The 269,136-nt window shown below is 37.5% G+C and overlaps 1 protein-coding gene, 2 long non-coding RNA genes and 1 pseudogene across 12 annotated transcripts; 1 reads left to right on the top strand and 3 right to left on the bottom strand.

Moving 5' to 3' along the window:
- Nucleotides 1-2,724: 2,724 nt before the first annotated feature.
- LOC132534253 (glia maturation factor beta-like) lies at nucleotides 2,725-6,114 on the bottom strand (annotated as a pseudogene).
- A 439-nt stretch (nucleotides 6,115-6,553) lies between these two features.
- On the bottom strand, nucleotides 6,554-20,489 carry LOC132534255 (uncharacterized). Its single transcript, XR_009545946.1, has 3 exons — nucleotides 20,400-20,489; nucleotides 8,450-8,765; nucleotides 6,554-6,749 (listed from the first exon to the last, which is right to left on the bottom strand). It is a non-coding gene; the product is annotated as an uncharacterized LOC132534255 (long non-coding RNA).
- Nucleotides 20,490-20,591: 102 nt separating this feature from the next.
- Nucleotides 20,592-190,558, top strand: COBLL1 (cordon-bleu WH2 repeat protein like 1). 10 transcript variants are annotated; one of them, XM_016195319.2, is made up of 16 exons: nucleotides 20,592-20,716; nucleotides 21,458-21,575; nucleotides 107,441-107,626; nucleotides 127,984-128,185; nucleotides 129,083-129,311; nucleotides 130,513-130,551; nucleotides 138,926-139,023; nucleotides 141,265-141,498; nucleotides 161,358-161,496; nucleotides 162,279-162,323; nucleotides 163,824-163,943; nucleotides 170,490-170,724; nucleotides 171,785-171,879; nucleotides 176,223-177,781; nucleotides 180,284-180,460; nucleotides 189,292-190,558. In XM_016195319.2, the coding sequence occupies exons 1-16, from the start codon at nucleotides 20,707-20,709 to the stop codon at nucleotides 189,376-189,378; spliced, it is 3,573 nt and encodes a 1,190-aa protein (XP_016050805.1). In that variant the 5' UTR covers nucleotides 20,592-20,706; the 3' UTR covers nucleotides 189,379-190,558. The 10 variants fall into 10 exon arrangements, with proteins under 10 accessions (XP_016050805.1, XP_016050806.1, XP_016050807.1 ...); XM_016195320.2 differs by having other exon boundaries at nucleotides 176,226-177,781; XM_016195321.2 differs by having other exon boundaries at nucleotides 176,253-177,781.
- LOC132534254 (uncharacterized) lies at nucleotides 150,711-212,992 on the bottom strand. The gene is made up of 4 exons (XR_009545945.1): nucleotides 212,674-212,992; nucleotides 201,436-201,486; nucleotides 182,288-182,420; nucleotides 150,711-150,807 (listed from the first exon to the last, which is right to left on the bottom strand). It is a non-coding gene; the product is annotated as an uncharacterized LOC132534254 (long non-coding RNA).
- Between the last annotated feature and the right edge of the window lie 56,144 nt (nucleotides 212,993-269,136).

Raw genomic sequence — 269,136 nt, forward strand, 5'->3', positions numbered from 1 at the left:
GTGTAGGTGTGACTTAGGCAAAAACATAGAAAAAAGTGGGCAATATGTATATATATATATACATACAGAGTTATAAAGTCAACCCTTATCTATGACTATGGGAGAATACTGTAGTTTCCAGTGGAGGGGATGGGAATACAGAACTCTGATGTTGAGGACAGTTCCCACCACCAAAGTGTTGTGTCCTATCCTCTCCATTGGAAAATACACTATTCTTTAGCCCTCTGGGAGTATGGACCAATGGTTTTTGGGGGGTGCAGAAGTTGGGAGTTCTGACTTCTGTAATTATTTATTTGCTGAGCCTGGGATTGGCAGGTCAATCCATACCCCTAGCCTGTCTCTATTTTTCCCTCATGGAGTAGGGCTCAGGAGAGGTGAGGTTCCAGGACACACTGGTGAGATCCTCTACTGAAGGAAGTCAGGAGGGAGTCATGATACCATCTGCAATTTTGTGTCTGAAAGGTGGTTAAGATACAAAGCAGGGAAGGGGGTAGCACAGCGGGTTAAGCCACATGGTGCAAAACTCAGGGACCAGCATAAGGATCCCTGTTCGAGCCCCAGCTCCCCACCTGCAGGGGAGGAGGCGGCATTCAATTCACAAGCGGTGAAGCAGGTCTGCAGGTGTCTATCATCCCTCCTCTTCTCTGTCTTCCCCTCCCTCTCGATTTCTCTCTGTCCTATCCAGCAACAGTGGCAGCAATGGCAGCAATAGCAACAACAACAAGGGCGACAAAATGGAAAATGGCCTCCAGGAGTAGTGGATTCATAGCACAGGCACTGACCCCCGGCTATAACCCTGGAGGCAAAAAAAAAAAAAGATATAAAGCAGGAAAAATTGCTTAAAAAAAACAGGAGCCAAAAGATAAAAATAAAACAGGTGAAATTATGGGTCTTTGGGTGGAAAGAAACTAGGAAGTCTATTTTAGGTATGTTCCATGGGTCCCATGACTTTAGTAAATTTTTTGCCTGAGCTTGATAGTTAACATGTAGATGGACTAAATATATTGTCTGGGAAGATAGTGTCAGAGTTCAGAGTAGGGTTAGAAGATGAATTAGGACAGGAATAGCTTCCAAACTTGAAGAAAGTATCCTATCGATTTGACCTTGGGCCCATATACATATTCACATTTAGCCTATGTAACATCTGAGTCCCTGTTTGTCTGAGCTCACAGTCCATGGTCACAGCTAGGAACAGTCTAAGCTGCACACATTTCAGGACCCGTCTTCCTTGAGTGGCATAGCAGGATGACCCAACCTCCCTTTGGAGAGTGGGGCAGTCCATACCATTCCTACTTTATAATAAGGCCATGGTTCTAAAGAGGCCCACGAAATGGATTATGATGACATTCCTGTTGGAAGTGACCAGTGATGGTGGAGAGAGGAATCTATGAGAGGTCTAGGCTCATCATACCTATGTGGAAATCCAAGGACTCCTGACTAGAGCCCCAGATGATAGAGTGGCCTGGTATTGACCAAAGAAGCCATCATTAAGTAAGCCAGAAGAGACAGGACTCTTTTTTTTTTTTTTTTTGTAACTTTAAAATATGTGGCATCTTTTTGGTGTACTGCACCAAAGTAAAGGACTTTGGGGCAGGGAGCGGAGCATGGAACACGATGGTGGAGGAGGACCTAGGTGGGAGGTTTATGTGGAAAATAGAAATGTTACACATGTACCTACTATATATTTACTATTGACTTTAAACCAGTAATCCCCCCATTAAGGAAAAAAAATGTGGTAACTCAAATAACAGGCACAATGAGGACTCTCCTGTTCTGAACAAACATTATGTTATTTAAAAGGTAAAAGTTTCACTTCTTTAAATAATGGTCTAAACTTTGAGCAGAGTTTTCTTTTTATCTTCTACATTCAAGGACCACAGGTCTTTCAAACCTAAACTATTACTGTAAGCCCTAAAGCAAAAATATTTTTTTAAAAAGGTGTGTGTGTGTGTGTGTGTGTATTGGAACAGACAGTTGTGTGATGTCATACAAAGACAATATGTAAAATTACATGTTAGCACTTAAAAATTTCATATATTGTACAAAGTACACATAACTCTTTAATAGTATCATAGGGATTAAATTCCAAGCCTCTCTGAAGGGAATAGGAATGGTACTGAGGGAGGGACATCAAGGAGAGGAAAGTATGGGAAGGAGTGATTTCTTAGGAGACCAACTTCTTTTATCTCTTTCGTGCCCTAGAATATAATTACTTATATACCATCAAGGGTCAGGTCTAAGATCATAGTTTTCAGGAGGTGTTAAATTTATCAGAGTGTGTCTAACCCTTATATTAGGTTATCATTAGGCTTGTTTTAGCTCTACTTTTATGTGTTTAAGAATAAACATTAAAAAATAGTAAAATAAAAAAAACTCAGCATGAAAGACATCTGATTTAAAAGACAATTTCCAAGTTAGTGCCACTGACTGTTTTTGTTTCATTGATGTGCTGATTGTATATGTAGAAACCAACTACATAGTCACTCAGTACCAAAAGAAAGAAATTATTTACACTGTAAGCCACTGTTGCTCTTGTTGGTATAAGATAGAGTTAAAAATTGACCTTACATGAAGGTGACACAGGATCTTAAAGTTGCAGGTATGCTTATATGCCACATGCATTCTATTGTATCATATAAACTATGTATTTATAACATATGTATACTAAACTTAACAATGATTTCTTTTTAGCTGGCTAGAACCTCCAGTTTTATTTCTGTAGAGAGTAAGTTAGTAACTAAACAATGTGGGCAATTGTTGTGGGGGAGAGTATCACCTCAAACTATAGCTAAAATTATAGGAGTTTAACCAATGACTCAATTAGAGTCATTTGTGGAATAAGCATTTTCATTGCCAGTAGATAAATAAAAGACTAGTTGTCTTGGTTACTCATGATACATATCAGAATTGACCTGTTTTACTTATGTAGCTATTCACATTCTGAATCACAATTATTCATAATTATGTTAAATACCAGTAATTATAAATTGGCAAGTGCAAATCAGTAGTGGTATGATGATGATTCATTTTCATATACACCTTGTATACAGTAAGGATCTTTTAATGAAAGGCAATGTTTAAGTTTGCAGAAATAGAGTAAGTTTAGAGACAGAATTATCTACCTAAATTCATCACTAACTTGGCCTATTTTTAATCTTGTAATGAATCTTGGGAGCTGGATAGTTTTGCTTATTTAAGTATTTGGCCAGCAAATATAAAGCAATATCTGTACAACATTATTCTCTACAGTAAATATTCAAGTGCCACAGTAAAACATGAAGGGAATTTATAATTTCTCTCAAAGAAGAAAAATTTGTCTCATTTGTATATAAAATGACTGTACAAATATAGCTATTTCAGATTATTTTATTGAATCATATTACTTTTAAAGTTATTAGAATGGTTAGTATTATACATTTCCTCAAAAAACTTAAAAAAAACTTTTAAAATGTAAACTTTAAACTTAAACTTTAAAAAAAGCAACTAAAAGAAAAATTATAATTAAAAAAGAAAGTATATGCATAGGTTGTTGTCTATGTTATAAAGGAAGCAACTGCTTGTTTTTGAAAAGAAAGTAGACATCTTTTCTTTGTGTTAGGAAGGAAAAAAATCTTTAAATAAATAAAATTAAAAAGTACCATTTTCTATAACCCTTCTGGCTTACTATGGGGACCAGCAAATGGTAGTATAAGTCCGACAGAAATCTTTCTTTTTTTTTTTTTAAATATGAAGTTAATTTCATTACAAATTTCAGATACACAAATTAGAAATTTGTTTTACTTGGACCCTTTATAAATGTATTAATTTCACCAAATCTGGGATATTGATGGTGTAAAAGTGAAACTAAATTTAAGGCTAATAAATCAAAGGCACAGTAATAATACATAAAGATAAATAATGTTCATAGGACACTAAGAGGTGTTTTATAAATAAGGTATTATTAACCTAGTTTCAAAATTATCTAGAAGTGAGACAACCAGGAATGAAACCCTTGATTAGTTACATCCTATCAATGTTAACACTAAAACACTATTTTCCAAAAGAAGAAAGCCAAACGTTATAAATTTCATTATGAAAACTAACCCCCCACACTTTAAGAATGAACAAAGTTTCTGGAATTGATTGAAAAGACACAAGAAATCAAAGAAGATGTGGAATTGATAAAAATGTATAAAGCATGTTACCCACAGTAAGTAATTAGTCATGACTCAAAACTAGGTCAAGTGTTTTACCCCAAATAAATTTCAAAGATTTTGACAAATAATAATATACTTTTTTCATATGTAAACTGCTAATATCCAGTACTTGTCAAAAGGAGGCAACTGTTACCTAGCACATCCTAATATATTCACTTTCCAGTGTTGTCTGCAAATAGTAACAAATTCTAAACTGTAAGTTATAGAAATTAGTCACAAGAGTGCAAAAAGTCCCTGGAGAGAAGTAGTCCACCTAACAATTACAAATATAGGGAAACACTTTACAAAGTTTCATTACTATGAAGATGATTTCCTCTTTGTTCAAATTCTGAACAAATGAAGTTTTTTTTTCTGTTTTTCTTTACTGCAGGAAACAAACTGTAAGTAACAGTATATTTTTTAGACATAAATAAGTATTTATGTCTGGTTCCAGTATGATTAAGTTAATACACAAATACTTTAGAAACACAGAAGTTCACTTTAGTGGAAAAATCCAAGTTACTCACGTAACCATTCTTCAGTTAGGTCTTCAGTATTTATTTCAAATACCTTGGTTAGTTCAACTGTTTGGACTAGTTTATTCTTACACCCAGCATACATCATCTGTTGTTCAGGCTTACACAAAACAGGACTGGAGAAAATAAAGCATAGAGGATATGAACCTCTTCTATCATCATGTTGATATTTATAACCATATACAATGAAGCGAGGCTGTCATTCAGGTAGTTCATTTTTAAGTTCATCTGGTGAAATACCTTCAAGCTCTTCATCCCGTACTACCAGGCGTTTATCTTTATCAGTCTTCATTATAATGACAGCATTGTTTATTTCTCTAAGAAAACCGAACTTTCTCAGCTTTTCCACCAAATCTTCAGCAACATCACAAACCACCAAAGATTCACTCATTTTCCTTCCAGCCATCAGCAACCTCTTGCCTCCCCTGAGGTCCCTTTAAGAATGGCACCTCCCTTCCTGCCCCCCAAAATCTTTCTTATAGGTTGTTGAAAGGAACTTGGTGTTTCTCCAGTAAAGAAAAATTATTTTAGTGATTAAATAAGCGTACATAGAGACCACTCTGAAATTCTTCACTGACTAACCTTTGTGGGTTTTTTTGTTGTTTGTTTTGGTTTGGTTTGGTTTGGTTTTTTGCCTCCAGGGTTATCACTGGGGCTCAGTGCCAGAATTATGAATCCACTGCTCCTGGAGGCTATTTTTCCCATTTTATTGTCCTTGTGGTTGTTATTGTTATTGTTATTGTTGTTATAGCTGTTGTTATTGTTGGATAGGACAGAGAGAAATTAAGAGAAGAGGGGAAGACAGAGAGGAGGAGAGAAAGATAGACACTTGCAGACCTGCTTCACTGCTTGTGAAGCGACCCCCCCTGTAAGTGTGGGAGTCAGGATCCTTGAGTCAGGATCTTTGAGCCAGTCTTTGTGCTTTGCACCATGTGTGCTTAGCCCACTACGCTACTGCCCAGCTCCCCTTGACTAACCTTTGAAATTACTACACAGTAAGCATGTGAGTTATGTTCAGTTAAAAAAAAGACATTATTGCTTTTTAATTTTGATATAAATTATTAAAATGTTGACTAGTGTAAACAATAATACTTAATTAGTACATAAATTAAATAGCTTAAATATACAAAAAAATGTATAACAATAGAGCCTACATGAGGACATTAAGCCTAGAATCACACAATAAAAATTTAATAATATATCTAATAAAAAATTGGAAACGAATGCATGTCATCTCTCTCTCTCTATCTCTCTCCCTGTTTTTACCTTCAGGGTTATCGCTGGGGCTGGGTGCCAGCACTATGAATCCTCTGCTCCTGGTAGCCAATTTTTCCTTTTTTAAATTTTTTATTGGGTGGGACAGACAGAAATTGAAAGAGGGGAGCGGTATAGGGAGAAAAAGAAAGACACACACAGACCTGCTTTGCTGCTTGTGAAGCATCCCTTCTGCACATGGGGAGCTGGAAACTCGAACCCCCATCCATGTGTGGGTGCTTGCACTTAGTACTATGGGCACTTAACAGGAAGCACCACCGCCAGACCCCCACATCATTTATTTCCATCTTGTCTGATCACAGCTTCCTTTATTTAAACATCCTCTGTAAAGGCAATTGAGAACATTTGATAAAAATACATCTAGACAAGTAACCAGTGAAGGAACTCTTCTTAGTCACAAGCCATGAGCTTTGCTTCTTGGTTGTAACATCCTCAGAATGAATATTATTGTTTATTTAGAAAATCAGTAGTACCATCTAATAACTATCTACTACTGTGTAATATTCTGAAGTGCTTTTTGCAATAGTGATTATAAGTATTTTCATCAGTAAAATGAAGACAATAATATTAATTATACTCTGCTTTATTTTCATTACATATGTCTACAAAGTGCTTTATACAATGCCTGGGATCAATTCAGTCTTAAATATATTGCTATAATTATTCCTCTGACTTCTTTGCCAAAGATGTGGGATTGCTTAAAGAAATCTGGGGGACTTCTGAAGGCATGACTATGGAGCAGGATAAGTTTTGGACTGCCCTCCTATGAAATTAAAACAAAAAAAATAAACAAACAAAATATCACCTGAAAACTCAACTAAATACAACCAGGATTTCTTCTAAAACTCACTAAACCACAGCCACCAAGTTGCAAATGCTACTATGATTCCATTTTGATTTCCCTCACCAATGTGCCCCAGGACCTCACCTCTCTAGAGCCCTATATAACTAGGCAAAGATAGAAATAGACCAACCAGCCAATGCCCATGGCCAGTAGAGAAACAATTTCAGAAGCCAGAGCTCCCATTTTTGGACCATATAAAGATTTTTGGTCCATACTCCCAGAGGGAGAGAAATGTTAGGGCACTCTGAACTCTAATTCATCAGGACCAGGAGAGAAAAGAGAAAAAAATGAAAGACATTTAGAGGTAGTAACAGGGGGCTGGGTGGTGGCAAACATGGTTGAATGCACATGTTACAGGGATCCAGGTTTGAGCCTCTGGCCCCAACCTGCAGGAGGAAAGCTTTGCAAGTGGTGAAGCAATGCCACAGGCTTCTCTCTCTTTCTCTCCCTATCCCCCCCCCCTTAATTTCTAATGGTCTCTTTCCAACAAATACAGAAAGATAATTTTAAAAAATTTTAAGTAGTAGTAACAGGTTTAGGCATGATTTAGAAAGGAAGATTAGGGCAGAACCACAGAAAAAAATGGGCAAATACATAAACTTCTAGATAGTAAGAGAAATAACCATCAACCCATATCTGTGACCTTGGGAGAACTACTGCAGTTTCCAACGGTGGGCATGAGGACACAGAACTCTGGTGGTGGGAATGGTATGGGATTATACCCCTGTTACCTCATAATTTTGTAAATCAGTATTAAATCACTAATACATTTTTTAAAAGTAATTTAGAAAATCTGAAAGATGGCTTAAAATGACTGCAATGAAGCCAACGTTGATGATGTAAATAGCCTTTAGAGTTTTGCTCTCCCCTGTGCAAACTATCTTTTACAACCCATTACACATTAGTATTGCTCATTACACATTAGTATTGCTCATCACTGCATCAGAGCTTTCTGTTTCCACATGTAGCTCTTTCTAGTGCTGAGCCAGAGTTTCACCTGGAACAGAGTTCTCTGGGGTCAACATCATCTTCAAGAACAAAGCTAATCTAGGAGAATAAGTTTGAATTCTTTAAAAGAAGCACAGCAGCGCAAGGACTGGTGGTTCGAGCCTTCGGCTCCTCATCTGCAGGGGAGTCGCTTCACAGGCAGTGTAGCAGGTCTGCAGGTGTCTATCTTTCTCTCCCCCTCTGTCTTCCCCTCCTCTCTCCATTTTTCTCTGTCCTATCCAACAACAATGACATCAACAACAACAGTAACTACAACAACAAAACAACAAGGGCAACAAAAGGGAAAATAAATAATAATTAAAAAATAAAGAAGCACAGCTTGCAAAATTAGTTGAACTTAACTAAAAATTTCTTTAAAATTCTCCATTTTTTTCTAGGCTTTCAAATATGACAAGGAAGTGAGATCAAAGAAATATGATGTTTGTGGAAGTAGTTTTGCTTTTTCTCCCAAAAAATCTCTTCCTAGAAGTTGTAAATATGGAACTTGAGTTAGAATCTAATATATGCATGCTACTGTCTGCCTTAACATCAAGTTCATTTTAAATTCAAGAAGAGAAAATCTACATGGGTAGTTTCCAAAATCTTAGAGTAAAGCAAATGAGAGTTTGTACCTTATGAAGGTCATCTTTTGAAGAAAGTTCCTTGGAAGCAGTCAATGACAATCCAAAAATGATAGATAAACAACATTTGTTAAATCTGGAAAAGACAAGAAAGTAATCCATACTACTAATCAATATTGTTTTTCTGGGATCCCTGCTTTTCTCTACTTTTCTCTCAGTGTTGCTCTCATCTCCTGCTGATTTGGACCTTGGGGAGGAGTGTTCAGTGAGATCAGCATGTGGATGGTGCTATCAAGTGAAAAGTCTGTGCTGGTGGATTTAAACCATATTATCATGTTGTTGCTGTGACAAACGTTCATCTTCTGGCCTGAAAAGGAAAAGAAGGAGGAGGAATTGGCAGTTATTCAGTACAAGTCACATTTCAAAGAATTGCATTAGAATCTGATCACAGAGAAGACTCAAGATAGCATCCATCTAACAGCTCTGGGACAACTCTCTGGGAGATAGAGACAACAGTGACAACAATTACAAAAGCTAGGGGGAGCCCACAAGTATAGAAACAATTTCCTGAAACACCAGAAGCACAAAAGCAGAGAAGGAAAAAACACAAGCAGCACAGAAGAGAATAAAAAGACACCAAAATCCCCCACACCTATGGACATCTACTGCATCTGTTGACCTCAGCCAAATCACCTCGCCATGTTTCACTTTGTACTGTATCCAGAGATGCCAAGGCCAACATGTCAACCCTTCAGCTCCAATACTCTTCCATCAAATTACAGAAGCTACTATGATGACATCCTAACTTCCCTGGGCATATGACCTCCCAAATATGTCCTGGAAACTCACATCCCCAGAGCCCTAGCCCACTAGGGAAAGATAGAAACAGGCTGGGGGTATGAATCAACCTGCCAATGTCCAGGTTTTAGCTATTACAAATTGTGCTACTATGCCAAAACCTGAAAGTAACCCAGGTGTCCAACAACAGATGAGTGGCTGAGTAAGTTGCAGTATATATACATAATGGAATACTACTCAGCTTTTAAAATGGTGGTTTTATCTTCTTCATACCATATTGGATGGAACTTGAAAGAATCATGTTAAATGAGGTAAGTCAGAAAGAGAAGGATGGATATGGGATGATCTCACTCATAGGCAGAAGGTGAAAAACAAGATCAGAAGGGAAAACACTAAGCAGAACTTGGACTGGAGTTGGTGTGTTGCACCAAAGTAAAAGACTCTGGGGTGGGGGGGTGAGGGGAGGGTTTCAGGTCCTGGAACATGATGGCAAAGGAGGACCTAGTGGGGATTGTATTGTTATGTGGAGAACTGGGAAATGTTATGCATGTATAAACTATTCTATTTTACTGTCAAATGTAAACCATTAATCCCTCAATAAAGAATTAAAAAGAAAGAGAAAAAAAGAAATATAATCAAAGTCCTAGAGGTTCCAGGACTAGAAGAAATAAGTATTTTAAAATGAATGAGGAAATTTCATTGTTGTTTTAGAGTTTAAGAAAGCAATACATAGTTATTATCATAACCAAGTTATTCTGGAGCTTGGTTTATTTGAAAATCCCATGGTTAGGCTTTACTGTACCATATATCACCCCACCATGATTTATGTCATTTAATGTTATTTATAAATAACTATATCTTAGATACTGAAAGGTTCCGTTGCTCTGGTCTGCCTTGTCTAAGATTACAGGTGATTTGATATGTCAAAAAAAGTCATTATTAGAAATGCTTTAACAATTTAAGCCTATTGTTAGAATTCAACAAGTTTACATATCTTTGTAAAGTAAAATCACTAATAGCAATGGGATGCATTGGATCGACCTTCTCGTGGTGCATCCCGTGAGTACCCATTCACTGGGGAAACTGAAGATCCTTCCTAGCCGACTGAATCCACATGGATCCTAGTCACTTTCAAAGCCAGCAACAAGCAGCTCCTGACAGCTTTCAACCTGACGCTGTTGACTGGCTACGGAAGAAGGGCAAACGCTAGAAGAAGAAGTTTACAAATTTAAAAACATTAAGTGCTTGGTCTATTTCCCTGTCATATTAAATACATGTTAATTTATAAGACTATAATAGGAGCATGTATTAATATCATTCCTGCCACCAAAGGTCTGTGTTCTTACTCCCACCCCTCTACAGTGGAGCTGAAAATCTACCCCCTGCCCCAGAGTCTATTACTTTATTGCAGTACTCCAGACCCAGTCCAAATTCTGTTTTGTGTTTCCTTTTCTGTTCTTCTTTCTCAACTTTTGTTTATAAGTGTTATCATCCCATACTCATCTTTCTCTTTCTGGCTTACCTCACTTAATATAATTCCATCAAATTCCATCCAATATAGGTTAAAGAAGGTGGATTCATTATTACTAATAGCTGAGTAGTATTTCATTGTATATATATATACCATAAATTTCTCAGCCACTCATCTGTTGTTGGATACCTGGGTTGTTTCCAGGTTTTGGCTATTACATATTGTGCTGCTATGAACATAGGGGTATATACAAATCTTTTTGGATGGGTGTCTTTGACTCCTTAGGATACATGCCTCCCTATGAGAGGATGGGTCATAAGGGTCATAAGGAAGGTTCATTTCTAGCCTTGTGAGAGTTCTTCAGACTGCTTTTCACAGGGGTTGGACCAATTTACATTCCCACCAAGAGTGCAGGAGGGTTCCTTTGTCCCCACAGCCTCTCCAGCATTTGTTGTTTCTGATGTAAGACATTCTTACAGGGGTGACATGGTTCTCCTCATCTTTATTTGCATTTCTCTGACAATCAATGACTTGAAGCATTTTTTCCATATGTCTGTTGGCCTTTTTTTTTTTTTATCTCTTCTGTGGTGAATATTCTGTTCATATCCTCTCCCTACTTTTGAATTGGTTCATTTTTTTGTTGCTATTGCTAAATTTATGATTTTTTTTTTTTTGTCAGAGCACTGCTCAGCTCTAGCTTAAAGCAGTGCTTGTAATTGAACCTGGAACCTTTAATGCCTCAGGCATGAAAGACTTTTTGTATAACCATTATGTTATCTCCTTGGCCCGAGTATTTACTTCTTATTTCAACAGAAAAAAAAAAATGCACAGCAATTAAAAGTCATTAGAAATGACATAATACTGAACTAGTTACTCTAAAAACATTTAGAGTACACAGGATAAAAGGACATTTATGTCACTTACTCCACAAAGTCTGCTTTGGGAAACTTCTGTTTGCTTTGTCTAAAATATATTGGGTTGTCAGAAAAGCCATGACATATTTTTTCTGTTTTTTTTTTTTTTTGCAAAAATGCATAATGATTTTTTTGACAACCTAATACATGGTGCTGTCAAAGTATTCTCCTAAATATTCAGACAGCTACATATTCGAAAAATTACATTGTAAAATAGAGCTGATTTTCTAAGTGAAGCACATATCCCACCTTCAAATTACAAGTCTTGAGTTTTAACAGTATTTCATTTTTTTCTCTTTCTTTTTTTTTTAATTTGAACTTTTTATTTTTTAATTATCTTTATTTGTTGGGTAGAGACCATCAGAGATCAATAGGGAAGGAGGAAGTAGAGATGAAGAGAAACACCTGTAGCACTGCTTCTCCATTCACAAAATTTCCTCCCTGCAGGTGGGGACTGAGGGCTTGAACCTGGATCCTTATGCATTGTAACATGTGCACTCAACCAAGTATGCCACCCCTCAGCCCTTTCCCTCCTTTTTTTGTTGCCACAAAAGTTATTGCTGGGGCTCAGAGCTAGCCAGTTTTCCTCTCTCCCCCCCCCCCTTTCTATTTTATTTTGACAGGACAGAGACATTGAGAAGGGAGGGAGAGATAGGGAGGGAGAGAGAAAGAGAGATACCTGCAGACCTGCTTCACTACTCCTGAAGCATGCCCCCTGCATGCTGGGAGCTTAGGCTCAAACCCATCCTTGACTTAATAAGCAATCCCTATGTCCCTAGGGAATTCAGATCAGAATTCAATATCAAAACTGACTTTGGTGTATATTTCTTCTTTTGACTCCCTCAGGGGGAATCAATCTCTCTCTTTCTCTTCTCTCTTTTATTATTATTTTTAACTGTTACCATGATCATTTAATCATGGATCACTGCTGGGGCTTGGCTCCTTTCCTTCTTTTCTTCTTTCTTTCTTTCTTTCTTTCTTTCTTTCTTTCTTTCTTTCTTTCTTTTTCTTTCCTTGTTTCTTTCTTTTCCTATTTTTTCCTTTCCTTTCTTTTCTTTTCCTTTCTTTTCTCTCTTTTAGAGACAGAAATAGAGAAAGAAGAGGGAGACAGAGAGGGAGAAAGAAAGACACCTGCAGTCTTGTTTCACTACTCCTGATGCTTCCTACCTTGCAAGTGGGGACTGGGGACTTACAACCAGGTTTTTTATCATGGGAATATGTGTTCTTTACTAAGTGCACCACTACTTGATTTCTTCAGAGAACATTTTAGTCCCACCTTCATGCTGTTATTAAAAGAAAACTAGGAAGGCCAAAAAGATAGTATAATGGTTATGCAAAAAGAAAAAAAAAAACAACTTTCATGCTTGAGGCTCCAAAGTTCATATTTACTCCCCCACATCACCATAAACCAGAGGTGGGCAGTTCTCTGGTACAAAATAAAATAAAAGACAACAACTATATATTTACTTAGTGCATTCAAAACTCTGTATAAGAATATTTGCACCTTGCTAATTAAAGTCATCCACTTTATTGATTATATCAGGAAACTATAAAAATCTAGGAAATATATGTCATACCTCTGACATTTGCAAAGTAGCTCCCTTAAATATGTAACCATATAAAAACATGCCATACAGGAAAATGACCTTACTCAAGTAATCTTATCTATGCATCCAATTGTCTTGTGATGTCTGATAAGCCTTCTAAACTCAGAAAAAAAAAATCAATCTGATCATCATAATTCGTTCTCACACCTTTTAAATTACACATATAAAGTCTTTTATGCTGAGTTCTGCCTCTGAGTGCTTTATGTTATACACTCTACTTAAGACTGCTAATGAAATAAGTTTTATATTCCCATTTACTAGACATTTTTTGAAAGAAGGGGACTGGAAATTGACAGAATCACATATATTTGATTATTATTGTTATTTTTTTGCTTTTCTGCTTCTTACATCTTTATACTTCTACCATAGTCAGCAAGGAAAATAGTTTAAATATTCAATAATAATTGTTGACAAGGTTAAAAATATATCTTATAGGTGTTAGACTCTAGATGGTCTTTGGGTAGTTAGTGTACCCTTTTCACTTTATTTTCAGTATTCAAAAGAGACCTTTTATGAATTATTTTCCTTGTTGAGTTACATTTGATGTTTCATATAATTGTTTCTTGTAAGTAGGGGGAAATTAGGAGTATAACTAATAAGGCTGCAAATTTTTCATATGATGGATCTGAATAGAATTACAGGAGCATCAAATTCAACTAAGCATTGTTCTGTACAGATTTCATATAGCATCTTAAGTCTTCTGTGATCCCACAATTGAATATAGATTACTAATAACAAGATTTCACAGACTATGAAGTACATCATTTTAAATTTGATAAAGGGTAGCTCACTTAAAGATACATTTGAATTTCTGGCTACACTTGAATTTTGTTGCCTCTTGATCTATATATTCCTTATATGAGACTGGAAATATCTATAATCTTAAAGTCTCTTCAGACTAAATTGGCTCCTTTGGTACAAGGCAGATTTAGATAGCTAGTGTCTTTGAAGGAGACCTAGAATTTGGAGATAAGATGTTAAGCATGCTGTTTACACAATAACATTGCTTTGCTGGGAAATAACTTTTTAAAAAAGTGTTATCCTTGCAGTAAGGTAGCTTTAATGTTACTGGAATGACAGTTTAAAAAATAAGCTTAAAATGAGTTAAGAAAATTGAAAACAAATTAGTTAGAAATAAGTTTTGAATAACAACTAAAAATAAGTGATTTTTCTTTGCTGTTTTGCTATGTGTGCCACCCAGACTCCAGGCCAACCTCCAGCACACTGAAGGAAGCTTAGGTGCTGTGATCTCTTTCACTCTCTCTTTACCTTGCTGTTTCTCTGTCTCTACGAAAAGTATATAAAAGCAAATAAATAAAAGGAGTTTTAGTCCTAGTCTTGACACTTTACTAGTATCAGGACTTTGAGGAAGTCATTTGCTTCCATTCCCAGATCTCTAAAATAAGAGATTTGAGTGCCTTTGCAGGCTCAAGCCAGATTCAAAATGAAAGCACTTTGCATCTTGCCAAGTGAGCTACCTTGTTATTAATAATCCACACATGTGTATCTGCATATGTACACGTTTTCTATGTAAAATGCATTGTGAGTTTTTCAACATATAAATAATAAGTTTGAGTATTCAACATAGAAGAAAAAATCAAGAGATTACAGCATTTTTACAAACAATTTCTAGAAATAAAGACATTGAAGATTACACAGTTGGGCAACAAAGCAATAAGTTCGAGTTCTAACTCTGGAACAGTCACATGTATACTGTATAATGTGACTCTCATTTGTAACATTCTTAAGAAAAAGAAAAAAAAGGTAAAAAGGTTCCAGATAGTGTAAGATTATGCAAAAAAAAAAAAAAAAGACTCTCCTGCCTGAGGTTCTAAAGCCCTACGTTCAATCCCCTGCACCACTAGAAGCCAGAGCTGAGCAGTGCTCAGATAAAAAGCAAAACTAAGGGGGTTGGGCAGTAGCACAGCGGGCTAAGCACACATGGCGTGAAGCATAAGGACCCATGTAAGGATCCTGGTTCCAATTCCCAGCTCCCCACCTGCAGGAGGGTCGCTTCACAATCGGTGAAGCAGGTCTGCAGGTGTCTATCTTTCTCCCCCGCTTTGTCTTCCTTTCCTCTCTCGATTTCTTTCTGTCCTATCCAACAGCAATGACAACAATAATAATAACAACAATGATAAACAAGGACAACAAAAAGGGAAAAAGTGACTTCCAGGAGCAGTGGACTTGTAGTGCAGGCAGGCACCAAGCCCCAGCCATGGCCCTGGAGACACAACAAAAAAAAAAAGCAAAAAAAAAAAAAAAAAGCAAAACGAACCAGAAACAGAGTCTCCATTACCATCACTTAGCCTAACTATGTTGGACCTTTGTTTTTTGCCGGGAATAAAAACTTTTCTAATGTCACTCAGCTAGTAAGTGGTCAGACCAGAGATGTGAACTCAAATCTGTCTGGCTCCAGTGCCTGAGCTGTTAACTACTGTGGTACTTAGCAAACCACACACACACACATGCTCAACCTCCCAAGAGAAAAGACAGAGGAGGGGGTTGGAATCCTTGGCATAGTGAGACATGCTGAGATTTGTTAGGTTTTATGCCTGGAAAGCCAGAGTCAGCAGTCATCCTGGCTCAAAACTTTGTTTTGAGATACATGGAAACTGACAAGCAGTAAGAGTTTACTAAGTTCTTTAAGACTCAAAGAGACATGTAGCTCCTCACTACAATTCCAATTTAATAGGCACTGAAAGTGGATCTATTATATAATTTAAACATACAATTAACGTTTTTGTCTTCAGTCTGAGTTCATAGGAAAAGAGTATAGAGATCCATATTTGAATAGTGTTAAAAGTAATGTTACAGGGTGGGGGTAGATAGCATAATGGTTATGCAAACAGACTGTCATACCTGAGAGTCCCAGGTTCAATACACTGCTCCACTATAAACCAGAGCTGATCAGTGCACTGGTTAAAAAAAAAAAATTAAAACAGGGAGTCGGGCTGTAGCGCAGCGGGTTAAGCGCAGGTGGCGCAAAGCACAAGGACCGGCATAAGGATCCCGGTTCAAAACCCGGCTCCCCACCTGCAGGGGAGTCGCTTCACAGCTGGTGAAGCAGGTCTGCAGGTGTCTATCTTTCTCTCCCCCTCTCTGTCTTCCCCTCCTCTCTCCGTTTCTCTCTGTCCTATCCAACAACGACGACAACAACAATAATAACTACAACAATAAAACAACAAGGGCAACAAAAGGGAATAAATAAATAAAAAAAATATTAAAAAAATTAAAACAAAACAAAAGCAATATTACAGTAAACACTAACATGGGGTATCTCTCTCTCTCTCTTTTTTTTCTCTTTTGTTGTCCTTGTTGGTTTATTATTGTTGATGTCGTCCTTGTTGGATAGAACAGAGAGAAATGGAGAGAGAACGGGGAAGACAGAAAGGAGTAGAGAAAGATAGACACCTTCAGACCTGCTTTCCCACCTGTGAAGGGACTCCCCTGAAGCGCGATCATTACACAGGTCCTTGTGCTTTGCTCCACTGCGCTTAACCCCGCTGCTAGACCGCCTGACTCCCCGGGGTATCTCATGTTGCTGAGTAACCCTTCAACCCTACTTCTTTCCCTTACTACTTAGGAGGACATAAAGTAAAAATTTATTTAGGTTGTAATATTTGAAAATGAAAAGCACAGGAAGACATTCACTAGCTCTGAAGTATGATTTTTTTTTCCATTTAAAAATAACTGTTTTCAGGGGGCTGGGCGGTAGTGCACCTGGTTAAAGATAAAGTATAAAGCTCAAGGACACACGCAAGGATCCTGGTTCGAGCCCCCTCCCCCCATTCCCCACCTGTAGGGGAGTCACTTCGCAAGCGGCAGGGCAGGTCTGCAGGTGTCTTTCTCTCTCTCTCTGTCTTCCCTGCCTCTCTCCATTCCTCTCTGTCCTACCCAATAAAATGGAAAAACAAAAAGCCTCCAGGAGCAGTGTACTCGTAGTGCCAGCATCAAACCCCAGCGATAACCCTGGAGAAAATACTTTAAAATAATTTGTATAAAAACATACAAATTATGAAGATAGTTCTCTAGCTTTGGTTCATGGTAGTACTGGGGGTTGGACATGGGGCCTTGGCATAAAAGTCTTGCATAAGGAGCCGGGCGGTAGTGCAGCGGGTTAAGCGCAGGTGGGAGAAATGCAAGGACCGGCATAAGGATCCAGGTTCGAACCGGAGTCGCTTTACAGGTGGTGAAGTAGGTCTGCAGGTGTCTTTCTCTCCCTGTCTTCCCCTCCTCTCTCCATTTCTCTCTGTCCTATCTAACGACGACATTAATAACAACAATAATGACTACAACAACAATAAAAAACGACGACAAAAAGGGAATATAAGTAAATAAATATTTTAAAAGTTTTTTAAAAATGTCTTGTAGAATCATTATCTCCCTATGGACCCCAGAAAATATTTAAATAAAGCCCAATTTTATTTTCTAGCAATTTTGAATTGCCCATATAGCAGAGTATATCTGAAACAGGGAGTCGGGCGGTAGCGCAGCGGGTTAAGCACACGTGGCGGCGAAGCTAATGTGGTGCGAAGCGCAAGGACCGGCATAAGAATCCTGGTTCGAGTCCCCAGCTCCCGGCTTCACAGACAGTGAAACAGGTCTGCAGGTGTCTATCTTTCTCTCCCCCTCTCTGTCTTCCCCTCCTCTCTCCATTTCTCTCTGTCCTATCCAACAATAACGACATCAAACCAACAACAATAATAACTACAACAACAATAAAAAACAAACAAGGGCAAAAAGGGAAAAAGAAATAAATATAAAAAAAATCTGAAACATAGATCATCATTCAAAGAGAGATAGTTAACTGAACCTCTTTTCTACTTTATTTTGAAATCAATCTTATGGGATATTCAGGTAGAGAATAATTCCTACCCTTAGAGAAAACACCTTCTACCAGCTCCATATTAAATGGTCTACCATGTGACTGAAAAAAAAAAAACACCAAAAAACCTTCCCTAACTTAAATTCCTATTGACTTAGAATTTTCCAGGGAGTAGATTCCTTAAGGATTCCCTCATTCCTTCTTCCATTCCATTCCATGAGTATTTGTTTAGAGTTTTCTATTTTGGGTCTATCTCTTCAGAAAACAAAAACACTATCGATCCTTTGTTATTGTGTAAATGCATATCTGAAACAAAATGTCATGGGACCTGGTCCCCACCTAAGATAATCTAGTATGAGTTTAGGAAAAGAGATGTACTAATTCTACTCATTTCTTTAGAAAAATCTTTTAAAAGAGATAATTCCCAAGCTTAAGTTAAAGAAAAAAAAAAAAGATAAGCAGGAAGATTTCCAAACAGAGAGAAATTGAGCAAAATCTTGAAATTTTGTGTAAGTTTGCAATAACTTGCCATTACTAGGATAAAGTAATGAGGGAGAGGGAAGTTTTCTATCATTACATAAAAAATATTTATACCAAATGTGATTGCTATATTGCTAATGAACTATGTAATCAGTAGGCTACAGAGGGGACAGGGAGAAAACTAACCAAGTCCCCTTTAGTGAGTCTGAAAGTCATCAAACATGATTCACCAAATATAGACCATTCAAGAAAGCATTATAATATTAAACCAAACCAAGCTTATCTTTTGCTCATATTTATCCTATTGTAGGTCCTGGGATTTTAAAATGTGACTGTCCTCAGAGTAGTAGTTCGTTATTCCATGATCCTTTAATCCTTTGCTAACTCTCTCTCTTTACACAATTTCAAGATTGTTACAGCAAGTGAAGAGAGGAGAGAGTCAAACATTGGTTATGATGTGATTCCACCAGCAAATGAATCATTTCAGGTCTGCTCACATTCACTGACTAGATAAATCAGCATACCTAATTTTAGTGGGGTAGAGAGTGTAATACATCCTTACAGTTAAAACTAGGAAAGGGACTGGGCATATTGGTAAGCACTAAAAATAACTTCAGTAGTTGTGCATTGTTATGGAATTTTTTCAGATTAAAATATTATCAGCATTTCATGTATTAAGACTGAAGTTAGTGAAAATGTAATCTTGTTTTTGTCATTGAATGTTATGAATTTTAAGTAACACTGTAACTTAGTGTTTGCATTATTGTGCAAGCAACTGTAAACATTAGTCATATAGAAGCATAACTGGCTCATAAAAATGTTTGACTCGGAGTATCTTTATGAGGCTGAAATTAAGAGGCATATAAGTAAATTGGTTTGCTTAATATTAAATACCAAGAAGCAACATTTTCCAATATGGCTCCAGTACTGTAATTGTTTTGCAACTCGAATAAGCCACTCTTTTTTCATCTCTTATGTAAAGATACAATAAAAAGATATACTATTCATAGCAATGCTAATGATATAATAAAAACCAATGACTGATGACTGTCTACAATAGACAATGACATACTGCTTGGTGTTTGTTATGTTAGTGTCACCATTTTTTTAAGTTATTACAATGGGAAGCAAAGGAGCTTTTATTTCAGCACTGGTTCTAAATACCAATCAGAGTTTTACCACTATTAAATGTTATTGTATTAGTAGGGTGCAATGGTTACCATAGTTTTTTGATAGTAATATCACTGTAAAGGCTTTATGACATTTTCACTTAATTTCTTCTGAAATCTTTATTTTTAAAAAATATAGTTTAAAGTTAAGTTCTTAATTTCACTTTATTTTTCAGAAAGTAAGTTTCGGACAATTCAAAAATGGCTTACATCATACAACTGCTCCTCACAATAGTGAGATATAGGAGCTATGCTAATATACCTGTTCTTCAGGTGTAAAGAATTATATAAGAGCACGCATGTGAGAACTACAGTTTAAAAATAGCCACGCAGGTGTGTTTATATTATTCCCCTATTCGTGTCAGGTGATGAATACAATTTATCATTCGATTCTGAGTTTAAATACCGTCGTCAGACATAATGTTGTCCAATCTTCATGCGACAGTGGTTATAGACTTGAAAATATGGCTGTAAAGACAGGCAAGCTTAAACCTGTCACCGATTAGAAAGATCAGTGTCACAGGTGCACTTTGAATAGAATAACTACCTTAGATCAGGTTAAAAAGAACACACACACACACACACACACACACACACACACACACACACACACAGAGTCATCGAAGGTCAGGCCGCAGGGAGGGCAAGCTGCATGCCTCGCTCTGCAAGTTTTTCTCTGCAGTTCCAGGGCGGCCTGAGTCTTTCCCTCCGGCCCTGGCAGGGCAGGTACCCACCCGCCCTCCCCACCTGTCCGGCTAGGGCGTGAAGGCTTTCTTCTCGAAGCGACGCCCTAGCGGTGGGAATGGGAGGGAACAGTCAGCAACAAGGTTTCCTTTCCGTTTGACTTCCCTAGCAGGACCCAAAAGACCTAAAATCAGGGGGAAAAGAAATTCCAGCCTGGTCCTCGCCCACCTCCCCGCCCAGTTTCTCTCTCCGGCTCGCTGCCTTTCTCGCTCGCTCGGGTGCGGCTGGACCTCATCGCCACTTGTGGCTGTTGATGTGGCAGAGGTGGCGGCGAGTTCCCGGGCTCTGGGAAGAGACATGGGGCAGGGTGAGTGAGCCGGTTTGCTGAGAGCACAGCTCGAGCTGTGTACCCCGCCCACGGAACTGGGGAGGCGCTGCCCGGGTCCGACCCGGCCCAGATGGGTGCTAGGCGCTGGTGCTGGGTTGAACCCCTTTTCTCTTTTTTCAAACCCTGGCTTGAAAACCGAACTGGAGCGCGCGGGCCTGGGGAGGGAAAGAGCTTGACAGGAAGCGGCGGGAGAGAACAGGCGGGCTTACTGTCTCCTTTGGAAAAGACAGTAGGAGTCCTGGGTGGGAAAAGTAATCAGTTCTCCCAACTTTTCTTCGCGCGAAGTTTTTTTCCCTGGGAGCTTTGTTTGATCACACTCCGCCGGAGAAGCTTGTGCGTGTGCTGCCGGCGTGGTGGCGGTGCCTGTGAGCCCAGCGCCTTGCCCCGCTCCTCCTCCTCCTCCTTCTCCTCCTCCTCCCAGCCCGAGCAGCTCCTATCCTTCCCCGACCGGCGCCAAATGGCTACCCAGTACTAACCCCACGGGGCGGGGGCTGCAGCACCGCCTCCTGCCGCCGTAGCCGCTGGCGGGCGCTGGAACCTGGAGCGGCCGCGGCGGCAGAAGCCGGGCTGGAAGCCGAGCCCGCAGGTGGGCGCGCATCCGGGGGGCGGGCGGCGTCGGGGCTTCTGTGGCCCGGGAGGGCTCTGGACTGCAGCCAGTCCCGCTCAGGCCACGGGAACACAAGCGTCCCGCCCTGACCCCGCCGGCCTCTCTTCCTCCAGCAGTGACGCGCCGCCTGGGAGCTGGAGCCCGCGCCGCGCCCCGCAGGACGATGGACCGCAGAGCCCCGTGCGCTCAGGACGTCGCGGCGGCGTCCACGCCGCTCGGCCCCGCCGCAAGGTAAGCAGCCAGCGCCGCGCCGCCGCGCACATGGGAGTGGGGGAGAGAGGGAGGGCCGGCGAGGCCTCGGCACCTTTACCTGACCGGGGCTCGCTGCCCTACAGCGGCCTGACTCACTGGCCGCCCCGCATGTGGCGGCGAAGGCGTCTCCTTACCTACCCCCCCACCCCCTCCAATTCCGAGGTCGCCTGGGTTGGGGGCTTTGGCAGTGTTTGCTTTTTACTGGGGCTGACCCATGCTGGTGAAGGGCAGCTGAATGCCAGATACTGAGTGAGAAGTCCGGGATAGGAATCTTAACAATGGGGTCCTTGTTGAGGCTCTGGACGAGCTTCGGACAATACCTGTAAGTCAACTCCTGGGACCGGGAAAAGTTCCCTTGTCCGAGGTCTGAGGCCCCAGCAGGTGGGCCAAGTCAGGGTGATTGTGCGGAAGGACTTTCTGCTGCGAGCGAGCTGGGAGGCGGCGAAGGGAGGGTGTGCCAGCAGCTGTCAGCCGGCTTGACAGTTCCGGAACCCGCGGTGTGCTTCTGATTGGGGGTGGTGTGTGTCAGTGGCCAATTGCTGGTGCCAAAGGCAAGCGCCAAAGTCTGCCTGCAAACAGGGCTACTTTTCTTTGTAGCCACACGTGTTTGCTGGGCAGATGGGGGGGAGGGCCTGTCACAAGGTGAGTTAATGTTAAACATGCATGCCTTCCTGCCCCATATGCTAATAATCACCTTGCTAAGCGTTTGGGTAAACAGCAGTGAGAACAGGTAGTTCTACAAAAGATGAAGGAGAACCTGAAAATAACCTTCATCTTAGTAAACAGAGACTTCAAAAGGGTGCTAGTTGAGCTTCTCAAGTGGGAAAGCCTTTTTATGGAGTAGTTTGTCTATATATATCTCTCCTAAGTGTCTCCCCAATTCATTTTCTGTCCTGTTACTTTGAACACGGAAATAGCTTCAAGAAAATGAACATTCCATAAATAGAAACATTAATAATAATAATAAAAGGATTTTGTAGCAAATGAATGAGTGTTGTAATAGTTTTTTTCTGACTTAGGAGTGTAGTTCATTTTTCCCCTGGAACATGACAAGCGTTTCTTTTGAAGCAAGTTACAGCATGTTTATTCATCAGAGATTGGACGCACATTGGCAGTTGTCTAGAGGAAACATGGAAAAATCTCAAAGCAACATGACTAATCTAAAAGATATTTATTATAATGCCGAAGTAGAGAAAACATGTAGCATATCAATTATTCTTTTATTTTGTCTCAATTAGCTATATTCTTTCCTTCGCAAAGAAATTTATAACTGTTGACTTCTGTTTCTATTTTCCCCCACATTTTTATAATTGAGGTCATGTATTTTCATGTATTTTCCCATACAGTCTCATGTTAGTATGTATAAGTAATGTACAGAAAGGTTAAATACGTTTTCATAACGGAGCTTTAGCACTCTAACTTGAAGTTGCCATGCCTTTCAGGAATACTAAATTGTATTCAGTACATTAAGAGAATTAAATTGGCGAATTTGAAAATGGATTAGGACAAGATGCTATTTAAAAAAAAGCCCAGTATAGTGTCCAAACACAAAATACATTTAAACAGGTACAGAAATCCAATACTTTCAAGCAGAATACTTAGGTGTGTTCAAATGGCAACATGATGAAGGAATGGGAAACACTCTCTCGTGATCAGCATAACTGTGAATTTTACTTTAGATAATTTAAAGATTAAACTTTCCCCCTCAAAAAAATGTACAAAACTGCTTTATCTAATTTCTCAGATATGTAAAATATATTCTAAAGAGATTTTGTTCTCTTCTGTGTTGAAGTCAGGACTTCTTAAAAGACTACTTTTATCTAAAATAATAGCTCATCCTGCCATTTCATCTTCCATGATTCTGTTAAGAGAAGTTGTCAGGGGCCAGGTTAAGTGCTCTGTGAAAAGCTCAGTGACCTCCACAAGCATCCCTCCCTCCCCCATCTCCCCACCAGGGGTTTGCTTTGCAAGTGTCTCTTCCTCTCTCCTTTTGGCTTCTCTCTGTTCTATCCAACAGCAACAACAATAATGAGAGAAAAAAGACGGTCGCCAGGAGTGGTGGATTCTTCATAGTGCAGTTACTGAGCTCCATAGATAACCCTGGAGGCAAAAAAAAAAAAAAAAGACTTTAATGCTTGAGGCTCTGTCTCAGGTCCTAGGTTAAACCCCCAGCACTACTTTAAACCAAAACTGAGAAGTACTCTGGTATCTCTCTTTCTCTCTCCCCTCCTTCTTTAAAAATAAAGAATAAATATTAAAAAAATAAAACGAGAAGTTTGTCAGTAATTGAACATATCAAAGTATCTCTTTTTTTTGTCTTTTCCCATTTGTCTACCTTGTACCTTGGCATATCCCAAGGACCTAATATATAATATTTGTTGCATATTCATTTTACCTTTTTATTCTTTTTCACAAAGCCCTGAAACACTAAATAAGTTTTAGTTGTGAGAAAAATAAAAAACATAGATGGATATCGTAAGCAATCGCAGTATATTGTTAGGCTTGGGAAATAAATTCCTCACTATAAAATTAAGTCATGACTTATTATTCTAATCACCTATAAGGCCTGGTTTAATCCTTATTACAACTCTAAAAATTCTATAACTTTCTGAAGTTTATATTGTTATTGAAAATCATTTTTTATATTTAATTATTTATTTTCCCCTTTGTTGCCCCTTTTTTATTGTTGTAGTTATTATTGTGGTGGTTGTTGATGTCATTATTAGATATGACAGGGAGAAATGGAGAGAGGAGGGGAAGACAGAGGGGGGAGAGAAAGATAAGACACCTGCAGACCTGCTTCACTGCATGTGAAGCAACTCCCCTGCAGGTGGGGAGCCAGGGGCTTGAACCCGGATCCTTAAGCTGGTCCTTGCCTTTCTCGCCACGTGTGCTTAACCCGCTGCGCCCGACTCCCAGAAGATCATTTTAAAGACATTAAATCGGCACCATATTTCTACAAATGAGAATCTGAAGCCCAGAGACTGAAGTTCCTGAGTAAACAAATACAAAAAAGCTGAAGGGAAACCCAGGATTCTAGCTGTCTAGTTTATTGCATTAACTGTTCCTGCTAATTTTTTCCTGATGTAAAAATTTACATTTTTAACAAATCACATTTTACTTAGGTGTAGTTGTTAACTCAGTATAATGCTTTTAAAAAATTATTATTATTACATATTTCAGGTACAGTGTAGTTCTATTGGGCCTCCTTTAAAGTGAGTGCGTTTTAGGGAATGACTATTATTTTAGGAAAAGTAATGCTTTCGTTACCCATTGGCCACTTCTCCTTTTTCTTTCAAGCATCCTAAGTAATATAACACTGTAAGGGCAGCTTGATTTAAACTTGTTTTCAGGGGCCACGTGGTAGTTGAGCACACATTACCTTGCTCAAGGGCCCTAGTTCCTATCAGGTCCAACCCCCCCCCCATCCCCACCTGCAGAGCAGAAAGGGTGCAAGTGGTGAAACAAAGCTTCTGGTGTTTCTTCCCCCTCCCCCACCTCTCAACTTCTCTGCCTTTATCCAATAAATAAATAAAATATTTTAAAACGTTAAAGAAGATGTGTACAGATAAAATTATTTTCAGAGCACTTGCACATTTAATTTTCTTTTAGTGTTTATAATATTGTGAATTAGGCAGTGTTCTTAGTTTTGTTAATATTCCCAGGGAGGCAACAGAGCATTGCTGAGGTCAGTCAGCCTCAAGGGGCTTGATTCATAATTACCTCAATTGTCTCTCACTAGGGTCTCAGGTACACTGCCTTCATCTCTTATCAACCCCCCTTCCCTTTTCTTTTGAGGAGTAAGGGCACTGTGCAAATGCAGTTCTATTTCTCCAAGAATGCTTCTTTTCAGATGTAAAGAGAAGTTCTACCTGGGCCCTTTATGGAACCTAGATCCCTATTTATTTGTTCCCTTTTGTTGCCCTAGTTTTATTGTTGTAGTTATTATTTTCCTCTTTGTTGGATAGGACAGAGAGAAATGGAGAGAGGAGGGGAAGACAGAGGGGGAGAGAAAGACATCTGCAGACCTCCTTCACCACCTGTGAAGCGACTCCCCTGCAGGTGGGGAGTCAGGGGCTCCAACCGGGATCCTTATGCAGGTCCTTGTGCTTTGGGTCACATGCGCTTTACCTGCTGCGCTACTGTCCGACTCCCCACGTGAAACTTTTAAAGGCATGTTATGCATCCATATGGAATATGTACCATCTTATAGGACATATATTCATGTGTCAAATATATTCACATATCCCGCTTATTCCTAAATAGCTTGTGTATTTTCACAGAATATAAACGGACATTGACCAGTTTAATTTGCATAGTGACCTAGGCAATAGTTATAATCTGTTTATATCCATACTTGCTTTCTACAGAGTAGAAATGCCAGGTGGTTTGTATTTGCTTGTAATGGACAGCTCTGTTGGAGACACTAGCTGAAAGGCTGGTGTGCAGTCCTGACTTCTCTCTCTGCCACAGGATCCCATTAGTGAAGTTAGCCAAATTTGTTATTTTCCTATTTACCAAAGTGGCATTAATCATTTGGAAGAAACAGTATGATTGCTGACATTGCTTAAGGTGTTTTATCTTTTCAACTGCTTGTACTAGAGTTTTCACTTGCCCACAAATATACTTAAAAAAAAACCCACAGAATTACTTGAAATTTAAAAGGCAAACATGTAGTTGAGAGAGTTTAATGTATTAATTCTGAAACAAAGTTTCAGGAATGGACAAGTGAGAAAACTAGTTTTGTAGTTTTGAATTAGGGTGTTCATTGAAATTGTAGTAGAAATTAAGAAATAATTTAATAGCTATTCATTTTTTTTTTGCCTTCAGGGTTATTTCCAGAGGCTTGTTGCTGGCATTATGAATCTACTACTCCCAGAGGTCATATTCTCTCTCTCTGTGTGTCTCTCTCTCTGTCTCTCTCTCTCTCATTTCATTTTATTCGATAGCACAGAGAGATATTGAGAGGGGAGGTGGAGAGAGAAAGGTAGTTACCTGCAGACCTGCTTCACCACTGCAGGTGGGGAGTGGGAGCTTGAACCTGGGTCCTTGTGCATAGCACTGTGTGCACTAACCGGGTGCTCCACCACCCTTCCCCCATAGCTACTCTCTTAAAGCTTTTATTTGGAGGCATATTGACTGTGTAGTTTTACTGTTTTTGTAAACTGAATTCTTTCTAGTTGATAGTTAAGGAACACTTAGAAGTTGAATTACTTAGTTGAGATTTCAAAATGAGAAAGACCAGGGATCTTCAAAACTCTATTATGATGTTCATTTGCCTTGGCAGGGACAAAGGCATAATGAATTTTAAAATGCCATGCATCTATCCTCCCCCCAAGGTTATTGCTTGCACTATGAACTCTGTGCTCCTGGTGGGCTTCCCCCCCCGCATTGGATAGGATAGAGAGAAATTGAGAGGGAAGGGGGAGGGAGGATAGAGAAGAGTAAGGGAAGAGATAGGGAAGAGTAAGACATCTGCAGACTTGCTTTACCACTTGTAAATCAACCCCCTTACGGGTGGGGAGCCAGGGCCTCTAAATAAGATACTTGCACAGCTCGTTGTACTTAGTATTATGTGCAATTAACCTGGTGCACCATCGCCCAGGCCCCCATGTATCAATTTATAATAGCCCAAATTTGGAAGCAACCTAGCTTCTCAATGACAGATGATTAGGTAAGAAATGTATGGCATATATACACAATAGAATCCTACTCAGCTATTAAAAATGACAAAGTCATCTCCTTCACTTCATCTTGTATTGAACTTGAAGTAACCATATTATGTGAGATAAGCTAAAGCTTTCCTCCTACAGGTGGGGAATGGGGGCTGGAACCCAGGTCCTTGAGCATTGTAACGTGTGCTCAACCAGGCGCGCCACCACCTGGCCTAAAGAAAAAATTATTTTTGCTCTCTCCCACCCCTTAGTAATCACCATTCTGCTATTCTTTCTTTCTTTTTAGTTTTTTTTAATACTTTATTCATGAGAAAGATAGGAGGAGGGAGGGAGGAAGGGAGAGAGAGAGTGAGAGAGAATCAGATATCTCTCTGGTACATGTACTGCTGGGGATTGATCTTAAGACCTCATGCTTGCAAGTCTAATGCTTTATCCACTGCACTACCTCCTGGACCACCCATTCTACTATTATTTATGTTTTTTAATCACAATTTCATTACCTCAAATAGGTGGAGTCAGATTGTCTTCTTGTGACTGGTTTATTTCACTTTCCAGGAAATCTTCAGAGTTCATCCACATTTTTTAACTTAATTTAATTTTTTCCCCTTTTGTTGCCCTTGTTGATAATGATAATTGTTGTTGTTATTACTGTCATTGTTGGATAGGACAGAGAGAAATGGAGAGAGGCAGGGAAGACAGGGAGAGAGAAAGATAGACACCTGCAGACCTGCTCCATCACTTGTGAAGTGATCCCCCGGAGGTGGGGTCCCGGGGCTCGAACTAGGATCCTTAAGCCAGTCCTTGAGCTTAGCTCCATGTGTGCTTAACCCGCTGCACTACTGCTCGGCCCCCAGTTCATCCATATTGTATTATTTATCAGAATTTCATTTTTATTTTAAGGCTGAATGATACTTGATTATTTACAAATGACACATTTGGCTTATCCATTTTAACTCCTAATGAATATTCGGGTTGCTTCCATATTAACCTGTTGTGAATATAGCTACAAAGAGCATGGCTATTACATACATCTCTCTGAGATCCCATTTTCAGCTCTGAGTTGTATTTATTGTTTTTTGTTGTCACTGCGTTGGACTTTTACAGATAAAGAGACACAGAACAGGAAAGATACCACAACTCTATGCCATAACACTGAAGCTTCCTCCAGTGTGGGGCCAGGTTTGAAACTGGGTTGGACACATAGCAAAGTAGGCATACTATCTAGGGAAGCTAGTTGCTGCCCTTGTTTTTTCAGTACTTTTGGCTATACATACCCTCCCCAAAAGTGATATTGCTAGATATGATAATCCTAGTTTTAATCTTTTTAGATACCACCATATTGTTTTCCATAACTACTGTACCATTTTACATTCCTCAAAGTACTAGTACATAAGGCTGTGATTTCTCTACATCCTCACCCAACACCTGCTATTTTCTCTTGTTTTGGTAGTAGTGGACATCCTGGTAATCTGGGGTAGTATCATTACAGTTATGATATGCAACTCTTTTATTATTAGTGGGATTGAGCATCATTTTATGTGCTTATTGGGTCTTTATACCTCCCTTTGAGAAATATCTGTTCAAATCCTTGCTTGTTTTTCAGTCAGGTTTTTTTTCTTTTTGGTGCTAAGTACTAGTCTAGTAATCTCAGTATTAAACACTTATCTTTCCTCTGTTTTCATAAAGGATTCTACTGATATGCAGCCAAACCACTCATCTGCACAGAGAGTAGAGCGTGTTGGCTGTTTTCATATTATAACTGAGTAGTCCAGACAGAGACCATATGGCCTGCAAAGCTAAATATAGAATATAGAAAATATAGAAATATTTTTTCTGCCAAATATAGAAAAAGTAGATTGACTATCTGACTTAACTTCTGGAATCAGTACATGATGTGTAGTGATTATTTAGTGCAGAATTTATTTACTGCAGAAAATCTAAGTTAATTTAAATAAAAAAGAGAAAAATAGCATTTATTTGCATAAGATAAGATATAATAGTAAGAGAAGCTGTAGAGTGAGGATTTAGCAATTTTTTTTTTCCACATAGGAAGACATATATTTGAACCCTTGGGAAACAGTTTAGATTTTTTTTGACATTTATATAAACATTGTAGTATATTTTAAAGGGAAATTCTAGACGTCTTTACCAGAGACATATTCATGAAAAATAATTTCTATATGTTAAAAATAAATGTAAGAAAGCTAGACCAAAGTGGAAGGAATTTTATTTAGGCTTTGAGTCTATACCTGTTTTATGAGTTACATAAAATTATTATTATTTTTTTTTATGATTTCCAACAAGTTTTTGTGGTTAACTTGAAAGATTTTCATATCCTTAAGCATTTAGTGTTCTAATATTAGTATGATAGTTATATTTTTTTATGACTTTGCTGTGCAAAAAAAAAAAAAATAAACCCCATCTGTTTCAGTAAAAACAAACTACAAGTATGGGAGAAAGAAGTTTCCCATGACTATTTATAAAGGGCCAAATGTCCTGTTTTACATACAGACTTCACATTTGAGGAATGAATCCTTGGAAAAGACTCTCAGACTAGTCTTTGGGGAAAAAAAAAAAAAAGCTTGAATGAGCATTTTTTTAAACATTATTTTTTTAGTATTTATATTTTTTCATATAATTTGTGTTCATAATACTACTTGTAAATTGAAATAAGTGAATATGATTGACTTTTGGCAAAGGATTTGAGTTGAATTGTGACATAACTTGACAAAGTACTTTAACTGGGGTGGTGATCATTTGTGCTCTAAGAAGATAAAAAGCTGATGGGAAGGGGTTCAGTGGTAGGCTTAGGATTTGCATGCCTACAGGACTGTAAATGTTTGAATAATTTTTTGTGTTTTTTTTCTTGGTGTGTCATTAATACATAAGGCTTTTTTTCTTTTTAATTGTGGTTCTTTAAAAAGACAGCAAAAATACAAAGGAAGAGATAGTTGACTCTCAACTCAGAAAATTGAAAACATTATTATTTGTAATTAATACATCTGAAATAATTATAAATATTTGCAAAGATCAGATTGTTTTATGTTTCATAGACATTAAATGAAGATATTTGTGTTCTCAGTAATTGTAGTGTCCTGTATTGGTTGATAGTCTGACTATATCTGTACCGTTTGATGTTATTTTGCTTAGGGATATAACTCACAACTTGAGGAATTTGATGGGAAGAGAGTATAGGACAATAAAGATATGGGTCAGTTTCTTAACAACTTAGTCTCTAAAAATGACAGCTTTCTATTAAGGCTTTCATGCTTGTGCTTGTGAGGTATTAAGAATACAGGTGTGTGGTGAACCCTGGAGAAAATTGCCTTTAAATTTCTCACTTTAACTTCCTCTGATTATTCTTTTTTTGTCCCTTTACTTCTTGAATCTCCAACTGAAATTTGAACTTTAGAGATAAAATAAACAATGTATCACCAGAGCTGAGGAGTACTGTGGTTAAAAAAAAGAAAGAAAGAAAGAAAGAAAAAAGCAAGAAAGAAAGAAAGAAAAGATAAAGGTGAATATAGGACAGCACCTTTGATGACTACCTCAGAATTGTAGACAATTACTTTTTGACAGAATTAAGAATGTCGTGTTTTTTTGAGACCCTTTTTTTTTTTTTTTTAATGACCAAAGTGCCTCACAGGCAAATCTCGGAAAGGAGTTAAATAAGGATCTAAATTATAATAGTGTCTGTTCCAGACCTGGCTCAACCTATAAAAAATCATTCTGGTATATCTGTATGATGAGAAGGTTGACTTAAAAACAAGCCATCACAAAGTTTTTTAGATGATAATATAGCTGGAACCTAGAGGATAGCTCACTCAGTAGGGTGCATGCCTTGTCATATGTATAGCACAGATTCAAATTCCAGTGTCACTAGGTGATGCCTGTTTGAAGTTCTCTGCTGCTGTGTTGTGGTGTCTTTCTAAGTGAAATCTTAAAAAGAATGAAAAAGTCAACCTGAGAGATGAAACCAGGCACATATAAAAAAACCAACAACTCAGTGCTGTAAATATGGATGAATGCATAATAATATAATGGGGAAAAAAGTGAATTGCTTCTCTCTGTGATTAATTTGAGGAATTAATCCCAAGTAAAAGGTCTGTCTTCTGGTAGATTTGCTAAAATTATATATACCATTTCACTTTAGAGCCCTATATCACAACTTCTATACTTAAATCAAGAAATATTAGTAAGGACTTTATAACGTCGGTGGGGCACTTATCAACCAGTCTGTGTTTTTTGTCTCTCTAACCTGCATTGATGTTGTTATCACATGGAAATAATTATTTCTGGAGAAATGGAAGTGAGGAAGTATTCAATGAGCCCAAAGGGAATAGTGGTGACGGGAGTCATAATTTTAACAGCTGCTGTAGTGTTGTATCAATTCAGATGTTCTAGAAAAACAGGAAGTTAAGTTCCTAACACTGAACATGACTACCCTGCCATTTCCAATCTAATGGAATGTGCCATAGTTTCTGGATCAATTTTTTTTTTAAATTTATTTTATTTATTCCCTTTAGTTGCCCTTGTTGTTTCATTGTTGTAGTTATTATTGTTGTTGTCGTTGTTGGATAGGACAGAGAGAAATGGAGAGAGGGAGGGGAAGACAGAGAGGAGGAGAGAAAGACACCTGCAGACCTGCTTCACCGCCTGTGAAGCGACTCCCCTGCAGGTGGGGAGCCGGGGTTGGAACCGGGATTCTTATGCCGGTCCTTGTGCTTTGCGCCACCTGCGCTTAACCCGCTGCGCTACAGCCCAACTCCCTGGATCAATTGAGTCAATGGTTTTTACAATAAATATGACTCCTTGAATTTAATTTGTCCTGTGTTCCAGTGGATACATACAAGTTATACACAAAATAGAAGTGTTAGAAAAAAAATATTCACTCTGCTTGAGGAGAGCAAAGATGACAATGGAAGCAAGACAATTATCAAGTGAAAAAATTATTTTTGAAATGCCTCTCACAGGAAAGATGAGACTGTAGACTGTGTGATCTCAACACCACGAATTTTCAAAAGCAGTTGACAGTGCAGTGATGTCTATTCTGTCTTCAATGTATTTGTCAGTTATGATTCATTTTTATAATCAAGTTTGATTCTTTAAAAATGATTTACAATTATTTTTATTGGATAGAGACAGAGTTTGAGAGAGAAGGTGAGGTGTAAGACACCTGCAGCACTGTTGCACCACTCATTAAGCTTTCTCCCAGCAAATCGGGAACCGGGACCTGAACCTGGGTTTTTGTACTTTACTATGTGTGCTCAACCATGTGGGCCACTGGCCTGCCCCCCCCCCCCAATTATGAGTCTTCACAGCGTATTTTGTAAATTTTCCAATCAAGAAGCAAGTTTAAAAAAAAACAAACACAAAACTGGCACTTAGCCAGTTTGTTTCAATGGTTAAGGACTATCTGAATGGCTATCCTAAAATAATAATAAACAAACAAATAAATGGCTATTCTTATAAAATGCCTTACTCTCTGAATGAAATCGCCTCAAAGCTACTGTTATGATAGATCCGTCCTTCTGGTGAGTGATTTGCATGACTGGTGAGAAGCTTGTCTCACTCAGATTTGCCCATATGATTTTGCACATTAACTCTAGGACTTTAGGAGTCCTCCCTCAGAATGATACCAACATCACCCTATGTCAGACATTCCTGTGCAAGCAGAAGGAGAATGAGAAAAAGGTGTGTTTAGTCAATGAGAATAGGATCTTTTTTTTTTCTTCTATCTTAAGCCTAGAGAACCAGCCTGCTTAAATCTAATACTGCTAATGAGTATTTCACCAACAGATGAATTTATAGGTCTAAAATTAGTTAAGTCAAGGGTGGGGTGTGCCCAGGCAGTAGCGCAACTGGTTAAGCACACAGAGCACAAGGCTCAAGGATCTTGGTTAGAGCCACCAGCTCCTCCTCACCTGTAGGGGTTGGGGCTCACCTTACAAGCAGTGAAGCAGGTCTGTAGGTGTCTATCCTGCTCTGCCCCTCTCTGTCTCTCTCAATTTCTCTGTGCCCTAGCCAATAAAAAAAAATAATAATGGAAAAAATAGCCTCTAGGAGCAGTGGATTCCTGGTGCAGACAGCAAGCCCCAGCGATAACCCTGGAGGTAATAAACAAACAAACAAATAAATAAAATTAGTTATCTCAAAATAGGAATATTTAAGCATTTCAATAGATGCAAAAATTGAGGTAGATAGCCTTTTCCTGCACATATACAATTTGATTTTTCCCTTTATTATTTAAACACATTGAATGTTTCTTGACTGTGTGTATAGTACTCATCTATTCCCTTGAGCATTTTGTGATTGCTTGTGTCTTTACCCAGTTATTTTCCTGGATTTTTTCCTTCTTTGGTTGCCAAATAGATACATACTGTAAAAAGTAGAAATGATCCTGGTTCAAGCCCCCAGTTCCCCATCTGCAGGGGGGTCACTTTGCAGGCGGTGAAGCAGGTCTGCAGGTGTTTTATCTTTCTCTCCTCCTCTCTGCCTTCCCTCCTCTCTTGATTCCTCTCTGTCCAATCCAACAACAACAACAGTAACAACAGCTATAACAACAATAACAATAACAGCCACAACTAGGGCAACAACAGGGGCAACAAATTGGGAAAAATGGACTCCAGAAGCAGTGGATTTATAATGCTGGCACTGAGCCCCAGTGGATAACCCTGGAGGCAAAATAAATAAAATTTAAAAAAAATGTAGATCATTAAATTTTTATTTGAGTGGGTAGATGAAGAAAAGAAAATGAAAAGGAAAAATGAAAACCAGAAGAGCCTTTGGTGATGGAACAGAAGTTGACTGTGCTACATGCTCAGTGCTCTGTCAATAACTGTGGCATTTTTATTTTCAGTTTATAGCTCTGGTATGTTAGTTTGTGCAACACTGTTGTGATCTTAGATTATTGGAAAGCACTTTCTGCAATGACCATAGCTCTTCAAAAGTGCCACATAAGCCTTAGGGAGAGAGATGCCATCCAAGGTAAATTTGATAATTATGCCAATGATGATAATTCTTTGTAGTAGTGTTTATAGGTCACATCATATACTTATTTCAGAAAGCCTTTTCTTGAGGTAACATTGCCTTAACGTGTTAGGTAGGTTTCAGCTTGCAGCACTATAATTTAACATCTGTGTATGTAGCAATATGATTGAAACCACAAGTCTAGTTTTCATTCACCATACAATTGGTCCCCTTTAGCCAATTTTACTTCCTACGTTTCTCTCCTCTCTGGTAACCAACACTTTGTCCTTCTTTACACAATAGCTAATGTATTCAATTGGCATAAAATTCAAAAGAGAAAAATAACAATGTGAAATCTCGCCAAACCACCTGGTCCTTATCACCCAGGCTTTCCCCCCACAGACAAGTAATGTAAATCCCGACAGATATTCTAAACCACTGAAGTCTAATAGCAACACATGTGAACCACAACTATAATTGAGATTTTTTTTTTATATTAGGAGGTACATTTAAAATTTTAATTAAATGGTATAGTGTGTGATATGGTACTTAACATGATTCTAGTTTTACAAAACACTGAAGCTGTCTTGACCAAAAAATATTTTACATTAATTCACATTTGAACTTTGGAATACATAAAATTTTAGTTTACTCTTGGGCTACATATCTTGATAGATTGTCTTATATTGACTATCTACTTTATTGGACAGGACATCTCTGTACATTAAGAGGCAAATGGGTATATATATGTACTATTTCTCTTCTCTTCTCTCTCTACATATATATATATATATATGTATATATGTATTTATATACACAAACATAATCAGTGCTGCTTTGCATATTACTATTTTAGTTAACTATGTAATTTGATATTTATTTCATTTAATTACGTAAAGTACACTATCCTGGGGCCAGGTGGTGGCACACCTGTTGAGCTCACATGTTACAGTGTGCAAGGACTCAGGTTTGAGCCCCAGGTCCCCACCTGCAGGGTGAAAGCTTCATGGATGGTGAAGCAGGGCTGCAAGTGTCTCTCTGTCTCTCTCCCTCTCTGTCATTCCCACCCTCTCAATTTCTAGATGTATCTATCCATAAAATAAATAAAGATAAAAAAACTTATTAAAAAAAGAGTACACTATCCCTCTCTCCATAGCTGTGTATTATTTCTCTGTAGGTATGAACTGTATTTTTTTTTTTAGATTTTCTTTCTTTCTTTTTTTTTTCTTTTTTTTTCCCCCCTTTTTGTTGCCCTAGTTGTTGCAGCCTTGTTGCGGTTATTATTGCCATTGTTGACATTGCTTTGTTGTTGGATAGGACAGAGAGAAATGGAGAGAGGAGGGGAAGACAGAGAGAGAGGGGAGAGAAAGATAGACACCTGCAGACCTGCTTCACCGCCCGTGAAGCGACTCCCCTGCAGGTGGGGAGCCGTGGCTCTAACCGGGATCCTTACGCTGGTCCCTGCGCTTTGCGCCACGTGCGCTTAACCCACTGCGCCACCGCCCGACTCCCATGAACTATATTTTTATAATTAATTTTCTGTTGATGAATACTTAGATATTTTTGGCCTTTTTCTCCCCCTGTGTGTGAAGAAATGACCTACTTAGTGATCATCTTAGCAGCCTTTGTGCAACTTATAATCTATTATAGTTTTTCCTGGTGCATTTGATTAAGTTTATTTGACCATGAAACCCTAAAAAAAAAGAGCCTATATTCTTGTCTACTGTAGTAGATACTGTTGTTGGGTTTGTTCTCATTTTCCAATGCCATGTACCAAGACACGTGGCATTCAGTTATTGGATGGCTATTTTCTAAATCTGTATTATGAACTTGAGTGAAGTAAGTCTTGGGATAGAGACAAGTGAATTTTAGCAGGGACTGGTAGAAGCTCAGTTACACAAAGTATCAGTCTGAGCATTTAATATTCATTGTTAAGCCATCACAGTTGCCTTGTTGTTGAGTTGCTAGCAAATATTTCACCCATTAAAAGGATAGTTGTCAGGGTGGGTGGTAGCCAGCGGGTTAAGCGCATATGGCACAAAGAGTAAGGACCCATATAAGCATCCCATTTCCAGCCCCCTGCTTCCGACCTGCAGGGGGGTCATTTCTCAAGCAGTGAAGCATATCTGCAGATGTCTTTCTCTCCCCCGTCCCTCCCCCTTCTTTCTCAATTTCTTTCTGTCCTATCAACAACTACAGCAACAACAACCAACAAAATGTAAAACAAGGCCTCCAGGAACAGTGGATAAGTAATGCTGGCACCGAGCCAAGCCCCAGCCATGACCCTGGAGGCAAAAAAAAAAAAAGATAGTTGTCAGTCTCTGAGCAGTCTATTGTAAAATTCCTTTCTTGGTTTGGAATTTTCTTTTAGTGTTACTCCCTATAGAAATATTTGTGAAAATTATAATAGTATTTCATTAGCAGTGGAAGTAAAAATTCAGAATAACATCAGTTTTACACCAAACAGAGGAAATGTAAAACTGTGCCTACTCTGAACAGACTTGATTAACAGGATATAAGGATTGTATTGTTAATTGCAATCTAAATATTTCTAATTGGATAAAGATACAAGACTTACATTTGATTGACAGAGTAAGTTAAAGGATTCAGAATGCAATAGCCATTAATTATATTTTCCTTAGGTAGAGACTGAGCTGACTCTTTACAACTTGGGAGAGAAACTTGAGTTTTCTTTGTAGAGGTCTGCCCAGCTGGCTGAGGTAGATGAGCAGAGATCTGCTCTGGAACTTGAGGGGAAGTATCCACTGAGTCAGTTTTTTATAGAGCTTGGAGTTTGGACAGCATAAGCTAAAACATAGCCCTAGAAGAAGCAGCCTAAGGAGATGCCACACATTCATGTATCTGTTGTGTCTTGACCTGAACCCACTATTGCCAAGAACTTAGCAATCCAACTAGAAGCTTTACAGGTCTTTTAATATATCCTTCCTGCCATAGCTACCGTCTTCCTTCACAGAGGGTAAGAAAAATAGGATCGGCCTCCCCTTTAAAGGGTTCTGTTAGTAAACTTACTGTCCACGCCCCATTTCTTTCTCAGTCTGAGAAGTGGTCTATGTGCTTTGAGGCCCTGAAGGAGGATCTGTCAGCTCATCTGACCTTATTCAAAGATAGCTCTGGGTAACAACTGTGTCGGGCTTCTTCATCCTGCCTGTTCTCCCACACCTACTAGGATGTGAGCATCTACTACAGAAATTGCATTTAGAAGTTGGTTGTTCAACTGGAGTCTAGAGAAATTACTTCAATGATTTATTCCTTTTTAAATTTTTTTTGACATTTTAGGTGAATTTTAGCAACCTTTGTTAGGAAAAAGCAGTCTCCGAGAGAGTCAGTCTAAACTGTGTTCTTGGTCTCTTTGTGGTATTTCTACATGTTTTGCTAAAGCTGCTTTTAAGCAGCCCTCTTCACCTGAGCTCCAGAAGGGGTTCCTATGCTTTGGGGTTTAACTGGTGCATTCCATCCGACTGTAGCTGAATTTCAGCTATCAGGTCCTTCAAAGTGAAACTTCGGTTGATTTTTAGAGAAAAGATTGAGTAATTGTTCGTAAAAATGAATTTCTCCATGGGTGGATTTTGAACAAGAAGAATCATTGCTCAAAAATTTTTGGAGTTTTATATTTATTGTGTGATAGGAAGAAATTCTAATTCATAATTTTTCAGAAAAAAATACTTTAAATAATCACTTAATATATGGCAGGTGACATAGCATTCCATGATTTCTTTTCCTCCAGGGTTATCAATGGGGCTTGATGCCTTACACTATGAATCTACTGCTCCTGGTGGCCATTTATCATTTTATTGGATAGGACAGAGAAATTAAGAGAGAAGGCAGAGATAGAGAGGGAGAGAGAAAGAGAGACACCTGAAGACCTGCTTCACAACTTGTGAAGCTTCCCTCCTGCAGGTGCGGGCCAGGGACTTCATACAATGAGCGCTTAACCCTGTGGGCCACCACCTGGAACCCTCCCATGAAAAATTTTAAGCAAACCTAACACTCACCACTGAATTCTGCAGTCTGCCTTGTAGTTGAGCCAGTAGACTTGATACTCTGGCAATTAACAGCATAGGTTTTGGTTTCAGATATAACTGACCCAGCCCATAAGTCAGAATAGCTGCACTCAGTACTGAGCTTTTGCAGAGGGAACTTGGAGACAGAAAACTGGAACTGTATCTGCTCAGGAATTCACTAACTTGGGCATTTTCTCTCCCTCATTGAGCTTCAGTTTTCTTTTGTGTTGGAAGGAAAGTGACAGTGTAAAGTGGAAATGTGGCAGAAACTCCAGTATATACCTATGCTCAGCTTATGTTTGTTAAATTTTATATATTGCCTACTTGGATGAAAACCAGCATCTCATAATGCTGACATGATATTATAATAATTAGAAACTGAGGAGTGAGGAGAAGACAGTGCCCTTTTCTCTTATTCCTCTTCCAGGAAGTGGAAGATGACACTGACTTTTTTCAAAAGCCTGCTGTGAAAGCTTGGTGCAGGGTTCTGTGTCTTGACATCAGAAAGAACCAATGAGAAGACAGGCTTTCAGATATAAAAGCAGCTAGTTATTAAAGTGATCTGGGAGGGAGTCGGGCAGTAGCGCAGAGGGTTAAGCACACGTGGCACAAAGCACAAGGGCGGGCATAAGGATCCAGGCTCGAGCCTCTGACTCCCCAGCTGCAGGGGAGTCACTTCACAAGCGGTGAAGCAGGTCTGCAGGTGTCTTTTTCTCCCCCTCTCTGTCTCCCCCTCCTTTCTCCATTTCTCTCTGTCCTATCCAACGACAACAAGTAATAACTACAACAATAAAATAACCGGTCAACAAAAAGGGAATAAATTAATATATGTTAAAATGGGCTGGGAACCTCAGTGTCTGTGTGTAAGATTTACCTTGTGTTGTGATTACCATTGTGATCTCTGAAGTATGCATATCTTTAAGAGCAGCTTGTGTGGTCCCTGGGCCTGATTTGGTTTTCTCCAAGCAACTCTGGGGAAACCTGGACACCTGGGCCCAGAGTGCTGGTTATAAATTATTTTTACTGTCAGGAGTCGGCCGGTAGAGCAGTGGGTTAAGCGCAAGTGGCACAAAGTGCAAGGACTGGCTTAAGGATCTGGGTTCGAGCCCCTGGCTCCCCATCTGCATGAGAGTCACTTCACAGGCGGTGAAGCAGGTCTGTAGGTGTCTTTCTCTCCCCCTCTCTGTCTTCCCCATCTCTCTCCATTTCTCTCTGTCCTATCCAACAATGACGACATCAATAACAACAATAATAACCACAACAATAAAACAGGGGCAACAAAAGGGAATAAATAAATATTAAAACACTAAATTATTTTTACTGTCTTCAGACTCTTCGGAGGGGTGAAGAAATTGAACCTATGGACAGGTATGAATTTTGAGAGTTTCAACCTTGAAGTACTTGGGTAGGATTGGGTTTTAAACTTCTTGATAAATAATGCATTGTGACAAGACAGGACCAAGAAATTTTTGTAAAGGATGTAGTAGTCTGTCAATTTATCATCAATTTTTATTCCCCATAAAACTAGTACTGAATAGCAGGTACTGGGATGAGTACTGGTAGCTAATTCTATTACAAATATTGCAATATGGTACATGGAAATTATATTCATGGAATAAAATGACTTGGCTAGAGTGAAAACACTATTCCGTCTTATTAAAAATACACCTCTTTGAACAACCTTCAAAGCAGTGTAAATGACGATACTCTTTCTATTCCTTCCTTCCTTTTTTTTTTTTTTTTCTCCAGGGTTATTGCTAGGGCTTGGTGCCTGCCTGTACTATGAGTCCACTGCTCCTGTGGCACACACACACACACACACACACACACACACACACACATATCCAGGGGCTCGAACCGGGATCATTGTGCGGATCCTTTCGCTTTGTACTATGTACTGCTGTGCCCCCTAAACAATACTCTTTTTATTTCAAAATAAGAAAAAAAACAAAGCTCTGAAATGCCAGTTAATCTTCAGTTTCAAATGCTTATTTTGTTTTTACTTAGTTAATTTTACATCTGGTTCCTCACGTCTTAATGAACCTTTTCAAAATATTTGTGTGAAACTGAACTTGTAAATGTGTGTCCATTCTCTTCTGTACCCTTAGATTGGTTCTTTCTGGGACATTGTTAACGTTAACTTTAGAGGGGCAGAACAGAGGACCACAACTGTCACTTTTACCCTTGGATTATTAATGGGAGGGCTAGGGAATGTTGCTTTCATTGGGGCAATGGATTGTAAGGACTAGTGTGGTGCCAAAGGGAAAATTCCTAAAGGGAATAGCCAACAACCCAAGAGACTTAAGGATCATTGCTATGGTAGCAGCCTGTGGGTGGTTGGCACTGGGCTATTCCTTCCATGTCTGGGACTCCATAGGGTCCACAGCTCAGCAGGTACAGGAGCAGAGCTGCCAATTTTCCCTCAGACAACAGGGGAAGCTATTCTTCATTTTACCAGATTCCTATAGTCCTCTTTGTTGAAATGAAAGTTAAGAAGCACTAGTAATAGCCTAAGAGACTTGGATTTTACATTTCAAAGCCACCTAGTATTGAATTCTGACTCAAACCCTTAAACAGGGAGTTCTGGATAATTATCTCATTTTTTTTGCTCCTGATTACTCACCCTTTTTAATGTAAAGATGAAGATCCCTACTGATAGACATATGCCTGGGTTTAACTGGAAATAACTTTGTAAAAAGGCCAAGTATTGACATGGTAATGAGCTCATTGCCATGTCATGATTACATAATTAAATGTACCTAAATTGTTGAAGTTTTTGTACATCAACCATATGAAAAATTCACAATATTAATTGCTTAAACACAGTCTATTCTGTTTCTACACTAGTTTCTATCCAGTAAATAATTGAAGTTTGATTTAGGGTCATTGTTTTCCAAACAAAAATGATGTTTTGAAACTCATTAATTTATATAATAAGGTTCTCTGTAAGGAGTTTTTTTTGGCACTTTACAATCATTAGAAAAGGCTCTACCCAGTAAGATGTGGAGATAGTGAACACACAATGTACATATTGTAAACTTTTCTTCCTTTTCCCTCTGGGAAAGAAACTAATCAACTCTCTTTATTGAATTTTGTAGGAAGTGCTTCCAATGAAAAGTCCTATCTTTTGAAAACCCTGTTCCCTTATACATAAAAAAAAAGCAACAGATTTTTACTTAATATTTTTTCCATCCTCAGCTTGGATAGTAACCTTTTTTTAAAGGTGGAAAAGTCTCACTGTGTGGTCGCAAACATTACATACTTGAAAAACATAAGTAACTCTATTACATTAAAAATTGTGTAAGATGAGAATTAAAAATTATCAAAAAACATGATGTGTTTGAATACTTGGAACATTGCTACTTTATTTTTGAGAAATAGATTTTAAAGATTTATTATATTTTTGATAGTTCATATATATATATATATATATGACAATACTTGTTTAAAGTCATTCAATTTGAATAGATTATGTGTTTCCTTTTTAAATTCTTAATGAAGCATTTTGGTTATTTGTTTTTGTTTTTTACAGAACAAATTCTCTTGGGTATTGAGTGTTTTGTGAAATATGCATGAATGTATTCTTTCTTGTCTAGCTTGTTATACCATCTTCATGTTGTGCCATATTCATTTTAACATGAGTACTTATCAATGAGTACTTATTAAAACTTGTCAATGCCATTTCTGAAAGAACATAGAATATTTGGTTCAGAAAAAAAGCAACTGCACTATCTTTGCATTCAGGCAACCTGGAGCAGGTTACTACTGACAGTTAGGTAGTAGAAATTGGTAAAAACACTCAGAATTATGGAAAAAGATTATAGAAGAACATAGCCCAGTAAAGTGTGTTCCCACTTTGAACTGTCTGAACTGTCTGTTATCTAATAAACACAAACATCCTTATTCAAACTTACTCTTACTGGGATGATGTGTTTGAATAATTGAGGTGTTACTACTTTATTTCTGAGAAATAGATTTTAAAGATTTACTATATTTTGATAGTTCATATGTATGTGTATATATATATATTAAAAAAAGAACATTTTGATTTTTTGCACTAAACAATTTTGGATATAATACAATTTTGGACTTCAGAAAGTTGAAAATCAAGGATAAAAACTGTTATTCTGGCCAATCTGATTTCCCCTGGCAGAGAACCTCACCAGTATCCTGGAACCCCACCTCCCCAGAGTCCTACCCCACTAGGGGGAGGTAGAAACAGGCTGGGGGTATAGATCGACCTGCCCAGCGGAAAATCAATTACAGAAGTCAGGCCTCCCACCTTCTGCACCTCATAGAGATCATTGGTCCATACTCCCAGAGGGATAAAGAATAGGGAAGCTTCCAATGGAGGGGATGGGATGTGGCATTATGGTGGTGGGAATTGTATGAAATTCTACCCCTCTAATCCATCAATCTTATCAATCATTATTAAATTATTAATACAAAAAATTGGAAAAGTAAGAAAATAAAAAGCAGAACTTGGACAGGTTTTTTGTACTGCACCAAAGTGAAAGACTCTGGGAGTTGGAAAGAGGGTCCAGGTTCAGAACATGATGGCAGAGGAGGACCTAGAGGGGATTGAATTGTTATGTGGAAAACTGAGAAATGTTACACCTGTACAAACTATTGTATTTTACTCTTGACTATAAAACATTAATCCCAATAAAAAAAAAGCTGTCACTCCCTTGAAATAAAAACTTAAAAAAATCTTCCATCTCTTAAAGTCACGAAGGTACTTTCAATGACAGCCAGTGAAAACCTACTCTCAAGATTATAAACAGTAGAAACATGTTGGGAGTCAAGCAGTAGCTCAGTGAGTTAAGTGCTCAAGGACTGGATTCCAGTTCGAGCCCCCTGCTCCCCACCTGCAGGGGAGTCACTTCACAGGAGGTGAAGCAGGTCTGCAGGTGTCTGCCTTTCTCTCCTCCTCTCTTGTCTTCCCCTCCTCTCTTCACTTCTCTCTGTTCTATTGAACAACGACATCATCATCATCAACAACAACAACAAAAGAAGAAGCAAGGGAAAATAGATAAATAAATAAATATAAAAATAGAAACATGTTAAGTTTCTGCACAATTGTTTTCTTCTCTGTTGAACATTTACTTTGTGTTTAACACTTTGGCAGGTTTTCTGATACCGCTGAGCTTCCAGTCACAAAAGTAAATTAAACCATATTGGTTATTGTGAAACTGGAAAATAATCAGTTTATTCAACAAGCTGATAAATCACTGTATGCCAGAAACTGGGTTAATATACACAAAATACAAAAATAGATGTAGATGATTTTTGATTGGTTCACAACTGGGTAGTAGAACTAACCAAATGATAATACTATCAATATAACTAAATGACATATCCTATACCAATGGTAGAATGAAGACAGACAAGTTAACCATCAGTCTCAAAACTTCTTGGAGGGAGGAATTCCAAAGTTGGTCTTGCCTTCAGAATCAGGCTGATCCTCCCCTAGGAGAGGTATGTAAAAAATGCTATTAAAACTTAGTGATTAGTTCTACTTGAAGGCATCAGAGATCTTTCCGTAGAGGTGACTTGAAGGATGAATGAGTGGACAAGAAAAGGGAAATAGGGTCCAGGTGGTAGTGCACTTGGTTAAACGCACACATTACCGTGCACAAAGATCCAGGTTCAATCCCTGGTCCCCAGCTGCAGGGGGGAAATTTTCACAAGTAGTGAAGCAGGGCTGCCAGTGTCTGTCAGTCTCTCTCCCTCTCTATCTCCTCCTTCCTCTCAATTTATCTCTATACATATCTAATAAATAAATCAAAATATAAATAAAAAAGAAAAGGGAGATCTTCAAAGTAGAGGCATAAACAATGGCTTGAACATTGGATAATATAGAACAGTCCACTGTGAGTGGGGCATATGTGCTGAATAGGGGCAGGTGATGTTTCAGGCTCTGATTCTGTAAATTATCCAGATTGTGGTAAACTTTTAAAAATAATGTTTTATTAAATATTTGTCTTGTTTTTAACAATAACATTTTATCTCAATGCCAGTTTCCTATTTTTAAAAGCACTACACCATTATACTCAGATGAGGAGTTTAGTAATTCAGAAAAATACTTGTGTTCCAAATGTTATGTTCATGTTAGAATTCTAACTTAGGTCCAGCTAATAATTTAGTCCTAGATAACATTTTCATTAGGAAAGCCTTCAGTCTGTAGGTTTTAATATTATCTTAAACAAGCCTCTTTCACCACTGTTTTTGACATAGAATTCTTCTTGCCACTTGTCTTTTGAGATTCCATATACTCAGGTATTAAGCACAGAGCTCATAGATGTTTCCTTTGCATTGTCCGTATTCTAACCTGAATATCAGGCTGTTTGGGAAGGCCTGACCTTATGGCTTGATAATCATTTTTTTCCTGGTTACTAGAGTCTCAGTATTAATTGTGTGCTTGATATGAATCAGAGCCCCACTAGGAATCTTGATCATATTCCCAACCTAACTTCCCCATAACACACAAAAATGTCTTAGGGCATTGGCTATGGTGATTCTATCAAATGATTTCATTTTATTATAGTACAGAACTTCTTTATAAGCAGTATTGAATTTATATATAGCAATTTTTAGGGACTTGTTATTTTGACGTTTGGTCACACACACTTGCCAGATCTACTTAGCTTGCTATTTACTGAGAAAGTTTAGATGAAGAAATATATTTGTAAAAACAAGAATAAAAAGTTGCTAAATCATATGGTTTCTTAAAATATGTTATCCTTTTAAATTTCTTGATGTTTTGGGTTAGGTCCAAGCTACTTTTATGTACCTCCTTCCCCCGCCCCCTTTACCCTTACTTTGTAGTTTCTAAGCTATATTACAGAAGACATTTTTAGATTATGAGTCAATTCATGCCAGATTCCCCTACTCTTTGCCAAAAAGTTTTTGCTGTCTGCAATAAATGCCAAACTTTGTAGTAGGTATTGGATATGGGTGGATGCCCGGTTCAAAATTTTCATTTTGGCCTCATTTCCCACTATCTCTTTCACTCATGTTCTTTTCAAATCAGGGAATCAGATTATGACATCTCCTAAATACTGGGGAGTTTCAACTTCCTTGTTTTTGTCTAGTGTTTCTTCAGTGTGGAATTCTACTGGTCCAATTTACTGCCCAGAGGAATCCTCACCTTTTTTCAAGGCCCAGTTCCAAATTCCACCTTCTTCTTGAGGCTTTTCTAGACCCTTGAGCCAGATTATTTCTTTATCCCTTTTTGCTTCTGTGGAATTGGGCTCTTGGAAAAGTCATGATGCATTTTTGCATAGAAAAATACATCATGACTTTTCCAGGAACCCAATACTTTGTCTCTCTATCAGAGCACATTAGTCGTTTTTTTTTCCTGTTTTGTTTATAGATTTGCTTTCTCAGTAAGTTTTTAAAAAAGCAAGATTTATTTACATTTTCACTCAGAGTAGCACTTGCTCCTATTATTTTGACTTTAATGGTTTTTAATATGCTTTGTCCATATTAGGATTTTGGTGGTATGAATTGTCTGTTTGTTTATTTGGTTGTCACTGAGGCTTCACTGCTCTAGACTGACTTTACCCCTAAGAGAGACAGAAAGAAGGACACCACAACACTGTAGTTTCCTTCAATACTCTGGGTCCCTCAGGAGCCTGAGTCATGAACATGACAAAGTAAGCACATTGGCTAAATTAGCTGCCTAGCCTGCATGAATTATTTTTTCTTTTTCTTTCTTTCTTTCTTTCTTTCTTTCTTTCTTTCTTTCTTTCTTTCTTTCTTTTTAGATAGGGGTACAGTGGAAAAAAATTGATTTGTGTTTTTTAAGTTGCCTATTCTGTTTTTTTCTCTTCTCTTCCTTTAGTGTATATATATAAAATTTTTTATTTCTAAAAAGGAAACATTGACCAAATCATAGCATAAGAGGGGTACAACTCCACACAATTCCCATCACCAGAACTCTGCATCCCATCCCCTCCTCAGATAGTATATTTTTGAGAGAGAATCGTTATGAGTAGTTGAGGCTGCTTAAGAATGGGAACAAACGGGAGTCGGGCAGTAGTGCAGCAGGTTAAGTGCAGGTGGTGAGAGGACTGGTATAAGGATCCCGACCTGCAGGGGAGTCGCTTCACAGGCGGTGAAACAGGTCTGCAGGTGTCTTTCTCTCCCCCTCTCTGTCTTCCACTCCTCTCTCAATTTCTTTCTGTCCTATCTAACAATGACGACATCAATAACAACAATAAGAACTGCAACAACAATCAATAAAAAAGGAAAACCAGGGCAACGAAAGGGAAAATAAATAAATATAAAAAAATAAATTTTTTTTTTTTAAAGGATGGGAACAAACACTCCCACAGACCTTTTATAAATTAGGGTAATTCTAATACTTTGAAAATGGACCATAATTTTCTGACCATACACTTCCTCACTTCATGCTATTGGTGGTACTGATATTGAATCTGCTATTGATACTGACCTATCATAATCCTTATCATTTATTATTTTTAAAATATTTTATTGTTGATTGGATAGAGACAGAAAAGTAGAGAGGGAAAGGGAAGATAGGGAGAGAGACACTGGTAGCACTGCTTCACAGCTTGTAAAGCTTCTTGTCTGTAGGTTAGGTCCAGGGGCGGGGCTTGAACCTGAGTTCTTGCACATTCTAACGTGCGTTCAATCAGTTGCATAACTTCCTGGCTCTCACTTATTATTGTTTTTTAGTACCACATTCTATGATAACAACTTGATGTACATAGGCTCACCTAATTCTTTCAGTACCCTGTTGGAGTCCATATTTTATCCCCTTTTTATTTTGGAGAAAAGCCTGAGGCTCAAAGTAAGTTTTCTTATATTTCACTTTTTTTTTAATCAGTGCACTGAAGCACTGATCAGACAGAGATGGCTTATGGTGGTGTCAGGGATTGAACCTGGGGCTTTGGAGCTTCAGGTATGAGAGTCTCTTTGCATAACTATTATGCTATCTGCCCCTGCCCTTATGCTATCTACTCCAACACATTATTTTTTTAAAGATCTCTCTCTCTCTTTCTCTCTCTCTCTCTCTCTCTCTCTCTCTCTCTCTCTTTCTCACCAGAGTTATCACTGGGTCTTGGTGCCAGCATTACAAGTATACTGCTCTGGTGGCCATTTTTTCCTTTTCTTTTCCTATTTTATTTGATAGGACAGAGAGAAATTAAGGGGGGGGGGTAGAGAGGGAAAAAGAAAGATACCTGCAGACCTGCTTCACTGATTCCCCGCATGTGGGGAATGGGGGCTCAAACTTGGGTCCTTGCACATAATACACAGTACTACTGGGTATGCCACTGCCTGGTTCCCAAGATTTATTTACCTTCTGAGAGAGAGAACACGTCACTTTAATCTTATCCCTAAGCCTAAAGCTAAACCTTACCCTATCATTAACCATAATCTAAATTCTTATCTCTGTTCATCATATGGGTGCTAGAGGGCGTTGAACCCAGGGCTTCAAACATGCAAGGAATGTATTATACTTGCTGAGCTACCTCCTTTAACCTAGATTCAGAAAGCGGTAAACCAGGTTTTTATGACAAATCTGTCAGATTCCAAAGTAAAGAAAAGCTATCACTATACTCTCCTAATTAACCTTTTGCTTGAGTATTAGAAAATACACATTTCAGTCTCCTTTTTAAAAAATTATCTTTATTTATTTGATAGAGACAGCAAGAAATCGAGGGGGAAGAGGGTGGTAGAGAGGGAGAGAGAGAGAGAAAGAAAGAGAGAGATACCTGCAGCCCTGCTTCACCACTCGCAAAGCTTTACCCCTGCAGGTAGGGATGGAGGACTTGAACACGGGTCCTTACTATGCACTGTAATGTGTGCTCAGCCAGGTACTCTACCACCCCCACCCCCGTCTCCTTTATTACAATTTATTTCTTCTGTTTTCAAAGGAACCTCTTGCATGCATTGCTCCAGGCTGATTTTTTTCCTTTGAGATAGAAAGAGACATAAATAACACAATATCCACATTTCCTCTAATGTCATACTATTTCTGTGTAGTGTGCCTAAGACTCAAATTTATACCATATATACAAAAAGCCATGCCTCTTACCAGGTGAACTATTTAGCCAGCCCTCTCCCCCAACAGTTTAAATCAATATCAGTCCACAGTAGGAACATATAATTTATCATGTCCCCGCTTTCAAATTGTTTATCACCTTGCAGATACTCAAGATATCAACAAAGTTGATTAGCCCATCAAAGTGATACTGGAATAAGAGGGAAAAAAAGTTAATAATGCAAACCTCATTTGAACATATGTCATATATAGTTAGCCATATACACAAAGAATGGATTTTTAGCTCTTCTTTCTCTGTTGTAGGATTAGTTGAGTAATAATTGGCCTGTTAAAGGGTGGTAGATTTTGGAGGAAAATGAGAACGAGTATACTTGATTTGGGATCGATTTACTTTCAGTTGAGTTGAGGTATTTTTTTGTATTTTGGGATTTTCTCCACCTTAGAGAACTCTGAATCAAGGCAGTATTGTGGGAAGAAAGGAAGATTAGCAAAAAGGGATACTTATTATTTTTATTTTACTGTCTGTTAACATATGTACTTTGAGATAAATGTGAAGGGAAAAGTATTAGATTATTTACACATGGTTATTAAGTGCTTATATTCTAGATTCTTTATTAGAATAGGAAAGAAGACAGACCCAGTGACTTCCTCAGACTCAATTGATGACCCAGCATAGAATATTTTAATTTGGTATAGGACAACAATAATAATTACACAAACTTGAACAGTTTGTTAAGACTTTATATATTTAAGATCTTAGCAGTGTTTACAATATTTAGAACATTTATCTTTCTAACCTGTGTGTGAGGTACTTCTTGCCTTCATTCTTCTGTTGTAAAGAGAACCTGAAATCGTGAGAGATGTTGAAACATCTCTAACTCAATCTTGATACCTAATTACTATGATCCATCCACTCATTCAAAATATGTTCTTAGTATGTGCCATGTGGAAGACTTTCTTTTCTAGAACTTCCAAAAAGCATTCTCCCTGCCTGTTCTGACTGTATTACACAGACTTGAAGGTGCATCAAAGATAGGATATGAGCAAAGTACTTGACTTCTCCTTTTTTAAATTTTCTTTTTATTGGAGGTTGATGGTTTACAGTATAGACTTTTACTCTTCCCCTCTCTATCCTCCCTCCCCCTTCCCTCTCAATTTCTCTCTATCCTATCCAATGGGGGGGGGGGGAGCCCACCAGGAACACTGAGTTCATAGTGCGAGCAATAACCCTGAGGGGGGGGATAGATGCATGGCATTTTAAACTTTTCCCCTGAATAGGTGTCTGGAAGATGCTTACCCCCAACTTCAAGCCCCCTCCTTCATCGTTCCTTCACCTTATTTCTTTTCCACCTTCCCAAATTATTTTCAATATACCAAGCCCTGTCCAAGTTTCACCTTACATTTTTCCTTACTGTCCTTTATTCTTGAGTACCACCTATGAGTGCATTCAGTACTGGTCTTTCTCTTTTGACCTGTTTCACTCAACTTGATATCTTCAGGTTCTGACAAGATAGTGCAAAGGGGATAACCTCATCACTTTTTAAAAGCTGCATTGTATCTCATTAGGTATATGTACACTTTCTTGGCCTTTCATTTGCTGTTGGGAATCTGTTTTGTTTCCAAGTTTGGGCTATTACAAATAGTGCTACTATGAACATAGGGGTATATAGTTTGTTTGTTTTTTTCCCCCTTTCAGATATGCGTCTTTGCTCTCCCTGGGTATATTCCCGAGAGAAGGGATTGCTGGCTGACAAGATAGGTCCATTTCTAGTGCTCTGATGAGTCTCTAGACTGATTTCCATGGTGTTGGGCCAGTTTACATTCCCACCAGCAATGAAGGAAAATATCCTTCTCTCCACAGTCTCTTCAACAGTTGGTGTTTTTGCTTTTCCTAATTTATGACATTCTCATATGTGTAATGTGGTATCTCATTGCTTCATTTGCATTTCTCTGATCGTCAGTGACCTTGAGAATTTTTTTTTGCATTTATTTATTTATTTATTTTTTATTTAAGAAAATATTAATTAACAAAACCATAGGGTAGGAGGGGTACAATTCCACACAATTCCCACCACCCATTCTCCATATCCCACCCCCTCCCCTGATAGCTTTCCCACTCTCTAGCCCTCTGGGAGCATGTCGTTGTGGGTTGCAGAAGGTGGAAGTTCTGGCTTCTGTAATTGCTTCCCCGCTGAACATGGGCATTGACTGGTCGGTCCATACTCCCAGTCTGCCTCTCTCTTTCCCTAGTAAGGTGTGTCTCTGGGGAAGCGGAGCTCCAGGACACATTGGTGGGGTCTTCAGTCCAGGGAAGCCTGGCCGGCATCCTGATGACATCTGGAACCTGGTGACTGAAAAGAGAGTTAACATACGAAGCCAAACATGTTGTTGAGCAGTCATGGACCCAAAGCTTGGAATAGTGGAGAGGAAGTGTTAGGGAGGTACTCACTGCAAACTCTAGTGTACTTCTGCTTTCAGGTATATATTTTGCAGTAGTTTACGGATTCGTGTGAACATATGCTCTCTCTCACAGAAACTGGTGTATATCTAGGTTTTGGGACTTTGTTAGAAAGTGAACCACCTGGGATGGAATTAGAGTGTACTATGAAAGGAAAGGTCTCACCCGAGTAATGAAGCTGAAGGGTTGTCATTCCACACGTGAAGTCTCTGGACACAATCTGAAGTGAAGCATGTTGAAGTGGCAGTTGTTGTGTTGGTTAGGTTGTGATCAGCAGATGCAATATTATTTGATATGGATTGGGAGAGGCATTTGGGAAAGTGGGCCCTATCCAAGGGTTCCAGGACTGGGGGAAGTAGAGGCTCTATAGTGGAGATGTGAGGTTCCTGCTGTCTTAGGGTTCAAAAAGACAATCAATAGTTAATGTTATCATTACATTATTTGGTAATTGGGTTAACTTTGAAAAGTCCTTTTGTTAGGGTTTGCTGTACAGTACCCAGTATCTTGTATATAGCTGTGCTATTGGATGCTTCTGATCTACTTGGTCTAGGCTTTTGAGAGAGTCTGCATATCAATTACACTGCATATATTGAGAAAAGATTCAGTTTGTGTTTTGAAAAACTTCGAGACATACAATTAATTTTCCCCCTCTCGTATTAATTAACTAGTGATGTATATGACTACATTTTACTAGGAGTGTACATAAACACCATTCCCACCACCAAAAGACTGTGATCCATCCATCCCTCCCACCCACTCCCACCCCCCACTGTCCCAGGAAGCTTTATGTCTACCCCTTACCTCAGGGTTTTTACTTTGGTGCCCTACTTACAATTTGGTCAGGTCCTGCTTTTAGTTTCCCTTTCAGAGGAGACCCAAAAGGCTAACAAACATATGAAAAACTGCTCTAGGTCACTGTCAGAGAAATGCAAATTAAGACAACACTAAGATACCACCTCACTCCTGTAAGAATGGCATACATCAAAAAGGACAGCAGCAACAAATGCTGGAGAGGTTGTGGGGACAGAGGAACCCTTTTACATTGCTGGTGGGAATGTAAATTGGTACAGCCTCTGTGGAGAGCAGTCTGGAAAACTCTCAGAAGGCTAGACATGGACCTTCCATATGATCCAGTAATTCCTCTCCTGGGGTTATACCCCAAGGACTCCATAACACCCAACCAAAAAGAGGTGTGTACTCCTATGTTCATAGCAGCACAATTCATAATAGCTAAAACCTGGAAGCAACCCAGGTGCCCAACAACAGATGAGTGGCTGAGAAAGCTGTGGTATATATACACAATGGAATACTATGCAGCTATCAAGAACAGTGAACCCACCTTCTCTGACCCATCTTGGACAGAGCTAGAAGGTATTATGTTAAGTGAGCTAAGTCAGAAAGATAAAGATGAGTATGGGATGATCCCACTCATCAACAGAAGTTGAGGGAGAATTTTTTTCCTATATCTGTTGACCCTTCTTGGGAGAAGACTCTGCCCTTTATTTTCCAGTGGGGTTGTTTATTGTTTAGTGAGTTCATTGTGTTTTTTGATTATTAGTCCTTTGTCTGATGTATATAAAGCTTTTCCCTCATTCAATGAGATACTTTTTTTGGATAGAGACAGAAATTGAGAAGGAAAGGGATGAGGTTAGCATTGTAACATGTGCACTCAACTGGGTGTGCCACCATGCCCAGCCCCTGGATTCCGTTATAGCGGTGATTTCTTTTGCTTTGCAGAAGCTTTTCAGATTGATGTAGTCCCACTGGGTTTGTTTCTGCTTTTGTTTTCTTCAATTTGAGTTGAGTTGGCAAAGATGTTTCTAAGGTTTACATGGAAGAGAGTTCTGCATAGGTTTTTCTCTAAATACTTCATGTTTACTGGATAGGACAGAGAGGAATTGAGAGGGGAGTGATAGATAGGGAGAGAGAAAGACACCTGCAGACCTGCTTTACCACATGTGAAGCTACCCCCCTGAAGGTGGGGGAGGGGGCTGGAACCAGGATCCTTGTGCTTTGTGCTATGTGTGTTTAACCCAGTGCACCACAGACTGACCCTCACATCTAAATCTCTGACTCATCTGGAGTTTACTTTTTTATATGTTGAAGTGTGACCTAATTTTATTCTTTTGCATTTTTCAACCTCTCTTCCTTCCTGTAAAATAAGCTTAAAACACATCTTTCACAAGTGTTTAAAACATGATTTCAATGCTTTAAATTCACAGTTTCTATTCTTTTTTTAATAAAAATAAGAATAACTCAAAATAATCATGTGATCTTATGAAAATAGTAACCGACTTAATAGTAATCTTACAAGCAACCTGAGTTCCAGCAACCCAGTAAGGTGGTACTGGAGAATAAACAAAGAAACTTAAAATGAAAACCCTGTGTTTAGCTCACCACTTTGTTGTTCTATGCTTGCTTTAAGAGGGGTGCTTTCATTTAATAATTAGCTCTTAAAGTTTTACTACTGTTGATACTTGAAAGGGTTACCAACTCTGAAATTAAAGTGAAAAAAACAACACCCCCAATATTAAATTTAAATGATAGAGGCCAGTTATATAATAGGATAAAGTGATTTTTATCTATTCAGGTCAAGTAAAAAAAAAACTGATTTCAGATAAAAATCGTACCTCACGAAGGTTCTTTTCTTTTTTCTTCTCCCCAATTCTGTCTTTTTCTCTCTCTGCTAAGAATTGAACTGAGGGCGTCATAGAACATGAAATATGGGGAGTCGGGTGGTAGTGCAGCGGGTTAAAGGCAGGTGGCACAAAGTGCAAGGAGAGGCTTAAGGATCCTGGTTGGAGCCCTGGGCTCCTCACCTGCAGGGGAGCCACTTCACAGGTGATGAAGCAGGTCTGCAGGTGTCTATCTTAATCTCCCCCTTTCTGTCTTCCCCATCTCTCTCCATTTCGCTGTGTCCTATCCAACAACAGTGACATCAATAACAATAATAACCACAACAATAAACAACAAGGCAACAAAATGGAATAACAAAAACAACAACAACAACAACAACAAAAACGGGAGTTGGGTGGTAGCGCAGCGGGTTAAGCGCAAGTGGCACAAAGTGTGAGGATCCTGGATTAGTCCCAGGCTCCCCACCTGCAAGGGAGTTGCTTCACAGGTGGTGAAACAGGTCTGCAGGTGTCTATCTTCTTCTCCCCCTATTTCTTCCCCATCTCTCTCCATTTCTCTCTGTCCTATCCAACAAACATAATTATTTACCCAGAGGTTAAATAAATATGAAATCTTTGTTGTTGATTAAACAAAGCTACCACATGATAGAGCGGGTTTTCTTTAAGCTATTATGTCAGCTGTGCTGGAAAAAAAAGAAGAAAAAACAGATTTGAACAAATAACTGACCACTGTGAAGATGTGTGAATTCAGTGTATCCACGTATACCAATTCATCTGTTCACTTGGGTGCAGTGTCTAGTAAACTTGTCTATACGTTTTTTTTATTATTTATGTTCTCTTTTGTTGCCCTTGTTGTTTTTATTGTTGTTGTAGTTATTATTGTTTTTGTCGTCATTGTTAGATAGGACAGAGAGAAATGGAGAGAGAAGGGGAAGACAGAGAGGGGGAGAGAAAGATAGACACCTGCAGACCTGCTTCACCACCTGTGAAGTGACTCTCCCAGCAGGTGGGAAGCAGGGGGCTGAACCCAGATCTGTTCCCTGGTCCTTGTGCTTCTCGCCACATGATCCTAACCTGCTGCGCTATCGCTCAACCCCCAGTTATTATTATTATTATTATTATTATTATTATTATTATTATTATTAATTTAGAAGTTTTGCTTGTACTGAAAGACGCTTTTTGAAAAATAAATCAGACAGGGAGAAGTTGACAGTCAGTAGGAGGAGCAGAGAAGGAGGGGGAGGGAGCAGGAGGTGCACCTCCAGCACTGCTTGACTACTTGGGAAGTTTACCTCCTGTTGTGTGGGATCTGGGGCTTGAACCTGCATCCTCCACATGTGGCAGCTTCATACTTTACCAGTTGTGCCATCATTTGCCTATTTCCCACCCAGTCACCCCCCTTTTTTTTTAACCTTTAGGAAGCTTTTTTTTTTTCACTCAGGATTAGTGAATTTGGTGTCATATCTAAGACATCTTTGCTTACCTAAAAAATGACAAAGATTTTTCATGAGTTTCTACTAGAACTTTCACATTAATTTCAGATTTTCCATTTAAGTCTCTGATATATTTTTAATAAACTCTGAGATATATTGTGAAATACAGAGCAAGGCTGTATTTTTCCATATGGACATCCTGTTGTTCTAGCACATGCAGTTGAAAATACTGTTATTGGGGGGGTCTGGTGGTGGTGCAGCAGGGTAAGTGCACAAGGTGTGAAGTACAAGGACCAGCTCAAGAATCCAGGTTCGATCCTCTGGCTCCCCACCTGCAGGGGGGTTGCTTCACAGGCAGTGAAATAGGTCTGCAGGGTCTTTCTCCCTCCTCTGATTCCCCCTCCTTTCTCCATTTCTCTTTGTCCCATCCAACAATAATGACAGCAATAATAACAATAACAACAACAACAAGGGCAACAAAATGGGAAAAGTACCCTCCAGGAGCAGTGGATTTGAAGTGCAGGCACTGAGCCCCAGTGATAACCCTGGAGGCAACAACAACAAAACAGTACTATTATTTTAAAAAATGACATTATATAAATCAGTGTACAAAATAATGTTGTCTATGTATACTTGGGTCTATTTCTTAATTCAATATTATTTTTCATTGATCTTATTTTCTCTTGATACCAAATCATACTTTTTTATTACAGTAGCTTCATAATAAATATTGAAACCAGAAATAAGCATATCAGTGGTGAAATTATTGTAGCAAATTAATTTATTAGAATTTCCTTTAAAAATATTTTTAAATTTTTGAGACCAATACAGATAAATACTAATTTCTATGTTGTTATACAGTGGGTCTTGCAATTGCATAATCATGGCTAAATACATTCTTTTTACAGAATCCAGTCTATATTAAAATGAGTCATGGCCTTACTTTTCAATAGGTGGTGATTATCAAGTGCTTCCTGTATGTCATTGAATCTGGGATGCCATCAGATTTTAGATTCACTACTGTTTTTCACACCAGCAAAATAAATTAATTTGATATAATGTTCTTTTTTTTTATTAATGCACAGTACACACATGGTGACATTTACTTAGTGTAATAAGCAGTTTTGCAAGTTTTATTGAGTATGAGGATAAAGTGCATGTGCGAGGCAAATGGAGAGACCAGAACCTTGCTGAGCTTCTTCTCCAACCACTATTTCTACAAGATTTATTTTAAATAAATATTCTTTTAATTAATCAGTCTATTAATTAATTAATTTTTGCCTCCAGGGTTATTACTGGGGCTTGGTACCTGCGCCATGAATCCACTGCTCCTGGGAGCTATTTTTTTTCCTTTTGTTGCACTTGTTTTATTGTTTCTGTGGTTAATATTGTTGTTATTGATGTTGCCGTTGTTGGACAGGACAGAGAGAAATGGAGAGAGGAGGGGAAGACAGAGAGGAGGAGAGAAAGACAAGACACCTGCTGACCTGCTTCAGTGCCCTTGAAGTGACCACCCCCCCTGCAGGTTGTGAGCCAGGGGCTGGGACCTGAGACCCTTCTGATGGTCTTTGTGCTTTGTGCCATGTGTGCTTAACCCACTGTGCTACTGCCCAACTCCTTATTTATTTATTTATTTATTTATTTATTTATTTATTTATTTATTTGCCAGAGCACTGTTCAGCTCTGGCTTATGGTGGTGTAGGGTATTGGGTATTGAATATGGGACTTTCGTACCTCAGGAATGAAAGTCTTTTTTGCATAACCATTATGCTGTCTCCGAAGGCCCAAGATTTAGTTATTTCTTACTATTTTTATCAAACTATTTTTAAAAGTATATTTTATTGATACTTGTTTATTTTGTATTGAGAGGGGAGGGGAAGATATAGAGGGAGGGCGAGACACCTTTAGTTCTGCTTCTCGACTGAGGGCTTGAACCCAAGTTCTTGTGCACTGTAATGTGTGCACTCAACAAGGTGTGCCACTGCCTGGTCCCTCAAGCTATTATTTTTTTTAATTATGATGAATAGTGGGTTACAAGATTGTAAGATTGCAGGGTATAGTTCCACACTGTACTTACCACCAAAGTTCTGCATTCATATCCTCTTGGCAATAATCACCATAGTTCTCACAAAAACATCACTGTTGATAGATACATAGAATGATTACATACACAGTGTATTACTGCCTACTTTTTATACTACACTTAGTGAGACTAAAAGGGCGATTCAATTAGATTAATTTCATCATTCTTGAGAAGTCATAAAAGGATTATGCAAACAAGTAATGTTAAAGTTTTTTTTTTTTTTAAGTTTTAAACTCAGGATTCAAAAGAATGAGTGACTGTTTTTACAGATACCTGTGACAGAGAGATGAGAAATTGTACCCATCTGTCAGCAGCTGTACTGTAAGCCATGAAATCCCCCAATAAAATGATTTAAAAAGTCTGAAAGATGATACATGACATGGTGCATCTGGAAATATGTTCTAATGCTTCTACAACTTAAATTGATTGTGCACATTACATATGTATTGGTCAACATTTTCTCCTCAGATTAACTACACATTGTTTTTCCTCAAGTAGTAAGTCACTAGAGCTCAGCAACTTCCGTTCATAGTCGGTAAGTAACTTAGCATAAATTGATTCTTGAATCCTTGAGGTTAGTCTTGTTGGATTGATGAACTCATTAATAATACTAGTTGTTTATTTCATTAAAATATTTCCAACTTTTCTTTTTTTCTGTTATTTATTTATTTATTTTTTAATTTTTTATTTAAGAAAGGATTGAACAAAAACATAAGGTAGGAGGGGTACAACTCAACACAATTCCCACCACCCAATCCCCATAACCCACCCCCTCCCATGATAGCTTTCCCATTCTCTATCCCTCTGGGAGCATGGACCCAGGGTCGTTGAGGGTTGCTGAAGGTAGAAGGTCTGGCTTCTGTAATTGCTTCCCCGCTGAACATGGGCGTTGACTGGTTGGTCCATACTCCCAGTCTGCCTCTCTCTTTCCCTAGTAAGGTGTGTCTCTGGGGAAGCTGAGCTCCAGGACACATTGGTGGGATATTTCCAACTTTTCTAAAGCATTTTGCAGTTTGTCTCCCATTGTTTTTGCTTGACTGACAGTGCCAATGTGTAACTACATGAGACTTGATGATAACATGGATTCCTGGGACCACAGATGGACATGCTTGTATCATTACTGTCACCTGGACAGTAGCATGAAAAACACCCAGTTGATCAGTTGGAAAATGACTCAAATTGGTAGAAAATAGGACTTGCATGCCTGAGGCTCCCAATTCAGTTCTGAGTGCCACACGTACTGAAGTGATGCTCTGGTTTCTCCTCCATCTTTCTCATGTGAAATTCTATGTCATATAAAGTCATTAACAAAATATACAGATACATATTTTAAATAATTTTTATTATCTTGATTTATTTGATATAGACAGCCAGAAATCAAGAGGAAGGGGGAGATAGAAAGAGAGATATACAGAGAGACACCTGTAGACCTACTTCACCACTTGCGAAGCTTTCCCCCTAGATGGGGGCTGGGGGTTTGAACCCAGATCCTTGAGCAATGTAATATGCATTCAACCAGGTGCACCACTGCCACCTGACTCTCAACATAAATTATTTATTCTTATTTATTTTACAGAAAGAGATAGAGAGTGACACCAGAATACTGCTCAACTCTGGTTTATGGTGGTGTGGGGATTGAACCTAGGACCATGGAATCTCAGCTATGAATGTCTTTTGCATAACCATTATGCTATCTCCTCTGCCCTAACATTTTTAATAAAATCATTTAATGTAGTACAACTAGATTTCACACTTACTAAGGTTTGGCTTACCACTAATATGATGGTTAGGTCCATTTCTCTCTCTCTCTCTCTCATGTGGGCTTACTTTTTCTAGCTTATTGAAGTACATATTTAAAGGCTCCTAAAATGTCATTACCAACTCATTGGCAGTCAGTCTTATTGGATGTTACCCAGATAATTGTGTAGACTTGACAGTATATTTAGTTGTCTATTAAAATACGCATATTTCTTTTTTATTAATTAAATAGTGATTTATGAGATCATAAGTTAAGAGGAATGTATATTAACACCATTCCAATTACCAAAGGTCTGCCCCCCCTCCAGTGAAGCTGAACATCTACCCTCACCCTCCACCCAGAGATGTTTACTGTGGTGCCCTACTCCAAACTCAGTCAGATTCTGCTTTGAGTTTCTCTTTCTCTCTCTCTCTCTCTCTTTCTTCCTTCCTTCCTTCCTTCCTTCCTTCCTTCCTTCCTTCCTTCCTTCTCCTTCCTTCCTTCCTTCCTTTTTCTTCTTCTTTTTTTAATTTACCCTAGAGGTTGAGTTTCCCTTTCTGTTCTTCTCTTAGAATTGTGCTTTCATTTCTTGCAAATTCTTTTTGCCTATACCTCTCATTATAGTTATGCTCTGACTTGCTCCATTACATTGTAAGATGGATCTTGCAAAATCAGTCAGCACTGTGTAATGAATAATGCAGTGAAATCTTGGCATACTACCTTCTCTTAATTTCCCATTCCTTGCTTTTTCCTGTTCTACTGAGTTAGGTTAACTCAGTTTTTCCACATTTAAATCATTCTCAGTGCCCAGATTTATTGCTGGCCAGTGAACATACATATTTACATCCATAAATTCTTAAAACTTAACCTGTGATATAGAGGTACATGTTTGATCAATGGGCCTTATGGTGGATTTTTCTATTTAATGCCACTAGATGACATTTTATTATTAAAAAATAAATATTTATCTACTTGATAGAGACAGCCAGAAATCAAGCGGGAGGGGAGAAAGAGAAAGGAGAGAGAGAGAGAGAGAGAGAGAGAGAGAGAGAGAGAGAGAGAGAGGCACTGGCAACACTGCTTCACCATTTGCAAATCTTTCCCCCTGTAGGTGGGGACTAGGGTTTTGAACCCAGGTCTTTGCACATGTATGCTTAGCCAGGTGTGCCATCACCCAGCCCCCTCTAGATGACACTTTATAGAATTACGAGTACTTCCCATGTTCCAGAGAGTACCAAATAGTATGAGGTTCATAAAAGTAGCCAGGGGCTCGGACCTGAGACGCTTCTGATGGTCTTTGCACTTTGTGCCATGTGTGCTTAACTCACTGCGCCACCACCCAACCCCCAGATTCATTCATTTTTAATGTAATGATAACTTCTTTTTATTGATTATTTTAGTGTTCCATAGTATGAATGTAACTACAGTTTGTTTAACCATTCACTGATTAAGTGTTATTTGGATTGCTTCCAGTTTGTAGTGATGAATAGAGCACTCATTTTATTGCTTTTTTTTTTTTTTTTAGTATGTGTGTGTGTGTGTAAATGCTAAGTTTCTATTTCTCTTATGGTACAACTATTTCTCCAACTTTGAATACTGAAGTCCTGTTTATCATCTTAAAGTAGATATTAGGGAAAATGTAATACTTTTTAACTTTTTAAAATATTATTTTAATATTTATTTCTCCCCTTTTGTTGTCCTTGTTGTTGTAGTTATTGTTGTTGTTATTGATGTTGTTTTTTGGATAGGACAAAAAGAAATGGAGAGAGGAGGGGAAAGACAGAGAGGGGGAGAGAAAGATAGACATCAGCAGACCTGCTTCACCGCTTGTGAAGTGACTCCCCTGCAGGTGGGGTACCCAGGGCTCAAACCGGGATCCTTATGCTGGTCCTTGCACTTTGCGTGAAGATATAATAATTTTTCTTAATTATAGTTAAATATGTGATATCAGAATAACATTGATTAAAATTATCCTTAAAGAGAAGTCATGGTTATATATTGGTTATATTTGAAAAAATGGGTTATTCTTATTTATTATGCCTGGGCATACTTTAGAAAAAAATGGGAGGATGCTGTCTGAAAAATAAATTTGTTTGTATAAGGGCTGGAAAGATAGCCTAATGATTATACAAAAAGATTTAATAGTGTATATAACTGTGGTCCAGCCTAAACATTTGCAGAAGAGACTGTGTAGTCACAGGGATGGTTTGAGCTCTTTAATTGGTGTAGGCTCTACCCAGTGTTCTCACTCCCACATCCTGATCCTCAGATTAGGCTGGAAATTTAGGAAGCTTCTACAGAGTCTACTTAATGTTCCTCTAGTGTCTGAGTATAAAAACGTAGAAGGAGAGAGATTTGAAATAATTTGACTGCTATTATAAGACTTACATTGAAGAATGCATTTGGAATTGAGAGACATTAAACGGATAACTCCTATATCTTTTCCTTTGAAAAAGCAAAGGCATATCAAATATAGAAGACATTCTCAATGTGAATTTGATATTTCCTGTCTTCTGAAGGAATGATTTATAAACCTCTGAGAACTTAAACCAACAGTACGGTAGTACATGATCCTTGCTAAACTTCATTCATAAGATCCCTTAAACCTGCAGAAGATGTTTTGGTTTGCATCAGCTAGTCTTAAATTATTGAAGTCTTATTCCTTTTTTTTTTTTCTTTTTGTCCTCGGTAAGTCTGTTGTTAGCACTGCACTGAGTAAGCTTTAATTGTCTCCTTAGCCAGTCAAATAAATGTTAAAGACTACGGGGGGGGGGGGGGTGTCTTTTTTTTTCTTCATTAACATATCATTGTGCATCTATTAAATCTTGATCAGGGTTTTAAGAGTGACTGATGTGGGTTTTGGAAACAGACTTACCATTATTGATTTGGGGTTTCCCAGTTAATAACAGTTCACAGTTAATAGTTGAGCTCTAATACAACTGACCATTTACAATTGAATGCCAGTTTAATGTTTTTATAACAATGTCAGTTGTCAAGCCTTGTCATTTCAATTAAAACAGAAGTCATGTTTATAACTCAGTGCAAATTCAACAGTTGTATTTGGAGTTAAATTATTTTAACAAGTAAATGTATTTAATGAAAAAAAATTATTGAAGTCTTGATGGCAGAAGGTGTTTGAAGTTGTAGCTTAAGAGTGATTGATGGGTGAGCTGCAGATGCTAGTTTCCCTCTCTGTTGCCCCTTACCCTCTCCCATCTTGCCTGGCATTTTCAGACAGCTGGGACAAAACATTGCCTAGCATGTGATATTTTTATTATTTATAATGAGTCTATATTAATATTGCCTTATTATAAACATTCAGTGTAGATGTGTCCTGGAACCCCACCTCCCCAGAGGCCTACCCCACTAGGGAAAGACAAAAACATGCTAGGAATATGGATTGACCTGCCAACGTCCATGTTCAATGGGGAAGCAATTACAGAAGAAATTACCTTCCACCTTCTGCAACCCATAAAGATCCTGGGTCCATACTCCCAAGGGATAAAGAATAGGAAAGCTTCCAGTGGAGGGGGTGGGATGTGGAACTCTGGTGGTGGGAATTGTGTGGAATTGTACCCTTCTTATTCAATGGACTTGTTTATCATAATTAAGCCAATAAAAAATTAATATAATGTTTTTTAAAAACAAAGTTAAAAGACAAGAGGCAAAGCTTCTTTATTTATCTTTGTTCCTGGTACCTTTTCTGATGTATGACAGTCTCACAGGGGTGAAGTGGTTATCTCACTGTTGTCTTTAGTTGTATTTCTTTGACATTCACTGACAGAGCAGTTTTTCATATGTTTGTTGGCCTTTTGGATATCTACATTCTCTCCATATTTGGATGGGGTCTTTTTTTTTTTTTGTTTTGCTAAGTTTGGTGAGCTGTTTTCGTTATTAGCCTCTTGTCTGATGAATGGCATGGCGTGTAAAGAACTCCTCCCATTCTCTAAGGGGTCTCTGGGCAGTGGTTTCTTCTGCTATGCAGAAGCTTTTTAATTTGGTGTAGTCCCATTGGTTTGTTTTTGTTTTAGTCTTCTTTGTAATTGGATTTGTGTCATTGAAGGTGCTTTTAAAATTTATATGGAAAAGAGTTCTGCCAATACTTTCCTCTAAGTATTTGATAGTTTGTGGTCTAACATCCAAGTCCTTGATCCACTTGGAATTTACTTTTATTTTGGTGATATATAGAGGTTTGGTGATATATAGAGGTTCAGTTTCATTCTTATGCATGTTTCAACCCATTTTCCCAACACCATTTGTTGAAGAGACTCCCCTTTCCCCATTTAATAGTCTGGGCACCTTTGTCAAGGATTATATGTCCATAGGTATGGGGCTTAGTTCTGGACTCTCAGTTCTATTCCACTGGTCAGTGTGTCTATTCATGTTCCAGTACCAAGCAGTTTTGATGACAATGGCCATATAATACAATTTGAGATCTGGGAGTGTGATCCCTCCAGTTATGTTCTTTCTTCTCAAGATAGTTTTGGCAATTCTCAGTCTTTTCTGGTTCCAGATAAATATTTGTAGCTTTTGTTCTTTTCTAAAAAATTGGGTGGGATCTTGATGGGGATTGCATTAAATTTATATATGGCTCTGGGTAGTATATATGATTTGATTATGTTAATTCTTCTAACCCATGAACATGGAATATATTTCCACTTCTTTGTGTCTTTTTCAATTTCCTTGAGTAGTGACTCATAATTTTCAGTATACAATTCTTTCACTTCTTTGGTTAGGTTCATTCCTAGATATTTTATAAAGTCAATTTTTAACTAAGATATATGACTAGTATGTCAGATTAGGAGGCATAATGTTCAGAGGGATCACCATTCACATGGTAGACTTTAGACTACAATGTTAGTTCTGCCAAAATCTTCCTTGCCTCTTATTTTTTGTATTTGACTATTATTTGAAAATGTGTGTGTGTTTAAAATTATAATTTTTCAGTTTGATTAAAACTTTCTATATATATGTGTTTTTTATTATCTCTTCATTAAAAATTTGAAATATTTGTTTATTTTCTTAAACTTTGAAGTAGTTTTTAAAGAATTGTATACTACTTATTAGAGTTTTCTCTAAGATTGAGCATGTATTTTAGATGTCTTCATGGTGAGATCCTGGGTTTTAAGCAATGAAGTGTCTTAGATGTAAGCTCTGGATAGCTTTTTTAAAAAGTTAGTGTATGACAGTATAAAGTCACAGGATTTGATGATGTTGCATACAATTCTGTAAAGAGTTAATTTGTCAGTCTACTCCAATGGCAGTGGAGGTTTAGAAGATATTTTCAAGGGCCTGGGCAGTGATGCACCTGGTTAAGTGACTATTACCGTGTACAAAGATCTGAGTTTGAGCCCCAGGTCCCTATCTGTAGGGGGAAAGCTTCAGGAGCAGAGAAGCATGTGTATCTCTGTCTCTCTCTCTGTCTTTCTCTTCCCCTTTTCTCTCTCAGTTTCTCTCTGTTCTGTGAAGCAAAATAAAGTTTAAAGGATGTCAAAGTAAAACACAAATAAAGAAAATACTTGCAGTGATACTTTTAATAAAATATAGTAAATAAATGGAGATCACTATAGCAATGCAATGAAAAAAATTAAGTGACATTTTAATTTTCCAAGCATTGTGAAAATTGCATGTTTTTATCAAAGCTATTTTTTCATTGGAATTCTCCATGTTTGTCTCCTTTTATCTGTGGACACATAAATGCACATGCATAGTGTTCTGTTGAGTCATTTATATACATTTAGCCTGTGTGTACTTCAAAATGTATTGCTTTAAAAAATTTAATGTTGTTATAAAAAAGTAACTTTAAAAGAAACATCTTGGGTAGTTTCCCTTTCAAAATAAACATATTTGATTACTTGATACGTGGAAGCAAGTTTTCCCTGGGGATGAAGATGAGAAGAGTCCTAGAAGGAAGTAGGTTTAGTGAAGACTGGTAACTGTGATAAGTGTTTCTCACAATTCACTTTTGTTTGTATTGGCTTTTGCTGTTGGCACTGATTTATAAGGTTTAAAAATTCATTTTCTTTGCTTTTCTTAACAATACTAGGTCTTAAGCACCAGCACTTAATGGGTAGGGAAAGGATTTGTAAATTCACAGTGTCATTTACTCATATATAAATGGTATTGACTTAAGAAAATAATAGAGCCCCACCAAAGGCAGACAGACACTGAGGTACTGGGAGTTACCATTTTTTGTTTAAGGGGGTAAAAAAAAAGGCCATGAGGTTTCTGGGCAGTCAAAGCACTTGTGTCATGTACATTCTGACTCCTGTTAGCCCTGTTCTTTCTCTTCCTTTCTGTGCATTTTCAGGACCATGCACCTGATTGAACAGTGGAATTTGTCACATAGTATAAAATTTGTTTAGTCATCACTGTGCCTATTAAAGGGACACTAAAAATGTCAGAATTCTAAATACAGCATTGTATAATGCTTCTGGGTGTGTCTGCATAGTCCCTCACCTGACTTTTGCCTTTCCTATCTGCTTCACCCCATCATTTCTCCCAGATCACCTGAAGTGAACTTTTTATTTGTGTACTTTATGAAAATGCTTCCTAATAACTCCCCTCCTAATTATAAGATAGCTCTCAAAGTCAAGGATCTTCTTCTTCCCATTCACAATCAGCGTTTTGACAAGGGCAGTTTTATACTGTGTTTGTGGAATGATTTACGGTATGCATAATTCCAGCCTTACAATAGCCCTGTAAAAATAGGTACTCACTCCTATCATCAGGATAGATGAGAAGGCTGTGGCTCAGCTTCCACCCTTTACTTCTGTGATTTGAATTTGTCCTTTCAAAGAGATTGGCACAGGTAGACAGACAATCTGCTTGCTCTAACAAAGTAAGCTCTGTTGTCACATCCTTCAAATGTAATTCTCTTATAAGTATGTGTGGTGTATTTTTGTAAATTATTAATAAAGGAATGGTTTGGAAGGGCCCTCAGTATTACTAAAATTAAGTAGCCTATAAAAAAGCTATGTTAACAATCTGGCAAAACTTTCTAGAACATAAATTTTAAGAGTTTCTCAAATACCTGATCTGTAATTGAAAACGGCCATTTTAATAAATGACCCTACTGAGTTTCATTCTTCATGCTAGTTTAAATGGGAACTGTACATGTTCTTACCAGTTTTTCTGGTAAGTAAAATTTTGATATGTCTAATCCTATAAAATAGTTGTAAATACTTGGCTTTGATTTCTTGAATGATTTTCTAGACAGGTAATTTTCTCATTCTTTTACATGGTAAGGTGATTTCAATATATATTTTTTTCTAACCATTTTTTCTATTTATTTACTTATCTGTCTATTTACTAGCTAGAGACAGAGAGAAATTGAGAGGGGAGGGGGAAGATAGAGAGGGAGAGAGACAGAAAGCCACCTGCAGCATTGCTTCACCACTCATGAAGCTTTCTTCCTGCAGGCGGGGGCGGGGGGCTTGAACCTTAGTTCTTGTGCACTGTAACATGAGCGCTTAACCAGGTGCGCCACTGCCTGGCCCCCTTACTGTATTTTTTTTTTCCTCACAAGCAAATCTGGGATGGCTAGAAAGGAGTACTAGGAGAACCTAACTGGACATTATAAACATGTCCCTCAAAAATGTTTGTTTCTGGGTCACTGTTTAGTCTTAAGAATCTGATTTAAGAACATGGCTAAATTAGGGCAAGACATTATCACAAAAGTTCCAGTTTATTTTCTTCTTATATTTTCCAGACAAGTAAAATGCCTATCAAAAAAATACAAATTTGAAGTTTTAAGTTTTGTTAACAACTCATCTATATATGGTGTTGTTTGTAGATGTTGTGCTTTGAGAATGCTCTGGAGATGTAAGATGATACAAAGTTCTTTTTTACTTTTCTATGCTTTTGATGTTGAATCCTTTCCTTAAAGGAAATGATACACAATGATAAGCCAAAAAGATAAGATTTTTTTTTCTTTTGTGTGCGCTAATGTGATTGCTCCACTCCCAGACCAAAATTTTTATTCTTTTTATTCCAGCTAGAGTGATGGAAAGAGAGAGAGAGAGATCACAGTCTGAGTCTTATGTCCAGTGTGGCATCTCATGTCATGTTGGCACTGGAAGCCAAGCCATGCATGTGCATAAGGCACATGCCGTACTAAGTAAACTGTCCTCTGGCTTCCTATCATGTAGCAGAATTTTCTATACCATTCAGAAACAGTACATTCAGAAATTTAACCAATGTAGAAGTCAACCCAGAATGAATAAATCTGAGTGTTTTAGAACTCTTAAAATCTTTTCCTTTGTTGGGGTGGGCAGTGGAAGTTGACCCAGATAGGTGAATTTGAGTCTCTGTCCTTTGGCAGGATGCTTTAGGGACTTGGTATCTTAAGACTGCTTTTGGAAAGTGAGAAACAGAAGGTTTCTGAGTTGATGCTTACTTAGTCCCACTGAGTAGTGATTCATGATTTGGAAATTTAGTAGTTTTGTTGTGAGATTCTTTATGCATGGGAGCTTTAGGGTATGTGTTCCAGTGGAAAGTCCACTCCTAAGAGAGATTCTAAGATCTAGTAGGCCATGAAAAAGGATTAAACCCCTGGGGTGCATCAGTGGGAAACCCTTTAATCATCTCAAATATTGACTGTGGAATAGATATTGAGGAGCATAATCTCCAAGGAGAAGCAGTGTGTGCTCAAGTGTTGCCTCTACATGTAAAATGTTAATAAGCAAGTGATTTTTTAAAAATTTATTTAGAGGTCATTAAAAAAAAAGACTTGTGATGTGGGTTTTCTTTCTTTTTTTTTTTCTTTTTGCTTTTGTTAAGGCACTTTACATAATGTAATTTTAATATAAACACTATGGATTGGTACTTCTTAACTTGAAAGTTGAGGAAGTTGGAAGTCTCCAAGATCAAATAATTTTCCCAGGGTCACATAATGAGTATGGAAACTAAATTTGACAGTCGGTCTTTGGAATTTGGGTTACATATTTCTTAATCATGACTCCACTGTGAAAAGCCAACCATTTTCAGTTATGTGATAAATTAAATACCCTAACTCTTTTCAGGAGCCAATGGGAACTTATCAGAAAGTGCTATTGATCATTTAGAATAACATCTCATCCGTATCTTAGTGGAGTTAAAGTAATCAGTTGCTTAATATTTTCTTTTTGAAAGACATATTTGTTTCAGTAGTGAGATAAGCAGGCCAGAAGACTGCTCCTACATATGTGGTACTGAGAACTCAACCAACAACCTTAGGTATGCTGTCTAGTCAACCTTTTCCTAACCAACATATCTAATCTCCCATGATATCCTTATATAAAATGTTTTATCAATTTAGATTTTTTAGTTTCAGAAAATAAAAGGAAAAATAGCTGTTTTAGATAGAAAATAAGTTAACATAGGCATTCATGCTTATAAACATGTTGGCAGTTTGAGGCAATAGACTAGACTCGTTCTTTAGGTGTGGTAATGCCATTTTTTATTTTTATTTTTTTAATATTTATTTATTTCCCTTTGGTTGACCTTGCTGTTTAACATTGTTGTGGTTATTGATGTCATTGTTGTTGGATAGGACAGAGAGAAATGGAGAGAGGAGGGGAAGACAGAGAGAGGGAGAAATAGACACCTGCAGACCTGCTTCACCGCCTGTGAAGCGACTCCCCTGCAGGTGGGCAGCCGGGGGCTCGAACCGGGATCCTTAAGGTGGTCCTTGCCCTTTGTGCCAAGTGCGCTTAACCCGCTGTGCCACCGCCCGATTCCCAGTAATGCCATTTTTTTGACCTGTGCCTGCTGTGGAAGGGAGGTAGTGAAGCTACCTTTCCATTTTTGAAAAAATATCTTTATTTATTGGATAAAAAACAGACAGAAATTGAGAGGTTGGGGGGAGAGGAAGGGGAGGGGGAGATACAGAGAGACACCTACAGCCCTGCTTTACCACATGTGAAACTTTTTCCCTACAGTTGGGAACCAGGGGCTTGAACCCTAGTCCTTGCGCACTGTAATGTACGCATTTAACCAGGTGTGCCACCACCTGGCCCTGCTGCCTTTTCACTTCTGACTCAGGAATCATGAAGATAATTACCACCAACTATGACTCAGAAATCAACTTTCTGTATATTGGATTCATCCCAGAAAATAAAGAGTCTTTCATGTTTTGGTTTATAACACCCATACTGAATAAAGAAAGTGCTATTAAAATAAGACCTCATGTCTTCTTTACCCTGCTTAGCTTATTTGTTCATCTGAGTCTCACACTGGTTTATATACATACACATATACCTAACAGACCCCGAATTGCAAAGTATCATGAGAGAGAGAGAGATAGATATTGAGATTGAGGGTTTTGGACTTTGCCATACAGAAAGGCCAACAGGAAGGAAAATGGTATGGAAGTCGAACACAAATATACTATATTTACCCTACCATCAACAAAAATGGTCACAATGAATTAGACCTTGTTTGTTTTTCATGGCCTCATTTCCTGACCTTTCTCACTTCAACCCCTCATTGAAATAGTCATCTTTGACCTCTATGTCATGTGTTTTATAGAAGACTTTTCAACTTTTCCTTGCCAGTATTTGGTATATTGGAGATGGAGGCAACAAGATAATTTTCCGCATGCTCTTAGAGACTTTCTCAACAAGCACTTTAAAATACATACTCGATTAACATATGTAGTTCTTCTTAAACTTTTTTTCTTGAGCAACTGAATATTATAGCTAGTACAGAAAGGGATGCTATACTACACTTTAGCTTTTAAACACAAAATGCTGGGGTAAAAAGGCAGTCAGTAGCTAAAACCTTAGGTTAATATTCTAAATTTATTTTTTATCTCTGGGCGAGTATTTTATAATTTTCCAGTTGATTTGGAGGGAATCAGGTATATATATATTTTTTTACAATATAAGTATATATGATTATATCTATAAGCTTTCCTTCTGAATGGAACATAATTTAAATGTGCTTTACCCTGAAAGTTTCTTATGGGATTTACCGTTTGGAGCAAAAAGCACACTATGAAATGATAGTTCAAGTTATGCAGAAATGAGGAGAGGAAGGGAGTTATTTCAAAATGAGACTTGTGTCTCTTGGCATTGGTTTTAGGTCAGGTGCCTAAAACTGTCAAAAGCAAAATTAATTTCTAGAAGTAGAGTATCCTCCAAATCTTGTCTCAATGCAAACACATTTTTTTTCTGGAGTCCCTTGTCTAGGCTTTCCATTTTCTTTATCTTCTTAAAAGTTTTTATATTTAGTGACCAAATATGATACACCAGTTTGTATAAGAAAAAAAAATACTGAACGAGGAGTCTGTGTTCATGCACAAAGAATGTCTGTACTTATTTATATTGATAGTTATATTTTTATCTTCATTTATTTACTCTCAATTCACTGGCATATAATGTAACAACAACTGGTAAACTAAAGAGAGACAGCAAATCACCTGGCTGTTTTACATGTATTCACAATTATGTCATTAACCCGGTAGTATGTATGTATAAAGCATCCTTCATCTTGAGGCGCAGTAAACTATGCAGTAGTCTTAGTGGAGAACTATCCAGTTACACTCAATCATAACAGAGTATTAAAAATAGCCTATGGAAGGGGTAGCTGCAGAGAGACTCTCTGCAATGATAAAGCTACATTTTGATAGGAGAACTAGGCATTTTGATTATAGGTTTTCTTATAATGACTGAGTAATTAAATTAATATTGTGCTCTAGCCTATTTTGAAATCTGAACAGATATAATGCAATGCTAAAAATGTAGTCTCTGGAGAATGAATGAACTAGCAAGAATTCAAATGTATCCTCTGAAATGAACTTCAACTTTGTACATCCCTTCAATGGCCTACATTCTTTTTGCTCTTTGTGAACATTGCATTTCCTCTGGAAAATATTCTCTCCTGAGCTCTGAGGCAATAGTAATATTGTCTTTTCACCATGCACTTTTTTTTTAACCTCATGTTTATAGTACTGTAATATAAGCTATACACAATGAAGAATTTTCACTATCTTGGAGAGTGATACACAAGTGCCCTACCAGACTATCTGTTCATTCTTGATGGTTTTTATCTTCTTTATCTGTCAATCTGTTGTTGTTTTTTTTATTCTCTGTTTCTTGTTATTATGATTTTTATTAAGATGTGTTAGTTGACACATCTGATACCTTATCTGATTATTTAAATAATAATATTATTAATAATATATTATTTAAATAATAATAAAAGAAGGCTCTTAAAAGTAATTTTCTTTGTTACTAACTGGAATTAGCACACTTCTGAAATGAAAACTTCAGGGAATTATACTCTACCAACTCTTTATCTTCTTTCTTTTTTTGTGTGTGTGTGTTTTTTAATTTTTTTTATTTAAGAAAGGATTAATTAACAAAACAATAAGGTAGGAGGGGTACAACTCCACACAATTCCCACCACCCAATCTCCATAACCCACCCCCTCCCCTGATAGTTTTCCCATTCTCTGTCCCTCTGGGAGCATGGACCCAGGGTCATTGTGGGTTGCAGAAGGTAGAAGGTCTGGCTTCTGTAATTGCTTCCCCGCTGAACATGGGCGTTGACTGGTTGGTCCATACTCCCAGTCTGCCTCTCTCTTTCCCTAGTAGCGTGTGTCTCTGGGAAAGCTGAGCTCCAGGACTCATTGGTGGGGTCTTCAATCCAGGGAAGCCTGGCCAGCATCCTGGTGGCATCTGGAACCTGGTGATTGAAAAGAGAGTTAACATACGAAGCCAAACAAATTGTTGAGCAATCATGGGCCCAAAGCTTGGAATAGTGGAGAGGAAGTGTTAGGGAGGTACTCACTGCAAACTCTAGTGTACTTCTGCTTTCAGGTATATATTTTGCAGTAGTTTATGGATACGTGTGAACATAAGCTCTCTCTCACAGAAACTGGTGTATATCTAGGTTATGGGACTTTGTTAGAAAGTGAACCACCTGAGATGAAATTAGAGTGTACTATGAAAGGAAAGGTCTCACCCCAGTAATGAAGCTGAAGGGTTGTCATTCCACACGTGAAGTCTCTGGACACAGTCTGAGGTGAAGCATGTTGAGGTGGCAATCGTTGCGTTGGTTAGGTTGTGATCGGCGGATGCAATATTATTTGGTATGGATTGGGAGACGCATATGGGAAAGTGGGCCCTATCCAAGGGTTCCAGGACTGGGGGAAGTAGGGGCTCTATAGTGGAGATGTGAGGTTCCTGCTGTCTTAGGGTTCAAAAAGACAATCGATAGTTAATGTTATCATCACATTATTTGGTAATTGGGTTAACTTTGAAAAGTCCTTTTGTTAGGGTTTGCTGTACAGTATCCAGTATCTTGTATATAGCTGTGCTATTGGATGCTTCTAATCTGCTTGGTCTAGCCTTTTGAGAGAGTCCGCACATCAAATACACAGCCTATATATTAAAAAGATTCAGTTTGTGTTTTGAAAAACTTTGAGACATACAATTGATTTTCCCCCTCTCATATTAATTAACTACTGATTTTCATGTCTACATTTTGCTAGGAGTGTACATAAACACCATTCCCACCACCAAAAGACAGTGACCCATCCCTCCCACCCACTCCCACCCCCCACTGTCCCAGGAAGCTGCATGTCTACCCCTCACCACAGGGTTTTTACTTTGGTGCCCTACTTACAATTTGATCAGGTCTTGCTTTTAGTTTCCCTTTCAGATCTTCTTAGTCAACTTCTGTTGATGAGTGGGATCATCCCATACTCATCTTTATCTTTCTGACTTAGTTCACATAACATAATTCCTTCTAGCTCTGTCCAAGATGGGTCAGAGAAGGTGGGTCCATTGTTCTTGATAGCTGCATAGTATTCCATTGTGTATATATACCACAGCTTTCTCAGCCACTCATCTATTGTTGGGCACCTGGGTTGCTTCCAGGTTTTCGCTATTATGAATTGTGCTGCTATGAACATAGGAGTACGCACCTCTTTTTGGTTGGGTGTTATGGAGTCCTTGGGGTATAACCCCAGGAGAGGAATTACTGGTTCATATGGGAGGTCCATGTCTAGCCTTCTGAGAGTTTTCCAGACTGCTCTCCACAGAGGCTGTACCAATTTACATTCCCACCAGCAATGTCAAAGGGTTCCTCTGTCCCCACATCCTCTCCAGCATTTGTTGCTGCTGTCCTTTTTGATGTATGCCATTCTTACAGGAGTGAGGTGGTATCTTAGTGTTGTCTTAATTTGCATTTCTCTGACAATCAGTGACCTTTAGCAGTTTTTCATATGTTTGTTAGCCTTTTGGATCTCCTCTGAGGTGAATGTTTTGTTTATATCCTCTGCCCATTTTTGGATGGGGTCATTTGCTTTTTTGGTGCTAAGTTTGCTGAGCTCTTTATATATTTTGGTGATTAGTTTCTTGTCTGATGTAAGGCATGTGAAGATCTTCTCCCATTCTGTGAGGGGTCTCTTTGTTTGTTTAATGGTTTCTTTGGATGTACAGAAGCTTTTCAATTTGATGTAGTCCCATTGGTTTGTTTCTGCTTTAGTCTTCCTTGCAATTGGGTTTGATTCATCAAAGATGTCCTTGAGGTGTAGGTGGGAAAGTGTTTTACCAATGTTTTCCTCTAAGTATTTGATTGTTTCTGGTCTGATATCTAGGTCTTGATCCATTTGGAGTTGATTTTTGTTTCTGGTGAGATAAAGTGGTTCAATTTCATTCTTCTGCATGTTTCAACACAGTTTTCCCAGCACCATTTATTGAAGAGAGCCTCCTTTTTCCATTTAATCCTTTGGGCCCCCTTATCAAAGATTAGATGCCCATAGGTGTTGGGATTTATTTCTGGGCTTTCAATTCTGTTCTAGTGGTCTGTGTGCCTATTTTTGTTCCAGTACCATGCTGTTTTGATGATGATGGCTTTATAATATAGTTTAAGGTCTGGGAGTGTGATGCCTCTATTTCTGTTTCTTTTCCTCAAGATGGTTTTGGCAATTCTAGGTGTTTTCAGGTTCCAGATAAATGATTGTAGTGTTTGTTCTATTCTCTTAAAGAAGCTTGGTGGAACTTTGATGGCTATTGCATTAAGTTTGTATATGGCTCTGGGGAGAATATTCATTTTGATGATATTTATTCTTCCAATCCATGAGCATGGGATATCTTTCCATTTCTTGGTATCAGTTTTTATTTCCTTGAGTAGCGACTCATAGTTTTCAGCATACAAGTCTTTCACTTCTTTGGTCAACTTTATTCCTAGGTATTTGATTGATTTTGCTGAAACAGCAAATGGGAGAGATTTCTGGATGTCTTCTTCTTCAGATTTATTGTTTGCATAAAGAAATGCCACTGATTTTTGTACATTGATTTTGTAGCCTGATACCTTGCTATATTGCCTAATAACTTCCAGTAATTTTCTGCTGGATTCTTTAGGTCTTTCTATGGTACTATCATATCATCTGCAAATAGTGAGAGCTTGACTTCTTCCCTTCCAATCTGTATTCCTTTGATTTCTTTCTCTTGCCTGATTGCTATGGCAAGAACTTCCAATACTATTGAAGAGTAACGGTGACAGTGGACAGCCCTGTCTAGTCCCTGATCTGAGGGGGAATGCTTTCAGCTTCTGTCCATTGAGTATGATGTTGGCTGTAGGTTTGCTATATATAGACTCCACTATCTTGAGGAATTTACCATCTATTCCCATTTTTTGTAGAGTTTTGCACATGAATGGGTGTTGGATTTTGTCAAAGGCTTTCTCTGCATCTATTGAGATAATCATGTGGGTTTTGGTTTTGCTTTTATTGATGTGGTGAATCTTATCTTCTTTCTTTCCCTAATAAACCAATCCTCCTGCCTTTTGGATCTCTTGCGCACATTTTAAAACATTTCTCATTATCTAGTATCTTAGGCATTTATTTCTCTGGTCTATCTAAACTCCAGCCTCAGTCATTTTAACTCCTTTTAATAGCTGACTGAATATCAAGCTTTCTTCTCTTCATAGACAGATTTTTGTGGAACATGCTACTGACCATGAGACTAAATTAACCTTAATTGTGGTATCTCCCATTTCAGCTCTCCAGCTGACTGATGCTACCAGAAGGTGAAAGTGGGTAGCAGATTATTTGCATGTGTCTCATGTAATTTTCAAAACCTTCATGAAAGGTATCAATTTTTTAGATAATAAAAGAAAAAGCAAGAAAAAGAAGCTATAGATTTGTGTTTGAAGTCATACTTTTTTTTGTCTGATGTTTGACAGTACAGTGGATGAGTAGTCCTCCAATGTCACATCTGTCTTTGTTGGAGGGGGAAAAAAATCATTCTTTTGTTATCAAAGAGGTTACTACTGGAGTATGCTGAAAAGCCAGTGTTCATAGTTATTACTATGGCCAGAGTATTGCCAGTCTCTAATTGGTTCGGACTTCAGTCATGACCAATCATAACAGTAAGGTTGCAGTATGCCATTGAGGACCCACTTACATAACTATGAGATCTGAATCAATTCACCTGGTAACCTGGACTGCCAAAATGTGAGAATTAGGAAACAGGATGCTGGGCAAAGTAACTGGCAAGTACCTGTGAGAGTGGCAGCTGTTTTTAGTCAATATAAAGGGAGGGTTTCTCCTGTTTTCAAATTCTAATACTTTATTCTCTGGTTAATTACAGAAATTTAGGGAACTGGATCATGAGAGGACAAGTTGAAATCAGTAATGTCTTCACTTAATGCAGAGTACTGTTATGCTAACTGTAAGTTGGGATTTTATGAGCTATAGACAATGAAAAGTAATTGAGATTACAGGTGAAAGTAACTCAAATAATGTGCCAAGTAGTCTTTCAGTAAAGACTAATATATTAGGGTAAGGGAAATTTATTTATTTATTTACTTAGGCATTGTCAGGGGACTTAGACATACATGATTTCATCATCCTGTTACTATTTTTTTTTTTTTAATAGACAGAGGGAGAGACACAACATTACTAAAGTTTTCCCCAGGGCTATGGAACTCCATGTGGTGTGTCAGGATTTAAAACTGGGCTATGGGCATGAGAAGGCAAGTGCCCTACTTGGGTGAGCTCTTTCTCTGACCCCAGAGTAAGAGGGTCTCTTTCGTGTGTGTGTGTGTGTGTGTATGTGTGTGTGTACACTAATGGTAGAAAATGGCACAGAGAGACCAGAGTACTACTCATCTCTGGTTTATGGTGATACTGAGGATTGAGCCTGGGACCTCTTGGCCTCAGCCATGAAAGTTATTTGCATAACTAGTTTGCTGACTCTGCAGCCTGAGGTTAGGGTTTTAATTTGAAGAGTCAGGTTTATAGTTGGGCGGGGGGTTGGGGGAAGGTGAAAACTGGTTGTTTAAAGAACTGGAGCCAGTTGTTTGTATAGAAGGTATAAAAAGCATTCAAGAATAGACTGATTCTGCTTACTTTCCTTGGTCAGCAGAGGGAGGGGTTGGTGAACAGAGTCCATCTGAGAAATTTATGATAGATGTATGAAGAAAAGGTAGTGTACTTTAAAGCAAGGAAGTAGAGGTTAAAAGTCATAGAAAATGTAAACAATGGTGCACTAAGCTCTCTGAGAGTTGAATAGTTACAGAAGTACAATAGAAAGGATTATGGGTAGAGGTTGATGAGAAAAAAAAATTGCTGGTAGGCAGAAAGCTTATTTGGGTACTGTTCTTTTTTGCCACTTGCACAACCCACGCTCGAGCCTGGCCCCTACAACTCTGAAGGAAGCTTTGGTGCATCTATCTCTCTCTCATATAGTATAGTATAAATACATAAAAAATTAAAAATAAACAAGTTGAATGTAAGTTATTCCAGGCAGTGACCATGGATTGTGGGTCTGAGAGAAAAACGAATTGCAAGTTAGACTTCAATCAGGTTTTCTATAATGTTATTTGAGACTTAAAAAAAAAAAGTCTTATCAATGGTTTCTCCTAGATCACCTCATAAACTGAACTGCCACATTTTTTGCCTACCTCTTCTTATGCATCCAGTTTTATAGAAATCTCTTAGTCCAGCTCATAATCTAATACCTACATTCTCTACTACAACCATGTCAAGTCTTACCAGAATGTTCTACCCTTTTACTTAGATATATACTCTTTAAGCTACTTAGAACAACTTTTAGTTTGTTTCATTTCCATATTATTTTCTGTGTATTTATGGAAAATATCTGTACTATTTAGCAAGTAGTAGTTACTTGCCCTTGAGTGTTTAAGTACTTGTTGAATATGTCAGAGGATAAGACCCAATACAAAATAGAAAAATCCTTTCATGTGTTTATAGTTTTGATCTACCTGTTGAAATGTTCTTAATGCATATCTCTATCCAGACCAACTTGGTAATAATAATAACAGTAGTAATAACAAACTATTTCCTGAGAAAAAGAGAAACTAGAGCATTACTCTGTCATTTTATATGGTAATTGAACCTAGGACTAACCCACCATGTTGGCCCTAGAATTATTCTTAAACGTAGAACAATTACAAATCGAACTCAATGTGATATTTACACATTGAGTGATTATGAAAAATTAGATTTATTATCTCTTTTGAAAGTTACTGCTTCATTTAAATCCTTTTAGCTTTAGCTGTCATACCTGATGTTGTAAAAATCACTGCCTTTTTAAATTGAGGATCTCAGCTCTAGCTTTTAGATAAGCTTCATATTTTCTTCTTGAAGAATAAACCTCCATTTTTTTTTCTTTTCTGGATATCTAACACTACTCCTCCCCTTTCATCTACCCAGCAAGGAAAAAGTACCATAAATGATACTGGACTATTTTTACAAGGTTTATTTTTGCTACCATAGCAACCACCAACCGCTATTTTGCTCATTCACTTTCAGTGCTCCCAGCTCACATGAATTTGGTTTAGAAGATTTTATGTTAATCTGTCTGGGAATTGTGACTCTGGTTCATCACAAAGACTTTTGCCCGTTGGATTTTTTTTTTTCTTTAAAAAGAGTAAGACAAAACAGGAAGGAAAAAAAAAAACCTCAAAATCTTCAAATACCTATCATTTATTCACAAGGTTTTTTTCTCTTTAGTCTGTTTTTTTGCATTTAATATTCCCTTTTGTTGCCTTTATTTTATTGTTGTAGTTATTATTGTTATTGATGTTGTCATTGATGGATAGGACAGAGAGAAATGGAGAGAAGAGAGGAAGACACAGGGGGGAGAGAAAGATAGATACCTATAGACCTGCTTCACCCCTTGTTAAGCGACTCCCCTGCAGGTGGGGAGCCGGGGCTCGAACCGCTTTGCGCCACGTGCGCTTAACCTGCAGCACTACTGCCCGACTCCCTTATCTAGTCTTATGAATGTCCAACTACTCTTCTATTCCCATTTGCCATTTCATCATTTTAAAGGTGACTTATTCCATTTCCTTGTGCCAATGAAATAAAAACATAAAAATATCAAGATTTCCACTCTATTGAAATCTATGTCTCAGGAAGATAAATAAGCTTTAGAGTCTAACAGAAACATCCATAAACTGTTGCTTAGAGAAAGGAATTGAAAATTTTGTTTGATATATAAAATGCAGTCATAAAAATATTGGGTGGTCAGAGAGGTCACAACACATTTTCACATAGAAAAACCAGTAAGAATACATTATGACTTTTATTTACTTATTTTTATTTTTTATTATCTTTATTTATTTATAGGGTAGAGACAGCCAGACATCAAGAGGAAAGGGGAGATAGAAAGAGGGAGTGAGACAGAGAGACACCTGCAGCACTGCTTCACCATTTGTGAAGCTTTGCCCCTGCAGGTGGAGACTGAGGGCTTGAACCTGGGTCCTTGTACACTGTAACATGTGCGCTCAACCAGGTGTGCCACTACTCGGCCCCCTACATTATGGCTTTTTTGACAGCCTCCCAGTAGAACATGACAAATTATCGGAATGCAACAGTAGCAGGTATTTATTGGGTAGTTTCTGTGTGCTGTGTCCATGGTCTTACACTCCTTCTTTCAGGCACCTAAAGTCTATTTGAGAATATAAGACATGAAGAAATGAAAACTTAGCATTTTACTGAGTATATAAAGTCAATATGAAGTTAGAGATAAATGCCGTGAACACTGAGGAATATCAGAGGTTATCATGAGTTGAAGAGAAAATGGAAACTGGAAAGAACAACAGTGATCCACAGGATCTGTTTAATTTTTTTACCTGGACCCTAGTCTTACTGCCTCTTCCTCAGAGTCTGCTGCAGCTGCTGTAGAGAGAGTGATGTTTGCTCCCACCAGTAATATCTGGGTAGAAAAATACATAAATTTGCCACCAGAGCTCAGTGCCTGCATGGCTCCATTGCACCTGGTGGCCATTCTTTATAGGGGGTGGGGGAGAAACAGGAGTGATACTTGTGGCATTGCTCCACTGCTCATGAAGCTTCCTTCCTGCATGGGGTGGGGGTGGGGGACTTAGGAAATTGAACATGGTACAGTGTGTGTCAGTGGTATTTGATTGCTTTGATTTTATTATTGTATTTTGCTTACAATCTCAAGATTTCTAATACCTCTGAATCCTGGATGTGTTTGCAACCTCTAGGATGGAAGAGGAGATTTTCGTGTTTGCTTCTGCCCGCATAGCCAGGACATGTGTTCCTGACACCTCTCGTTGACAAGATGAACTTTGTTTGGCAGGGACACAAACTCCAACCTGAGATACATGCATCCTGCCTTTTTGAAAGGCCTGTGGGATTTGTTATTTGATTATTGCTGTGGAAACCCCCAAATACAAAGTCATTCTAACCTAGTAGAGGATTAATCTTTCCCTCATGAATGAAAAAGTTTTGAATTTAAAACCATATATTTCCTGATGAAGTTCTGGCATTTTAGGGCATTAAATTGGAGATGCAGTGAATTTCTTTATTATTTCAAACATGATAACACTTCAAACTTCAGTTAAACTTTATTTAATAAGATAAATTGATGGGCCTGTGATTCTTAAATCCTAGTTACTATTAAGATGTGTACTTCCTGTGTCTTGCAAACACCTATAATGAGGCGATAAGAAGTTATATTCATGTGTCAACATCTGTAAATCATTAGTCCCCCAATAAAGTGGGAGAAAAATGTATAACACTTGTGGCCTGGGAAGTGGCGCAGTAGATAAAGAGTTGTACACTTAAGTATGAGCTTCTAAGTTTGATCCATGACATCATATGTGCCATAAGACTATCTGTCTCTTCTCCTCTTTCTCATAAATAAACAAATCTTAAAAAAAAAAAAAAGAGTGTAGGGGGTTGGGTGGTGATGCACCCGGTTAAGTACACATGATGTGAAGCTCAAGGACTGGTGCAAAGATCCTGGTTCAAGTCTCCGGCTCCCCACCTGCAGTGGGGTTGCTTCATAGTGAAGCAGGTCTGCTGCATGTGTCTATCTTACTCTCCTGCTCTTTGTCTTCTCTTTCCCTCTCGATTTCCCTGTCCTATCCAACAACAACAGCAATAACAACAATATAATAACGACAACAACAATAACAACAACTACAACAAAATGAAAAAATGGCTGCCAGGAGCAGTGGATTTGTAAAGTAAGCACTGAGCCCCAGCGATATCCCTGGGAGCAGAAAAGAAAAAAGAAAGTGTAACTCTTTCATTAGAAATCTATTTGTTATGTTCACAGCAGTCTTAAAAATTTTAGGCTAATTTATTTATTTGCAGTGAAATGTACATAAAAATTTCCACTTTAGTTATTTTAATATATATAACACACTAGCACTTCATACCTATGCAGTGTTATACAACCATAACCTTCACTTTAACCACCCGGAGAGGAAATCCACACCCATTAAACAGTCACCCCTCACCTTCCCTCCCACAACATCTGGCAACCACTAACGTGATTTCTGTTTAGTTTTTTGATGTGAATACTTTGATAGCATAGCTTGCGAAATAATGAAAATGCACTGATTTGACCTTCAGTACTCAGTTTCTACAGTGGGACAACAAAAATTTCCTATTCAGTTTACTGAACTTATTTTCTTGTCAGATGATTGTCATATGTACATGTACATTAAAAAACATAGAAAGATTTTATTATAGATAAGCGATTTTACTTTAGAGTCTTTGCTATTGAAATAATAATTTTATTAATGGAGTAAATTAAGCCCAAAAATAAGTTATAAAGATCAGACTCTTAAGTTTTCATAATATGGGGAATTGCTGTAATTATTTATATAATTATTCTAGTTAGCAAGATTATTCACATTCACGATCTTTGGAAATCTGAAAAATATAAAATAGAAAAGAGAGGAATAAAAGTATTGTCTAAATGAAAAAATGTGCTCAGCTGGGGAGATAGTATAGGGGTACTTCACTAGGCTATCATATCAGAGGCTCTAAAGGTTACAGGTTCAATCCCTGGCACCACTGTTTCCCAGAGATGAGCAGTGCGCTCTCTCTCTCTCTCTCTCTAAAATGAGTAAATTTAAAAAAAATAGTGAAAAATATCCTAAACTTGAAGGAAAAAAGCCCCCAGCCCAACACACACACAGTTTCTTCCCCCTGCTGGATCATCTGTTCTGTGGTTAAAAGAAAGGGCATTATTGGGGCCAGGCCAATGGTGCACATAGTACTAAGTTCAAAGATACTTACAAAGACTTGGGTAGGAGACCCCACTCCCCACCTGCAGAGGAATGCTTCACAAGTGGTGAAATAGGTCTGCAGGTGTCTATCCTTCTCTCAGTCTCTCTGTCTCCCCCTCCCTTCTCATTCTCTGTCATATTGAATAAAAAGAAAATAATAATAAAGGGGGGAAGCGGTGGTGCACTTCGTTAAAGCACACGTTGTAGTGTATAAAGAGCCGGATTTAAGCCCCCGGTCCCCAGCTGCAGGGGTAAAACCTAGCAAGTGGTTAAGCAGTGTGGCAGGTGCCTGTCTCTCTTCCTATCATCTCTTCCCTCTCAATTTCTGGCTGTCTCTACCCAATAAGTAAAATTAATATAATAAAAAAATAATAAATAAAGGCCGTCAGAAGTGATGGATTTCTAGTGCTGGCACCGAGCCCCAGTGACTGGAGGCAAAAAAAAGAAAGAAAGAAAGAAAGAAGGAAAGAAAGAAAGAAAGAAAGAAAGAAAGAAAGAAAGAAAGAAAGAAGAAAAAGAAATTGAAATTAAATTAATTTTTGAAGGAAATAATGTATAATTACTCAGCTTTTAAAATTGCATATATTAGGGAGTCCTGCTTAGTGCAGCGGGTTAAGCGCACGTGCCACGCAAAGCGCAAGGCTTAAGGATCCTGGTTTGAGCCCCTGGCTCCCCACCTGCATGAGAGTCACTTCACAGTTGGTGAAGCAGGTCTGCAGGTGTCTATCTTTTGCTCCCCTTCTCTGTCTTCCCCTCCTCTCTCCATTTCTCGCTGTCCTGCCCAACAACGACGACATCAATAATAACTACAACAATAAAACAACAAGGACAACAAAAGGGAATAAATTAATAAATACAAGAAATGTAAACATTGATAATACTATAAAGTACATTGTCTCTAAAGAGCAGTAGTGAGACTTGACTAACTTAGGCTTTTGATATCTGTTGAGAAAAATACATTTTATCTATTTCTCTTCACCTCTGTTTTCTACTTATCTTTAAAAAATTTTTTTTTGAAGTGTAATACTTGTAGAAAAGCTGTTTCACAAAATGAGTGGAGGATTTGATTTGGAACACATTTCAAATTAAATCTGACTTTAAGCTTAAAAGAGTAGGAGCGCAGGTTCTGGAGTCAGATCTCCTGAGTTCAGATCGTTGCTTCATTAAATAAATTTCTAAATAGTTCCTGTCCTCAAGATCCTGTGAATAAGTAGATCCTCTTGGTAGGTGACTGTGAGAAAAGAGTACCCAAGAAGCATTTCACAAAAAGCCTCATTGCACCACTTCACCATTCACTTCTATTTAGTGCTCTGACATTAATCTAGTCATATTATTAAAGAAGGAAAATGTTAGCTCAACCCTTCGCCTTAACACGTCACCTTCAACTTTCACACACCAAAAATAATAATTTCCACCTCTCTTCATAAATACTCAAAATGCTTTTCAAAGTCATAGGCTATTATTTTGACTTCCTCATAGGGATATGAGGCATGTAAAAAAAACTTTTTTAAATTTATATTTTATTTATTTTCCCTTTTGTTGCCCTTGTTTTTTTAATTGTTGTTGTAGTTATTGTTGTTGATGATGTCATTGTTGTTGGATAGGACAGAGAGAAGTGGAGAGAGGTGGGGAAGACATAGAGGGGGAGAGAAAGACACTTATATACCTGCTTCACCCCTGTGAAGTGACTCCCCCTCCAGGTGGGGAGAGGGGTGCTTGAACCGGGATCTTTACGCCAGTCCTTGCGCTTAACCCGCTGGGCTACCCCCTGACTCCCAAAAAATAGATGTTTAAAAATGAAAAGTCCAGTAACTTAAATCAAGGCAAAGAAAATTAAATGCCCATTTCTGTGCACGTGTCCTTCATTATGATTTATGTGTCAAGTATTGACTTGGTTTTGTGATTTTGGTTTTTTATTCCTTTTAACTAGAATTTAATTGATTTGTAAACTATACAAGTTTCAGGAGTACCTCATCACAGATACACATCTTTTTTTTTTTTATAATAAAGTGATGGAAATTACCATTTTTTTTTCCTACCAGGGTTACCACTTAGTCTGACTCTAATGTTAGCAATGGCTGTTCCTCCCCCCATTTTTTTTTTTCTTTTTGATAGATGGGAGACAGAAGAGAGACAGAGGGAGTAGGCCTGATACATTCTGCACTGTTCTACTACTCAAGAAATTTCCCCCATACTCGTGGGAACTGGGGGGTTTGAACCCAACTCCTTGAACTTGATAATATCTGCACACTATTAAATGAACTACTGCCTATCCCCATGAAAATTACTTTAAATTTAAAAAAAAATAAAACTTTGTGATATTTGGAATCAGAGAGAAACACATTACTCATTGCTGGTGAAATTCTGGAAGGTCTATGTGTCTTGTGTATTTAAAATTCTCCCAAGATTAAAGAAACGCCCAGGGAAAAACATGCACATTACAGGCGATATATTCATCACAAGGAACATATTCTTAAAGGATGCCTATTCTAGAGTTTACCTAAGTGGAAGAGCAAATTATTGACTAAGGATTATAATCACCCCTTGTCCAGAGACCTCACAGAGTGACAGCATGTCTGCAAGAAAACACAGCATCTCCACTGTGTTCATTGGTCACCCTGACTTTTGGATTTCCACTGAGTGCGGCAGGGACATTCGTAGCACCACACAGGACAAACATTTGATTTCTAAATAAGGTACAAAGCTGAACATACAGAGCTAAATAAAAAGGACTATTCCAACTCTGTCCATGCTTTGTGGTGACAATATTTTGTCTTTGTGGAACTCATAACCTGATACCAAAGTGCTACAGAGAATAATATTTAGTTCCTCTGTGATTGTTTAATTAACATTTTCCAAAAAGAAGTCACATAAAAAGTTGCTCCAGAAAAAGCCTTTATGAAAACAGTCTCAGAACGTTTCCATGTGACTCACTCAAAAGCCTTAAAAAAGAGAAAGCGTTTGAATGGGTTAATAATTTGTAAACTTAAAAAATTAACTTATTTGCCTTTTTTATTTAATAGGGGGTTTACATAGAATTAATTTGCTTTCATAAATATGTATTGCTTGTTTGCCTGATCCAAGTTTAAGGCCTGCCTCAACCACAAAGAGACTCAGTGCTGTGGTCTCTTTCACTCTCTCCCCAACCCTTGTTACTCTCTTCTTTCTTTCTCTCTCTCTCTCTGTCTCTCTCTCTCTCTCTCTGTCTCTCTCTCTCAAAATGTATTTACTACAAAGGTCTGCCTATGTTTTCTTGGAGGCAGGGGCATTAGAACACTCAATAAATACTAGATATTTCTGTGTTGAAGACACTTGCCTGAGGACTTTGATTTATTAAAATTTCATATTAAGTCCCTGAGTAGGTTTAATTACTTTCCCATATTACAGATGAGGATCTCAGACAGAGTGAGGATAAATAACTTGTCCTGGATGACACAGTCGGTAAATGGCAAAGCTGGAAATCAGCCCACATAATGTGCTCTGTATTGGCACACCACTTTACACTTAGCTAACGTAGTCCTTTGCTTGAATTACAGACTAAGGGAGTGTTGCTGTAAGTATATATCTAAACTACAAAGAGAATAAATGTAGTCAGATATGTTTTACCTTTTAAAATATAAAAAGTGAATGAGGTGAGTTTTGGTCTCAGCTGGCCTCACTTCTTGTGTAAGCACAAAAGAGAATACTTCCACGGATGAATAACCTCTCTTTTAAAGGACATCATTCTCTCCCACCACAACTATTGTGGCTCTACGACCTTACTTCTTTCTCTTTCCTCTTAGACTGAATACTGCAGCTGAGGCTAGTGAAGGAACCCTATTCTGAGTGGTCTCTGTGTCCAGAGTTATTAGACTAGATATTAATGACGCTCACGGCGGGGGGCCGGGGGGGGGGGGGAGTCGAGTCTCTAATGAGGCAACCAATCATTTTACTTGAATGTCTGTTTGAACCTGTGGTAGATCCTAAAGAGAAAGGAAGGGCAGTGTATTACTCCTCAGAATTTAGATTTTGATAGGGGCAGTGTTTGGGAGGGGGAACCAGACTAACAAATAAAGGAAAAAAATAGCAGTGGTAAATACTTTAAAGAGAATTAAAGAGAACGATATAATAAGTAATTGTTTTTGTTGTTATAGATGAGATCCCTGACCCCCCCCCCTGCCCTTTTTTCAAATCATTTAATGAGGGGATAACATCTTATAGTATATTGTTGACACATGGGTAAAATTTCTCATCTCCTTTTGATAAAATACTCCATTTCCAACTTGGATCCTTTTCTAGCTCAATGAGAAGGTAACATTAACAGAAATTTGAGGAACCAGAGATAGCTCACCAGGTAGGGCATATGCTTTGCTGTGCTTGTGACCTCAAGCACTTCTATATGTAAATACCATGGGGTCAAAGTTTCCTTTGTTCTTGTTTAATCTTTATCGGATTGTGAACACCCTAGGAAAAAAACTGAATTACTGTAAAGTTAAGCTTGGATTTATAAAGGGAGTAACAGTAAAATCTAGCCTTTCAGATTCTACTCCATTCACATCAGGATTCAGATCCTGCTGGACTAGTAGGAGTGAATTCACATAACTTTACATACCAGCTTTTATGAGATGCTTTGGGGTTTACATGTTCAAAAATAGTATTTGCTTTGAATCTATCGCTTCTTGGCCTTTTGGCTAAGATCAAGTGTGAATCTACTGGAAGAAGTCTTTGGTAGAGAATTTACCCTTTTTACAGATTAAAATGTCAAATAGTTTCTTCAAATTATCACCCTACAAATAATATTGAAAAATTGTCCCTAATATTGTACAGGATATTTGTTCACATCAGTACATTATAAATTTCTAGTTAGATGCAAAAATTCATATTTTTATGAATTGAGGATCCACAAGCATTTATAACTTTATAAAGGAGACAGAAACATTGAATTCTCTAGTTTTAAAATTGCTTTGTAATTTTAGACTTAAGACGTCGATGTAAGACACATTCTTTACAGAAAAAAAAAAAAGCTGACGATGGTCATGATCATTCCAGGAATGGTTTTGGAAGACAGGAGAATTCTTTCTTCTACATATTTGCCAGAAGTTAGACGTGCCTGGCACTTAAACATGTGATAAACAGAAAGAAGAGTTAGTAACGGAACTGGATAGTTGAGTTTAGCATTCTCTGAGAAAGTAGACTGAAGGGTGGCACTAGATCATAGAGACTGAAGGAAGTGCACGTATGTATGACTTATACAACTTATTAAGTAGCTTTGCATTTCCTAATTATCTACTTGCAGTACTTACTAATGCTTTCCTTTCAACTGTCATGACCGCTAGATACTTTGGTGTGTATGTGGACTCAGAATTGTATAGAAAGGACTCAACAATTTATAGCTTTGTGAATTGATGGTTTAGAGAGTAAATTACATACCTGATTTTCATTGGCTCATTAAATCTATGTTCAATGGGATCATTGTGATTGTTGGGTGAGAAAAAAAATTAAATGTAATACATAAATCATTAAATTCAAATGTTAATTACAATTACTTTCAGAGGTTCACTATGTTCTTATTTGATAGACTTTCACATTTTTAAGATGTGGGGAATTTTCTTTAAATTAGCATGCATATTCCCTTTTATACTTACCAAGGCATTTCATGTTTGCAAAGTGTTAATCATTATCATTTCAAACACTCACAAGAACACTACAAAGTAGACTTTATTTTGTTCTTTAAACATCAGTAAATAATTAAACAGACCCAACAGAAGAGAGGAAATAAGGCATTTAAGATGCTTCTACTCTTTTCGCTATTCCATACTGGCCTGAGGTTTCACTATATTAGTATTCCTTTAGGTAGTAAGTAAAATGAATGTTTAGTAGGGTTTAGCATAACCCATTACTCTCATAGCAGATACTTCTGTCAAATCTTGAATAAAAAAAGTTACAAGTGGACATTTTAATTAGATTGGTACTTGATTATATATGATTTTGATTAGTTAAATGAATCAGAAAAACCCACAACTTAATCCATCACTTTTTATTGTATTTATTTATTGCCTCCAGGGTTATCACTGGGGCTCAGTGACTTCTCTAGGAATCCACCGATCCAGGCATCCACAGATCCAGGCGGCAATTTTTCCCATTTTTCTTTACTTTCTATTTTTTTATTTGGTAGGACCCAGAGAAATTGAAAGGGGATGAAGATAGAGAGGGGGAAAGACACCTCCAGACCTGTGTCACCATTCATGAAGGATTCTCTGCAGGTGGGGAGCAACTAGGGTCCTTGCATGGTGATATATGCCACTGCCCTGCCCCTATTCATCACTTTTATTATTGTAAAATATGTTATTTTAGCAACTTTCAAGGGCTTGACACTGTATTGTTAACCATAGTTATTATGCTGTATGTTAGATCCCCAGAACTTAAGTCATTTAATATCTGGGAAAAAATAGTGCTTTTAGACCAAGATTTTCCATTTCTTTCATTAAGTAACTGTTTAATGCTAATATATGTTAGTGACTGAGAGATGGTTCAGTGACTGGTTGTAAGGTTTTGTATGCATAAGACCCCAGATTCAATCCCCAGCACTGCATATACCATAGTAAAACAGTGTTATAAGATTATCTTTTATTTTTTTAATTTACTTATTATTGGATAGAGACATAGAGAAATTAAGGAGGTGGTAGAGAGGGAGAGAGATAGAGAGACACCTGCAGCACTTCTCACCCCTCCTGAAGCTCTACCCCTGCGTGTGGAAACCTGGGGCCTGAACTTGGGTAATATGTGTGCTTAACCAGGTATGGAAGAAGGGCAAACGCTAGAAGAAGAAGAACCAGGTATGCACTGCCTGTCTCCAACCAGGTCCCCACCACTCCCCCCATTATTTTTTAAAACATAATGCAAAATGCTTAGAGATTGAGGAAATAACATTTGTTTGTAACTGGGAAAATCTAAATGTTCAAATTAAAATCCAATTTCTATTATAAAAAGTATCTAAAATCTGGAAAATAGTTTAGAATCACTGGCTACTTTTTTTTTAATTTTTAAAATTTATTTCTTTATTTTCCCTTTTGTTGCTCTTTTTTTTTAATTGTTGTTGTAGTTATTGTTGTTGTTATTGATGTTGTCATTGTTGGATAGGACAGAGAGAAATGGAGAGAGGAGGGGAAGACAGAGGAGGAAAGAATGACACCTGCAGACCTGCTTCACAGCCTATGAAGCAACACCTTTGCAGGTGGGGAACCGAGAGCTGGAACTGGGATCCTTAAGTCGGTCCTTGCGCTTTGCTCTACATTCCCTTAACATGCCGCTCTACCTCCGACTCCCTACACTTTATTTTTAAACAAAGTCTATGTTTTTAAATTTTTGTAGAAATATATCTTAATTCAAACTTATTTTTCTTTTAGAAATGGCTGAGCCTTATAATTTTTTTCAAATTTCACTCACAAAGAAGTCTTATTCATTATTGTTCACATAAAGAAAAAATAGCAGAGAATAAAATCTCACCATATTTTATCAAAGATAAAAAATGGTATGCCAAGTTATTATCTGCCTCTGGTTAATTGTTCTAAGAATACATAGAGGATTAAAAACGAAACAAATCCATTTATCCATAGAGGCCATAAGGTCAAATAATTGAGGCTATAAATAAGCAGATTTAATGGTGCCATTAATAAGGAGGAATAGAACGCACCTGTGGGATGTCTTGTTTATTCCCACAAAGCACATGTTCTTTAGAAAACACCGAACCTAATGGAATAAGAAGAAAAACAAACAAAAACTAAGGTGAGTAGTAGAATTATTTAACACAAACTTATAGATTCAACATTAAGTATGTAAATACATAGTTTATCTTCATGGCTAAGTGGTTATGCATTAGTCTTTAGAATTAAATTTGGATGCATGTTTTGCTTAGAATCTTGGAATGGTGAAATGATATATTTATGGCTTTTACTTTCTCCCCTAGCCTTCTAATGTGACTTCAAGTGGAGGGTTTGGACATTCTGCTATCACTCCAGTCTTGTCAAAAGATTCATACAAAGACAAAAGGTGGTGACTGTTCAAAAAATATTTCTGTGTATGTGTATAACTGGAAATGTATTCGTTCTAAATCCTACTATTTTAACATTTCCACAGTGCTGAGGTTGGGTTGTTCCCTTCTGCCCTGCCTCCACCTCCACATTTTTTTTTTAAATTTCCACTGATTGTAGATTGTCATATATTAATCAATTCATATGAATAGGGAACTAATGACTATTTGTTGGGGGGTGACTTGTTTGTTAAATGATTTCTTTCTCTAAAAATATGCCCAAGCTCCTTTCTTAAAAGAAAAACTAGAAGACAACAGAAAATTGAATGGAGTATTAAATTGGTAACCAGGAATATTTTGTTGAATTTTTTTTTTTAGAATTTCTCTTGTAGAATCAGTTCTAAAGATGATTTTCCAATTTTCAATGTGAGTTGGAATAAAAGGCTGATTGTTAGAGTTAACTGTTATTTCTTGATGTGTACATCTAAGATTTCTTGATATGCACATCAATTTCATGACTTCTCAATGTACACATCAAGTTCATGAGAATAAGGGATTATATAAGCAAGAATAAATAAAGGATTAATTTTACTGTTTGGGATAAAAGAGAACCTTGTTTTTCTTTTAAGATCATTTTAAGAAAAATGTTTAAAGGGTGATAGGAAAATAACTCAGCTGATAAAGTGTAGAACTTTTATGTCTGAGGTATTTGGTTCTATCATTGAAGTTACATTTTTTTCTTTTTCTCATTTGAAAATCATTCTCTATCTCATATGAAATAAAAATAAATGTTAAAAAAGATAAGAGGTAGAAGGGCATTAAAAAATAAAGTTACAATAATGTTAATGCCACATAAGGAATTTTGAATAATAAATTGTAGTAGAAGATATACTTGTCTTCATGTGAAATTAAGTGCAAAGTTCATGTATGATTACATTTTATGTGTGCAGTTATTTTATCTGGGTATATATAACAGTAAAATCATATCTACTATGCCAAAATTCTTGTTCTTAAAAAATTTTTTTGGAAAAAAAAATTTTTTTAAATGTTTTTGGGGGCTGGGCAGTAGCACACCAGGTTAAGCACATATGGTTCAAAGTGCAAGGACCAGCCCAAGGACCCAAATTCGAACCTACAGCTCCCCCCCTGTAAGGAGTTGCTTCACAAGCAGTGAAGCAAATCTGCAGTTGTCTTCCTCTCCCCCTATCTTCTCCTCCTTTCTAGGTTTCTCTGTCATATCCAACAACAATACAATAACAACAACATTAATAACAACAAAATGGAAAAAAATGACCTCCAGGAGCAGTGGGTTTGTAGTGCTGGCACTGAGCCCCAGCAATAACCCTGGAGGCAAAAAAGTCATCCTCTAACATTCAATGGTGGTTGTTTAGTTTATTAACTTAAAGATTTCATGGAACACAGTGTGCCAGCTTTTTTAGGACATGCACACAGCGGGGAGGACACCACAATATCAAAGCTTCTTCCAGTGCAGTAGGGGCCAAACTTAAACCTGCATCATGTGCTTGGCAAAGTAGGAACACTATCCAAATAAACTATTTTTCTTTTCTTCTTCTTTTTTTTTTTTAACCAGAGCACTGTTCAGCTCTGGCTTATAGTGGTGTAGGGGATTGAACCTAGGACTTTGGAGCCTCAGGCATGAGAGACTGTTTTCATAATCATTATGCTATCTACCCTCACCCATAAGCTATTTTTCTAGCCCTTCATTTTTTTTAATCACTGAATAATATCCCATGTGTAAATTCACCACAATTTGTCTATTCATTCTTCCATTGGAACATATTTAGGTTGTTCCTAGTTTGCGATCCTTATGAAGATTGTTGCCATAAACATTCATGTACAGTTTTTAAAAATTTTTTAATTTATTTACAAAAAAGGAGACATTAACAAAACCATAGTATAAGAGGGATATAACTCCACACAATTCCACCACCAGAACTCCATATCCCATCCCCTCCCCTGATAGCTTTCCTATTCTTTATCCCTCTGGGAGTATGGACCCAAGGTCATTGTGGGATGCAGAAGGTTGGAGGTCTGGTTTCTGTATCTGAACATGGGCATTGACTGGTTGATCCATACTCCTAACCTGCCTCTCTCTTTCCTTAGTAAGGTGGGGCTCTGGGGAAGCAGAGCTCCAGGACACATTGGTGGGGTCTTCTGTCCAGAGAAGTCTGGTCGGCATCATGCTGGTATCTGAAACCTGGTGACTGAAAAGAGACTTAACATACAAAGCCAAACAAATTGTTGAACAATCATGGACCTAAAGGCTGGAATAGTGCAGATGAAGTGTTGGGGGGGGTGTCCTCCATTTTGTAGATAGCTAGTAGGCATATTTTAGTTATATTTCAAAGGACCTGTAGCTATACTAGTTTTTTTTTCTTTTTCTTTTTCTCTTTCTTTTTCCCCCTCAGCCTGAAATCTGATATGTAGGTGGATCCAAGTTATTGTCTGGGGAGGTGATGTCATGGCTGGAAAAGGGACAGAGAGCTGGATCAGGGAAGAGAGTAGCTCCCTAATATGGGAAAGGTGTATAAATATAGTTGAGTGTAAACCCCATTGATTTGATTTGGTTGGGGGCCCATATTCAGCTTAGGGAGCCTATGTGACCTCTGCATCCCTGTAGATCTGAGCTCACATTCTGTGGTCATGAGTAGGAACATTCCAAGCTGCCCCAATGTCAACCCATCTTCCTCAGGTGTAGCATAGAGTATATTGTCCATCCTCCCTTTGGAAGATGGAACATTCTTTACCATTGTTGATCCAAGTTGAGGGCAAGGTCCTATGGGGGGGCCCAGAAAGGGTCTTTTTTTTGTTGTTGTTCCTGATAGAGATGACCTATAACAATAGAGAGAGGGATTTATTTGAGAATTTTATTTTATCTAGGCCCATCATGTCTGTTTGGGAATCTCAGAACTCCCTGAATAGGGCCCCAGCTGATGGGGTGACCTGATAGTGACTAAAGAGTCATCATTAAAGTATGCCAGTCTCTTGCCCTTATTCAGCTTTTGCAGTCCTTGCTTTGACAAAGTGAGCTTGGGAATGAGTGAGGGAAGTATAATAGGAAATAGGTGAGGAGGGTATCTAAGTCTAAGTAGACTCTATTTCATTATGAACTTCATACTGACTCACTGCAGGCTATTGTGTCCTTTTGCTTTCAGGTATATATTTTGCCCTAATTTATGGATACATGTGAACATATGCCCTATCTCATGGGACCTGGTCTATATCTAGCTTTTGGGACTTTGTTAGGAAGTGAACCACCTGGAATGGAATTAGAGAATCCTATGAAAGGAAAGATCTCACTGGGGTAATGAGGCTGAAGGGTTGACATTCCATGCCTGACGTCTCTGGACACAATCTGAAGTGAAGCAGGCCAAGGTGGTACTCATTGCGTTGATTAGGTTGTAATAGGCAGATGCAATATCATTTGGTATGAATTGAGAGAAGCATGTAGGAAAGTGTTCCCCATCTTACAGGAACCAGGATTCCTAAGCCACTCCTTGAGCTTCCTGTCATGTGCACTTTACCTGCTGAGCCACTGCCCGACCCCTCACAGCTTTTTCTTTTATTTTATGATTACTTAATCTGTGAGTGTACTTTTTTGGCTGATGTGTGATTTACATATATGCATATATTATTAATTGTAATGTATGTGTATTGAGTTCTTTAAGCTGCTTTCCTAGCATAGTTTTGAAAATTGGAAAAAGAAGTTGAGTGCTTAAGAATTTACTTTGTTTTTTTAGTAGTTTTAGCCTCATAGAAAGATTGAAAGGTAGTTACGGAGATGTACTTTATATTGTCTGTCCCCACACATGCATAGTCTTCCTCCTCATCAAGCCCCTCCCTGTGGTATATTTATCACAATTGATGAAGCTACCATGATGCATCAGTATGATCCAAAGTTCGTAATTTGTATATGATTTACTCTTGGTGTTGTGTGTAATGTGGATTTGTAGAAGGACAGATATCCATCATACAGAGTATTTTCAGTGTAAAAAAAATAATCATATGAAGGGGAGATAGATAGCATAATGGTTATGCAAAGAGACTCTTATGCCTCAAGTCTTATGTTCAGTCCCATTCACCACTATAATCCACAGCTGATCAGTGCTCTGGTAAAATAAATTAATTTAAAAAAAAAAAGAAAAAGAAAATCATCTTTGCTTCACCTCATCTTTTCTGCCCCTGTTTTTGGCAGTTACTAAGACTTTTATCCTCTTAATAGGTCTTGCCTTTTTAATTATATTTAGCTATTAGGATCATACAATGTACAGTCTTTGCAGACTGGCTTCTTGAATTTAGTAACATGTACTTTAGATTCCTCTCTGTTTATCTGTGGCTTTCGAGTTCATGCATTTTTATTTTAATTTTTCAAATCATTTTACTGGGAGGAAAGTGATTTATAGTGTAGTTGTTGACATTTGGCTACAATTTCGTAGCACACTTTATAGGAGTCTGTACAATATTCCCAACACCAACTTAGGTCCTTCTCTGTCATGATGCACCCACTCCCCAACATCCACACCATCTCTCTTTCCTCCTCTCCCAGAATCCTTTGCTTTGATACAATATATGACACTCAATCAAGTTTCTAGTTCTTTCCTTGTTTTTTAAGTCCCATCATATCTTGTAGTAATGAATAATATTTGATTTTCTGATTTATCATACTGTATTTGTCTATTCACATTCTGAGGAAAATTTTGATTGTAACTAAAATCTTTAAAAAAATTCTGTTAGAGGTCAGGAGGTAACTTACCAAATAGAGCACACTCGTTACCATGTTTGAGGTGCTGGTGTGAACCCCATATCACACCAGAGCACAAGAGGAAGTTTCATGCATGGTGGACGAATGTTGTGATGTCTCTCTTCTACCTCCTGTCTATCTCTCCATCTGAGATTAAAAGAATGAAAACTTTGACCTGGGAGCAGTGCTGTCATACATGTGAAAGGCCCCAGAGCTTCAAATAGAAGAGATTATATTACTTTTGGAGTTTAGAGAATGTATAATAAAGCACTCTATGGGAGATTTTTATCTAAAATTTAACCTTTTCTTTGAATTTTTAAGTAATTATATCTAATCTTATGGATAAATATGACTATATCTCTATAATGTTTGTATATCTCCTTTCCATGTGGTAAACGAAAGGAAACGCAGGACATTTACCAAAATTCCTGTGTTTAGGTTAATCATTTTTTTTTTGGTTAATCATTTTTTAATTTTTACTTTTAATTTATTTTTATTTTAATCTAATATAATTTTAGTGATTTAATAGGAGCATGTAAGATTATTGGACTATAGTTTCTTACTGCAATTATCACCTATGTGCAACAAATGTAAAATGAAAAGGAAACTTTCAAATAGGTTGAGTTCATTTGCTACTGACATGTTATTATGGTACAGAAGAATATGCAGAATGGAACTCAGCTTCTATAACGTGAGCATAGAGTGTCTATTAATAAAACTGGTTATAGCCTCTGGCTCAGTTTATACAGCTGCAAATCTTGTTTTGTGTGTTTGTTTGTTTACTCGTTTTGATTACTGTTTTCTCCTTCTTTGACATGCCATTTTCTACTACATTTCTTCCTATTTCCTTTTGTGGATATTCGACTGTCTTAACAGTGCTTAAATATCCCCTACACCGGGGCCAGGAGGTGGCGCACCTGGTTAAGCGAACATGTTGCAGTGTGCAGTCACCCAGGTTCAAGACCCGGTCCCCATCTGCAGGTGGAAAGCTTCATGAGTGGTGAAGCAATGCTGCAGATGTCTCTCTGTCTCTCTCTGTCTCTCTTTCTCTCTCATCCCCTCCCCTCTCAATTTCTGGCTGTGCCTATCAAATAAATAAAGATTAAAAATTTGAAAAAATCCCCTATAATATATAAGAAAGACTTATCTGTGAAATTTATGAGACAGAGATGGGAAATTATAATTTTAACTTATAATACATTTTTCTACTGTGTCTCTTAGTCCATGGGATAGTTCTTTGACTGTGCAGATACATATGTAAACTTATATTTACTTACATTTATTCGTTTTTGAAAGTAAGATATATTCCCATGAAATATATCAAGGGGATTTTTATATTCTCCTTCATTTTATAATAAGGTTTTTCCTTTTCTGGTAAAAAGAAGAAAAAGTATAATGTAAATTTGATCTGGAAGTGGTATAAATCTTTTTATGCCTCTTTTATTTGTAATTTCATAGTTTTACAATGTGTAACATTTCAGTGGAATACTTCACATCATATGGTGTGCTTTGGATGACTTTTAAGATTTATTATATTAGTGATTATGAGGTCTTATATTTACATGAATTTGACTAACTCAGGTAATTGCCTTTAGCAATATTTCAGAGTTTGTAGTTCTTACAAAGGTTTAACATTAACTCTAACTGGATACCTATAAGAGGTCAGACATTATGCTAGACCATGTTTCAAATTTGGCTGCACATTAGAATCACTTGTGAAAATTTTCACAAGCCAATTAAAATGAGTTTCGGCCGGCCTTTTCAACATTTTCTAAAACTATTCAGGTAAGCTCATTCATTGTGTATTCAAGTTTGAGTACTTATAGATTAGGCAATATCTATGAATTGTATATTCTTCTCAGTAAGCCTGTGATACAGGATATAGTATGCAGCTTTACAAGTGAAGAAATCATCCCAGAGGGATGAAGTGACCTAATAACTGAAAATCAACATCTCTGACCTTTTGTTTTTCTTCAGGCATTGAACTCAGTAACTCTTCTGGTTCATATATAGATTATTTGCTTTAAAATTGAAATTGTCTATCTTTTCCCTATCACTCTACCTTTTGGAATGTCTTAATGCTGTTCCTAGAAGATGACACAGTTTATGCTTAGTGGGGTAGATCTTTTTGTTTACTCCTTGTCTCATTCATCCTCCCCATCCTTTATACAAACATATACACAAAATTAAAGCCAAATTATGCATTCATTACCTAAAACATTTTGTGTGTATATTTGTAAAAGGAAAATAAAATCACATATATTAAATGACATAAAATTGTAATAAAACATGCATCAGAACTATTTGTAAGATGTATTTGAGATACACTCTGTGTTTATTTTTATATACCTGAAGGTGTAGTGTTTCAAGAAAATGGTATCTTTAGAAACAATGAACTATCTAATTTGATCTAAGCAATGTCATCTTTTGAGTGATACCTAAATTGTTAGAGTTCTTTATTACATACATGATCCATCTACAGCATGAGTCAGCATACAGAGCAGACTATGTCTTTCTGGGTACAGGACAACTAAATAATGACAAAAATTCCATCTACTCATCTCAATTATCCTCAAAATTATTCAGCATTACAAAGAGATTCTATTGTGTCTCTATGCTATAATTTACATAATTGCTATATTCATAAAAGTAGTAAAGAAAGGAAAAAATTGAGAGGAACATGAACAAAATATTAGTCTAGTGAACATTAAACATAAAGTTTCATTATTAAGGAAGTAGTTGAACATACTATAGAAAAGATGATATTTAATGAAAATAAAACAAATATTTATGGTTTCTAACTCTACTGTTCTGATAGATGATATATACTGAAAATTACAAAAACAAATTAAGACACAAAATAGCTTATGTCACTTTATTACTACATTATATTTGTTACTTGGGCCATTGCTTTTTTCTTCTTCTTCCTCTTCTTCCTCTTCTTCTTCTTCTTCTTCTTCTTCTTCTTCTTCTCCTTCTTCTTCTTCTTCTTCTTCTTCTTCTTCTTCTTCTTCTTCTTCTTCTTCTTCTTCTTCTTCTTCTTCTTCTTCTTCTTCTTCTTCTTCTTCTTTCTACCATGTTGCACGTGATAAAGGGGAAAGAAGACCTATGACTTTGAATATGCCCTATTTCATCTATACAGATGATAGATTATCACAAAATAATCTGTTTTAGTGTTCTACTATAAGTATAAACAAGATGTCAAAAGTATTTTTAAAACAGTAGGGTTTATGTCTGTAGAGCAAGGAATGTTTGTTCAAGATAGGTATACAAAGAGAAGAAAAGGGTTTTTTTTGTTTTGTTTTTGCCTCCAGGGTTATGTCTGGGGCTCAGTGCCTGCACCAGGAATCCATGAATCCACTGCTCTTGGAGGCCACCCCTTTTCATTTTGTTGCCCTTGTTGTTGTCATTGATGTGGTTCTTGGTGGACAGGAAGAAATGGAGAGAGGAGGGGAGACAGAGAAAGGGAGAGAAGGATAGACACCTGTAGACCTGCTTTACTGCTTGTGAAGCCACCCCCCTGCAGGTGGGGAGCCAGGGGTTGGAACCAGGATCCTTATGCTGGTCCTTGCACTTTGTACCATGTGTGCTTAACCCACTGTGCTACCATCCAGCCTCAGAAGAAGATCTTTAATCAGATATTTTATACATATTAGTATTGACATGAGCATTAGTTTTGTTTGTTTGTTTGTTTTTTTAACATAGAGCAGGTTGTCTAGTCATCTAAACCTGAAACTGTAGTAAAGATATTTGTAAAACTATGATTGTCTAACTTTTTCTACTTATGGAGGGTGAGGCTCACATCTAGATAGAAGGGAATGGAACTGGCTTTTAAACTCAGTCTTAAAACTGTTGATGCATTTCACATTCTCTTTGCCTGTTGGCCCCAGATGTAACTCACCACATAACATCTGGCTTCTCTTAGAGAAAATGAGAATGGCATCAATATATTGTTAATCTAATGTGTGAAGTAGCATCTCATCAAATTTACTGCCTTTTATTCACAGGATTTAAGTCACTAAATCCAGCCTACATGCAAATGGGAAGGATTATATAAGGAAAGAGGATTACAAAAGGCTATTTTTATTTACTTTTTTTTTTTTTGATAGGACAGAGAAGTTGAGAGGGGGAGAGGATAGAGGAAAGAAGAGCTTATTGACCCCTTTTGAAGCTTACCTTTGCAAGCAGAGACCTGGGGCTTAAAACTGGTTCCTTATACATGGTAATGTGTATGCTTAACCAGGTATGCCACTGCCTGGTCCCTGTTATTACAGGCTATTATAGAGACCATTGACAACAATAATTCATTTAACTTATCCCAGTATTTTAAATAATATTACTCAGTATGTAATCAGTTTATAAAAATACTTGTAGAGATGTAATATTTTTATACAAAGTCTATAAAATACAATAGTTTATACTTACAGTGCATCTCAGTTCATATGCTACTTTTTTCATTAAAATTAATGGACTTGGGGAGTCGGGTGGTAGTGCAGTGGGTTAAATGCAGGTGGTGCAAAGTGCAAGGACCAGCATAAGGATCCCAGTTCGAGCCCTGGCTCCCCACCTGCAGGGGAGTCGCTTCACAGGTGATGAAGCAGGTCTGTAGGTGTGCATCTTTCTCTTCCCCTCTCTGTCTTACCTGCCTCTCTCCATTTCTCTCTGTCCTATCCAAGAACGATGACAATAATAGTAACTACAACAATAAAACAAAAAGGGCAACGAAAGGGAATAAATAAATATTAACAAAAAATTTTAAATACTGGACTTGTGTAGATGCCATTATACTTATAGCTGATAAATAAGTTTACTTATGCAAGTTTTTTTCCAAGTATACTGACCACATTTTCCAATAACTGACTTAAATATTTTAAAACTAAAATTTTAGTTCCTCAGTCCCAAAAGTCATGCTTCAAGTACTCAGTGGCCACATTGCTACCAAATTGGACAGTCTGATTCAGTCAGACAGAAATTGGACCCCAAAAAGGAGTGAACTAAGACAGTACTTGACAGTTAGAGGGAAGATAGGGAGAACTGAAATAAGTTTCTGCATTTTGTGTGCTTTTGCATATCTGGGAAAAAGAAGAAGCCTAAAATGATGAAGTATGGGCTGGGTAGTTAATACAGCTTTGGATTTTTGTCTAGATTTGAGTGGAAGCACACTAAAAAGAAAAAAAGTTCAAATGATGGTTTGTGATACAACCTTGTGTTTGAGGTGCTGACATATAAAAATTGAATGTAGGAGGCTAAAGCCAGAAACTTTTGAAAATTTCTTTTGGAGTTTGTCACTGTTCCCTTTTTGCCTACTGTATATGCCAAGAGAAAGACTCTTATGAGCCTCAAAAAGGACCCTTTCCTGACCAGGACCACAATTGTTCTTGCAATAGGAAGAGCTCCCTAAGAATGAGAGTTTTATACTTGTCACTCTTTGAACTGAATGTGCTTATATAAATTAGCTCAACTATAGTACCCTGTTCTCAACTTCCCATCCTAAAACATGTTATATATCTTTAGTCTCTAAACAAAGTTATTATGCACCAATAATCTTTGTATGTAAAACGAAGGGAATCTGTAGTTATCTGATTCAGTACCTGATCCAATTAATCTGTAAGAGGCCCAGAAAAATTAAGTTAAATTAGTACAAGTGGCCATTTATGACACTCCGTTAGTTAGCTTTTAACACTTTAACATATTATTTGTACTACTCCCCCCGGGAAGTTGGCAGTCTCTCTTGTGGGGGCAACATTTGCAGTCTGACATTTGCATCCTTATTTAAATAATATGGAATATGTAAATGACCCATGTTAAGATTGTTAAGCTGGTTGGCACTGTGCTTTGCCTGCTTTACAATGTTTCCTAACCTCTGTAAATCCTTAGAAAAGTACTGAAAAGTGCCTAACAGTAGATGTTTCATAGCTGCTCAGTATTTTTCCTTACTTGGCTACTTCCTTCTCACTGTCAACTTATTTTGTATGAACAACTTATCTATCAAAGGGAAAACACATTTTAGCAGTAAAAGAGTACTTGATTTTAGAATTGGGCAATTTAGTACTTAATTTTACTACATTGGCCACAGAAGCAGACAATTTGGGTTTAGATTTCCACTGCAGCTAACTTCCTTAACCTCACATCACATCAGTTCCCTCATGGAGGTGTCAGCACTTACCTCACACAGTGCTGTGAGGATAGTTAGTACATGCAAAACACTGGGGACTGTTCCCAACATGTAGTCACCACCTGGATTAACTATTTTCATTGATGATTAGGTCATAAAATGAGATGAAAGCTAAATCTATTTTCTTTTTCTTTTGGGAGATGGAGTCACTAGCGGATAATAAGTATTTACGTTGATGTGAAGAATTACTTATGCTCCGTTATTTGAGGCATCCTGTTAAAAGTAACTGAAAGATGAGCATTCAAACCAAGTCAGGAAAATTGGTTGCTGTATGCACATGACAGGAAAGTTGCCAAGGGTTTATGATTCACTCTAGATCTTTTATTTTTATTTCTTCTTTTTTCCTCCTTTTTGGTGGAACTGGACTTTATACATGTGTGATTAATTTCACTGCTCTGGGCTACTTTTTCCATTTAGACTGTAGGAGAGCAGGGGACAACATAGTCCTTAAGCTCCCTCTGTTGCCATAGCACCTCTTATGTGGTGCTGGGGTTTGAATCTGAACCACATGCATAGCTTTTCAGGCACCAAACTTGGTCAAGCCATCTTTCTGCTCTCCTACACGAATCTTGAAGGCAAGAGATAATATGTATACATACAAAAAGGGTGGATGGAGTGGAGATGGGAACTCCATCAACTGGAGATGGGAAGGTGTCTGAAATGGAGAAAAAGCAGGGTTGTGAAGATCACTAGGTCCTAGTACATCCAAAGGTATCTATCTGGTATTCCTTCATGCTACTTTTCTTGAAAACCAAACCCACAAGTTTGTTCCTGTCCTTGTTTTCCAATGGCAATTGGTCATGAAATGTGGCTTTTCTATTAAAACTCTTTTTATTTATTTATTCCCTTTTGCTGCCCTTGTTCTAGTTATTGTTGTTGTTATTGATATCATCATTGTTGGATAGGACAGAGAGAAATGGAGAGCGGAGGGGAAGACAGAGAGAGGGAAAGAAAGATAGACACCTGCAGACCTGCTTCACCACTTGTGAAGTGACTCCCCTGCAGGTGGGGAGCTGGGGGCTCAAACTGGGATCCTTATGGCAGTCCCTGTGCTTTGCCACCACCTGCACTTAATACGACTCCCCCAGTAAATCTCAGTTAAAGAACTAAAGTTCAGTTACCTCTAGATAGTAGAATTCAGCGTATATTTTAAATTCTTCTAGTTATTTTTACTTTACTGAGTACACAGAATTATTTATTATTACAAAGCATACTTAAAATAAACTGTGTCATTTTAGCCACATTTTAAAGTTTTGGTTATTTTCTTTTTTAAATATTATATGTATTTATTAATGAGAAGGATAGGAGAAGAGAGAAGGAACCAAACATCACTCTGGTACATGTGCTCCCAGGGATTGAACTCAGGACCTCATGCTTGAGAGTCCAGCACTTTAACCATTGCACTACCTTCCAGACCACGTTTTGTTTATTTATTGAGAGGAACACAGCATCAGTCTAAAATATACAGTACCAGATATAAAACTCAGGGCTTCATTTTTCAAGTTTTGATTTTTTTTTTTTTTTTGGTCTTACTTCCTGGCCACATTTAAAACTTTTTTCCTCACCAGGAATTCACTGCCCTGGTCTAATTATTCCAAATAGAAAGAGGCAGGAGAGAGAGGGAAAGACACTATAACACTGAAGTTTCCCCAGTGCAGTGGGAGTGTGCTAGCTTGATTCTGGACTGGGTACACAGCAAAGCATGTACACAGGTAAGCTGTTTTGCTGACTCTACATTTTAAACTTTTTTGAAAGATTTGTTTATTTACTTAATAAAAAAGAGAAAGAGTTAGAGCAGGACTTCTGGTTTGCAAAGCATATGCTTTACCTTCTCAGTCTCCATTTTTAACCATTTTCAGGTATACAAATTAGGGCCATTAAATATATTCATATTGTTGTCCTAGCACTGTCATGAATGTTTTCTAGAATGTTTAAATTATTCCTAACAGCAATAGTGTACTCACCACATAGTCACTCAAAGTCCAGTCTTCCTTTCCCTAACCCTCAAATATTATTTGTTTCTATTAATTTTGTTTGTTCTGGGTACATCATAAACATGAACTCATACAGTGTGCTTGTGTTTGATTTACCTGACATTAGCATAATGTCTTCAGGTTCATAAATGGAGCATTTATAAAAATTTGTTTCTTTTTAAAACCTTATTACTACTTACTGCATTGTGAGGTCTTACTACATTTTATTTCATCTGTTGAAAGACATTTGGAAGGGCCTGGGGTCTCCCTTTTGGAAAAAGCTAGGAAATCTATTTTAAGTATATCCCAAGAGGCCCACGATTTTACTAATCATGCCTGAGCCCAATAGCTAACATACAGGTGGGCGAAAGGCAGAGATGGTGTCAAGAGTTGGAAATAGTACTAGAAAGTTGGATCGGGGCAGAGAGTAACTTCCAAATATGGGAAAAGTACCATTAACTGTAGACCCCATTGGTCTGATCTGGGACTCATGTCTGTTCATATTCAGCACAGGATCCTGTGTAACCTCTGCATCCCTGTAGGTCTGAGCTCATATTCTGTGGTCATAGCTAGGAACATTCTAGGCTGAACTAATTTCAGGAGTCTTCTTTGAGTGGCAGTATGTTGACCCAGGCCTCCCTCAGAGAGTGGGGCAGTCCCTATCATTGTTCCACATTGAGGGCAAAACTTTTTTTTTTCATGGATTCATTTGTTTTCTTCTACCTGAAATATCACTTGTTTCTTTTGTTTTTCTGTGTTTCTATTTTCTCCAGATTTTAGGACTAGGAACTAGGCCATATCATCTCTACATCACAGTGCAAAACCGAGTCTACTACATGTTATTATTATTATTATTATTATTATTGGATAACACTGGTTGAATAAAAAAGATCAGATTCTACAGATTTAAAAATATTTTAGGAGCTGAAGAGATAGGTCAATATGCTAAAGCATAGAACTTGCATGCCTGTGGCTAGAGGTCCTAGGTTCGATCCCAAGCACCCTCATAAGTCAGAACGAAGAGGTACTCTGCACCCCATCCTCTAAGAAAATAATAAATATTTAAAGATACTTAAAAATTTTCGATGGATCTGGTGGTGGGAATTGTGTGGAGTTGTACACCTATCCTCCGGTTTGGTTAATGTCTCCTTTTTAAAAAAATACAAAAATATTTTATTCATATTTTATAAAAGTGATATATATATATATAAAACACTTTAAAATTGTTGTCACTATTATATCTTTTCTAAACTGCAATATACTCCTTCAGCTATGCTCCTGAAATTGAAGCACTGATCATTTTAGAAAATGAGTGTACACTGTAGGAACTTCACTTCTCTCCCTCCCCACTGCCAAGATGTAGTATGCACAGAGGTGTTTAATTTATAACACCTTAACTTTTGAAAATACTCAACATCTCATTGTTATATATTCACTTACTAAGGACACTTTTTTTGTCTTGTGTGATTTTTATATTTTTACTTAGAAAAAATGGGGAGAGAAATGAAAAGTTCTTTCTCTGTATGTAAAGTAATCAATCATGTTGTTCTCAGAGCAATCAGCCTTTCATCAAGGTAATATTTAATTTTTTTAAATTTATTTCCTTTTGTTGCCCTTGTTTTATTGTTATAGTTATTGTTGCATAGGACAGAGAGAAATGGAGAAAAGAGAGGAAGACAGAGAGGGGGAGAGAAAGACACCTGCAGACCTGCTTCACTGCCTGTCAAGTGACTCCCCTGCAGCTGGGGAGCCTGGGGCTTGTAGTGGGATCCTTCCTCTGGTCCTCTTGAGCTTTGTGCCACGTGCGCTTAACCCGCAGTGCTACCGCCCGGATTCCCCCAGGGTAACATTTTTAAGAGTTCTAATTTGCAGTACATTTATAAAAAACGCAGATGCTAAGCAATATCTCAGGAGGTAGAACACAGGCCTTACCATGTCTGAGACCCTGGGTTCAAGCCCTTGCAACATGTGGGAGCATTGTCGGTAGTAGCAGGGGATGCTCCATGGATGATGGAGTAACGCAATAGTTTGTTTCCCTGAAGTAAAGGACCTACAGGAGCTCACCTGAGTAACATACTATCTGCTCACAACCCAAGTTTGAGTCTGACCGCCATCACAGTGGAGGAAGCTTTGGTGCTGTGGTACCTTTCCCTCTTTGCCTCTGTCTCTTCCTTTCTATCTGAAAAAGTTAACTTGGAACAATGAAACACAGGCATGATTACACAAAAATAAAAGAAAACCTTGCCTGGGGAGGTGACTGAGTGGTGGAATCTTGCATGCACAAGTTCTCTGGTATTGTTAAAAGAAAAGATAGAAAAGGGGAGTCGGGTGCTAGTGCAGCAGGTTAAGCGCACATGGCGCAAAGTACAAGGACTGGCATAAGGCTCCTGGTTCGAGCCCCCACACCCCACCTGCAGGGGAGTCAATTCACAGGTGGTGAAGTAGGTCTGCAGGTCTTTTTCTCTCCCTCTCTCTGTCTTCCCCTCCTCTCTCCATTTCTTTCTGTCCTATCTAACAACGACATCAACAGGAATAACTACAACAATAATAAAAACAACAAGGACAACAAAAAGGAAACAAAAAAAGATAGAAAATTTTGTTATTATTATTATTTATTATCTTTCATACTATATTTTTCATACTATATTTTCATACTATATTTCCTGTATATACTATATATACTGTATATATATACTATGTATTATATATACTATATAAATACTATATTTTCATACTATATTTTTTTCAACATAGCAAATTGAGAGGAAAAATCCATAGGCTGCTGCTGGACCCCCACCTCTGCATTGCAGTATCCCTCTCTGTTCTTATTTTTTTAAATTATTTATTTAAGAAAGGAGACATTAACAAAACCGTAGAATAAGAGGGGTACAGCTCCACACAATTCCCACAACCCGATCTCCATATCCCATCCCCTCCCCTAATAGCTTTCCCATTCTCTATTTCTCTGGGAGTATGGATCCAGGGTCATTGTGGGTTGCAGAAGGTGGGAGGTCTGGCTTCTCTGCTGAACATGGGCGTTGACTGGTCGATCCATACTCCCAGTCTGCCTCTCTCTTTCCCTAGTAGGGTGGGTCTCTGGGGAAGCGGAGCTCCAGGGCACATTGGTGGGGTCCTCAGTTCAGGGAAGTCTAGTCGGCATCATGCTGGCATCTGGAACCTGGTGACTGAAAAGAGAGTTAACATACACAGCCAAACAAATTGTTGACCATTTATGGACCTAAAGGCTGGAATAATGCAGATGAAGTGTTGGGGGGGGGGTACTCCCTGCAGACTCTTGTGTACTTCTGCTTTCAGGTATATATTTTTCCCTGGTTTATGGGCATGTGTGAACCTATGCTCTATCTCAGGGGACCTGGACTGTATCTAGGTTTTGGGGACTTTATTGGGGAGTGGACCACCTGGAATGGAATTAGAGAATACTATGAAAGGAAAGGTCTCACCCGAGTAATGAAGCTGAAGGGCTGTCATTCCACACCTGAAGTCTCTGGACACAGTCTGAAGTGAAGCATGTAGAAGTGGCACTCGTTATGTTGATTAGGTTGCGATCTGCGGATGCAATATTATTTGGTATGAATTGAGAGAAGCATGCAGGAAAGTGGGCCCCACCCTAAGGTTCTAGGACTGGGGGAAATATAGGCTCTATAGTGGAAAGGTGAGGTTCCTGCTGTCTTAGGATTTGAGAAGACAATGGATAGTTATTGTTATCACATTATTTGGTAATTGGGTTAACTTTGAAAAGTCCCTTTGTTAGGGTTTGCTGTATAATACCCAGCATCTTGTATATAGCTGTGCTACTGGTTGCTTCTGTTCTCCCTGGTCTAGGCTTTTGAGAGAGTCAACATATCAAAGACTCAGCCTATGTATTCAAAAGACTCAGTCTGTGTTTTAAAAAGTTTGAGACATATGATAAATTTTTCCCCTCTCATATTAATTAAATAGTGGTTTATATGACTACACTTTAATAGGACTGTACATAAGCCAACATCACCCTGATACCAAAAGCAGATAGGGACACAACAAAAAAGGAAAACTACAGACCAATATCTCTGATGAACATAGATGCCAAAATATTAAATAAGATCTTGGCCAACCAGATACAGCAGCACATCAAAAAAATTGTTCATCAAGACCAAGTGGAATTTATCCCAGGAATGCAAGGCTGGTTCAACATCCAGAAGTCAATCAATGTCATTCATCACATCAATAAAAGCAAAGCCAAAAACCACATGATTATCTCAATAGATGCAGAGAAAGCCTTTGACAAAATCCAATACTCATTCATGCTCAGAACTACACAAAATGGGAATAGACAGGAAATTCCTCAAGATAGTTGAATCCATATATAGCAAACCTACAGACAACATCATACTCAATGGATAGAAGCTGAAACCGTTTCCCCTCAAATGGGGGACTAGACAGGGCTGTCCACTATCACCATTACTCTTCAACATAGTATTGGAAGTTCTTGCCATAGCAGTCAGGCAAGAGAAAGAAATCAAAGGAATACAGATTGGAAGGGAAGAAGTCAAGCTCTTACTATTTGCAGATGATATGATCGTATACATTGAAAAACCTAAAGAATCCAGCAGAAAACTACTGGAAGTTATTAGGCAATATAGCAAGGTATCAGGCTATAAAATCAGTGTACAAAAATCAGTGGCATTTCTCTATGCAAACACTAAAACTGAAGAAGAAGACATCCAGAAATCACTCCCATTCACTGTTACAGTAAAATCTATAAAATACCTTGGAGTAAAGCTGACCAAAGAAGTGAAAGACTTGTATACTGAAAACTATGAGTCACAATTCAAGGAAATAGAAACTGATACCAAGAAATGGAAAGACATCTTATTATTTTTTTTATTTTTTACTACAAAATTACTGATTTGTCCCATATAATTTTTTTTCAGTATATCTATTATCAATTTCTGTTATAAATCAGTGAAAGGGTTGTCTTGACAGTTATTAGAACAATTTTCACTGAGGTAGAAATGTAAATTACCATTGTAAATAATCATAGTTCATTGCTAAGATCTGTGGAAATACAACATGCTTCATTCTTGCAGAGAATTATTCTAGGCAGAGAGGTGAAACATATATTTATGGAATCTTGTATATACTTTATAGGAAGAGACTTTGTGTTGGCTTTATAGCTAGATTTTGAATGATACTGCCTTCATTTCAGGTAAAGTAAGATTTAGTATTTTGTTACATACTTTTTATAGATGTGAAGACATATATATACAAATGTAGTATTTTATGAAATTAGGCTAATATAAAATTACTATAAGCATATATATGTATATTTATTTATTTATTTACTTTCATCGCTTTGTTTTTATTTTAGGAGAAAGCCAAAAGCCAAGGCGCCACTTCCTCCAGCCGAGACCAAAAATATTGATGTCTCATTGGTTGATTCTGTAGAATCCTCAGCTTTCATCATGGAAAAGAAAGAAAACATGATAGATAAAGACATTGAAATCTCCGTAGTTCTACCTGGGGATGTTATTAAATCGACAACTGTTCATGGCAGGTATGGTGGAGTGGATGAGATACGGGACTTCCCTTTCTTCGGTCACTGCAATCCTCTGTCCTATAGTTCTTGATTTTCTCTCTGACAAAATACTTAATCCATCACTGAGTTTAGTTATCCATTTAAAACAATGCTGAAAGGTATTGAACTTTCTCTAACAGTGTTTTGATGTTGGATCAATTCTGCCATCCCAATCCAGTCACTCTTGTAATTTAGACATTTTCCAGTCTGTTAATCATTTACTAATGCTTTCAGTTGATCTTCTCAGAGAATGGCATAAATTAAATAGCTTTTGCAAGTCAAAATGCAGAATTCAGTGGCCTGGGGGAGATTGCATAATGACTATGTAAAAAGACTTTCTTGCCTGAGGCTCTCAAGGCCCCAGCTCAATCACTGGCATTACCATTAAGTCAGAGTTGAGCAGTGCTGTGCTGAATATTATGAAAGGAAAAAAAAAAAAAGTAAGGGGCCAGTGGTGGTGGACCTGGTTCAGCGCACATATTCCTATATGTAAGGACCCAGGTTCCAACTCCCTGACCCCACCTACAAGGGGAAAGCTTTGTGAGTGATGAAGCAGTGTTGCAGGTCTCTCTCTCTCTCTCTCTCTCTCTCTCTTTAAATTTCTTTATTGGGGAATTCATGTTTTACATTCAACAGTAAATACAATAGTTTGTAAATGCATAACATTTCCCAGTTTTCCATATAACAATACAACCCACACTAGATCCTCTATCATCCTTTTTGGACCTGTATTCTCACTCCACCCACCCCAGAGTCTTTTATTTTGGTAAAATATGCCTATTCCAGTTCAGGTTCTACTTGTCTTTTCTCTTCTGGTCCTGTTTTTTTCTTTTTTTTTTAAATTTATTTATTTATTCACTTTCATTGCCCTTGTTGTTTTATTGTAGTTGTTGTTGGATAGGACAGAGAGTAATGGAAAGAGGAGAGGAAGACAGAGAGGAGGAGAGTAAGATAAGACACCTGAGACCTGCTTCACTACTTGTGAAGCAATTCCCTTGCAGGTGGGGAGCCCAGGGCTTGAATGGGAATCCTTAAGAAGGTCCTTGCCTTTGCACCACCTGCACTTAACCTGCTGCTCTACCACCCAACTCCCCTGGTCTTGTTTTTCAACTACTGCCTGAGAGTGAGATCATCCCATCTTCATCCTTCTGTCTCTGACTTATTTCACTAAACATGAATTTTTCAAGGTCCATCCAAGATCTGCTGGAAATAGTGAAGTCGCCATTTTTTATAGCTGAGTAGTATATATATATACCAAAACTTGCTCATCCACTCATCTGTTGTTGGACACCTGGGTTGCTTCCAGGTTTTGGCTATTACAGATTGTGCTGCTAAGAACATATCTTTTTGGATGGGTGTGTTGGGTTCCTTAGGATATATCCCCAGGAGAGGAATTGCAGGATCATAGGGTAGGTCCATTTCTAGCCTTCTGAGAGTTCTCCAGACTGTTCCCCACGGAGGTTGGACTAGCAGTGCAGGAGGGTTCCTTTGACCCCACAACCTCTCCAGCATTTGTTGCTGCTACCTTTTCTGATGTATGACATTCTCACAGGAGTGAAGTGGTATCTCATTCTTGTCTTTATTTACATTTCTCTGACAAACACTGAGAGCATTTTTTCATGTGTTTCTTGGCCTTTTGGATCTCTTCTGTGGTGAATATTCTATCCATGTCCTCTCCCCATTTTTGGATGGGCTTATTTGTTTTCTTGTTGTTGAATTTGGCAAGCTCTTTATATATTTTGGTTATTAAACTCTTGTCTGATGTATGGCATGTAAAGATCTTCTCTTATTCTGTGAGGGGTCTCTTGGTTTGGGTAGTGGTTTCTTTTGCTGTGCAGAAGCTTTTTAATTTGACATAGTCCAATAGGTTTATACTTGCCTTAGTATTCTTTGTAATTGGATTCGTTTCGTTGAAGATGTATTTAAAATTTATGTGGAAAAGAGTTCTGCCAATATTTTCCTCTAAGTACCTAATAGTTTATGGTCTAACATCCAAGTTCTTGATCCACTTTGAATTTACTTTTGTGTTTGGTGAATTACAGTGGTTCAGTTTCATTTTTCTGCATGTTTCCCATTTTTTCTAACACCATTTGTTGAAGAGACTCCCCTTTCACCATTTAATAGTCTGGGTAATTTTGTCAAAGATTAGATGTCCATAGATGTGGGGGCTTACTTCTGGGCTCTCAGTTCTATTCCACTGGTCATTGTGTCTATTCATGTTCCAGTACCATGATGCCTCCATTTCTGTTTTTTCTTCTCAAGATTGTTTTGGCAATTCTAGGTCTTTTCTGGTTCCAGATAAACATTTGTAGCATGGGTTCTATTCTTCTAAATATGTGTTTGGGATCTTGATGGGGATAGCATTAAATTTGTATATGGCTCTGGGTAGTATATTCATTTTGATGATGTTAATTCTTCCAAACCAAAAACATGGAATATCTTTCCACTAATTTGTTTCTTTTTCAATTTCCTTGAGTATTGACTCATAATTGCCAGTATAAAAGTCTTTCACTTCTTTGGTTAGGTGTACTCCTAGATATTTTAGTGTTTTTGTTGGTGTAGTAAAAGGAATTGATTTCTGGATTTCATCTTCTTCTAACTTAGTGTTTGCATAGAGGAATGCCACTGACTTTTGAATGTTAATTTTGTAGCCTGACACCTTACTGTGTTGCCTGATGATTTCCAAAAGCTTCTTACTGGATTCCTTAGGTTTTTCTATGTATACTATCATGTCATCTGCAAATAGGGAGAGTTTGACTTCTTGCTTTCCAATATGTATGCCTTTAATTCCTTGCTCCTGCCTGATTTCTATGGCAAGAATTTCCAACACTATGTTGAATTGTAATGGGGATAGTGGACATCTGTGTCAAGTACCTGATCTGAGGGAAAATGCTTCCAGTTTTTCACCATTGAGTATGATGTTGGCTGTATGACTGCTATATATAGACTCCACTGTCTTGAGGAATTTTCCATCTATTCCCATTTTTTGTAGTGTTTTGATCATAAAGGGATGTTGTATTTTGTCAAAGGCTTTCTCTGCATCTATTGATATGACCATGTGGTTTTTGGTCTTAATTTTGTTGATGTGGTGGATCATGTTGATTGATTTACATATATATATATATATATATATATATATATATACACATACATATATATTTTTTAAAACTTTTTTGCCTCCAGGGTTATTGCTGGAGCTCAGTGCCTACACCATGAATCCACTGCTTCTGGAGGCCATTTTTTCCCCTTTTGTTGCCCTTGTTACTGTAGCCTTGTTGTAGTTGTTGTTGATGTTGATGTCATCATTGTTGGATAGGACAGAGAGAAATGGAGAGAGGAGGGGAAGACTCAGAGGGGGATAGAAAGATAGACACCTGCAGACCTGCTTCACCACTTCTGAAGCGACTCCCCTGCAGGTGGGGAGCTGGGGCTCGAACCAGGATCCTTATGCTGTCCCTTGCGCTTTGCACCACATGTGCTTAACCTGCTGTGTTACAGCCCTACTCCCCTGATTTACATATATTAAACCAACCTTGCATGCCTGGGATAAACCCCACTTGGTCATGATGAACAATCTTTTTAATAGACTGCTATATCCGGTTGGCTAAAATTTTGTTCAATATTTTAGCATCTATGTTCATCAGAAATATTGGTCTGTAGTTTTCTTTTTTGGTTTTGTCCCTGTCTAGAACAGAAATGAGTATTCTAGTGTCCCTGTCTAGACCAGAAATGAGTATTCTAGTGTCCCTGTCTAGACCAGAAATGAGTATTCCAGTGTCTTCAGTCTTCTGGAAGACTTTTAAAAGTAGAGGTATTAGTTCTTCTTTGAAGGTTTTGTAGAATTCACTTGTAAAACCATCTGATCTAGGACTTTTATTCTTGTTTTTGATTTCATTAGCTGTGATGGGCCTTTTCATGTTATCTAGTTCCTCTTTACTGAATTTTGGAAGTTTGCAGGTATCTAGGAAATTGTCCATTTCTTCCAGTTTCTCTAGATTGGTGGGATATAGTTGTTCATAGAAGTCTCCCATGATATGTTGAATTTCTGCAGTGTCTGTTGTGATATCTCCTCTTTCCTTTATGATCCAATTTATTTTGGTCTTCTCCCTTTTTTTGTTTTGTGAGTCTGGCTAAAGGCTTGTCAATTTTGTTCACTCTTTCGAAGAACCAACATTTACTTTCATTGCTCTTTTGTATGGTTTTCTTATTTTTAGTGTTATTTATTTTTTCCCTAACTTTAGTGATTTCTGCCTTCTGGTTGATTAATGGTTCCTTTGTCCTTCTTATTCTAGGTCTTTAAGATGTGCAATCAGGCTTTTTATTTGTGGTTTTTCTCATTTCCTAATGTGTGCTTGTATGGCTATGAACTTCCCTCTCAGTACTGCCTTAGCTGTGTCCCAAATATTTTGATAGTTTGTGTCTTCATTTTCATTGAACTCTCAAAACATTTTGATTTCTTCTTTTACTTCCTTTTTGACCCAGTAGTTGTTAAGTAGTGTACTGTTGAGCTTCTACATTTTGGGACTCTTACTAATCTTTTGTTGATGGTTAAGTGTTAGTTTAATTCTACTCTGGTCTGAGAATATGTGTGGGATGATTTCAATGCTCTTGAATTTGCTGATGCTGTCTTTGTGGCCTAACATATGGTCCATCCTTGAGAATGACCCATGTGGACTTGAGTAAAATGTGTATTCCAGTTTCTTGGGATGAATGACTCTGAAAATATCCAGTAGTTCTAGTTTATCTATCTCCTCATTTAGCTCCCTTATGTCTTTATTGATTCTCTGCCTGGATGATCTGTCAAGTTGAGGGAGTGGGGTGTTGAAGTCCCCTACTATGACTGTGTTGCTGTTAATGCTGTAGCTCTTTCAGTAGAAGTTTGTTGTATTTAGGTGGCTTCTCATTGGGTGCATAATGTTAATGATTGTTAAGTACTCTTGATTGACTGATCCACTGAGCATTAAGTACTGTCCATCCCTATCTTTTAAAATTTTATTCTTTTTAAAGTCTTTCATGTCAGATATGAGAATAACTGTTCCTGCCCTTTTTTGTGGGCCATTGTTTTGTATGATAGTTTTCCATCCTTTCACTTTGAGTCTGTGTTTGTCTTATTGAATTAGGTGAGTTTCCTGTACACAGCATATTTTTGGGTTGTGTTTTCTGATCTATCTTCCTACTCTGTGTCTTTTAATAGGTGAATTCAGGCCATTGACATTTATTGATATCAAAGACTGAAGATATTTTAATGCCATTCTTGTAGAGCTTTAGAGTGTTCATATATGGCATATTTATGGTGGTCTGACTGTTTATAGGAGACCTTTCAGTACAGGCTTGGTGATATTTGATCCTTGCAACTGTTGCTTGTCTGAGGAGGTTTTTATGCCTCCATCTAGTCTGAATGACAGTCTAGCAGAATACAGTAGTCTTGGTTGAAAGCCTTTCTCATTGAATACTCGATAGATATCTTGCCATTCTCTTCTGGCCTGTAGTGTTTGTGTGGAGAAGTCTGCTGCTGATCTTAAAGGTTTTCCTCTGTAAGTGACTCTTTGTTTTTCTCTTGCAGCTTTTAGGATCCTTTCTTTATCCTTTTTCTTTTCCATTCAAAATATTATGTGTCTCAGTGTCTTTAAGTCTGGGTTAATTCTATTTGGGAACCTCTGGGCTTCTTAAACCTTTATGTCTTTTATGTTGTCTGGACTAGAGAAGTTCTCAGCTATTATGTCCCGAAGAATGCTTTCTTCTCCTCCCTCTCTTTCTTCCTTTGGTGAGACAATAATGTATATATTATTTCTTTTGAAGTCATCCCATAGGTCTCTGTTGTTGTTTTCAGTATCTCTTAATCTCTTTTTGAGATCTTTTACTTCTTTTTTAGTTGTCTCTAATTCATCCTCGATCTTGCTAATTCTGTCTTCAACCTTATTGATTCTATTCTCTTTCCCCTCTACTGTTTTCTGGAGTTCATCTATTTTATTCCCCTGTTCTGATATTGTTTTAGCTTGTTCAGCTTGTTGTGTTCTTAGCTCAGCTATTTCAGCTTTCAGCTCTCTAATAACCTTGAGATAGTCTTTCTTCCAGAGTCTCATTTGTTGTTTCTGCATTTCTGATGACAATTCTTTCAAACTCTTTACTCACTCCTGTGATTATTAACTAGTGTTTGGATGTTGACCTCATTATTTTGTGCTTCACCCTTTGGGGGGCTTTTAGCTGGATTCTTGTCCTATCTGGTTCATTTCTCCAATATTTCTTCTTTTTGGTTTAACCATTTTATATAGTATGCTATGAGGTCCCTTTCTCAGTACTTTTCAAATTACTGATCACTCTTGCCTGGATTGACTTGTGTCTAAGTAAGGTAATTAAAGGGTTCATAGCTGTGGAAGTTGACAGTTGTTTCAGTAGTATTTTAATCCCTGAGTTGGAGCTCAGTGGCTTAAAAGCCTCTTTCATTGTTTTTCTTCCCAGTAGGCTATGGGAGCCTGAGGGCTTTTAAACTATAAGTAGTCTTCTTAGCTTAATCACTGACTCCTGACCAAGAGATAAATCAGGGTGGGGCAGAGATAATCCAATGGTTATGCAAAGAGATTCTCACAACCCCACCTATAGGCCATGTATGTATAGATCTTCTCCTGAGTTTCCTGGTTAGTTCTCTGTCCTCTGGTGTCAGCACAGGGCTCTAGCTTCTGAGGGCAGTAGCAGTGGAGACTCACAGCTACATTTGGTGAGTCTTATGGGGGTCCTCTCCTCCCTTCATCAGTCTTTTTGTTGGTGAAAGAGGCTGGAGGTGGTGTCTCAACTGATAAACTCCAGGTCTGTTACCAGCCACTTAATCTCTCCCTAGGCTCCTCTCTGTCTAGGAGCCACATGTGTTTGCACTCACCTGTGATTTGATGGGTTCTTGAAGTCGTTTAGTCCTGTCTATTTGTGGTGGACTCCTTTGGTATTCCTAGTTGACCCGGGAGAAGAGAGGAGGAGAGGGGAGGGGAGAGGAACACAGCTACTGCTGCTCCAAAGCCCCACCTCCGGAAGTCTTCTTGCAGGTCTCTCTCTCTCTCTCTCTCTCTGTCTCTCTCTATCACCCCTTTCCCTCTCAATTTCTGGCTTGTCCCTATCCAATAAATAAATAAATAAAGATAAGAAAAATAGAAAATTAAGCCTAAGTAAGACAGTAACCCCTATGAAAATTCTCTCCAAAAACTATTTCTTTTAATCTATTTCTCTGAATTTGATTTAGCAGAGATTAATTAGTACTCTTATTTATTTATTTGTCTCCAGGGTTATTGCCCGGGGCTCAGTGCCTGCATCATGAATCCACTGCTCTGGAGGACTATTTTTTTCCCCTTTTGTTGCCCTTGTCTTTTTATCATTGTTGTTGTTATTATTGTTGTTGTTGCTGTCGTTGGATAGGACAGAGAGAAATCAAGAGAGGAGGGGAGACAGAGAGGGGGAGAGAAAAATATACACCTGAAAGCCTGCTTTACCGCCTGTGAAGCAACTCCGCTGCAGGTGGTAAGCCGGGGGCTTGAACCAGGATCCATATGCACTTAACCAGCTGTGCTACCTCCCAACTCCCAGTACTCTTATTTTTTAAAATATTATTTATTGGATAGAGAGACATCAAGAGGGAAGGAGAATATAGGAGTAGAGTAAGGGAGAGATATCTGTAGCATCACTTCTGTCCTCACAAAGCTTCTTCCCTTACCCTTCTTGCAGGTAGGGACTGAGGGCTTAAACCTGGTGCCTTCCACATTGTAGCATGTTCACTCAACCAAGTGCATCACTGCCCAGGCCAACTAATTACTCTTAAAATGTAATACTTTCATATTAAAGAGATAAACCTGTTTGTAAAATTAGCAGATGTTTTTTAAACTTCTTTGAATGACTTAATGAATTTACTGAACCTGTAGCTAACTTTAATAGAAATGCAAGTATAAACTTTAATCCAGGAAGAAGTAGAGATGTGGTTTAGAAAACTGGTATTTTTGATACCTGCATAAAAATTGGAAAATGGAATAAAGCCAAGTGTAATTTTCCATTTCATTCGAGGTGGAAAGTTACATGAGCTGTAGGCTTGGTCTTGTCTCACCTTCCACCTTTAATTGCCCACTTCTTATCAGGAGACCTGTTTTAGAAACTTAGACTGATCTTAGTGTTATGTGTATGCATTTTGTTTGCTTATATGAAAACAGAAGAGAAAATTAGCAACACACTGATTATTGTATTCTTAATGTGGCTGTTAAAAAAATAAAAGAAACAAAAAACTTTTTGAGGGTAATTTAAAGATACATCATCAGGATTACATGTAACTTTTCAAATTACTGAACACATCTGAAAGTAGAAAATGTCAGTTTTAACAAACATTTAATAAGTACACTAGTATGTATAGTATTGTGTGTCATATTCTCATTAAACTATAAGTACATTGCATTTTGACATTTATTTTGCGTAGAAAGTAGCTTTGGAGAACACACACTGCATGCATTTCTCAACTAAGGTTGGGAAATCTGTGACTGTCAGTGATAGCTTCCAACTCATATGCAGATAATCACACGGTGGGGGGGGCAGTTTGCCTCTGCTGAGTGGAGAGAGGAAGGCATTTTATAATGACCATCATTTTCAGTCTTTGAACTCTTGTTATCAGCCTGATTTTAAACTAATATGATTAGAGTAATAAACATATTTACTTTTTTTTCTTTCTTCTCTTCTCTTTTCCCCCATCCCCCACCCCTTGCCACCTTGGTTGTCACTGGTTCTTGGTGCCTGCATGTGAACTCCACCACTCCTGATGTCCACGCTTTTTTAAAAGATGTATTTTAATAATTACATGTGAGAGAGAATTTCACAGAAGACAGAAAGAGAAGAGGAAGAAAACAAAGCACACTCTAGTACTTGTGATGCTGGGGCTGGAACGAGAAATTAGCCAACTTGCAAGCCTGGGTTAAGCCATTTCTCCTGTTATCATTTTCTTTTGATAGTGGGCTAGATAAACAATTAGAATGAAAGAGAGGGAAAGAGAGATAGAGAGAAAGCTAAAGACCCTCAGAACTTCCCCTCTACAAATGAAGCTGCCACCAAAATGTGGGGACCAGGGCTTGACCATGTGCCCTTGAACATGGTAACATGCTTACTTCACTGATTGCACCACTACCTGACCACTCAAAGGAATTTTTATTTTAATCATCTCTTCTAGTTTCTCACTGGTGTTTATGATTAACAATGGTGTCATTACCACCACCCCACCCCCACAGACTTCCCTTTAAACATATCAGTACTCTACTTATTTTGCTATCTCCTCTGTTTTTAGACTTCTGGGATTTTTAAAAATTTATTTTTAATATCAATGACTTCATTATTAGAATTATAATATTCTTGTCAATCCTGTCACCTGCCATTTTATTTTCAACTTTTCCACATAGTTTCTGAGCTTTTCTTTTGTTTCCTTTATTCTGGAAACCAACCCCCTGCAGTATATTTCCCCTTTTCACTAGGATCAGGGCATCTCATCACTTGAAGCTATTCTATTGCTAAAATCTTAGAATTCCCTTACGAATCTTTTTGATACCTCACTTTCACTTCTTAATTGGAGTTGTTCTTCGTCCTCTTTGTTAATTTTAATTTATGATCGTTCTCTAAAAGTGCTACATTTTACATGATATTTACCTTAGGTTCTGCTATAAGACATTTCTTTTATATTTATAAGAACTTTAGATTTTTGTTTGTTTTTTCTTCACTCTGACTCTTCTAGCATATTTGCTTTCCAGGTTCCTAAGCCTGAGTAATTTTCCATCAATGAGCTTTTTGTTTCTGGACTTTTAGTTATTGCAGAACTGTCTCTGTTTTCTTATCTTTATGTTTTATAAGTGAACTGTTGTTAGGATTAAATGAAATGCTATCAGTGCCTGGTATATATTGGCTTTCTCCATTTTTCTATTGAGAGCTACTTTCCCCGAACCCTGGACCTTCTCCCTTTACCTTCCACCCTCAGATTAACCTGACCCAAACACTCCTCCGTTTGTGGCACTACCTTTGACAAAAGACTGCAGGGGCAGAAATTCAATACCAAACTAAGGAAGTCCCAACTAGCAAGCCTGGAGTTTGGAACACCTTGATTTTTATTTCTTCCCCCAAATTAAGCAGGCTTTTTCATTACTGCTGTTCTTTGTGTATCTTAAACTTCACTCATGTGACTGTTTGTTCTACCAATGTTTTCCATTTTCCACTTCTCCAATTAGTTTATGGGAAATATCCCTCTCAATATGATAAATATGGTCTCTCGAGAATGCACTCAACTATAACTTTAAAATTATTTTGACTTTTAAAAAATTTTATTTATTTATTTTTTTTTAAAGGAGAGCACTGCTTGGCTTTGGTTTATTGTGGTTGGAGGATTGAACATGGAACTTTGGAGCCTCAGACATAAGAGTCTTTTGTATAATCATTATGCTATCTACTCTCTCCCTCTTTGACACTTTATACCATTGATGGGTATATATTGTCCTGTGCTACAATTTTTGTGTTTTGTTATCTTGTAAACCATAGAGTACATGAGAGCATGTGTAATAAATGCATTTCTTAGCAGAGTAGTAGGTATTTAATAGTCATTATAATATGTTATAATATATTATAATATTATATTATTGCCTTAAGCCAGTTTTTTTTGCAGACAGAAATAACAATGTGAATGGCAAAAAGATATTTGATAAGGTACTTGCTTTTTCTGTAAACATATTTTTTTAAGTTGAGAGCAAAGCACGAGTGCCGAATAGCAATACCCTAAATTCTGATAGCTTCTTAAATTTTGTTTAGAACTGGAAATTTTTTTGAGAATAGAGTTTGATATCAGTGTATTTACTAGTAGACTTTAGAACCCTTTTTCTCTAATAGTTTTATCATTCAAAAAAAACAATTTCAGTTATAGAAATTGCGATTAGTTTCTTATATTAAATATTTTTGATTCAAAATGGTGGTATGCTTCTGAATATCTAGTGAATGTGGTTCTGGATATCTTAAGAGTATACTTCTAGATAGTTTAGAGTGCTGTTCAGCATATCTAAAGAGTGTAGTTTGAGATATCTTGGATGTTGTACTTACTGGTCACACATTGTTTCAAAAAGATAACAATTTGAACATAATAACAAAAATAACCATTCAGATAGAAAACTACATTGTTTAAAAAATAAGCAAAACCTGAGAGCTATTTCATGTGAAGACTCGCCTAGAAGAAATGAATCAAATTCCATTGTGATTTAGTTACTAGAGAGAAATAGGAAAAATGTTAACAGAATGATAACAGCAATTTGGTAGATGATTAGGGAAGAGTCTCTGAGGTTTTCTTAGCTCTGTCACAGTGTATGTCACTGTGAAGGGTCTCTATTACAATTTTTTAAAGTAGAATCACAGAAGGCAGAGAGGCAGAGAGACTGTAATCACAGCACTGAAAGTACTCTCAGTGCACTGGAGCCTGGGCTCAAGCCTGGGTCAAGCACATGACAAAGCAGCATGCTATCCAGATGAGCTATTTTACTGACCCACTATTATTATTTTGGAACCAACTTTTCTTAATTCATGTAGGTATCTATATCCATATATCTACATAAACATTTGTTTTGATAATCTTATTTATGGGCATTTCATTCTAAGAATAGTATCAACATTAAACCAAAATAAATATTTCAAAAACTTATCATGTGCTTTATATAAAAGTCGAGAATTTTCTTTTCTTGAAATACATTCTTGAGGGAAATTTTTTAGAAAGTTCTCAGACTCTGTGGTCTTAGCAGAACTCATACAGAGGCATGCTCAGAATGTTCCATTTGCTAGAATGTGAACGCACAGCATTATCTTAAGAAGAATGCCCTTGTTTGTACATTGATTTTTTTTCACCAAAGAGCTTATTCAGATTAGGGAACAGAATAAAGTTGGAGGTGGTGATATACTTTATGCATAAAGTGAAACTAAAAGCTTGTTATCTTGAATTAGGTCTTATGCAATCTTTTGGTACCAAAGTTTAGTGACACAAAGTCATACTGTTTCTGCCTTAATTCCCTTTCTTGCCTTCGCTTATATTGAGGTCACTATAGTACCAGTCTGGAAAGTCTTGGATATTTTTGTATATCCTTCTATCACATATGACTAGATTAAAGATAGGAATTTAAATAGTTTTAAATATAATATTATGAATGTAATTCATAATATTATGAATAGGCATGCTTGTCTATACTCCTTCTTATTTGAAGTTTTCCTTCCTCAGTTTCTATTGCCCAGAGTCAGCTATGGTTCCAAAATAATGGCCTGTATATAGCTGCTTCAAAAGTAGGTAGCAAGTGGCCCAGCTGATGGTGCCATGGTAGAGCTTTGGTCTTAGAATCATGAGTTTGATCCCCAGCATTGTACATGCCAGTGTGATGCCCTGCACTCTCCTCATGAAGTCAGTCATATAAATTACAGATGAATAAAAATTAAAACAGGGAGTTAGGCAGTAGCGCAGTAGGTTAAGCGCATGTGGCGCAAAGCACAAGGACTGGCCTAAGGATCCTGGTTCGAGCCCCTGGCGCCCCACCTGCAGGGGAGTTGCTTCACAAGCAGGTAAAGCAGGTCTTCAGGTGTCTATCTTTCTCTGCCTCTCTCTGTCTTCCCCTGCTCTCTCCATTTCTCTGTGTCCTATCCAACTATAACAACATCAATAACAACAAAAATAACTACAACAATAAAACAGCAAGGGCAACGAAAGGGAACATAAATAAATATTTTAAAAAATTAAAAAACAAAAAAAGTTAAAACAAATAGCAACCAAGAGATGTAATAAAATAGAGCATTATATAATAAGTTATTTTAAAATATAAAAAATATATGAGACCGCATCCACATCTCATATACTATACTATATTCTTATAGTTGTTCTTTTATAATCATTATTATTTTATCACTGTACCTAACCTAGAAATTAAATTTTATCATAAGTATGTGTAGGTAAATAAAAATCATAATCCATATGGTTTTCACTATTATCCTTAGTTCCAGGTATCTAGTGGAGGTCTTGGAAAGTGTCCTTGGAAGATGGAGACAACTATACACATATGTCTATATTTATCAGTGTGTCTCTCTGTGTGACACACATTGTTAAATGACTGTTTTTATCACACACAGTAGCTGTGTGCCTCACTGACAATGAAGATTAATAGATATTTGCTGTTAGAAACAATCCACTGAGAGGCTTTTATTTAAAAAAAAAAAAAGGAAAAAAAAAGCTGTTCTCTGAACAGCGTAAGTGGTAGAATTTACCAGTACATGGAAAAAGTTATTTTTTCTTGAAAATAATTTTATGGGCTAAGTTATTTTAGATATTATGGAAAAATAAGGAAACTTGGGAGCATTTTTGCAATCACTCTAAATCTTGAGCTTAAAGTCAAGCATCTGGTGGTGCAGTGGATAAAACACTGGACTTTCAAGCATAAGGTCCAGAGTTCAATCCCCAGAAGCACATGTACTAGAGTGATGTCTGGTTCTTTCTCTCTCCCTCTTTATCCCCCTATCTTTCTCATTAATAAATAAATAAAATATTAAAAACAAGGCGAGTATCTGTTTTGTAAGCATTTAGTATTCACTGAATGAGTGTTCATTCTCCTTCCATTTTTTTTGGCCTTTATTCAGAGAACTTTGAAGAAATTTTCAACTTTGAACATTTGAAAAAATATTGACATTAATTTTATTAGATACAGAGGATTATGTGATTGAACTATAATACTTTCCTATATGAAAGAGGAATTAAATCAGTATCATTTGTTATAGAGAAGGATATTTATATTTTCCATGATGCTCTGAAACAAATTTATACTCTGAAACAAATTAATATTTTTGAAACATTTTCATAAGTGGGAATTTCCTTAGATCTATCTGAACAAGTCTGATGTTAGAAATGAAAACACAGATAAAGAAAACAATTTGAAATCGAAAAATGCCACACTCCATAACTAAGTGTGACCCTAAACAAGTCACTTCATCTTTCTGAGGGTGGCCTGTATATGATTTATGTCCTGATTTGACTATCCAGCAACACCAGCTCATAGGACTTGAGAGTAGGGCCAATGACTTTCATTGGAACCTGGTGGGTCAGATAAGAGCTGAAGTTCATTTCGCGTGGAGTACAGTGCCACCTATTGGGGGAAAAGTGGACTATGCAAAATGATAGTACATGCTGAATGTGAGTTTAGTCTAAAAAATTACACCTTTGTATGGAACTCAGAAGAGTTTCACACATTCCTATCATACTTAGAGCTAATTGAAAAATGTCAGGGACTTATGTGTGATCAAATACATTATAAAACAGGTTTAGAAAATCCTGTGAGTTACCCACATTGCAAGACAGGCACACTGTTGAAGTGGGCTATTTTGCAGCCTGAGTTGTTAATGGGAAGTTGTAACTTCTTATTTTTTATCATGAAATCTAGTATAGTCTGTATAAGTATCTGCACTAACCGATTGCACCACTGGAGTTCCGTAATCTAGTATAGTCTGAAAAGACTATGGATGACCAAGTTGGCTGTAGAAATAGGCTATATTATATTATATTATATCTTGCCTTAGTATCCACTCTGCTTAGTAAGATAGAAATTAATTTGTGGGAATTAATTTTTGGAAAGCACAAAGTAAAACTTGGGCTAGGTTTGCTATATTGCACCAAAACAAAGGCCTCTGAGGAGAAAGGAAAAAAAGGGGGCTTGTGGGGGGAGCCTTTGGTGTCTTGGTGCATGATGGTGGAAAAGGAGCCACACTGAGAATGAGTATTTTGCAAACGTCTATTACAAGGAGATGAGAAACTGTGTCCATGCTTAAACCACTGTATTATAATTCAATAACCTCTACCCCAATAAAGATAAAATTGGAAAAAAAGAAAATTAATGTAGTATAGATATAAATACAATAATTAATTAAGATATATCAGAAGGATTATGTATTTTTTAAATTATTTGTAAATTACTTATTTATTCCCTTTTGTTGCGCTTGTATTATTGTTCTTATTGATGTTGTTGTTGTTGGATAGAACAGAGAGAAATGGAGAGAGGAGGGGAAGACAGAGATGGGGAGAAAAAGATAGACACCTGCGGACCTGTTTCACCGCCTGTGAAGCGATTCCCCTGTAGGTGGGGAGCTGGGGGCTTGAACTGAGATCTTTTTTTTTTTAAATTTATTTTCGCTTTTGTTACCCTTTTTTTTTTTATTGTTGTTGATGATGCCTTCGTTGTTGGATAGGACAGAGAGAAATGGAGAGAGGAGGGGAAGACAAAGAGGGGGAGAGAAAGACACCTGCAGACCTGCTTCACCACCTGTGAAGCGACTCCCCTGCAGGTGGGGAGCCGGGGGCTTGAAGCAGCATCCTTATGTTGGTCCTTGCGCCACCTGTGCTTAACCCACTGCACTACCGCCCGATTCCCAGAAGGATTATTCCCAGAGCATTAACCTATTTTTTTTTAATTTTTTATTTAAGAAAGGATTAATGAACAAAACCATAAGGTAGGAGAGGTACAACTCCACACAATTCCCACCACCCAATCTCCATAACCCACCCCCTCCCCTGATAGCTTTCCCATTCTCTATCTCTCTGGGAGCATGGACCCAGGGTCATTGAGGGTTGCAGAAGGTAGAAGGTCTGGCTTCTGTAATTGCTTCCCCGCTGAACATGGGCGTTGACTGGTCGGTCCATACTCCCAGTCTGCCTCTCTCTTTCCCTAGTAGGGTGTGTCTCTGGGGAAGCTGAGCTCCAGGACACATTGGTGGGGTCTTCAATCCAGGGAAGCCTGGCCAGCATCCTGGTGGCATCTGAACCTGGAGATTGAAAAGAGAGTTAACATACGAAGCCAAACAAATTGTTGAGCAATCATGGGCCCAAAGCTTGGAATAGTGGAGAGGAAGTGTTAGGGAGGTACTCACTGCAAACTCTAGTGTACTTCTGCTTTCAGGTATATATTTTGCAGTAGTTTATGGATACGTGTGAACATAAGCTCTCTCTCACAGAAACTGGTGTATATCTAGGTTATGGGACTTTGTTAGAAAGTGAACCACCTGAGATGAAATTAGAGTGTACTATGAAAGGAAAGGTCTCACCCCAGTAATGAAGCTGAAGGGTTGTCATTCCACACGTGAAGTCTCTGGACACAGTCTGAGGTGAAGCATGTTGAGGTGGCAATCGTTGCGTTGGTTAGGTTGTGATCGGCGGATGCAATATTATTTGGTATGGATTGGGAGAGGCATACGTGAAAGTGGGCCCTATCCAAGGGTTCCAGGACTGGGGGAAGTAGGGGCTCTATAGTGGAGATGTGAGGTTCCTGCTGTCTTAGGGTTCAAAAAGACAATCGATAGTTAATGTTATCATCACATTATTTGGTAATTGGGTTAACTTTGAAAAGTCCTTTTGTTAGGGTTTGCTGTACAGTATCCAGTATCTTGTATATAGCTGTGCTATTGGATGCTTCTAATCTACTTGGTCTAGGCTATTGAGAGAGTCCGCATATCAAATACACAGCCTATATATTAAAAAGATTCAATTTGTGTTTTGAGAAACTTTGAGACATACAACTGATTTTCCCCCTCTCATATTAATTAACTTCTGGTTTATATGTCTACATTTTGCTAGGAGTGTACATAAACACCATTCCCACCACCAAAAGACTGTGACCCATCCCTTCCACCCATTCCCACCCCCCACTGTCCCAGGAAGCTGCATGTCTACCCCTCACCACAGGGTTTTTACTTTGGTGCCCTACTTACAATTTGATCAGGTCCTGATTTTAGTTTCCCTTTCAGATCTTCTTACTCAACTTCTGTTGATGAGTGGGATCATCCCATACTCATCTTTATCTTTCCAACTTAGTTCACTTAACATAATTCCTTCTAGCTCTGTCCAAGATGGGTCAGAGAAGGTGGGTTCATTGTTCTTGATAGCTGCATAGTATTCCATTGTGTATATATACCACAGCTTTCTCAGCCACTCATCTGTTGTTGGGCACCTGGGTTGCTTTCAGGTTTTAGCTATTATGAATTGTGCTGCTATGAACATAGGAGTACACACCTCTTTTTGGTTGGGTGTTATGGAGTCCTTGGGGTATAACCCCAGGAGAGGAATTACTGGATCATATGGAAGGTCCATGTCTAGCCTTCTGAGAGTTTTCCAGACTGCTCTCCACAGAGGCTGTACCAATTTACATTCCCACCAGCAATGTCAAAGGGTTCCTCTGTCCCCACAACCTCTCCAGCATTTGTTGCTGCTGTCCTTTTTGATGTATGCCATTCTTACAGGAGTGAGGTGGTATCTTAGTGTTGTCTTAATTTGCATTTCTCTGACAATCAGTGACCTTTAGCAGTTTTTCATATGTTTGTTAGCCTTTTGGATCTCCTCTGAGGTGAATGTTTTGTTCATATCCTCTGCCCATTTTTGGATGGGGTCATTTGCTTTATTGGTGCTAAGTTTTCTGAGCTCTTTAAATATTTTGGTGATTAGTTTCTTGTCTGATGTAAGGCATGTGAAGATCTTCTCCCATTCTGTGAGGGGTCTCTCTGTTTGTTTAATAGTTTCTTTGGATGTGCAGAAGCTTTTCAATTTGATGTAGTCCCATTGGTTTGTTTCTGCTTTAGTCTTCCTTGCAATTGGGTTTGATTCATCAAAGATGTCCTTCAGGTGTAGGTGGGAAAGTGTTTTACCAATGTTTTCCTCTAAGTATTTGATTGTTTCTGGTCTGACATCTAGGTCTTTGATCCATTTGGAGTTGATTTTTGTTTCTGGTGAGATAAAGTGGTTCAATTTCATTCTTCTGCATGTTACAACCCAGTTTTCCCAGCACCATTTATTGAAGAGAGCCTCCTTTTTCCATTTAATCTTTTGGGCCCCCTTATCAAAGATTAGATGCCCATAGGTGTTGGGATTTATTTCTGGGCTTTCAATTCTGTTACAGTGGTCTGTGTGCCTATTTTTGTTCCAGTACCATGCTGTTTTGATGATGATGGCTTTATAATATAGGTTAAGGTCTGGGAGTGTGATGCCTCCATTTCTGTTTCTTTTCCTCAAGATGGTTTTGGCAATTCTAGGTGTTTTCAGGTTCCATATAAATGACTGTAGTGTTTGTTCTATTCTCTTAAAGAAGCTTGGTGGAACTTTGATGGGTATTGCATTAAATTTGTATATGGCTCTGGGGAGAATATTCATTTTGATGATATTTATTCTTCCAATCCATGAGCATGGGATATCGCATTAACCTATTTTTGCCAACTTATTTTTTTTATTGTCACCAGGGTTATTGCTAGGGCTCATTACCTGCAAGACCAATCCACTGCCCCAGTGGACAATTATTTTTATTTGTCGTTCATAGAGACAGAGAAAAATTGATGGGGTGCAGAGAGAGAGAAAGAAAGGAAGAAATAGGGAGAAAGAAAGAAAGACAAAGAAAGAAAAAAAAAAAAGAAAGAGAGGCACAAGCAACACTCCTTCACTGCTCTTGAAGCTCCCCCTTGCAAGTGAGGACAGAGACTTGAACTCTGGTCCTTGTGCATGTGTAAGTGCATACTCTATGAAGTGTGCCACCAGCTGGCCCTTATCCTCCTTACCTCTTTAAAATGGAAATTTTATTTCACATTGAATGTTTACATGTCTATACAAAAGGGATAAAATTAGTGACATAAAATTAATAATCCCTTTGTCTCATAAACTTTAGTTGACTTTCATTGTATATTTCTGGCAGAGATCTTTAAAAAAAATCTGTACGTTTGAGAAGTAAAATATGTTTGAAGTGTGAACTTCAATTTTTTACATTTATTGACCCATGTATACATGTAGAAGAGTAGAAATATAACCTTCACTTATCACCATTTCCTCACAGTCAGTAGTAAATAGATTTCTATTTGTTTGGCAGTGAAAGTTCTCTTCCAGCTTATCTATATTTACAATTAACTTGTATTTTACTATTCATTACTTAGTCTCTCTTAACATTATCAGAGGAAGATTATATGCCATGTACACATCTAGAATCTGTACCAGCATCAAATTGCTCTCTCAGAGTACTATTTTAACAAGAAAAATAAATCAGTCTTCAGAGTACCATTATGTTTATTGCGTCCTGGATGACATTTGATATGTATTACCTAAAGGCAAAATTTGAGCAGTTATATACAAAATTATGTAATACAAAATTATGTATTGGCCTAAGATTGTGTATTAATTATGTATTAGTTCTTATATAACTTAAGAAGGCTGTATAACTCCTAAATATTAGTGTGCATATATCTTATAAAGGGGTAGGAATGCATTATTGTCTTTTTTTGATTAATTTAGTAATGGTCAAGAAGACCGTAGAATAAGATGGGTACAATTCCACACAGTTCCTATCACCAGAGTTCTGTATCCCATTCCCTCCATTGGAAGCTTTCCTATCTTTATCCCTCTGGGAGCATGGACCCAGGATCATTATGGGGTGCAGAAGGTGGAAGGTCTGGCTTCTGTAATTGCTTCTCTGCTGGACATGGGCACTGGCAGGTCGATCCATACTCCCAGCCTATTTCTGTCTTTCCCTGGTGGGGCAGGGCTCTGGGGAGGTGGAGTTCCAGGACACATTGGTGAGATCCTCTGACCAGGTTGGTGTCATAGTAGCATCTGCAACTTGGTAGCTAAAAAGTATTAAGATAGAAGAAGAACAAATTGCTTAGTAATCAGGAGCTTAAAGGTAAGAATGTAGCAGAAGAGATTTAGTGTCTCCCTTTTGGAAAAATCTAGGAAATCTATTTTAGGTATATTCCAAGGAGCCTGTGGCTTTGCTAATTTTTGGCTTAGCCTGACAGCTAACATACAGGTGCTAAAGGCATTGTCTGGAGAGATGGTTTCAGAGTTGGAAATGGGAGTAGAAAGCTGCATCAGGACAGAGAGTATCTCCCAAATAAAAAAAATAATAAACCCTGAATCTGCTGCTATGAGGGATACTATTTTTTTATTTCTTTATTGGGGGATTAATGATTTACAGTTGACAGTAAAATACAATAGTTTGTACATGCATAACATTTCCCAGTTTTCTCTATAACAACTCAACTCCCGCTAGATCTTCCTCTGCCATCATGTCCCAGGACCTGAACCATCTCCCCACTCCAGAGTCTTTCACTTTGGTGTAATACACCAACTCCAGTCCAAGTTCTGCTTAGTGTTTTCCCTTCTGATATTATTTTTCAAATTCATGATAAATACTATTTTTTAGCTTTATCTATTAAAATCAAGAATTTCCAGAGAAAAATCCATAAAATAATAGCTTTAACAATTAATGCAATTGTTTCATGAGTCCTTAAAAATCATCATTACTCTTGTTTTACAGTAAACCTATGATGGATTTGTTGATATTCCTCTGTGCGCAATATCATTTAAATCCATCAAGTTACACAATTGATCTTCTGTCAACTGAAAATAATCCCATTAAATTTAAGCCAAACACACCAATAGGAATGTTGGAAGTGGAGAAAGTAATTTTAAAGCCAAAAATTTTGGATAAGAAAAAGCCTATACCTATAATACCAGAGGTAAGAATATTTTTGATGTGTATAGTAGGTAAGATATTAATTGATTTTTTTTTCCTGGTCATATTTGACTTGAATATGTTTTCCTAGGACACTATGTTGAACCCTTCAGTTGTTTAACAATTCAGTTGTTAATGACTCTTGAATTAGTTAAATCAGAAGAGTGCTTTCCATCTTAAGTTTTGAAGATCTTCAAACTGTAGTTTTCACTTAATAAGGCCACATGTTTCCAAATTCTACTTAAGACTAGATCTATGTCAACTTTATTAAAATTGTGAAGGTGATTAAAATTTTCTCATACTCTCCCAGATTCTCCTCAACTTTGAGTTAGTAATAAGATATCCATATAAGAACTAGTCCTTAATAATCAAAATAGCCAAAGTAATAATAATAACTAATGCTATTTCTTAAGAATTTACTAATGTACCAGAAACAATAGCACACTCTTTACATAGAACATCTTGTTTATCGTACTTAAATATAAAGAAGCCCAAATAATGTTTTAAACCAGAATACCCTTTTTATTGATAACTGAAAAGTTATTAGAATGATAAATAATCCTCAATTAAAGGTAATAATAAACATATATAATTCTGTGCTGTTATGTTTCAATTGTTTTAAAACAAATATTTTAAGAAACAAAGTAAGAGTATTACTTGTTTGTATTTTTGCTTAAAGCTATTTAAGACTTCATATTGTGCTGAGTTTAATCTGTATTATTTAAGAGATATTTCTAAGAATCTGCTTTGTATTTAGGAATCTATATTAATAAAATAGTGAATTGCTGAAATAAAGAAGTAGTTTTTGCTTATGATTATGTAATAGATTTTTCTCATCATTTTAGACATCATTGTAGAAAATTTGTTTATATTATGGTATAACTATTACTTTATGTTTCAGAAAACTGTGAGAGTAGTAATCAACTTTAAGAAAACACAGAAGACAATTGTGAGAGTTAATCCACATGCATCACTTCAAGAACTTGTACCCACTATAAGTAGTAAATGTGAGTTTGATCCATTACACACAATGTTGTTGAAGGATTATCAATCTCAGGAACCCCTCGATATAACAAAATCCCTTAATGACCTGGGGCTAAGGGAATTATATGTCATGGATGTTGGGAGAGGTAAGACTTTTTTTTTATTATTCATTTGCTATGAACTGCATGTGTTTATCTGTGTATGTGTTACCTCTATAGATGTTCTCAGATTCATAATAGCAAATTAGCATGCTCTGTTAATAGACAATACATGTCACTGGTAATAAGAGAAAACTAAAAGTAATAATATATAACTTGATTTCAATTATGGAAACTAGTGAAAACTTACCTTCCTCAACTATCCTTAATATTTTATACTTTTCCATTTTTTTGTGGAATTTATCTTATTTCTTGGTCAACAACCCACATCAACTGACTTTTTAAAAAAAAATTTATTATCTTTATTTATTGGATAGGGACAGCCAGAAATAGAGAGGGAAGGAGGTGAGGGAGAGAGACAGAGAGAAACACCTGCAGCCCTGCTTCACCACATGCAAAGCTTTCTCCCTGCAGGTGGGGACTAGGGGCTCGAACCTGGGTCATTACACACTGTAATGTGTATTTGACCAAGTGCGCCACCACTCAGCCCCCATCAACTGACTTTTAAAGTGAACCAGTCACTAATTGTTTTGAACAGAAATACTTTGCAGTATTAATATATAGAAGTGATTTAATGAATTAAAATTGGAGGTCTTAGATAACGTTTGTTTTATAATGTCTAATAGATAAGTACTTAGTTTAAAATGATTTTTTAAAATTGTTTATCTTTATTGATTAGATAGAGACAGCCAGAAATCAAGAGGGAACGGGGTGATAGAGAGGGAGACAGACAGAGAGACACCTGCAACACTGCTTCCTTTTTGAAGCTTTCCTCCTGCTGGTGGAGCCTGGGGACTTGAGCCTTGGGAATTGTAACATGTGCCTCAATCAGGTGAGGCACCACTTGGCCCCCAAATGAAAATTTTTATTTGAAATAAGTTCAGCTTTCAATTAGTAGTAAGATATCCATATAAGAACTACTCCTTAATATTCAAAATAGAGTAGTAATAATAACTCATGTTATTTCTTAATAATTTACTTTGCACCAGAAACTATACCACACTCTTTATATGAACATCTGTCATGTTTTTTGATAGTGAGGAGACAATTACTCTTGCCAAAAGAACAACTATATGATTATAGCTTTATGTAATCTGTAGATTGGTTTTTTTCAATTCACCAGTGTTTTATGCAGAACAAGCATCATCTTTATAGTCAATTTACCCTCTTTTATCCCCTCCTTCTGTAGCCACTTCTGTTATTGCCTTCAATAAGTCATCTTTACAAGGTAAGGCATGTGAATAAGTGTGAGAAAATAATATAATTTCTTATAGCTAAAAAGTTATAAAACCACTAGAAATCTGTTTCACTGGCTACATTGAAAATTAAATTCTCTGCCTACCCTTATTTTTTAAACATTACTGATACTGACATTCTGTAAGAATTTATTTACTTAAGAGTTTGTTTTTACAGTGGTGGGACCTCACACATACATGACACCTCTGCTCTGAGCCAAGATTTTCTTTTATATTTCAGAAAGAAAGAGAAAGTAGAGAGAGGGACTAGAGGGAGAGACACCATGACGTCCATGGATTATCCACTGGTACCATTCATGATGCTCCCACTGTAGTGCTGGGTCTTAAGCTTAGTGAGGCATACATTCTAGCAGGCAAGCTCTCTTGGCTCCTTAAGAATCTTTTATTTTCAGGGAGTCGGGCGGTAGCACAGCAGGTTAAGCTCAGGTGGTGCAAAGCACACAGGCCAGCATAAGGATCCTGGTTGAAGCCCCCAGATCCCCACCTACAGGAGAGTCGCTTCACAAGCCGTAAAGCAGGTCTGCAGGTGTCTGTCTTTCTCTCCCCCTCCTCTCTCCATTTCTCTGTGTCCTATCCAACAAGGACAACAACAGTAATAACTACAACAATAAAACGAGGGCAACAAAAGGAAATAAATAAATTTTTAAAAAAGAATCTTTTATTTTCTTGAAATAATTTATAAAGCCTTCCTTTGATTTCCGAATGAAATAGAAAAATTACCTCAATATTTGTTTAAACAGTAATTCATTCTAAGGCTTTGAGAAACATATTCCTGATTCTCAGACAAGTGAATAATTTTGGAAGATTTACTGGCTATAGTTTAGTACTACGATGGGAGGATTTCAGATATTTCCATTGACCAAACAATAGGAGCAATCAGATTGTATTCACCATGGGAAATTTTACTTATATTTCCTGCAAAATTCACACAAAATAAAAAATTCACAGTTGAAATATTGTGACTATTTTGCAGTATCTTAGAAAATGTTTATGCTAAAAATGAGCTTTGAAAGCATTTAAACCTGATTAACACAGTATCTCAAAAAACTTACATAATATTTAACACATGAAATATTTTAACAGTGATTAACTTTTGTGATAAGATTATCAGTGATTTCAAAAGTACTTATTCCTTAATGAAAGAAAGAGGATCAGAGCATCTCTCTAGCATTTGCAATGCTTTGATTTAAACTTGAGACTTTATGCTTGAGAGTACAATACTTTATTCACTGTGCCATCTCCTGGGTGACTTTGTAAATTTTTTATGTGTGACCTTAATTTTAATTTAATTCTTTATGTGTGACTTTAATTCTAATTTAATTCTTTATGTGTGACTTTTTAATTATTTATTTATTTTCCCTTTTGTTGCCCTTTTTATTGTTGTTGTAGTTATTATTGTTATTGATGTTGTCGTTGTTAGGACAGAGAGAAATGGAGAGAGGAGGGCAAAAAGAGAGGAGGAGAGAAAGATAGACAGCTGCAGACCTGCAGACTCCCCTGCAGCAGGTGGGGAGCCGGGGCTCAAACTGGGATCTTTATGCTGGTCCTTGTGCTTCGCGCCATGTGCGCTTAACCCACTGCACTACAACCAACTCCCCTATATGTGACTTTTTAAATTATTTATATTATTAAATTTTATACTGGAAATATATCACTTTCATGTAAAATACTTAAAATTAGCAATAACAATAAAATCTGAAAGTCATTTTTTTCTATCAGAGACACTGGTTATTAATTACTATAATTCTACTCTACTTAAAAAAAAAACTGAACATACTGTATACATCATGCTACTGGAATCTTCCGTCTTTACCACTTCTACATTCCCTGTGTAAGAATTAAGCCTGTGACAGGGTGGGTTGGGTTGGTGGTGGCACATCTGGCTGAGTATATATGTTTGTTTCTTTTAATATTTTATTTTTTTAAATATTTATTTATTTATTTTCCCTTTTGTTGCCATTGTTGTTTTTCATTGTTGTAGTAGTTGCTATTATTGTTGTTATTGCTGTCGTTGTTGGTGGATTGGACAGAAAGAAATTGAGAGAAGAGGGGGAGACAGAGAGGGGGAGATAAAGACAGATACCACCAGACCTGCCTGGCAAACTGATTGGACAAATAGCACTCTCTGTATAGATCCTACTTTTCACTTTTACAATACAGAGATTAGAAAAACTAGCGAAAGGTAGGCCTCCCAAACTATTTAGTTAGATATGTTATTTTGGCATGTGCGTTATTTTGAGCTAACGTCAGTTGAGGCCCTGTAGAATTAAAAGGAATATTCACTATTCCCATACTACCTTAAAAATGAAAGCTGCTGTTACCCAAATGCTCTGTCTCCTTCTACCCATTCCATCCCTCTCCCACCACTCCCACTAGTCCTAGGTGCCACCACAGAAATCCACAGCTTCTAGCAGCCATTTTTTTCCTTCCGTCTTTCTGATCTTCCTTCCTTTCTTTCCCCCTAGGAAATTTCTATTAAAAAGAAAATTATCTACATAGCAGAGCAAACATATAATTATGGAACATCTAATCTTTTTTCAGTTCCATTCTTGAAATGTCAGGCTCCTATCCCATTCCATAGCTCAATATACATCTTTTTTTTGTTTGTTTTGTTTCTTGGTCCCATTTATTTTAGAATTTATATCAATGTACACCCTTTATATGTATACAAGAAATTTGTTCTTTGCTACTGCAAACCTGTCTGATATTGATTAGGTCATTTAACCAGAAAGCAGAGGGAAATTCACTCTGTATTTTGGACAGTAGCCATTCTGTGACTTGTACTTCACTCTTGGTGTTAATTTTGCACTGTCTATATACATAGCACAAATCAAATTCCAAAATCTTGTTGGCTTTATTTTAAAAGTGTTGACTGAATTGATTTCTAATACCCCTTTTACTCAATAATGTATGTAGTTTGCTCATGTATTTCACATTGTGAACAAAGCCATAAGATAATGGAATATGAAAAATTGTTTCAACAGTTTAAAATTTTCAAGGTCAATCCAAGTGTTGTAAAATCTCTTGCCTTCTTATTTTGTCTATTATCAGAAGACTTTTGATTTTTCATGTGATTCTGCCCTCTCTCTTGGAAATAGGAAACTATGAGTTTGTGAACTGATTTCAAAGTAAACGAGCCATCTTTTGTCTTAGAACCCAACTCTGATTTGCAGTGATCCTTGACCTAAAAGTTCTGAGGAGATTTAAGAGATAGTTAATGTGCTCTAGAAATTGCTTTACCAAAAAAATAGCTATATGTAATACTCTTAATTACATTTTTATTGTAACCACCATGTAAACTTTCCGTCTACTTTTCTAACTATAATTGTATATCTATGTTAAATTAATGGTGGATTCTATCTTAAAATGAAATAGAATTTCTTTAAAAATAGAAAGTGTCGAAGGTATTTTAAATCATCTTAAAATGGCTATTAGGGGATCCAAAGGCAGCTCACCTGTTAGAACAGACATGTTACAGTGCTCAGGTACCTGGGTTCAAGCCCCTGTCCCCCACCTGCAGGGGGCAAGCTTCATACCTGATGAAACAGTGCTGCAGGTATCTCTCTCTCTTCCCCTTCCCCCACTCAATTTCTCTCTGGCTTTATCAAATAAATTAATTAAATTTTTAAAAAATAAATCCTTAAGTAGATAGTCGTTCCAATTCAAGTTTTTAATGTGTGCCTGTCAGTACAATTTGTTCAAATTCCTTGGCTAGTTTGATCTTCATCAATATGAAGAGTAAGGCTTCTATTTCTTAGTATCTTTCAACTTAGGAGAAGGTTTCAGAATGATAGTTTTACTCTTTTATTTTTTTGTACCAGATGTGCCACCACCTGACCCCCATTTTTTAGTCTTTTACTGTCAATAAGCTATATAATTATTTTTTAAAATTCCTTTATTAGGGAATTAATGTTTTACATTCGACAGTAAATACATGCATAACATTTTCCAGTTTTCCATATAACAATACAACCCCACACTAGGTCCTCTGTTATCCTTTTTGGACCTGAATTCTCCCCCACACCCACCCCAGAGTTTTTACTTTGGTTCAATATGCCAATTCCGGTTCAGGTTCTACTTGTGTTTTCTCTTCTGATCTTGGTTTTCAACTTCTGCCAGAGAGTGAGATCATCCCCTATTCATCCTTCTGTTTCTGACTTATTTCACTTAACATGAACTTTTCAAGGTTCATGCAAGATCAGCTGTAAATGGTGAAGTCACCATTTTTTATAGCTGAGTAATATTCCTATATATATATACCACAACTTGCTCAGCCACTCATCTGTTGTTGGACACCTGGGTTGCTTCCTCGTTTTGGCTATTACAGATTGTGCTGCTAAGAACATATGTGTACACAGATCTTTTTGGATGGGTGTGTTGGGTTCCGTAGGAAATATCCCCAGGAGAGGAATTGCAGGATCATAGGGTAGGTCCATTTCTAGTCTTCTGAGAATTCTCCAGACTGTTCCCCACAGAGGTTGGATCAGCAGTATAGGAGGGTTTCTTTGAGTTTGGCAAGCTCTTTATATATTTTGGTTATTAAATTCTTGTCTGATGTATGGCATGTAAAGATCTTCTCCCATTCTGTGAGGGGTCTCTTGGTTTGGGTAGTGGTTTCTTTTGCTGTGCAGAACCTTTTTAATTTGATGTAGTCCCATAGGTTTATACTTGCCTTAGTCTTCTGTGTAATTGGATTCATTTCATTGAAGATGTCTTTAAAATTTGTGTGGAAAAGAATTCTGCCAATATTTTCCTCTAAGTATCTAATAGTTTATGGTCTAACATCCAAGTTCTTGATCCACTTGGAATTTACTTTTGTATTTGGTGAAATATAGTGGTTCAGTTTCATTCTTCTGCAAGTTTCAACCCATTTTTTTCCAACACCATTTGTTGAAGAGACTCCCCTTTCCCCATTTAATAGTCTGGGCAATTTTGTCAAAGATTAGATGTCCATAGGTGTGGGGGCTTACTTCTGGGTTTTCAATTCTATTCCACTGGTCAGTGTGTCTATTCATGTTCCAGTACCAAGCAGTTTTGATGACAATGGCCCTATAGTATAATTTGAGATCTGGGAGCGTGATGCCTCCAGTTCTGTTCTTTCTTCATTTTTCTCTTTTTTATTGTAGATACCATGCTATGTTTTCATATTCAGCATTTTGATGATTGCATCCTTTGGGGTCACTTAGCATGTTTCTCTATTTTCTTTTATCTTCTGCAAATTGCTTGTCAAATTAAGAAAGGAGATCAGCTTTGGGTGAGATGTTTTTTGACAAGAACACTTCATCAATGACACTGTGTTCTCTGTATTATCTTTCCAGTCCTACCTTTTATATTCCTGTCAGTAGAATATAACATTCTTTTTGTTGTTGTTTTCTGCAGTGATAAAGGGTGAATTCAAGGCTTTTTTTTTAAGAAATAGTTTTGTAATATTTATTTTCCCTTTTTGTTGCCCTTGTTTTTATTGTTGTTGTAGTTATTATTGTTGTTGTTATTGATGTTGTCATTGTTAGGACAGAAAGAGATGGAAGAGGAGGGGAAGACAGAGAGGGGGAGAGAAAGATAGACACCTGCAGACCTGCTTCACCGCCTGTGAAGCAACGCCCCTGTAGGTGGGGAGCTGGGGGCTAGAACCCGGATCCTTGCACCTGTCCTCAAGGCTTTATATATGCATGATACCACATAACCACCTGCCTGGCCCAAATTTTATTTTTAATGAGAGAGAGAATAAAAGGAAAAAGGGAGATAGTTTTTAAGGAGATAGTCTTTAAGGTACCATTCCAGCTTATGGTGCTCTCATGTGTCTTAGGTGTGGTAAGGCAAATAAATGCTTTACTTGCTGAACAATCTTCTCAACCCTACAATATCATTTTAAATGTTTGTCATTAATGACCAGCGCCTATATCTTAATTGAAGGTTGAAAAATGATCATAGTCTAATGCAGACAGTCCTTTGTTAGCTGCACTGTTTCTAAAATTTAAATTCCCCCTATTAGCCATCCACCTAGATAGAATTAATTTAGAAAAGGCAAGATAAAAGTGTGTTTCTTTCCCTAGTGCATTTTTATTTTGTTATTTTTTTATATTTATTTCCTTTTGTTGCCTTTATTGTTTTATTGTTGTAGTTCTTATTGTTGTTGATGTCATTGTTGGATAGGACAGAAAGAAATGGAGAGAGGAGGGGAAGACAAAGGGGGGAGAGAAAGATAGACACCTGCAGACCTGCTTCACAGCGACTCCCCTGCAGGTGGGGAGCTGGGGGCTCGAGCCCGGATCCTTTGCTGTCCTTGTGCTTTGCGCCATGTTCGCTTAACCCGCTGCGCTAAGGCCTGACTCCCATGGTACATTTTAAATACTTGGACTGGTTCCTTATCATTACTCAGACTTGAATAATGAGCATCACGGTTTTGTTTTTTGGTTTTGTTTTTATGTAACTCCAAAGGCATGGGATTAAGTATATGTGATATGCTCAGATTTATTGAGTCATTCTTACTATGGCGCAAGTTTCTTGACCGCTAACATAAACTATATCAGCTTGGATATTGGGACTTTCATTTGTCTCTATTAAGAAACATTTATTACATCTGAAATGGGCTAGCCTAACATCATTTAATTCATTTTTACCTCTTGCCATTAAAATAATTTATCTACCATAAAAAATGAGATTCGAAAGATTTTAAACCATGTCAAAGATTAACAGTTACAAATAAATGAAATTAATATTTCAGCACATATATCATGACTGAATTTTTTTTTTCTTCTGATCTCTCCCTTTCTCCCTATCCTTTGCCACCAGGGTTATTGATGGAGCTTGGTGGCTATACCACAAACCCACCTTTCCTGGCAACTTTTTAAAAAAAATTATTTATTTATTTTGGTGAGACATTGAGATTGAGGTGGGGAAGATAGGAAGAGAGGAAAAGAAATACCTGCAGCACTGCTTCAATGCCAGTGAAGCTTCCCCATTCAGGGAGGGCAAAAGCGATTAGTACCCGGATCCTGGTGCACTGCATATGCTCTACTTGGTGCACCACCAGCTGGCCTCCTGACTAAATGGTTTTTCAAGTTGACAAGGGCTTTTAAATTCTCCAGCAAATGCCAAATATAAAAGTATTTAAACTCCCTTCTAGGGATGCTGCATCTTTTACAAACACTCCCTGTAGACTTAGGCAGCTTTCTTTCTAGGATGACTTTACATTTCAAGTATATCTTCAATACTACTTGATACTTTGACTAAGAATCAGCCATTCAAAAGCAACTATAGTTCCTTTTAGTGGGAAAGTATATTTAGAGACAGTCCAGGCCAGAGTGGCTCAGCACTGCTAGAATTGTAATTGGAGACCCTATCAGCTAACAGTAGAAATTAGTTTTCAGAAAATGAAATATTCAATATGCAGCCTTGAGGTTTGATATTTTTCCATGGTGTTTGAAAGTGTGCTTTCTCAATTTTGGCACTTTATATTAACATTTGAGACTGGATTATTCTTGGGGTGGGTGTAGGCTTGAGAGTTTGTCTTATATAGTCTAGTATATTTGACAACATTTATCCAGTAGAGGCCAGTACTGTGTTTTCCCCACCTCAAGTCCACTTGTGAAACCAAAATAATCCTCAGACTTTGAGAAATGTTAGGAGGCTGAGGGAGGGGCAGCAAAATTGTCCCCCTATAAGGGACCATTGAAGAATTATTTAAGGTTCTGAGTTAATATAATGAGTTATGGTTTGGAAAACAAGCCATTTTATGATAGTTTAGATTTGAGTCAAATTACAATATGAAACAAATGAAGGGACAACCCATGTGGCAGTAACTTCAGATTCACTTTCAAAGCATTCTTTTTACTTTTGAAATATTGGCAATTGTGCATAGAGTACATTCTGAACCACAGAGAGTTTATTTGGTTGTTTCCTAATTATTTAGGGAATATCCAAACCGGTTTCTTAACTGGTCTGAATATATACCTTAGTTTCTTTAAGTTTCAGTTTCTTCTCCACTGAGATAAAAACACTGATATTATTACTTTGAGAATTATAGAATATGCATGGTGCCAAGCAAAGCACATTTGTGATCAGAAACCATAGTCTGTAACTTTTAAAATATTTATTTATCGTCAGTTAATTAGAGAGAGACAGAAAGAGATTGGAAGCATTACTCTGCCACATGTAAAGAGGGAAAGCAACTTGGGAGCTTATGCTGAAGAAGATGATGCTTTATACACTGTACCACCTCCTGGCTGCCATAGTCAGCAGCTTTTATCATTGGATAGTGTTTTAGAGGAAAAGCAATAGAAGGAAACCTAGATGGGAATAGTACAAGTACATGTACGAAAGTAAAGTGTTTTTCTTTTATTTTAGAGCCCTGCCAGACATCACAAAACCTAGACATTATAAAAGAGAAAGAAAATAAAGGGTTTTTCAGTCTTTTTCAACGCAGTAAGAAAAAGCGAGAACAAGTAAGTATTTCTTACATAGTGTTTTATAAGACCAAGTAATATCATATATTAATAATCATTTTATTGAGCTGTTAGTGGTTTTACCATGCAACCGTTGACTCCTAGATGCAGTTCTCATATTCCTGTGAAAGGTCTTATCCACAACTTAACATCCTTTTCCATTGTCATGTTAACAGGACTCCAAGGCTCTCTTTGCTTCTTCCTTACCCTTTCTCCCAGCATCCTTGGCTTTGGTGCAATTCACCACACCCAGTCCAAATTTCATTTTGTGTTTTCCTTGCTTGTTCTTCTTCTTTTTTTAAAAATTATTTATTTATTTATTCATGAGAAATGATAGGAGAGAGAGAAAGAAGCAGACATCACTCTGGTACATGTGCTGCCGGGGGTTGAACTTGGAACCTCATGCTTGACAGTCCAAAGCCTTATCCGCTGTGCCACCTTCTGAACCACTCCCTGCCTGTTCTTGTTCTTAATTTTCACCTATATGTGAGATTATTTGCAATTTTCCCTTCTCTTTTGGACTTATCTCAATATGAAGTCTTCAAAGTCCCATCCGTGATGAGGCAAAGGAGGCATCTTCAACATTTTTTACAGCTGAGTAATATTCAATTGTGTATATATAGCACTGTTATTTTTTAGTCACTCACCTGTCATTGGACATCTGGATTGCTTTCAGGTTTGGGCTATGACAAATTGGGCTGCTATGAATGTAGCATCTCTTCTGATAGGTGATTTTATATCCTTTGGTTAAATACACAGAGTCATTGGATAGGTACATTTATAGTGTTTTGAGAAATAGCCACACTGTTTTTTCACAAAGTTTGGACCAATTTATACTCCCACCATCAGTGTAGATTGTCCCCTTTTCTGCATCTTTTTCAACAATTGTTGTTACTCCTGTCCTTTCTAATGTAAGCATTCTCTACTAATCTGTGACTTTGAACATTTTCTCATATCTCTGTTGGTCCTCTGGATTTCTTCCTCAATGAAGTTTCTGACCATGCCCTAGCCCCAGTTGCTAATGGCGTTGTTTATTTTTCTATTGCTAATTTTACTGAGTTCTTTATGTATGGTTCTAAGTCCTTTATCTTAAGTTTGTTGTATAAAGATCTCCCATTCTGTAGGGTATTTTTCTGTTTGGGTGATGGTTTCCTTTGCAGAAGCTTTTCAGTTAGACAATAGCCTCAATAGCCTGGTTTATTTTTGGTATTGTTTTCTTTGCTGTTGGACTTGACTCTTTGAAGACATTTCCAAGGTATATATCATGAAGTGTTCTGCCAATGTTTTCTTCTATGTATTCAATAATTTCTGGTCTAATGTCCATGTGTTTGGAGTTGGCATTTGTGTATGGTGATTTATGGTAAGACCAAGTATCTTCTATTTATTTATTTATTTATGTGGTTTTTTTCCATTTTCTTTCTCAAGTACTTTTAATTGTTCCGATGGTTTATTCATGATAACTTACTACCCTTAAATAATTATTTATTTTTTAATATTTTCTTACCATATTATAAGATTTTAGGAGTATGGTTTCACACCTCGAGAGAGAGTGAGAGAGAGAGAAACAGAGACAGAGAGAGAGTTTGTAACTCACCATTCTGGCACCAAAGTTCCTGTATCATTACATGAAAATGAAATCTTTTCTACCCCTCCATTTTCTTTTTTAAATTTTTTATTATCTTTATTTATTTGGATAGAGACAGCCAGAAATCAATAGGTAAGGGGGTGATAGAGAAGGATACAGAGAGACACCTACACAACACTGCTTCACCACTCACAAAGCTTTCCCCCTGCAGGTGGGAAGCAAGGACTTGAACCTGGGTCCTTGGTGCATTGGAACTTGTGCTCAACCAGGTGTGCCACCCCCTTGGTCCTCCCCCCATTTTCTTTGATAACCACTATTTTTTTTTTTTTTTACAGTTTATACATCCTTTTGGGCATTATTATTATTTTGCAAGTTTGTTTTAGTTCCCATATTTCATATATGAGTGTAACATTCCCATTGCTGTTCTTTACTTTTCGTTTCTTTCATTTAGCATAACACTTCAAGTTCCATCCATTTAGTCCTGAATGACACACTATCTTTTTAATAATGTTGTAGTGCACCATTACAATAACCATACTTTCTTTAGCCATTTATCTTTTGATGGACATTTAGAGTGAATCCATATTTTGGTTACTGTGATGATGCTTTTAAATCTTCAAATAATTTATAAATGTTTGCCTTTCTCTTCTTTTTAGACTGCAAGTGCCCCTGCCACGCCTCTAGTAAGTAAGCATCGCCCAACATTTACAAGGTCCAATACCATTTCCAAACCATATACTTCAAACACTCTGCCATCAGATGCACCCAAGAAGAGACGAGCTCCACTGCCTCCAATGTCGGGGTCTCAGAGTGCTCCCCAGGACCTTGCTCACATCCAGGAGAGAACAACTTCCTGTGAAAAATCCATGAGTATGGATGACACATATAAAGTGAGTAATTCTTCTATTTTAGGATGGGATGAGGGCTGCTAATTTTCCTCTTACCTAATGTCTTTGTACATGTAGACTGTTCGTAAGGTTATTAACAGTTACTATACTAGTTACTAATAAGGTAACTAGGAAGAGATTCTCTCTAGATATACAGTAATTAATAAATAAATATACATATTTTAAGCAAGTTTCATATCTGAGCAAATAAGTCATCCAAAAACCTCAAAGTCCTGGTTTCCTAAGGCCCAACCACTTGCTATATAGATTCGGAGTAGAAATAAATACATATATGGGAATAATCTTCATCCCCAACCCCCCACCCCGCTTTCGAGACAATCTTTGTGTTGCATTCAAAGGTTTCTAACTTTACCTAACTACTGTGTTTGTGACCAGTTGGCAGTAACAGAGGGTGGTGGTATCTGCATGGTAGATGCTTTATTGTACATCAGACAAGGGAAATCACATGAACTAGCTCTGCCAAGGCAACCACAGACGTGACTCCAAGGTCACAAAATCTTGGAGCTTTTCTCTTTTTTAATTTTTACTTTCTTCATTGGGGAATTAATGATTTACAGTCATTTGTACATGTATAGCATTTCCACATATCAGTACAACCCATACTAGGTCCTCCTCTGTCATCACATTCCAGGACCTGAACCCTCTCCCCACCCCCAGTGTCTTTTACTTTGGTGCAATACAACAACTCCAGTCCAAGTTCTGCTTAGTGTTTTCCCTTCTGATCTTTTTTTCAACTTTTGCCTATGAGTGAGATCATCCCATATTCATCCTTTTTTGTTTCTGACTTATCTCACTTAACACGATATCTTTAAGCTCCATCCAAGATGGGGTAAAGAAGAGGAAATCACCATTTTTAATAGTTGAGAAGTATTCCATTGTGAATATAGACCACAACTTATATCTGGGTTGCTTCCATGTTTTGTGCTGCTATGAACACAGGTATACACAAATCTTTTTGGATGGGTATGTTTGGTTCCTTAGGATATATCCCCAAGAGAGGAATTGCGGGGTCATACAATAGGTCCACTTCTAGTCTTGTGAGAGTTCTTAGAGCCTTTCTCATAGTAACATTAAGTGCTAATTTTTAAATCAGTAATTCTGTATGCCCCATGAATAATGTTAACAGGAAAAAAAATAAAAGGTTCCCCACCACTGTTGTAAATGAAAGTCTTCTAACAGACTACTCAACAGTCATGTTCAGAGTACTTTCTCTTTTTAAAAAAAGATTTTAAAAATAATTTATTTATATTTATTTTCTCTTGTGTTGCCCTTGTTTTTTATTGTTGTTGTAGTTATTATTGTTGTTGTTATTGATGTCATCGTTCTTGGATAGGACAGAGAGAAATGGAGAGAGGAGGGGAAGACAGAGAGGAGAAGAGAAAGATAGACACCTGCAGACCTGCTTCACCGCCTGTGAAGCGACTCCCCTGCAGGTGGGGATCCAGGGGCTCGAACCGGGGTCCTTATGCCGGTCCTTGCGCTTGGCGCCACATGTGCTTAACCCGCTGCACTACTGCCCAACTCCCCAGAGTACTTTCTGTGGGCTGAGCAGTGGTATACCTGGTAGAGCACACACATTGCCATGAGCAAGGATCCAGGTTGTTCCTAAATGTTCTTATTATTTCTTCCATTATTAAAATTTTTACTGGAGTATGTTGTATTGTTAAAAGTCATTTGTAAACTTCTTTGATGCATATACAGTCTGTGTTCTTTGCTTAATTCATATGGAGTGTAAATGAAGTTTTAAATAAATGCAGTTGAACATGAAGTCATATTTGGTTGCAAATAGACACTTTAAGTCACATTGAAAGCAAACATTATTTTGAAGTTACAAGACACTGAGTTTTCTTAAATTTTCATTTCTTCTCTTGGAAGTTTAATATATTCATTACTTAAGTAAATGAACTTTCCCAACTTACCAGTAAACAGTTCTGTGCTTCCATAAATTAAAAACAAAAACAAAATTGACTGGTGTCGGTAGAACATTACCACCCCCAACATGGTCATTTTATTAAGTTTTTTTAATTGCAAATTATAAATTACATCATAATTATGTCTTTAGGAAGTAAATATCAATTTGAGTGAATAGAAATGAAAAAAATTCATATTAAAAATATCTTCTAATATTTTTATTTATTGTATAGAGACAGCCAGAAATTGAGAGGGCAGAGAGAGATAGAGAGGGAAAGAGACAGAGAGATGCCTGCAGCACTGCTTCACCAATTGAAAAGCTCTTAGGACCAGGCGCTTAAGACTGGGTCCATGAAGATTTTAACAAGTCTGCTCAACTAGGTCCGCCACCACCTGGTCCCAGAACAAAACATTCTTATGCTTAGTTGTTACCTGCAAAAAGCATCTGTCGTCTTCTTTTCTGGTAAGACTTTCTTGTCTAATGTTTGTGGTTTAGAATGTCACTTAAAAATCAGGAGGATTGTTAGCTATCTCAGATCATAGAATTGTTCACTGACAGTTTCCAGGGTAACTGCTTGGTGGATTGATACCTTGGTGCAGAAGATATCATTTGTGGGTTTTCTCTTAAAATATGTTTAAATGTGTATTAATAAGACTAGGGGAACCCTGTTTAAACACACACACACACACACACGAAATGAAGACCATGACAAGTGAAAAATAGAAGGAAACTGAATAAAATGAACAGGAACCAAGTCAGTGGGCCCAGACTTCATTTTGTGGCTATAACTTTATATTTTTTGTGTGTGGTAAGTTATGAAAGTATTGTTTTGAGGTTTGTTCTATATTTTTAATTACCACAGAAGTAGATAATAAGAGTAACTTATTATTAATGAGTAGCTAACAAAGTCTCTTTTTCTTGATGTAGAGTTACATCTTAATCTCTGGTCACAAATCCTTACTCCAACTTTCTTTGTCTAATCTACTGCAGTAAATGTCCTTTGTACTTGGATCCTGAGGAGGTGTACATTGTCTTTCTAATCATCTACTTCTTAAAATTCAGGGCCAGTGACCTCATCAAAAGCTATTTCTTTTGATTCTCACCCTCTGTTCTATGACCAGTTGATGCCCCATTTTAAGTAATCTCTTTTTTTCCAGTGTGTTGCCTTTGGCAAACTTGACATCTTGACAATTTTCTAATTATTTTCTCTTTTGATCTGGACATCTGGTTATTTCTTTGATGTTTTGCTCAGTAGGACCTAGAAGTATTTGTTTTTCCCTAGAGAAGCTAGAGAACCTTTTAAAATTTTTTTTTATTCTTTACAAAAAATTCTTCATAATTAAGCAGCTTTTCTGGTGTTTGTGTATATAAATATATATGTGCATCTTGACAAGAATTCATCTCTTCCTGGGATTTCAGTACTTATTTCCTTAACTTCTTAGCCATATTTGATGCAATAAATAACCAGCTGGTCTTGATTTCTCTCTCTTCCTTGGTGCTAATCCTCTTCTTATATCTCAAGTCTTTTATATTTTCTTTCCTGCCATCACTTCCCTTACCTGTTTTCTAAATTTGGAAATTCATTGTCTTAAGTAATATTTACTAAACTCTGTCAGAGACTCCATCTGTTCTTTGTTATGTCACCAACTGTTTGAACACTGGTTTGAGTGGGCTAAGTTGCCCCTCTACCTAAATATAATCCAAGTTCTGCTACCCAAGGATATGAATTTACTTACAAATAAAGAATTGCTTATATAATCAAGTTAAAGATCTGTGATGAAATCACTCTGGGTTTAGGTTGGACCCAGTGTGCTTATAAGAGGAGACATGGGAGTCGGGTGGTGGCGCAGTGGGTTAAGCGCACAGTGCGCAAAGCACAAGGATCGGAGTAAGGATCCTGGTTCAAGCCCCCAGCTCCCCACCTGCTGGGGAGCCCCTTCATAGGCGGTGAAGCAGGTCTGCAGGTGTCTATCTTTCTCTCCCCTTCTCTGTCTTCCCCTCCTCTCTCCATTTCTTTCTGTCCTATCCAACAACAATGACATCAATAACCACAACAAGGGCAGCAAAAGGGAAAATAAGTAAATATTTTAAAAAATTTAAATAAAAAGAGGAGACACACCGGCATGTCAAAATCCAAGTGCCTTCAAGGACTATGACCCTCTAATACATTGGTTTCAGACTCCAGAGCTCCCAAATTTTGAAAGAATGTATTTCTGTTGTTTTGAGCCATCCGGTTAGTCCAATTTGATATGGAAACCCTAAAAAAAACACAATAAATTAGCTTTATATTTCCAATTCCAGTGTTTCTGCAGGTATATTTTCAGTTCAGATTTGCTTATTAATTTGATATTACCTAGGACCAGACTTAAATCATTTTATCTCTGAACATACCAGCTTTTCTTTGTTTCTTTTCATATCTGATTAATGACAAATATTTTATTCATTCTCCGTAAGATTTCCTCAGCCCTCTATCAGTGTTATACTTAGAGAAATCCACAACAGAGAATTAAGAAGAAAAGGTATATTTAACACATGTGTCTGCACTTAAGTTTAGAATACTAAACTGTGTGTGTGTGTGTGTGTGTGTGTGTGTGTGAGAGAGAGAGAGAGAGAAAGAGAGAGAGAGAGAGAGAGAGAGAGAGATTTCTGGAGCTTCAGTTTTTTATTTTTCAGATAGAGAGACAGAGACTTTTTATGATAGAGAAAGATGGAAAGTCATACCACCAAAGCTTCCTTCAGTGCTGTAGTGCTCCCATGTGACAGTTGGGGGCTCAAACTTGGGTCAATGCAAATGTCAAAGAAGTCAGCTCCAGGTAAGCTATCTCATTAGTCTTAATTTTTTTTTTAATAAAAACTATTGTATGAGAGACTGAAAAAGTCTGAAATTGAACCTAAAGCATCATGATTACATAGTATGAGCTGTATCACTTCAGTAACCTCTCTAAATACCCTGAATTAATTTTCCTAGACAGTTATTATATTCAAGAGATTTATCAAAATATATAAATTTTGAATGAATTTTACTGCTTGCTGTTCTGAAATTTAAATTCAAAGCTAGTTATCATCATGTAAGCACTTGCCTTTAGTTTTGGGTTTTTTTCTTTTTTTAAGGACTATTATAATGATTGAAGAGCTTAGGGGAAAGTAAGTAAGAAAATTAGAAATAAAATGATTTCCAGAGCCAGGGAGATGACTCAGCCTGTCAGAGCAAAGAATTTGTATGCCTGAGGCCTCATAACATAGCTTCAATTCCTGGCACCATATTTAGTCAGAATTAAGCATTGCTCTTCTCTCTATTCCATACTTCTCCAGTTGTCTCTCTTTCATAATAAATAAATTAAATAAACTTTCAGAGATATTTCTTAGTCCTAAAAGAATTTTGGATACATTCTTATTCTTTAATTTTTATCTAGGATGCAAAATAGCCACAAGGGTGCACTATTTAACAGAATTACAGCATACTGACTTTCAGCTTGCTTCCCCAAAGCACTCTTTATTTTAATAAAGCAGAAAGAAAATATTGGAAATAGTTGCATTATACTAGAAATAGTAACTCTCATCATTTGTGGGTGATTTGACAGAAAATTAGGGCTAGAGAGATACTGTTAATGTATGAAAAAGTAATTAGAATAGCTTTATTCATTTTGAGGCTTTTATTTTATTTTAGTGTTCTAAGTTATCATTGATAAATTTGCCTTAGACAGACTTATTGTCATGTCAGTCTATCTGTAGCTTGGGAAAAAGGGTCAGCTATGCTTATCTTATACATTTGACTGTCTATACTTAATATTTTGTTTCATTCCTCTAAGGCCTTGCTCAAAACTGATGAGGTATTTGGACAGTGATTTTGGAACTTAAACTTATAATACTGAGACTAAAACTTTTGATTTTTTAGGGCTAATTTTAGCAACTGATTGTGCAGTTTCTAGAGAATTTTATAAATATCTAAGAGAAGTAATTTGAAATCTTAACATCATTACTGAATATTTCTGCATCTTAAAATTATTCTGTTTACGGGAGTCGGGCTGTAGCACAGCGGGTTAAGCGCAGGTGGCGCAAAGCACGAGGACCGGCATAAGGATCCCTGTTCGAACCCCGGCTCCCCACCTGCAAGAGAGTCGCTTCACAGGTGGTGAAGCAGGTCTGCAGGTGTCTATCTTTCTCTCCTCCTTTCTGTCTTCCCCATCTCTCTCCATTTCTCTCTGTCCTATCCAACAACGACAACAACAATAATAACTACAACAATAAAACAACAAGGGCAACAAAAGGGAATAAATAAATAAAATAAATATTTAAAAAAAAAAATTATTCTGTTTACTTACAATAAAATTTAAAAAATACATAGCTCACTGTCATTGCTACAGTGTTCTTTTTATATCGCCAAACTATACTCAATTTTATACAAGTGCAAGTATTGTGTCATTCATTTTTCCTATAATGGTAACTATACTTTGTATATGTGATTTTGCTAAAGATTCAAATTGCAATAATATGTAATCATTGGCTTATAGTGCTGTTTTGATCGTACATTGTATAAAGTGAATTTAGTTACTTTTTATAAGATTTATACATATAATTGTTTACAATGAGATTATTTTATATATGGCAGGTGTCAGAAATGCAGTGGCCTAAGTTAAAAATACTTGTACTTTGGGGGCAAAACATTTAATAGAGAAGTTCAATTCCTATACCTTACCTGCTGATCGAGTACCTGTGAAAGCAAATTTAATAAGATCAGTGACCAAATGATGTCCTAGAATCGGCCCTTTAAGCATACTTGAGATTTTTTTTTTTTAATTTCCCTTTTGTTGCCCTTGTTTAACATTGTTGTGGTTATTGATGTCGTTGTTGTTGGATAGGACAGAGAGAAATGGAGAGAGGAAGGGCAGACAGAGAGGGGAAGAGAAAGACAGACACCTGCAGACCTGCTTCACCGCTTGTGAAACGACTCCCCTGCAGGTGGGGAGCCCTGGGATTGAACCGGGATCTTTACATGGGTCCCTGAGCTTTGCGCCGCGTGCACTTAACCTGCTGCTCCACCGCCCGACTCCCAAGATTTTGAAAAGAATGGTTGCATAAAAGTTTTATCAGAGCACTACTTAGCTCTGTCTTATGACAGTGCAGGGACTTAAACTCAAGACCTCTAGTACCTCAGCATGAGAGTCCCATTGTTTAAACTCTCGTACTATTTTTTCTGCCTAAGTGATGACAAATCTTGGTTTATAGGATTTACAGGAATTTTCTGACCATTCATTTCTGCACAGTTGATGTAGCTTTACTGCTTGGCATTATGTGTACATACAATAGCAAGCATCTTTTCCCAGATTTACAAGCACGCTACTTTGTTTAGCTTTTGGCTGGCAGCACACTAAAGATGATCTTGATTGGGCTTCTCATTTGGTCTCATTTTACATTCTGCTGCTGACAAATACTCAAATATTGAGAAATCAAATTCTTTGCCATCCAGTATTATGCAAGTGAAACTTAATACTTAAAGTGTTATTTTTTTTCGAAACTGGCTTTAGAAATGTTTGACATAATTCATCTTTTACCTAATTTTATCTTGTAATATTTATCATTGTTTACAAGTAGATATGATACATTGTCACGTTTATGAAATGTGCAAGTGTATGTGTATGTAGTCTTCATTATACTTAATGAGATTTAGTTCTGTTTTGTTTCATAGTCATTAAGGTTATTCTAATAAAGCATGTTTTTCTTATCTTTAAGGAATATACCTCTTTTCAGTTTTTCTCCTCTTATCATGTAACATTTGATTATCCACTCAACTCTCCACTTACATTTATTATATGTAAAGTGGACCACATACAGAATTCTACAATTGCCTAGGAACAGTGGTTGCTATGGCATTTTCAATTTGATATAAGATACAGCTGTCTGTACTTCCAAAAATATGACTTCTTTGATTCAGTGGAGAAATACACCAGCAATAATAAGTAATCTGTTTTCTTTTTTAGGTCCTTTTCCTTTCCTTTTTAAGCCCTTCTCACCTATAATATATACTTTGTGACTATAGTTTTCATCAAATTTTCAAAAGGTCATAATCACAATTGCCAAAGTTGTGACTAATGCTATGTACTACTTCCTAACGTTCTAGCCAGAGTTATAAGCATCATATTCATTTACTCCTCAAAAGATTCTTCTGAGCCACTACATTTTAGACTTCTAGACTTCTTTGTCACCTAAGTAGAACTGATCCTGCTGATTATAAAATCATTGACTTAAATAGCAATACTACTCAAAATGAATAATGACTTGTGAAATTAAGGTGGATTTCACTTTCTTATTTACTAGTATTCAGGGGGTGTACCTCCCTGAAACTATGTACTGATTTTATAAAATAGCATTAGAAATATCATTGTTAGGAGTCTTCTTTTGTAAGTTCTCATCATATGAAATTTCCATTGCAGTTTTACCACTGATATTTGGGACCTCTTGGGGCAGACATGCCCTTCTTTAACTAGCATGTATTAACAAAGACCAAAGATGAGAGATGGAGACTTCTTTCTTAGACCTCAGCGATAAACTCTGTCTCGCTTGGACAATATTGGCCAAGTATTTGCCCTGAGATGTCCTGCCAACCCACTAAGTTGTTATGAGCCATAGTTACCTCTAGGTCATGCTTTCTTCCCTTGATCCTGACCTCTGCTTTCTCTTGGTTCATCTTATCTTTTTTGTTTGTTTAATCTAGATTTAGTGCTGAGTTTCAACCCTTATCTTTGGACCCTTAAATGTTTTAGGGAGTAGGCAGTGATACAGCAAGTAAAGCACACATGTTGCCATGCACAGAGATCCAGGTTCAAAGCCCCAGTCCCTATGTATGCGGAGGCAGCCTCATGAGTGGTAGAGCATTGTTGCAGGTGTCTCTCCTGTCTCTATTTCTTTGTCTCTGTCTATCAAAAAGAAAAGAAAAGGGAGGGCAGCTGGGAAGGAGGGAGGAAAAGAAAACTAGCACCAGGAGTAGTGGAGTTGAACAGGTAAAACAAGCAAACAAATAAAAATAAATAAATAAATCACCCCATTATAAGTAAGAGATTTTCACTAATAGGACTTGGCTACATTTTATTTTAAAGTATTACTGTGTTTATGAAATGAAAGCACAACTTGTTTCATAAATAACAATAAAAAACCAATACAAAAGTTTCACCTAGGTTGCAAAATTTGTATTTTCTTCATATCAAAAAGGGTTAGTTAAAAAGGAGCTGGAGGGGGGGGTGAAGAGCTAAAATGTATATTGTTGGAGAAAGGGTCCTAACTTGAATTAAGAGGTAATCTTGGATCTGATTCCATGCTTATTTTATTTTTCATCTTCTACCTTGAAAAGAACTTTGAATTTTTGTGTCTTTATTTCCCTCCTGCTGAGTAAAGTTTTGATATTAAATTTCCAAACGTCTCTTCCAACTCTAATATAAAATAACTGTATTTTTCCATTATCTTTTAAAATTAACCCTTCATCAAAAAAGTAATTTTTTTTTCTTTAAAAAAGGAGACATTGACAAAACCATAGGATAAGAGGGGTACTCCACACAATTCCCATCTCCAAATCTCTGTATCCCATCCCCTCCCCTCCCCTGATACCTTTTCTGTTCTTTATCCTTCTGGGAGTATGGACCCAAGGTCATTGTGGGATGCAGAGGTGGAAGGTCTGGCTTCTGTAATTGCTTCCCCGCTAAACATGGGCATTGACTGGTCGATCCATATTCCCAGCCTGCCCCTCTCTTTCCCTAGTTGGGTGGGGCTCTGGGGAAGCAGAGCTCCAGGACACATTGGTGGGGTTGTCTGTCCAGGGAAGTCTGGTCAGCATCATGCTAGCATCTGGAACCTGGTGGCTGAAAAGAAAGTTAACATACAAAGCCAAACAGATTGTTGACCAGTCATGAACCTAAAGGCTGGAGTAGTCCAGATGAAGTGTTGGGAAGGTCCTCCATTTTGTAGATAGCTAGTGGGCATATTCTAGTTATATTTCAAAGGACCTGTAGCTATACTAGTTTCTCTCTCTTTTTTTTTTTTTTCTCTGATCCTGAAATCTAATATGCAGGTGGATCCAAGTTGTTGTCTGGGGAGTTTATGTCATGGCTGGAAAAGGGACAGAGAGCTGTGTCAGGGAAGAGAGTAGCTCCCTAATATGAGGAAGGGGTGTAAATATAGTTGACTGTAAACCCCATCGATTTGATTTGGTCTGGGGCCCATATTTAGCTTAGGAGCCTATGTGACCTCTGAATCCCTGTAGACTGAGCTCACATTCTGTGGTCATGAGTAGAAACATTCCAAGCTGCCCCAATATCGACCCATCTTCCTCAGGTGTAGCATAGAGTATGTTATATATCCTCCGTTTGGAGGATGGAACATTCTCTACCATTGTTGATCCAAGTTGAGGGCAAGGACCTATGTGGGGCCCACAAAGGGATCTGTTTTGTTATTCCTGCTAAAATGACCAGTAACAATGGAGAGAGGGATTTATTTGAGTTCTAGGCCCATCATGTCTGTTTGGGAATCTCAGTACTCCCCTAGTAGGGCCACAGCTGATGGGGTGGACATTTTTATTTTTCTTACTGAGAGATTAATGATTTATAGAACAGTTTTTGACACATGGTCAAAGTTTTTCATCCCACCATGACATGCATCTGCCAAACACACTCACTCCCCAACATAGGTTCTTTCCCTCTACTAGGACCCCAACACCGTCTCCACTCCTTATCCATTTCCTCACCCAGAGATCTTTGAAAACTTGGACTAGATGTAGTGTATTGCACCAAATGATAGTGATAATTTTAGAAGATTGGTGGAAATACCCTTAAAGTTGTCTGGATAAACAGCTCCTTATATAGTGTATGTTAAAAAGCTCTAGGCCCTAGGAATATTACCTTACTGCTCCTTTCCCTAGTTATCAGATGACTAAAATATCACTCCAATTTCTATATGCCATCAACTTTTTGTGATATGACTTAAAAATCTAAGTTGACCTAGACATTGCAATACTTTTAGTGCTAAAGATAAAGGAACTGAAAACATATCTATATAGAAAAGAAAACCCAGGTTAAGTACACATAGTATGAAGTGCAAGGACCTGTTTAAGGATTCTGGTTGGTGCTCCTGGCTCCCTATCTGCATGGGCATCGTGAAGCAGGGATGCAGGTATCTCTCTTTCTCTCTCCCACTCTATCTCCTGTTGTATGCTTTACATTGGGTTGTTCTAATTCTCCCCCGCCAAGAAAATTGGATCAGTCCAGTTAGTTTCGCGGGCCTGCCTGGCCCCGCCTCTAGGAACCCGGACAGAGTTCCAGAGTTCCAGAGTTGGAGAGTTGCAGAGTAAGAGAGAGTGCTTGTGCCGCTGCGGGGGAAAGAGGCAGCAGAGTTCTGTTTGGTGATTAGTTTGTCTTAGTTTATGAATCGTTGTTCCTGAATAAAGAAATACAGCTTCCCTGCCCAGCCGTTGTCTCTGGTCGTCTCTGTTACCCGCCTGTGAAGCTAGCCCGGCCAGCTAGAGCCACCGAATTTTTAACAACAATCTCCCCCTCCTCTATCAATATCTCTCTGTTCTATCGCCCCAAAAATGGAAAAAATGGATCCTAGATTTGGGGATATAGAGAAGAAATATTACAAAAAAATGAGATATAGTATAAAAAGGAGATTCAAGGCATTAACTTAAACTAACCTTGGCCTCATCAAAAGATAGCATCTCCTTTAAAAAAATCATAAACCACAAAATTGGTTTATATGCATTTATCCAGGTATGTGTGTGTATTTCAGACAATTTAAAGGAATTATATTGCTTAGGTTCCGTCCTTTAACTCCATCCTACACACATGTTAATTATGAACAGAAATATCAAACACTTCTGATGTTAAAATTTCACAGTAACATTTACTTTAGGCTACTGTGATTCCATTATTCAATTCAGATTTTTTTTTACTTCTCTATATTCATTTAACTCTTTCATCCAGAAAGTAATGACTTCAGTGACTCCCATCTTTTCTATCAACTATTACTAATAAGGTGGCACAGAGTCTCTAGTACTCAGTAAGTTGATGGGATGCCATCAATTTGTTTTTTTCAACTAAATTTCATTCCACTTTGAAATGTTGTACTCTAGCTAGAGTCTGATTTCTAAGAGATTAACTAGTTGGCATAATTTTCAACTTGACTTTACCATTTTTACTAGTGTACTGTTTGCCTAGGCAGTGTTTTCCTTTAAAATTCAGTGATGTTCATTCCTGCTAGAGGTGCAGTTTTCATAACTGGCAAGCAGACTTCGTGCCTCTAAAGTAAATAATTGAATATGTCTAATCATTAACCAAAGCATTTTCACCCTGATAAGTAGAAACCTCTCTACTTTATAAACCCCTCGAACTTAAAGCCAATTAAATTTCAACTCCTTTCAAAATTTTCAGTGGGAATTTGACTAAAGGAAGTATATTTACTTTGAAGATAAAAGCTAAAAGCAAATCTAAGCTATTATTTTCATTTTAATTCTTCATATTAAATCTGTGAAATATATAATTTTTTACATTTTTTTAATTAAAGTAGCATTGCATTGCATCATTACAAGCTTCAAGTGTACATTGTGGTATATCATTGCAGTATGCATCCATCTATCTGAAAGATTCAACAGACTGGTGATAACTTTATATTTATCCTTGATTAAATTCCTTAAGGTATTATGTTGCTTGAGGTCACATTTGGTAGAGTTTTTATACAGTGAATTTGACTTAGATTCAGCATACATTGCTTCTGTTGAGATTTTAAAATTGAATATATCTGGAACTGCCATAGGACTCCTACCACCACTTTCACTAAAAAGGAAGTGTACTGTCTCAGGATAAATATTTCCATGCATCCACACTTTTTGCTCCAACATCTATGTTATAACTATCATGTGCTTATTTTAGACAGCTTTCACAGTATTTTAAAAATAGACAAGTTATTTACAACAGTATTGTGTAATCTTTACGGACCATTATTAGGCAATAGACTATTTTATAGATTTTTTTAACTTAAGCATCCAGACCCTTTTGTGGGGCTAATTTTCTTTCTCTAGCTGAGTATATTGAGAATTGGAGAGACAAAAAGTGCGACGCTTCCTGGTTCAAGTCCTTCTGTTGTCACCAGAGGTCATTTCTTTGGTAACCATGGGCTACCTTCCAATTTGTAAATGCACTCAAAGCCTCTCTTCAATTAAGTAAATTCACACTCAGAAATGCTCTGAAGATGAACACTGACTAGTTAAGAGTAGAGCTATTGTGAAACCTTGAAACCATTAGGACCACAATCCTGAATTATACAGAAAAAAAAAAAAGGTTTAAGGATTCTGCTAATTAGATGGAGTGCCTTTTTTTTGGGGGGGGTAGTGTTTTACAGCAGTTTCTTTAACACAAAAGCCTAACCTCTCATCTCTCCTTGACAAGTGTCCAGGAGATACAACAGAACCCCAAGGTCCCTTCAGTCTCTTTGCATAGCCTATATTCTATCTAGCCCTGTCCTGTGCTAGGGATTTGTATTTGTAGACCATAGCACACACTCATTTTCTTGCCTATACATTAGAAATATGAAGGTCTTCGAACTAAATGACCCCTATTTTCTTGTAGACTCTGATCCAAAAGAAGGGTATTTTTGTAAGATGTAAAATGTCTCTTTCTCAAGGTCTTTTTTCTCTTTTTAATGTTTTCAGTTTGATTTATAGTACCTTAGATGACCTGTGCCGCTTCTTAACTGATCAAATTTTCTTTCTAGCAATCTCTGAAGGAGAAGAAGAAAAAAAAGAAAGCTCTTTTCTGTCATGTAGGATAATTGGAAATATAAATTAAACTACTTCCTTGAATGCTGTTATTACCTCTTGTACAACAAAATTTCTTTTCCATTTTAAAATATATTTTTTTTATTTTATTATAGATATAATAATGATTGACAAGACTGTGGGATAAGAGGAGTATAATTCTACATAGTCCCCACCACCAGAGTTCCATATCCCCTCCCCCTCTTTGAAGTTTCCTTATTCTTTATTTCTCTGGGATTATGGACCAAAGATATTTATGGGGAGCAGAAGGTGGAAGGTCTGGCTTCTATAATTGATTCTCCACTGAACATGGGCCTTGACAGGTCAATCCATGCCCCAAGCCTGTTTCTGTCTTTCCCTAGTTGAGTAGGACTCTGGGAAGGTGGGGTTCCAGGATACATTGGTGAGGTCGTCTGACCAGGGAAGTCAGGTTGGCATCATGGTAGCATTTGAAGCTTGGTGGCTGAAAAGCATTAAGATGAAAAGCAGAAAAAAAATTTAATAATTAGGAACCTAAAGGTTAGAGTATAAAGAACAAAATTTGGGGTCTTCATGTTGGAAGAAGCTAGGAAGTCTATTTTATGTATATTCCAAGGGGCCCATGACTTTACTAATTTTTGCCTGGGCCCAACAGCTAACATGCAACAGGTAGGCTAAAAGTATTGTTTGGGTAGATGGGGTCAGAGTTGAGAATAGGACTAGAAAGGTGGATCAGGATAGAGAAAAGCTCCCAAATATGGAAAAAGTACATAAAGATCTTTAACTGTAAACCCCACCAATCTGACCTAGGGCCCATGTCTATTCAGATTTAGCACAGTGCAACCTCTGCATCCCTGTCAATCTGAGTTCTCATTCCATGGTCACAGTTAGGAACATTCTAGGCTGTACTCATTTCAGGACCCATCTTCCTTGAATAGCAGAGAGTGCTGACCCAGCCTCCCTCCAGAGAGTGGGGCAGTTTCTACCACTGTTGTTCTACATTGAGGGCAAAGTCCTGTAGAGACCCACAAGAGGGTTTATGATGTTGTTCCTGATGGAGATGACCAGCAGTGGTAGAGAGAGAGGGATCTGTTAGAGGTCTAGACCCATCATATCTATGTGAGAATCCCAGAATTCCCTGACTAGGGTCCCAGATGATGGGATGTCCTGGTAGTGACCAAATTGTCTATCACTAAAGTGTTCTGGTCTCTTGCTCTTATCCAACTTTTGTAGTCCTTAATTTATCTGACAAGGTTAGGCTTAGAGTGATTGAGGGAAGTGATATAGGAGGTGGGTGAGGAGGGACCTAGGTCTAAGTAGAAACTACTTGATTGAGTACTTTATGATGTCTTTCTTACCTGTTTGTTGCACCTATTGAGTCACTGTAGACTGTTGCGCACTTTTATTTTTAAGGTATATTTTCCCCCAATTTATGGATATGGTGCAACAGAGTTTCATTAATCTGTCATTAATCTGTTGGCTACCTGGACCCACCATTTTGATTTCTTGAAAACTTCTGCCATTGGTACATCTTATGTTAATTATTAAAGTTGCATGTTTGTCATAAGCTTGAGTTTTAGTAATAGCATGGGATATATTTATTACAGGTCACAAGAGTCAAATTATGCTTTTTTTTTTAATAGTAAGTGAACGTTTCCAGTTTATCTGGTATCACTCAATAACACTCTTCTTGTCATTATTTTTAGTCTCTGATCCAATTGTGGTTCTAAAAATACACATCTGTTTATTTTCACGACATACCCACACAGAGTGAGGAGTAAAACAATGAAAGATGCATTACCCATGTATAACCTGAACTGGAATTGGCGTATTTCACCAAAGTAAAAGACTCTGGGCTGGGTGGTTGGGTGGGGGAGAATATAGGTCCAAAAAGGATGACAGAGGGCCTAGTGGGGGTTGTATTGTTATATGGAAAACCAGGAAATGTTATGCATGTACAAACTGTTGTATTTACTGTCCAATATAAAGCACTAATTCCCCAATAAAGAAATTAAAAGAAAAAAAAAAAAGACGTGTTGCCCTCAGATGCCCATAGCTTTGTCCTTCAACCTTGCATTTCCTCAACTTTCTTCATAAGTGCTACTGAGTGTTTTAGCACTTATAAAAGTGATAGTAGTATATGCTGACAAACTTAAATTATTTATCCATCAAAATATCATGTTAACTGCATCCCATAATGACCTTGGGCCCATGCCTAGAAGGATAAAGAATAGGGAAGCTTCCAATGGAGGGGATGGGATACAGAACTCTGGTGGTGGGAATTATGTGGACCTGTACCCCTCTTCTCCTACGGTCTTGTCAATCATTATTAAATCAAGAAAAATTTTAAAAGAAATATATTAAGACCTCTCTGTAGTATAGATAGATTCAATATGTGTGTTAATTTTTATTCTTCTGACTTATGGATAAATTATAAAAATTTGTGAGTAATACATATTAAATTCTTCCTTTTTCATTTCTATGTTGCTTTATTATAATATAGCCAAAAATGTAAGAGCTCAAACTCTTAAACAGATACTCTTGCTTGAGAAATTCGTGAGAGAATTGCATTATTGGGACATTGAAAAGGCCAATAAGTGTCAGTGCCTGGGACTTTGAGCTAGAAGGGGAAAATGGGTTTGTTTTCATAGACTTCATGAAAGCGATCAAATTATGGGAAATAAGCATTCAACATGGAGCAAGAGAAAGAAAATCAGACGCTGTCATGACATCATGCACTTAGCAAATTCTTAGTTCAGATTGATCACTTACAGCATTCTCACTGATTAAGCAGGACTCTGATAGAAATGAGGCATACTTTATAAACTCACAAAGAAGCTAAGTAATATCTACTGCTTTTGATGTTTACTTAGATCAGTATTATTTTAATTCTAGTGCAGTGTTGCTCTAGGAGGAACCTTGGCGTTTTCCCACATGAGTTCTACGTATATTTTTTAACTTTTAACAAGTAAGTGCAAATTTCTAAACACAAAGACATATCACTGGTGAGAATTTTTTAATTTGAACTTTTATGTTTTACTCAAAATGATATGTACTTAAATATTATTCTATTGCTGTGTTTTCCCCATCTTTTTATTACAAAGGACCCTTCTCCTAATTAAAGATCTAAGGAGCAACTGAGAATCTATCTTCCCACCACCTTTGTCCAGTAGAACTTGGAGATGGTGTGTGTGAGTGAGATAATAATTATATCTTAATATAATGCTTATATTAATACATCATAACTTTAATTGGCTTTAGTGATTCTGAATCAGTCTGATTTTGGGTGACAGACTTTTTTTTTCTTTCTTGGACATCTTAATATTATAAATGAGGAACCAAGTAATAAAGGGAAAGGTGGTAAGTACCACAACTATTTACCAACCGGTATAGGAACTTCATGTTTGATATCTGCAAGATAAGGTAAAGCTGGTGCCACCTGCCCCACACACTTGTTAAGAGGAGTTAATCTTAGTGAGAGGTGTGTTCAGTCAAGTGCCTGCCACTGTGGTCCTAGCTCTGCTTTTTTCTGAGATGACCAGCCTTCTTTAGTGCCTAACTTAATTGGCAGTGATGTAACTAAGATTTTTCTCTTTGTGGGCAAGCTTCTTCTATTATCTGGCTATATATATATATATATATATATATATATATATATATATGTATGTATGTATTATAAAATTCTCAAAATAGTAAAATTTTCTAGATTTATCATGATGTGTTGTGGCCAGGTTTAAAGATTAAGGAAACATTTATGAACTGGCTTGTTCCCCTTAAACATACTTACATTGTCTAATAAGATTGGAATGGTCCAATCTCTCCATACCTTACAAGTCCAAATTTATCAAGACCTTTAATTTACAAATGGAGAAGGCAGTATTTAATCTGTTCTTTTCATTCCCTCAACAAATATTTGTGAAACTTTTGTTAGCAAGATATTTTTCTAGTGAGATAACAGTGGTCAAATAAGGAAGACAAAAAATATCCCTGCCCTTAGCAGTAAACTCCAGTGGAAGCAGATAATAAACAAGGCAAGTAAGTGAGCCAACGCTGTCAGAGAGCTGTTCTGTTCATAAAGATGAAGCTGGAGAGAGGAATAGGACATCTAGGGGATCATGTACACTGGAGTTTATTTAAAAGGTAACATTTGAGAAATGACATGAGGAAAAGTGAGAGTGGGAAGTTTAAGTTATGTTTGGAAAAGCATTCCAGGTACCCTGAGGTAGGAACACTGCCAGAACATTTTTTTTTCCTTTTAGATAGAGACAGAGAGTGAAAGATACCACAGCACTGACGCTTCCTTCAATGCAGTAGCAACACACCATCTAATTTCTTCTTCTAGCGTTTGCCGTCTAAGTAAGCCATTTTGTCTCAGCAAGTTTTTGAAGAGAGCTATCTATGTTGGCTAGTGCACTAAAGAAAAGTGAGCCACCCCTCACACAAGAGAAGAAAGTGATTAGAGAGATCTAGGGGTGAGGTATTAGAAGAACTTTGGCTTTTCTGTGCCACTGAGGAGACCGTAGTGGGTCTTGAACAAAGCATCTTTACTTGAATTACTTTTTCATAGGATTCTTTTGAAACTATACTGGAAAACGACAATAAAGAAGCTATATACAAGCAGAGTCCAATAAGATATTTTAGGGTGATTGTTTCGACAGTATGTGTTTGTGGTTGGGCTCCATGAGTCAACAGGTTGAAATTTAATGAAGAGTGTTGAGAGAGTAGACAAGAGTGACCCCTGAGTTCCTGGTCTGAACAAATAGAAGAATGTCTTACTTTACTGAAATAGGAAAGACTGTGTGACAGGGTTACTAGGGTAAGAGGGAGGAGGGATTTTTCAGGACCTTAGATTGATTGATTTATATTCATTAAGAGAGAATGAGGCCAGAGCATCATCTGCCATTTTTGAAACTTTTGCTTCTGTTTTTTATGTGGTACCTGTGTTTTTCACCTATTGTACCTCTTATATACAAGGTATGAGCTTTCCTGCTAAACCACTTCCCTGTGCCAGCATTTTTGTTTCAGATATACTAAGCTTGAAATGACTTTAGATTATAAGTGAAGATGAAAAGAGGTCCAGGATGGAGACATAAACTTGGAACTCATCAATATATAACTAAAAATAAATCCAAAATAATAGAGGCTACCAAAACATTGAACATAGATACCAAGGACTGTTATGAAAAGGAATCAACAAAGAAAGCAGAGTTGGATCTCTGCAGAGTAAGCAATAGGGCAGCCTGGAAGTAAGAAAAAGAGGGTCTGAAGATGTCGCTAGTAGGTCAGACTGTTGTGAGAAATAACCAGTAATATAGCCATGGTGGAAACTATCGGTGACTTTGATAGGAATTTTATTTATGAAATGAAGATTTGAAACAATCTGGTTTGAAGAGTGGAAGCAAGAAATTGGAGACAGAAGCTATGAATAGATCTTAAGCATGTTTGTGATGACTTCGTAGTAGACCAAGAGGCACTTGCTTACCTACTGAGGCAGGCCTGTCCAGGGTTGTTGACTTGCAGTCACATATGGCCATATCTATAGTCAAAGGCCTCAAATGACCTTGCTTGGGCTAGACTTACAGATTTTTGAAATCGTTATCATTTATGTGTTAGTACTAAAAAAGAAAGATAAATTTTGTTCGCTGTCTCTAAATGTGTTGTCTTCCTTTTCCTACCTCTTCATCTAAAATTTTCTTCAAAAATTCATTTTAGTTGTGTTATATATGAGCCTTCTACATTATAAGCAGTTGTTTGTGTGTCAGTCTGTCATTCTAGCCCATGTTTATTGAGAATTTTTGTTGATATATTCATTCCATAGTCCACTTCACACATGGCAGGCACTCCATAAGTGCTTTTAAAATATATTTATTGCAATTACTAAATCACTAATAAAATATTTAAAAGATGTATTTATTATTTATTTTTATGAGGGAGAGGAGGAGGAGAACACTGCTGAGCTCTGGCAAATAGTGGTGCCTGGGAGTGAGTCTGGGACTGTTTCCTAAGGCATGCAAGTTCAGTGTGCTATCTTCCCAAGCCCATGAATGTTTTTTGAATAAGTAACATTCTATCTTGGTGAAAAGGTCTATCTCCACTTAAAAAGTTTGCTGTTCATTTCCAAATAAGGACTGTGTTTGTTCATTTTGTTTCCTGTAGAGTCCCTGTGAAACAGAGTCATTGAAGCTTAGCAGCACCTCCATTGGGAATTCATCTTTGAAAAGGACAAAACGAAAGGCACCTTCCCCACCCTCCAAAATACCCCTGCATCGAAGTGATGAAAATAGTCATGTGACTGGTATGTGACTTTTGTCATTTGCATTACCTTTGTGTTGGGTTTTTTCAATATAGACAGTAGAAATCATATAGGTTTTACTTAAAATAATGGAGCTTGATTTAGACTTTAATTTTAATGTACTTAGGACTTGATTAGTCCTAACTGCTTTCTTAAAACTGTGGCACAATCAGATAAAATGAAAAAAATGTGCAGTTTCATTTCTCTCAAAGGAGCATGTTATATTTTGTAAGCCTATTTAGAAAAACACTGCTATTCCAGAATTGTTTACATGCAGGAATGGGAATGTAAGTAGATTTTAATTGTATCATGGCTGGACAGTAAAATGACTTCTATCAAGGTTAGAGCCATATATTTTTAATTTTTATTTTATTTTTATTTTTCCCACTTTTGTTGCCCTTGTTTATCATTGTTGTTGTTATTATTATTGTTGTTGTTATTGCTGTCGTTGTTGTTGGATAGGACAGAGAGAAATCAAGAGAGGAGGGCAAGACAGGGGGAGAAAAAGACAGACACCTCTAGACCTGCTTCACCGCCTGTGAGGTGACTCCCCTGCAGGTGGGGAGCCAGGGGCTCCAACAGGATTCCTTAAGCCAGCCCTTGGGCTTCGCTCTGCATGAGCTTAATTCACTGCACCACTACCCTGCTCCCAGAGCCATATATTTTTGAATGATAGAACAGTGAGTTAAGATACTGAAGACTTGTTGTATTTGCAAATGTCTGTTTAAAAATTGCAATGCTTCCTTGAATACTTTTTGTACTAGGTCTCTTGTTTGTTTCCACAGACAGTGCTTCAGAGGCAAGTTCTCCTGTAGGACTCTCCAGCTCAGGTATTACCCCTCTACTCCACATCATTTAATTGTTCATAAAATAACTCAGGTATTACCCCTCTACTCCACATCATTTAATTGTTCATAAAATAACTCAGGTATTACCCCTCTACTCCACATCATTTAATTGTTCATAAAATAACTGTCTTATAGTTGGAGAGCGGATCTAGTTATAATACTCTGCATATTAAGGAGCAGAAACAAATGCTTTGGCAGCATTGCCCTAGTTTGTGTATTAAATTTTTAAAAAATTGCTGGTGTTTAAAGTATGGAACATGAAGAACTCAGGATTTCAGTTCTGCAGTAATTCCTTGAATACATCCGGACTAGGTCTTTTGTTTTGCTCATGCAATATCGAGTTGCCATTTGTAATCTCTTTCTCAAGAGTAATAGCACATCCTAATTAAGAGTGAACTTTGAGGTGTTTGGAAGAAAGCTTAGGTGAAGGTATAGAGCTCTATTCTTTTCTTAATATTTATATTTTATTATATTTATTTATTGGATAGAGATAACCAGAAATTGAGAGGGAATGGGGAGGTAGAAATGGACACCTGCAGCTGTGCTTCACCACTTCTGAAGCTTTCTCCCTGCAGGTGAGGACTGGAGGCTTGAACCTGGGTCCTTGCACACTGTAACATGTGTGCTCAACCAGGTGCGACACCACTCAACCCCGAAAGTTCTATTCTTTGCACAAAGGCCCTAGCTTTGAGCTCAACATACTGTTCTAGTGGGAAAAATGTATTATGAAATATTTTATATGGCCCATTTTTTGTTTCTTTAAATGAAATTCCATTACAAATTAAATATTTCAATTTGGTACTGTATCTTGTTATTTTCAATGAGAAACGTTTAGTAATTCATAAACATGACAGAATTTCTATATATTTATATTTAATTTAAGGTCAAATATTAATAGAAAATGAAAGCTAATAATTTTGTCAAAATACAGTATTACTCTGCCAGTAATACCTAATGCTTACCATGGGGTAACTTGATAGGTATAAAGAGTCATTAATACATTTCTACCTAAATTTGTAATTCATATTCACAAATACAGAAAAATTTGGAAGCATTCCCTCCCCCAAATGTTCCTGAATCTTCAGTCTTCAAATGATATTTAGAAATGGGAAATTTGGAAGCATACTATATGAGTCATATTCTCTCTGACTAAAAATATTTCCATTCAGTAACTTAGTGATGATTATTATTAACTTCAAACCAGAATAATTCTAGTGATATCACTTTATTGGACAGAGAAAACTCGTTAAATAATATAAAACTATAGAGGTAAAATGAGAAAATTCTGAAGTATTAGTCAAGTAGCATAAGGACCTCACTTGATAACTACTTACTTTTCTTTTTTTCTTTCTTAATCTCATGTTCTATACATGGATATTTGTGAGCCAGAAAATTTGAAATCTTCTAAAATGCTTCCTGATCTTTGCTTGTTTTAACTCTGTTGTCCAAGTGACATTTTCACTGATTTTATTTCTTTGGCAGAAGCCTCCTTTGGCCCTGGGTTCCCCAGTTATGAACAGTGCACTGTGCCCAAACTGGCTGATGAATCCCCTCTCTCCGACTGCCCTGGAACACCTGAGGCAGCTGTAATCTCTCTGACATGTAGGTGACCAGCCTTTGCTTTCTGATGCTTTGCTTAATGCCTATTAATATGTCTTACTGAGTTGGTTATTTGTCAATCCCTTGTATAAAAATATCTCAAAAAGATATAATGTCCTTTTTTTCATTTGACATTGTGTAATAGTTTGGAGTTTAATGCTTTCCCTAACCATATAGACAAGTATAGCAAGGTATAACATAATAAAAATCAGTGGTTTGGGAGTCCTGTGGTAGTACAGCGGGTTAAGCACACATGGCGTGAAGCACAAGGACCTGCTTAAGAATCCAGGTTGGAGTCGCCAGCTCCCCACTTTCAGAGGAGTCGCTTCACAGGCAGTGAAGCAGGTCTACAAGTGTCTATCTTTCTCTCCCCCTCTCTATTCATTCCTCTCTGTCCATTCCTCGCTCCGTTCTTCTCTGTCCTGACAATGATGACATCAGTAACAACAACAATAATAACAACAAAACAAGGGCAACAAAAAGGGAAAATAAGTAAATTTTTTTTGAATCAGTGGTTATAAAGAATTTATAAAGAATTGATCCCTATTTGGCTTTCTGTTCTTTATTTCCAGCTTGTAGCAATACTAATACTACTTTTTTTTCATTATTTAACTGTACTTTGGTTACTTTGGTATGGATTTTTTTTTTTCCTCCTCCAGGGTTATTGCTGGGCTCCGTGCCTGCACCATGAATCCACCGCTCCTGGAGGCCATTTTTTTCCCCCTTTTGTTGCCCTTGTTGTAGCTTCGTTGTGGCTATTATTATTGCCCTTGTTGACGCAATTCGTTGTTGGATAGGACAGAGAGAAATGAAGAGAGGAGGGGAAGACAGAGAAGGGGAGAGAAAGATAGACACCTGCAGACCTGCTTCACCGCCTGTGAAGCGACTCCCCTGCAGGCGGGGAGCCGGGGGCTCGAACCGGGATCCTTACGCTGGTCCCTGCGCTTTGCGCCACATGCGCTTAACCCACTGCGCCACCGCCCGACCCCCAGGATTTTTTTTTTAATATATAATATTGCCTTTAAAAACTTGCCACCAGGTTTATATGGGTACTGCAAATCTACTGCTCCTGACAGCCAGTTTTTCCTTTTCTTCTTCTTTTTTTTTTTCCTTTTTGCTTTCTATTTTATTGGATAGGACAGAGAGAAATTGAGAAGGGAGGAGGAGATAAAGAGGAAGAGAGAAGGATAGACATTTGAAGACCTGCTAAACTCTTGTGAAGCATCCTTCCTGCAGGTGGGGAGTGAGGGCTCCCACTGGAACCTGCGCATGGTAATGTGTGTGCTCTACTGAATCCGCCTCTTCTTGGCCCCCTGATTTTTTTATTTTAATTTAAAAATATTAGGGTTATTTTTGCTACTCAGTAGTAGAGCTTTATAGTTCATAATGACTCTTAAAATCTACTCTATCTTTTAGTGACTTGGAGTCCTTATCACATCAGAGTAGTTAAATAAAGCAGTCCATGGGAGGTGGTATACTGGATAATGCAGTGGACTCTCAAGCACAAAGTGAGCTGTGTTGGAACCCAGGCTTTGCACGTGCCAGGGTTACAATCTTATTCTTTCTCTTCCCTCTCCCTTGTATTAATAAATCAACCTTTTAAGAAAAGGTAGCGTACTTTCATATACTCCTCAGAGAACTACAAAATTGTGTAGCTAATTTGGAAAATACTTTGGCAGTATTTATTTTTAAGTATATCTTAAGATTTATTTATCAACAAGAGAAAAAGAGGGGTAAGTAAAGGCTATAGAGTATTACTCTGGCATATGTAGAACCAGGGATTGAATTGGAAACCTCATACCTATAAATTCAGTGTTCTAGCTCCCACTTTCTAGGCTGCTGGTAGGTGTTTTTGTTTGTTTGTTTGTTTTTTTAATAATTTGATAGGGCAGAGGGAAACTGAGAAGGGGAAGGAAATATAAGGGAATGAGAGAGACGCTGCAGCACTGCTTTACCACTATTAAAACTTCCCCCCTGCAGGTAAGGACTGGGGGCTTCAACCATGTGGCCCCCAGTTAATATTTTTCACTTACTCCTTCTCAAGATCATACTATATGTGGGGAAACCATTTATAAAACACATTGCTCTTAAACAGAACAAATAATCATATTTCTCAATACATATTTTTCAAAATATATAAATGAAACGGGGGTAGATAGCATAATGGTTATGCAAAGAGACTCTGATGCCTAAGGCTCCTTAGTCCCAGTTTCAGTCCCCTGTACCACCATAAGCCAGAGCTGAGCAGTGTTCTGGGGAAAAAAAAAATATATATATATATATAAATATATATATATATATATATATATAAATGAACTCATTTCATAGATAAAACAGTCTATTCTAGGCACTAATATTACATATTGGCATCATAAAGATTATTTTTCATGTCATGATAAAGGAAGATTTGCATATTTAGTCACTAAAATTCAAATTGTTTAATTTTGATGTCGAGTCACCTGTCTTTAAATTTATAATATCATACAATATTGGGCAGAGAGATATCACACTTGGTAGAAGGCATGCTTTGTAGTTCACAGAAATAAGCAAAGATCAAAAGTGATATTCTTTTTTTAAATTTATTTTCAAACCTGGTAATGGTGCTAACCATTTTACATACTGCTTATTTCACTTATCTTCTCCAACTATTTAATAAGGTCTTTTCTGGGAACTGTTCTTTACCTTGTTGACTATTCATTGGTTGTGTATATCTTTATTCAGTGAAATAAATGTTTAAGGGGAAATGTGCCTTATGACAACTATAATTCTGTAAACCAGTATTTCCTCAAGAAGTGATACTGGAGTTGGGACAAAAAAAAAACCCCACCATAAAACAGAACATAAAAAGGTTTGATATAATATTGCCATAGTTACATAAAAGACAATTTTTAGGGTAAACTGTAAAGAAATGTGCCTTGAAATGTAATGTTATCTTCTGTGAGATTGTATGGGTAAATACTGTTGTCATCTTGGGCCAGCTTGCTCCAACCTTTACAATGTATATTTGACTTTATTTTTTTAATCTTTAGCTTTTATGAGCAATTTAATATTGCTTTACAAGATTATAAGGGATATAATTTTAATAGGGGTATAATTCCATACAGTTCCCTCCACCAGAGTTCTCTGTCCCATCCCCTCCACTGGAAACTTCCCTGTTGTTATCCCTCTGGGAGTATAGATCAAAAATCCCTATGGGGTGTCAAAGGAAGGAGTTCTGACTTCTGTGATTGCTTCTCCTCTGGACATGAGCATTGGCAGGTCGATCTATACCCCCAGCCTATGTCTTATCTTTCCCTAGTGGGGCAGGACTCCAGAGAGGTGAGGTTTCAGGAAGCATTGGTGAAGCCATCTGTCCAGGGAAGCCAACACAGAATTGTAGTTACATCTGGAACTTGGTGGGTGAAATGCAGTAAAGGTGGAATGCAGGACAAAAATGTTTAGTAGGGAGTCCGGCGGTGGCCCAGCGGGTTAAGTGCACGTGGTGCAAAGTGCAAGGACTGCATAAAGATCCCATTTCGAGCCCCCGGCTCCCCACCTGCAGGGGAGTCGCTTCACAGGTGGTGAAGCAGGTCTGCAGGTGTCTATCTTTCTCTCTCCCTTTCTGTCTTCCCCTCCTCTCTCCATTTCTCTCTGTCCTATCCAACAACAATGACATCAATATTACACAACAAGGGCAACAAAATGGAAAATAAATAAATAAAAAAGTTTAGTAAACAGGAGCCATAAAATAGTAATAAAGCAGGTGAAAGTAGGGGCTATATGGTAAAAGGAAGCTATAGGAAGTCTGTTTTAGTAATGTTCCTAGGAGCCCATCTTTATAATATTTGCTTGAGCTTGATAGCTAATATGGTGGTGGGCCAGAAATATTGTCTGGGAAGGTGGTGTTAGAGTTGAGAATAGAACTAGGAAGCAGTATGAGGGCAGAGAGTTACTCACAAACTTGAAGAATAAATATAAATGTAGTTAACTATTACCACAATATGGGGCCCGTATCCATTCATATTAGCACATTTCATTGGATTGACCTTCTTGTGGTGCATCCCGTGAGTACCCATTCATTGGGGAAACTGATGATCCTTCCTAGCCGACTGAATCCACATGGATCCCAGTCACTTTCAAAGCCAGCAACAAGCAGCTCCTGACAGCTTTCAACCTGACGCTATTGACTGGCTATGGAAGAAGGGCAAACGCTAGAAGAAGAAGCACATTTCATAGCACAGGAGCCTACAAAGTCTCTGAGTCCTTGTCAGACAGCTCATGGACTATAGTTACAACAGGGAACAATCTAGGCTGTGCTCATTTCAGAGCTAGTTTCCTTGAATGGCAGAGTAGGATGACCCAGCCTCCCTTCTGAGAGTGAGGTGGTCTTTATCATTATCATTTACTTTATTTCTTTAATCTGTAATCCCACTTCTGCAAATAAATCCTTGCTGTTTACCAAAAGAAAAAGGAATAATAATACTTAATAAGGAAATGTTTTTATAGTAAAATTGTAAAGACACCTGCTGAGCAGAAAAATAAACAAAAATACAGATGGGCCTGGGGAGACAGCATAAAGGTTATACAAAATTCTTTTAATACCTGAGATTCTGAGGTACAGGTTCAAGCCTCAGCACCACCATAATCCAGAGCTGAGCAGTAATAAGGTCTATGTTTGTCTGTCTGCCTATCTATCTCACTAAAATAAAAGGAATAAAGTACTTTTCTTTTTATTCATTTAATAATGAATGACAAATCCATGGAACAAGAGGGGTACAATTCCACACAATCATCACCACCAGATTTCTGCATCCCATCCCCTCCATTGGAAACTTTTTTATTCTTTATCCCTCTGGGAGTATGAACCCAGGATCATTGTGGGATGCAGAAGGTGGAAATTTCACTTCCAAACAAAGTCACAGAACCTAGATATAGACCAGGGTCATGAGACAGGACACATGTGCATGTGTATCCATAGTTATGGGGAAATATACACCTTAAAATAAAAGTGCACAGTAGTCTTGAGAGACTCAACAAGGGCACAAGCAAATAGACCTAAAAAAGACACCATAAAGTACTCAATCAGATAATTTCTACTTAGACCAAGACACCCAGCTACCTCACCTACTTCCTATTTCATTTTCCTCAATTACTCTAAGACTAACCTTTGTCAAATAAAGTAAGGACTAGAAAAGCCGGCTAAGGGCAGGAGACTGGCATACTTCTAAAATGGCTCTCTTGGTCATTACCAGGCCACCCCATCATCCAGGGCTCTACTGACCTCTAATAAAGTACTTTTTAAAGAATATTGATATGCGATAATCTTGACGTTATAATAAGTGGAGAAAAGAAGAACACTGGGTGAAAACATTTGCTATAGAATGTTTCCATTTAAATTAAGTGATATCTGTGCTTAAGCAGATGTGCCTCCCAGCTCCCAGCTGCCCATTTAAATTAAGTGAAGCAACAAAAAAGAGAAATGTGAGAATGCCTGTTTTCTTACATGATTATTAAACATTCTGATAATATAGAAAAAAAAACTTAAAGAAAATTGTTTCTAAGAATCAAAGATTAAGGTTTCTTTTTTTTTTTTTAATCTGGGACCTTGAACATGTACAATATCACTGTTGGGTCAACTTTCTTTCATTTAGAGAGAGAAATAGATAATGGAAGGGCATTGCATCCTAGCTTACCTTAGTGCCATGGCACTCCCTGGCGGTGACAGGGCTCAAACCTGGTCTGTACAGGCAAGGCACATGCTGTACCCAGTGAGTTCTCTAGATTCCTTATTTGTAAGATTAAACATTCTATTGTGTCTAAATTAGTGAGTGATATGAAAAAAAAATTTTTTGATATTTTATTTTAATGAGAGAGAAATACAGAGAGAAAGACACAGAGAAAAAGACCAGAGCACTACTCAGCTCTGATTTATGGTGGGATTGGTGATTGATTGAACAGGGGACCTCAGAGCTTCAGATATGGAAGTCTTTTGCATAACCAGTAAGCTGTCTCCCAGTCTTGTGAGTGACTTTTAACTCTGGTTTTACATTAGAATTAGCTGAAGAGCCTAAGAAATTTGGCGCACCCCTAAGTTTTCACTTAAGCAGATTCAGAATATGAGCAGTGGTGTTTTTTAAAGAGACAAATAATTCTCACTTGTAGTCAGTGCTTCTAATTACTGAGTCAAATTTTGTAATTTGTACTTGTAGACAATATAAAAATCTTATTTCCTTTAAATGTAGAGCTATTGTATAAATGTAAAATCATTTAGATAGTGATAAATTCTAAAATGAAATCTCTAACTTGAAGTTTATGAGTTTAATTAACCTCATTTTTTCTAACATGAATAAAATCTAGAGTGGTAACATTATTTTTAGAATTGTATGTGTCTGAAGTAATTTGACTATATGTTAATATGATTATTCACCATTAGGGTTCGCCACATTAGTTATGAATCAGAGTTTAAAAGAATCTTGATAATTATTATTTTAAAAATCTTTTCATTGCCAAGATTGTATAAAATGAATGAGGCAAATTAATGTTTAAAATTATCTATTCATTTCTTTGTAGCTGGAATAAGCTCTGATTATAGCCTTGAAGAAATAGATGAAAAGGAAGAACTGAGTGAAGTGCCTAAAGCTGAGGCTGAAAATATTTCTCTGCAGTCACACGTTAATCCTTTTGGATCACCTGATACAATAAATGCATTGAAAAATGATACTGACTCAGCCCTTGGCAATAATACTGGAGAGTCCTCACAGAACTCTAAAGAAGAAAAACAAGAAACTAGAAATACAGATGGACAGTAAGTATTCTCTGTGTCAGAAGTGTTTATGACAGTTTGGTTAACTAATACATTCTTCTGAAATAAAGAAGTATAGATTTTAAGCACAAATTATAGTCATACCCTTTAGTGACTTTTGAATTATATCCCCTCGACTATCATTACAGATGTTTATTAATGACATTGCCTATTTAAATAGAATCAAATTTGACAGTTCTAGTTTTCTACGTCAGAAAAACTGTGTCATTTAGTTACATTGTACCACTCAAATATTACAATTTTTTTTTTGTACTATAGGTGTTTTGCATATTACCTGTCCGGCCTAAATGAGACATTTAGTTTTCAGTTTTTATCAAATGCATTTCAGTAGTTTTCACTGGTAAATCAAAACTGTACATATTTGAGTATGATATTAAATCACTAATAATATTTTTAACTTCAACTATATGAAATATAGACTGCATTTCTCATGTGAGCCTAGAAATTGAAAGCTATAGTATAATCCACTTATTATGTTTGAAATGGAACACCATAAGTAAAACTGAAATCAGTCAGACATACCACCTTCATCAAAGTTTTACTTTGATTTGCATGGTTTAGCTTAAATTAAACTTGTCTATCATAAAACAAAACAAAAATATAAGGCCAGTCTACAATCTAATTTATATACTTGTGCTTGAGAAATATAGGGTTACACTATTTCATTTACCTCCCTTTTTGTTTAAAAGACAGTCAGTAATAACAATAATAACATTATAATAATACAATAACAATAATACAATAACAATAATACAATAACAATAATACAATAACAATAATAACAGTAACAATAATACATAACAATAATAACAGTAATAACAAAGAAGTACTCATTTTGGAGAACTATTCAATTTATCAAGCTTCTTACTGCCACTTCTTTTTTTTTTTTTTTTTTTTTTTTGCTATTTAATTTCCAGTCTTTGGCAGAAAAACATGATTATTTCAGACCATCTGTCTTTGAAGATTATTGCCTGTTTTCTCATTGCGTATGTGATTAAGTAGTGTCGATATATAACATACAATGTCGTGTTTTTTTTTTCAGAGGACCACATCTTATGCTACATAATACAGACACTGAAAAGAAGGTAGTTGACAAAGTAAAAAGTGTGAAGTCATCAGGCCCTAACCAAGAAAACGGTGAGTCACATTAAATGCTAGTAAACAGTGTCATAGCACTGACTACATGCCAGTGACTTCTCTTTGCATGTGAGTTGTATTTAACTCATTTAATCTTGTATATTAGCTTATTATATAGCTTATTATTTTTAGTCCCATTTTGTGCCAGAAAAATATTTGTAATTGGTGACCACAAGGTATTAAGTGGTAGGTCTCAAGTTTGACCTTAGCAATATTCATACAAACTGCACTCTTTATTACCAAGCATACTGTTCTTGTTCTTAAATCATGGAAGTTACCCAAATGAAATGTTGAGTCTTAAAAAAAGAGTGTTTTTACCAACTTGTAATCACTTTTGTTCTTCTAATAACTCCCTAGATTAAATTTGTTTACTTCATACTCACATTATTATCCCTTCAGCAAAACTTGCATACCTGATTTGTGACTTAAAACTTTATTTACCACTAATTTTTTAAGAACTGGATTATGTCCATTTTTTATTTTTATTTATAAAATGGAAATATTGACAAAACAGGGGTACAACTCCACACAGTTCCCACCACCAGAACTCCCTATCCCTTCCCCTGATAGCTTTCCTATTCTTTATCCCTCTGGGAGTATGGGCCCAGGGTTATTGTGGGGTGCAGAAGGTGGAAGTTCTGGTTTCTGTAATTGCTTACTCGCTGAACATGGGCATTGGCAGGTCGATCTATACTCCCAGCCCATCTCTCTTTTTCCCTAGTGGGGCAGGGATCTGGGGAAGTGGAGCTCCAGGACACATGGTAGGGTCTTCTGCCCAGGGAAGTCTGGTTGGCATCATAGTAGCATCTGGAACCTGGTCACTGAACTAAGATATAAAGTAGAACAAATTGTTGAACAATCAGGAACCTACAGCTAAGAATATATCAGATGAAGATTTGGGGTCTTCATTTTGGAAAAAGCAAGTAGGTCTATTTTAGGTATATTCCAAGGGGTCCCTGACTTTACTAGTTTTTGCCTGAGCCTTATATCTAATATGCAGATGGACGCAGGTTATTGTATGGGGAAATGGTGTCATAGTTGGAAAAAGGACTAGAAAGATTTATCTGGGAAGAGAGAGTTAGCAAATATGGGCAAAGTATATAAATATTGTTAACTGTAAGCCCCATTGATCTGATCTGGGGCCCATATACTACACAGGACCCTATGAAACCTCTGTATCCCTGTAGGTCTGAGCTCACATTCTGTGGTCACAGCTAGGAACATTCCAGGCTGCTCTAATTAAAGGCCCTGTCTTCCTCGGGTATTAGGTAGGGTATGTTATCCAACTTCCCTTCGGAAAATGGAATATTCCTTACCATTATTAATCCACATTGAGGGCCAGATCCTATAGGGGCCCACAGAGGGGTCCATTATATTGTTCCTGATGGAGATGATCAGTGACAGTGGTAAAGGGATCTGTTAGAGGTCTAAGCCCATCATGTCTGTGTGGGAATCCCAGGACTCCCTGACTAGGACCCCAGTTGATGGGGTGGCCTGGTAGTGACTAAGGAGTCATCAAAGTATGTCAGTCTCTTCTTGCCCTTATTCAGCTTTTGTAGTCCTTAGTTTGTCTGACAAGGTTAGCTTTGGAGTGACTGAAGGATGTGGAATAGGAGGTAGGTGAGGAGGGTATCTAGGTCTAAGTAGAAATTGTTTCATTAGGTAATTTAAGATGGGATTTGTAAAGATTTTATTAATGAACTTTTGCTTTTTAAAAAATATATATGTTTTCTTCGGCAAAATATTTTTACTGTAATCTCTTCACTCACCCTTTGGTGAAATATGCCACTATTTACTGTTAAGGGTCTTACCCTCTTAAAAGTAGAAACTGATTTTTAAACTAGGGCATTGGTGAAAAAGATTCTGTAACAGTCGCTTGGGAAGAAGGATATCCCTGTTTTAAAGGAATATTAATAATAATTATTGTGATTTTAAAAATATTAGTGAAAACTAGTATTCTTTTTCACATTTGTTTGTAAGCAGAAATTCCTACATTAGATTAGGTTGTAATCTTTGGTTATTTTTACTACGTCTTCGGCTCTAGGTGAAATTTACATTTTCTTATTGCTTCAAAATATCTGTATCAGTATGTCAACTAGTGTTTGTTCTGCTTTTCCTTTAAAAAAAATAAACTTATTTTCAGTAATTAGAAATGCAGTTTCATCACAGACTCAAAGTACCTCAGAAAAAAAATAGTTGCATATATATGGAACATTCAAACTGAGTCAAGAAAATTGGTTGTAGTGTGCACTGAAGTTTAGTATCAATCCCAGGTACATATAGGGATGGGTTTATTGATAAACTGAGGAATGATTCTAGGTTTTTTTGTTATGAAAACTTTAAGAGACATTCTAAGACTTTAGAAAATGGTAGGGTAGGTATTGTTGACTAAAAACATGAATGAAATATGTAGTTCTAAAGCTTAACATTTCACTATGTGGGAGCTCATCTAAAATATATATTCTTTAAAATATTTATTTATTTATTTATTTATTGGATAGAGACAGAAATTGAGAGGGAGTTAGATAGACAGACATCTGTAGGCTTGCTTCACTGCTCGTGAACCTTTTCCTCTGCAAGTGGTGACCAGGACCTTGCACACTGTAATGTGTGTGTGCTTAACAGATGCCGTACCACCTGGCCCCTCTAAAATAGATTTTATTGATTTACTTCTTTGTGGCAAATTTTTTTTCTCTTGAGTATGCCTGTATTTTCTGGGAAATGACAAGAAAGAATGATATACATTTAGGCAGATTTACTGCTGCTAAGCAGCATTTTTTCCTATTATATAATTTCACATGAGAGACAAAGAAGGAAACCAGAGCAATACTCTGTCTTTGTGCACAATCACTATGCAATTTCCTCGGCATTATAATACATATCCTTATAGTCAGCAAACTAATTGTATACAACTTTTTTCTTTTTTTTTTTCTCCTAGTCAGAGCTTCATCTCTCTCTAGGCATTTTTTTTTTTTTTTGGCCTCGAGGGTAATTCCTGGGACTTGATGCCTGACCTACAAATCCACTGCTTGGAGGCCATAGCCCATTTTTCCATTTTGTTGCTGCTGCTGCTGTTACTGGATAGGACAGAGAGAAATCAAGAGAGGAGGGAAAGACAGGGGGGGAGAGAAAGACAGACATCTGCAGACCTGCTTCACTGTTTGTGAAACAAACCCCTATAGGTGGGGAGCCAGGGGCTCAAACAGGGATTTTTATGCCGGTCCTTGAGCTTCGCACCATGTATACTTACCCCGCTACATTACCTCTTGACCCCTATTAGTTATTTTTTAACAGATAGAGAGAAGGTGAAAGAAAGACTGCAATAAAGAGACAGAGGGAGACACACCACAGCACTGAAACTTCCCCCCAGGCTGTGAGGGCCAGAATCAAACCTGGGCCACACACCAATATGTAAAGTTAACTAGTAATATTTCTAATGTATATCTTCGTTTCTTCTTTAATTGAGGACCTGTTTTAAACAGCTCCTGGTATTTTAGGCAGTGAACTTGAACTTTTATCTTTTAGGTAAAAATGAATGATGTTGAATTTAGAGAGAATATTTTTGTTATCTGCCTTAATCAAAACTTGTAACATTTGCTGGAAGTTTTTAATGTTAGATATAAAATTAAACATCCCTGACACTATAGAAAAGAGAAAGAAACAGAATTTTATAATGGAATAAAAATATACTTTTCGAATTTGTCAATTTCTCATTAACAATGACACAACTTAAATACAAAGTCTCTAAGAAGTATACCTTTTGAGGCCAGGTAGTGGTGCACCTGATTGAGCACACATGTTACAGTGTGAAAGGACCCAGGTTCGAGCCTGGGTCCCCACCTGCAGGGGGAAAGCTTCACAAGTGGTGAGGCAATTCTGCAGATGTCTCTCTGTCTCTCTCCCTATCACCCCCTTCCCTCTCAATTTCTGACTGTCTCTATCCAACAAATAAAGATAAAAAATTTAAATCTGATTAAAAAATCTTATATACCTATCATCTATGGAATTATTGCTCTAGACAGTGTTATATATACTATATACATTTTTATAAGTAAAACAGAAGCATAATGCATATATTTATCATTTTACATTTGGCTAAATGAAACCAGGGATTAAGTAACGGGTTGTATTACACACAGATTGTATCCAGTGAAGCTAATTTGGTATCACTAAGATACAAGAACCCATGTTATTGTCTCTGTATGCCACTGTCTTTGTTTTTACATTTAATGAGATGAAAATTATAAAAATCAATCAAATTTATTTTAGTTTGGAAGAGGTAAGTTTGAATGTGTCTACTTCTTCATGTACTTCAGTTTTGCTTTGTTTTTTTTCTCTCTCAGTAGATCAAACTGAAATAACTGTCATTCCAGTAAACACAGATGATATGAAAAATGGAGTGAGGAGAACAGAAATCAGTGTAGGAGGTGTTGCCAAGAATAACCAAGTGGACATGGAAGTTGACAGACTATCAGACTATGAGGCACATACTGTCAGAAGTTACAAGGAGAATCATCTAGCTACTTCCTCAGTACCACATCAAAAAGTAAATCAATCCAATGCAGAAAAAGCAAAAATTTTACAAGATGTATCAATTCAGACCACACCTCCCTGCAACAGTTTTGATGGGAATCACCAAGATCATAATTTGTCTGGTTTAAAAGTTGATGGAAGTGTACAAGTCTCAAGTAACAACAAATTACCTCAGCCCATATCCTTAAGTCCACAATGTTCTGTAGATACCTCAAGCGAGCTCAGAAATCAGGGGTCCTTAACTGAATATTCAGAAGGCCAGTGCATCATAAAAGATCCAGTTTGTGCCCATAGCACTGATGTTTTGTCTCCATTAGATGGGACTGATAGAAATTCAACTGATTCTTATTTAACAAATCCCCCATTTTACCGACAGGACTACAATCCCAAACCAAAACCTTCAAATGAAATTACAAGAGAGTATATACCCAAAATTGGGATGACAACTTACAAAATAGTGCCTCCCAAATCCTTAGAAATATCAAAAGATTGTGAAGCTGAAAGTATACGATGTAAATATGATCAGGAGATACATACTTTGGGGAAAAAACATACTCCTGGGAATATGAAAGAAACATCCATGCAAACAGAAGATCTTGTTATTTCAGATAGTCCAAAGGAGCCTCAGGAAGATCTTAAATTGAGGCCAATCCAGACAATAGAGCATCAAGTACCAGGTATAGAGAGCTCACCTCATGGTGCCATGGTGCATACTAAGAAACCTATTCCCAGGATGATGAGAGACAATGGCACAGCTCCCTTTGCACCAAAATTAGAAGAGATAAACAGTATTTTAGAATCAAAAATGAAAGCCCGGGTTTCAAATCCCCAGGCTAAACCAAGCTCTTTTTTCCTGCAGATGCAAAAAAGAGCATCTGGCCAGTATGTGACATCTGCAGCTGCCAAGAGTGTTCACACTCTTCCGTCTTCCCCTATTCCCTCTCCAAAGGAACTAACCAAGGCAGAGCTGGGAAGGGATACTCTGCCTTCTCCAGAGCAATCTCTTCCTCCCTCATGTAAGACAACTCAGTCTTCTCCACAGCCCCACATTAAAAACACTACGGGAAACATCAGCAATCAGAAGTCTACTGAAACCTCTCCTCCTCCCATTGCTCCAAAACCTATTGCTCTTCCCTCAAGTCAGATAACAGCACTAAATTTGAAGACTCTGAAAACTTTCGGTGCACCACGACCTTATTCAAGCTCCTCTCCTTCCCCATTCGCCCTTGCTGTGGTGAAGCGATCACAGTCTTTCAGTAAAGGATCTTCAGGGTCCTGCAGTGACAGTGCATCAGCCCAGCTGCCTTCTGCCACAGATCAAGGGAAGACACCCTCTGTAAATAAACATGTGGACCTCTCACAACTTGATGTAAGTGATACGGTAAATGACACTTTTTTTTTAAATGAGATTCTTAGACAGTATAGTTAAACAGAGGGTTTACAAACAAACATGTCAGTATGTCTTTGCTACTTTGAATTCATACTATTCTAATATCAAGCTACTATAGGAGGAAAAAGTGGTACTACACAGAATCTGATTATATAATTGTACCATTTAACAAGTATTTTAATCTTAAGGTTTCTTTTTTAAAGATGTGTTTATTAAAAAGGGAGCATCATTTTGGCATATGTGATGTCAGATATCAAATTTAGGACCTCATGCTTAGGAATCTGTGTTCTTCTCCTACACTTCCTCCCTTCCTATTATCATAATTTTTTTTTGTTAAATTGATTTCAACATATTTTCTTTTATTATTTTTCTTAGTGATCTAATATTGATTTACAAAGTTATAAGAGGGGTACAGTTCTTCACCATTCCTACCACCAGAGTTCTGTGTTCCCAGCCCCATCCAACAGTTCTCCCCAGATCAGATATGGGTTGACTATATATCTATATTTACCTATCTATCTCTATCTACATTATAAATATATGATATATATATATTTGTATATCTCAGTATAGGTATAGCTATATATAGATTGATAGATAGATACATGCAAATACTGCACATTTGTATTTACTTTTCTATTATATTTATTTTTTATTTTTATTTTTTTGCCTCCAGAGTTATTGCTGGGGCTCAATGCCTGCACTATGAATCCACTGCTCCAGGAGGCCATTTTTTCCATTTTGTTGCCTTTGTTGTTTATCGTTATCATTATTATTATTGTTGTTGTTATTGCTGTAGTTGTTGCATAGAGAAATGGAGTGAGGAGGGGAAGACGGGGGGGGGAGAAAGATAGACACCTGCAGACCTGCTTCACGCTTGTGAAGCGATTCCCCTGCAGGTCGGGAGCCGGGGGCTTGAACCAGGATTCTTATGGCGGTCCTTGCGCTTCAGGCCATGTGTGCTTAACCCACTGTGCTACTGCCTGGCCCCCATTTATATATTTTTGTTTATTTTCCCTTCTGTTGCCCTTTTTAAAAAATTGTGGTTATTACTATTGTTCTTATTGATGTCTTTGTTGTTAGAGCAGAGAAATGGAGAGAGGAGGGGAAGACAGAGAGAGGGAGAGAAAGACACCTGTAAACCTGCTTTAATGCTTGTGAAGCAACCCCCCTACAGGTGGGGAGCCAGCCGGGGCTGGAACCAAGATCCTTGCGCTGGTCTGTGGTGTGCACTTAACCCACTGCGCTACCGCCTGATCCCCTTATATTTATTTATTTATTTATTGGATAGATAGACAGCCAGAAATCGAGAGAGAAGGGGACTGGGGCAGGGAGAGGGGAAGAGACACACCTGCAGCACTATTTCACCACTTGCAAACTTTCCCCCTACAGGTGGGGACTGGGGGCTCAAAGCTGGGTCCTTGTGCATTGTAACATTTGCTGTCAACCCAGGTGCACCACTATCTGGCCCCTGTATTCACTTCTATAATTCTACCTTCACTTCCTTTCTAAATCACATCTTTGCCTGTTACTACTCCCTTTTTTCTCTTTTCTCTCAGATAAGCAAAATATTGCCTGACTTCCTCTGGTGGTTTTCAGATTTCAGTGATGGTATAAAAACAAAGATTCCTGTTGCCAAAAGTTTCAGGTCCTGTTAGAATTGGCTTCAGAGCCCTCTGATTGTCTTTCCCCATCATCCAACTTCCCAAAGATAATCACCATAGTTCTTATCAGTCTTACAGTTTGCTTGCATCTGTTTTATACAGTATACTTTTTTGAATTATAGCCTGAGCTCTCCTTAGTGTATTTAACATATATGTATGTGTGTATATATATATTTGGTAGTATGAAAATGACATTTTAAGATTGTTAGTCATTGTCAGTTTAAAAGGATTAAGTATTCTTTGGAAATTTTATTAATTTTTTTTATTCTTCAACTTAAAAATTCCTAATTTTTATCTTTAGATGAATGGAAAATCCAAAGAAAATAAGGCATCACTTGATCCCTATGACAAATGCAAAATTAACTGTTGCGTGTAGCACAGCAACTAAGATTTGTTCACTTTCTACCCTAGAAATGAATTTTATAACCTAGTATTTGGGGATGGTGAACATGTGTTATTTTCAGTTTAGAAATTTTTTTCATTGTTGTTAAATTGGCTCTTGCAGCTGACTCCATTAAAGCAATGAGCATTATTTAACTCACAGTCAATAAACTTACTACTGTATTCAAGAAACAGAATGATGGCCACTTTCTGTCTTAGCCTCCTCAGTTCCAGAGGAAGGAAAGTAATGCTCTCACCTTCCCACTGGACTCTGGCAGCAGAGATCATCCAGCAGATTAGGGAAATCGTGCCACACACAACTGTGTGGCAAGTAGGAATCATTGATGATGAAAAAAAAAATCTTGTAAGTGGCCCATTCTTCACTTGGCATTAATATAAATATTTGCTTTATTAATATAAATATTTAACTTTATAGGAAAATAATGCTGCACATAATGAACAGAACTCTCAAAAAATATCTTCAGCTGACTGCCCACCACTCACCCTTCAGAGACAAAGTTCTTTAACATTCCAAAGCTCTGACCCAGAACAGATCCGGCAGAGTTTGCTGACTGCAATCCGTTCTGGAGAGGCTGCTGCCAAATTGAAAAGGGTAAGTGATTTATTTATTTTTTTAATCAGATGGGTGACAGTGGGTTTATTTTCAACTTTGTCAAACAAATACTTAGGAAAATAGTTTTTGGCACTTAAGTTGGAAAGGGAAGATGCCAAAAGTTCTCTTTTATGTTAGGGGTCATTTTCTGAAGTAGAAATTTGAGAGAGTCCAGATTTTTAGACGTCCTTGAAAATATGTCCGGTTTGTTTTCCAAAACGGGCCAGGTGCAGTACATGGATTTTTCTCCTTTTTATATAACTATATATAGAAAGTGCCCTAGGATTTCTTATATTAAAATGGAAGAAATATTCTTTTATAATTTTTTATATTTTTTTATTGCCACCAAGGTTATTTATTGCTGGGGCTTGGTGCCAGCCAGCACTACAAATCCACTGCTCCCAGCAGCCATTTTTCCTTTTTCTTTTTTCTTTCCTCTTTTTCTAATTTTCTTTACAAATAGTTTATTTATTTTATTTTTGAGAGAGATGCAGTGAGAGAAACACCAGATCACTGCTCAGCTTTGGCTTATGGTGGTGTGGGGGATTGAACCTGGGACTTAGGAGCCTCAGGCATGAGAGTCTTTTTGTATAACCATTATGCTGTCTCACCCAGCCTAATTTTTTTTTTTTTGCTGGATAGAACAGAGAGAAATTGAGAGGGGACAAGGAGATAGAGGGAAAGAGAGACACCTGCAGATATGCTTCTCCAATTCTGAAGCAAAACTTCTGCAGGTGGGAAAAGGGCCTCAAACTTGGATCCTTGCTGTTTTTAATGTGTGCTTAACAAGGTGTACCACCTCCCAGCTGCAAAACAAATCAAAAAAGGGTAGGGAGTAGATAGCACAATGGTGTGCAGACAGTCATGCCTGGGGCTCCAAAGTTCCAGGTTCAATCCCCTGCACCACCATAAGCCAGACCTTATCAGTGCTCTAGTTAAAAGAAAAAAGAATTCTTCAAGAGAGAAGAATCCCTCTCTGTATTACTGAAAAGCTACATTAGCTATAGAAACTGCACATCTTCAGTCACAACCCTTTCAGCGATGCAAGCTGATGTTTTCATGAAATTTGGAGATGCAGGGGCTTTTAATAGGTTAAACTAAAAAGTGCAGGAAAGTTCCAGAAAGGTTAGAAAAGATCTAACAGAAATTCTAGCTTTACTGGGGCCAGTTGGTAGTGCACCTGATAAAGTGCACACATTATAGTGCCAGTGCCCAAGGATCCAGGTTCAAGTCTCTGATCCCCAACTGTAGGTGGAAAGCTTCACAAGTGGTGAAGCAGGGCTGTAAATGTCTCTCTGTCTCTCTCTTTCTCTGTCTCCCCTTCTCATGTCAATTTCCCTCTGTCTCTATGCAATACTTAAATAAATAAAAATATTTTAAAAAAATAAGAGAAGTGCACTTGTAGCCTTACTATCTTCCCCCCTCCACCACCACTATGGTGTTAGGAGAGCTTTAACAGAAGTGGCATGCTTTTTCTCAGAGCAGATACTAAATAGGGAATTATTTACACAGCTTTCCTCTGTTGTATTCATCCACTAAAAGAGAGGCCATAGTGAAGCCTTGAATCTGGAATCCTCAAACTTCCCAGAAGCTTCCAATATTTTGAACATCTTTCCTCTTCACATTGAACATTCAACACCCAAGAAAATATAGTAGTCATTATTCCATTGACTCTATACACCTTTTATATTGTGAATTTGTCTTGTAATCATTTCCAGAGCTATTTAGAGGCATACTGAGCAGAACATGAAGCCCAACGAGATGAAACATACTAAGGAACAGGGATGCTGTAAGGGTAGAGAGAAGGCAGACATTGGATACACTGACTTTGGCGGTCTTGCCTGTGCCATCTAGTTTGCTTCCGGGTATTTCTGTGGTGTTAAGAGTGGCAGCCTTCTTCTCACAGAGGACTTGGTTCTCCCTTCTAGGCAGACATGGAAACCAGTCAAAATATTGTGTGCTGGCAAGAAAGAAGGAAATGTAAAAACTAATTTAAAACTTTAAAGTTGAATTTTATAAACTTAGAGGTTTTGACTTTAGATTCCAGACAGTAAAATGAAAAACACAGATACAGCTTTCAGTATAAAAACTGGCACTTCATGAGCTGTGATGTTTATAATTTTGAGGGAGTCTATATGCCACTTTAATGAACTGTACATTCACATTTATAAAAGTATTTTTATTTTTAATCTTGAATATGAACAATGAGTTTCAAACTGACTATCTCTGATCTAAAATTATTTCAGTTACTTCCGTTAAATTTGGACAAACATTTAAAGTGTTTGCATCAGACATTGTACTAGATACAGGGGATACAGAACTGAATGAAAGGCTACATCTGCCTGCAGGTCATTCATAACTTGGGTTTGAGAAAAAGTTCTGTATCTGCTATATCAAGTTCACAGAAGAACTTTTGCATCACAAAAAAGAGCTACAGTGCTTTTATACCAAGTCGGTAGATAGATCAATCAGTTTCAATGAGGTGACCACAGGAAACAGTGCATCAAGTTGGAAATGTCTTTCAGGCCAACAGAATTGTACAGACTAGCAGCTGTATATTTGGTGTGCTATGGGCACTGATCTTGCTGTCTTTTCACATATAAAACTTGCTTCCAGAATGAGCTGGCTTTGAATCAACACCGAAAAGTAGTCCTAAAATGATGATCCTATAATTATATCCTGCTTATAATTTATAACTTTGGGCTTTACTAAGTCTAAATAGTATCTCTTTCAGTAGAAAGTTACTGATAGCTCTGACTCTATATTGTGCCAGCTCCTATATTTTATTTAACAAAAATCTCTTACATTATCTGTTTTGTCTCACTAAAATGGACACACAGGTCCTATTAAATTCACAATATCTGCAATAAATGTTTAGCATTTTTTTCTAAAATATTTATTTATTCCCTTTTGTTGCCCTTGTTTTATTGTTGTAATTATTATTGATGTCGTTTTTTTGTCGCATATGACAGAGAGAAATGGAGAGAGGAGTGGAAGACAGAGTGGGGGAGAAAGAGATAGACACCTGCAGACCTACTTTACCGCCTGTGAAGGGACTCCCCTGCAGGTGGGGAGCCAGGGGCTCCAACTAGGATCCTTACACCAGTCCTTGTGCTTTGTACCACCTGTGTTTAACCCGCTCCTCTACCTCCCGGCTCCCAATTTTTAGTATTTTAACTTCTATTTATATACTCTAAAAATGTTTGTATTATGTGTCTATATCAGATGTCAAAGTACTCATGAAAAATTACTTATAATAGTCCCAAATCCTTAATAAAAACAAAGGATTTACTAAGTAGTATACTGAAAGAATAGCCTATCGTATAGCCTATCATATGGCAATAAATTGGGCAAAATAGAGTAAATGCAACAATGTAGAGACATACAATATATGTATATGTGTGAAGCCAAATTGTTATCCAGTGATGGGTGGGTAGGTAGTAATCATTTTTGAAAATGAAGAAGTAGTTATTAAAATTATAAGTGTGGCTCTTTCCAGCAGGGGAGAAAAGGAATTGTAGGGCATTATTGGGCAGGATATTCATATAATTTAATGAAGAACCAAAAAAAACTAAGTATGTCAAAATAAATAAGTCATTTTTTAAAAGGTTTGTTTATTTGAATGGGAGAGACAGACAGACAGGAATGAGAAAAAGCCACACCCTCACTCTAGTACATGACATGCTGGGTGTCAAACTCATTACCCCATGCTTCTAAATTCAATACTTAAGTCACTGTACCACCACCTCCTGGTACACAAGTATAACCTTAATGCACAGCCTGGGAGGTTTGCAGAGAGTGCCCAGCTTGCAAGCATGAGGTTCTGATTTCAGTCCCAAGCATTACATATATCAGAATAATGCTCCGGAACTCTCTCTCTCTAAACACAATAGTTTGTACCCAACCAGTTACTGCAAAAACTAATATGAAGAAAACGTCTGAGTTTCAGGTAAAGACGAATAGAGAGCTAGAGTTAGTTATTTTAACATGGAGGTTAATGATACAGAGGTTTGTGTTTTCATTGGATTTTTTCATTGAAGCTCAGTGTTTAGTTAAGTGCAGTTTTCTGTACATAAATTATTACAAAAATTGCAGAAGGTGTTACAACTGAACACAAAGACTCTAATTTCTCATAATTTCTGCTAAAGTTACATGTTTCTGTCTTGTATGGAGCATTTATCTTGGTTTGTTTTAAATTTTAGCATTTCCTTTATAGAGCAGTTTCGCTGCCAAATAAAATCTCCAGTGATTCTGACAGTAGGTGTGGATTGTTCATTAGAAACTTGGCTCCATGTGTGCGTATATATTGGCACCCAAATGTTCAGTTTAACTCCAGGTACCAACCTGCCTTATGCCTCTGGTTCATACTCGAGCAATTAACCTTCATTATCATAGTTGATTCACATTAGAACAATTATTCATTTGATTGCTCAAGTATAAATGCAGTCATAAACATGCCATGTTTTTTGTTTCTTATGATTTTTGCATACCACATAACCCTACTCAACACCCATGCAGTCACAGATATTGTTCCATTAACCATTAATAAGTCACACTCTATATTTTATGAAATGTGTTTGGTGTCAAGATTTATGTATAAATCAGCAAACTGTTTTCAGAAAACAAAACAGATTAATCCATTATCCTTGACTTGTGTTGACACAAGAACTTCTTTCATTGCTTTGGGTTTTGATGACTCTAGGATTACTTACTTCATTATTGCTATTACTGGTAGAATATAGATTTGAAATATGCATTTTGAAAATAAAATGATATTTAGTATTTGACTTCTTCTTCTAGCGTTTGCCCTAGTACTTGACTTAAACATTTCCTCAGAATGTAAAATTTATCTTTGGCTAGATAGAAATATAAAGGGATAGAAAAAAGAAACTGTATAAACCATCAAAAATATTACCAGTTTCTTTTGTTTAATTAGTTTGGTATTTTTTAAAGATTTGTTTATTATAATAAAGACAGATACCAGCACCCATTTCAGCATATATGGTAGCAGGGATGGAACCTGGGGCCACATTCATGCCACTAAGTCACCTCTCCAGTTATTAGTGAACTTCTGATTCCTATTTCCTGCCCAAGAATTTCAGATTAGCAGGCTTTTGCATATATTTCTAGAGTGAAAATAAATGATAATTATAACTCTTGCACCTTGTGGAAAAAAGGTATGGTTGGGGCCAGGTGGTGGTACACCTAGTTGAGTGCACATGTTAACAACATACAAGGACCCAGGTTGGAGCCCCCGGTCTCCACCTGCAGGGGGAAAGCTTTGAGAGTGTTGACGCAGGTTTGAAGGTGTCTCTCTCCCTCTCTATCACCCCTTTCCCTTTAGATTCCTGGCTGTCTTTATCCAATAAATAAATAAGTAAATAAATATGATAAAAAAGAAACTGGTTAAAAAGAAAGGCATGTGTGTACATTTATAAAAAATTTTAACTTCAAGGATAGACCGCCTCATATCGACTTAATTAATGGAAATAAGAGGGAGCGGATGGAATGACTGAGCAGTAGAATACCTGCCTAGCTATTCATGAAGATCTAGATTCAGTCTCAGGTAACACGTAACACTCAAAGAAATAGCAAGAATTTCATGTATCTCCGAGTCCATCTCTATCAATCTTTCTGTCCCTCACACGTTCTAAAAGATGGGAAATACCTGGGAGGTAGTTCATTGATGCATATGATAAAGACCTTAGGTTCAATATCTGGTGTTATACAAAAATAAGTCTTTATTATATGTATTCCATGTTCATTGTTCAAAAATTCAAGCAGTGTTTTAACTTAAAAATGCTTGTAAAAGAGTCGCCATAGTTCTTTCAAAAAATAACGATTGATACTGTGCCATACACAAAAATAAACATGAATATACAAAAGGATTAAAACACCTCTTTGGGATCAGAGAGCTTGCTTACTGGTAAGGCATGCACCTTGCTGTGCATGTGGTTCAGGTTTGAATCCTGGTACCACATGGAAGGTGCTGTGGCATTTGAAGAAACTCTTGCTGTGCTGTCTCTCCCCATGTCTCTGCCTCTCTCTCTCTCCTTCTTTATATGAATAAAGTAGGTGATGAAATCACACATGCAGGAGACACTGGCTTCAGGAAAAAGAAAAAATGTTTAAGCAAATTTTAGAATATTCTGAAAGTCTTGTTAAGAAACTTAGTAACAACTTCTAAATATCAAGCAATCTAATTTATCCTGTAACTCAGGGTAACTTTTCTGATCAGATTACAGCAACCTTCCAGACCATTTTTTAAAAAATATTTTTATTAATGATTTAATAATGATTGACAAGATTGTGTGGTATAATTCTGTACAATTCCCGTGACCAGAGTTCCATAATCCCTCCCCTCCACTGGAAATTTCCCTATTCTTTATCCTTCTAGGAGTATGGATCAAAGATCTTTACAGGGAGCAGAAGGTGAGAGCTTTGGCTTCTGTAATTGCTTCTCTGCTGGACATGGGCAGTGACAGGTTGATATACCCCCAGCCTGTTTATCTTTCCCAAGTGGGATAGGGCTCTGGGGAGGTGGGGTTCTAGGATACATTGGTCATCTGCCCGTAGAAGTCAGGTTGGCATCATGGTAGCATCTGCAACATGGTAACTGAAAAGCATTAAGATATAAAGCAGAACAATGTGTTTAATAATCAGGAAACTATAGGTAAAAGTATAGCCGATGAAATTTGGGGTCTTCATGTTGGAAGGAGGCAGGAAGTCTATTTTAGGTATATTCCAAGGAAGCTCATGACACTACTAATTTTTGACTGAGCTCAACAGCTAACACACAGTTGGGCTAAAGGTATTGTCTGGGAAGATGATGTCAGAGTTGAGGGCAGGACTAGAAAGCTGGATATGGACAGAAGAAGTCCCCAAATATGGGGAAAGTTTATAAATACAATTAAGTGTAAACCCCATCGATGTGGTCTTGGCCCATGTCTATTCAGATTTAGCACAGGACTAGGCCATTTTTTGTAGCATGACAACATAGTAAAATTTTACAGTAGATTTCTCTGTAAAGCATTCATAAATACATCTCCTTGAAACATTCCATATATATATGTTATTTTTAGGACTGCATATTATTTGACTATGGAAATGAACCACAGTTTATTTGTTCCATAGGAATGGACTTTAAGATTCTAGTGTGTCACTCTATAAATAATGCAGTAGTGAACATCTTTTACATATAGGCATTTAGTGCCATCAGTATGTTTTTTAAATGCTTAAAACAAGTTTTCTCTCATTTCATTTTACAAAGAATCATGAAAAATTCAGTTTTGGCAAGAATTACAAAAAAAATAACTCCTACACATACTTTGGGGACAAAGATTACATAATGAAAAACCATTACCTTTTTGTTGTTTGCTGGCTATACTTGGGCGGGGGGGGGGGGGGGCGAGGAGGGATAGTGGGGCAGGAGGCAGGATTCCACATGAATAATAAACAGGGTGTAGGTGAGATTTTCCCTTCCCTTGATGGTAACTTTTTAGCTATTTTTTGTTTGATAGGTAGTGTCAACTACTATACTCTGTCCTGCATTCATATAAAACTGTCAAGAAAAATTTATGGCATTCTCCTTCTATAGAAGGCAAGCAGTTAAGCAAAAGGAAACCACGGGAGTTAGGCAGTAGAACAGCTGGTTAAGCGCATGTGGCGCAAAGCACAAGGACCTGTGTGAGGATCCCAGTTCACCTGCAGGGGAGTCCCTTCACAGGTGGTGAAGCAGGTCTGCAGGTGTCTATCTTTCTCTCCCCCTCTGTCTTCCCTTCCTCTCTACATTTCTCTCTGTCCTATCCAACAATGACGACATCAACAACAATAATAACTACAACAACAATAAAAACAAGGACAACAAAAAAGAAAATAATTTTTTAAAATAAATAAATAAAAAGGAAATCAAATCCAAGTGAAATTTTTCAATTTTATTTTCATTTTCACTCCTTTGTTAGTTGGCAGAATTAGTGGCCATTTATATTTCAGTTTGCTGCTTGTGAGAAAATGAGTGTTTGGTTCTGAATCTAAAATACGTTACAATATAAAGACAAACCATTTAATTAAAATCTTATACTTTAGATATAATGTATCAAAATATAATGATTCCCATTGAGAATCCAGATGAATTTTCCTTACATTCTTGTAATTACATTCTTGAAATTTCAAGCTCTGTAGGAAATTCTCAGTATAAGCTTTTAAAAAGTTTCCTTAACAGTTTGTAATTGGGCAATTGCCACAGAAGTTTGCAATTTGTAAGCTTACCTACTGGAAAAAAAATTATTCTGCAATAGTCTTGCCAGTATAGTCATAATATATTAGCCACTTTTAGTCATTAAAGTTTAAGGTATTGAAAAAAAAAAGTGAGCTTTCTTAATAATGGTCACCTGGGAAAGGAACTTTAAGTCAATATATATTATTAATATAAAAATTGTAAAATCCATTGCTTTGTGGAATTTACTTTGTTTTTCTACATTTTCCAAGGCCCTTTTGGGGAGCCAGAATTATTCTAGCTAAAAATGCTTTTTAACAGCTTGGCCTGCAGTCTGTTTGTGCTCTTGTCCTTTGAATTGATTTGGTAATTTCATAAAGTCTAAGATGTGTTAATGGATTATTTAACTTGCTTGTTGTGGAAATAACAACTCTCTCATTTAAAAAAAATAATTGTAGAATGAACTTTTATTCTTCATTATATGTAGTTTTCTGAATGATAAATACTAAATTTTTTCATTTACGATGAAGTTGAAGTTAAAATATGTTGACTGTTGAAAATTAGACAGATGTCCTATTTTAAATTGATGTGTGCAAAATATCTTTCTTTCTCTTAGGTTACTGTCCCCTCAAATACAGTATCTGTGAATGGAAAGTCAAGACTAAACCACACCATAACCCCTGATACCCAAGAGGACCCTTAAATACTGTCTTTCCATGCTGTATTTCATCACCTCTACTTCAAGAAATAACTTCATACTAGTGGAGAATGTTGGCAAATGTATTTTCAGATGTACACTAATATATTTTCTGTTAAAGTGTAAGAATTAATGTTATGGCTTTTAATGCCAAGTGAAGAATTATCAGAATTTATAATTTATAATGACATTTTTTGCATTAAGAGCTAAATGTGCTGCTTTATAATTTTAAAAAGATAATGACTTTCATTTCTGTAAATGAGAAATAGTTACCTTTTGTTTATTTCACTTACTGACAGATTTTCTATAATCATGACTGAAACAAAAGAACAAATTGATTGCGATTCATAGACATATTTGTATGACACAAAAAATAGGCAAACATAGACCTGACATTTTCTGTCTCAAGGTTAGTTTAGTTGGAGATGTTTCTAAGTTATAGTAAAGACTCCTTTGTGCTAAAATTATGATCTAGAAAATTATAATAAATAAGTATATTCATTTCAATAGTTAATTTCTATGATGAATCATTTATTATGCAAATTGTATACATTCTTTATATAATTTCAAAGTTAATGTCAAATTTATGAGATGTTCATAGTATTTTAAGAGTTTATTAACACTGAACACGATTTTTTTAATCGTTAGAACTTAAGTTGCACTAGGAGAATTTTAAATATTTTCTGTATATAACTAAGGCATTGTTCTCACATAGATATTACACATTTTATATGTCAGAAGCCTTAAAAACCTTCCTGTAAAAATGTTGATATACTGTGACAATTATTTCACATTGGATAAGTAGAGAGAAATAGAGATTAGTTTATGTCCATAAATGAAAAACTTTAAAGACTACTTGGAGAGTACAGAAATAATGGCTTGAATTAAAGTAAAATAATAAAGACACTATATAATCAAATGCTAATATTCTAAATGATAATATATACTTATATTAAAGCTAAAACTTGAGCAAAACATTGCCTTTTTTTTAAACTTATATCTGTGCTGGGCTTAGAATAGTTCATGTTCTATTTCTACTTTAAGAATTTTAATACTCACATATTCTAAAAGCTTTATCAAACCAGATGATGTTAAGTAGATTTTCACTAAAACTGCTGGTATGCCTAAGTCTTTGGAAAATATGTTAATTTCCCTCATGTTTAATAAATGCAAGTTATATATTTGGGATGCTTTTTTAATGCCATTTGTGTCAACTAGCATATACATGTATGTACTTTCCTTGATGACTAGATCTCTATTAGCCAGTAAATTGTTTGACCTAGCAATAACAAAATCTACTATGTATCACAGTTTTTGTTGTTTTGTTTTCATACCAGAGCACTAGTCAACTCTGGCTTATGGTGCTATGGCCACTGAACCTGGAACCCTAGAACCTCAGGCATAAAAGTCCTTTGCATAACCATAAAGCTATTACAGCTCTGTCATGTACATGAGAACTAAGTTATTTAGTCTCCAAAATGCATTGTCTAAACGTGAAATACTTAGCATAGATCCTGACACATGTCAAGTATATGATAAGTGTTTGATACTGCTTTTCCCCCCACTTAAATCAGTCTTGGGAAGACTCTCATATATGAAACATACATTATGTCACTATGAACCAGTAAGGAGAGAAGAGATATTTTGAAAAGTTGCATTCATATAATTGATATATTTAGATAAATATCTCAAACTATATATACAGATATTTAGTTGAATTAAAGACTTAATTTTTAAAAGCAGTATTTTATAGCATATATGTATATTAAAATTTTTCCAGACATAATTTTTCAAAATAGACAAAATATTTAAATAAGAAACAAAGGCAAAGTCAGGAAAGATAGATATACTAAATGTAAATTTTAAACCTTACATACTCATTGGGTTCTAAAAGTGAAAAGAGAGGTCACAAGTAGGATTTTTTAATATATAGGTAAATTTATAAAAATGAAATATTCATATACTTGATGAACAGACTACCTCATATATATGTATACATATATATATATATATATATATATATTTTTTTAGAATAGCAAAGGCCAGCACACATGGGAAAAATTGTTTACTGATAAGGAAACAAACTAAAAACACAAGGAAGCACTAGCTCACATCCATCAAATGAGTAAAAATATAAGTTCTAGAATATCAAGTACTGTCAAGGACAGGGAAGCAGTAAGAAAAGATATTGTAACAACTATCAAACTTGCAATATCTAGTAAAGTTAAATTTTTCTTACCATGTCACCTCAGTACATATTAATATGTGTATGAATAGGTGAGCCATATATAGTTATGTATATATGTATATATATGGTTGTAATACATACTATGTGGTTCATTTTTAGCTCTGAAAAATTAGTAATATATCTACCTCATAGAGATGAATGTAAGGACTAAATCTTGAAAAGTGGGACTACAGAATCCACTTTTGAAAGCAATATATATATATTTAATACTGCCATTAGTCAGCATGTGTTACTTAATTAACTGCCCATCTTCTGAAGTCATCTTTACCTCACATTTTAAGGGTAGATTGGCAGCAAAATCTTTACAGGTCCTTGAATGAGACCAGTCTTTTTTTTCTGAGATCTAAGGTTGCTTAGGTTTGAAAATGGGTCACAACTGATATCTTACTTTATAAATGACTCAAACTCATTTTACTGTCTCAGCATTAAGAAACAATTTGAAAGAAAAGAGGCATTGCAATTAGAAATCACAATGAAATTTTCACTGGATGGTTCCCCTGCAAGGCTTATTTATTTACTTTGTGCTGGGACTTCACTGCTCTGGGACACATAAAAAACAGGTAGAAAGACTGAGAAAGTCACTACAGTGACTACATTGGGGCTTGGACTTGAATCTGGGCAGAACATGTGACAATGCAGGCCCTCTTCTGGGTGAGTTATCAAATACCAGCCTCCAAGGTTATTTAAGATAGAGACAGGTAGGAAGTCCGGCGGTAGCACAGTGGGTTAAGGGCACGTGGTATGAAGCGCAAGGACTGGAGTAAGGATCCTGGTTCAAGCCCCCTGCTCCCCACCTATAGGGGAGTCGCTTCATAGGCGGTGAAGCAGGTCTGCAGGTATCTATCTTTCTCTCTCCCTCTGTCTTCCCCTCTTCTCTCCATTTCTTTCTGTTCTAACAATGATGGCATCGGTGACAACAATAATAACTACAACAACAATAAAAAAAAAAACCAAGGGAAACAAAAGGGAAAACACATGGATGAATAAATACAAAAAATGTATTAAAAAAACAGAGAAGTGAAGAGAGCAAAGCAAACCAATATACCAAGGCTTCCTTCAATGCATAGGAGTATGGGCTTAAACTTGGGTTTGTACACATATCAAAGCAGGGGACTATCCAAGGTGAGCTATTTAGCCTGCACTATGGTTATTTTTTATGTAAAAATTAGTAACTCCTATTTATTTTGTGCTTTAGCATTTAGGTAGAATTTTGTTATTGGTCTACACATGGATCAAAAACATATACAAAGATCGTTACTTTAAGGTCAAACAACCTGAAAAGTGGCAGAAGTCCATGTTTTTTTCCAGTCTGCTCTTTTCCAATGACCAGACTTTACAAATGATGAAGAAAATGATGTAAGAATTCAAGACACCAAAATAGTAACCTACATTCTAGATCTTTAGTTGGTCTTTGTTTTTACCTTAAATGTTATGTCTTTAACACTTCAGACACTTCATATGGGTAGATAGATTTTGTTTGTGGCAAGGGAAAAATGCCACCATGTGCTTCCTCAAAAGAACTTTTTGACAGGTATTTTGAGAAGAATTGTGAAACATTGTGGTAATTTCTGTAGAACTGCTGGCACTTCACAAACTGGAGGAATTCATTTGGAAAATCTTCGCAAATTATTCACATTATGGAAAAAGTGCTACCATTCAGATTTCTAGGTTTCAAAACAAGAAACGTCTTTACTTCCCAATCCTCTTTAATGACCCTTCCCGTACTTTGTTATAGATTATAATGACAAATCGAATTGAATTCTCTACCTCACCTGCCTCTGTATCTTTTAACATGTGACTTCGTACTTCCTTTGACTAAAGTGAAAGAACCGAATACCCCAACCCATAGAGGCAGGCATTGAGGCCAGTAGACTAAAGTGGATACAATGCTGTGGCAGTTTTGAGTCAAACATGCAAAGGTTTGCATGTTTCTGCTTGCTCTCCATTTACCTGAAATGTTGCTGTGAGAAAGATATCACTGGGCTACATGAGAGGTCCTTAGAATAGGGTGAGGTAGCTCCTAACAGTGAAGCATCCTAAATGAGGCTAGTCAAAGGGTGTTCATCAGTCAGACTGCCAGTTACGAACAAGTTCAGCCAACACCATCAGGGCCACATAGCTAACTGACTCTGAGGTATGAGTAAAAGATGCTTACCCCTTAGTAATGTCCCCAAGGTTTCATGGTAGGTTGCTGTGCAGTTTTGATGATCTAGTAGATGCAGTACACTCTCTTAAACAAACTTGAGATTCTACCCCTAAGTTTGAATTCATCCAATTTGTTCAGGTTCAAATATTTTATTTTATCCAGAGTTCCTCAGTCTAAGCCAACACAAATATACCTCAGACATTCTGTCTAGCTCCAAACAAGCTCAAAACAATTCTAACTTAGTAATTTCCTTATTTTCTCTCCTCTCTCCTTCTCATTTTATCTTCAGACTTTGAAGCACAAGAGCTCAGTTATTAAGTAGAATCACAAGTCAGTGAGAAATAAATTAGACTTGTTTTGTGGAATTGCTCTATAACATGCAGGATGCCCCGTTCAATTTGAGTATAAAATTTCTAGTGCAAATGTGTCCCATGCAGTAGTTGGAATATATTCTATATAAAACTTCTTGTTGTGTATCTGATAATCCAAATGTAATGGGTATCCTTTATTTTTCTTTGCCAAATTTGGCAGCCTTACTATGCCATTGAAAATGTGGAAAGAATAAATGGAAGCAAAAGAAAACATTTACTATGTGGGGAAAGGTTTGAATAAAGCAGGCCCATACTCAACTAAATTAAACCAAGAAGTGTCATAATGGAAAGAATATTTTATTCTTTTTTTGTTTCTTTGATAGTTAATCATTAAAGAAAGCCATGTAGTAAATAGGAAGAGGTTCACTGAATAATTCACATGAAGAAATACCTCTTTTTTTTTTTTCCATAGAGCTGAGGCCTCAAGCATGCATGACTTCTCTGCACTTCATTCAGATAGAAAAAAGAAAAAAAAAAAGATGGACTCGGGCTGTAGCGCAGCGGGTTAAGCACATGTGGTGGAAAGCGCAAGGATCCCAGTTCGAGCCCTACGCTCCCCACCTGCAGCGGAGTCGCTGGTGAAGCAGATCTGCAGGTGTCTATCTTTCTCTCCCTCTCTCTGCCTTCCCCTCCTCTCTCCATTTCTCTCTGTCCTAACAACATGACAATAATAACAACAATAAAAAAAAGGGCAACAAAAGGGAAAATAAATTTAAAAGAGAGAGACACTGTAGTACCAAATCTTACATTAGAAACATGGCACTCCCAAGTGGTGGTGGGGCTCAAACCTGGTTAGAGTACATAGTGAGGCAGACACCTTCCCTAGTAAGTTAGCTCTAGTTCAAGAAACCCTTTAGATGACACATGCTGGTGAGTTTGGGATAATTTCAAGTCCTCAGAGAATAATATTCTTTAATTCTGCTAGTATCTCCATTAACCTCAGCACTATCAAGACAGTGGCTAACAGATCAATTGTTAAATCTAGGTAGGAGGTAAGTGGATTATAATTATACAGGTTGATTTAATGTTTTCTACATGTTTAAAATTGTTCAGAGTCAAGTTGGGAAATAAATTATTGAGAACCTCCTATTATATACACATGTAGGAAAATCTTTCAAATCTGTGGATGTTTCCCTTTAAGAACTATTGGCAGTTTAAAGTAGATGATGTAATACTATTTGGCACAAGAAATTTGCTGTTAGGAGAGTTTGTTTAAGGGGTTTATGGCAAGTATTGACTTTAAAATCACACTCCAAGATCAGATTTAAGACAGTATTATTCATAAGAGGGAGGAGAGAAGGAAGGAAAATAAATTTTTAAGTACCACTTATACACCATTTACTCTGCTAGATGCCCTGTGACAGGGGCTTTATCATCCCTTTTATACATGAGGCTCAGGAAGTTATGATACTCAGGGCAGTACAGAGGTTGACAAGAAATGTTTGATTCCATGGCTCCCATTTTCCCATTATTCTCTGCTATTCGAGCCTTTTACTAGTCATCAATTTTTACTTCAAGAGTGTTCAGTCTTCAGAAAGCTTTATTTTTTCTTTGTATTAAGTATCTCTTATAGAGCACATACTTGTCCTTTGTAACCTTATCTCAATTGCCTGAGCTGTGGAAAGAATTAACATAAAGTCAATAACATTTCTCTGAGACCAATTATTCTCCCATCTTGAAACATGAAGATTAACTATAAATTTATAGGTTGTGTGTGCCACCACACCCAGTAAATAGTAATTGAACACTTCATATAACCGTGCTAGGGATTAAGCCTCTGCCTTCCGGGAATTGGGAACCTAAGGCAGGGATAAGTGGCACCCATGTGAAAATAAGGAATAACATAGTTCAGTAGCACAAATGTACAAGAGAAACACGTGATGAATAGAAGAGACAGTGACAGTGTAAAGCAGTATCATGATCAGGACTTCTTGAGATGGAGAGGAACTGGTAATGTAAATGTAAAAGGATAAGTGTTTAAGCTGAGAACTGGAGCAAAAACTGTGAGGATAGTATGCACAGGGTTGTTTTTGAAAACAGGGTGTACATTATTCCAGACTAGCAAGCCTGTTCATTTACTCAGTGAGCATCTGATGGCTCTGTTAACTCTACCAGGTACTGTGGAAGGTGATAACTGAAACATCATTAGGACATGCTTCTAGCTCACTAAGAATTATAAACTAGTGAAAGCTCATGAAGCATTGTCATAAAAGACAAGTATATGAGACAATTAAGTTTGCCATTTGTCGTTTTTGATAGTTCTTAATACATTAGTGGCATTAGCACATTGTTGATTATATGCACTGCAAATAAAGGTTTGGGGGGTTATAGTTCACTTTTAACTACTTTTGTACTTTAATGAAAAGCATCAAATTAAAATGTTAAAAAAGAAGAAGAAGAAGAAGAACAGAACATGGAAACACAAAGTAAAGCGTGAACTAGTGGTATATTGCACCAAAGCAAAAAATTCTGGGGAAGGAGGGCAGAATGGTGGTTGGGAGGGGTTTTCAGGTCCTGGAACACAACGATGGACCTCATTTGGGAGTAAGAGTTTTTGCAGACATCTGTCTTTGTGAGATGAGAAAATGTACCCATGGACAAACAACTGTACTGTAAACTAATAACTTCCTAATTAAAAAAAAAAGTGAAAATAAAGTAGGGCGTGGTTAGATAACATAATGGTTATGCAAAGAGACTTTCATGTATCAGACTCCATTGTCCCAGGTTCAATCCTCCACACCACCATAAACCAGAGATGAGCTGTAGTCTGGTAATAATAATAATAATAAATTTTTATAAAATAAATTTAAAAAATAAAGTAATAAAATATATCGTTTTCTTGTATGGATATGGCTTTTTATCATATTTAAGATATCCTTTACTCCCTATTTGGAGTCTAAGGAAGGGTATTCATTAAGATTTTTCTTCTTAAAAATAGATATATTTTCAATTTCTTTATTAAGGAATTAATGGTTTACAGTCAACAGTAAAATACATGCGTAACATTTCTCAATTTTCCACATAAAATTCAGCCCCCACTAGGTCCTCCTCTGCCATCATGTTCCAGGACCTGAACTCTCTCCCCCACCCTAGAGTCATTTACTTTAGTGCAATACAGCATTAAAATATTGTTAAATATAGTTTATTTATTTTATATAGATACAGAGAGAGATTGAGATGGAAAGGGAGCAAAAGCAAGAGAGAGAAAGACAGCTGCAGCAGTGCTTCACCAATCCTAAAGTTTCCATCCTGCTGGGGGCAGGCATCGGGGGCTTATTTGTGATCTATCAGGTGCACCACCACCACCTGGCCCTTATTGTGAACATCTTAAAATCTTGTTGCTAATTTTCTAGTTTTTTTTTTTAGAAAGAAAATGGAATGTGGAAACCACAGCACCAAGGGTTCTTTCAATGTGGTAGAGAATGGGCTCAAATCCATTTTATTCTCATGGCAAAGCAGCATGCAATCCAAGTGAGATATTTCATTGGCCCACTGATAAATATTTTAAAGATTTATTTTCTTGTTTATTGGGGGAATCAGAGCATCACTCTGGCACACGTGATGCAAGGAATCAATCTCAGTGCCTCAAAATTGAGAGTCCAATTCTTTATCCACTGTGCCACTTGGTTTTAAAATAAGGTTTAGATATACCTGAACTTGATTTTGTAAGGTATAAGATAGAAAACCATTTCACATTTTGTCTCTTATAACAGAAATCCATTTTCTTTTTTATAACAGAATTCTAAAATGTTTACTTTTAAATATATACTTGGTAGGTTTTTTAATTTTTTATTTATAAAGAGGAAATATTGACTAAACCATAAGATAAGAGGTGTACAACTCCACACAATTCCCACCAACAGAACTCTGTATCCCATCCCCTCCCCTGATAGCTTTCCTATTCTTTATCCCTCTGGGAGTATGGACCCAAGGTCACTGTGGGATGCAGAAGATGGGAGGTCTGGCTTCTGTAATTGCTTCCCCGCTGAACATGGGCGTTGACAGGTCGATCCAGACTCTCTCTTTCCCTAGTGGAGAAGGGCTCTAGGGAAGCAGAGCTCCAAGACACATTGGTGGGGTTGTCTGTCCAGGGAAGTCTGATCAGTATCATGCTAGCATCTGGGACCTGGTGGCTGAAAAGAGAGTTAACATACAAAGCCAAACAAATTATTGACCAATCATGGACCTAAATAAAGGCTGGGATAGTGCAGATGAAGAGGGGGGGGGGGTTTCCTCCATTTTGTAGAAAGCTAGTAGGCATATTTTAGTTATATTCCAAAGGTCCTGTGGCTATACTAGTTTATTTATTTTTTCTTTTCTTTTTTTCCCCTGAGCATGAAATCTCATATGCAGGTGGATCCAAGTTATTGTCTGGGGAGATGATGTCATGCTCCTCCTACTCATGACCACAGAATGTGAGCTCAGAACTAGAGGTATGCAGAGGTCACATAGGCTCCTAAGCTGAATATGGGCCCCAGATCACATCAAATCAGTGGGATTTATAGTCAACAATATTTATACCCCTTTCCCATATTAGGGAGCTACTCTCTTCCCTGATCCAGCTTTCTGGTCCTTTTTCCAGCCATTTTCTTTAATTTTATCTGCCAAGTAACTATGAATTTCCCTAATGATTTGACACATTATCTCCACTATTTTTTGGAAGCTTTGTCTAAATAAGCCTTTGGAGGTTTTGTTTGTTTGTTTGTCTTTTACAGGTTGACTAGTCAACATATATATTCCTACACCAAAATGATGTCTTCCTTATTATAGCTTTATTATAAGTCATTATATATTGAAGAAAATTCACTCCATTTTAACATTCAGGAATGTTTTATGTTCTTAGCTTTCGCATATATATATATATATATATATATATATATATATATATATATTATCTTGTTAAATTCCACAATCCATGAATGAGAAGTTTACAGAAAAGTTAACAAGTCTGGCTAATATCATGAATATATCAGTAACACCTCAACTTTTTCATTAATCAAGGGAATACAAATTAAGACAAAGAAATATACTTGAACCTATGGACATTTAGAAATCCATTGATACTGAGTATTCAAGTGGATATGGATGAATAGAATTTCTTTTAAATTTATTTTTATTATATTATATTTAATTTATTTTATTACTATTTTTTTTTAATCAGAGCACTGCTCAGTTCTGGCTTATGGTGGTACAGGGGATTGAACCTGGGACTTTGAAGCCTCAAGAATGAGAATCCCTTTGCATTACCATTATACTATCTACCCCTGAATAGAATCTCTTATCTTATTACTTATTTTTATTTTCCCTTTTGTTGCCCTTGTTGTTTTACTGTTATTGTAGTTATTATTGCTGATGTTGATGTCCTTGTTGTTGGATAGGATAGAAAGAAATGGAGAGAGGAGGGGAAAACAGACGGGGAGAGAAAGACAGATACCTGCAGAACTGCTTCACCGCCTGTAAAGCGACTTCCCTGCCTGTGAAGCGACTTCCCTGAAGGTGGGGGTCTGGGGGCTCTAACCGGGTTCCTTACACCAGTCCTTGCACTTTGTGCCACATGCGCTAAACCCGCTGCACTACCGCCCGGCCCCTTCAATAGAATCTCTTAACCTCCAGTTGTAGTAAAAATGAAACAAATACTCTGGGAAACTGGATGCATATATGCTATTTCAAATTTGCACATATTCTTTCAGCTCTCTATATCCAGTCCCCACTTTTCTCTGTGTTCTTGAAGGCTGGTCTTTATGATTCCCATCTGGGTTCTCTTGCATTCTGGTTTCTAATTGGGTTCAATCAATAATGAACCTGTCAAAGCACTGCATAGAGAATACACAGTGAGATCAAGGTTCTTAGTGAGCCCAGCCCCTTCTCTGCCATGTTGTTGATTGGTGAATGTTACTAAAAGTTGGAACTTGGGATGGGAGAGGGGGTAGATAGCATAATGGTTATGCAAAGAGACCCTCATGTCCCAGGTTCAATCCCCACACTACCATAAGCTATAGCAGATCAGTGCTCTGGTTTAAAAAAGGGGGAGAGAGGGGTGTACCTGCGCATTATAGTGCGCAAGAACCCAGGTTCAAGTCCCTGGTCCCCACCTTAGGGTGAAGGAGGGCTGCAGGTGTCTCTCTGTCTCTCTCCCTCTCTATCTCCCCCTTCCCTCTCGATTTCTGGCTGTCTCTATCCAATAGATATCATAAAAATTAATTTTTTATTATTTTTATTTATTTATTGGATAGAATAGTCAGAAATGGAAAAGGGGGGGAGAGAGACACCTGCAGTCCTTCTTCACCACTCCTGAAGCTTTCCCCCTGCATGTGGGGCCTGGGGGCTCGAACCCGGGTCCTTAGGCCCTGTAACATGTGCACTCAACCAGGTGCACCACCACCCGGCCCCAAAATATTTTTTTAAAAAGTTGGAACTCTGTTGGGTAAATCCTCTTCTATGGCTGCCGGTGCCCTCTTCAAAGTCTTCAAAGTCTCCCCTCCCCTGACAGCTTCTGGGATAGAGGTGATTATAGTTCCTTGCCCTTTTAAATCCTACTATGTTTCATTATCCCATAAAAAACCCTTTATTAAACCATTATAAATTACACAGTTTGATCTTGTTCCTACCAGGGGCCTTATACATACAATCTAAAACTCAACAGTTTCACTCTTAAGCATATAGTAAAAAAAAAAAAAAAAAATCCAGAAAGCTTCCTAGAAGGCCAGAGGATATGTTCAAGAATATTTGCAATACACTTAAGTGATAGTTAACAAGAATGCATAACTAGTTTTGATATATTCACTTAAAATAATATTATACAAAGGTGAAAAATTAATCAAATACAACTACACATAACATAGGAGAGACTTAGTAACCAACTGACAAGGATAAAAAAATGAATAGACCATAGAAAGTAAAGTAGATTACAGGAAACTTTTTTTTTTTTGCCTCCAGGGTTATTGCTGGGGCTCCCTGCCTGCACTATGAATCCACTGCTCCTGGAGGCTATATTTTCCTTTTTGTTGCCCTTGTTATTATTATAATTGTTATTGCTGTTGTTGGATAGGACAGAGAAATCGAGAGAGGACGAAAAGACACCCCCCACCACCACCACAGATGGGGAGTCAGGGACTCAAACTGGGATCCTTATGAAGGTCCTTGTGCTTTATGCCATGTGTGCTTTATGCCACTGCGCTATTACCCAACCTCCACAGGAAACTTGCATAAAATTAAAGTACTATTACTTATGTGTACAATAAAATTATTTTTAAAGAATCAAAGAGACAACATAATGATTATGCAAAAGATTTTCATACCTGAGTCTCTTGGGTCCCAGGTTCAGTTCCCAGCACCATCATGTTAGAGCTCTGAATAAGAAAAAAGTTTTTTTTTTTTAAAGTAAAGCATAATAACAAAAAAGAATTAGGACAGTGGTTATGCTGAGAGAAAAGATGGTAGGATTAGAGCAGGCAGGAGGCACATTGCTAAATTACTATTCTGGATTATGAATTTGGTGATAGATTCAGGGATTAAAATTAATCAGTTAAGTAAAACCATGTATAATAAATTAGTGTCAAAAATGAAAATTAAATCTACAAAATTGGGTCTAGAAATTCCAGGATCAGAATTTCAAAATTATCCTCTATATGAACTGAAGGTTTTGAATAGAAAACTGATAATGATATATATCAGTTAATCTGTCAGATGAGGACAAATGCAGAAATTTAGAAGTCAAGGCTCTTTTTCCAAAATTCAGGTGTGAATTGATGGATTTCTGGCCCCAAAGTCATGGCAGTGGCATCAGAAAAGATTTTCACTTTTGGGTAATAGTATTTTGGGAAAAATATAACACAAATAGACATTTTTGTTTTCTATTACCAGAGTGTATGGCAAACATTTAAATGGTATCTTATTTCCTCCATTAAGTCAAACCAATTGTACAAATGAACTCCATCATGTGGATTCAGTTGTTAATCCCAGTGGATTCAGTTGTTAATCCCAGTACTCTATTTATACAATTATTTTTTCAAGTTTATTGCCTATTTTTATCTTGTCCTTCAACTGCAGTATGGTTCAGGGTTGCCTATTTTTAGTGCCCTCAAGTACCACGCTGTGTGAATGTTATAACGCTTCACTCTATAGCCATGACAGTCCTGGGCTGCACTTGCTCTCATAGAGACAGAGACCATATTTATGTTAGTTATGGCTTCCAATTCAACGGATGCATCCAAAGAACACTTCTGTTGCAAGAAGGTAAAAAAACAAATCATTAAAATAGTTTGATCTTTCCTGTATTTGAGAAGATACCTCAATGAAACATGTCTAGACATAAGACTTTTAATATAAGTGCAGAAGATAAAGGAAATCATTTTAAGTAGTTCTAAACTGTTGACTCATTCTTTGTCCATCCTTGATTTGGGGACTCTCATGGAAAAATTGGTATGTTTCATTTCTTAAGAAAAAATACCAAAGAAATAAGCTTGACTTCCTGGAATTCTTTGACAGCTTTCTTTTCTTTTTTAAATTCCTGTCTAGATAAGCTGTCTGTGGAACAAGCTGACACTCATTTAAATATGGATTTAAATCTGCCTCAAACATCTTTGATATTTGAGTTAAGGCTCAAATGCAAATATGTTTGGGGATAGCTGCTTAATATTTTTGCACATTATCCACGCTAGCTCACTTCTCAAAGGCTAAGAAATGACATCAGAAGAAGAGAAGAAATGAGTGTTCAATAATGAAGTGGTATTGTGAAGTAAGATAATAGCGATTGGGTGAATGGGAATCTATGTTTCTTCCTTCTTAATCATCAGGCTGTCTATGCCATCTGTTGCATAATATGAGGAACAACTGAGTTCCTCTTCAACAAACACTGGCAGTTGGTCTTTTCATTTCTTCCCAGAAGTACTTTTCTCTATCAGGACAAAGGTCTCTAGAGCATCATAGAAATGTATGCTTCAATTAACAGGCAAAATGAAATTTAAAGTCCTTTCTTGAACTATATAGTTAAAAAGAAATGAGAGGAAAAAACGAAAAACAAACTGCTCTAAGGATATCTGCCTAACATATCTCCCTAATGTGCAATTCCACTTGCTACTCACTTGAAAGGGTAAGATTTAATATAGAGGAGCTGTGTGGTAGTGCACCTGGTTGAGTGTTCATGTTAAAATAGACAAGAACCTGGATTCAGTCCCCTGCAGGGCACAAGCTTCACAAGTGGTGAAGCAGCATTCTAGTTATCTCTTTCTCTTTCTTTTTCTATTTCTCCCCTTCTTTCTTGATTTCTGTTTCTGTACAATAAATACAGAAATAAATAAATAAATAAAATATTTAAAAATATATTAAACCTAGAAATAGCAAAGATTTTGAAACAGTCACCAGAGTGTAGAACAGCAAAAAGAAGTATGGATTTGCATGGTTGCAACAGCAGAAGAAAGTTACAAATGAAAATTTAGAAAGAGATTACATACATGTTAATCGTTCACACTGTACTTTTTTGGTAGCACTTTATTTTATTGTTCAAGTTACTTACAGGGGTTGGACAGTAACACACCCAGTTAACTGCACATAGTACCCAGGTTTGAGCCACCATCCCCACCTGCATTGAGGCTGTTTCACAAGTGGTGAAGAAGGTCTGCAGGTGTCCGCCTTTCTGTCTCTCCACCTCTAACTCTCCCTCCCTTCTCAGTTTCTCCATCCTATTGAATAAAAAAATTAAGGGAAAAGTGGCTTCCAAGAAAAGTTACTTATACAATTATTTATTTAATGACTGTTTCTTCTATTTTTTTAATGAAGGAAGAATGATAATCTATTTTGTTTATCCTCCATCTATAACACATATACAGAATCATAACAGGTTGTATATCTGTTCTGGTAACATGTACTTTGAAAATACTTTATTGCTATTAATCATCTAGTTTATAACAACAATATGCATTCTTATTACCATCATTTTACAGATGAGAAAAAGAAACAAATTACCCAGGATCACTTATCTAGTGAGTAAAAAAAGAACACAAGTCCAGAAACTCTTAACACTAAAGCTCTTATTCTTTTATATTGCCTGTCTTACTGGAGAAGTGACACAATTATTTGTTGAAAGAACAAATAAGTGATTCAACAGCTTGGCTGAGTGAAATAGATCATTCATGTTTTTCTTCTACTTTCTCATAAAAACCTTGGTCTACCACCTTACATATATTTTTCTTTGTTAATAGCATAATATAACAACAACGGCCAAGCTTCAATCTTGTTGCCATTATTGGAGGTTTTTGAAAACCTAAAGGGGCCTTAGAGACATTTTGGTTGTTTATCTTAAATTTGTTCAAAATAGTATTAAAATTCACTTAGGCATTCTCTGTCATATGTCAGTGCAACTACATATGAAAGCACAGACTGTCAAATCTGTAAAAATGAGTTGCCAATTTAGGAATTCCTATAAAAGAATTCATAAATAATTTTCAAAAATATTTATCAAGTGCCCCCTATATGCAGTACTATGATTTCTAACCCTGTCTCTACCTCTCCCCAAAGCCACAATTTTTCTTTCTATAGAAGAAAATAACTCAGATGGCTATTTTCACATTTTATTTTCCTAGATTTGTACTTATTGTGCGTTTAAATCTTAGCATAATTATCACTTTCAATTTAAACCATCGATACAAAGGAACAGAAAAATCACTGTTCGTTAATAATAGAATTCTTTAAGAATGAAAAGAAATAATAGATGTTATATATACCAAAATTCTACTTTATGTTAAAGTATAATGAAATTTAATCGGTATTTTACTGCATTTCCTAAAAACAGTTTGCTTCAAGAGTGCATAGGACCTTAAGTAACAAATTTATACTCAAGACTAGAACACAAGAGAGGGTTCTAGTCCTGCTGGCTTCACTGATTTTTGCTAATTAATAAGACCTTATCTTATTAATTAGCAAAACCAAGGATTGCTTACATGACCCCTGTCTACTCCAGAAAACATATTTTAATGAATTATCATCAAAATACATTACTGTGAATGTAACAGTGGCATGTCTTCAAGTAGCCATTTTTAAGAGGCAGGGAAAACTGTTCTTCCCCGAAATCTAGATTCCTTCTAAATAATACTGTTTCTCTATGAAGAAATAGAATGAACTATGGTGAAGTGACTTGTGTAAATGATCTCATTTGGAGGCACCGAGGGGACAGAAACTTGTCATTGCCAAGTAAGTCACATTTAAATTCCCTCAAGCCTTGAGAAATAATGTGAGGGAAAGTGCAAAAATAGCACCGTCATTCCTTTGGACCAAGTCAGCTCCTAGGCCTCCTGAGAACACCGCAGCTGTGTATTCATCTATATGCAAAGAGAAATAATAAGAATCATCTATATTTGGCACAGAGCCCTTTTCTATAAACCGTTGCACTCATCTATCAATATATTTTAGACTGAGCCTTTCGATAAGGAATGATCCACCATGAACACTGCTACAGACACATATTGAAGATTTTCCCCCCTGCAATACAGAAAACTGTAAGAGCGCGAGCCACACTAAACCAATCAGAATGAAACTAGAGGCAGCTGTATCTGATTGAAACTGTGGAGAGAATTGAGATTGACAGAGTTGCAGGGCTAGGAGGTTAATGAGTCCATAGTCCTGCCTCCAGGCAGAACTGTCCTGAACCATTCCAGGCAAATGACAGCTCAGCCTCTTGAAAAAAAAAATCTTCATAACCTGCTTCAGTAAAATATTCCATTGTCTAAATTTCCTTATCCTCATAAAGTTCTGAAAGCAATATGAGTCCACACTCTTCTCCATTTCATATCCATGCTGACAGACATATAGGAAAGTAAATTGACAAAAATGTCAAAGATGACAAGAGCTTTAGAATTGGTTATCAGCAACTGGCTATCATCACCTTTCCAGAGAACTTAGAGGAATGAATAACAAGTTTGTGGATTGTGGTTCTAGTTGCAGTGATATTGCAGGTCATTTATTTTTATAAACAAGAACTACTTTTGATCAAGAGTCACTAAGTAAATTTTGCCAGGCACCTCACAGCAAAGACTAGACTCAGCACTCTTGAGCTGTAGTACGTATTCCAGGAACAGGTTTTTACATAGAAAACCAAAGGAAATATGGAATCTATGTGCAGAGGGGCCCATAGTTTTTTATTTGCTAATTCTTTTTTGTTGTAGTATTTTAATTTACAGATATGTGAGTCTTTCACTTCTGAGCATTAGAATGTGAGTGTTAGCAACATCACTTAGAGAAAAAACAACAACAACAACAAAAAAGAGTGGAATTTGGAACCAAGCTTCAAATCTTTCCCTACTGCTTATTATCTGCATGGCTCAAATAGGTTGCTTAGTATTTGAGCTTTATTATGTTCACTTGTAAGGTGGTGCTAATAATATTTATTTCAAATGGGTGTTGGAGAATAAAAGGAATAGTACTGGTAAAAATATCCCAGAACCTATCCAGTGATAAGATAGATGTTATTTATCATGAAACTGATCTATTTTGCTCTCTTCCACATCCCTTAAATTTCCAGAAAATGAGTGAGTGAGAGCTAAAACTGCTTCCTCGGAAAGCATCACTAGACAGTGTTTCTGTTGCCATCAGGACTCTCTTTATGGCTGATCGCCATGAAAACTCACAGAGAAAGTACTCTTGGGGGCATAAAAGCTAAGATCAAGAAGACTTTTGGTGCTAAGTTAAAACAGATGCTGGATATTAACTTGAACTTTTAAAGAAATCTCCACATTTTACATTTAGTTTAGAAACAAATAGAGGACTTCTAATTCTACAATACTAGATTCAGTTTTGGAAAATTATAGAACTATAGAACTATAGAACTGCTTTGTGCAAAAAATAACTAACTAAATAAAGAAGACTTATTCAACAGTAGATTACTTTTTAGTTCCAGGAATGAACAATAAATAAGGATAACTATTATTCATCATGAAGCAATAATTATTAATGTAATGCCTACATTATTAAAAATATTCATATAGATTTATAAAACTTCTTATAATCAAATAAATGTGTTGTAGTTATATCAAACAGAAATTAAGAGCTCCTTTAAAACATCACTCCTAGTTTTATGATCCTGAAACCATGACTGATGTTTGGGTACATTTTCCTTTTCTGCACATGTTCTGACTGTCAAGTGCAAGTTTTGTCACCAGTTGGTTGAAGGCAAGTTATTTAATTTTCCTTTTTATTAACTTTATTTTCATTTATATATTTTAAACTTTAGATATTTATTGAGTATTGGTTTACAGCATGGTCGTTTTTTTCCATCAAAGGTCTGTGTCCCCAACCCCACAAAGAATCACTATAGCTCTTATTTAACTTCTCTAGCATCTATCGCTGAATTTAAAAGTTGATAGCAATTTCATAGTTATTGTTATTACTTCCAAGAATGCATATATAAGATATAAAAGGTATAAGGTATAAAAATAACCATTCGACAGTGTTTACTATTAAAAATATCTTTGTTATGTGTAATGTGCAAATAGAAAATGGCAATCTGTGGAAAGAAAATGAACGTCACCTACAAGTTACTGTGATGGGCTTTTGGAATATGTAAAGTACATTAACATAATAGATTTCTTTTGTTTATTATTTTGTTTTCTTTTGTTTCTTTTGGTGGGACAATGTAGTCCTACACACCTGTAATTTTAGAGTCTTGTAAACTATCATTAAATTACTAATTGGAAAATAGAATATAAAAAAGAAGTCATATGAGACAGATGGTTCTTACCTAATTTTGCATATAAGTAAACTGTGTAAAAGGCAAACTGAGCAACATGTAAAGTCTCATGTTTCAGTGACAAAGATAGAGTTCGAATGAAATCAACCTAGTTCTAGTATATTTTATAAGCATATTTAGAAGAGTATAGTATTGAATAGATATTTTTGTAAACAATACAGTTTAAGTCAAACATTCTGAAAAGTTACATAATTTTTCAATTAATCAAGAAGGATCAGGTAAATAACGAAAACAAGTAACTCAATATAACATATTCTTTAGGTACGATCCTTGGCAATGCTCTCAACTGGACTGTTATGCCCATCCAACAAAGTTAAAGCTCACATTCAATTTATTCTTTCTAAAATGTGTAGGTATCTAGAAATGGTTAGGCAGCAAACGGTGTTCTTAGAAAAATTGATTTGTATTGCCCTTGGAAACAGACTGTGTTCCAAGAAAGTCTTTGGCATAAAACAGGACTGAGTATACACAGTTGTCTCTCAGATGGTGTGAGTTTGGAAACATAAGTGGACAAGCCAAACCCTTGAAGTCTTCCTTTTCCTTTGAATTGAATTCCAGAATGTGTTTTTATGCCATCAGCCAGCGTTTGTGTTTATCCTTATTTATTCTTGCATAATATTTCATCAAATGAATGTAACAGTAACTATTAAATAAAAACAAGACTTCTGAGTCATTCCACTTTAGGTTAAAAGTTCCATGCTGTCTAAATTTGTCTATTCATTCCTTTTGTATAGAGAGGAAAAATAGGAAAGAAAAAGTATTCTATAGCACAAGTATGGTGAATTGATAAGGCAAATTTGCTGTTAACTTTAGTGGAAGACTCATATGTTCTGATATTGTAGATAAAAGTATAAATTGGTACATTTCTTTTAGAAACCAATTTGGCACCATTTACAAAGTGTACTATAAATGTTCATACCACTTGGCACAGTTTCTCCTATTCACAGGAACTTATTCTAAGGCAATAATTAAAGAGAAAAGAACATTAATGTAGACAAAATTTAAATGTAATGTTAATTATAAATAAAACTTAAGGGGCAAAGTGATTGTTCAACAATAGACCAACGGATAAGTAAACATTCATGGGAAATTTTGTTCTTTCAAATAATTATAAACATGGACTGTATAATAATATAGGAAAGTAAAAAAAGTTAAAGAGAAAATCATTAAATAGTTTGTATAATTGAATTTACCATAGATGATATGAGTAAGTTGAAAGGTAATATTGAATCATGAAAGCAGAGTTGTTAAAATAGAAATAAAGGGAAGGAGTCGGGCGGTAGCGCAGCGGGTTAAGCGCAGGTGGCAAAAAGCACAAGGAATGGCTTTAGGATCCCCGTTCCAGCCCCTGGCTCCCCACCTGCAGGGGAGTTACTTCACAGTCAGTGAAGCAGGTCTGCAGGTGTCTCTCTTTCTCCCCCCTGTCTTCCCCATCTCTCTCCATTTCTCTCTTTCCTATCTAAGAATGACAACATCAGTAACAACAATAATAACTACAACAATAAAACAACAAGGGCAACAAAAGGGAATAAATAAATATTTAAAAAATAAAACCATGAATACTTAAAGATTTATTTACTGGGAGCTGGGCGGTAGCGCAGCGGGTTAAACACACATGGTGCAAAGCGCAAGGACCCGCATAAAGATCCTGGTTCAAGCCCCCGGCTCCCCACCTGCAGGGGAGTCGCTTCACAGGCGGTGAAGCAGGTCTGCAGGTGTCTGTCTTTCTCTCCCCCTCTCTGTCTTCCCCTCCTCTCTCCATTTCTCTCTGTCCTATACAACAACGACGGCGTCAATAACAACTACAACAATAGAACAACAAGGGCAACAAAAGGGAATAAATAAATATAAAAAAGAATTAAAAAAAAGATTTATTTACTAATGAGAGAGAGAGAGAGAGAGAGAGAGGGAAAGAGAGAGAGAGAGAGAACCAGGAATTACTACTCTGGGCTATGCAGTGCTGGGAATCTAATTTAGGATCTCATGTATGCAGCTTCAGTGCTGTCTCAGGAACCACCCCATGAAACATTTTCCTGTAATAATAATAAAAAGAAGCATTACTTGATATATGAAGAATAATGGACAAATAAGGTCAGTACATGGATGCAAAACAGGTGTGTTTGTTACTGGAAAAGCAGGTCATCTTCCTCTTCCTGGTGATGGAAATCAAACAAATACATACAAAACTGCTTCCTCCCACTTTGCCTTCCAGGGGGAGTTGAGCTACTTAGGGATTACGTATGAAATAACCACTTGAGTGAGAAAAAGATACTGAGACTGGACTTCTGGAATAGGATCTTCCATTCATAGTTAGACTTCACATCAACCATTGTACTATGTTGGGCAGCCCCCCTGCTCTATCCTCCACTGCTGACACTACGGCCTATTTACATAATCACTGTTTTGCCTGATCTATCTTCTTTCTATCTCGAGACCCGCCCTGCCTTCAGGGTATTAAGTAATTCCACCAGTTAAAACCTTCGCAACAGTTGCTAAGGGAATTTCTACTATTAACCCACTCTTTCCTTTTCTCCCTTTTCTCCACCCACTTTCCTAGCCATTTCCTTTTCCGACTTGCCACTTGCGGTTTTCTAAGATATAAAAGCATTGTCTCTGATCAGTAAAGATGCATTGCATTCCACTCTGCCACGAGTTCCTGGTCTCTCTCCCTCATTGCTGAGTAAGCAGCAGCCCAGGTTGGCTCCAGTCTAATTCTCTCCAACCCAGAGAGCACATGCCCCAGCAGAAACACCCTCAGCTAGCCCGACAGTACTATATAATTGCTTCCCTTCTTTCTTTTGAGAACAACAGAGATTCTCTGTTTTTATTAGTGAATTAATATTAATTTACAAAATTATGAGAATAAGGGGGTATAATTCTACCCTTTTCCCACCATCAGATTTCTGTGTGCTCATTCACTCCACTGGAAGCTGCAATAGTTCTCCCAAGGTCACAAATTTAGGTTGACTATTATTTTTATGGCTGTCTATATTTATATATATTTCCATTTTTTGTAAATATTTTTTTCTTTTTCTTTTTCTTTTTTATATGTATTTATTTATTCCCTTTTGTTGCCCTTGTTTTACTGCTGTAGTTATTGATGTTGTTGGATAGGAGAGAGAGAAATGGAGAGAGGAGGGGAAGACAGGGGGAGAGAAAGACACCTGCAGACCTGCTTCACTGCTTGTGAATCAACTCCCCTCCAGGTGGGGGGGGCTCGAACTGGCATCCTTCTGCTGGTCCTTGCGCTTTGTGCCACATGCGCTTAACCCGCTGTGCTACTGCCCGACTACCATATGCCCATTTTTTCCCCCTATGGTCTTGCCTTCTCTTCCTTTTTAAGTCACACCTACACCTGTTACTGGTTGATGTGAAGTCTTAATATGAATAGAAGATCCTACTCCAGCTCTTAAACAGCACTTTATTTGATTAAATAATTTCTTGGAAGAACTAAATGATAATTACTGTGTCAGTATGATCATCTTATAATAATTTTTGTTTCTATCTAAATTATTGAAGATAGAATAAATATAAATTGCTTTACATTTATTAAGTATAGATATTGAAATTAGTACTGAATAAATAGGAGAATTAACTGGATATTTTTTCACCTGGTATTGAAATATTTGTCAATTTACATAGTTTGTCGTATAGGTAATTAGTATTTCTATTTTTATTCAAGTGATATTAAATTGCCCATGTTTCTAATCACTTTATAGTGATTATGCCCTCATTTTACATAGTTAATGATTTGTTAATTTTAGTTATTTATATTGAAATATTTTCTTGCTCAAGTATCAGTTTCTACATAAACAAAGTATGAAGATGAAGATATCAATATTATTTAACCAGGATCAAGTAGTGGTGCACCCAGTAGAGCAACAATGCACAAAAACCCAGATTCAAGCTCTCAGGTCCTTGCAGGGGGGAGCATATCATGAATGACAATGCAGTGATGCAATTGTCTTCATTCTCTCCCTCTTTATTCCTGCTTCCACCTCTATTTCTCTCTGTCTCTATCTAAACAAGATAAGTAAATAAAATAAATTTTAAAGATCTAAAAAATTTTCATTTTATCAGGAAATCTAATTTGATTCTATTTTTTGAAGTCTACTTTCTGACGTTTGAAAATACAAGATATTGGTACATAAAGGTATATTTCTTCCTATAAGAAAGTAACAACAGAGAGTGGGTTCTATGGTTTCATATATGGCATGAAGATACACATCTGAGTTCTAAATTCAGCCACTATAGTGAACTCTTGAGCCATAGAATCATAAAATAATATACAAGTGCTTAGTCTTCATTTAAAAATATTCATAGAGAAATCACTCTTTTTTATCTCTCATTGAGGACCCTAGGATATAACAGGAAGAAAAGCCCTTCCTTCTCTACATCCTGTGCTCTTCATCCACAAAGCCCTTTACATTTTTAAATCTCTAATGTATTTGATTGTTTATATTTTAAGAATCATAAAATATTACATATTTTAGTCAAAGCAAAACATTCTTACATTGAGATATTTAAGTGACTGACGAATGTTTCAATATTTAGAGTTTGCCACGAATAGTAGTGTGAACATTAGGGTTATCTTTTAATATGGATACATATATATTATATGTGTTTATTTTCAAAAACATATGTGTATTTCACAAAGATATTTAATTGTATAGATTTCCCCAAGTCCTCAGAAAAATGAACAAAGGCAACAAAGCACGTTAAACAGAAGAAAACAAAATTAAAAGTACAAGAAGTATACATAGAGATTTAAGCTATTCCCTGAAAATTGCATGCCTACCTTAAATAGTTCTGTTCCCACGATACTGAGATGAAAGTACATGTTCATAATATTCTACACCGACTATCAGATAATCCAGCATTAAGAATTCTAAATGCTTAAGAGAAGTACATTAATTCCATGTTACATAAGGAGTCACTTGTAGGTTTAATTGAAAATAAACCTTCCAACATCATTCCAGGTGCAAAATTTCCATTTCTAGTTTCTTAGTAACAAATCTCCTGTGTAAACCATGATCTACTTGCAATCTTCTTAACAGTATTAAGAAGTCTGAGTAGCCTCAAGGTCATTCAGACTGGTTTTTGGCTTCCATTAATGACAGCCCCATGCTATTTAAGGAAGAATATCTGGCTGCTGGAGAACTTGAAGCTAAATTTGTGGCTCATCTCTAGCAAGTGTGTGTTTTGAATATAAACATAACTCCTGACACCAGTTAACTTTTCCATCCTCATTTTTCCTTTGCCTGGTTTAAAACACTTGTGAGGTTTTAGAAAATTTAAATCTTTCCATATGAAACTAATCATTAATATGCACTAAATTGGTTTTGACACATCTCTGTATATAAATAATTATAAATCATTTGTGTGATTACAGGAAACCCCAAATGTTAGAATTATAAAACAATCTTATAGATTAATGTTTATGCTAAAATAATCCCTACAGCAACAATATTTCAACTCAATATCAATAAACTGATACGGATGAAAATAAATATTCATGCTGAATTTTTAAGAAATCAAAAAAAAAATCACTTTTTTGAAAATGCAACATCAGGCAGGATCTTGCACGTGTATAATCCCACAGTCCTGGCCGGTAATTTTATTCTTTATTTTGGAGAGAGGGAGAGAGAAAGAGAGACTTACAGAGAAGACACCACAGTACCTCTCCATCATCCATGAAGCTGCATGGAGTGCTGAGTTTAAAGGCAAATTTGCACTAATACTAACGTGCCTGTTCCACTGGGCGAGCTAATCTCCAGGCCCCAAACCATCACTTTATAACAGAGAATAACTCATGCTTTCCTAAACAAAAAGAACAAAGTGAGAGAAAAGCATACCTAAATAAATGACTCTGGCACTTATTTATAAATAAAATTGTAGATAATATATAATTCTTACATTTTGAAAACTCGTTTTCTTTTTTTCTTTTTCCTTTATTGGGGGATTAATTGTTTATAGTCGACAGTGAAATTCGGTAGTTGGTACATGTGTAACATTTTTCAGTTTTCCACATAACAATCTAATCCTCCACCCGTGGCCACCTCGATCCTCCTCTGTCATTATGTTCCAGAACCTGACCACTCCTCCCCTACCCCAAAGTCTTTTACTTTGGTGCAATACACCAACTCCAGTCCAAGTTCTGCTTTGTGTGAAAACTGTATTTCAATTTTTAAAATGGTACATAAAAGTTGTATCACAGTGTGATCCTCATAAAAATACTTATAACAACTACATTAATAACACTAATATACAGTGCAAGGATAGTATTCAGTGAAACATCTGTGATTTCCACCTGAATCAGTAGTGGTACTTTAGTTAATGTAGCACTCAACTACATTATGTTTAGCTTATGTGGAAATGTTTGGATATACTTGAAATGTCTGTGGTAAAGCATATCTGTATCTTAATTGAACATATTACTGTGATAAATTATTCAGTGAATACTAAAATAATATTCTTACATAGCTGCCAATTTATTTTGAAAGACAACAATTTCAAGTCATTATGCTATTTTCTTTGTATGATCCAAAGCTTGTATCCTTCAGGAATTTATTTTCATATCTTACAGTTAATAACCCTAACATTTATCAAATGCTTATTTTGATCCTCACTGGTTGTCATTTTTAAAACTCAAAATATTTAAAAGATATTTTAATGCATTAACTATCATGGTGAAATAAAACTCTTTTGATCATTAGGAATGATCAAATTTAAAAATTGACACCCTCACCAATAATAAGTTACTTAATTTATCATATTAAAGTAATAATACTTTATTTCCATATTCAATTGCTTGATTATCAAGAACATTCATGGAAGAAGTTCAACTAAATGATGGAGATTGGTTGAAATAGCATTCCTATGACTAGTACAGGAAACATTATGTAAGGCTGAAAAATCAGCAGCTTTAGTCATAAAAACACTATGGGATGGGGGTCGGGCGGTAGCGCAGCAAGTTAAGAGCAAGTGGCCCAAAGCGCAAGGACCAGCATAAGTGCTGTGCAGATGTCCCCTCAGGCTAGGGCCAGTTCCTGCAAGAGTTGGGACATTCTCAGAGCACCTATTCTGCTATGTTGTCCCCTCAGGAAGTGCCCTTCCCAACCAATCCTGTCCCAGCTCATTACTCCCGGTTTTTGCCCTATAAAGCTCTTATCCTTCCTCCCCTCTCTCTCTTGACAGCTCTCTTTCCCGGTTTTCACCTCAGTGGTTAGACGCAGAAAAAGGTGCTGCGCCAGGCGGCCATTTTGGCTAGCTCCATGTCGCCCGAACCACTGCTCTCTCACCCAACTCTGAGGTGTCTACGAGCAAATAAAGAATTCTGCTCCCTCTCTGCTCCGGATCTTCTCTCTCTCTCTCTCTCTCTCCTCCATGTCACAGCTGACACATAAGGATCCTGGTTCAAGCCCCGGGCTCCCACCTGCAGGGGAGTCACTCCATAGGCAGTGCACCTATGTCTGCAGGTGTCTATATTTCTCTCCCCCTTCTGCCTTCCCCATCTCTCGATTTCTCTCTGTCCCATTCAACAACAACAACAACAGCTATAAAAACGTAATAACAACCACAACAATGACCACAAAATGGGAAAAATAGCCTCCAGGAGCAGTGGATAACCCTGGAGGCAAAAAAAAAAAAAAAACTATGGAAAAATCAAGAACTTTCAGCACAATTTCAACAATGAGAAAATCCATGAATGATAAACACTGAGGGTTTAAATTACCGCTAAATGAAATATTCAAGTAAGATAAAAAAAAAAAAGTAGACGTTTCCTATATGTCCAGTTACATCAATATAGGGCTTCCTCCTGAAACTATACTTCATCTCAATATAATAACAATTAAAATAGATGCAAAATTATTTGTTTTAATAGTTCTAAACTTAAATTGGACTATTGTTCTATTATTTTTCAGGGAGTTGTATACAGATATCTATCATGGAGAGAAAAGAAATTTTACTCAAATAACAAGTGTAAGTAATTATTTTCCTAATAAAGCAATTTAATAATAATAATAATGAGTCAACAACAAATTAAGAAGCTATCAGTCTGAGTTCTGTGTAGCAAAGTACATAGCAGGACTGGCAAATTAGTTCACTTGGATAACATGCTGCTTTGCCATGTGCATGACCCATTAAGGCTGGCTTCCACTACATTATAGGTAGCTGTGGTGCTGTGATATGTATGTATGAATGTATGTGTGTATGTATGTATGTATGTATCTGAAAATGTTAGGCCAGAATGATGAATCTCTGACGATAAAACAATACAAAAACTAACAAGCAAATAAACAAAAAAAAAACCCCAGAAATAAATAGCAAATGCTATATAGCAATTTTCAGTCATAAAAAACAAAGAAGAACATGGGTAATAAAGGCCTTAATTTTAGCTGAGAACTTAACTGGAAGTTATAACACTGCACTTTGAGTACACTTTCCATCACCTTCTATTTGAACCTTGGTGGGCCATTACTATGTATGGTGAGAAATATGAGTCTGTGGGGGCCTTGCCTAAGTAAGATTACAGTATAGTCACATTTTCTTCTTACCTATAAGTATAGCAGTAAATACTTTCCCTTAAGGAAAATAAACTTCATGGTACAGTAATCTTTTCTCTTATACTTGCTTGGAAAACCCAGAATGATTAGGTGTAGTTTCAATGTCTATTCCATAGAAAATTTGTTTATGTACATTCCTATTAAAGTGTAAACATATAAACCACTATTTAATTAATATGAGAGGGGAAAAATTGATCATATGTTTAGAACTTCTTAAAACACAGACTGATTTTTTAAATTTATTTATTTTTTATTTAAGAAAGGAGACATTAACAAAACCATAGAATAAGAGGGGTACAATTCCACACAATTCCCATAACCCGATCTCCATATCCCATCCCCTCCCCTGATAGCCTTCCCATTCTCTATCTCTCTGGGAGTATGGATCCAGGGTCATTGTGGGTTGCAGAGGGTGGAAGGTCTGGCTTCTGTAATTGCTTCCCCGCTGAACATGGGCGTTGACTGGTCGATCCATACCCCCAGTCTGCCTCTCTCTTTCCCTAGTAAGGTAGGTCTCTGGGGAAGTGGAGCTCCAGTACACATTGATGGGCTCCTCTGTCCAGGGAAGTCTGGTCAGCATCTTTTTGGCATCCAGAACCGGGTGGCTGAAAAGAGAGTTAACATACAAAGCCAAACAAATTGTTGAACAATCATGGACCTAAAGACTGAAATAGTGCAGATGAAGTGTTGGGGGTATTCCCTGCATGCTCTTGTGTACTTCTGCTTTCAGGTATATATTTTTCCCCTAGTTTATGGGCATGGGTGAACCTATGCTCTATCTCAGGGGACCTGGACTGTATCTAGGTTTGGGGACTTTATTGGGGAGTGGAACACCTGGAATGGAATTAGAGAATACTATGAAAGGAAAGGTCTCACCCGAGTGATGAAGCTGAAGGGTTGTCATTCCACACCTGAAGTCTCTGGACACAGTCTGAAGTGAAGCATGTTGTGGTGGCACTCTTTGCATTGATTAGGTTGCGATCCACGGATGCAATATTATTTGATTTGAATTGAGAGCAGCATGCAGAAAAGTGGGCCCCACCCTAAGGTTCCAGGACTGGGGGAAATATAGGCTCTATAGTGGAAATGTGAGGTTCCTGTTGTCTTAAGGTTCAAGAAGACAATGGATAGTTATGGTTATCGTCACATTATTTGTTGATAGGGTTAACTTTGGAAAGTCCCTTTGATAGGGTTTGAGGTATAATACCCAGCATCTTGTATATAGCTGTGATACCAGTTGCTTCTGTTCTCCCTGGTTTTGGCTTTTGGGAGAGACAACATATCAAAGACAGCCTATGTATTAAAAAGAATAATTTTAAGAAGTTCTAGACATATCATCAGTTTTTCGCCTCTCATATTAATTAAATAGTGGCTTATGTGTTTACACTTTAATAGCATTGTACATAAACACCACTCCCACCACCAAAAGACTGTGTCCCATCCCTACCACCCACCCCCTGCCCCCCCCACCCCCTGCCGTGCCCGGAAGCCCAATGGCCACCCTCCCCTTCACCACAGGGTTTTTACATTGGTGCCCTGCTCTCGATTTCATTAGATCCTGCTTTTAGTTTCCCTTTCTGTTCTTCTTTCTCAAATTGTTGATGAGTGGGGACATCCCATACTCATCTTTATCTTTCTGACTTAGCTGACTTAGCATAATTCCTTCTAGCTCTGTCCAAGATGGGTCAGAGAAGGTGGGCTCATTGTTCTTAATAGCTGCATCGTATTCCATTGTGTATATGTACCACAGCTTTCTCAGCCACTCATCTGCTGTTGGGCACCTGGGTTCCTCCCAGGTTTTAGCTATTATGAATTGTGCTGCTATGAACATAGATATACACACATCTTTTTGGTTGGGCATTATGGAATCCTTGGGGTATATCTAAACCCCCACACCTATGGACATCTAATCTTTGATAAGGGGTCCCAAAGTATTAAATGGAAGAAGGAGGTTCTCTTCAATAAATGGTGCTGGGAAAACTGGGTTATAACATGCAGAAGAATGAAATTGAACCACTTTATCTCACCAGAAACAAAAATCAACTCCAAATGGATCAAAGACCTGGATGTTAGACCGGAAACTATCAAATACTTAGAGGAAAACATTGGTGAAACACTTTCCCACCTACACCTCAAGGACATCTTTTATGAAACAAACCCAATTGCAAGGAAGACTAAAGCAGAAACAAACCAATGGGACTACATCAAATTGAAAAGCTTCTGCACAGCCAAAGAAACTATCACACAAACAAAGAGAGCCCTCACAGAATGGGAGAAGATCTTCACATGCCAAACATCAGACAAGAGACTAACCACCAAAATATACAGAGAATTCAGCAAACTTAGCACCAAAAAAGCAAATGACCCCATCCAAAAATGGGCAGAGGATATGAACAAGACATTCACTTCAGAGGAGATCCAAAAGTCTAACAAACATATGAAAAACTGTTCCAGGTTGCTGATTATCAGAGAAATGCAAATAAAGACAACACTGAGATATCACCTCACTCCAGTGAGAATGGCATTCATCAAAAAGGACAGCAGCAACAAATGTTGGAGAGGCTATGGGGACAGAGGAACCCTTCTATACTGCTGGTGGGAATGTAAACTGGTCCAGCCTCTCTGGAGAGCAGTCTGGAGAACTCTCACAAGGCTAGACATAGACCTTCCATATGACCCAGTAATTCCTCTCCTGGGGATATACCCCAAGACTGATTCTTTTTAATACATAGGCTGAGTCTTTGATATGTGGACTCTCTCAAAAGCCTAGACCAGGGAGAACAGAAGCAACTGGTAGCACAGCTATATACAAAATGCAGGGTATTATAGCCTAAACCCTAACAAAGGGACTTTCCAAAGTTAACCCTATCACCAAATAATGTGACGATAACAATAACTATCCATTGTCTTCTTGAACCCTAAGACAACAGGAACCTCACATTTCCACTATAGAGCCTATATTTCCTCCAGTCCTGGAAACTTAGGGTGGGGCCCACTTTCCTACATGCTGCTCTCAGTTCAAATCAAATAATATTTTGCATCCGTGGATCGCAACCTAATCAATGCAAAGAGTGCCACCACAACATGCTTCACTTCAGACTGTGTCCAGAGACTTCAGGTGTGGAATGATAACCCTTCAGCTTCATCACTCGGGTGAGACCTTTCCTTTCATAGTATTCTCTAATTCCATTCCAGGTGTTCCACTCCCCAATAAAGTCCCCAAACCTAGATACAGTCCAGGTCCCCTGAGATAGAGCATAGGTTCACCCATGCCCATAAACTAGGGGAAAAATATATACCTGAAAGCAAAAGTACACAAGAGCATGCACGGAATACCCCCCAACACCTCATCTGCACTATTCTAGTCCTTAGGTTCATGATTGTGCAACAATTTGTTTGGCTTTGTATGTTAACTCTCTTTTCAGCCACCCGGTTCTGGATGCCAAAAAGATGCTGACCAGACTTCCCTGGACAGAGGAGCCCATCAATGTGTACTGGAGCTCCACTTCCCCAGAGACCTACCTTACTAGGGAAAGAGAGAGGCAGACTGGGGGTATGGATCGACCAGTCAACGCCCATGTTCAGCGGGGAAGCAATTACAGAAGCCAGACCTTCCACCCTCTGCAACCCACAATGACCCTGGATCCATACTCCCAGAGAGATAGAGAATGGGAAGGCTATCAGGGGAGGGGATGGGATATGGAGACCGGGTTATGGGAATTGTGGAACTGTACCCCTCTTATTCTATGGTTTTGTTAATGTCTCCTTTCTTAAATAAAAAAATAATAATAAATAAATTTTATTTTTATAATGCTATTCCATTAGAATCCAAAATCAAAAGAACAAAAGACAATTGGCAGTTGAGTCATTACTTGTAATCTTAAAGAATCTCTATCTCAACTCTGAAGACCATTATTCTGGTCTTTACAAAAATGGAAGAATTGCAGAGTTGCATATTATAGTCAAGGAGAAAAAAGAACTCCATGTGGTCACTGACTCCTGAAGAACAGGACTTCAAGACCCTAGTTGTTAATCTCATCTAAATTTTTTTCCTTTGAATAGATTTTTTTTTAAATTTTATTTATAAAGAGGAAACACTGACAAAAATCATAGGATAAGAGGGATACAACTCCACACATTTCCTACCACCTAAGTTCCCATCTCCTCCCCTGATAGTTTTCCTATTTTTTTTTGCCTCCAGGGTTATTGCTGGGGTTCAGTGCCTCATGAATCCACCATGAATCCATTGCTCCTGGAGGCCATTTTTCCCCCTTTTGTTGCCCTTGTTGTGGTTATTATTGTTGTTTATGCCATTCGTTGTTGGATAGGACAGAGAGAAATGGAGAGAGGAGGGGGAAGACAGAGAGGAGTAGAGAAAGACAGACACCTGCATACCTGCTTCACCGCCTTTGAAGTGATTCCCCTGCAGGTGGGGAGCTGGGGGCTCGAACTGGGATCCTTCTGCCAGTCTTTGAACTTTACACCACGTGAGCTTAGCCCGCTGCGCTACCGCCCGGAGTCCCTCTTTTCTTCAGGTGGAACATAGAGTATGTTGTCCAGCCTCCTTTCAGAGGATGGAACATTCTCTATCATTGTTGTTACATGTTGAGGGCAAGGTCCTATGGGGGCCCTCATCTGATTTTTTTTTCAACTTCAGAGTCACTTTGTTAAGGGAAGCTTCATTTAAAAGATTATTTTTTATCATGATGGTACATTTCCATGTATCTCCAAGATAGTATCAGTAAATCATACCCTCCACCAAACTATCATCTGAAATTTTAATTACTAGTTTTTACCTCAGTGATGACATATGTAATAATATTAGCAAATCCTTTGAACACTTTATCCCATTACCTTACTTGTTTCTTTAGAAAATTAATTACTTTAAATTGAATCTATTTTGCACAGGCCATCATTTCTTTATTGCATAAAGAAACTGATTCATCTACAAAGTAAGTAATGACAAAGAAAAATGATTAAGGAAAGCAAAAACAAACCCAAAGTAAATATGTTATAAGGAGGAAAACACCCCCCCAAGATGATAACACTCCCCAGATAAGTATCCTGCATAGATAACTTGATACCAAATAATTTACGGGTCCCACTGCTCTGACATACTTTACAAACATATGATCATTATTTATATTAAAAAAAAAAGTGGTGTATTCATCAGAGCTATGGCCAGGTGGCCTATGATGAGAACTCCATGCTGTTGAAACTACATTGTTGTTCATTTTCTTTATGATGAACATATGGTTTATGAATCCACTGGTACTGCTAAGAAAGGAGGCAGCTCTCTATGTACTGAGGTATAACCTACCTATAGGTACTTGTGGTATACCTGTAACTTCCCAAGAAATAACTTCACATTCTTGATTCACTTAAAAGGTTCTATTCCTTCAACATATCTTTTCATCACCCTCATTCCATAATCCTTCAATCCTGCTTTTTTTTTTTTCAACTGCTTGATCATTCAGCTATCTCATTATCCACTAATTTGGCACAGGCTTCTATTCTGGCTGGTTTTACTGCAGAAAAGCATTTAGTCCACTGATTAGTAATTTTAAATAATCATTTATTGCAGCCATGGATTCTGTTAATGAGAAACTCAGATGGAGAAGGCCCAGGTGGTGGCACACCTAGTTAAGCGCACATGGTACACTGTGCAAGGATCCCGGTTCACACCTCGTCCACACCATGGCAGGGGGAAACTTCCATGAGTAGTGAAGTAGAACTTCAGGTGTCTGTCTGTCTCTCTCCTTCATTATCTTCCTCTCCCCTCTCAATTTCTTTGTCTTTCTCTAATAATAAATAAATTCATTTTTAAAAGGGTGGGATAATATTTTTTCTGCTTTATTATGTATGCTGTCCTGTATAGGGAACTTTGTGACTTGGGGATGAATCAATAACTATAGTGTGGAATCAGTCATTCACTAACATATCTAATACCTAAAATTGAGCTAAGTCAAAGACTAAGATTAGTGGCTGAAGTACTTAAACATGTACTCTTTTAGAAATCCCATGCTGTGATGGCCAAAGGATTTCATTCTAGCTGACCACAGGAAATATTTTAATTAGCTATCACAACTTTACCTGTGTCTCTGCAAGACTAGGATTTTAAATTTGTCTGCCCTCATCTTGATAGATCAATGGGAGTTGAATTCTGCTAGTTTCATTGAGGGTCTAAGCTATAATTCACTAGTAGTAATAAATTCTGTTGAAATGGGTGTCTTGGTTACACAATAGAAACTGACTGAATGTTAGCAGAAACATAACAGGACTACATTGGATGGATGTGGATGGTTCAAATAAAGCTAAACAACCAAGTTTAGCAGTTGGGTCTGAATTAGAGATTGGAAGGAAGAGATATTTCAGGACCATTTTGGGCAGGACAATGTCACAATAGTTCCACAGCTGAATCCTTACTGTTGTTGATGCTAGCATGAAGATCAACCATAACTATGACTTGACTAAACTGATCTGTTGTTTCCAGAAAACTCTTTCACTATCCCAACTTCTGTCATTTCCTACAGATCCAACACTGGAACATAGAGCTTCCTGCTGCTTAAACCTAAGTGACAAGTCTGCATCTTAGCTATCTGGAGAAAAAAAGGAAATAAATGCTCCTTTTAGTTCTCTAGAGGAGACTGAGGTTTTCACTTTAACAGATTCACACAATTTGCTGCCAAACGATGAAAGGGAATTTACATTATGGACAAAAATAAAACATGCTCATTCTGATAGCTAATAATTAAAATGAATAAATGGGTGAATTAACAGTCAAATTTAATTAGTCCAAGCCACTGTGTTAATAAAAGGAGTCCAAGTATTCCTTGTGACATAGTAAATCATTTAACTTCTCTAGTTGCTTTTTTTCATATATAAAATAAGATCTGACCTCTGATCTCTGATTTCCACTGTAAATAATTTTTAAAAATGTGGTTTTCCGTGTTATTTGCAGATACTCATCCACATAGTGGAGCCATATGCCTACCACTTGGCAGTACCCACTGCACTAGATTTATAACATTAAAGAAACTTTACTGAATCAAATTAGCTAATTGTTTTGATGTTACAATAAATTGTTTCGTGTATGTATATAAACACTGAAATAAAAGAGTACTGAACAAAGTTGGTTAAATTTAGTGGTTATATGTCTAATTTTCCATGATGTGTTCAGAAATTTGGGATTTGAGGGAACATAGTCTTATGTAGTTCAATAGCTTGATTGAGTGGAGATATCCTCCAGCCTAGCCAATAGCAAACTCAGGAAACACTCTTTACAAGACAATGTGAGTTCATGAGTGTGCACAAAGTTGTTACTACCTGGGCTAAGGCTCTAAACACACATCAGACCCAAATTCCTACCTAGAGCAACCTAATGCAATAAAAGTGTGAATATGATTTTTGCCTCCATTACATCATTTTTACTTTTCTCTTCATGAGTTACTTTCTCTCTCTCTCTCTTTTCCTACTGCCTTAATTCTTGAAAAGACCCTGATTTCTTGATAGACCTCAGAATTATAATGCCTGTTATTTCTTTGCTTAACTATATTTCTTAGTTAATGGTAGCTATGCATTATAACAGACATGTCAGAAATTCTTTGCTATCTCTGTAATTCTGTCCCTAGTCCCCAGGGATATTCTGACCACATCAGGATAAATATATATATAGTGGTAAATAGGCCTTCAGGGTAACATGAAACCTGTCTTATCTGATAGCCCTGAATTATGCCTAATTATCCTTGGAGTAAGGTTAGGATTTTCAGAATAAACATAGAGTCTGATATAACCACTAGAATTGGAGATAGTAAGTCTGATATAGAGTGGTCTATATACTAGGAGAGAAATCATTCAATTACACATGGCATTAAGATGTTTGTATATATCCATAAGACGTTCATACTTGACATAACTGTCTGCACACATACCCAATATATAGAGGGACAGTGAACCCACTTGAGAAATTAGGAAGACACATACAGAAGATGAAGCAGACATATGCAGAAAATTAGGAGACATTTTAGCAGAACTCTTAGATGCAAATGAAACTTGGCTCCCAGGCACTCAGAGACAGACCCTAGAGCACAAGTTTTTTTAATATTTTAATTCCTTAAGTCTATGAATATGTAAGTAAATTGTTTTATTCGCTTCTCTATATTTATGCTGTTATGTAGGCCTCCATTGCTTTGGGAAATGGCTACAAAATATGTTGTGCAAATATCCAAAATATGTTAGATAAATGGTGGTTATTAAAAAATAAGAATTTTATAATATATATATGATTCTACCTTATTATATATATAACATATATATAATATATATGTATATAGGGTAGAATTGATGTTGGTTACAAAATTGATGTTGACAAACTACTACTGTCCAGGGCCAAATATTAAGAATTTCAGACTATCCTGGCCATATGGTTTTTTGAAACAACTCAACTTTCTATCCTATCACAAAAGCATACGTTAGCATCACATTAACAATGTGGCTGTATTTCAGTAAAACTTTATGGACACTGGATTTTAAATTGTGTTTGTTATATGACAAGAAATTCTCCCACTAATTTTTTTCTCAGTCATTAAAATATGTGACCGCATTCTCACTTTGTAAATCCAATACCTATAGTTTTCTGACAGTACAATGAACTGTGAAATCAGATACAGGTTAAATACAACAAAAACCCCATCAAATAGAATGTTTGGGTTTTTTTTTTTAATGTGAATTGTAATGATACAAAAATAGTGTTACTTTAATATAACTGTGATTTACTTTTATCTCTGCTGGAAAGTTTCAGCATAAACTTATAGTTCACTTATTCTTTTTTTCTGAATTTGCAATATTTTTCAAACCAACTTTATTACTATCAAACCCCAAATCCTTTAACCTTGTTTGGACTGCTATATTCATCCTATTTATATCAGGTAAGTAAATTCAAAAGATAATATTTTTGTGAGGAAGACACATTATAATACAGGGTTTTTTTTAACCCTCCCTGCCTTAAAGAAAGAAAAAAAAATTCCACCAGGGTTACCACTGGGGATTGGTGCCTGCACCATGAATCAATTGCTCCTGATGGGCATTATATTCTTTTAATCTTTTTCTTTCTATTTTATTTTTGGGGGGTAGAGAAGCAGAGCAGAGAGAAGTTGAGAGGGGTGGGAAAGCTAGAGAGGGAGAGATAAAGAGGGGACATCTGCAGACCAGCTTCACCACTCATGAAGTGTTTTTCCTGTAGGTGGGGCTTGGGGACCCAAACCTGGTTCCCATATATTAGTAAAGTCATAGTTATATTGATAACTAAAATAGACCTCTTAGTTCTTTCCAACATGAAGATTCCAAATCTCAACTTTTACATTCTTACCTTTAGGTTCCTGATTATTAAACATTTGATTCCGCTTTATATCTTAATACTTTTCAGCCACCAAGTTGCATGATGCCAACCATGACTTCCCTGGGCAGACGACCTCACGAATGTGTTCTAGAACCCCACTTCCCCAGAGCCCTACCCCACTTGAGAAAGACAGAAACAGGCTGGGGTTATGGATCAGCCTGTCAATGCCCATGTCCAGAAGAAAATGCAATTATAGAAGCCAGAACTTCTGGTCAGGGAGTAGTGCAGCAAGTTAAGCGCACATGACGCAAAGCAAAAGGACTGGCATAAGGACCCGGGTTTGATACCCCTGCTCCCCACCTGCAGTGGGGTTGCTTCACAAGCAGTGAAGCAGGTCTGCAGATGCCTATCATTCTCTTCCCCTGTCTATCCCTCTTCTCTTGATTTCTCTCTGCTCTATCCAACAACAATAATAAGAACAACAATGACTAACAAGGGGGAAAAAAAAGAAAGAAAAGAGAAGCCAGAACTCCCACCTTCTGCACCCCATAAAGAATTGTGGTCCATACTCCCAGAGGGATAAAGACTAGGGAAGCTTCCAGTGGAGGGGAGGGGATATGGAACTCTAGTGGTTGGAACTGTATAGGATTGTACCCCTCCTATTCCACAGTCTTGTTATTTTGTTGATAATTATTAAATCACTAATAAAAAAGAAAAAAGAATGATAACAATGACAATAATAATAATAATAATAATAAATTTGTTATTTGCTGAGCACAATAAAATAAAATAAATTTATTCTCAACCAAGTAAGTCACTGCCCAACTCTGAAAGGAACTATTTTATTTTTTTCAGTTTTTAACATCATTTTTATTTGGGATTAATGGTTTACAGTACAGTTGTTGACATATGGGTACAATTTCTTTTCTTTCTTTTTTTATTGTTGTAGTTACTGATGTCGTCGTTGTTAGATAGGACAGAGAAAAATAGAGAGAGGAGGGGAAGACAGAGAGGGGGAGAGAAAGATAGACACCTGCAGATTTGCTTCACTGCCTGTGAAGGGACTCCCCTGCAGATGGGGAGCCGGGGGCTGGAACCCGGATCCTTACCCCAGTCCTTGCGCTTTGCGCCACCTGCTCTTAACCCGCTGTGCTACTGCCTGACTCCCATAGGTACAATTTCTAATTTCCCTGTTATTGGTGTCTATGGAGGAGCATTTTCACCCCCAATTTAGTTCCTTTTTCACCTGGACCCTGATGTCCTCCCTACTACCTATGTTTTGGATTTTTATAAATGTCATATATTTTCTTCTGTCCTACTATTAATATAACAGTTTCTTCCTTTCTCTTTACTAAGATAATATTCAGAAATATGATTATGCACTTACAGCTTTTGCTGTTATAATAACAGCCTAAGCTATGATGGAGATTAATAGCTATTTTTAACATTTGTCTTAGGGGAGTCAGTTAGAATATGAAAAATCAGAATAAAAAGTATAAGTAGGATTTTAAGTTGTATAAAGATCTGAGAAATGAATTCATTAAGATAACTTTTTGATATTTTATCAATGATTTAATATTGATTTACACAATTACGAGATAACAGGGATATAATTCTACACTGTGCCCCAACACCGGAGTTGTGTTTTCCCATTCCCTCCATTGGAAACTACAGTAGTTCTCCCAAGGTCAAAGATGTGGGTTGACAATTATTCCTAGAATTATCTATATTTATATATATTTGCCCATTTTTTCTATAGTCTTACCTTCCTTTCCTTTCTCAGTCACACCGACAATTATTACTACTACTGAATTTTCTTCCTTTTTTCCTCTTCTCTCTCTGGGTCCTCTATAATTGAAATTTAGAGCACTCTGGTCATCTTCTCCTAACATTATTCCCCCTTTGGGGGTATGGACCAAAATTTTTTTGGGGGTGCAGAAGGTAGAAGTTCTGGTTTCTCCAATTACTTCAACATTGTACATGGACATTGGCAGGTTGACCAATACCCCCAGCCTGTTTCTATCTTTCCCTAACTGGGTAGAGTTCTGGTGAGGTTCCAAGATACACATAGGTGAGGTTGTCTGCCCGGATAGATCAGGATGATTCATAGTAGCATCTGCAACTTGATGGCTGAAAGGCGGTAAGATAGAAAGCAGGACAAAATGTTTAGTGAACAAGAACCAAAAAAAAAAAAAAAAAGTTGGAATAGAAAAAAATAAGAATAGGGATCATAGGGTAGAAAGAAGGTAGGAAGTCTATTTTAGATATATTCAGAGGACCCCACTAATTTTGCAATTTTTGCAGAAGTTTGATAACTAACATGGTTGTTGACTCAAATTATTGTCTGAGAAGATAGTGTCAGAGAAGAAAATAGGGTCCAAAACCTGCATTACAACAGAGAGTCGCTCCCAAACTTGAAGAAAGTATACAATTAACTGTTTACCCCACTGATCTGACACGGAACTCATATATATATTCATTCATATTTAGCATAGAAGCCTGCGAAGCCAGAGATGTCAAATTTCCAGCTCAAATAATCAGATGAGACCTTCCCTAACACAAGGGACTACCTAATTTCATATGGCGCACTCTCTAACAAAGTTACAAACCCTAGATGTAAGCTAGGGCTTAGGGGACTAGGTACATGTATACACACATCCATAAGTTAAGGAAAACTATATACCTCAAAGTAAAAGTGGTTAATACTCTGCTGTTATTAGACTTAGACCCAAATAAGCTCAGCAAGTAAGCAGAAAGGCCTAAAGAAGGCACCATAATTTGTCTAATAAAATATTTACTACTTAGGCCTAGACACCCTTCTTCCATAACTCCGATTTCATTTCCCTCAATTACTCTATCTACTCAACTAACCACACAAAAGAAAGTAAGGGGGGGCCAGGTGGTGGCGCACCGGGTTAAGCACACATTGTACTCACACAGTACTAAGCACAGGGACCCTAGTTCAGCCTCAATTCCCCACCAGCGGGGGGGGGGGGGGTCTTCACAAGAGGTGAAGCAGGTCTGTAGGTCTCCCTCCCTCCCTTTCTCTCTCTCCACCTATCTATCTATTTTCCCTTCCCCTTTCAGTTTCTCTCAGTTCTATCCAAAAAATTGAAAAAAAAAATGGCTACAGTAGCAGAGGATACACAGTGCAGGCACCACGCCCCAGTGATAACCCTCGAAGCAAAAAAAAAAAAAAAAAAAGTAAGTAAAGTAAGATATATTTCCTAATCTCTTCTGACAGCATCAGCATAATTGTAACTCATTGACATTTTTTAGAAGAAACACTGTATACATATGGCTAAGAGATATACTGGCAAATACATATATATAACCTAAATGACAATTATTGTCCTTATGACAACCTTTATTCGAAATCTTTATTAGAATCATCAAACAAGAAAATGCAGTAAACCCTAAGGTTAACTTAGATACCACTCAAATCCTAAATGGATTTTCTCCCTAACTTATGGCCATAAACCTAACACTAGTTTAGATACAACAAATGACATTCAATGCTTTAACACCTGAGAGAAAGTCTAAAGTCATCAGATAAAGAAAGAACTATTAAAGTTGGAAAAGAGCAAGAAGACACTGCCTCACTTACTGATAGCCTTTTTGGTCAATACCAGGTCATCCCATCATCTAGGGCCCTAATCAGGGAATCCTTGCATTCCCACATAGGTATGATGGGCCTAGACCTCTAATAGATGCATCTCTCCACCATCACTGGTCACTTCACTTCCATCAGGAACATCATCACAAACCCTCTCCTAGGCCTCTTCAGGACCCTGCCCTCAATGTAAAGCAGCAACGGTAAGTATGAAGTATCCCACTCTCTACAGGGAGGCTGGTTCACCCTACTCTAATCCTGAAAGAGTGCAGCCTAGAATGTTCATAGCTGTGACTATGGACTACGAGCTCAGACTGAAAGGGATAATTGCTTTAATGATAAAGAAATGTAGATATTGGGTTCCTAGAAAAGGCATGATGTATTTTTCCATGCTTTTCTATAAAAATGCATCATGACTTTTCGAACAATCCAATGTATTGAAAGAGAGCTCAAAGACCAAACACACAAGGGAAATGGACAGGTACAATACAGAAAACATATAAAAAATTAAAAGGTGCATTTATTTTATTTTTTTATTTAAGAAAGGAGACATTAACAAAACCATAGAATAAGAGGGGTACAGTTCCGCACAATTCCCACAAAGGTGCATTGTAAGAGACAGACTAGGCCACTGTACATAAGTAAAGAATACTCATTAATTTCTATTATACTAAATATCATGAGCATGCTTCATAAGCAGCATAGTGTGTGTGTGTGTGTGTGTGTGTGTGTGTGTGTGTATGTATGTGTGTGTGTATGTATGTATGTATGTGTGTGAAAATGTTAGTTTTCTTATTACATAATCTATGCTATGGAAGAAAATCATAGCACAAGAGAGAAAGTCACTAATGAAAAAGTTAATGAGCTGATTAATTAATATGTAAGCTAGTAGTATGGATCTTGATCTAGAGAGGTCAGAGTTCAAGAGACATGAGTGACAGATTTGCAGAGTCAAAAGTACAAGTACAGAAAGTGACATAAATGGGATTATAAAACAAGGTGGAAAGAGGAGTTGTTGGATCAAGGAAGATATTCACAATTTGGAGACCTAGTTGACAAGAAAAGATGAAAACTTTCCACAGAATCACCAGGATTTTGAATTCCTGCCAGGCTTGGGAGACACACCAGTAATGATCTGACAGGGTATTAGAACTGTCAGTATAAAGAGAATGCTGTATGAAAAGCAACATGAAGTAGGACCATGGTATTTTTTTTATAAAGTAAAATATAGGTCATTCAAATTATTGACCTACATTGAATGATTATCTAAATTAATTATGTGCCATCTAGTAGAGCTTAGCTGACATTTGTTTTAGTGATTTTCATTCAAATGTGCTCATGGAAAATATATATTTGATTTCAAATGACTTTAAAATCTATCCTCATGCTCATTTTGGTAACGGCCATATGGTGACATACTTGTTCTCTTGTCCCACCCAGTAATCACTAGGTCCTTCCTATACCCAAGTACTTCACTCCTCATTTACCAATTTTCTTTCCTCATTGTCCCAAATTTGTTTAGGTATTCAGTGAACTCCACTGCTAATAATAAAACATCTTCATAAATTCCTTCTTTACATTGGAACCAGTTATATCTTTACTAAACAAAAATAATACTCATGACTGTATTCACTGGTTTTAGGAGTACTGTTTCATTATTATCTAGTTATTCAATTTCAGTAAAACATTTTTATTCTCTGTTTCTTGGTCCCATTATCTATAAAATCTGTGGTAGTAACAGTACCTAGAACATAAACCAGGTCTGAAGACTAATTGATAGAAGTTTAAAACTATTCAGAATGCATGGAAGGATTTAAAATGTGTGACCTATTACTCTTGTTATATAGAATTACAATAATTTCTTTGCAGGGCATTAGACATACCTCATGATTATGCCCTCCATTTCCTGTCCAGCATTAACTTATCTCTCTCTTTCCATTCCTTCTCTTAGCACCAATGACATTCTGCTCTCACGATCCAGAATAACTTGCAATTGTTTTGAAGCTTTCATTCTTTTCCTTGTTCTATGTTGTTTTCATAAACATGCTGACATTCTAGCTGGTACATCTCACTCTATGTAATTTCCTGCTTACAGTATAAAACTTTTCCAAAATAAAATTTTATTTATTTGATAGGATAGAGAAAATTTGAGAGGAAAGGGGGGTCTGGAGAGGAAGGGAAGGAAGAGTAAGAGAAGGAGGAGGAGGAGGAGAAGGAGGAAGAAGAGACTTGCAGCACAGCTTCAGCCCTTGCTTCTGCTCGGCAAGTGAGGATCCGGGGCATGAGCCTAAGTTGTGTCTGGTAACATGTGCCTTTAACCAGTTATTGGCCACTTAAATATAATCTTGTGGGGACTTCATTTCATTGTCATATTATTTGTACACTCATTTTTTGGTTTCTCAAATCTAGATCAGATATTCTTTAGATCTAAATGAATTTTACTGTCTGCCTTTACATCTGCCTTCATAAAACTCCACTGTAAATGCTTGTTGCTTCAGCTACTCCTTTCATTCGCCATAAAATTCTTAGTGGCCGAATTTTCTGAAGACAGAGTCTATGCAGTGTCTGACGCATTGTGCACTTGCAATAAAAATTTGTTGCATTCATGAACGAACTGGTTGCTAACAGCATGATATAGCTATTATTTTTTAAGTGAACCAAAGAAAAACCAATGTATATTGGTGGCAGTTATGTAATTTGTTATCTTGCCAAAATATCTTTCAAGTATACTGGAAATACATAAGTACATGTGACATTTGGAATATAAATATCTTATTCAAAAGGGAAGTTTGTAATCATTATGTGGCATGCATTTTTTAAATGTCCTAGAAATATATACTTAATGTTACAAACTACGAATTATTGCACTAGATAAGAAATATAAAGTTGGCAAGTTTACTTGTTATACTCCTATTTATAATTATTTCTGACCCTTTTTTAAGGACTCTGCCTTGACTTTGACATAAATATATTCATGAGTTTGGCGTACTGAACTGTTATCCAGGACTGACTGAAATCAAAACACACTGGTGAAATACAAATACATTTTTAATCATCATGGCAGATGCTCTTTGAAGCTTAATCTTGAGAACAGAAGCTCAATTAGTGTGTTTTCCATTTGTTCTTCTGACAGAGAGAGGCCAAATGACACAGTAGAAAGATCCTCAACTAGGTGTCAAGAGGAAAACTCATATTTTAAAGCCCTTTTTGCCACTTAAAATAACCTTTTTACTATAAGTGCATCAGCCAACACTGCTGAGATTTGAAACAGAAAAGAAAGATGCATTATAAGTGGCATAACAGGGGTGACAGAAAGACCCAGGACTCCTGCTTTTGTTTCTATTGCTTGGGTGACCACTGACCATCTGTTTCCATTTTCTCTTTAATTCATTTACATGTTTTAAGTGCTCATCATACACAGACAATGTAGTGAGGGATTCAGAAATAAAATGTGTGGCACTCATCTAGTGGAGTTCAGAATTTGAAGTGAAAGGTAGGAAGTCAAACCTCTGACCCCACCTGCAGGGGAGTTGCTTCACAGGTGGTGAAGCAGGTCTGCAGGTGTCTATCTTTCTCTCTCCCTCTCTATCTTCCCTTCTTCTCTCCATTTCTCTCTGTCCTATCCAACAACGATGTCATCAATAGCAACAACAATAAGAACTGCAACAACAATAAAAAACAACAAGGGCAACAAAAGGAAAATAAATAAATAAATGAATTATTTTACAAAAATAAAGAAAAGTCAAACCTCTGATAAAATTGTGTGGAGTTGTACCCCTCTTATCCTATTGTTTTTGTCAGTGTTTCCTTTTTATAAATAAAAATTTAAAAAAATCATCTCCAGCAATAGCTCTCAAACTTTCATGTGTATAAGAATTACTGTAGGCATCTCCCTTAAAACTATACTGTGATTCATTATGTTTAGAGTCTAAGGTTTTGTATTTTTCCTGGGCTGTGCTTAATTCAGAACAATGGATTATAATTTGCACAGTGGGTGCCTTTGAGATATAAAGAAGAGATGTTCTAAGAGCTCAGATAAAAGAAACCTAATTCTATCAGGAAGATTCCAGTGTGAGACGGAGTTGGATGGTGAATAATAGAAGGTGAAAATATAGGTGTACAGAGAATATGTTATAGAAGACACAGACATTATAGTAGTCGTGATGTGGATAAAAGATAGCAAACTGGCGGAGGCATGTAGCCGAGACCAAATTCCAGCAAGTGCAATGGACCATATATAGAATGAGACCCTAAATTACCTCTATGTGTTATCTGATTGATCATAGCTTAGTCTTATAAAAGTGTAGGGGGTGAGGCCTGGTGGTGGTGAACCTAGTTGAGTGCACTTGTTGACATGCCCTAGACCCCCCACCTGCAAGGGGGAAAGTTGCAGAGCAGAGCAGTACTGCATGTGTCTTTCTTTCTCCTTCTCTGTATTCCTTTTCCCTCTCAATTTCTCTCTGTCTCTACACAAACTAAACAAATTTTTAAAAAGTGTAGCAGAGAGATCATTAAGGTGAGGACAATGAGGAAGGAAATAAACGATTCCCAATAAAGTTATGAGGCAAAAAAAAAAAAAAAAATGACAGGACCAGGTCCCTGATTCAATATGGTTTGAGAGTACAGGATAAGGAATATTCAGATGACCTGAAAGCAGATGTTGTTTTCAACCCAGATGATCCAACAATACAGGCAAGTTTGCACTTACTGGGGGAGTGAAAAGTGAGGAGGATAGGAATTTGAACACACAATGTGTAATGACTGAGATGAAGAGCTTCACAACCATTTAAATCTAAAGATGTAGGGTAGTTCTATTTTATTAAGTCCATTGTCCTTGAATGTGACATAGAGCTATTACCTTCTACTATAATAAAGATAACTTTGAGGAAGAATATCTTAGTCTCATTTATTGAGTCTCTTCAAGGATTTTCTTATTTTATTTTATCTATATATTATTTGCTGTATAGAGACAGAGAGAAATTGAGAGGGAAAGAGAAGAAAGAAAGTGAAAAAGAGAGATACATATTTTCACGCTTCTCCCCTTCTTAAGTTTTCCCCCTGCAGGTAGAGACCCAGGTCCCTGTGTATTGTAATATATGTGCCCAACCAGGGGTGCTGTTACCCAGCCTCAAGGATTTTCTTTTCTTAAAATATTCTCCATATATTCTTTAAAAGTTGACTATTATGGGGGACAATACATGTGCAAGGGTTCAAGCCCTGGTCCTTATTACCTGCAAGGGACAGTTTCATAAGTGGTGGTACAAGTGTCTCTTTGCTTCTCTCTGACCCCTCTCAATTTCTCCGTCTTTACAAATAAGAAAAATAAAGTACATGATGACACCATCTCTGTACCTACTTTTTCCTCTTTTATTTCCAATATACTTCTGATTCAGTAAAACACCTGCACTGTAATGAACAAATTGTGCAGAAGGTTTGACAGGTCATTTGATTTACCATACAACTTGTCAATAACAGAACTGAGGTCCCAACCCTGTCCTTCAGACCCAAAGCTCTTTCAACTTCACATCCAATCCTTAAAGCTGTTGTGAAAATGAAGTAAAACATAACGTACCTTGGCATTGTGTCTGATCATAGCAGACCTACCTGGTACTTGGCAGAATCTGGTTCTCTTATCGGTCCTGAATATTCCAAAGATTATATTCCCAGTCCCCTTGAAAGTGGAGTCAAGTGACATGGTACTGTGTCAAATGTATGTAAACATGTTAGAATCAGTGTGTGATATTCCATGTCCTCTTCTCTTTAAACTAGGGCCAAGGAAACAATGCATGCTTGACGATGAAGCTTCTGACAGGCATTAGTTGTGAGATACTACTAAAATAAAACCCCTGACAATTCATGATGAAAATTAACTTTTATTTTGTTAAATGGCTGGATTTTGAGAGTAAAGTTTTTTTACAGAAAATTTTCTCGGTCCATCCAGACTAATACAGTATTACATAATACATGCTCCACAAAAGGCATTTTCTTTTAACAATAACTTAGGTCAAAGAGTGATATAAATAAGCATTATTTATTTATTTATTTATTGCACATCTGTTTCACAACTCATGAAACAACCCCCCTGCAAGTCAGGACCAGGAGCTCAAGCCTAGGTCCCTACAGATAGCAATGTATGCTCCTTTTTTCTTCTCTTTATTGGGGGTATAAATGGTTTACAGTCAACAGTAAAATACAGTAGTTTGTACATGTATAACATTTCTTAAAAATACTTTTATTAGTGATTTAATAATGATTGATAAGATTGTGGGATAAAAGGGATACAATTCTCACCACCGGAGTGCCATATCCCATCCCCTCCGTTGGAATCTTCCCTATTTATCCCTCTGGGAATATGGACCAAAAATCTTTATGGGGTGCAGAAGGTGAGAGGTAATTGTTTCTCTGCTGGACATGAACATTGACAGATCAATCCATACACTCCTAGCTTGTCTCTACCTTTCCCTAGTGGGGAAGGGCTCTGGGGAGGTGGGGTTCTAAGACATTGGTAAGGTCATCTGCCCAGGGAAGGCAGGTTGGCATCATGGTAGTATTTTCCAACTTCTGTCTATGTGTGAAATCATCCCATCCTTCTCTTTCTGACTTATCTCAGTTAACATGATTCCTTCAAGCTCCATACAAGATGAGGTGAAGAAAATGAAATAATTATTTTTAATAGCTGAGTAGTATTCCATTATGTATATTAACCACAACTTGCTCAGCCACACATATGTTGTTGGACACCTGGGTTGCTTCCAGGTTTGGGCTATTATAAGTTGTGCTTCTATGAACAGGAGTATACACAAATCTTTTTAGATGGGTGTTTTGGGGTCTTTAGGCTATATCCCTAGGAGAGGAATTGCAAGGTCATAGGGTAGGTCCACTTCTAGCCTTGTATGAGTTCTCCAGACTGCTCTTCACAGGGGTTGGACCAATTGACCTCCCCATCAGCTATGGAGGATGGTTCCTTTGCATCCACAACCTCTCCAACATTTATTGCTGCTATCTTTTCTGATGTATGACATTCTCACAGGAGTGCAGTGGTATCTCGTCTTTATTTGCATTTCTCTGACAATCAATGACTTGGAGTATTTTACATATGTTTGTTGGCTTTTTGGATCTCTTCTATGGTGAATATTCTGTTCATGTCCTCTTCCAGTTTTATGAATGGAGTCATTTGGTTTTTTGTTGCAGAGTTTGGTGAGTTCTTTATATATTTTGGTTATCAGCTTCTTGTTTGATGTTTGGCATATAAAGATCTCCCATTCTGTAAGGGGTCTCCTTGCTTGGGTGGTAGTTTCTTTTGCTGTGCAGAAGCTTTTCAATTTGATGTAGTCCCATTGATTTATTCTTGCCTTAGTCGTTTTTGTAATTGGATTTGTATCACTGAAGAAGCCTTTAGAATTTAGATAGAAAAGAGTTCTGCCAGTATTTTCCTCTAAGTATTTGATAGTTTCTGGTCTAACATCTACGTCCTTGATCCATTTGGAATTTACTTTTGTAAATTATATTTCTGGTGAAATATAGTGGTTCAGTTTCATTCTTCTGCATATTTCAACCCATTTTTTTCCAAGAGCATTTGGTGAAGAGATTCTCCTTTCCCCATTTAATAGTCTAGGCACCTTTATAAAAGATTATCTATCTATAGGCATGGGGGCTTATTTCTGGGCTTTCAATCCTGTTCCACTGGTCAGTGTGTCTCTTTATGTTCTACGCAGTTTTGACTACAATGACCCTATAATACAATTTGAGATCTGGGAGTGTAATGCCTCCAGTTCTTTTTCTTCTTGTTTTGTCAATTCTAGGTCTTTTCCGGTTCCAGATAAACATTTGTGTAGCATTTGTTCTATTCTCCTAACAAATGTGGTTGGGATCTTGATGGGGACTGCATTAAATTTATATATGTCTCTGGGTAGTATATTAATTTTAATGATGTTAATTCTTCTAACCCATGAACATGGACTACCTTCCCACTTATTTGTGTTTTTTTCTATTTCCTTGAATAGTGACTCATACTTTTCAGTATACAAGTCTTTCACTTCTTTGGTTAGGTTTATTCCTAGATATTTTATTGTTTTATTGCTAGAGTAAAGGAATTGATTTTTGGATTTCTTCTTCTGCTACTTTAGTGTGTGCATAGAGTAATGCCACTTACTTCTGCATGTTATTTTGTAGCCTGATACTTTACTATATTGCTTGATAATTTCTAAGAGATTCCTGCTGGATTCTTTAGGTTTTTCTATGTATAGTATCATATCATCTGCAAATAGTGAGAGTTTGACTTCTCTTCTGATCTGTACCCCTTTAATTCCTTGCTCCTGCCTGACTGCTATGGAAAGAATTTCCAACACTATGTTGAATAGTAATGGTGATAGTGGGCAGCCCTGTTTAGTACCTGATCTGAGGAGGAATGCTTCCAGTTTTTCATCATTGAGTATGATATTGGCTCTAGGTTTGCTGTATATTGACTCAACTATCTTGAGGAATGTTTTGATCATGAAGGATGTTGGATTTTGTCAAAAGCTTTCTCTGCATCTGTTGATATAATCATGTGGTTTTTGGTTTTGCTTTAAATATATATATATGTGTGTGTGTGTATTAAAATTAGGCCATGTATTTTCATACTGAATTTATTGTTTTCCTAGTTCAGACCTGGAGACACAGCAAAGCATATTATAATGATTAAGAAAGAGACTAGGCCCTAAGAATAGCTGAAATGAAAAATCCATTCATTGTCCGGAAAAAAGAAGTCACCTCTCATTAGAGATCATTTCTTTCATTCCTCCAAACCAAATTATTTAAGTTTAAAAACAGCAAAAGGACTTTATGAAAAAAACACATAAATGCTAAAATTCCCTGCTTGAGGTTCAGCCACTATTCTTAACATACCTTCAGTGGGCTTTAACTGTCATTACTACAAATAGAAGACTTCCAGGAAGGAATTATTTAACAAAGAGAAGTCTTTTATTATCTCCACAAAGTTGAGGTATGGGGAGAAAGATGAGAGTAAATATAATTCCAAGTTTTCTGGTCAAATTTAAATGCCTTTGCCTAGCATTCAACATCTTGATGATATGTTCTCATTTGCTGTCTAACCACATTTGCCATTTTTTTTCAACCTAGACTCCATTCTAATCAAGTCTCCTCAAAGTCCACAAAAAATAGTCATATTTATCCTTTCTTTGTCCTTTTATTTGTTTTCATCAAATGTCTTGCTCTAGTATTTGGAGACAAGATCTACTATATTTCCTATTAACTGGATTTTATACTTTAAAATCCAGTGCCTTAATATATTTTGTGAAGTAACGTGGTCTTTGTATATGCTATCTTATCATCCCTTTAGAAGGTCTAGTATTCATTCATCACCATGCCCATGCTCATTTTACCTACATCCCATACCTTTCTCTCTCTAAATAGCACTCTTTTGTTATGAGAATCTAAGGTGTTTTTTTTCCCCCAGCTCATTTGCTTTGTTTCTACATGAGTGGAATCATGGAGTACATTTTCCTCCCTTTGGTTTATTCCATTTAGTATAAGTTTCTCATTGTTTATGTGCCTAGCAAATTTTTACCCCACCAGAGCTTCAGTAGGATTTTGTGACATTATTTGACTGATTCCTGTGAGCCTTTTTGAGTTTAACTTTCCAGGGAAAGGATGAGAGTCAGAGAGAAGAGACACTACAGCACTGTTCCACTACATATGAAGCACCCCTTTTGATTGGTGTTTCCATATCACGTGGTAACCAGGGGCTTGAATCAATGTCCCGCTTATGAGGAAGTATGCACGCTACTGGATGAACTATTTTGCAATTCCCTATACCTAATAATTTCATCTCTTATCTGGACTCTTAAGTTCTTTCATAATAAAAAAAAAATTTTTTCACTTTACCTCCATGTCCCCAAATGGAAATGTAGCAGACCATCAACAATAAATATTTAATAAATACTTCTTGGATGACTGTGTTGTAAGTACATGTGTGAATGGATGATCAATCTATTTTGGACATGAATACTGGAAAACTTAAGTGTGTCCAGCAGAGTTGTGAGTGGGGTTATGGGGAGAGAGGGCCTTGACAATTATCTTTCACAAGATATTTAACGGTAATATAAAATCATTTTTAAAAGGGAAAGAGAGACACCATGGCAATGCTCCACCACTGATGATGTTCAAATTGTTTTTGTCTTCATTTTATCCATTGGCATATATTTAACCCAAACCATCCTGTACACAAAACATCGGCTCTGACACTGGGCCATTTTGATAGGATAGGGAGAAACAGAGTGAAGGGGGATAAAGAGCAAGAAAGAGAGAACTGCAGTACTGCTTCTCTCCCCCCTAGGTGGGGACTAGGATCTTGAACCTGGATCCTTTTGCATGGTACCATGTGCAATTAACCAGGTGTGCTACTGCCCAGTGCTCAAAATATTTTTTAAGCTAGGTATTACCATTTGGTGACTACTTAGCAATCAGTGTATCATATGAGAATATGCAGTGAAATACCTCAAAAAATTTCTTGCTGAGAAACAGCTCCACATGGCAGAAGCAAGGCTTTAAATATGATACTGCTTGTATTTAAAACACTAAGTTTTGCAATCCCTGCTGCTGCCTCTACTTCTGAAAAATAGATGAATGATCACTGGGCATATTGTGTATACTGTGTCATTTCACATACACTGGCACCTAAGTTACAGAAGTAGCACAGAGTTTTTGTGTAACAGAATTTCAATTAATTGATAATATTGTGACACTTATTCATGTGAAATGTCTCTGTACAAGTACCTACTAATATTTAAGACCTGGTTGACTGGTTGAATACTTTTGTGCCCTCCTAAGATAGATATTTTCTGATAAATTATGCCAAACTAAGTGTTGAGCTCAATTTGGCATTCCTAGAATGGGAAAGCCATAAGATAGAAAAGGCCAGGAGTCGGGCTATAGCGCAGTGGGTTAAGCGCACGTGGTGCAAAGAGCAAGGACCAGAGTAAGGATCTGGGTTCAAGCCTCTGGCTCCCCATCTGCAGGGGAGTTGCTTCACAAGTGGTGAAGCAGGTCTGCAGGTGTGTCTATCTTTCTCTCCCTCTCTCTGTCTTCCCTTCCTCTCTCCATTTCTCTCTGTCCTATCCAACAACAATGACATAAATAACAACAACAATAATAACTACAACAACAATAAAAAAACAACAAGAGCAGCAAAAGGGAAAATAAATAAATAAATATATGTATATATTTTTTAAAGACAGAAAAGGCCATGGCCTGAACTCCTTGAGTGAAAGCACAGGAGGAAGGGATTGTGATAGCTGCTAAGTTGAATTTATTCATTCAATGAATATTTCTTGACTGTCTAGTACTGGGAAGCTACAGGTGGACAGAGTTCTCTGTAAGCAGGGAACTAATATTTTATCTGAGAGATAGACAATAAGTAAATGAGTAAACAACCAAGATAGCTCCAGACAGTAGAAAATACAAAGAAAATAGAGTGTCATCTAACAGAGTAGGGAAGGATGGCATAGGAGGAACTCTCTATGGAAGTGACAGGTAAGCAGGACTTTAGTGATACATGGAAATTCTTAGTAAGACAGTCTATCGGGGATAGGGTGGTAGCGCAGCAGGTTAAGCACACGTGGTGCAAAGTGCAAGGACCAGCTTAAGGATCCAGGTTCGAGCCCCTGGCTCCCCACCTGCAGGGAAGTCGCTTCACAGGTGGTGAAAGCAGGTCTGCAGGTGTCTTTCTCTCCCCGTTTTCCCCTCTTCTCTCCATTTCTCTCTGTCCTCTCCAACAATGACATCAATAATAACTACAACAACAATAAAAAAAGTCTATGAGAAAGCACTGTAGGCTGCAGTGAGATTAGCAGTTTTAGTCTGAAGAAGTCAAAAGACCATTATTATAGATATGTGGCAAAGGAACTACATGAGAAACAGGAAAGAATGGGATGGGTTAGGCCTGAGGTCATGGAAAGGAGTTGAGATTTCAATGTTAAGACTGAGTCCATTGATACCTGTTTAACTGATTCTTATAGGAGGTGGACATTTCACCTTTGTTGTCTACATGCTGTAGTAGTAGTTTCAAGTCCACATTGATTAATTTCTCTTTTAAAAATACTTTTTATTTATTTATTAGAGACAGAGAAATCTAGAGGGGGGAGAGGAGACAGAGAGGGAAAGAGACAGAGAAAGACACCTGCAGCCCTGCTTCACCACCTGTGAAGTTTTCCCACTGTAGGTGGGGATCAGGGACTTGAACCTGAGTCCTTGCACTTAACGAGGTGTGCCATGGCCTGGCCCCATTCACTTATTCTGTAATGGCTTTTGTTCTGAGTAGTCCTCCACTTGCCAAACAGAAAGACAATGCTTTTGAGCAATTATTTGGAGAAAACATACATCCTAAGTGCATTAGCTTTTTCTCATAAAGTATCCATGGCCCCCATTGGTGGCTATTTGCAACAAAATAATAGAGTAATAGAATAATAGTTATGAAAGTGAAATCGAAGTCTGAGAAGCTTTATATCATCTCTTAATCTCTTATGGTGTTGGAGGCCAACCTATCCATGTGGCTCATCAATCTACTGATCTTGACATAAGAAGGAAAAGTTAGATAGCTCACCTGGTAAGGTTCCCGCTCTGTTCTGCAAGGGGCCCACAACTGAGTCATCTGCCTACCACAGGGGTGTACTAGGGCACTGGAGGAAGCTGTGGTGCTGGTGTTGTATTGTCTCTCTTTTTCTTTCTGTCTGTGACTCCATTTTCATCCAATAACATTACTAGATTTAGGTTTACTAATCAACTCAGTTGTCACTTGAAAAAAACAAAGCATTACAAGGATACCACACACCAATCATTCAAAACGGTCTCTGATAGGGTGCTATTTATCATTTTGGTTATCTCTGCTGGTTTCTTCTGAGTCTTTTACTGCTACTATAGTCTTTATACTAGAACTAGGTAGATGCTGAGAGTATTACAAGTAGGGGTATAGGATAGCATGATAAAAAGTGAATGCTAATAGTATAACAAATCCACATTTATCTACCACCTACATTTATCTACATTTATCCATTTGTAAAAAGTTAACATTGGTTTACAATAATATCTAATTATTTATAATAATATGTAATAATTTCACATATTTAAATGTAAATATGATTCACCAAATTTCCAGTGCCATGTTGCCAAAAAGATCCCTCTAGCTGTTTCTCCCCTACTTCTCTCTATTCCCTTCCAAGTCATCATGAATACAGAAGATTGTAAACAAATCATATTACAGTTACTTTTAAATTAAGGAACAGTTAGCATGGTCATTTATAGATGACACATTCAAATATGCTGTTAAAATGTATAGCAGAATCACATAACAAAGGAAAGGAGTTAGAAATGATTTTTCTAGATTAATTAGTTTCTCTCAGAAACAGTTAAATTTTCTTCTTTTTCTAGAAAGTATCTAGAAGATAGAACATTATACACTATGACATCAATTCCTCTTCTTAGTTTTGCCAGCTAAAATGTTCTTTCAAAAATGAAAATTAAAAACAAATAAAAACAGGCTTATATTATAAAAAATTGATACAAAAATATATAAAATGTGTATTAAGATCTTTAACAGTAATCAAGTTTGAAATAGCATTGTAAAAAAAAATTAGTGAAAACCAGTAAAAGTCTGAAAAATTCTATTCAACTCATCAAATTTGCCTTGGCCTAATCCATATTTACCAACTTACTTCCTTCTAGTTATTTTCATCATCTTCTCTCATTAAACTAAGACAGTGGTTCTCGGTCTTGAAACTAAAAGAAATAACCGCCCTGAGGAAAGTAATAATAACCTACCTCTTTGACTGCGCCTTCTCTGTCTACTTTGAGGCTTCTTCTTTCTCCTTCTATGCTCTAAATGTTTCTACATGAGGTTTATTCAAGCTTTTACTCTTTACTTTTCATACCCTTGCCTCTGATAATCTCATTTACCCCATGATTTTTTATATTGTGTATATATATATATTCCCTTTTTGTTGCCCTTGTTTTTTATTGTTGTTTAGTTAATGTCGTTGTTGTTAGATAAGACAGAGAGAAATGGAGAGAGGAGGGGAAGACAGAGGGGGAGAGAAAGATAGACAACTGCAGACCTGCTTCACCACCTGTGAAGCGACACCCCTACAGGTGGAGAGCCTGGGGCTTGAACCAGGATCCTTCTGCCAGTCCTTGTGCTTTGCGCCAGGTGCACTTAACCCACTGTGCTACTGCCCGACTCCCTACCCTATGATTTCAATTGCTGTCTCTATGCATAAGAATCTGAAATAGGTGACTTCAGCTATTTTTTTTTCAAACTACAGGCTTACATTCCAACTTCCTACTGGTCAGCTACATTCAGATATACTACAAATAATGTATACTTACTGTCTACAAAACCAAAGGGATACTCTTCCTACAGCATTGGTGTAGCTTCCAGTGATTATGATTGTGCATTGTGCTCCTTTCACCTACCTGTATTACCCTGACATTTAGAGCTTTTTGAATACTCCTGTCTTTACTGCTTCAACTGTATTTTCATCACACATGAAATATTTTTAAGGATATCTTAACATCTTAACAAGTATCCATTTTTCTATTTGAGGGAAATGTCAACTTGAATCATCATTCTAGAAGATGAATGTAATCATGTTTCATGTCTTCTTTAAAAAATCTTCGTTTTGGATTACTTATACAAGAATGTATAAATTTCTATATCCACTGAGGAATTTAATCATCTGCCAAACTTCTCAATATTCATAGGCCACCATGCTACAATTTATAACTTATGCACTAAATTTGATCTTAATCACTTAGTATTTTACCAGTGCCGTCTGGCCATACCACTGTGAACTTGCCCAATCTTATCTGATCTTGGAAGCTAAACAGGGTTGGGTCTGGTTAGTACTTCGTGGGAGATCAATGCAGCCTAAAATGTCTTTTCTGATATTGTGTATTTTATCTGTAGGTTAAAGCACTACGCAATTTTCAAAACCTAGTCCAAATGAAAACTTTCCCAAGCAATTTTACCTGATAGCTTCAGCTTAGCTTTTATCTCTGTTAATCTAGTCTTATGAGTATCATGATGCAATATAAATAGCATGGGCTTTGGAATCCTTTACATCTAGGTTCCAAAGTCATTCATTACAATAGAAAATATATTTAACTAAGATTTCATAACTTTAAAATAGGAATAAGCATTTTACCAAGAAGTTCAAACAAAATCTTATGTGTTGTGATTGATATATCCAGGATAGAGATCATTTGAATGGCTACTAAGAAGCCTAAGAAGGTAGAATTTTCATTTATGTCAATTATAGACCAAGAATTTAAAAACTGAGGTCAAAGAGGGCCAGCAAAATATCTTACTTGGACAGTGTGCTGCTTTGCCATATAACTGACTCAAGTTCAAACCTGGTCCACACCACATTGAAGGAAGTTTTGATGCCATAGTCATTTTCATTCTCTCTATGCCCCTATTTAAGAACAAAACAAACAAAAAAGAGGTCAAAAATAAACTATATAAATACAATTAACTGTAAACCTCATTGATCTGGTCTGGAACCCATGTCTATTCATATTCAGCACAAGAGCCTGTGTGATGTCTGCATCCCTGTAGGTCTGAGCTAGCAATCCATGGTCATAGCTAGGAACATTCTAGGCTGAACTCATTTCAGGACATGTCTTCCTCAAGTGGTAGAGTATGGGCCCCTTGGAACAAACCTAAAATAGACTTCCTAGCTTCTTCCAACATGAAGATCCCAAATCTCATCTACTATATTCTTACCTTGAAGTTCCTGATTATTAGACAATTTGTTCTGCTTTGTATCTTAACGTTTTTCCGCCACTAAGTTGCAGATGTTATCATGATGCCAACCTGACCTCCTTGGACAGAGGACATCACCAATGTGTCCTGGAGCCCCACCTCCCCAGAGCCCTACACCACTAGGGAAAGATAGAAAGAAGCTAAAGGTATGAATTGGCTTGCTAAAGCCCTTGTCCAGCAAAGAAGCAATTACAGAAGCCAGACTCCTATCTTCTGCACAAAAATCTTTGCTCCATACTCCCAGAGGGTTAAACAATAGGGAAATTTCTTTTAAAAAATGTTTTATTATCTTTATTTATTTGATAGCGACAACCAGAAATCAAGAAGGGAGAGGGGATAGAGAAGGAGAGAGACAGAAAGACACCTGCAACACTGCTTCACCACTTGCAAAGCTTCTCCCCTGCAGGTGGGGACTGGGAGTTTGAACCTGGGTCCTTGAGCATTGTAATGTGTGCACTTTTCCAGGTGTGCCACCCCTGGCCCCAACAATGGGGAAATTTCCAATGGAGGGGATGGAATACAGAACTCTTGTGATGGGAACTGTACCCCTTATCCCACTCTATTTTCAATAATTATTAAATCACTAATTAAAAAGTAAAATACAAACAGACATTATGGGCCTAGACTTCAAATAAATCCCTCTCTCCATTGTTACCAGTCATTCCTAGCAGGAACAACACAATGGACCCTTTGTAGGCCCCCATAGGACCTTGCCCTCAACTGATGGACAACATACTCTATGCTACACCTGAGGAAGATGAGTCCTGATAATGGGCAACTTGGAATGTTCCTACTTATGACCACAGAATATGAGCTCAGATCTACAGGGATATAGAGGTCCATAGGCTCCTAAGCTGAATATGGGCCCCAGATCAGATCAAATCAATGGGGTTTACAGTCAACAATATTTATATACCTTTCCCATATTTGGGAGCTATTCTCTTCCCAGATCTAGCTTTCTGGTCCTTCTTCCAGCTATGACACCACATCCCCAGACAATAATCAGGATCCACCTGTATATCAGATTTCAAGCTTGAAAAAAACCTACTAGTATAGCCACAGCCCTTTGGAGTATAACTAAAATATGCCTACTAGCTTTCTATAAAATGGAGGACCCCCAACTCTTCATCTGCACTATTCCAGCCTTTAGGTCCATGATTGGTCAACAATGTGTTTGGCTTTGTATGTTAACTCTCTTTTCAACCACCAGCCGACCAGACTTCCCTGGACAGACAACCTCACCAATGTGTCCTGGAGCTCTGCTTTCCCAGAGCCCTTCCCCACTAGGGAAAAAGAGAGACAGGCTGGGAGTATGGATTGACCTGTCAACGTCCATGTTTAGCGGGGAAGCAATTACAAAAGCCAGACCTTCAACCTTCTGCATCCCACAATGACCTTGGTTTCATACTCCCAGAGGGTTAAAGAATAGGAAAGCTATCAGGGAAGGGGATGGGATACAGATTCCTGTGGTGGGAATTGTGTGAAGTTGTACCCTCTTATCCTATGGTTTTGTCAATGCTTCCTCTTTATAAATAAAAAATTTAAAAAAGTAAAATAAAAAAAGGTATTCTGCTGAATGTATTTCATAAAAGTGTCAGAAAAATAATTTTGGAGCCTCCAAATTTCTTACCACGAAATAAGAACAACACAGATAGAAACAAATTTACTGAAACTTTCCTTGTAAGGAGACTTAATTGAAGCATTATAGAAACTCATGAGCATATGAATCATATTAAGCATTTAAAAGTAGTAGGAATTAATGAATAAACTGGTAAGAATTGCAGAAGAGAGCACGACTTGAATGTATAAGGCTTGATTTCCTCAACAGCATAAGCTAGAGTAATGCTCTAATCGCTCTCTTTCATTACATAAATAAAATCATATAAAATTAAACTCTTAACAAGGAATAAAGTTTAAGTAGCTTTAAGTCACCTCAATTATTAAAATATTATGAAATAGTAGTTGAATTTGTAATAGCCCAAGTTTGGAAACAATCTATATTACCAACAGCTGCTGAGTGGCTTAGAACATTATAGTAGGGGTTGGGCAGTGATATACCAAGTTAAGTGCAGAGGATATAACACACAAGGACCTTGGTTCAAGCCCCCATACAAATCTATAGGGGTGAAGTTTCATGAGTGGTGAAGCAGGTCTGTGTCTTTCTCTCTCTCTCTCTTTCTCTTCTTTCTTTCTTTCTTTCTCTCTCTTTATACTTATTTTATTTGCCTCCAGGGTTATCACTGCACTAAGAATCCACTGCTCCTGGAGGCCATTTTTTCTACCTTTTGTTTTTTTTATCGTTGTTGTTACTGCTGTCATTGTTGGGTAGAACAGAGAGAAATCTAGAAAGGAGAGGAAGACAGAGAGGAAAGACACTTCTTCTAGACCTGCTTCATTGCTTTTACCCTTGTAGGTGCGGGGGCGGGGGGGGGGGGGGTTGGAACCAGGATTCTTTTTTTTTTTTTGCCTCCATGGTTATCACTGGGGCTCAGTGCCTGTACTACGAATCTATTACTCTTGGAGGCTATTTTTTTCCCTTTTGTTGCCACTGTTGTTTTATCATTGTTATTGTTTATCGTTGTTATTTATGTCATTGTTGTTAGGACAGAGAGAAATGGAGAGAGATGGGGAAGACAGAGAGGGGGAGAGAAAGACAGATACCTCCTGTCCAGCTTCACCGCCTGTGAAGCGACTCCCCTACAGGTGGGGAGCCGGGGGCTCGAACTGGGATCCTTTGAGCCACCTGCGCTTAACCTGTTGCCTACCACCTGAACTCGGATTCTTTTTTTTTTTGAAGTATTTTTTATATTTATTTATTAATTATTCCCTTTTGTTGCCCTTGTTTTATTGTTGTAGTTATGATTGATGTCGTTGTTGTTGAATAGGACAGAGAGAAATGGAGAGAGGAGGGAAAGACGACAGAGGGGGGGAAGAGAAAGATAGACACCTGCAGACCTGCTTCACCGCTTGTGAAGCGACTCCCCTGCTGGTGGGGAGCCGGGGGCTCGAACGGGGATCTTTCTGCCGGTCCTTGCGCTTTGCGCCACATGCACTTAACCCTCTGCGCTACCACAGGACTCCCTGGACTCGGATTCTTAACATTCGCGCCATGTGCGCTTAACTGCTATGCTACTGCCCCACCCCTGTGTCTACATTTTTCTTTCCTTCTCTATCTTCTCCTGCCCTCTCAATTTCTCTTTGTACTGTCAAATAATAAAAAAGAAAAAAACAAAAAGGCTGCTTTCTGCCGGTCAGGAGTGGTGGATAGCATTCAGCTGTTACAGTTGATGCAGTCTTCTCATTTGCCTCGTTTTTTTGGATAGATCTTTAAGGAGTCATGTTAACTTGAGATAAACCAACAATAGAAACTGTATGATCTCATTTACACAAGTCAGAGATAAGTAAGTGGAAAACACAAGATGAAACTTTAACTGGGATGAGTATATGACAGCAAAGCAAATGACTCCAGGGGGAGAGGAAGTCAGTGGTAGGAGAGAGATTATTGGGGACACAGTGCACAATGTTCATGAAGGAACTAAGTTGGGGGTAGGAGGAGTGTGTAGATATCTACTAAGAGGAGATAATAAGTCATACCCATGTATTAACCACTGTACTGTAAACTGCTATCAGTCCAACAAAATGATTTGGATGAGAGAGAGAGATTATTATGAGAAAGGAAAATAACAGACCAATCTCATTCATGAACATATTTAAAAAGCTGTTGACAAAATACTACCAAATTTACCAAATGTGCTAAAAAGAGTAAGGAGTAAGTAGACTTTAATCTAAAAATTTAAGTTTTATTTGCCATTTTAAAATAGCAACTCAATTCTCTATTTGACTAGAATAGAGGAAAGCAATGTAACGAACTTAGTAGATGCAGAAAAATTCTTTTATAATATCAAGTATTTATTATAATAAAATTTCTTAGGAAACAAATAATTTGAGGGAGATATCATCTCCCTTGTCTGATATAGGATATTTATGATAATATTGACCTGTATGATATCAGAAATAAAATTAGAATCTGCTACCAATAGTGTAATCAAATTTCTCTCTCTCTTTGTTGTTGTTGTTGTTGTCATCACTGTCTGGGTTTAATCTTTCCTAGCCAACTTTTTTTCTAGACCAAAAGAGAGAATCTGAGAGACAGAAGGAAAAAGGGAAAGATCCATAGTAATGAAGCTACTCCCAGTGTGACCCTACCTTGAACTTGGGTATAATCAAATTTCTAAGAAATGTAGTAAGACTAGAAAAAGATATGAAACATAAAAATTAGACAGACAAATTAATATATAAAACTATTCAGATAAACAACAATATGGAGTAATCAGTTAATTTCAGATGAAAAATAATGTGAAATCAAATTTAAAATGTATTCAGAAGAGTGTAAAATATTAGCCATTTATGAACATTTCATATGTACAAAGTATCTATGCAGGAAACTTTGCAATTTATGGAAAATATAACCAAGTAAAAAGATAAAGTATTTCATAAATTGGTAATGTTCTTTTCAAAATGTTACTTTTCCTGAAGCTGATTTATAGATTCAATATAATTCAAACAAAAATCTCGGCTAGTTTTGTAGAACTTGTGAAGCTATTTCTAAATTTAATAAATTGAGAAATCCCAAAGTGAAAAGCCTTGATCTGCTGAACATGAAAGCTTCTTACTAATTATTAAAGCTTATGATATTGGCACAAATGTTGATAAGTAAACCAGTGCAATAGATGAAAAAACAAAAAACAAACAAACAAACAAAACAACTCCATGGATATAGATGGAAAATTAAACTATGGCAAAGGAAGCACTGAAACCTGTGAAGAAAGAATAACCCATTTGATAAGTTAAGTCTGAGGTAATTTCCTAATTATATGAAAAAATTAAGTAAAATAAGACAGCCTCTATACTACCCTCTGTAATTTCCTTAAGAAAAACAAGCAAAAAATGATTTGAGAATGAGTCAAACAGTTTTCACAATAAGGGGCGAAAGGATCACACCAAAACAGATAGGAGAGACAAAGAAGTAGTATTGCCAACAAGTCTCCCTACAAATGCAGTGACTCACATACAGGATATAAGTGATTTGAGGGATGAGTGAGTGGTTCATGACCCACTTCAGGCACCTCCAAAGCTGGGAAACTACATCAGAGAGAGATATCTCCACAAATACTATGTATATGTATATCTATAAAAAATTGGTCTAGGAGTGGGGTTAAATGTGAACACTTACTTCCTGCTGGACCCAGTGCTGAAGTATCAGTTGAAAGGGTATCTAAGTCATGCCTGAGGGAAACTCATTAGCTTGTCTTAAAATGTCTGCCAGAAGAGAAAGGGTCTATTGAAAGCTTCTCTGAGGATGGAGACTCTGGCACTGGAAAGAAAGAAAAGAAGAGAAAAGAAAGGAAAACTAATGTAGCCATGCTTATATCAGACAACACAGACTTTAAAAAGACTTGAAATTTTAAGAAAGACATAATAAAAGAAAAATAAGGGAATAAGGGTACCACAAATTAGTAGAGGGCTTAATCTAACAAGATGTTTAAAAATTGTAAATATTTATGCACCCAACATAGGAACACTTAAGTTGATAAGGCAAATACTAACAGACCTGGCAACAATCTAATAATAGTAAGGACTTTAAAATTATCACTGGCATTCATAAACAAATTATACAACATGGCTTCTAAAAGCAGCAAAACACAAGCTCAGGTGCATATGAAATATCCTTCAGAATATAACACATAAAAGGCTGTTGTTAAAATTCGGAGACTCCAGCTGGCCGGGCTAGCTTCACGGGCGGGTAACAGAGACTTGAGGAAACACGGCTGGGCAGGGAAGCTGTATTTCTTTATTCAGAATCAATGATTCATAAACTAACCCAAACTAATCACCAAACAGAACTCTCCTGCATCCTTCTCACATGGCGGCGCCAAGAACTCTGGAACTCTGGAACTCTGGTAGGGTTCCTTGGGGCAGGGACAAGCGGGCCCGTGAAACTAGCAGGACTGAACCAATTTTCTTGGCAGGGGGAGAGCTAGAACAACCCAATGTAAAGCATACAACAATTCCCCCTTTTCTTTTTAACTAAATGACCACAGTATCAGGGGTGTGGGGTGAACAGAAACCTCTATCATACAGGCATTTTTTAAAAAAGAAACTGGCACAAACATGGAGAAACATGTAAGCAAGTAACAAGAACCAGTGTGCTGCCAAGGGAAGGCCTGAGGGGGCCATTTTTTTTTTGCCTCTGTGGGCAAAACTTTATCAGCTTAAAAAAAACATTTCTTGCCTCTGGGGGGCATACTTGCCTCGACAGGCATTTGTATGGGGGTGGGGAATGGCCTAGAGTCCCAAAGGCAGCTGGCTGCAATTTACTTACTATGAAACAAAACTTGTTATTAGCATAACCACAGCACAATCTAAAATTTCTAATAGAGAAGGAATTTGAGACTTTTACATATCAACAACATCTTTTTAACCTTTTGTTACACCCATTTAAGATGGAGACACATCCTAGGTGTGCACAGGAAAGAAAACCTCAGGCATGAGAATAATTAGCATAGTCATTGTGTAATCTACCATTTCTAATAGAGAAGGTAATCGAGAGTTTTACATATCAACAAGTCTATTTAACCTTTTGTTATACCCATTCAAGATGGAGACACACCCTAGGTGTGCGCAGGTCTTGTTTACACAAACTTAGTTAAAATATATTGATTGTTAACTAATTTTTACCTCAGACTTTAAATGTAAGTTAATTTTATCTTTATGAGAATTACGTTGAAAACCTTTTTCATTTAACTTTGCCTAGTAAGAATTTAGCCTTAAAGTTATTGTTTATCAAACTTTAAACACACACATAAACATGGTCATTAATACACAAGGAGAGAAACCTTTCTTATGAAGACATGTCATTTTAAACACGAATTTAGATGTGTACTGTCTTAGTTGTTGGGGGGATCACCATCTGGAAGTGGCCTCCCGCGCAGCTCCACTTCAAGGAATTTGCAGGTTGTGATCTCTGCACGAATCTCTGCGTACTCCAGTTTGTCTGCCTTCAGACGGGAGCTGGAGATCTCGGCCAGGGTGCCCAGTTTCAGCAGGGAGCCCGAGGTGTCCAGGAGGTCCGGGATCTGTATAGAATTCATAGCCCGGGGGTCGGGCAGTGGCACAGTGGGTTAAGCGCACGTGGCGCAATTCGCAGGGACTGGCGTAAGGATCCCAGTTCGAGCCCCCGGCTCCCCACCTGCAGGGGAGTCGCTTCACAGACGGTGAAGCAGGTCTGCAGGTGTCTATCTTTCTCTCCCCTCTCTCTCTATCTTCCCCTCCTCTCTCCATTTCTCTCTGTCCTAGCCAACAACAAAGCAATGTCAACAATGGCAATAATAACCGCAACGAGGCTGCAACAACTAGGGCAACAAAAAAGGGGGGAAAATGGCCTCCAGGAGCGATGGATTCATGGTGCAGGCACTGAGCCCAGCAATAACCCTGGAGGAAAAAAAAAAAAAGAATTCATAGCCCGGGGGTGGGCGGGCCAGCCTTGTAGAAGACACAGGCTGAGGTGCCCTGGGGTGGCGGCCATGATAGGCTGCCACGGCCCTTCCCCATGGCCCTGCCATGTCTGCTGTCCTGCTCGCAGTGGCCGAGCAGCATGGAGGATTAACGCGTCCAGTGCCCTGCACCACGTGGTGGAGAGCCGGCTCTTGTGGGCTGGCCTCGGGCTCTTGCGTGTTGGCATCAGGCTCCTGCATGTTGGCCTCGGGCTCTAGCGTGTTGGCATCGGGCTCCTGTGTGGTGGCATCGGGCTCCTGTGTGCTGGCGACGGGCTCCTGTGTGCTGGCGTCGGGCTCCTGTGTGCTGGCGTCGGCCTCCTGTGGGCTGCGGGGCTGCAGGCGTGGTGCACTGGGTTGTCCGGGCACAGCCGGCTATTTGGCTGCTCCACCAGGTGGAAATGGCAGCTCCGTGCCTCGCCTCTCGCCCTTTGGCTCTTTCCAACTACGCTGGCTGTTCTGATTGTGCCCAAGCGAGTGGAAACCACAGAGTGGTCCAGAGATAAATGTTCCAGAAACAGCAAAACAGTCTCGTGAGGAAAGGGCAGAGGCCTTTGGAGATCTCTTCACAAGCAGAAGAGAAGGCCATAGTACATAGGTAGCCAAATTGTCTTCACTTATCTGAGAGATGCGCAGGTCGGATCCACGTGGGTGCCATTTGTTGTTAAAATTCGGAGGCTCCAGCTGGCTGGGCTAGCTTCACGGGCAGGTAACAGAGACTCAAGGACACACGGCTGGGCAGGGAAGCTGTATTTCTTTATTCAGAATCAACTAACCCAAACTAATCACCAAACAGAACTCTCCAGCATCCTTCTCACATGGCAGCGCCAAGAACTCTCGAACTCTGTCACTCTGGAACTCTGTCTGTGTACCTTGGGGTGGGGACAGTGGGCCCACGAAAACTAGCTGGACTGAACCAATTTTCTTGGCAGGGGGAGAGCTAGAACAACCCAATGTAAAGCATACAACATAAGGCCAAATATAAGTCTTAATAAACTTAAGAAGACTGAAATTATATCAATTTTTTTCACCAAGTTTATCACTGGGACTAAGTGCCTGCATGATCAATCCATCAACCTTAGCGGATTTTTAAAAAAATATTTATTTATAAAATGGAAACACTGACAAGACCATAGGATAAGAGAAGTACAATTCCCACCACCAAAGCTCCATATCCCATCCCCTCCTCTGACAGCTTTCCTATTTTTTATCGTTCTGGGAGTATGAACCCAGGTTCATTATGCTGGGAAATTGTGCCAATGCAGTCACATCTGCCATGTTGTCCCCTCAGGCTACTGCTAGTTCCCGCGAGAGTTGGGACATTCTCGGAGTGCCTGTTCAGCCATGTTGTGCCCTCAGGACATTGTCTATATCCCCGCCATATCTGGAGTGCTCTGGTTACTCCTCCCCCCTCCCATTCTCACGAGAGTCATCATCCTATCCTGGAGTGCTATGGTTACTCCTCCCCCTTCCCATTCTCGCGAAAGCTACTCCTATAAAAACTCTTTGTTTTCCACACCTCGCTCTCTTGCCGGTTTGGGCAGTATCTCTATCTGCCTACAAGCTGCCTCCAACCACTGTTTGACCTGTTAAAAGGAAACAAACAGCCCTCCTCAAAATGTAAGTTAACTCCTGAGGCCTCCTTGGCACTGGAAAGGGTTAACCAGGCCCTCCAGAACATGCATCTTGTTCGATTCTCTCCCTCCTCTCCGGTAAACCTTCTAATCTTCAACTCCACCCCAACAGTAGTAGGGGCATTGGGGCAAGACCATGGGGTTCTTGAGTGGCTTCACACGCCAGTAGGAGGAACTCCAAGACTCCTCACTGAGATAGATGCGTTAGCATTCATGGTTCGCCAAGGGAGAAATAGGTCTGTGCAGGTCTTAGGGAAAGAACCGGATTTAATTATTCTGCCCTTTTCTCTCACAGATACAGAGTGGCTTATACACCATCATTCCCGCTTTTCCATAAGCTTCCTGGGGTTTCCAGGACAAATAGATAACCATTTTCCTTCCAATAAATTGATATCTTCTTTACCTCTTCTGCCTCTACTAGCACCTAAACTTTTCTCTCGAGATTCCATTCCTTCTGCTCCTACAGTCTTCACTGATGGTGGAAAAAAGGGAGCTGCTGCCCTTATATATTACCCAGACAAACAATCTCCTAAACCTCTCTTTACTGAGCTTCCTAAGAATTCCCCTCAGTACAAAGAACTTTATGCTGTTTTCCTTGCATTAAAAGCTGTACCAGAATCCTTCAACCTTTTTTCTGACAGTGTGTATACTGTTAACTTACTTCCATGGCTTGCTCGTTCTTATGTGAAAATTGATGACAACCCACTTTCCCCTCTCTTGATTCAAATCGCCTCTATGTTCTCTTCTCGAACCCAACCACTATATATTCAGCACCTTCGTTCCCACAGCCCTCTTCCTGGTTCCCTGTCCGAAGGGAATGCTGCAGCTGACCGCCTTGCCTCCACAGGAGCTCTCCTAGTCTCTGTCTCTGATCCTGCTGATTTCTATTCTCTAACCCATGTTAATCTTAAAGGCCTTCAAGCTCGATTTCCTGATGTTCCGTTACCACAATTAAAACATATCCTAGCTACATGCTCTTCCTGTGAAAGTCTCATAAAAACACCTGCTATTCAGACTCTTGGTGTTAACCCCCGAGGCTTAAAAGCTAATGCTATTTGGCAAATTGATGTCACCCACATACCAAACTTTGGCAAACAAAAATATGTGTTTGTCTCAATTGATACCTTTTCTAAATTTATGTGGGCAACAGCTCAGACAGGAGAACGCTCTAAAAAGCTTATAAGCCACATGCTCTCCTGTTTTGCTGTGATGGGCTTACGTCTTCAAGTGAAAACCGACCGTGGACCAGCGTTTACCAGCAAACAATTTAAAGATTTTTGTTCCCTCTGGAACATTACTCATACCACAGGCATTCCCTATAATCCACAGGGATTCCCTATAATCCATTGTCGAGAGGGCCCATCAAACTCTTAAGGCTCAATTGAATAAAGATAAAGGAGGAATGTATCCCCCCAATATCCAGCTAGCAAAAGCCTTAACTATGTTAAATCTCTTTAATATTTACAATAACTCGGACTTACCTCCTATTGTTCTTCACTGGCAAACACCATCTACTCTCCCATCTATTAAGGTCAAATGGAAAGACCCACTTGATAAAATCTGGAAAGGGCCTGACCCTCTATTGACCATGGGAAGAGGTTTTGCATGTATTTTCCCTCATAATTACTCTAAACCTGTCTAGGTTCCTGCCCGCCATGTCCGACAATACCCTCATGATGGCACTGTTATCCCTGAAGAACAAGAAACACAAGAGGACTAGATGCAGGATACATCCCAGGATCCATAATATGACATGGCAGAACCTACAAAAGTTGGCTCACAGAGCCCTCTCTCCTACCCCTTCCCTGAATGTCTTAGTCACTGCACCACCTCCTGGACCACAGTCCTATAATTCTTAACAAGTTCATGGCCTTTTGCGGCAACAGATTGATGCCATAAAGATGCAACCTATACAAACTCACTATCATAGGCTGGACATGGCAGAATATTGAGTTGCTGTGGAGGATTTGCTCCCCTCCATCAGAACGTCCACCATGTAGAGGGCTGGCTAGCCAATGACGGGTAAGAGGAAACTAGCCCTATCCAGTCAACCTAAGACAGGGCATCTGGTACTACTGGGCAAAAATGACCAGGTGTTCCAATGACGGGTAAGACGGAAGGCTGATCCCCAACCTAAGACAGGCACAGTCCACCCTGCCACAAAACAAAGTCCGCCAAACATCAAAACATGATATAAGAAAGGGGAACATGTGGGGAGCCACATGTGCCCTCAAGGTTGCTATTGGCATGGCCATAGAGTTTATGTTAAAAGATAGTTCCTGGGAATCGGGCGGTGGCGCAGCGGGTTTAGCGCAGGTGGCGCTAAGTGCAAGAACTGGCTTGAGGATCCCAGTTTGAGCCCCCGGCTCCTCACCTGCAGGGGAATCACTTCACAGGTGGTGAAGCAGGTCTACAGGTATCTTTCTCTCCCTCTGTCTTTCCCTCCTCTCTCCATTTCTCTCTGTTCTATCCAACAACCACAATATCAGCAATAAGAACAATATAATTACAACAAGAACAACTAGGGCAACAGAAGGCAAGATACAAAAAAAAAAAAGGGGATAAGATAGTTCCCGCTTCCCTACACCTTAGAGTCTTTGTTAAAAGATAAGGTCTTTTTCCCCATGAATCACCCAGGACCTTCCAGATAAACGGCTGACTACCATGACAAATAATATAAAATATAATCATAAATGAATAGGAAAGATACATCCCCCAATACTCAGTTGGTCAAGGCACCAAACCTCTTTTTCAATAAAGCATTCAAATCAGATGCCCTGCTAACCACAAGAAGCAGATTGTTTATGTTTCTTCCACAGGAATCCCAGAAAAAAAACATCTGGACCCCTGCACACCCTGACATCACCCACTAGATGGCACGACTACAGTGGCACACCCCCCAAAACCTTAGATGTCACCTGACGCGATCTGAAGAATCTGATTCGCAGACTCCAAGGACAGAACCTTTTTACTGCCTGTCTGCCTTTCCTGCTTTTGCTTTGACCTGTCACGTTTTGGCAGTTCCAGCTCACAATCTACAGAAAGCAGAATTCCAGAGGCTGATCTTCCTCATGCAGCATTTCATCCCCTGCCATTTCTCCCCCTAGTCGCCTACTTTGGACTGAGACTTCTATCGGACTTGCTGGTATACCCTTTGGACACTTTAGACAATTTTATAGCAGCTTCCTTCCCTTCACGTTGCTGGTTTTTCATAGACTGACCCTGAGTAGTTCATAGACTTTACACACTGTTGCCCTAGGCATTAGATAAAAGGAAAGGGGGAGATGCTGGGAAATTGTGCCAATGCAGTCACATCTGCCATGTTGTTCCCTCAGGCTACTGCTAGTTCCCGCGAGAGTTGGGACATTCTCGGAGTACCTGTTCAGCCATGTTGTGCCCTCAGGACATTGTCTATATCCCCATGATATGTGGAGTGCTCTGGTTACTCCTCCCCCCTCCCATTCTCACGAGAGTCATCATCCTATCCTGGAGTGCTATGGTTACTCCTCCCCCTTCCCATTCTCACGAAAGCTACTCCTATAAAAACCCTTCGTTTTCCGCACCTCGCTCTCTTGCTGGCGCTCCACTCCGGTGTTCAGATGCAGGAAAGGTTACTGCGTGAGGCGGCCATTTTCTCTACCTCCACATGGCCCAACCTGCTTCTCTAACACCCAACTCTGAGGTGCCAGCACGAATCAAGATTTGTGTTTCCTCTTAGCTCCGGACCCTCTCTCTCTCTTCTCTGCGGCCCGTGCACTACAACATCTGGCTCTACAACACATTATGGGGTGCAGAAGGTGGAAGGTCTGGCTTCTGTAATTGCTTCTCCACTGAACATGGGTATTGACAGGTTGATCTATACTCCTAGCCTGTCTCTCTCTTTACCTTGTGGGGTGGGGCTCTGAGGGTGTGGAGCTCCAATACACATTGGTGGGGTTGTCTGTCCAGGGAAGTCCAGTTGGCATCATGCTAGCATCTGGAAGCTGGTGGCTGAAAGAAGAGTTAACATATAAATCCAAATAGATTGTTGACTAATCATGAACCTAAAGGCTAGAATATTGCAGATGAAGATTTGGGATAAAAAATAAGGGAAGCTTCCAAAGGAGGAGATGGGACACAAAACTCTGGTGTTGAGCACTGCATGGAACTGTACCCCTGTTATCTTATAATCTTGTTAATCATTATTATATCACTAAGAAACTTTTTAAAAAAAAGCTAAATAGTAAATAAATAAGCCTGAAATAAACTACAGAAAGAAAAAGTAGAAACAGTAGTCAAAACAGTAATGGTAGAACGAGGTTGATAGCATATCTGGTTATGCAACAGGCTTTTAAGCCTGAGACTTAGAAGTCCCAGGTTCTATTCCTGCTAGCACCATAAGAAGGCAGAATATTGAAAAGAAATGAACAGCAAAACAAAGAGTATAGTATTGACATAAATAGAAATACAGATCAATTCAACATGATAGAAATTTCAAAAACAAATCCATATGTGTGTGTGTGTTTGTATGGTAGGGGAAGGGTAGATATGGCTGCTGCTGGGATCCTTGACTCCAGCCTGTCCCGGATTGAAAAGATTAACAGACAGGTGTAAGATTATCGGTGAGTTTCAGAGGCATCTCAAGAGTGGACACGCCAGCATGTTTATGTAACCCCAAACAGATTTCTCTCATGATATTTATTAAAAGTCTGAATTACATCAGAGCACAGAATGAGAAACATCCAAAACATTTCTGGAGGGAAACACAAATTATGAATTACTGCTAGACCACCAGAGCACACTCATGTAGCCAACCCTTTGGCTATGCAATAGGTATATACTATGCCCATATAATTCATCCCATAGTCTGTGAGGGGCATCAGTGTTTGTCAAAGTATGCCATGTTAGACTCTTTTTTTTTTATCCTGGGGGCAGGGCTGTTAACTGAACTACTCCTAAAGTTATGTCAACCACTAGATGCCCACCAGAAAAAAGGATCTAGAATATGAGTGACAGTAGATGGTCAGCATTCCTTTGGTCTATACATAGTGCTCGGTAATTTAGGAAATTGCATAGAAGAAAATGTATCAATAAATAATAGGCATTGTAATTCAGGGTTCTCCAACATCAAGTAATAGGCATTAAGAAATCAGAAGTCTCCAATATACAAGATCAATTAATTTACAATTATGTGGGCAAGAATACAGGAGGTAAAAGACTCTCTTCAGTAAATGGCGATGGACAGTCACATAAAAATAATGAAAGTTTATCACTACCTCACACCCTACATAAAAGTTAACTCAAAACAGATCAAAATCTTGCTTATATAGTCATAAAATTCACAGACAATATTGATGACAAACTCCTTGACCTTAGGCCTATTGATTTTTTAATTAGATTTGATGCCAAAAGCAAAGACAGCAAAAATAAATATAGACAAATAGGAGTAAACCAAACTGAAAAGTTTCTAAACTGTATTGTAAGCTGTGAACTGGTACTCCACCTCTCCAGAGTCCTATGTCACTAGGGAAAGATAGAAACAGGCTGGGAGTATAGATCTACCTGCCAACATCCATGTTCAGTGGAGAAGCAATCACATAAGCCAGAAGTCCCATCTTCTGCACCAAGAATTTTGGTCCATACTCCCAGAGGGATAAATGATATGGGTATATGGCCAGAGTGTTGTTTTCGCCGGGCTATGCTGTTTTCGCCGGGCTGGCTTCACGGGCAGGTAACAGAAGACCCGGGACTCATGGCTGGGTTGTACGTAGTATCTCTTTATTCATGCAGGATGCAGCACAATCTATACCAAGCTAAGCTAAACTAAACTAAAAACTACAATCTTGTCCTTATAAATATACTAGCCCAGTAGGGTGGGAACAGGATGCAATGCAGAGAGGGTGGAGAGAAAAGTAACTGGTGAAAATCAAGAGTGTGACAAGGAGAGGGGGCGGAGCAGGCAAGAATTCTATCACTGAACCACCAATGCCCTGGAGGGTGGGTGGTGCTTGTTAACAGCGGTTATGTAAATAGAATGAAGTGGTTATGTTAATAGAATAGTGTTAAGCAGGGAGGATTAAACTAATGAAACAGAAGGGGTTTTTAGAAGCATACCAACACCAGAGGGCTCTGAATCCCAATTCCACCAGGACTCAAAGTAGCCGGCACCAGGAATCTTGTTTTTAATTTTTTAATTATCTATTTATTTATTGGATAGAAACAGCCAGAAATTGAAAGGGAAGGGGGAGATGGAAGGATGGAGACAGAGAGACACCTACAATACTGCTTCACCACTTGTGAAGTTTCCCCCTGCAGGTGGGGTCCTGGGGACAGGAATCTGGGTCCTTGTGCATGGTAACATGCGTGCTCAACCAGGTGTACTACCACTCGGGCCCCAGGAATCCTGTTGTTACACTATCACTGAAAGGGAGGTACATCTGGAAAACACCAGAGGAAGTCAGGCACTATTTCTCTTACCTGAGAGAAAAGAGGAAAAAAGGAAGAACTCTTGGAAATAGTAATAGGTGTAGTCGTGACTTAAAAAGGAAGTGAAGGCAGGACTATAGAAAAAAATGGGCAAAAAGAAAATATATATGATGACAGATATAGAGTCAGCCCATATCTATGACCTTGGAAAAACGACTTCAGTCTCTAATGGAAGGGGTGTAGACACAAAACTCTGGTGGTGGGAATGGTTTGGGATTATACTACTATTGTCTTATAATTTGTTAATCATTAATAAGTTACTAATAAAAATCAATAAATAGGAACACACCAAAATAAAAAGCTTCTGAATTGCAAATAAAACAATAAGGCAAGATCAAATGGGAAAATATATTAACAAATCATATATCTGATGAAAGATTGATATAAGACCATATAAAGACTTAGTATAACTCATTAAGAAATTCAATCAATTTTAAAATGAGCTGAGCAACTGAATAGATAGGTCCTAGACCTGAAGATGGCCAACAGGCACATGAATAGATTCTCAACATCAGTAATCATCTGGGGAATGTAAATCAAAACAATGAGATACCATCCCACTCCTGTCAGAACAGCTAATATAAAAGAAGAGAAGAAACAGGGAGCCGGGCGGTAGCGCAACAGGTTAAGTGCACATGAAACAAAATGCAAGGACCACTGCATTGAGCATCCTGGTTTGAGCTCCCGGCTCCCCACCTGCAGGGGAGTTGCTTCACAGGTGGTGAAGTAGATCTGCAGGTGTCTATCTTTCTCTTCCCCTCTCTGTCTTCCCCTCCTCCATTTCTCTGTGTCCTATCCAACAACAAGGACATCAACAATAATAACTACAACAATAAAAACAAGGGCAACAAAAAGGAAGTAAATAAATAAATATTAAAAAAAAGAAGAGAAGAAACAAACAAACAAACAAATGTTGGTAAGGTTGTGAAAAAAAAGGAAACATTTGTGCACTGTTGGTAGAAATGTAATTTGCCTCAGCCACTATGGAAAACAGTATTGGAGAATACTAGAAAAATAAACAAAATACAACTATAGGTGGCATATGATCCCGCATTTCCATTTCTGACTTTTTCACCAGAAGAACATGAAAACACTAATTTAAAGAGCAATATGTAACCCTGTGTTTATTGAGGCATCGTTTTCAATAGCCAGAAGATGGAAACAGCCTAAGTGCCCATTATGTGGTAAATAATGGGTAAACTTACTCATGAAAAAGCATGAAGCCTGGTTCTTTGCAACAATTCTGAGAGCATTACGAGTTAAGTGAAATAAGTCAGAGGAAGACAACGCATGATTTCATTCATATGTGAAACCTACAAAACCAAACAAATAAAAGTAAATATTGAAAGTCATAGAGAAAACACATTTATGGTTACAGAGAGGAGGTGAGTTGGGCTAAGGGAAAAATGAATGAATGGGATGATGAGGTCCAAAATGACAAGTTATAATGTAAAGAACCAGAGAGAGAGAGATAACTCACCATCTAGGGTCATGCCTTGACATCCATGTTGTGCAAATTTAAGCCTTAGCACTACAGGAGTACTATGGAAACAGGCATTTCAGTGCTTTGGTGTCTCTACCTTCTTCAGTATTTTTTCTGCTTCTCTCTTTCTGAAATTGTCCTGTAGTGGTAAAATTGCACATGTGTGAGGCCCTGGCAGCACCTAAATAAGTAAATAAATAAGAATAAATAAAACAAGAAGACTTAACATACAGTACAAGGACTATAAACAATAGTTGCAAATGTGAAAGTTGCCAAGAAAAAATGGTAAAGAGACTCAATGTGTTCAAATATCAAAATGCATACCAACATCAAAATATATACAAATATGAAATGATTATGTTATATACATGAAGCCAATATAATGTGTGCCTACTATATTAGTTAAAAAATGAACTTTGGGCAGGGGTAGATAGCTTAATGGTTATGCAAACAGACTCTCATGCATGAGGCTCTGTCAAGTCCCAGGTTCAATGCCTTATACCACTGTTAGCCAAAGCTGAGCAGTATTCTGGTAAAAAAAAGAAAAAAATTAAGGGAATGATCTATCTATCTATCTATCTATCTATCTATCTATCTATCTATCGTTTTTTGACATGCATGCTTTCACCACTTTCAGGCCTTTTTTTTCATTCAAATGGAGAGACAAAGAGTGAAAAAGGAAGAGAAGTCATAACATTAGAGTTTTCTCAGCTACTATAGCATCAGGTACCTGGTCTTAAACCTGGACCATGCTCATGGCAAGAAAGGAGGCCTACCTAGTGAGCTGCTTCTTTGGTTGCAGACAAAAGATCTAAAACATAAAAGGCAAAACAATAAATTTCAAGATGTAAAATATACTTATAAAAAGATAATTTTGCCTATATTGGACTTCTTTTTTCTTGTCAAAAGATCTCATTAAGAGATCTAAGATGTCAAGTACAGAATGGGACAGACAATATGCTTAAAAACTTATAACCAACATGTTTTTTAAAAAAGCTTGAATTCTGAGCCATCAAGAAAAATAAAATTCTGGGGTCTGGAGAACAGCTTATTTGGTTAGTTCCATGACTTGCCGTGCATGCTGCATAGCTGAAGTGCTAGTACCACACTATATGGGACATGAATGCCAAGGCACCAAGGGAAATTCCACTGCTGTGCTCTCTCTCTTTTCTTCTCCATCTGAATAATAAATATATTAATAACCATAATAATAAAGTTTAACTCTATAGTAAGCCACCACTATAAACCTACTCACCAGAATATACTTTGTGAAAATGCTATTATAATAATATTTTAATTATCAAGAATAGGCATTGTTGATAGTTTTGAAATTTGGTCTGATTAATCGGTGAAACTAACAAAAGCTGAACTTATATTGCAATGACCTCATATTGTCATGCTTACATATATGCTATTCAACGATGAATGGATAGGTTACACAATGTTCATTGCAGCAGTATCTATAACAGTCAAACTGAAAACAGCACAGGTGTTTATCAGTGATAGAATGGATAAACTGGTGTCTACATATAACAGAAGAGTGGAAGAACTACAATAACTTGCAAAAGCCTGGGAAAAATATCATAGACAATATGTTAAGGAAAGGAAGCACAAATGGGTCACAGTATATGATTCCATTTAAGTAAAGGTCAGATCCTAACAACCCATTATTTGTCCTTAAGAATGAATACTTAGTGAGGGTGGATGTTCAGTTTTACTGGCATTCGGGAAGGATGGATGGGACACAGTATTTTGGTGGTGGGAATGGTGTTTATGTACACGCCTCTTAACTTTTAGTCATATAAATCTCTATTTAATTAATATGAGAGGGGGAAAATTGATTGAATGTCTCAAAATTTTTAATGCACAGACCATAGGCCGAGTCTTTGAAATACTGACTATCTTAAAAGCTTAGACCAGGGAGAACAGAAGCAACCGGTGGCGTTACTCTATAAGACACAACTATATATAAATAATGTCAAAGGACATAAATTATGGTGATGTGTATGATAGAGCAAATCCTAACAATGGGATTTTCAAAGTTAACCCAATTGCCAAATAATTTGATTACAGCAATAACTATCTATTACCTTCTTAAACCATAAGATAGCAGGAAACTCCTGCTTCCTCTATAGAGCCTATATTCCCCCTAGTCCTGGAACCTCTAGGGTGGGGCTCACTTTCCTGCATGCCTCTCTCAATTCATACCAAATGATATTGAATCCGCAATCCCAACCTAATCAACGCAACAAGTACCATCTCAACATGCTTCACTTCAGACTGTATCCAGAGACGTCAGGCTTGGAATGTCATCCCTTCATCCTCATTACTTGGGTAAGACCTTTCCTTTCATAGGATTCTCTAATTCCATTTCAGGTGGTTCATTTCCTAACAAAGTCCCAAAACCTAGATATAGACCAGGTCCCATGAGATCCGGCATATGTTCCCATGTATCCATAAATTAGGGCAAAATATATACCTGAAAGCAAAAGTGCACAATAGTCTGCAGTGAGTCAATAAATGAAGCAAGCAAGTAGAAAGACTTAAGAAGACACCATAAGTTTCTAATGAAATAGTGTTTACTTAGACTTAGATACCCTCCTCACCTATTTCCTATTATACTTCCCTCAGTCATTCCAAAGCTAACCTTATCAAAGTAAAGACCACGAAAGTTGAATAAGAGCAAGAGACTGGTATGACTCTAGTCACTATCAGGCCATCCCATCAGCTGAGGCCCTAGTTGGAGACTCCTGAGATTCCCAAACAGACAAGATGGGTCTAGACGTCGAATAAATCCCTCTCTCCATTGTTACTGGTTCAGGAAGAACACAATAGAACCCTTTGTGGGCCCCCATAGGACCTTGCCCTCAACATGGAACAACAATGGTAGAGAATGTTCCATCCTCCAAATGGAGGATGGACAACATACTCTTATCTTCCACATGAGGAAGATGGGTTCTGAAATGGGGGCAGCTAGGAACATTCCTACTCATGACCACAGAATGTAAACTCAGGTCTATAGGGATGCATAGGTCACATAGGCTCCTAAGCTGAATATGGGCCCCAGATCAGATCAAATTGATGGGGTTTATAGTCAACAATATTTATTCACCTTTCCCATATTTGGGAGTTACTCTCTTCCCTGATCTAGCTTTCTGGTCCTTTTTCCAGCCATGACATCATCTTCTTAGACAATAAATTGGATTCACCTACATATCAGATGTCAGGCTCAGGCTCAGGAAAAATAAATAAATAAAACAAAAACTAGTATAGTCATGGGCTTTTTGGAATATAACTAAAATAGGCCTACTAGCTATCTATAAAACAAACGGACACCCCCAAATCTTCATCTGCAATATTCTAGCCTTTAGGGTAATTATTAGTCAACAATTTGTTTGGCTCTATATGTTAACTCTTCTTTCACGTTTCAGATGCTACCATGATGCCTATCGAACTTCCCTGGGCAGAAGACCCTACCAATATGTCCTGGAGCCCCGCTTCCCCAGAGACCTGCCCCACTAGGGAAAGAGAGAGACAGGCTGGAAGTATGGTTCAAACTGTCAATGCTGATGTTCAGTGGGGAAGCAATTACAGAAGCCAGACCTCTATCTTCTGCACCCCATAATGACCCTGGGTCCATACTCCCAGAGGGATAAAAAATGGGAAAGCTGATTATCAGGGGAGGGGAATGGATACAGAGTTCTGGCGGTGGGAATTGTGTGGAGTTGTACCTCTCTTTTCCTATGGTTTTTGTGTTTTCTTTTTATAAATAAAAATAAAATAAAAAAGAATGGATACTTAAGCTACAAATAAAATACTTGCTTATTATGAAAATCTGGGTTGGAGGGGGAGACTTTCAGAGGTTTCATTATCAGTCCATTTCATGACCGGACATCAAGGCTTGTCTTGTGACAACTCATCATTCTATTTTCTTTGTGAACTCCTTCTCTGTATATGTGTTATCTTTCCCAGTACAAAGTGTTAAGAAATTTGATTTAATGAAAAAGGGAGAGGAAAGCAAAGAGCACACATTTTCCTTGAAAGCTAGGAAGTTTATGTTTCCCAACAGAGACAGAAAAGTGAGTTGTAATGGGGCAGAAATGGCTCACTGTGAGGCAAGGATCAGGATTCTTAATGCTTCCTTTGCAATTTTGGATTCAAATAAAAAAAAAAAGGACTATAGTTATCCTGGGGAGGAACAATTAATATTAGGCATGAAAATATTACCTTCTTTTTAAAATTTTTATTTATTATTATCTTTATTTATTGGATAGAGACAGTCAGAAATCAAGAGGGAGGAGGGTGATAGTGAAGGAGAGAGACAGAGAGACACATGCAGCCCTGTTTCACCACTCGTAAAGCTTTACCCCTCTAGGTGGGGACGGGGTCTCCAACCTAGGTCCCTGCGCACTGTATTACATGCGCTCAACCAGGTGTGCCACCACCTGGGTCCCAATATCTACCTTCCTAATAAGAAGCGTCAATTATGGGGAGGAAAATCCTGATAGAAAAATGCCTCTGAATTCTTTTCTTACTCTTTCTTATTATTTTATTGGTGAGTTCAATGGTTTACAGTGCAATTGTTGATACAATGGGTATAATTTCTCATCTCTCTATGCGTCAGAAAAGCACTCAACCCCATTTTGGGCTCTTTTCAGTCACCATGCACCAGAATTATAATGCATTCTTCTTCTTCTACTCCTTCTCCTTCTTTGTTTAGGAGGTTTGATTATAATCTGCATCTTTTATATTGCAGTGTTCTTTATTTAGAATCATTCATTGTAAACCTCTTTGATACATAAACTAGTTCTTTTTGTTGGCTTATTTAAAAATCACGAGTGTGCTATTTCTAATAATTCTTGGTACAGTTTCTTAAAGTATTTGGGATTAAAGTAAACTTTAAGGCCAATCTACAAGACAGAATTATTTAGGTTCTCGTTCCTTAGAGACTTGTTCTTTTCCCTTTTTACCCCTGATGACTGCAGATCATATATATATATTTTTTTCTATATATATATATATATTTATTATTATTATTTTAACCAGAGCATTGATCAGCTCTGGTTTATGGTGATGCAGGGGATTGAACCTGGGACTTCAGAGACTCAGGCATAGGAGACTCTTTGCATAAGCATTATACTATCTACCCAGGTCCAAGTATTATAATTTTCACTCATGGGGTTGATCCAAGGAATATAGAGGTTGTAAATGAATACTTATTCCTTGTCTTTTCACAAGGTGTGGTGTCCAGAAAAGGAAGGCAATTCAGATCATATTTCAACCAATAATATTGTTTAGTGATGATAAATATTATGTTGGAATGTGCAGTAGGATACTATTGTGAAAGAGTACTTGCAGTGATTCAAAAGATTTATGGAATTTCCATCTATTCTTTTCTCCAACACAAAAAGAACAGCCTGTTGTTTGTGTGTGTTGAGGGTGAGATGGCATGGGGGTGGTGAAAGAAAGAGTATTTGGGAGAAGGAAGGGTACAGACTTCAGCTACTGACTTACCCTGTTATATTGGTCAAACTATGTCTCTCTCTCTCTCTTTGCCTCTAGGGTTATTGATGGGGCTAAGTGCTGGCACTACAAATGACTCCTAGTGGCCATTATTTCCATTTTATTGGACAGAACAGCAGTTGTGAGAGGAGGGGGATGATAGAGAAAGACAGACATGTGCAGATCTTTGTTTGTGAAGAGTCCCCCCTGTAGGTGTGGAGCAGGGGCTCGAACCCAGGTCCCTGAGCTTAGTACTATGTATGCTTAGCTGGATGGGCCACAGTCAGTCGTCAAATTGTCATTTTTAGAGGAGAAATGGCTGCTTCATGAGTTTTGGATGAAAATGACAATGGAGAGCTTTATGATTTTAGATCAACTTATCTGCAAACACCTTTTTCTTTTTCATTTGTCTGGAATGACTTCAATGTATCTACATGATGTTATTTTAAATATTCTTAAAACCCACACATAGAATCCAGGCCATAAGTTAAAGAAATACCACACAAAGCAGTATATGTTAGTCATCATAATTAATGTCATTAATTATATGTTTTAGGGGAACTAGCATTTTGTGACTTAGTAAACTAAATCGTGTTCTGAAGACCACATCCATGTGCATCTCAGACGAGTCAGGCTCATTACTGGGCCTTAATTTTAAGGAAAATAGAGAACACGGGTCCTGTGAGAAATTACTGTGTCTAAAGTGTACTCTAGCTGTCCTCTCTGCAATGATCAATCCTGTGTGTGAGTAGTGGTTGATGCCAATGGTGTCTGTGTGGAGAAAGGAGGATTGATAGGTAAGCAGGAAATACAAGGATATGCATTTTCCTTTTTCTTCTGAAGGCAGCGTCTATCATTCCCTGGGTAGAGTTTGTGAAAGAAAACCTGGTGAGACAGATGCCAGGGACTGATGTTACCTAATTTGGTCAAAGAACAAAGAGTGTGTAAAACATCTGGAGATCCTCAATATTGTGACGTGTGACTTGGGTTGGGTGGGTGAGGGGCTAATAGAGTAGAATATCACCCAGAATTTCAGAGTAGTATTGCTGCTGCATCTTTGAGGGTAAGCATAATGCAGTCACTATTCAAATGGTCTGAAGATTTTTCAGAAAGAAATCTGCCGGGCTGGAGGCTTGATCGCACCAATTACTCTGTTGCGCAAGGTTCTCATTGACTTTGGACCCTGCTTTTCCTATCTGTAAAATGGGCTAACCTCTGTAGGGTTGTGAGGGTGGAATAGGTGAAGTCGGGAGGGCCTCACTGAATGACAACTGCTCTTGGTGAAAGAGA

The sequence above is a fragment of the Erinaceus europaeus genome, chromosome 18, assembly GCF_950295315.1.
Source record: "Erinaceus europaeus chromosome 18, mEriEur2.1, whole genome shotgun sequence".
Lineage (NCBI taxonomy): Eukaryota > Metazoa > Chordata > Mammalia > Eulipotyphla > Erinaceidae > Erinaceus > Erinaceus europaeus.

What these genes read in the sequence shown, in the direction of transcription:
- COBLL1 (XM_016195319.2), top strand. An exon ending in CCGCTCGGCCCCGCCGCAAG is followed by an intron (nt 21,576 to 107,440) that starts GTAAGCAGCCAG and finishes TTTTTATTTTAG; the next exon opens with GAGAAAGCCAAAAGCCAAGG. An exon ending in ACTAGAAATACAGATGGACA is followed by an intron (nt 170,725 to 171,784) that starts GTAAGTATTCTC and finishes TTTTTTTTTCAG; the next exon opens with AGGACCACATCTTATGCTAC.